We start from the raw sequence: 288,358 nt of genomic DNA, 5'->3' as shown, positions 1-288,358 counted from the left end.
GGAAGAGGGTCCGTCGCCGCCTGGGAGGTGCCCGGTGGGACCTGAACCTGGAGATGCAGATATACTAAGAAGAGAAATACAATTTTCTGTGAGGGAAGGTGGGGACACAGATGCTTCAGTGTCTCTGGTCATGACTACAGTCCTGGCCTCCCCATACATTAGTACAGTACTACCAAATATAGGAGTTTGCATAGTAAACGCAGCACTTTTTTTTTGGGAGAGTGTCCAGTCACTATCTATCCCTCACTCCAGAGAATAATGACGGCAGCACTCGTGGTCCAAGCTTTATACAGTCTGGTTCACGAGCTGTGCTGGCCTATCACAGCCATGCCAATACATGGCATGGCTGTGATGGCTCCAGAATTGCCCACAATCTAAATGTATACTGATTAGCTGCGCGGCATCGTTTCAGCAAGCTTTAGTAGACTGGCGAACCCGAACAGGAATCTGGACGTATAGTAAAAACTCCATGTTTGTGGTTTGGTACAGGACACTAGCTGTCCGGTACGGACCCCAAACTTTCCCGTATGGATTCGCTCATCCCTACCGATAAGAATAGTAAAAAGTTGAAAACAGGCCCAAAACAGGCTTGGGGGTGACGGGGTTAATAAACTTTATACCATGTTTACATTTTTTTTGGTAATGAGCGAGTATACTCGTTGATCGGGTTTTCCCGGGCATGCTAGGGTGATCTCCGAGTATTTGGATGTTCTCGGAGATTTAGTGTTTGTCGACGCAGCTGCATGATTTGCGGCTGCTAGACAGGCTGAATACATGTGTGGAATTCCTAACAAACAGGCAACCCCCACATGTATTCAGCCTGTCTAGCAGCCGCAAATCATGTAGCTGCGTCGACAAACACTAAATCTCCGAGCATGCCCAAATACTCAGAGATCACCCGAGCATGCTCTGGAAAACCCGTGCAATGAGTATACTCACTCATCACTAATGATTATTGGTTGCTCCTATGTATTTTTCTATTAGATATACTATTATTATTATTATTATAGCGCCATTTATTCCATGGCGCTTTACATGTGAGGAGGGGTATACATAATACATACAAGTACAGTAATCTTAAACAATACAAGTCACGACTGGTACAGGTGTAGGGTTCGAGCAGGCTCACAGGATGCAGTGACGAGACACGAGACTGAATGTGGGGTGAAATAAACTTTTATAAGTTTTAAAGCCGCAAGGGCTAAAACTGCTTAAATAAGACAAAAGGGGAAACACTTAGTTGTCCTCGCAGGGACTCGTAAAACAACATTAAAAAAAAAACAAAAAGGGTCCTTATTTTCTCTATAATACACTTAGCCTTCCGGGCGTCGCTCGAGTTCACGACCACTCAGGGGTTGCAGATGTGGCTGCCTTGTAATCCACGACTTCCCGGAAGGACTTGTGCTTGTACAGCCCCGAAGAGACCAGAACGATGGGGCGCAGCAGGCCCTTAAGAAACTGGACGGTGGGGCGCAACGGGCCCTGTAGTAACCGGAACGATGGGGCACAACAGGCCCTGAAGAAACCGGAACGATGGGGCACAACAGGCCCTGAAGAAACTGGGCGGTGGGGCGCAACGGGCCCTGAAGAAATGGGGTCGGTGGGGCACAACGGGCCCTGAAGAAGCTGGCACGGTGGGGCACAACAGGCCCTGAAGAAATGAGGTCGGTGGGGCACAACGGGCCCTGAAGAAGCTGGCACGGTGGGGCACAACAGGCCCTGAAGAAGTGGGGTCGGTGGGGCACAACGGGCCCTGAAGAAACTGTTCAGGGGGTCAATCTCCCAGGCGTCCGTTTAGAGGCGCTCGTTCCCCAGCCAGGTCATGACGCAGTTTCAAAAAAGACATAAACGTTAACAAATTCTGCTCAGTGTCCCCTCAGTAACCGGGACGGGCTCTGCGGCCGCCTATAGCGAGGTGACGTCCCCTGAGGTCGGTGATGACGGGGCCGCGGCTGTGGGAGAAGACAGGGGGGCAGTGTCCTGGCCACTGTACCGGATTGCTGTGTCGTCGCAGCGGTCGCCTGAGATCCCGGTCCTGTCACACCACGGAGGGAATCAGCGGCCGTCACTTTATCTGAATCTTTGCGGGGGGAAACTCCCGGGGAGAGTCTCTTACGCGTCAACCTTCGGTAAGTCTCAAATTTCCCTTTTTCAATCTCCTGCCTGTCTCTCTTTTCCACACCGTCAGTTGCCACAGTCCTCTCTCTGCCGCACGGCTTCCTCTCTCCTGTCAGGCTCTCTGCCAACTGCCACCTCAGCGCGTCCCCTGCTCCTTTTACCCTCGCCCCGCCCCCTGTTGCCCTGACAACTTCAGTCGCATGTCTCCCTTTGTAATCCCCCTGATGTGGTTTCTTCAACAACCCTGATGGCGGTCCCCCTGGTTCTAGCCCAATCACTGTATGGGGGTCCTCCTCCCCACATTCCCCCACCCTGTAAGCTCGCCAGTCCTCGGGCGAGGGTGTTAGTCTATTGAGATTGGTCTGTAAAGGTGTCAATATTTGTTGCCATACGAACTGGTCTTGTTCATACCGTTCGGGGGGTTTGCCGGCTGTTGACCGCTCGGAGCGTCTAAGTTCGACTGGGGTGGAATCTTCTGGGGTGGTGGACGTCGGTGAGCTGCAAGATGCCGGTGGGTTAATTGTGTCAACTGGCTCATTATTGGGTGGAGGGCCCTTGGGAACTGGAGGGAAATCCTCGTCGTCTGAGTCCCAGCATATGGACTCCGGTTCGGATGTCTTCGGGACGGGTTCCAGTTGCTTCGGGTCGGAAGAAATACACAGGCGTAACATATTACGATGCACAATGCGAGTGGGCAGTGTTTCATCCTGCTCGGGCTGTATTTCGTACACAGGTCCTTCTGAATGGATACGGCGTAGTACCCGATAAGGACTCTCTTCCCAACGTGACTCCAGTTTATTCTGGGGGCGTTGATCTAGTACAAGCACACGGTCCCCGCTTTGGAGATGGGGAGGGGAGGTTGTATTCTTCCCGGGGTGTTCCCAGTCTTGAAGTTTGGTATGTACAATTCGGTGAAGAGTTTGCAACCTGTGGCGATGATTTCGGACCCAAGACGACACTCCGGTCCAGGGTCGAGGCTCTTCGGGGTCCAACTCTACCTCCGTGATCCCTTTACCCTCTCGTCCGAACAGCAGGAAATAAGGAGTATAGCCCGTTACTCGATGTACCCGATTATTATAAACCCACACTAATTCAGAAACATATTCAGGCCAACGAGCTTTCTTGTCACTCTCCAGAGTGCGTAGCATTTGAATCAATGTCCGATTAAATCGCTCACAAGCCCCATTCCCTTGCGGGTGATATGGTGTGGTCCGGGATTTATCAATCCCATAAAGATGATGTAGTTCCTCCATAACTTTCCCCAAAAAACATGCTCCCTGGTCGGAATGTATGCGTTGAGGACAGCCGTACACTTGTATAAAATTTCTGCAAATTGCGGAGGCGGCTGACTCCGCGGTCTGGTCTTGAGTAGGGGTGACCACAGCGAATTTAGTGAAATGATCCACCATGACGAGGCAGTGTTCGTATCCCTGGAATGCGGGACCAATGTGCAGATAATCCACCGTCAAGAGCTCCAAGGGTTCTGAAGTCACAATCGTCTGTGTTGCGGCCCTCTGAGCAGGCGGTTTGGCCAATTCACATAAGCGGCAAGTACGACAAACTTCGTCCACAACAGCCGACAAGCGTGGGTGATAAACTTTCTGTTGTAACCATTGCAAAGTCTTTTTGACTCCAAAGTGGGCCCCTTTTTCGTGAGCCTCTCGAGCTAGTTCGTGTAGTTGAGCTCCGGGCGTAACCACCTGCCAAACAGTCGTTGAGGTTGTTTGCGAAGTGATCTTACGGTACAGTAATCCCCTTCGGATAATCAGTCTCTCCCATTGTCGCAGCATCAGCGACAGGTCTTGGGTCAAAGCTTGTCGTTGAGTGTCAGTGGGTAATTGACCAGCAGCGACCCATTTCCGGAGAAGTCCAACTTCTTCATCTTCTTGTTGCTGTTGTATCCACTTATTACGAGATTGTTCCAGGATGCCCCTGTGGGCCTCTGGGGAAGATACTTTTGCATCAACATTGGTGAGCACGGCAGCGGTAAGAGCGAACGGTATTTCCTCTCCTTCTAATTCTTCGTCTCGATTCTGTCCAGGAGTTGTATGTCGAATCCTAGAGAGAGCATCTGCATGAACATTCTCGGCCCCTCTTTTGTAAATAATCTTGTAATTGTACTTCGCCATTCGGGCCACCCATCGCTGCTCCAAAGCCCCCAACTTGGCGTTTTCCAAATGAGCCAGTGGGTTATTGTCAGTTCGCACTACCACCTCGGAGCCCGCTAGGTACTCTGCGAATCTCTCCGTCATAGCCCACACCACTGCGAGGAGCTCGAGCTTAAAAGAGCTGTAATTGTCAGGGTTACGCTCGGAGTCATGGAGTGAACGGCTTCCATATGCGATCACCCTTTCCCGGCCATCCTGAACTTGTGACAACACAGCTCCTAGCCCGTGAAGACTCCCGTCAGTGTGCAGGATGAACGGCTGAGAAAAATCCACATAAGCCAACACTGGGGCATCCGAGAGTGCAGCCTTGAGATCTCGGAAGGCCTCTTCCTGAGGGTGTTGCCACTGGATTTTTCGCCCATTTGCCCCAGCGGGAGCCCCCTTCAGCAGGTCATGTAGGGCTCGAGCTCGACATGCAAAATTCTTTACGAAACGACGGTAATATCCAGCTAACCCCAGAAAAGCCCGCACGTCTTTCACCGTCTCGGGGGTAGGCCATTCCTGGATAGCAGCAATCTTCTCCCGGGATGGCCTCACACCTTCTGCCGAAACGACATGACCCAGATACTCAATCTGAGAGCGAAATAGGTGACATTTCTGAGGCTTCACCTTCAACCCGTACTTTTGCAGCCGGCTGAGTACCTGTCCCAACCGCTTCAGGTGGTCCTCGAAGGAGGCGGCATAGACGATGATGTCGTCCAGGTAGATCAACGTGGCCTCAAAATTGAGATCCCCTAGACATCGCTCCATCAATCGCTGAAATGTCCCGGGGGCGTTGGCCAGCCCGAATGGCATTCGATTAAACTCAAACAGTCCCATGGGCACTATGAACGCCGTCTTAGCTCTGTCCTCTTCTGACATAGGCACCTGCCAGTACCCACTGGCCAAGTCCAGGGTCGAAAAATATGTTGCTTTACCCAATGCAGACAGAGATTCTTCTATGCGGGGCAGTGGGTATGAGTCTTTAATAGTGCAAGCATTCAATTTACGATAATCCACACAGAATCGTAGTGTACCATCTTTCTTCGGAACCAACACGATGGGGGCCGCCCAAGGGCTTTGACTTTCCCGTATCACCCCTTTTTGTAGCATCTGAGCCAGCAAAGTTTTCACCTCCTGATAGAGTTGTGGCGGGATCTGTCGATATCGTTCTCGGATAGGGGCCGCTCCTGCTGTGGGGATCTCATGAGTGATGGCGGTGGTACACCCAAAGTCGTCCTCATGACTAGCAAATACTTCATGGTACTGTCCCAGCAATGCTTTTACTTGTGAAAGTTGGGCCGCAGTTAGTCCAGAAAGCTCGGCCCGCATCTGCTCCAAAATATTTCGGCCCTTCTCTTGTGTCGAGACTTCGTGGGCCTGTAGGGTTCGTATTGTTACCTCCCCGGGATCCTCGGGGTGTACTCGTAATTGAACCGCAGCAGCGGGCAGCACCTCTTCTAGAGGCTTTACTAGTTTGGCCAGTACAGTCCGTGCTTTCAGAATGATATCTCGGTCTTCAAGGTTAACGCAGCGGACCAGGGCGGTTCCTTTTCGCACCGTAGCGAGGGAACGGGCCACCAGTATGCCAGGAGGTAAGTGCTCTGAGTGACACGGCTCCACCTGCACCTCTACGCCTTCCAAAGGTATCGGGGCCCGAATTGGCAGGGCCACCACTGTCTGTCCAGGAGGCAGCACAAGCAGGGGTGCCGCTGTCGCGATGACCTTGCCCAGAGCCTCACCCTCCTGGCAGTCCCGATGCACCCGCGCACCTCGCACCAGCTGCTGGAATACCTGTCCCTGAGCTGTGCGAGAACCCCACTGCTTCAGTGTCCTTTGTGTGGGATCATTAAGCAACAGGTTACCAAACTCTTTTAAAATATTCATGCCTAGGGTGACGGGGTGTCGTTGATCAGCTTCTCCTTGAGTCAGCACCACCCCTCTGCGGCCGAGGGGTTTACCGCACAACGTCACCTGCACCCACACTACCCCGGCAACCGGAACCGGCAGTTGGTTGGCGGCTACTAGTCTAATCATGGGCCCCCACTGAGGCCTTGCTGCCTCCAGAAAGTTTTGTTGAAAGTACGCTGTGGGCATAGTGGTTACTTGTGACCCCGTGTCCACCAGACACCGGACGGCCCGGCCCTCTACTTCTGCCCAAACTTCAGGACACTTTGCTACCAAATCTTTGGGACTTCCACCACCCCTAGTTGTGGTTTTCGGCTCCGAGCGGCGTCCCCCCAGCCCGGAGCCCTTTAGTTTAATGGCCGCCGGGGTGGGTATCTCCCACGCCGCGGACACTCTCGGGCGAAGTGGCCTGGTTCTCCACACTCATAACACCGGGCCGGTAGAGATTGACCACCTCGCGGAGAGCGTGACCCCCAGGGACCGGGATTAGCACTGGGTCGTCCAGTCTCCGGTTCGGTTCTTCTCTTTACTTCAGCCAACTCGCTCTTTATATTTTTCAATTCATGCTTCATCTCCTCCACCCATTGAGGTTCCTCAACTGTGTTCGAGGAGGCCTCCACACCTCGGACCTTCCCCACGGGGACCGCCATCCCCTGCTCTTGCTCCTGAACCCGTGCCTGACTTCCCACTTCTGAAAAGTCGATTTGGGGATTCATTCTGATCCGTTCCCTTAAAGCCTGCTTTATCAGTGGATCTCGCAGTCCAGTCACCAGTAGGTCACGTAGGGTTATGTCAACAGGTCCTACCCCTACCCCATCTTTTCTTTCAATAGCCGTATGCAACTCTTGGAGTACATTCATATACTGAGTAATCGTCTCCCCCTCTGCCTGCATCCGGCTAAACAGTCAGGTCCTTAACTCTCCCACATTAGTGGGATCCCCGTGGGTCTGTTCCACTATCTGCAACACCTTTTCAAAAGTGTTGCGGTGCCCCGGGGGTTTCAACATCACTGACCTCCGCACCTCCCCGTCTAGGGCCATGAGTGCCACTTCAGCTTCCAGGTCAGGGGTCATTGGGTGCATCCGAAAAAGCCCCCTCATCCGCTCTGTCCAGCTCCATAGCATAGTATTTGAGCCAGAGAATCTAGGCAGGTTGTTCAACATGGCCCCCAATGAGATGCTGGTACGGGGACCCTCATTATTTACAGAGCTTACAGCTCCCCCATGTTCGGGGCTACCACTGTCCGCGCTCGGAGACTGCATCCTGTCGACTACGCCAAGTGTAGGGTTCGAGCAGGCTCACAGGATGCAGTGACGAGACACGAGACTGAATGTGGGGTGAAATAAACTTTTATAAGTTTTAAAGCCGCAAGGGCTAAAACTGCTTAAATAAGACAAAAGGGGAAACACTTAGTTGTCCTCGCAGGGACTCGTAAAACAACATTAAAAAAAAAACAAAAAGGGTCCTTATTTTCTCTATAATACACTTAGCCTTCCGGGCGTCGCTCGAGTTCACGACCACTCAGGGGTTGCAGATGTGGCTGCCTTGTAATCCACGACTTCCCGGAAGGACTTGTGCTTGTACAGCCCCGAAGAGACCAGAACGATGGGGCGCAGCAGGCCCTTAAGAAACTGGACGGTGGGGCGCAACGGGCCCTGTAGTAACCGGAACGATGGGGCACAACAGGCCCTGAAGAAACCGGAACGATGGGGCACAACAGGCCCTGAAGAAACTGGGCGGTGGGGCGCAACGGGCCCTGAAGAAATGGGGTCGGTGGGGCACAACGGGCCCTGAAGAAGCTGGCACGGTGGGGCACAACAGGCCCTGAAGAAATGAGGTCGGTGGGGCACAACGGGCCCTGAAGAAGCTGGCACGGTGGGGCACAACAAGCCCTGAAGAAGTGGGGTCGGTGGGGCACAACGGGCCCTGAAGAAACTGTTCAGGGGGTCAATCTCCCAGGCGTCCGTTTAGAGGCGCTCGTTCCCCAGCCAGGTCATGACGCAGTTTCAAAAAAGACATAAACGTTAACAAATTCTGCTCAGTGTCCCCTCAGTAACCGGGACGGGCTCTGCGGCCGCCTATAGCGAGGTGACGTCCCCTGAGGTCGGTGATGACGGGGCCGCGGCTGTGGGAGAAGACAGGGGGGCAGTGTCCTGGCCACTGTACCGGATTGCTGTGTCGTCGCAGCGGTCGCCTGAGATCCCGGTCCTGTCACACCACGGAGGGAATCAGCGGCCGTCACTTTATCTGAATCGTTGCGGGGGGAAACTCCCGGGGAGAGTCTCTTACGCGTCAACCTTCGGTAAGTCTCAAATTTCCCTTTTTCAATCTCCTGCCTGTCTCTCTTTTCCACACCGTCAGTTGCCACAGTCCTCTCTCTGCCGCACGGCTTCCTCTCTCCTGTCAGGCTCTCTGCCAACTGCCACCTCAGCGCGTCCCCTGCTCCTTTTACCCACGCCCCGCCCCCTGTTGCCCTGACAACTTCAGTCGCATGTCTCCCTTTGTAATCCCCCTGATGTGGTTTCTTCAACAACCCTGATGGCGGTCCCCCTGGTTCTAGCCCAATCACTGTATGGGGGTCCTCCTCCCCACACAGGATGAGAGAGTACCCTGCCCGCGAGGGCTCACAATCTACAACGGGATGGGTGAGGATACAGTAGGCGAGGGTAGAGCTGGTCGTGCAGCGGTTTGGTGGATCGGTGGTTACTGCAAGTTGTAGGCTTGTCGGAAGAGGTAGGTCTTCAAGTTCTATTTGAAGGTTTCCATGGTAGGTGAGAGTCTGATATGTTGTGGTAGATAGTTCCAGAGTAGGGGGGATGCGTGGGAGAAATCATGTATGCGATTGTGGGAAGAGGAGATAAGAGGGGAGTACAGAAGGAGATCTTGTGAGGATCGGAGGTTTCGGGCAGGTAAGTACCGGGAGACTAGGTCACAGATGTACGGAGGACTCAGGTTGTGAATGGCTTTGTAAGTCATGGTTAGGGTTTTGAACTGGAATCTTTGGGTAGTGGGGAGCCAGTGCAGGGATTGACAGAGGGGAGAGGCCAGGGAATAGCGGGGGGACAGGTGAGTTAGTCGGGCAGCAGAGTTAAGAATAGATTGGAGGGTGCGAGAGTGTTAGAGGGGAGGCCACAGAGCAGGAGGTTGCAGTAGTCAAGGCGGGAGAAGATGAGGGCATGGACTAGGGTTTTTGCAGATTCTTGGTTGAGGAATGTACGGATCCGTGAAATATTTTTGAGTTGAAGTCGGCAGGAAGCGGAAATCGCTTGGATATGTGGATCGAAGGAGAGATTACTATGTAATTTTACTGCGTTAGATAATACTATTATGTTTTCTATCTGCGCCAAGATATATTAATGCTACTACATTTTCTATCTGCTCCTTTTGCAGGGAAGAGAATTTGTGCTGGAGAGAGCCTGGCTAAAGTTGAGGTTTTCCTTGTCTTTACAAAGCTTCTACAGAACTTTACATTCACGGCTCCTCCGGGAGCAAAGCTGGATCTCACTGGTACCGTTGGCTTCACCTCACACCCACAGAAACATGAGATCTGTGCAAAATCTCGAAATTAACGGGCAGCTTTCCTTGTAGTTGCCCCACTTGCAAGGGGGTGTTTCACCATTAAAGGAGATTGTACACTTTTTGGCTACAGTTAAGAATTGTGTGTTAAACAGTATGTGAATATGTGAAAGTTACTAATGAATCCTTTCTTGAAATTCTGTGCCATTTTAAATATTGATCAAACCACATCAGTCTTGATCGGTACTGTGCCATACACATAACGCTCCTGTCTTGCAGAAAGGGAAGCATTGACCATCAGTGGAGGATCCTGAATGACATGTATAGACATTTACCTCTCTAAATGATTGCAGCCAGGGCCCGCCCGAACGTATAGGCGAACTAGGTGGCTGCCTAGGGCGCCGACCCAAAGGGGGCGCCAGAGAAAAAATTGAAAAAATTATAAAAAATCTTTTCAAAAGGCAAAAAGTTTTAGGGATGGAAAGAAAAGTGTACATATTTAAGGGCAAATATGACGCAAGAGAGGTTGGTTGGGTTGGCAACAATTTCGATAGAATCTGAAGTTGCTAATCAAATTAATCTCGGTGACTTAGTGTCATCCTTTTAAAAAAAAAAGGCAAGGAAGCAAAAATTTTAATTACCTATGGTCATTTTTGTTTTGTGTTATTGATTACTTTGTATATATTTGTCCTATACAACTTCTCAGAGGTTTAAAGAGTTAGGAGAGAGTTAATTAATCGTTTTTGTGGTTTATTTTGCTCCTAAATTTATATCCCAAGTTTTCATCTACTGCCAAGAATAGTAGGGGCGCAACAAAATAGTTTCGCCTAGGGCGCTGTAATCTCTGTGGCCGGCCCTGATTGCAACTGTCTTACTGACCAGACTGCCATTTGGATGGCACAGAAGGCTTGCCGATCAAAAAGTCATGACTGAAAGGGCTCTTACCCAGATTGTAAAATGTATATATGAACAACAGACCTTGGACCTAAAAGAAAACACAGTTCAGGAGTCTAAGAATATAATTGGGGTGTTGGTACACCCTTGCTAATTATGCATAACATGTAATTGGGGTAATGAATTATAGATTTGGGATAAAATGGGGAAAACGATATTTAGCTACTTTGTATACTGGTGTATGATGAGGTGAAAGAGAGAGCGAAACAGGCAATTCTATGTTTCTGTATTGCTTATATTGTGTGCTGGTGGGATTTAGTGGTCCGTATATACACTAAACAAAAATATAAATGCAACACTTTTGTTTCTCAAAGATCTAAGACTTTTTCTATGTATGCAAAAGGCCCTTTTCCCTCAAATATTACTCACAAATTTGTCTAAATCTGTGTTAGTGAGCACTTCTCCTTTGCTGAGATAATCCATCTACCTCACAGGTGTGGCATATCCAGATGCTGATTAGACAGCATGATCATTGCACATGTGTGTCATAGGGTGGCCTCAATAAAAAAAACACTCAAAAATGTGCAACTTTACAGTATTGTGGGTGTTTGGGTGGGTCATAAAACCAATCAGTATCTGGTGTAACCACCATTTGCTTTATGAAGTGGAACACATCTCCATGCATAGAGTTGATCCGGTTTTTGATTGTGGCCTGAGGTATGTTGTTTCACTCCTCACTCCTCTTCAATGACTGTGCGAAGTTGCTGGATATTGGTAGAACTTGAGCACGCTGTCGTATACAATGATCCACAGCATCTCAAACATGCTCAATGGTTGACATGTCCAATGAGTATGCTGGCCGTGCAAGAACTTCGCACAGACATTGAAGAGGAGTGGATGAACATTCCACTTATCTCAGTCAAAACGACTTTGGCCAAAAGAGTTGACACTCTACTGGAGAAAGGTCACTGCTCACAAGAGCTGACACTGTATAGGGGAGAGGTTACTGCTCTTAAGAACATTGGGTCCGGTCTAAACTGAAAAGTCTGCAGTCACTCAGTCTGACTTGAGACTTTTGAATACCCTCAGCACATGCACTGTGCGCTGCGAGGAATCGACGGTTTCTGAGCTGGGAACGGCGGTGATGTATGAAATATGTATGGAAAGCTCTTTAATAAAACATATTGCAGATATTAAGGTGTCATTTTATTCCACTTGCTATGAACTACATGCCTATATAGATGGTTTTGAGGGTTGACCCTAGTGACAGACTCCCTTTAAACTCTAAAGGGGAGAAGACCCTGTCCATAAGAGCTTACACTCTACAAGGAAGACTCTGCCCATAACAATTAAACCTACAAGAGAACTGTTACTCTACACAAGAAGGGATCTGGCTGATAAGAAACTACACTCGACAGGAGGAAGATCCCTGCTCATAAGTGCCTACATTCTACGATAGAGATGACTATGGTTATTAAAGCTGACAGTCTACAGAAAAAAATCTACACTATACCGAAGAGAGGACCCTGTCCATAAGAAATGACATTCTATAGGAGATTCCTTCTAATAAATTCAAGCACTCTACTTGAGAGCCCTACCTACTGTAAGTAGGCTTACTGTATGGCCGCGTAATCAATGGGAGGTATGTATCAGAGGGATGGCGGCTCCCTTTGAGGTAGCCCGGAGTATTTTTATTTAGTGTATGTAAACACTAAGATGTAGTTTAATGCACATGTGTCTGGGTTGAAGATAGCTATGAGAGATGGGCCGGTCTGGCTACCCACATACCTCACCTGTGAGTGTGGTTACAGCCTACATAATTTAGGCTGTTGTTTGGCATATGGTCTGGGTGTTGGGAGGGAGAAAGCCTCCTGTGTGTGGCTTCAGATCAGGCTGCATGCTGGACATTATCCAGCCTGTGTGCCGAGAGGCCTGGTGGAGTAGAGCCCTGCTATGGACAGTTATGTTTTGTTTTTGCATGCTCTAAAGGCTGTTTACCTTTTGTTCATGCTTCTGGGTTTATGAAACAATGAACCCACATGGATCTTTAAGAGAACGTGCCTCCTGTTTTTCCTCCTGTCACACCTGCCTGAGTACAGATCCCTACACTACATATAAGAGCTGACACTCTACCAAAAAATTCTACACTATACAGGAGAGAGGACTCTGTACATAAGACATGACACTCTATAGGAGACAGATTCCAATTTCCTTCTCATAAATTCAAACACTCTACAGGAGAGATTACCTATATTTAAGAGCTGACATTCACCAGTAGAGTAGTCCTTGCCCAAAGAGCTGACACCTTACAAGAGAGATGTCCTTGCACGTAAGAGCTGACACTCTACAGAAGAGAGGACACTGCATATAAGAGCTGACACTCTATAGGAGAATGGACCCTGCACATAAGAGCTTATACTCTACAGAAGAGAGGATACTGTGGATAAGAGCTGACACCATACAGGAGAGAGGACACTGCACTTAAGAGCTTACGCTGTACAAAAGAGTGGTCCATTCCTTTAAAATCTGAGACTTTTGTAGGGAAGTGGAGGTGCTGCCATGTGAGCAGGTTGCGGGATGCAGTGACGGACAGGACACAGAACAAGGGTTAACGTATATTACTTTAACAAGTACAGTACAGTATGTTCTCCACGCAGGGAGATAAAGAGTTAAACAGGATAATGCAGGTAGTAGGTAATGCAGGGGAAAATTACGGTAACAGTTCTTAAGGTATGACTTGTACAATCCGATGACTTCCAGACTGTACAGTCGAGGAAACAAGCGATGACGCCAACAACGGTCAATGCGGGGTTAATCCGGTGTAGTCCTGAAGACAAGGACGAGCTTGAGTCCTCCCAGCAGCGGTGAATCTCTGATGTTTTCTGCAGGTTCCTAAGTCCATTGTGTGTTGTGAAGGATAAGGCACAAGCCACAGCAGTGTCAGAGCCCAACGTGGCCTGACAAATATCGTGGAGTCAGAGTTCAGTTCATGGTCACACACTCGGTCCTTCTTACGCGGCATGTGTGCGGTACTCATGATCCTGGAGCGCTTGGCACCTTGCTTTGCGGGCATCAACGGGCACGTCTCTCTTCACAGTCTCTGCCGGCGACAGCAGGGATGCTGGAGCACGGGCCTGCGCTGCTACGTTGCTCGAGAGACGGAGCACTCACCTCCCCCTGCTTTTGCTTTTTTGCCTCAGACACGCCCTCAGCTGTCAAGTACAAAGTTTAATCCAGTTCCTTAAGTTTTTCCGCAGGTAACAGAGAAGACAGTTCTGGACCCGGCGCAAGAAAGGTACCCCTAGCCTGGTCCTTCTGCTTACACTCCCCCTCTCCTTTTGCTCGCCATTCCACAGGCGAGAGTTCTTGCAGTAACCGCTGAGATTCTTCCATTTCTTGGATGATTACCTGCCAAATAAATTGATCTTGATTGTATAGGTAGGTGTGCCGACTGGGGTTGGTCCTCTTACCCCCGCGAACAGACTGAGATGGAGACTGAAGTGCATTCAACAGGTCCTCTTTATTGGCCGTCCTCTTGACGACTACAGCAACATAAGCAGCAGCTAGACACTCTTCGCACACAGGCCCGAGTACCTTCGCTTCCTCCTTACTTCTGTATGACGGCCCTCGCGGCTCTTTCACTGCAGCTGCCCTACGCCTACCACTACAGCGCTTCGCCTGCCTGAGTCCATCCATCTTGTGGTACCCCCAGGCTCTCTCTGTCTGTGGCTTCTCTTGTCTCTCCATCTGTGGCTTCTCCTGTAAGGGCCATCCCCCTGACTGTCTCAGCTGTCAGTCCCCTCTGGAGCTTCTTCACTGTGCTTCTCCTCCTTAGGTCTTCTCTACTCCTCAGCTCCTCTCCCTGGACTGACTGTTCTGGAACTCTCTAGCCTCCTTTTATCCCCTCTCTCTCAGAATTCCTCTCTAGAGTTCCTATAACCCCGCCCCCCATGACTGTGCGTTTTCGTAGCCATAAGCTGATCTTAAGTCCTTTTTTCACAGCTCTCTACTTCCATCTTGTGGCCAAACTTCAGTATTACACCCATTTTTCCTTTCTCCAACTGTCTCCCATCTATAAATGCAACCATCCACCTAAAGCACACTATACCTTTACCTTCCCACTGCAGACAGGTCCGTAAGTCAGTCCACTTCCCCTACACTTGTACCTGTTGAGGGGTGTTCCTGTTGTTGATCGTTGCGTAAGTCAGATTGAGTAGTAGAATTGGGCTGGGTAGTGGAGTCGGGTTGAGTGGGCTAGGATGGGGACGCTCCCAAGTCTAATGGAGCAACCATTTCAGGAGACTGTTCCTCTTGTGGGTCAGCAGGTGGTGAGTCGAGAAATTCTTTCTCATCATAATCAACAGCTGCAGGAGGAGATGCTTCAGGTACACTTTGCGTCTCTTCCCTTTGGTCAGGGTCCCATGACAGGCAATGACGTAGCATATTCCAATAAACTACTGGAGTGGGAGAGTCTTCTTTTCCCTCCAGTTGGACTTCATAGACGGGACCTTCAGAGCTGATTCTTCGTTTTACCCAATACGGGGGTCTTCTCCCACCAGTACTCAAACTTGGCCCATGGGTGTTTGTATTGGAGTAACACATGGTCTCTGACGTTAAGAGCTGTCCCCCCAGGGGAGTCACTTCATGATGTTCTAGTTCCCGAAACTTGGTCTGCACGAGCCGATGTACAGTAGAGTCTGCAAACAATGAAGATGTTCTCGAACCCAGGTGGACAACCCCCCATCCGTGGGTAGTCCTCTTCTGGATCCAACTCCAGCTCAGCGATTTCTCACCCCGGTCAGCCAAACAGCAGGGAATGGTGTGTGTATCCAGTGGTGCGATGTACTCGGTTATTGTACTCCAAGACTAGTTCAGCCACAAACTCAGACCAGCGGACTTTCCTGTCGTCCCCTAACGTCCTCAGCATCTGAATCAAGGTTCGATTGAACCGTTCACAGGCCCATTTCCCGGGGGATGATAAGGCGTCATCTGGGATTTCTCAATCTGATACATGTGATACAGTTCTTCCATCACTCGTCCCTGAAAACAGGCGCCTTGATCGGACTGAATCCTCTTCAGATAACCGTACACTTGGATGAAGTCCCTGCAAATGACCTAGCCACTGACTCAGCAGTCTGATCTCGGGTCGGAGGCACTACGGCGAACTTGGAGAATTGGTCAGTCATCACTAGACAGTGTTCGTATCCCAGATGAGCCGGGCCTATAGTCAGGTAATTTAGCATCAACACTTCTAAGGGGGCCAAAGTCACAATGGTTTGCAAGGAAGCTCTCTGTTCCAGAGGTTTAGCTAACTCGCAGCTTCTACACTGCCAACAGGCTTCCTCGACCGCAGTCTTTAGTTGAGGGTGAAGTCTTTAGTTGAGGGTGATAGACCAGCTTCTGTAGCCACTGTAACATATTCTCTGGGCCAAAGTGGGCCCCTCTTTCATGAGCCTGCATAGCCACATTGAGAAGCAGTGTCTCTGGGAGTACCACTTGCCAAGTGACCCCCAGTTCTCGGTTCAGCTGGATCTTCCGGTGCAAGAGACCATCTTAGAGCTGGAGCCTTTCCCACTGTCAAAGGATCTTAAGAGTCCCCAGGGACAGGGTGTCTAACTCCCTTTGATTGGGAAGTTGTTTTAGAGCCACTCACTGCCTCATCTGAGAGAGCTTCTCATCTTCTTGTTGGATTCGTATCCACTCATCACGGGATCGCCCCAGGGTGTATTCTTTGGGTGTTGCCCGGACCTGTTCCAGCATGGCCGCCACCATCCTGGCTGAGTTACAGAATTCAGGGATCTCTTCAGCCTCCAACTCTTTATTCTGGTTAGGCCCAGGTCACTCATGCATAACTCTGGATAGGGCATGGGCGTTTGTGTTCTCAGCTCCCCACCTATAAGCAATCTTATATCTTAACGGTATTTAGCCATCCAGGCCATCATCACTGCTCCAGGGCCCCTAGTTTCACATTTTCCAGGTGGGCTAATGGATTGTTATCAGTGCGCACCAGAACCTTGGATACAGACAGATACTCAGCAAACTTCTCAGTCATGGCCCACACCAACGCCAACAGCTCCAGCTTGAAAGAACTTTAGTTGTCTGGATTTCGCTCAGAGTCATGGAGAGACTGACTTGCATAAGCGATCACTCACTCTTTTCCACCCTGTATTTGCGACAACACAGCTCCTAGTTCATGTAGACTTCCGTCGGTGTGAAGGATGAATGGTTGGGAGAAGTCTTAATAAACCAGTAAGCGAGCTTCAGTTAGAGCCATTTTCAAGGTGTGGAATGCTTCTTCCTGGCTGTCCCCTCCACTGGATAGTCCCTTTCTTTGCACCCGATGGTACCCCTTTCAAAAGTTCTAGCAATGTGTTGACAATGTGGATAAAGTTCTTCACAAATCATCGATAGTATCCAGTGAGTCGCAGGAAGGCCCGAACATCTTTCACAGTCTTCGGGGTTGGTCAGTTTTGCACTGCTGCGATCTTCTCATGTGACGGTCTCACTCCTTCAGCGGAGACGACATGTCCCAGGTATTCAATCTGTGTACAAAAAAGGTGATACTTTTTCGGCTTCACATTCAAACCATTGCAGATGTTCCTAAAAAGTGACTGCATAGACGATGATGTCGTCCAGATAGATGAGGGTGGCCTCAAAGTTTAAGTCTCCCAAACACCTCTCCATCAGTCACTGGAAGGTCCCGGGGGCATTAGCTAGGCCGAAGGGCATCCAGTTGAATTCGAACAGCCTCATAGGCAGTATAAATGCTGTCTTTACCCGGTCATGTCCGGAAATGGGCAATTGCCAATACCCACTGGCCAAATCCAACGATGTTTTTTGCGTTTCACAGAGCAGACAATGATTCCTCAATCCTTGGCAATGGATATGAGTGTCGCACGGTGGCGGCATTCAGTTTCCGATAATCTACGCAGAAACACAGAGTCCCATCTGTTGTGAACTCATTTTCTGGTCTACCAGTTGTGAGTTCTCCTTCCGGGCTGCCTCTGGTGGTAACAGGAGCTAGTGAGGTTGATTTAATTAGTAGAGATCTGCCACCTGATGATGAGGATAACGATTGGATCTCTGGAATCTCAGACTGGATTTAAGACAGCCGACGCCCTATTCTGGTGCTGGTGATTCCTTCTTGCTTTTCAGGTCTTGGTTTTCAGCTCTGTTCCAGTCATCTCAAGCTAAGTGTTTCTGCTAATGTTCACACTTGATTTTGTTGGTCTATTCAGATTTTTGTGTGGTCGGCCAGCCTCGGCTGGGGCTTTGCTGAATTTCCACTCTTATTTATCTGTATTTGCCAATTTGCTTTTTGTCCCTTATTAGATTGGCCTCTTTTTTGCTCTGTCTCAGAATATTTCATAGTGCTGATATAGTGGGAGAAGTCTAGTGACTTCAGGGTTAATTTTGTTATCAGAAGTGTTGGACATTATTTTTGTAGGTTTTTTGGGGCAGATTGCAGACAGTGTCTTTTCTTTCTTGTCCTTTCTAGTTAGTTTGGGCCCCATCGTTTGCTCAGCCTATTTTCCTGCCTGTGTTTGTGTTTTCATCTTGTTTCACCATCAATACATGTGTGGGGGCTGTCTATTCCTTTAGGGTCTGCTCTGGGGCAGTTAGTTTTCCCCTTTTCTTGCTTTAGGCTTATTTAGTCCTCCGGCTGTGACGAGGCGTCTAGATTCATCGTAGGAACGCTCCACGGCTGCTGCTAGTTGTGTGGTTAGGATCAGGGGTATGCAATCTGCATAGTTACCAACCTCTCTGGTTTTCAGTGACTTAGCTTGTTTAGTTTTCCTCCTCGGTGACCCATTCATAACACCCATCCTTCTTTCGTACAAGTACAATCGGGGTGTCCCACGGGCTCTGACTCTCTCGGATAACTCCATTCTGCAGCATATGTGTCAACATTCCCTTCACCCCTGGTATAATTGTGGTGGGATCTGTCGATATCGTTCTCTAATGGGCGCGGCATTCACTGTGAGAATCTCATGGGAGATTGCTGTGGTACACCTGAAATCATCATCATGGCGGGCAAAAACATTTTGGTACCACCCGAGCAGAGCTTCCAACTGTTGCCCTTGCTGCAGTGAGAGCTCTGTTAGTTCAGCCTGCATTTGGTTCAGGATTTGGCGTCCCTCCTGCAGGCGTTGGAGCTTCAGTTCAGAGCACACATTCACAGCCACTGTCCAGGGATCTTCCTGTTTCCCTGTCAGCTGGACAGCCTTCGGTGGTATCAGCTCTTCCAGCATGTCCAGGATTTGCACTGTTTTACTCTTGGGTGGAAGCATGAGATCACCCTCCCCAAGATTGACACATCGCACTGGCACACTACCGTCATGAATAGCGGCTAACATCCGTGCTACAAGGAGCTCTGGAGATAGCTGTTCCAAAAAGGCGGTTTTATCTGAACTTCAACTCCTTACAGCAGGGTACAGGCTCGGATGGGCAGAGTAAGCACAATTTGCCCTGGTGGTAAAATAAGTTTGGCTGCAGCCGGGATGATCACCTTTCCCTTTGCTTTTGGTCTCTTGGGCCTGAGCTACCCAGATCAGCTGTTGGAACACTTTCCTTTGAGGGGTGCAAGGGCTCCACCATTTCAGAAACACATCTGCCTACTCATTGGTCAAGAGATTTCCTAGTTCCTTCAATACGTTCATCCCCAGAGTCACAGCAGGGACTTTGCCAGGGTCTCCAGCGGTCAGCACTAGAGTTGAGCGACTTTGGTCGGATCAGACTTTGTTTCAGATGAATCTGGTCCGACTAGGGCAAAAAAAAAGTCAGAGTTTCGTCCGAAACCCGACCCCAATGCAAGTCAATGAGAAATAAAAGTCGGCATTGAGCGGATGACACCAAAGTCGCTCAACTCTAGTCAGCACCACACCTTTCCGCCAAAACATTTTTGCCACACACGGTGATTTGCATCCAGACCTCCCTTGCGACTGGGATGGGCAACTGATTAGCAACCTGATCACTGGGCTCCATTCAGGCAGTATCATCACGGGGTAATGACACCTGAATTAGGTCTCATGCCCCGTGGTTACTTGAGAGCCGATGTCAACTAAACAGCGAACGGCCTGACCATCCATTTCGGCCCAAACAAGAGGACTCAGAGAAGTTACACTTGTACAAGAGGGGAAGGCTGCATACAACATGAATGGGAATATGAGAGATAGTGGTGGAAGGTGGAATAGGCTTGGTGTTCGAAGTGTACTTGAGTTAAGTGTTAATGTGAATGAAAACTCAACTGAACAAACATCGTCTCATCCTATAAAAAGACTACTGACAACATCTGTTATTGGGTGGCCTACTCGACTCCCTTTAGATGAGGCTCAGAAAGAACATGTGCTCCAGTGGATGCCAAGCACTGCATCAAGTGGCCTCTCCTCTTCCTCCACCTTAACATCACACACAGTAAAATCATCAGAGGTGACACCCCAATCACCCCGTCAAAAAATTCCAAATGCCCAAATGACTGTGAGGAACCTCAGATGAAACACATTCTATTCCATGGTCATCAGAATTCTGCTCCAAAGAATCACAGAATCCATAGGAGGAAAGCATCTGCACCGATGCCCCAAATTTTTTCATGTTGGATCCGGGGCCAGACGAAATATGGTTCAAGCAGAATCCAGATTCTCATCACCAGACCTTAACCACTAAGGGTGGAGGTGATCCTGATGAGACCCAGATACCAGAGGTGCACACGGACTGTACTGTGGTGTCAGGGCAGGAAAAGGAGGATGCAAAAATTGCAAAAATTTGACACCTACATGTATGAACTGGCACATGCGCGATAAATATGCCTTAGTGTGTGATTCTCACTGCACTAAAATATGGACTAGCGGGCCTCGCCAACCACCAACCGTCCAATCAACCCCATCTGCTGCATCTTCCTCCTCAGTCACCATTCCAAGTTTTCACACACAGGTCTCCAGCCATAGAAACTACAATTGTTTACCCACCACAGTCGGGGTGAGTGACAGCCGGTCAGCTGTTAAGGAAGTAGACATGACTGCTGCATTTGTGTCACATAGCAAAGCACATTTTTCTCAATTCACCATAACATCTTTGACTACACCTCACTCACAATCCAGCAGTTTGTCCTGTTCTCCATACTCCGCCCTCAATTAGCAAAGCCTTCAGCTCTCAGTCCCGCAATTGTGGTCATGTAAGAAAATGTTTCCTCCTACACATAGCAAAGCTTAGAGCTTGAACTCCACCATCTCCAATCTTTTGGCCATGGAAATGCTGCATTTCCGCCTGGTGAATAGAGATGTTTTCTGAAATTTGATTGCCATCGCAGTCCCCTAGTACCAGTTGCCCAATCGCCATTACTTCTCATAGAAAGCTGTGCCTGTGTTACACCAACATCACCCATTCCCTCCTGAAAAAATCTTTGTCTTCCAGGGTGCATTTCACCACTGACTCCTGGATTAGCAAACATGTACAGGGGTGTTACAGCTCGCTGACTGGGCACTGGATGACTGGTGGTTGTGGGGGCTGGCGGTCAAGGGGATGCTCCACAAGTTTTTGAATCCCCAAGGCTTGCAGGACAAACCGCTGTATCTAACAGTTCCTTCACTGCTTCTGTCTCCTTCACCTCCTCTAGTGCCTCCACCTGTGCCCTTAACCTCTCCCTTAATCAGACACGCATTCCAACAGTACAGATAGAATCTCACCCATCTCTGTACTGTGCAGGCATGGCTCACTGCAATCAGGCAGTGTTTAAATTCGATAGTTGTTGACAGGTAGGACGAGTTAGAGCAATGGCTGTCTCCACTAAACCTGGAGTCAGGGAAGGCTTTGTGGGATAATAGTGCAAACCTGGTGGCGGCCCTATGTCATGGTAACATCACAAACATGCCATGTATGGCTCACGTCCTCAACCTGGTGGTACAGCAATTTATCCGCCACTATCCCGGCCTGGATGCACTGCTGCAGAAAGCGTGGTCACTCTGTGCTCACTTCTGATGATCGTACCCCGCAGGTCATTAACTTGCATTGCTACAGAGGTCTTTCAGCCTACTGATTAACCGTTTGATTACCAATTGATGTGAGTTCATTTTCCCCTTTGTCACTGGGGTCTGGTGAACTCTCTATTCTGGTAAAGGAAGGTAATGAGCCTGATTATCAGGCACCTGAGTCTAATGAGGATGACTGGCTGAGTGGAGTCATGGACTGGATATAAGGCTGCCGATGCCCTTCTGCCCTGCGGGTGATTTCTCTGTGGACTTCTAGGACACCAGTCTGATTCCTGCTCCTCTAAAGCTAAGTTTTCTGTTTTGCCTGTTAGCTTTTTGTTTTGTTTTTTGCTTTCCTTGCTTTTCAGTATTCTGCCATTCCCTGCTGGGGTGAGCTGAATCTCCTTTTGCCTGTAGCTCTGTCTTCAGTATATTCCTGAGTACTGACATAGCTTTTTTGAAGCCTAGCGTCTTCAGGGCCTTTTTCACTGTCAGTCTGTTGGCTCTTATTTTCATAGGGTTTTTCACGGATTGAAGACAGCAGCCTTCCTGTCCTTTTCTATCTAGTTAGCTTGGGCCCCTCTTTGCTCAGTCTATCTTTCTGTCTGTGTTAGTATTTTCATCTTGCTTCACCATCATTATATGTTGGGGGCTGCCTATTGCTTTGGGGTCTGCTCTGGGGCATTTTAGATTTCCCCTTTCTTTCTTTAGGCCTATTTAATTCTCCGGCTGTGATTGAGGGGTCTAGGGCATCGTAGGAACCCCCCACGGCTACTGCTAGTTGTGTTGATAGGTTCAAGGGTCTGCAATCCGATAGCTGCCAACTTCTCTGGTTTTCTGGACTTAGCTAGCATTTCTGTTTTTGCCTCCTACGGTGACTCAATCATAACAACCAATGTTCTTACACAGTGGAATTCCACACTGTACATGTTGCAGCGGCTGTTGCAGCGGCTGTAGCAGCAGCAATGAGCCTTGGTGCAGTATGAATTTTTGAATAGCCTGGGCCAACGCAGTCCAGACATGATGCAAATCACTTCTTCTCTGAAGAGACTATTTGCATATTTCCCAGAGGAGCATTGCGGCTTTAAGTCTCCTCATCTCGGCATGCTTAACATGTCACTTTCTACAACGAGAAATGTTACTACTTGGATCATGGTCAGATGCCTCTCACACAGCCTCTCACACAGCCAAGCCAGAGATTTTGGTTTGGCTTTTATCCTAAGTCGTGTGACAAGGCACGGTATAGGGTCAACATTGACTTTTAGGTTTGCTACTTCCAATAGGTGGCACCAGAGTTCTAGTCCTCCTCCTCTCTGAAGAGAATATTTGAAGACAGAAGTGAAAACAAATATCGAAAGAGTTGTCCAAGAGCCAAAGACCACCTGTGGAGAGCTACAGAAAGACCTGGAATCACCAGGTACAATTGTTATCAAAAAACTATAGATAATGCATTCAACCTTTATGCCTGTACGCACGCTCACCACACAAGACTCCTTTGCTGAACAAATCATGCTCAACAACATTTTGAAATTTGTTTGGAATACTGAGAGAATATAGTCTGGTCAGATGAGACCATAATTGAACTCTTTGGATGCCATAATACACACCATGTTTGGATGCCAAAACGCACTGCATATCACTAGGGATGAGCAAGTATTATTATTATTTATTTATATAGCACCATTGATTCCATGGTGTTATATATGAGAAGGGGTTACATACAAATTACAGCAAATTAAAGTCACTTACTGTAAACAAACTAACAATGATAGACTGATACAGAGGGGAGAGGACCCTGCCCTTTCGGTCTTACATGCTACAGGATGGTGGGGAAGGAGACAGTAGGTTGGTGGGTTGCAGCAGTTCCGGTGTTGGTTGAGGTGATATCTCCGGTAGTGGTGAGAGAGAAGGAGGTAGCGGGGTCATTGCAGGCTGTAGGCTTTCTTGAAGAGGTGGGTTTTCAGGTTCCGTCTGAAGGATCCAAATGTGGTTGATAGTCGGACTTGTTGGGGCAAAGAATTCCAGAGGATAGGGGCAATTCGGGAGAAGTCTTGGAGGCGGTTGGGTGAGGAGCGAATAAGTGTGGAGGAGAGAAGGAGGTCTTGGGAGGATCGGAGATTACGTGGGGGAAGGTATCGGGAGATTAGTTCAGAGACATATGGGGGAGACAGGTTATACTGTAGATGGCCCTGTAGGTCAGTATTAGTAACTTGAACTGGATACGCTGAAGGAATGGGAGCCAGTGAAGAGATTTGCATAGGGGAGAAGTGGAGGAGTAGCGAGGAGAGAGATGAATTAGTCGGGCAGCATAATTAAGGATGGACTGGAGAGGTGCGAGGGTGTTAGCAGGGAGACCACAGAAAAGGATGTTGCAGTAATCGAGGCAGGAGATGATGAGGGCATGCACAAGCATTTTAGTAGATTGAGGGTTGAGGAAAGGACGGATTCTGGAAATATTTTTGAGCTGGAGGCGACAGGAGGTAGAAAGAGCTTGGATGTGCGGTTTGAAGGACAGGGCAGAGTCAAAGGTTACTCCGAGGCAGCGGACTTCCGGTACTGGGGAAAGTGTGATGTCATTAATTGTTATAGATAGGTCGGGACTGGTAGGGACAGGTAGGGACTGTGTAGGACTGTGCAGGTACTGTGCAGGACTGTGAAGTATTCGGACTCGCTGTACTCATTACGAGTACCTCCTAATACTCGGGTACTCGTAACTGTGTGCTGGGCTGGGCAGGGACTGTGCAAAAACTGTGCCGGGCTATGCGAGACTGTGCTGGCCTGTGGGAAGACTGTGCCAGGTTGTGCGAGATTGTGCTGGGCTGTGCGGGACTGTGCTGGCCTGTGTGAAGACTGTGTCGGGCTGTGCGGAACTGTGCTGGGATTTGCAGGTACTGTGCAGTGACTATGCCGGGCTGTGTGGGACTGTGCTAGGCTGTGCGGGACTGTGCCGGGCTGTGTGAGACTGTGCTGGCCTGTGGGAAAACTGTGCTGGGCTGTGCGGGACTTTGCTGCCCTGTGCGAAGACTGTGCTGGGCTGTGCGGGACTGTGCTGGTCTGTGCAAAGACTGTGTCGGGCTGTGCGGGACAGTGCTGGGATTTGCAGTTACTGTGCAGGGACTATGACGGGCTGTGTGGTACTGTGCTGGGCTGTGCGGGACTGTGCTGGGCTGTGCGGGACTGTGCTGGGCTGTGCGGGACTGTGCAGGTACTGTGCGGGACTGTGCTGGGCTGTGTGGGACTTGCAGGTACTGTACGGGACTGTGCTGGGCTGTGCAGGTACTGTGCGGGGACTGTGCGGGGACTGTGCAGGGCTGTGCGGGGACTGTGCAGGGCTGTGTGGGACTGTGCAGGTACTGTGCGGGACTGTGCTGGGCTGTGCAGGACTGTGCTGGGCTATTCGGCACTATGCTTGGCTGTGCGGGACTGTGCAGGTACTGTGCGGGACTGTGCTGGGCTGTGCGGGACTGTGCAGGACTGTGCAGGTACTGTGCAGGGACTGTGCCGGGCTCTGCGGGACTGTGCTGGCCTGTGCGGGACTGTGCTGTGCTGTATGGGGACTGTGCTGGGCTGTGCAAGGACTGTGCGGGGACTGTGCTGGGCTGTGTGGAGACTGTGCGGGCTGTGCCGAATATCACGAGGCGAGTAGTGAAATACTCACCAGGATTCGAGTACCGAGAGTACCGCATTACTCGCCAAGTACCGAATCCTAATGAGTATACTCGCTCATCCCTACATATCACCTCAAAAAGTGTTGCATTGCTATGTAGCAGTGACATATAGCGCACTATGGCCATGTGATGTTTTGCCATTTAACATTAGCCTAAGTCACAGGAGGTAAGTTGCTTTAGGCTGTGTGCCCACGATGCGATTTTTAAGCATTTTTGCCGCGATTTTCGGCACGAAAACGCTGCGAAAACGTTTAAAAATCGTGTACAGAACGCCCCCCATGCATTCTTATGGCAATGCGCACATGCTGTGCTAATGCTGCGTTTTTATCCGCGGCGGAATCGCATCGCGGAAAAAATCGCAACATGCTCATTCTTTTGTGCAGAATCGCAAAGAATTGCCGCGATTCCGCACCCATAGGAATGCATGAGAATCGCTGACTTCCCGCATGTGGCCATGCTCACCATGTGGGAAGTTAAGCGTCTCATGTGCGGTTGGTACCGACGGTGTGGAGGAGAGGAGACTGTCCTCCAGGCCCTGGGTACCATACCCCTGTAAAAAAAAGAATAAAAAATAAAAAATCGGGGTATATTTACCTTCCGGCGTCCCGCGCTGCATTCCCGGCCTCAGCGTTCCCAGTAATGCCTTGCGGCAAGGTCCTGTGATGACGTAGTCTCGCGTGACTCTAGGGGTCTCGCAAGATCGCTATAGTAACGCGAGACTACGTCATCACAGGTCTCGCAAGGCATCGCTGGGAACGCTGAGGCCCGGGATGGCAGCGCGGGACGTCGGAAGGTAAATATACCCCGATTTTTAATTTTTTTTATCATTTTTAACATTTTATCTTTTACTATTGATGCCGCATAGGTGGCCTCAATAGTAAAAAGCTGCTCACACTTGTCAAACACTATGTTTGACGAGTGTGACCAACCTGTCAATCACTTTCCAAGCGATGCTTCAAATCGCTTGGAAAGTGCTTGAGAAAATCGTGGCAAAATCGCGAACATAATAGCCGTAAAATCGCGGTGAAATCGCGCGGAAAAAAACGCGCGATTTCTGGAAAGGAGTCCGGTTTTCAGTGTGCGTTTTAAAACACTACGTGGGCACATAGCCTTATTGTTTTTTGTTATTGCCCTTTTGGGTAGACAAAATTTATTGACCAATTTTTTTTATTATTTTTTGGTGTATGAGTACAGAAAGGAAAAATACCTCAGCCATATTTTTTTAATTTTTAATCTTTGGCTTAAAGATTAGAGCTTGTGACAAATGTGGAAGTACCAAAAATAGATATTTAGCTATGATTGAACTTTTTTTATTTAGCATAAATTAATATTTAATTAATATTTAATATTGTATTAAAGGGAATCTGTCACCCCATTTTTGGGCTATGAGCTGTGGCCACCGCCATCAGGGGCTTATCTACAGCATTCTCTAATGCTATAGATAAGCCCCTGATGTAACCTGAAAGATAAGAAAAACAAGTTAGATTATACTCACCGTGAGGCGGGGGCAGTTGCGGTGGTTGTCACGGTCTGGTCCGGTGCCTCCCATCTTCTAGCGATGGTGTCCTCCTTCTTACTTCTGCCATGGCTCCTGCGCAGGCATACTTACTCTGCTCTGTTGAGGGCAGAGCAGAGTACTGCAGTGCGCAGGTGCCAGGAAGTTTCAGAGTGGTCCGCAGTACTTTGCTCTGCCCTCAACAGGGCAGAGTAAGTACGCCTTAACAGGAGCCACAGCAGAAGTAAGAAGGAGGACGTCATCGCTACAAGATGGGAGGCATCGGACTGGACCGCAACACCCATCGGACTGGACCAGACCCCCGGGTGAGTATAATCTAACTCGTTTTTCTTATCTTTCAGGTTAGGCTACTTTCACACATCAGGTTTTCGGCGTCAGGCGCGATTCGGCGTCGTGCCGGAACGCCGGATCCGGCAAATGTTTAGTAAAACCGGATCCGTCTCATCCGGTTCATCCGTTTTTCTATCCGTTTTTCGCCGGATTACGCCGGATCCGGTTTTTAAAATTGACCCTTGTGGCCTTCCGAACGGGATTGGCTACCGGAAAACTATATATAGCATGTTCCTACAGCCCTTCTTTGACAGGTTGTAGAGGAGAAAGTGCAGGTTGGAGAGAAGAGCAAGTACTGGCGAAGATGGATGTTGTCATTGGAAATATTTTGAAGAATTTGGCGGATTTTACAGCGGAGGCAAATCGTTTGAGGGTGATTGTTCTGGAGAAGGAGAGAGCGAGACAGCAGCGCATCAAGCATCGTAGACGACGTTTGTGGATCCACCCCATCACAGCCAAGAGAATGACGCGTGGGGTCTATTCTACACTATGCATGGACCTTCGACGAAACCCGGATAAATTTTTTGGATATGTTAGGATGAAAATGGAGAATTTTGATTAGTTGGTGGAGCGCATTGCACACCTCATAAGAAAAGCGGACACCTATTGCCGCTTCTCAGTTTCACCCGCAGAGCGTCTGATGGTGACTTTAAGGTAAGCCACATTTATTGGATATGATCGCATCAGAGCACACTTTCACTGCAATCTTGTTGGTGGTAATTTGTATCTCCAAGTGTTATAGGTCAGTTTTGGTATGTAATGCTGTGATTTAAAACTAATTTATTGTTTGTTAATTCCCCACAGATTTCTTGCAACTGGAGAATCCCTTTCGTCACTGCATTTCCAGTACAGACTCGGGATTTCCACCATATCTGGAATTGTGAAGTACACATGCCGTGCACTGTGGGACTCCTTAGCTGAAGAGTTTTTACCAGAGCCCACAACAGAGAGGTGGATTGAAATTGCTGACAAGTTTCAACAGATATGTCAGTTTCCAAACTGCTTGGGCGCTGTGGACGGGAAACATATCCGCATTGTAAAGCCAGCTGGATCGGGATCGGAATATTTCAATTACAAGAAATATTTTTCAATTGTCCTCATGGCCATCGCTGACGCGGAATACAAATTTATTGCGGTTGATATTGGGGCCTATGGCCGCTCCAATGACTCTCAAGTTTTCAAACTGTCTGCCATGGGGCGTAAACTGTATGGAAACACCTTCCAGTTCCCACCACCTAGACCGCTGCCGCAAACATCTGGTCCACCTATGCCATTTGTCTGTGTAGGGGATGAAGCCTTCCAGCTGTCAGAACACCTTTTGAAACCGTACTCTAGCAGAGGATTGACAAGACCAAAACGCATTTTTAATTACCGCCTCACAAGAGCAAGAAGAATGGTTGAATGTACCTTTGGTATTCTGACAGCCAAATGGCGGGTCCTATTGACTGCGATCAACCTCAAGACAGAAACTGTGGACGAGGTGATCAAAGCGTGCGTGGTACTCCAAAATTTTGTTATCTGCAAGGAACCCATTTCCATTGAGGACACCTCTGAAGAAACCACCTTGCAAGATTACCATGACATTACCACTAGAAGTTCTGTGACGGTTTCAGTAATGAGGGACAATTTTGCACTATACTTTATGTCACCTCAAGGCAGAGTACACTGGCAGGATGACAGAGTGTGAAAGATTTGTGCCCTTAACCAAACTTGTGTACCTTCTGTACCAACAGTATATACCTTTGCCAACCAAAGTTGGCTATCTTGTCATGGTCTCTATTTTTAGCTTTAGGCCACAGGTGTGTACCTGGTTGTGTTTTATGCAAAGTATTTCACCTTTTAACAAAAGTTGTGTACATTGTTAGGAAATCACCAACAATAAACACAACTTTTTAGGTGAAATACTTTGCTTCAAACACAACCAGGAACACAACTGTGGCAAAAAGCTAAAATTTACCCACAGTTATATACCTAGTTTTGAATACCATTTCACCTTTTAAATACCCTGTATTTAACCTTTTTCGCCGCAGAAAGAAATGACAGACAACCAGTGTAAAATAATTTAACTTTTATTGAAAAATGTTTTTTTTAGTAAACTTTTTTAAAATTTTAATAAACATGTTTAATAAAAATTTGAAACTATAAAACTGAAACCATAAAACTGGTCATTTTTATTTAAATACACACATTATAATTCTGTGTAGTGTGTGGTGGAAATACTGCTGTAGGGGCTGCGGGACACTTCGACACTGGGAGTGTGGAGAGAGGACTGGGATCGTGGTGGGGAAGGAACAGTTAGAGGTGAAGGTGTGGAAAAAACTACAGAATGGGTGGACATGTGGGAAGCAGAAGAGGTGGTGTGTGGTGGAGTGGAGGGTTGGGCAGGGACTGTAGGGGCAGATGATGTTGATGGCAAGTTGTATGGGGAAGGAGTTTGGTACGGGGCAGGTTGCTGGAAGTGGGGAGATGTCTGGTACGGGGCAGGTTGCTGGAAGTGGGGAGATGTCTGGTACGGGGCAGGTTGCTGGAAGTGGGGAGATGTCTGGTACGGGGCAGGTTGCTGGAAGTGGGGAGATGTCTGGTACTGGGGAGGTTGCTGGTACTGGGGAGTTTGCAGGTACTGTGGAGGTTGCTGGTACTGGTGAGGTTGCTGGTACTGGTGAGGTTGCTGGTGCTGGGGAGGTTGCTGGTGCTGGGGAGGTGGATGGTGCTGGGGAGGTGGATGGTGCTGGGGAGGTGGATGGTGCTGGGGAGGTGGATGGTATGTAATAGGAGGGGGAGGATGGAAAGTGGCTGGAGGTGGATGGTATGTAATAGGAGGGGGAGGATGGAAAGTGGCTGGAGGGGGTGTAGATGTAATAGGAGGGGGAGGATGGAAAGTGGCTGGAGGGGGTGTAGATGTAATAGGAGGGGGAGGATGGAAAGTGGCTGGAGGGGGTGTAGATGTAATAGGAGGGGGAGGATGGAAAGTGGCTGGAGGGGGTGTAGATGTAATAGGAGGGGGAGGATGGAAAGTGGCTGGAGGGGGTGCAGGTGGAGGAACTACTGTGGTGGGAGAAGGAGGAGGTTGGGAGGTAACTTGCTGGAGAGCAGCGTGGCATGAATGCATTACATGCATCTGCTGGGCAGGAGAGAGCGTTTCCATGCGCTCCACAACAGACCTGAAAAAGGTGTGGTTTGGCGAAGATCTTGCTTCTGAATGCATGGTTTGCAGAAGTGTCTTCACCTCCAGAATGCTGGAGTTGATCTGCTGATAGCCTGCGGAGATTTGCTCTGACAAGACTTTTAGACAGTTCTGGAAAGATGCATTCAGATGCAAGAACTCTGGCGCATAAGTCTTTTCCTGACCCCTCTGCCGCTGCCGCCCAGTACCCGCAGGTGTACTAGAGGTGGCAGGGGCAGAAGGGTGGGGTAAAGGGAAAGCGATCTCCTCACCAGCAGCTTCATGTAATGTAGGCGTCCACGATGCTCCTGTGCTGGTGGATGGGACAGATGGGTCGAATGTGTGGGAAGGCTGGGAAGGTGCAGATGTACCGGGGCGGTCGAAGTGTCCCTCGGTGCCGGTCTCCTCAGGGATCGCCTCAGAAGGGTCCAATCGTGCCGGCTCCCGAGTGCTGCTCACCGTGCTGTGGAATAAAGAGAAAATAAAACAATTAAAATACTGACATGGTATGGCCCTGGCTGAAAAAAAAATTTACATCTAACTTTTTTTTCACATGTGGTGTGTAATATTTACCTTCTGGTGACCATTGTTTCCCGGAGGAACGACAGGGCTTCTGCGTACTTGTACTTGCTCCTGCGTCCTCCAGATCCACTCGGGGCCTGCATCTCTTTATTGAACTCCTTCTTGAAACGATCCCTCACAGACCGCCACCGATTCACAATTCTGTTCCCTGAAACGAGAAAGGAGTGGTTAGTATACAACATCAGTGTTTCCCAAACTCCAGTCCTCATGGTCCCCAGGGGTCATGTTTTCAGGATTTCCATAGTAAATAGAAATCCTGAACACATGATCCGTGGGGACCACGAGGACTGGAGTTCGGGAAACACTGGCTTAAATCAAGCAACCGGTACTGTATATACTTACGCTCTGTAATCTGGGCCCGAACATCGAGGTCCTCCCAGCGGCCCACAAGGAGCGAACAGATTTCCTCCCAGAGTCGTCTGGTAACGATCAGGTCAGCGTGGCGGCGGTCAGCCATATTCCAGAGCGGCTCCCTTTCTCTGACGAGATCGATGAGGCGGTCCACATCAATCCCTCCATCCTCAACGTCAGAGTCGGGAGCACGCTGTGAAGGCTGTTAAAGAAAAAGACAAAAATAACATAATTAGCCTCCACAAAAGAAATGAAATAAAAAGTGCAAAAAAACAAAGCAAAAATATTTATACTTACACGCTGGTGACCGCCGCGTTGCTGTCGCCGACGACCCTGGGAGGCACTGCGAGGACCTCTTGGCCAAGCACCAGATTGGGAAGACTAGAGAAGAAAACAAAAAAAGTTATGTCTTTGGATGTAGGCATTTGTTTGCTGTGTGTGGTCTGCAGAACATTGTTTTCTATGTGTTGTGTGTAGTGTGATGTTGTGTTTCTGCGTTTGATGCAAAAAACTTACCAATTGTGAGCCCACTCCAGGTGTCTGTCCACCCCTTCCTTCTTCTTCTGGGAGCTCCTCTTCATCTTGTGATTCCTGTTTTGAAATAAAAGGCCATGAATAGACATATATTACAGAGAAGATGGATTTTGGAAATAAAAACTTACCGTCAAACGCTGACGATGCGAGGGAGGGCTCCCAGAAGATGATGTGCTGTCTTCCTGGTGGCCACACTCCATGCCTGTGGGTGGTGTTCCAGCTGCTGCCATTGCTGCTGCTGCTGCTGCTGCATCTATTGGGCGGCTGTTGAATAAAGAGAAACAAAGGGCCAATGAATATCTTGATATTCAATAGCCCTAGTTTGGAGGAATGGGTGATTTGATAATTACCGTCTCTCATCTGCTGCTGGACTCCCCTCCCGTTGTTCAGCATGCTGCTCCAATTGGGGTGGTGCTGATGGTGCTGCTGCAGATGTCTCCTGCCTTCTCCTGCGCCTGGTTGCTGTCTTGGGTGGCATGTTGGGTGTGGCTGTGGGTCCCACTGTCTTGCTTTTATATATGTCTTGTGGGCAGAGCTACTGAGCATGCTCAGACCAAAAAACCGGATCCGGCCACCGGATCAGGCTTTCGCCAGATCCGGCGCATTGCGGCGCTCATAGGCTTTCATTGTGTGAAAAAGCCGGACGCGCCGGATCCGGTGTGTCCGGCTTTTTCGCCGGAGACAAAAAACGTTACAGTAGACGTTTTTTCCAGACGCCGGATCGCGACACATTGCGACACATTGCCGGATCCAGCGAAAACCGGATGAAACGCATGGCCATCCGGCGCTATCCGGCGCAAATGCAAGTCAATGGGGGGGAAACCGGATCCGGCATTGCATTTCGCCGGATCCGGTTTCTGTCAAAACCGCCGGATCGCGCCTGACGGCGAAAACCTGATGTGTGAAAGAGGCCTTACATCGGGGGATTATCTACAGCAATACAGAAGACAGATTCCCTGTAAAAAAAAAAATTAGAAAATTAGCAAAATCCGTTCGGCTACATGTATATGAAGATGGGAGTTGGTCAATTGTTCTGGGTAAGCTGTAAACAAGTTTTTGTATTTTGTTACTTACTCATGTGATCCAATATTGCGGCACATGACAGATTTTACTCTTCTCAATATACAGCATGTGAAGGAAACTGCAGCGGAGTGAGAAAACCGGTTAGAAAAGTGGAAAGTTCAGTTGTGATGTTAGTTCTTGTGCCATAAGCCTGCAGCGTCTTCACACACTTTTTTGGCAGCTTTTTATAACTTGGATTTTTTCCTGGCATCCTTCAGTGATTTTTGGTCCCCTTTTTTCTCAATTCCCTTCCTGACTGAACAATCTTTTTGTTTTTGCACTTTTGTTTTCAACTACACTTTTTTCAAGAGCCACAACGTTTTTATTTTTTTTGCGAACATGGATTTGATTTTTTTGTGCCAACAGTTTTTGTTTTAAACCACATCATTTACTTTACCCAGAGGTATAAATAAAGATATTGAAGCCCCATAGCAAAAGTAGACAATCCTCCTTTCTCATAAAGAAAAAAAAGTTTGACTGGTTCACGGCACATAGGCGTAGTTACAGAGGGGAAAATACAGCCAGAGTTTTAAACACACGGAGGACATGTTTTTAGCTCCAAGGTGGTTTACACGTTATTGAACAGTCCAATTTTTACATTTCAGACCAGTGTCACTTGAGGCAATAACTCTGCATGGCTTCAACAGATATTACTGATTTTGAGAATTATTTTTCGTGACATATTGTACTTCATGATAGTGGTAACATTTATTCGAAACATCTTGCGTTCATTTGTGAAAAAAGACAGAAATTTGGAAAAGTTTGCAATTTTCAAACTTTGAATTCTTATGCCCTTAAATCAGAGAAATGTGTCACACAACATAGTTAATACATAACATTTCCCACATGTTTACTTTACATCAGCACAATTTTTTAAACCAACCTTTTTTTGTTAGGATGTTATAAGGGTTAAAAGTTGACCTGCGATTTCTCCTTTTTCCAGCAAAATTTACAAAAACATTTTTTTTTACTGACCACCTTACATTTGAAGTGACCTTGAGGGGTCTATATGATAGAAAATACCCAAAAGCAACACCATTCTAGAAAATGCACCCCTCACAGTGCTCAAAACCAGTGAAGAAATTTAATTTTAAATCCAAATTTTTTTTTTATTTTGACAAGGGTAACAGAAAAAATTGGCCCCAAAATTTGTTGTGCAATTTCTTATGAACATGCCGATACCCCACATGATGGAGTATCGGCATTCTACTGAATGTGGCAATACTCCATATGTGGCTGTACTGTACTGCTTAACCATAAGGAGAGACTCGGGAGGAACGGAGCGCTAATTGCCTCCTGGAGCACAGATTTTCCAAGAATAGTTTGTGGACTCCATATACAAATCCACTAATTGCTAGAAGAGTAGAATCCCCCTTCAGGTGACCCGTTTTGGTAATTATACACATTTGGCAATTTAACTACAGATATAGTGATGATTTTTACTCCATTGGTATTTTCCAGAAACAAGCAGCAATGAATGTTGCCCAGTGATAATTGCAAACTGCCGTTGTAGTGACCAGTAAGTTGTAGTGACCAGTACATTGCAGTCACCAGTACGCTATGCCCAGCCCGTGCTTCTGGAGACATGCACTCGTAAGTTAGGTGGGCTCTCATCAGAAATGCCAAATGTGGAAACTTGGGAGCACAGTATATGATGAATTTGTTTTTGGAGGGTGAGGAACCATTTTGCTTTTCCAGAGACTTTGTACTACAAGTAACGTGGATGCCCCCTATATTTCGATTAACAGATGACAGACCTGAGTGGGGACTTGCTTTTTTTGTGGATTGAGCTGAAGCTTTTATAGGAAACATTTTACATAACAATTGGGATCACATTTATCCTGCGTTCTGTGCTGAGCACTTACTTTGGGGTTTCCATCTAAATCTCTGAGTGACATGATTCAAATGAAACCCCTGAGGGATCCATTAACTTTAAAGAGGCATCAGAGTTACTCTGGACTCCGTCTAGCCTCTATTTATCGGAGTCTTTCTTTTCAGAAGTGCACCAAACTGTCAACTGCACTTTTATGCAATCCTAAAAAGAAAGACACCGCTGGATCACAAGTCCTATGGTGTCCACAGTGCCTCCATCTGCCCCATTATAGGGAATCTTCCGCCGGGGGTTCCGTCTATTTCAGAGATTTACTCGCAGTGTAAATGTGAGCCGAGCCCTACTTCGACCTCTGGGAGGCAGAATAAAAAAAAATCAATAGCAGGTGAAGAATTAATTTTTAAGAAGAATGCTAAATATATTTGCGCTCAAAAAGTGACACTACAGAGGGAGTAAGTGGCAAGCCTCTGATGTCACATGGGTCCTTGCCGGCAAGACGCTGCAACACAGCAAGTACCCACACACAGCAGGGTACCGCATCTGCTCAACAAAACGAAAGAGGCCGGGACAGCGCTCCACCATAACCGATACCACTTACACACCTCCCACCACTGTAGGTGGGCAAGGATCAAGCGCGGAATTTCTTCACTCAGCTGTACATCTCGCCTCACATCTCCTGAACCCCCACCACGCCCGGTTCTTCTGGAGACAAGGTAATTGAATTCCTATACATAGTGCTTACCATTGACTTGTAGGAAATGAGTGACAATTATGCCCACTGAATGTTACTGCCTCAGTCAATAAGGCGATCTCTTCCTAATTGATTTTTGTACAACCGAATTCTAGCCTCTGTACATTCACCATCCATCTGTGGTGAGAGCCAGAGGCTAGCTACTTACTCCCTCAGGAGTGTCACTTTTTGAGCACAAATATATTTAGCATTCATATTATCTTTGACAATCTGTGGTTATTGTTTTATTTGCAGCTGAAGAGTGCGTCAGTATATTAGCGCCACTGCTTTTAATTCTAGAAGAATTAATGTTGTTTACTTTTTATGCCATTCCTCATGCAGTATAAATGATTAGTCAACTTTATTCATCGGGTCGGTGTGATTACAGCGATACCATATTTATATTGAGTTTTTATGTGCCTGCTGCCACACACTAAAAACTTTTTATTGCAAAAAATAGTTTTTACATCACCACATTTTGAGAGCAATAATTTTTCCATATTTTGCTCCACAAAGTCATGTGAGAGCTTGTTTTTTGCAGGATGAGTTGACGTTTTTATTGGTACCATTTTCAGACACATGATATTTTTTGATCGCTCTCTATTCCAATTTTTGGGAGGCAGAATGAGCAAAACCAGCAATTCAGTTAATTTTTTTGGGTTAGGGGTTTATGTAGTTCCGCGTGAGGTAAAATTGATAAGGTAGGTTTATTCTTCGGGTCAGTACAATTACAATGATACCCCAGTTAAAATGGGTACAGTAAGTATTCAGACCCCTTTACATTTTTCACTCTTTGTTTCAATGCAACCATTTGGAAACTTCAAAAAAGTTAATTTTTTTCTCATTAATGTACACTCTGCATGTCATCTTGACTAAAAAAACAGAAATGTAGAAATTTTCGCAAATTTATTAAAAAAGAAAAACTGAAATATCAAATGGTCATAAGGATTCAGACCCTTTGTTCAGATACTCATATTTAAGTCACATGCTGTCCATTTCCTTGTGATCCTCCTTGAGATGGTTCTACTCTTTCAATGGAGTCCAGCTGTGTTTAATTAAACTGATAGGAATTGATTTGTAAAGGCGCACACCTGTCTTTATAAGAACTCACAGTTCACAGTGCATGTCAGACCAAATGAGACTCATGAGGTCAAAGGAACTGGCCAAGGAGCTCAGAGACAGAATTATAGCAAGGCACAGATCTGGCCAAGGTTACAAAAGAATTTCTGCAGTACTCAAGGTTCCTAAGAGCACAGTGGCCTCCATAATCCTTAAATGGAAGAAGTTTTGGACCACCAGAAGTCTTCCTAGACCTGGCCGTCCAGCCAAACTGAGCAATCGTAGGAGAAGAGTCTTGGTGAGAAAGATAAAAAAGAACCCCAAGATCACTGTGGCTGAGCTTCAGAGATGCAGTAGGGAGATGGGAGAAAGCTCCACAAAGTCAACTATCATTGCAGCCCTCCACAAGTCAGGCCTTTATGGCAGAGTGGCCTGAAGGAAACCTCTCCTCAGTGCAAGACATATGAAAGCCCGCTTAGAGTCTTCTAAAAAAAAAACACATGAAGGACTCCCAGACTATGAGAAATAAGATTGTCTGGTCTGATGAGATGAAGATAGACCTTTTTGGTGATAATTCTAAGTGGTATGTGTGGAGAAAACCAGGCACTGCTCATCACCTGCCCAATAGAATCCCAACAGTGAAACATGGTGGTGACAGCATCATTTTATTGGGGTGTTTTTCAGCTGCAGGGACAGGATGACTGGTTGCAATTGAAGGAAACATGAATGCAGCCAAGTACAGAGATTTCCTGGATGAAAATCTCTTCCAGAGTGCTCTGGACCTCAGACTCCGCCGAAGGTTCACCTTCCAACAAGACAATGACCATAAGCACACAGCTAAAATAACAAAGGAGTGGCTTCAGAACAACACTGTGACCAGCCCTGACCTAAACCCAATTGAGCATCTCTGGAGAGACCTGAAAATGGCTGTCCACCAACGTTAACCATCCAACCAGATGGAACTGGAGAAGATTTGCAAGGAAGAATGGCAGAGGATCCCCAAATCCAGGTGTAAAAAACTTTTTGCAACATTCCCAAGAAGACTCATGGCTGTACTAGCTAAAAAGAGTGCTTCTACTCAATACTGAGCAAAGGATCTGAATACTTATGACTAGAGTTGAGCGAAACGGGTCGAAAAATTTCAAAAGTCGCCGACTTTTGGTAAAGTCGGGTTTCATGAAATGAAACCCGACCCTAGGGTGAGGTCGGCCACGAGCTCGGCGACTTTAGCGCCAAAGTCGCGTTTCAAAAGTTGTTTTCCGCCCTTTTTCAGCCAATCAGGATCCACGGACACTGTGGGCAACGTGATGACATAGGCAGGGGTCACCACCATCTTTGAGAAGGGCATGCAAGTGATTGGCTTGCTTTGGGGGGTGTCACAGGGGGTATAAAAGGGCGTGAGGTACTGAGCGTGCATTTTTTCACACCATACAGCGGTGTACGCTCCTCTCTCAGTACCGTGTAACGGCTGTTATCACGGCCACAGTGAAGCTATCTGTGTGTCACTCTGTAAGGATAAGTCGAGGACATGTTCTGTTCTTACAGACCTACACTCTAGGGAGATTCCTATTCTGCCCAATACTATATACACCTTGGAGTTTGTCATACACTAGCCAATTTCTGCCTGTGACATAGCGGTGTGATATTCACTGGGCCTCACACAATCCAACAGTGTCCACAAGTGTGTTCAGAAATTCTACATCTCCCCTGTCCTATAGTGTCATTTTTCACACCTGCGACATTGAGCCTGTGACATAGCGGTGTGATATTAACTGGGCCTCACACAACAGTGTCCACAAGTGTGTTCAGAAATTCTACATCTCCCCTGTCCTATAGTGATATTTTTCACACCTGCGACATTGAGCCTGTGACATAGCGGTGTGATATTAACTGGGCCTCACACAATCCAACAGTGTCCACAAGTGTGTTCAGAAATTCTACATCTCCCCTGTCCTATAGTGACATTGTTCACACCTGCGAAATTGAGCCTGTGACATAGCGGCGTGATATTAACTGGGCCTCACACAACAGTGTCCACAAGTGTGTTCAGAAATTCGACGTCTCCCCTGTCCTTTATACACCTTGTACCTTGTTTTACATTACTATATAGTTTGTGGGATTTTGTGTACATTTTTACCAAAAATGAGGAAGGCTGGTGGAAGAGGCCGTGGAATTGGGCGGGGGTTGCCAGCTGGTAATGATGGTGTTGGTGGTGGATCTGATGGTAGTGGCAAAAGCAAAATAGGACTGAATGCAGGAGGTGTTGAGCCTGCGTCATCGTCTGGCTCCACAAGGCCTCGAAGGCTTAGTTTTCTAGGAGTTGGCAAACCGCTTTTAAAGCCAGAGCTTCAGGAAAAAGTTTTGGCTTACATTGCTGACTCCTCTTCTGAAGTTGTAAAAAATAAAAGCACTGAGTCGTCATTGGAGGGTCATGTTCATGAACCACACCTTTCCTTGTGTCCTTCACCCCAACCAAGATTGAAGGATGACGCAGGCCATACAACTGATTACTCCATGGAGCTGTTTTCACATACCATCCTGGGTTATCAAGTGAAATGGTGAATTACCCAGGCCAAGATGAATCTGACATGGAGTGCACTGATGCACAGCCACTGATAGATGATTCTGCTGATACATTCAGTCAGAGCACTACATTGTCCTTGCAGTGTAATGAGCCAGATTCTGACCCTGATGAAACTCAGGTGCCTCTTCCCGCATACTATACCACCAAAGACAGTGACACAGAGGAAGGTGCACATGACATTGAAGAGGAGGTGATGGATGACCCAGTTGTTGACCCAGATTGGCATCCATTGGGGGAAGAGGGTGCTGCTTCCAATAGCTCAGATGAGGAGGAGGAGCATCCACAGCAGACATCGACATCGCAACAGCTGTTATCTGGCAGGCCCGGAGCACTCCAAAGACAGGTTCCAAAAATCAAAGGAGTTGCTGGACAGCTTGTCCAGACGGTCAAAATAGCACAGCGTGCTAGGCCGCAAAATGTCTTCCAAAGTAGGAAGAGTGCAGTGTGGCACTTTTTTTAACAAAATCCTCATGATCAGGCCAAGGTTATCTGTAAGAAGTGCGCAAAGACCTTTAGTTGAGGGAAAAATCTGAAAAATTTGAATACCAGTTGCATGCTTAGACATTTAACCAGCATGCACTTGCAAGCGTGGACACAACACCAAACCTCAAGTACCACATGGCAACTGATCACAAAGAAGGTAGTCAGCAACGCTACATTGTTTCCCCCACTATAAGCCCACCAGTTAGCACAGCAGCAAATGTTGAGGTGTCGTTGCAAGGCCAAAGCAGTCAGGGAATCCCACTGTTATATCAACGAAAGACTGAATCTAGGCCATCAGAAAGAACACCAACTCCATCACCATCATCAACCCTCTCTCAGTCCGCCCTGTCCACCGCTAGTTCCACCATATGCATCTCTCAAGTCCAGCTCACCCTCCCAGAGACTATGAGTAGGTCAAGAAAGTACTCAGTCTCTCATCCGCGTACACTGGGTTTGAACGCCCACATTGCCAAACTAATCTCGTTAGAGATGATGCCCTATCGGTTGGAGGAAAGCGCAGCTTTCCGCGAACTCATGGCCTATGCAGTACCATGCTATGACCTACCCAGTCGCCACTTCTTCTCTCACAAAGCCATCCCAGCCCTCCAACATCATGTGAAAGACCGCATTGTCCATGCACTCAAGCAGTCAGTGAGTGGAAAGGTGCACCTCACAACAGATGCATGGTCCAGTCGGCATGGCCAGGGCCGCTACGTGTCCATCACTGCGCACTGGGTTAATGTGGTGGATGCAGGGTCCACAGGGGACAACGGTGGTGAGACAGTGCTGCCTAGCCCATGGTATAGGAAACAGTTGGCTGTAGGCGTTCTACCCTCCTCCTCCTCCTCCTCCAGAAGTGAAAGCTCGTCCACAGAGCGCAGTCGTACAAGCACTCCATCTGCAGCTGCCACTGTTGCACACGAAGTGTCCCCCTATCGAGCAGCTAGTGGAAAGCGTCAGCAGGCTGTGTTGCAGATGATGTGTTTGGGCGACAGACAAACCGCGGAGGTGCTGGCCCAGTACTTTCAGCGACAAACTGAGTCATGGCTGGGCAGTGTACATCTTGAGGCAGGCAAGGTAGTTAGTGATAACGGCCGTAATTTTGTGGCAGCCATAGCCCTTTCAAAACTCAGCCGCATACCTTGCTTGGCTCACACTTTGAACCTGGTGCAGTGCTTCCTCAACAATTATACGGAGTTAACAGCCCTGCTCCAGAAGGTGCGAAGACTGTGCGTGAACATCCGCCGGTTGCCTGTACACTCCATTCATATGCAGAAGCTGCAGCGATTGCTCCACCTTCCCAACCACCGCCTCATTATCGACATTGCAACAAGGTGGAACTCCACCCTGCACATGGTTGAGCAGTTGTGCGAACAGAGGCAGGTCATAATGCATTTGTGGGAGGATACACGGCCAGGCACTTTGAGAGCAGACATGGAGTTGACAGGTGTGCAGTGGTCGAAGCTGAAAGACCTCTGTAAAGTCCTTCAGTGTTTTGAGGAATGCACACGGCTGGTAAGCGCAGACGACGCCATCCTAAGCATGAGCATCCCACTTATGCGTCTGCTCATGCAAACTTTGACGCACCTTAAGGAGCAGGCGTCTGCAGCCAATGTTGACGAGGAGGAAGAGGAGGAGGGAATCCTTGATGACATTCAGCCATTGTCTGCTAAGGGACCTCTCCTGGACGAGGTGGAGGAAGAAAAGGAGGAGGATGATGATGGGGATGATTACTTAGGGGAGGAGGATGCATCTCGTGGGGCAAGTGAAAATGTTGGCGTGGCAAGGTCTGGTACAGGGTTTGTGCGTGACTGGAGGGATGTGGATTTGCCAGAAAGTGCTCCTCCAACCAGCACTCGCAGTGCATCATTGACACCGGGAACATTGGCCCACATGTCAGATTATGCCTTGCAGATCCTAAAAAGGGACCCACGCATTGCCAAAATGATGAACGATGACGACTACTGGTTGGCCAGCATCCTGGATCCACGCTATAAAGGCAAATTACAAAACATCATGCCACACGAGAACCTTGACCTAATATTGGCTAATAAACAAGCAACTCTGGTAAACCGGTTGGTTGAGGCATTCCCAGCACACAGCAGCGGTGATGGTTCTCACACGAGCCGTACGGGCCGGGGGCAGCTTGGCAGAGGTGTTCGTGGTGCACACAGCAGAAGTGGCGTTGGAGACAGGGGTTTCATGACAATGTTGTGGACTGATTTTTCAAGTGCCGCTCACACAACTGGTAATACTGCATCGATGGAAAGTGACAGGAGACAGCAGTTGTCAACTATGGTTACAAACTACTTTTCCTCCCATATCGATGTTCTCCCGCACAGGTCATTCCCCTTTGACTAGAGTTGAGCGACTTTTGGTTTTTTAGGGTCGCGTTTCGTTTCGTGAAACCCAACTGTTCCAAAAGTCGGGTCGAGCAAGATCGTCCGATTATAGGGAAAAGTCGGGGTCGTCCCGAAACACGAAACCCAATGTAAGTCAATGGGGAATAAAAGTCGGCAGTGAGAGGAGGACAGGAAACACACCTACAGTGCCCATTTGAATGCCAAAAGCATCAATTCTTCTTTCTTAAGCTTGTCAACCTTAATTAACTTCATAATACAAGTTACGCACTGAAAAATGGGGGTTATTTGGCTACAAACTGTGGGGGGGGAGGGCTGGCTGCAGGTTTTCATGTGCCCTGGGCGAAAGAGCGCCCCTTTAACACATACCACAACTCATCATGCTTCGATACGGCAGAGAAATAGCGGTATAGTACAATGAAAAATACCTCACTTTTTACATCTCATGACGAGGCCCATCTATTTCTCCATACAGAATCATTGGTCCCATATAATGTTTGAAACAGTATATGATGAGCTCCACATAATGCTACAGTATATGTTGGTCCCCATGGATGAAGCTCCACTGTCTTATGGGCCCAAATAATGCTCCAAACATAATGGGCCCCATTTCTAATGCTCTAGTGTATAATGGGCCCTGTAAATGCTGCTCCAGTGTCTGATGTCCACCTTTGGAATGTTCCAGTGTATGGTGGGCCCCATCTATCATTCTCCAGAGTATAGTGCTCCCCAAAAATTGCTGTCCCAACATTGAAAACAATCAAATAAGTCTCCTCGCTAGGGAATCCCTGTACTTGTCTGGACAGGTGCTGTAGCTTGCTTAACAGCTCACCAGCCGTTCTCATGCCCAGTATGGATTACACGTGATTGCACAAAGGTGAGAAAGGGTACCGTATCCCCAGATAACATGTATGGATAGCGTACACATTCAAAATATATGTCTCAGGAGGCAGGCTCAGACAGTGTTAGGCCCAGTATGGATTGCACGTGATTGCACAAAGGTTAGAAAGGGTACCGTATCCCCGGATAACATGTATGGATAGCGTACACATTCAAAATATATGTCTATACAGCATGAGGCAGGCTCAGACGGTGTTAGGCCCAGTATGGATTGCACGTGATTGCACAAAGGTTAGAAAGGGTACCGTATCCCTGGATAACATGTATGGATAGCGTACACATTCAAAATATATGTCTCAGGAGGCAGGCTCAGACGGTGTCAGGCACAGTATGGATTTGACGGCCCAGATTACACAGCGGAGGAGCAGGGAGAGGTAAAGATTGCAAATGCTGGGGCCCTGCCCAAGCAAGGGGGGCCCACTCGTGGGCGTCGGTACTGGCACTGGGCCCCTCATAGTACAGCGGTGTGTCTGACGGCGGGTGTGCACCACCACCGTCAGAGACACTTGATTGCACTATGAGGGACCCTGTGCCAGTGCCCGCGCCCAAGAGTCGGTCTACCCACCTGTCCAGGGCAACGGCACTCGCACGGTGTCGTGCGGTAGGTGGTGACCCCGGCCATGGGGGGGGAGGCAGCACAGTTAGGGAGTTTTAGAAAGTGGCATATGTTGATGTTGGACATTCAGCTGATGCAAAAGGCGAAATAGGTGAAGTACCAGGAAGAGGTGGACCAAAGCAAGCCATTTTTCTGTCACCCTATGTGTCATCAGGGGAAGGTGGGACAAAATCCTTGGAAACCCATGCGTGGTTCATTTTAATGAAGGTTAGATCATCCACATTTTGGGTTGACAGACGGGTCCTTTTTTCTGTCAGGATTGATCCAGCTGCACTGAAGACTCTTTCCGATAGCACAATTGCAGCTGGGCAAGCGAGCTCCTGTAAGGCATATTGGGCCAATTCAGGCCAGGTGTCCAGTTTAGCGGCCCAATAGTCAAAAGGGAATGACCTGTGTGGGAGAACATCGATATGGGAGGAAAAGTAGTTTGTTACCATAGTTGACAACTGCTGTCTCCTGTCACTTTCCATCGATGCAGTATTACCAGTTGTGTGAGCGGTATTTGAAAAATCAGTCCACAACATTGTCATGAAACCCCTGTCTCCAACGCCACTTCTGCTGTGTGCACCACGAACACCTCTGCCAAGCTGCCCCCGGCCCGTACGGCTCGTGTGAGAACCATCACCGCTGCTGTGTGCTGGGAATGCCTCAAGCAACCGATTTACCAGAGTTGCTTGTTTATTAGCCAATATTAGGTCAAGGTTCTCCTGTGGCATGATGTTTTGTAATTTGCCTTTATAGCGTGGATCCAGGATGCTGGCCAACCAGTAGTCGTCATCGTTCATCATTTTGGCAATGCGGGGGTCCCTTTTTAGGATCTGCAAGGCATAATCTGACATGTGGGCCAATGTTCCCGGTGTCAATGATGCACTGCGAGTGCTGGGTGGAGGAGCACTTTCTGGCAAATCCACATCCCTCCAGTCACGCACAAACCCTGTACCAGACCTTGCCACGCCAACATTTTCACTTGCCCCACAAGATGCATCCTCCTCCCCTAAGTAATCATCCCATCATCCTCCTCCTCTTCTTCCTCCACCTCGTCCAGGAGAGGTCCCTGAGCAGACAATGGCTGAATGTCATCAAGGATTCCCTCCTCCTTTTCCTCCTCATCAACATTGGCTGCAGACGCCTGCTCCTTAAGGTGCGTCAAAGTTTGCATGAGCAGACGCATAAGTGGGATGCTCATGCTTAGGATGGCGTCGTCTGCGCTTACCAGCCGTGTGCATTCCTCAAAACACTGAAGGACTTTACAAAGGTCTTTCAGCTTCGACCACTGCACACCTGTCAACTCCATGTCTGCTCTCAAAGTGCCTGGCCGTGTATCCTCCCACAAATGCATTATGGCCTGCCTCTGCTCGCACAGCCGCTCCACCATGTGCAGGGTGGAGTTCCACCTTGTTGCAATGTCGATAATGAGGCGGTGGTTGGGAAGGTGGAGCAATCGCTGCAGCTTCTGCATACGAACGGAGTGTACAGGCGACCGGCGGATGTGCGCACACAGTCTTCGCACCTTCTGGAGCAGGGCTATTAACTCCGGATAATTTTTGAGGAAGCACTGCACCACCAGGTTCAAGGTGTGAGCCAAGCAAGGTATGTGGCTGAGTTTTGAAAGGGCTATGGCTGCCACAAAATTACGGCCGTTATCACTAACTACCTTGCCTGCCTCAAGATGTACACTGCCCAGCCATGACTCAGTTTGTCGCTTCAAGTACTCGGCCAGCACCTCGGCGGTGTGTCTGTCGCCCAAACACATCATCTGCAACACAGCCTGCTGACGCTTTCCACTAGCTGCTCGATAGGGGGACACATCGTGTGAAACAGTGGCAGCTGCAGATGGAGTGCTCGTACGACTGCGCTCTGTGGACGAGCTTTCGCTTCTGGAGGAGGTGGAGGAGGAGGATGGTCGAACGCCTACAGCCAACTGTTTCCTATACCGTGGGCTAGGCAGCACTGTCCCACCACCGCTGTCCCCTGTGGACCCTGCATCCACCACATTAACCCAGTGCGCAGTGATGGACACGTAACGGCCCTGGCCATGCCGACTGGACCATGCATCAGTTGTGAGGTGCACCTTTCCGCTCACTGACTGCTTGAGTGCATGGACAATGCGGTCTTTCACATGATGGTGGAGGGCTGGGATGGCTTTGCGAGAGAAGAAGTGGCGACTGGGTAGGTCATAGCGTGGTACTGCATAGGCCATGAGTTCGCGGAAAGCTGTGCTTTCCACCAACCGAAAGGGCATCATCTCAAACGAGATTAGTTTGGCAATGTGGGCGTTCAAACCCAGTGTACGCGGATGAGAGACTGAGTACTTTCTTGACCTACTCATAGTGTCTGGGAGGGTGAGCTGGACTTGAGAGCTGCATATGGTGGAAGTAGCGGTGGACAGGCGGACTGAGAGAGGGTTGATGATGGTGATGGAGTTGGTGTTCTTTCTGATGGCCTAGAATCAGTATTTCGTTGATATAACAGTGGGATTCCCTGACTGCTGTGGTCTTGCAATGACACCTCAACATTTGCTGCTGTGCTAACCGGTGGGCTTACAGTGGGGGAAACAATGTAGCGTTGCTGACTACCTTTGTTGTGATCAGTTGCACATGTGGCACTTGAGGTTTGGTGTTGTGTCCATGCTTGCAAGTGCATGCTGGTTAAATGTCTAAGCATGCAACTGGTATTCAAATTTTTCAGATTTTTCCCTCGGCTAAAGGTCTTTGCGCACTTCTTACAGATAACCTTGGCCTGATCATGAGGATTTTGTTCAAAAAAGTGCCACACTGCACTCTTCCTACTTTGGCAGACATTTTGCGGCCTAGCACGCTGTGATCTTTTGACCCTCTGGACAAGCTGTCCAGCAACTCTTTTGATGTTTGGAACCTGTCTTTGGAGTGCTCCGGGCCTGCCAGTTAACAGCTGTTGCGATGTCGATGTCTGCTGTGGATGCTCCTCATCTGAGCTATTGGAAGCAGCACCCTCTTCCCCCAATGGATGCCAATCTGGGTCAACAACTGGGTCATCCATCACCTCCTCTTCTATGTCATGTGCACCTTCCTCTGTGTCACCGTGTATGGTGGTATAGTGTGCGGGAAGGGGCACCTGAGTCTCATCAGGGTCAGAATCTGGCTCTGTACGCTGCGAGGACAATGTAGTGCTCTGAGTGAATGTACCAGCAGAATCATCCATCAGCGGCTGTGCATCAGTGCACTCCATGTCAGATTCATCTTGGCCTGGGTAATTCACCATTTGACTTGATAATCCAGGCATGGTATGTGAAAACAGCTCCATGGAGTAATCAGTAGTATAGCCTGCGTCATCATTCAATCTTGGTTGGGGTGAAGGACACAAGGAAAGGTGTGGTTCATGAACATGAGCCTCCAATGACGACTCAGTGCTTTTACTTTTTACAACTGAAGAAGAGGAGGCGATAGAGCTGGAGGCTGAGTCAGCAATGTAAGACAAAACTTTTTCCTGATGCTCTGGCTTTAAAAGCGGTTTGCCAACTCCTAGAAAACTAAGCGTTCGAGGCCTTATGTAGCCAGACGATGACGCAGGGTCAGCACCTCCTGCATTCGGTCCTATTTTGCTCTTGTCACTACCATCAGATCCACCACCAACACCATCATTACCAGCTGCCAACCCCCGCCCAATTCCACGGCCTCTTCCACCAGCCTTCCTCATTTTTGGTAGAAATGTAGACAAAATCCAACAAACTATATAGTAATGTAAAACAAGGTACAAGGTGTCTATAGGACAGGGGAGATTTTGAATTTCTGCACACACTTGTGGACAGTGGACACTTTTGGATTGTGTGAGGCCCACTGATATCTGAGCGCTATGTGACAGGCTCGATGGCACAGCTGTGACAAAAGTGACTAGAGGATAAGGGAGATTTTGAATTTCTGCACACACTTGTGGACAGTGGACACTTTTGGATTGTGTGAGGCCCACTGATATCTGAGCGCTATGTGACAGGCTCGATGGCACTGCTGTGACAAAAGTGACTAGAGGATAAGGGAGATTTTGAATATCTGCACACACTTTTCGACACTGGACACTTTTGGATTGTGTGAGGCCCACTGATATCTGAGCGCTATGTGACAGGCTCGATGGCACTGCTGTGACAAAAGTGACTAGAGGATAAGGGAGATTTTGAATTTCTGCACACACTTGTGGACAGTGGACACTTTTGGATTGTGTGAGGCCCACTGATATCTGAGCGCTATGTGACAGGCTCGATGGCACAGCTGTGACAAAAGTGACTAGAGGATAAGGGAGATTTTGAATTTCTGCACACACTTGTGGACAGTGGACACTTTTGGATTGTGTGAGGCCCACTGATATCTGAGCGCTATGTGACACGCTCGATGGCACAGCTGTGACAAAAGTGACTAGAGGATAAGGGAGATTTTGAATTTCTGCACACACTTGTGGACAGTGGACACTTTTGGATTGTGTGAGGCCCACTGATATCTGAGCGCTATGTGACAGGCTCGATGGCACAGCTGTGACAAAAGTGACTAGAGGATAAGGGAGATTTTGAATTTCTGCACACACTTGTGGACAGTGGACACTTTTGGATTGTGTGAGGCCCACTGATATCTGAGCGCTATGTGACAGGCTCGATGGCACAGCTGTGACAAAAGTGACTAGAGGATAAGGGAGATTTTGAATTTCTGCACACACTTGTGGACAGTGGACACTTTTGGATTGTGTGAGGCCCACTGATATCTGAGCGCTATGTGACAGGCTCGATGGCACAGCTGTGACAAAAGTGACTAGAGGATAAGGGAGATTTTGAATTTCTGCACACACTTGTGGACAGTGGACACTTTTGGATTGTGTGAGGCCCACTGATATCTGAGCGCTATGTGACAGGCTCGATGGCACAGCTGTGACCAAAGTGACTAGAGGATAAGGGAGATTTTGAATCTCTGCACACACCTTTGGACACTGGACACTTTTGGATTGTGTGAGGCCCAATGAATATCTGAGCGCTATGTGACAGGCTCGATGGCACAGCTGTGACAAAAGTGACTAGAGGATAAGGGAGATTGGATTGCTTTTAAAAAAGCAGTTTGCGGAGCAGTGGGTAAACAGCAATGCCAGCCTGTCAGGAAGCCTTAGAAGGCAGCCCAACAACCAACACCACTGATACACCACTATATAGCCTCCCCTTGCACTGCAGACACAGTGACTGGTGAGTTGTGCAGGCCAAATTGCTAGCAGCAGAAGCAGTTTTTTTTTCTTCTCAGCAGGACAAAAAAAAAAAAAATTGGGATTGCTTTTAAAAAAGCAGTTTGCGGAGCAGTGGGTAAACAGCAATGCCAGCCTGTCAGGAAGCCTTAAAAGGCAGCCCAACAACCAACACCACTGATACACCACTATATAGCCTCCCCTTGCACTGCACACACAGTGACTGGTGTGTTGTGCAGGCCAAATCGCTAGCAGCAGAAGCAGTTTTTTTGTCTTCTTCCCTGCCTAACGCTCTTCCTACAGAATCAGCAGCAACCTCTCCCTATACTAAGATCGGCAGAAGTAAGATGGCGGTCGGCGTGCACGCCCTTTTATACCCCCTGTGACGCCCACCAAAGCAAGCCAATCACTTGCATGCCCTTCTGAAAGATGGTGGTGACCCGTGCCTATGTCATCACGTTGCCCACAGTGTCCGTGGATCCTGATTGGCTGAAAAAGAGCGCAAAACAAACTTTTGAAACGCGACTTTGGCGCGTAAGTCACCGACCTCGTGGCCGACCTCATCCTAGGGTCGGGTTTCGTTTCATGAAACCCGACTTTGCCAAAAGTCGGCGACTTTTGAATTTTTTAGACCCGTTTCACTCAACTCTACCTTTGACTATTGGGCTGCTAAACTGGAGACCTGGCCTGAATTGGCACAATATGCCTTACAGGAACTCGCTTGCCCAGCTGCAAGTGTGCTATTGGAAAGAGTCTTCAGTGCAGCTGGATCAATCCTGACAGAAAAAAGGACCCGTCTGTCAACCCAAAATGTGGATGATCTAACCTTCATTAAAATGAACCATGCATGGGTTTCCAAGGATTTTGTCCCACCTTCCCCTGATGACACATAGGATGACAGAAAAATGGCTTGCTTTGGTCCTCCTCTTCCTGGGACTTGAACAATTTTGCCTTTTGCATCAGCTGAATGTCCAACATCAACATATGCCACTTTCTAAAACTTCCTAACTGTGCTGCCTCCCCCCCCATGGCCGGGGTCACCACCTAGCGCACGAAACCGTGCGAGTGCCGTTGCCCTGGACAGGTGGGTAGGCCGACTCTTGGGCGCGGGCACTGGCACAGGGTCCCTCATAGTGCAATCAAGTGTCTCTGTCGGTGGTGGTGCACACCCGCCGTCAGACACACCGCCGTACTATGAGGGGCCCAGTGCCAGTACCGACGCCCATGAGTGGGCCCCCCTTGCTTGGGCAGGGCCCCAGCATTTGCAATCTTTACCTGTCCCTGCTCCTCCGCTTTGTTGCCTGGGCCGTCAAATCCATACTGGGCCTGACACCGTCTGAGCCTGCGCCTGATCTATAGACATATATTTTGAATGTGTACACTATGCTATCCATACATTTTATCCGGGGATACGGTACCCTTTCACACCTTTGTGCAATCACGTGTAATCCATACTGGGCCTGACACCGTCTGAGCCTGCCTCCTGATCTATAGACATATTTTGAATGTGTACACTATGCTATCCATACATGTTATCCGGGGATACGGTACCCTTTCTCACCTTTGTGCAATCACGTGTAATCCATACTGGGCCTGAGAACGGCTGGCGAGCTGTTAAGCAAGCTACAGCACCTGTGTTTTTCACACGTAAGTTTTTCATTTTTTCAGGAATGACGGTTAGGCCTAATTCCGGAACTGCGGTTGACCTGCACTTACTGGGAAATCATCGCGGGTAATAATTGTAATCCCAGATCCCCATCACCAACGTTGTTCAGCGGGTTATCTGCACCAGTAAGCGACAAACGCTGGCCTTTTCAGTGTAGCGCACATGCAGCCACGGACATGTAAGGGCATGACACAAAAGTTATTGGCCAATCTCACGTGCCAGAGCCTCGCGTGTCCCTCTAGTAAGCCGGACTCGGACCGCAGGGCATGACGGAGTCTCGTTCGTTAACGGAATTAAGCTTGCAATGTGTGCATCTTTTTGTTGCTGGATGGTTGAGGTTGCCCGTGTTGAGTCAAATTACGCCGTAGGCTCCACTCCTGGTGGTGCCCTTCTGGACATTCCTTTAAGGTTCAGCTTTGCAACCATACTGCCCACGTAAAACAAACACTTTGCCTTCATGAACGCTGTTTGGAGGGTCATGACTCGTGGGAATAACGCCGCCCAATCAGTTAACCTGCTAGAGAGATCCATCATTGCTCCCAAGCATGACATCACACTCCCTAGGAGGAAGGTACTGCTACTGTGGCGACCGTACTCCTGGGGGCGACAAAAGTGCACTGATGCCCAGCCACTGCTCGATGAATCTGCTGGTACATTGACCCAGACCACTACATTCCCCTCGCACGCTACACGGCCTGAATCTGACCCTGATGAAACTCAGGTTACCCTTCCCATATACAGTTCCATCTTACACGGTGACAAAGAGGAAGCTGCAGATGAAAGTGCAGGTTCGGCCCACCCGCCGTCAGACACACCACCGTACTATCAGGGGCCCTGTGCCAGTGCCATCGCCAACGAGTGGGCCCCCCCTGCTTGCTCAGGATCACAGCACTTGCAAGGTTGAAATACTGTGCAGTGAGATGGAAGATGGGGACGACGAGGAGTCCAGACTAGTACAGGGATTCCCTAGCGAGGAGACTTATTTCATTGCTTTCAATGTTGGGACAGCAATTTTTGGGGAGCACTATACTCTGGAGAATGATAGATGGGGCCCACCATACACTGGAACATTCCAAAGGTGGACATCAGACACTGGAGCAGCATTTACAGGGCCCATTATACACTAGAGCATTAGAAATGGGGCCCATTATGTTTGGAGCATTATTTGGGCCCATAAGACAGTGGAGCTTCATCCATGGGGACCAACATATACTGTAGCATTATGTGGAGCTCATCATATACTGTTTCAAACATTATATGGGACCAATGATTCTGTATGGAGAAATAGATGGGCCTCGTCATGAGATGTAAAAAGTGAAGTATTTTTCATTGTACTCTACCGCTATTTCTCTGCCGTATCGGAGCATCATGAGTTGTGGTATGTGTTAAAGGGGCGCTCTTTCGCCCAGGGCACATGAAAACCTGGAGCCAGCCCTACCCCCCACAACTTTAGCCAAATAACCCCCCTTTTTCAGTGAGTAACTAGTATTATGAAGTTAATTAAGGTTGACAAGCTTAAGTAAGAAGAATTGATGCTTTTGGCATTCAAATGGGCACTGTAGGTGTGTTTCCTGTCCTCCTCTCACTGCCGACTTTAATTCCCCATTGACTTACATTGGGTTTCGTGTTTCGGTCGGACCCCCGACTTTTCCCTATAGTCGGCCGATTTTGCTTGACCCGACTTTTCGAAAAGTCAGGTTTCATGAAACGAAACTTGACCCTAAAAAAGCAAAAGTCGCTCAACTCTACTTATGACTATGTAATATTTCAGTTTTCTTTATTAATAAATTTGCAAAAATTTGTACATTTTTGCTTTTTTCAGTCAAAATGGGGTGAAATTGAGAAAAAAATTAACTTTTTTGAATTTACCAAATGGCTGCTATGAAACAAAGAGTGAAAAATTTAAAGGGGTCTGAATACTTTCTGTACCCACTGTATATCTTTTTTTATGTTTTGGCGCTTTTACACAATAAAAACTATTTTATAGAAAAAATAATTAATTTTGCATCGCTTTATTCTGAGAGCTATAACTTTTTTTATTTTTCCACTGATGGAGCTGTATGGTGGCTCATTTTTTGCGAGACCAGATTACATTTTCAGCGATACCATGTTTATTTATATCTGTCTTTTTTATTGCGTTTTATTCTACTATTTGTTCAGCGGTATGATATAGCATTGTTTTTTGCCATTTTTTATGGTGTTCACTAAAGGGGTTAATTAGTGTGACAGTTTTAAAGGTCGGGTCATAGGGTTAAGCAGGAACATGGGATGCAGTGACAAGAAGGAGGCAGAGCAAGAGTTAACAGGGGTTTATTTCTATTACAGAGAATACTCCAACAGGTAGAAGATAAGGAAGGTATGGGGGTTGAGGCTCAGGAAGAAAATAAATGTTCAACAAAAGGTCAACTTATCAGTCTGATGTTCCCAGAGGATGGAGGCTTGGAGATCCTGTGAAGGCTCCATAAGTGATGCATGAAGTCTGGGGCCTGGTCCTGGAGGAACGTGAGGCACTGTCTCCTGACAGTCGCGATGTATCCTGGCTCTCCTAAGCGTAGTTTTGCAGTCCCGGCCTGAGGTCTCAGTAGCGGAGACGTCTGTGGCGCTGCTGTGGAAGGATAGAGTTCAGTGGAGAGGGCCGGGGATATACTGGTCGGCTCTGCGTGATTCTCCCAGTGAGGCCTGCAGCCCACACCGCCTACAGTCAGCGGAACGGTACGGAATGTCGCTTCTGTATCGGAGGTGAGCGGGCCCACAGTCACGAGCTGCTCATAGTCTGTGTGTACGTCAGGTGATCGCAGGTACAGTAATGTGGCCTGGTCTGCTGATGTCATGCTGCGGAGAGAGAGTCAACCTTCTTCTGCTGCACACTCTGTCTTCCCGCCAAAGAACCTGTTTTCACGTGCTCCATCATTTTTATCTACGACCCGCCCCCTCCAGTCAGGTGCAAAGGTCTGTCCAGGTCAGAAAGTGCTCCCCCCGGCAACAATGGTGACAGTCCCAATAGTTCCGGCCCCAATACGAGAGAGGTACCCACAGCCTGGTCGATCTTCCTACAGGGTCATTCCGGACATCGCAATACCAAATATGTGTACTTTTATTGTTTATTTTTTTTCCATACAAATATTTAAATATGGTAGAATATCTTTTGATTTTTTTGTTTTATTTTTTATATGTATTCACAATTATTTATTTATTTTTTTACTTTGGGACTATCAATTTTTTCAGGCTAACCGCTTGTATAGCATGCAAAAACACAACCCCTACAGTTGTGTGAAAAAAGTGTTTGCCACTTTCCTGATTTCCTATTCTTTTTCATGTTTGTCCCACTTAAATGATTCAGATCTCCAAACAAGATAATTTAAGTAAACACAAAATGCAGTTTTTAATTGAAGGTCTTTATTATTAAGGGAAAAAGAAATCCAAACCTACAATTCCCTGTGTGAAAAGTGATTGGCCACACCCAGGCCTGATTACTGCCACACCTGTTCCCAATCAAGAGATCACTTAAATAAGACCTGCCTGACATAGTGAAGCAGACCAAAAGATCCTCAAAAGCTAGACATCATGCTGTGATCGAAAGCAATTCTGAAACAAATAAGAAATAAAGTAATTGAGATCTATCAGTCGGGTAAATGTTATAAAGCAATTACTCAATCTTTGGGACTCCAGCCAATCACAGTGAGAGCCATTATCCTCAAATTACTAAAATATGGAACTGTGGTGAACCTTCCTCGGAGTGACCGGCCAACCAAAATTACCCCAAGAGTCATCCAAGACGTCACAAAAGACCCCACAACAACATCCAAAAAACTGCATGCCTCACTATCCTCAGTTAAGGTCAGTGTTCTTGACTCCATCATAAGAAAAAGAATGGGCAAAAATAGCTGCATGGCAGAGTTTCAAAGCAGAAACCACTGCTGAGCAATAAGAACATACAGGCTCGTCTCAGTTTTGCCAGAAAACATCTCGACAATTCCGAAGACTTTGGGGAAAATACTTTTTGGATGACGAGACAAAATTTGAACTTTTTGGATTGTGTATGTCAAATTATATCTGGAGCAGAAGTAACACATCAGTTCAGAAAAGGAAAATCATACCAACAGTAAAATATGTTTGTGATGCTTCAGGGATTGGCAGTGTCTGAGAGTGGACCCTCTGGGTCGCGGAACTGAAGCCCCCGTGGGCGAGTGCGCCAGGTGGAACCGACCCCTATACAGGGACCGTTTGGGGCAGGCCTGCTGTAGTCAGACACCGTGACAGCTGGAACCAAGAGGGGCGGCTCGAAGGACTGGGGTAAGCTATAGACAGGATCAGAATACCAGACAGGGCCCGGGGTACAGGAGGAAGGAGTACCGGACAGGTACCAGAGTACAGGAAACAGACAGCAGGTACAGAGAGGAGGTAACAGGACTAGGGCACAGGACTTCGTGCAATAAGCGCGGTGGGAGGCACGGGGAGGATTAGCACCAGGAACCAAATGTGACAGCCAGCAGGCAAGGGATCCAAGGCAGAGAACAGGACAGACACTGGGAGGCGAACACGGGACGAGGATCAGAGGAGACACAGAATAGGAAACCGGAGGCAGGGACAGAACGGATAACAGGTCAGGAAGACTGGCTATAGAAGCACAATGGCAGGGACACCAGAGGCAGGCACAGGGTGAGCAACAGGACAGGGAGACAGGCTATAGACACACTATAAGGCAGCCAGATTAACGAAGGAAATGGCACACGATAACCAGGCATCCTCCCCTTATGGGAGACGCCTGATATATCCCCTGCCATCAGGTGATTGGCTGGCCATGATCACAGAAGCCGCCCACCGCAGGGTTAAGAAATCTACAGGGCGCGCCCGCGGCCTGAGGCGCATGCGCAGGACCGCAGCTGACCGGGAGGAAGGAGGAGGTGGGAGCGCACGTGTACAGGGTACAGCGCGGCAGGATGCGACCGGGTAAGAGGATGCAGCGGCGGGACCCTCTGCTGGTGGGACGGCGGCGGGCACGGCCGCCGTCGTAACAGTGGTGGTGGTATTGTTATGGTGTGGGACTGTTTTGCTGCTTTGTGTTCTGGGAGACTTGCTGAGGTAAATGGAACCATGAATTCTGTTGTCTACCAAAAAATCCTGAAGAAGAATGTCTGGCCAGCTATTCATAACCTCAAGCTGAAGTGCACTTGCATTATTCAGCAGGACAATGATCCAAAACACACCAGCAAGTCCACCTCTGAATGGCTTAAGAAAAGCAAAATTGAATCTTTGGAATTGCCTAGTCAAATTCCTGACCTTAATCTGATTGAGATGTTGTGGCATGACCTTAAAAAGGCTGTTCATGCTCGGAAACTCTTCAGTGTGGCTGAATTACAACAATTCTGCAAAGTTGAGTGGGCCAAATTTCCGACCAGAGCAGTTTAAAAGACTCCTTGACAGTTATGTTATTGTAAACACTTGATTGCATTTGTTGCTGCTATGGGTGACCCAACCAGTTATTAGGTTTAGGGGGCAATCACTTTTTCACACAGGGCCCTGTAGGTTTGGATTTCTTTTTCCCTTAATAATAAATATCTTCATTTAAAAACTGCATTTTGTGTTTACTTGTGTTTTCTTAGTCTAACATTCAAATTTGGTTGGTGATGTGAAACATTTAACTGACAAACATGCAAAATGATAGGAAGTTAGGAAGAGGGCAAACACTTTTTCACACTATTATAAGTCCCTTCAGATGCTTTTCATCCTTGATCCCGAGGACTCATCAGGGGTGTGTGCTTGCATGGGATGCGCAACAGGAATCTGTAGTCAAAGAAAAACCTAGTTATGGTATGTAGAGTGCTTAGTCAGAATAAATGGAAGATATGAAGGCATGCTTGTCTATTGCTGGAGGAAATACATAGGGAAATTACCCTCCTCAAAGCCTTGGTGGCTGACGTCTATGAGGGGGAGTGTGAAAGAATTCCCTCACTGATGTCCCCGCTAGAGATGAGCGACTTTGCCTTTTTTCGGGTCGAGTCGGGTTTCATGAAACCCGACTTTCTCAAAAGTCGGGTCGAACTAAATTGGCCGATTATTGTGAAAAGTCGAAGGCAGACTGAAACACGAAACCCAATGCAAGTCAATGGGGAACCAAGGTCGGCAAGGAGTTGAGGACAAGAAACACATCTACAGTGCCCATTTTAATGCCAAAAACATCAATTCTTATTACTTAAGCTTGTCAACCTTAATTTACTTTATAATAATAGTTAGGCATTGAAAACTGGGGGTTATTTGGCTAAAGTTGTGGGGATGGGGTAGGACTGGCTCCAGATTTTCGTGGGCCCAGGGCCAAAGAGTTTCAATGGGCTCCTTTAACACATGCCACAATTCATGATCCTCTGATACAGCAGAGAAATAGCGGTATAGTACAATGAAAAATACTTCACTTCTTACATCTCATGACTGATATCCATTTTAAATTCTCCAATAGCTCCAAAAACGGACAATATATTACTCCATACAGTATTATGGCCACCGCATAGTGCACTATGCAGAGTAACGAGGCCCATATATTTCTCCATACAGAATCATTGGTCCCATATAATGTTTGAAACAGTATATGATGAGCTCCACATAATGCTACAGTATATGTTGGTCCCCATGGATGAAGCTCCACTGTGTTATGGGCCCAAATAATGCTCCATATGTAATGGGCCCCATTTCTAATGCTCCAGTGCATAATGCATGATGTCCACCTTTGGAATGCTCCCATGTATGGTGGGCATCATATATCATTCTCCAGAGTATAGTGCTCCCCAAAAATAGCTGTCCCAACATTGAAAACAATTAAATAAGTCTCCTCGCTAGGGAATCCCTGTCGTCATCCCCATCTTCCATCTCACTGCACTTGGACTGTTTAGGCAGAGTTTGTACAGGCGTGATGTCATCGCACTCTCTGACCAGAATGTCACTGTCAGGAAACGCGGAAGACGTCACGGCGGTGGAGCAGGGAGAGGTAAGTATTTCAACATTGCAAGTGCTGTGATCCTGAGCAAGCAGGGGGGGCCCACTCATTGGTGACGGCACTGGAACAGGGCCCCTCATAGTACGCTGGTGTGTCTGACGGCGGGTGTGCACCCCCACCGTCAGAGACACTTGATTCTACTATGAGGGACCTTGTGCCGGTGCCGTTGCCAAAGAGTGTGCCCACCCACCTGTCCAGGGCAACGGCACTCGCACGGGTGTGTGCACCAGGTGGTGACCCCGGCACTGTGGGGGAAGGCAGCCCAGTTAGGGAGGTGGAAAAATTGGCATATGTTGATGTTGGACTTTCAGCAGCTGCAAATGGAGTAATTGGAGAAGTCCGCGGAAGAGGAGGACAAAAGCAAGCCATTTTTCTGGCAACCTACGTGTCAGCAGGGGAGGGTGGGACAAAATCCTTTGAAACCAATGCATGATTCATTTTAATGAAGGTTAGATCATCAACATTTTGGGCTGACAGACGGGTCCTTTTTTCTGTCAGGATTGATCCAGCAGCACTGAAGACTCGTACAGATAACACACTAGCAGCAGGGCAAGCGAGCTCCTGTAAGGCATATTGTGCCAATTCAGGCCAGGTGTCAAGTTTACTGGCCCAATAGTCAAAGGGAAATGACCGGTGAGGGAGAACATCGATATGGGAGGAGAAGTAATTTGTTACCATAGTTGACAACCGCTGTTTCCTGTCACTTTCGATCGATGCAGTATTACCAGTCGTGTGAGCAGTACTTGAGAAATCAGTCCACAACATGGTCATGAAACCCCTATGTCCAACGCCACTTCGGTTGTGTGCACCATGAACACCTCTTCCATGTTGCCACCTACGGCTTGTTGGAAATACATCACCGCTGCTGTGTGCTGGGAATGCCTCAAACAAACGTTTTTCCAGAGTTGCTTGTTTGTTAGCCAATATTAGCTCTAGGTTCTCCTGTGGCATGATGTTTTGGAATTTGCCTTTATAGCGTGGATCCAGGATGCTGGCCAACCAGTAGTCATCATCGTTCATTTTGGCAATGCGGGGGTCCCTTTTTAGGATCTGCAAGGCATAGTCAGAATGTGGGCCAATGTTCCAGGTGTCAATGATGTACTGCGAGTGCTGGGTGGAGGAGCACTTTCTGGCAAATCCACATCCCTCCAGTCACGCAAAACCCTGTACCTGACCTTGCCATGCCAACATTTTTTCTTGCCCCCTGAGAAGCATCCTCTTCCCCAAAATAATCATCCCCATCATCCTCCTCCTCATCCTCTTCCTCTTCTTCCTCCACCTCGTCCATGAGACTTCCCTGACCAGAAAATGCCTGACTGTCATCAAGGCTTCCCTCCTCCTCTTCCTCCTCGGCTGCAGACGCCTGCTCCTTAATGTGCGTCAAAGTTTGCATGAGCAGACACATAAGTGGGATACTCATGTTTATGATGGCGTCGTCTGTGCATTCCTCAAAACACTGAAGGACTTTACAGAGGTCTTTCAGCTTCGACCACTGCACACCAGACAACTCCATGTCTGCCTGCAAACTGCCTGCCCTTGTATCCTCCCACAAATGAATTACAGCCTGCCTCTGTTCGCACAGCCTCTGAACCATGTGCAGGGTGGAGTTCCACCTTGTTGCAACGTTGATAATTAGGTGGTGCTTGGGAAGGTGGAGCAATCACTGCAGCTTCTGCATACAACTGGAGTGTACGGGCGACCGGCAGTTGTGCAAGCACAGTCTTCGCACCTTATGGAGCAGGGGTGTTAACTTCAGATAATTATTGAGGAAGCACTGCACCACCAGGTTCAAGGTGTGAGCCAGGCAAGGTTTGTATCTGAGTTTTGAAAGGGCTATGGCTGCCACAAAATTACGGCCGTTATCACTAACTACCTTGCCTGCCTCAAGATGTAGACTGCCCAGCCATGACTCAGTTTGTCGCTGCAAGTAGCCTGCCAGTACCTCCGTGGTGTGTCTGTTGTCGCCCAAACACATCATCTTCAACACAGCCTGCTGACGCTTACCACTAGCTGTTCGATAGTGGGACACCTCGTGTGCAACACTGGCAGCTGCGGATGGAGTGCTTGTGCGACTGCGCTCTGTGGATGAGCTTTCGCTTCTGGAGGAGGAGGGTCGAACGCCTACAGCCAACTGTTTCCTATACCGTGGGCTAGGCAGCACTGTCCCACCGCCGCTGTCCCCTGTGGACCCTGCATCCACCACATTAACCCAGTGCGCAGTGATGGGCACATAACGGCCCTGGCCATGCCTACTGGACCATGCATCTGTTGTGAGGTGCACCTTTCCACTCACTGATTGCTTGAGTGCATGGACAATGTGGTCTTTCACATGCACTTGGAGGGCTGGGAAAGAAGTGCCGACTGGGTAGGTCATAGCGTGGTACTGCGTAGGCCATGAGCTCGCGGAAAGCTTTGCTTTCCACCAACCGGAAGGGCATCATCTCTAACGAGATTAGTTTGGCAATGGCAATGTGGGCGCGTTCAAAGCCAGTGTACGCGGATGAGAGGATGGGTACTTTCTTGTCCTACTCAGAGTCTCTGGTAGGGTGAGCTGGACTTGAGAGCTGCATATGGTGGAACTAGCGGTGGACATGGCGGACTGAGAGAGGGTTGGTGATGGTGATGGTGTAGGTGGTGTTGCTGATGGCCTAGATTCAGTCTTTCATACCAATAACATTGTGATTCCATGACTGCTTTGCCCTTGCGAGGACACCTGGACATTTGCTGCTGGTGGTGTGCTAACCGGTGGGCTTACAGTGGGGGAAGCGATGTAGCGTTGCTGACTACCTTCATTCGGAGAAGGTGCACATGTGATGCGTGAGGTTTGGTAGTCCGTCCACGCTGGCAAGTGCATGGTGGTTAAATGTCTAAGCATGTAACTGGTATTCAAATTTCTCAGATTTTTCCCTCGGCTAAATGTCTTTGCGCGCTTCTTGCAGATAACTTTTGCCTGATCATTAGGATTTTGATCAAAAAAGTGCCACACTGCACTCTTCCTACTATGGAAGACATTTTGAGACCTTGCACACTGTGCTAATTTGACCGTCTGGCCAAGCTGCCTGCAACTGTTTTGGTTTTTGTAACACGTTTTTGGACTGCTACGGTCCTGCCAGATAACAGCTGTTGCAATCTCGTTGCCTGCTGCGGATCCTTCTCCTCCTCTTCTGAGCTATTGGCAGCGGCACCCTCTTCCCCCAATGGATGCCAATCTGGGTCAACAACTGGGTCATCCATCACCTCCTCTTCAATTTCAAGTGCACCTTCCTCTGTGTCACCGTGTAAGGTGGTATAGTATGCGGGAAGGGGCACCTGAGTTTCATCAGGGTCTGATTCTGCCTCAGTACACTGCAAGGACAATGTAGAGCTCTGAGTGAATGTACCAGCAGAAAAATCTAGCAGTGGCTGTGCATCAGTGCACTCCATGTCAGATTCATCTTGGACTGGGGAATTCACGATTTGACTTGCTAACCCAGGCATGGTATGTGAAAAGAGCTCCATGGAGTAATCGGTAGTGTGGCCTGCCACATCCTTCACTTTTGGTAGGGGTGAAGGACACAAGGAAAGGTGTTGTTCCTGACCAGGAGCCTCCAATGACGACTCAGTGCTTTTATTTTTTGAAACTTCAGAAGAGGAGGCGAGAGAGCTGGAGGCTGTGTCAACAATATAAGCCAAAACTTGTTCCTGAAGCTCCGGCTTTAAAGGTGGTTTACCTACTCCCAGAAAAGAGAGCCTTCGAGGCCTTGTGGAGCCAGACGATGACACAGGCTCAACACCTCCTGCTTTAGGTGCTATTGTGCTTTTGCCACTACCAACAGATGCAACACCACCACCACCACCAACGGGACCAGCTGGCAACCCCCGCCCACTTCCATGGTGTCTTCCACCATACTTGCTCATTTTTGTGAAAATGTATCCAAAATACCACCAGCTATATGGTACTGTAAAAGAAGGTAGAATGTGTATCTACTATTGGTGAGAATTTGAATCTCACTAGAGACTTCAGGACGCAGAACTATTGTCTCTGGCCCAGTAGAGATTACACCTCAATGTAACAGGCTGAAATTGGATGGTGTATGACAAGGTGTAGGGTGTCTATAGGATTAGTGAGAATTTGAATCTCACTATAGATTTCAGGACGCTGAACTATTTTTTCTGGCCCAGTAGAGATTACACCTCAATGTAACAGGCTGAAATTGGATGGTGAATGACAAGGTGGAGGGTGTCTATAGGATTGGTGAGAATTTGAATCTTACTATAGATTTGAGGACGCTGAACTATTGTCTCAGGCCGAGTAGAGATTACACCTCAATGTAACAGGCTGAAATTGGATTGTGAATGACAAGGTGTAGGGTGTCTATAGGATTGGTGAGATTTTGAATCTCACTATAGATTTGAGGATGCTGAACTATTGTCTCTGGCCCAGTAGAGATTACACCTCAATGTAACAGGCTGAAATTGGATGGTGTATGACAAGGTGTAGGGTGTCTAAAGGATTGGTGAGAATTTGAATCTCACTATAGATTTGAGGACGCAGAACTATTGTCTCTGGTCCAGTAGAGATTACACCTCAATGTAACAGGCTGAAATTGGATGGTGAACGACAAGGTGTAGGGTGACTATAGGATTGGTGAGATTTTGAATCTCACTATAGATTTGAGTACGCAGAACTATTGTCTCTGGCCCAATAGAGATTACACCTCAATGTAACAGGCTGAAATTAGATGGTGAATGACAAGTTGGAGGGTGTCTATAGGATGGGGAGATTTTGAATCTCACTATAGATTTGAGGACGCTGATGGGTCGCCCTCCCAGGGCTGTGGGATACTTGGTACCGGGCCGGCAACACAGAGGGGAAGGTGTCACAGCAGCAATGATGTTATAGCCCTCCACAGGCAGGGCTGTAGTCCCAGGGCAGAGTAAGTGAAGTGACACGTAGATGATGTAGTGTCCGGCGCAAGGGATGAAGCAGTGCTGGGCAGGTTGGCGCAGAAATGAGTGGAGGACACCAGGGCATGTAGTTCCAAAGCTTTACTCACAGTCTGTGGCAGAAACAGGTGCCTGTCTCCATGCCATGTCCTCCGGGTCAGGGACTCAGTCAACCTCCAGGCCAGATGGAGTACTCCTTTCCAACACTCCGCCAACATGTACCTTTCTGAACGTCTCCTCTTATAGCGCCTTTAAATGAAGTACTCCTAGTACTGAGTTACACTGGAGTTCCTCCTGTCCGATGTTCCTATGAACTCTACTTATAAGGCAGACAGCTGTAGCCTGTTTCGGGGACTCCTTGATACTAAGTCCCGGCTCACTATCCAGTTGCTGTTGTGCCCCCAAGTCATGTGTAGGAATAAAGTGGTCACTACTTCTATTCCTCCGGTGTCTGCTGCAGGACCATTAGTATCCATACAACCTTGAGGACCGGGCCCCGGCCTTGCGCTAAGAACTTCTAGGAAGGGTTCTCTTCTAACCCACGTCCTCTGTTCTCTTTTACTCCTCATGTTCCATACTGATCTTCCTCTCTATGGAGAGTCAGGCTTTCAGTCTATGTTACTCTCTCTCTTCTTTTCCCGTGCCAGCAGACCCAGGTCACTGGGACCTGCTGCAGCACTTCCATCCATCTATCCCTCTCTCCTGGGATCTTTTTCCCTCCAGCTCTCTAACCAACTGACTTCTCAATCCTCAACTCTTCCCGCTCTCTCTGTAATATCAACTAACTCCACCCACCTCCCAGCACATTTTGTGTTCCAAGCAGGGAGCCACCAATGGGTGCTTTGCTATACTCCAAGCAGGGAGCTGCCGAAGGTGCTTTGCTACACTAATTTGTGGTGTGGGGTGCAGGTGTTTGAGTGTGGTCAGGTGTCTCCACCTTACCTGGATGGTGGGGCACCACACCTCAGGAGGAGGTGCAGTACCTCTGTGGTGACTGAGCCTCAGGGGCGCCACATACCCCCGTTAAACACAGCACGTCCGCGGGCTGCAAGGTAAACACAGTTGACAATACAGGAACATACAAAATTTTTATATTGCATAAAAAACATGTCTTATACAAAACTTCCCAATGAGGGAGGCACTGGTTCTTGAACGTTACAAACAATTTAACTGCCTATCTATATTTAACACTAGAACTACCGGAGGGGTCATTTTGACCCTTTTGCTATTTCTTTTTCCTATAATTTCTAAAATGTTAACAAATGAGTTCTGAGTTTTATAACTTTTATTTATTCATGGTAGTGTATATTTTAGGACACAAAAATGAATTGTAACCTTTTCAGGGGCCCGGATTTTACAATTCATACCTATAAGTACTGAAGGGGTCAATTTGACCCCATACATAAAAGTAGTAGTAGGCAAGTCACCTAATATTACAGAGTACTGAAAATCACAGTGCTTCTCCCTAGTTGTAGAGTGTAATTGTATATTTGCATATCAGGGATGATTCAGCATTTTGTTTTGTCTAAACTTGTCTGAACATGTTTGATCCATGTCTCTTGTAGCGATTTCTGTCTGCATTTCAGTAGCAAACATTACAGTTGGAGCTACATCTCTGCATGTTTGTACAGTGTCGTTTTATTACTTCTGCGATCTTACAAGTCCCTTTTTGTGACGTATATTTGAAGCATGAGTAAGCAGAGGGGTCTGAGAAGTGATTAAATTTTGAAATGTCTTCAGAATTTATCTGAAAATGAGTCAAAAGAAGTGGCCCATCATCCGCAATGTCTGAACCACAAACAAAAGGACAAGAAATCCGCAAGCGTCGAAAATGTGCAGTTGGAAGATGCAACGAAAATAAAACAACTAAAACTTGCGCAAGCTGTAACAAACCAGTTTGTGGAAAATGCACTGGGAAAGTGGAAGAAAGTACTGTTTGTGTCAACTGTTGGACACCGCATGCTATGACCATGTAAAAGGAAAATGCGTGCTGTACTTGATCTTAACACTGTTCCTACTAAGTTAAAATAAATGTTCTTTAATTTGTTGGCAACAAAAAAGTTATTTTTACTCCAGAGTCGGTACCTTTGAATGGGGGTCAAAATGGCCCCTAATGGTAGTTATAGGTATTATGAAACATGTTCTAGTGTTAAAGTTAAACTACCTAATTCAAAGTGCTATGGAAGCAAATTTACTATCAGCTTGAGTAACACATTTTCTAACATCACATTTCTTTTCTTTGTTATCTTTCACATTTTCTACTTTCTTAATGAGTGACAACCGTCAACACCTGGTTTCTCACCTGCATACCTTTATTCAAATCTCACATCTTTATTCAAATATTGTAAGACATTCTCTGTATTTCTTTCTCAATCGAACCCTATAAAATCTGTCATTAATACTTTTACTACACATTATCACTTTCTAGTTTCTTGTTCAAAAATACTAAGCATTATTCATAAGTGCAAAGAGTAGACATTTGTCCGGCCATCATGTCTGAAAATGTCCCTATAACGAGGTAGTCCTTATTCCAAGGTGAGGTTCCTATGTAAAACCAAGAGAAAGCACCTAAAGAGGTGAAAACTATTTACTTTTACAGTTCTGGATCACTCAGCGTCCATGATCTCCACAGTTCAAGTGTAAAGGCTGCCAATGGAACTAGGCAACAACTGGATCAACAGATAACATAATCAAAAATAGAAAAATACTAGAACACTGAAAAAACAGGCACAATGGTGCAAATACCCTCCTGGGCAATAAAGTTAGTTTACTGTAAATTACTAGTGGTGATCCCCTCCTGGGGTTCTGGAAGCTGATTGCTTGGGCTGCTTCCAGGGGAGATGCTGTGGGTGTCCAGATGGGTTGAGGAATTGCTGATTCTCATCTGGCATGGCTGCTGCCTGAGGAACAGCAGGGGTGGTGATATCAACGGTTGCTAGTGGTACTGCTGTTCTGGTGCGTGGCCTGACATCTAGGGCCGCCGTGGCCTGTTGGCTTTGGTAGGCGGCTACACGGGGGCTTGGTGACCAAGGGATGTCGATACCCCCAAGCGGCCTGGACTCTTCCAAGTCCTGAAGGTGTCAAATTGTGCGCACCTGTTCCAATCGCACCCTCCTCAGCAGGGATTTCTTCCATTTCCCCATCTCCATCAGCCTAGGGCCCGTGGAGGATTCGTCCAACACCCCCATTTGAAGCTCTAGCAGGCCAGCCTCCGACACTGAGAATTCAGGGGATAGCCCGTTAGGAGGGCCAGCATCTATACCTGGTGCCTCCCGGTGGTGCAGTCCCATTCCCGGTGCAGGCATGGTGCGGACCCGGGTGGCAGCGGTGGTGGTAGTAACTGCCCGGGTGGATGGCGTTGGCGGCAGTAGAACGGGTAGCGGCTTCAGGCCCGTGCGGGCCTCCGGTGGGACCTGCGCGGCCGCATCAGGTCCAGGTGGGAGCTCCGCTTTCTCCGCTTCAGCTCCCAGTGCTTCACACAGCAGCGGTGGCAACGGAGAGATTGCAGGGGATGCTGCCGGTGGTATTGCAGTGGTCGCAGGCTCTACAGGGCCTGCCTGGGGAAGATACGGTGCAGTGGTGATAGGTACCTGTGTTGTGGGTACCGCAGGTGTAGGCCCCTCCTGGGCGTGCTGCAGGTTCAATGTCCATAACACCTCCTGCCTCAGTCACAGGTGGCACGTCAGCTGGGCTATCTCATCCTCCAGCTGTTGGCAGTTCATCCCGGAGACGGGGTTGGAGCCTTCAGCTATGGCGCCGGGGATATTCAGCTCAACCTCCGTGCGCTCCGCAGGCCTCCTCCCTTCTCCTTCCAAGATGGCTTTCTGGCGTTCTTCCTCCTTCCTGGGCTCTTTTCCCACCACTGGCTCTCACCCCTCCTTCTGAGGGCGGCGTCTTCTTCCTACTCCTCCATACCACGCCAGTATACGAACCCCTCGGGGGGTGAGACATGTTGCTGTCACATAGAAGTTCAGACAGGGGAGGCCCAGGACAGTTCGCGGTCTTTTCTTAGGACCACTCCTGCTGTCATGCCCTTCTTCACCGCACCAGCGGCCATTTTTAGCGTTCATTTCACAGTCTATTAAATCGGGTCTTCTGTACATTTTCAAAAGATTTGAGTCTTAGGCACACAGAACCCGATGGCATCTCGTCTCATCATCCTGTTCATGATGCCAAGTTGGGTCGCCCTCCCAGGGCTGTGGGATACTTGGTACCGGGCCGGCAACACAGAGGGGAAGGTGTCACAGCAGCAGTGACCGGTCCGTGGCCCTGGGTGCTCAATGTAAAAAGGGGAATTGAATGGTGGAATGTAGTTGATTAAATTAATAGTTCGTGACGCCACTTGTGGTGTTCGGCAATGGAGATGTAAGCCGACGCTGCAGACAGATCCTCTGGGACAGATGGTGTGGTGCAGCAATGATGTTATAGCCCTCCACAGGCAGGGCTGTAGTCCCAGGGCAGAGAAAGTGAAGTGACACGTAGATGATGTAGTGTCCGGCGCAAGGGATGTAGCAGTGCTGGGCAGGTTGGTGCAGAAATGAGTGGAGGACACCAGGGCATGTAGTTCCAAAGCTTTACTCACAGTCTGTGACAGAAACAGGTGCCTGCCTCCATGCCATGTCCTCCGGGTCAGGGACTCAGTCAACCTCCAGGCCAGATGGAGTACTCCTTTCCAACACTTTGCCAACATGTACCTTTCTGAACGTCTCCTCTTATAGCGCCTTTAAATGAAGTACTCCTAGTACTGAGTTACACTGGAGTTCCTCCTATCCGATGTTCCTATGAACTCTACTTGTACGGCAGACAGCTGTAGCCTGTTTCGGGGACTCCTTGCTACTAAGTCCCGGCTCACTATCCAGTTGCTGTTGTGCCCCCAAGTCATGTGTAGGAATAAAGTGGTCACTACTTCTATTCCTCCGGTGTCTGCTGCAGGACCATTAGTATCCATACAACCTCGGGGACCGGGCCCCGGCCTTGCGCTTAGAACTTCTAGGAAGGGTTCTCTTCTAACCCACATCCTCTGTTCTCTTTTACTTCTCACGTTCCATACTGATCTTCCTCTCTATGGAGAGTCAGGCTTTCAGTCTATGTTGCTCTCTCTCTCTTCCTTTCCCGTGCCAGCAGACCCAGGTCACTGGGACCTGATGCAGCACTTCCATCCATCTATCCCTCTCTCCTGGGATCTTTTTCCCTCCAGCTCTCTAACCAACTGACTTCTCAATCCTCAACCCTTCCCACTCTCTCTGTAATATCAACTAACTCCACCCACCTCCCAGCACGTTTTGTGTTCCAAGCAGGGAGCCACCAATGGGTGCTTTGCTATACTCCAAGCAGGGAGCCGCCGAAGGTGCTTTGCTACACTAATTTGTGGTGTGGGGTGCAGGTGTTGCAGTGTGGTCAGGTGTCTCCACCTTACCTGGATGGTGGGGCACCACACCTCAGGAGGAGGTGCAGTACCTCTGTGGCGACTGAGCATCAGGGGCACCACACAGAACTATTGTCTCTGGCCCAGTAGAGATTACACCTCAATGTAACAGGCTGAAATTGGATGATGAATGACAAGATGGAGGGTGTCTATAGGATTGGTGAGAATTTGAATCTCACTATAGATTTGAGGACGCTGAACTATTGTCTCAGGCCCAGTAGAGATTATACCTCAATGTAACAGGCTGAAATTGGATGGTGTATGACAAGGTGGAGGGTGTCTAGAGGATTGGTGAGAATTTGAATCTCACTATAGATTTGAGGATGCTGAACTATTGTCTCAGGCCCAGTAGAGATTACACCTCAATGTAACAGGCAGAAATTGGATGGTGTATGACAAGGTGGAGGGTGTCTATAGGATTGGTGAGATTTTGAATCTCACTATAGATTTGAGGACGCAGAACTATTGCCTCTGGCCCAGTAGAGAATATACCTCAATGTAACAGGCTGAAATTGGATGGTGAATGACAAGGTGGAGGGTGTCTATAGGATTGGTGAGATTTTGCATCTCACTATAGATTTGAGGACGCAGAACTATTGTCTCAGGCCCAGAAGAGATTACACCTCAATGTAACAGGATGAAATCGGATGGTGTATGACAAGGTGGAGGGTGTCTATAGGATTGGTGAGAATTTGGATCTCACTAGAGATTTGAGGACGCTGACAATGATGCTCTCAGTCCAAGTATGGATGAAGGCAGCCTAATAAGCAGGACTGCTGAAAAGTGCGCACACAAAAGGGTGGAAAAATGAACGCTTGGTAACTGTGCAGAAAAGAGGAAGAAAAGTATTTTTGCTTTTAAAAAAGGAGTTTGCACAGCAGTGTGCAAACAGCAATGCAGCTATCAGGGAGCCTTATAAGGCAGCCTAATAACCAACAGAGCTGATGCACAAAAATAGAGCCTCCCCTGTCACTGCACACAAAGTGTTGTGTTGTAAGTGGAAATCGCTAACAGCAGAAGCAGTTTTTTTGGTTCTTCTTCCCTGCCTAACGCTCTCCCTACAGAATCATCAGCAGCAGCAGCTCTCCCTATGCTAAGATCGGCATAAGTTAGATGGCGGTCGGCGTTCACACCCTTTTATAGCCCCTGTGATGCCACACAAAGCCAGCCAATCACTTGCATGCCCTTCTCAAAGATGGTGGTGACCGATGCCTATGTCATCTCATTGCCCACAGTGGGCGTCCTCCATCATTGGCTGAAAAAGGGCGCTGGAAGCATCTTTGAAACGCGACTTTGGCGCTCTGGTCGCCGACCTCGTGGCCAACCTCACGCTATGGTCGGGTTTCGTTTCATGAAACCCGACTTCAGCGAAAGTGGGCGACTTTTGAATATGACCGACCCGTTTCGCTCAACTCTAGTCCCCGCTACATCGCAAGATTCGTACTTTTCCTTGGCAAAGCGCCATGTACGGCATGACTTCATTGGTAGGCTAGGCCAGGGTCCTCCTCCATACCGAAGTGTCCAGCGTTACTATGGAATTTCTCCATTGAATTGAGCACAAGGTCAAAAGTGACGCCATTGGAACGGGACGTCACTAAATGTATGCATCATCAGTTTTGCAGGTACGAACCTCATGCCAATAATCAGCTTTTAGAATAATTGTGGGTTTCCTTGGCCGATGGTTAACAATATCCTATGGGACAGATATAGATACAGGGCAATAAGAACAAAGATGAAGAATACCACAGTATACATGAGTTACGGTATGTGCATCCCATTTATACTGTAGAGTAAATGAACACCCTCTACCCCCCATTCTGAAAGACAATTTTGCAAATTAGTCTAAATAAGAATGTCTAATAAAAATTATAACATTGATGATTTTACCGATCCTTTTACTCTAAAGTACAGCACATTGATACTCCTATAAGCCTGTTTCTATCAGTTGGTGTCTTAACACGGCACAGTGATATCCGGTCTGCCTCTCTTACATACTTGCCCCTAAGTGTTTTATTGTTGGCAATCCATCTGTGTATTATATTCCATTGTTATTATATTAATCAGGATCTATGTTTGGCATATTACTGGCACATTTACTCTCAGCTTCCTAAGGGTTAAGTACAGGGTGGAGCTACAAGTTTTATAGTCTCCTATGTTGGATTAAAAATCCTCTGTATGCGGAAGATAGAAGAGAAAAGACTGGATCATCGTGTTGTGTCGTCTGTGCAGTCCTCAACGCAGGACATTGGGTAAGATGACACATTCTCAATTTTTGGCTGACTTCTTTTCTCCAGGGTCATTTCTAAATAATACATTGCTTTTCTGACCATCAGGTATCTATCTTTCTAACTATCTTCAATTGAACCTGTCATCATGATTTACCCATAGATCATATTAGGAGATCTTTATTAGCCTCCCAATACATGTATTAATGATGCCGGTATTGGATTCAAAAGTTAAATGTACGTGTTTAAAATGTAAGTTTGTTTGTCCCTAGCTTTCCAGTCTGTGGTTACCGGACTAGTCCGGGTTAACTGTCTATCAATGACACTGCGTGGTGGCAGCACACCCACAGTAGTGTGACTGACATACTGGATTGATATATGTGTACATGATCATAAGCAATAGCAATACATGAATGTATCATCAGGACCACCAACAAAACAGAAATGCAGCATCACAACTACCATCCATTCAGGAATACATTACTAGAAGCAGTAAAAAAAATACATCACATTAATCCCCATCAGTACATAAATAAATCACCAGATCCACCTTCATTACAGGAATGCATCATCAGAACACACATCAGTATATGAAAACAGAATCACAACCGGCAATATTACAGAAATACAGCATCATAACCACAATCATTACATTAATACATCACCAGAAACACCATCAGCACAGGAAAACAGAACCAGAACCACCATCAGTACAGTAATACATCTCCAGTACTAACATCAGTACATGAATACATCTCAGAGCTTGGCACAGAAATCTATTGCAATGCAATAACCTACAACTCCCAGCATGTCCTTAACAGTTGTAAGTAGTTGCTGTGAGATTTGGTTACCCACTATCAACATACTTCAGATCATACAGAATCCCAGCATTGATGTGACATAGCTAGAGTTGAGCGATACCAGCCGATACTTGAAAATATCGGATCGGAATGGATCGGCCGATCTTTAAAAAAAGTATCGGTATCGCCGATTCCGATACCGGGAACCAATGCAAGTCAATGGGGCCAAAATATCGGAATTAAAAAAAACCCTTTCTTTCCTTGTAGGTTAATTCTACATGAAGAAAAAAAACTAAGAATAATGTAGAATGTATTGTGGGAGGTGGAGGAGACATTAAAGCCATAGAGGTTTAGCCCAATCAAATGGAATAGCAGGAATTAAACTTTTTTTTTAAAGATGTTAGGAGTTACAAAGATATTGACTATGTTAGCCTCATTTATATTTTGCCAGACATGTATGTCTTCTTCTTCTACTTCCTTTTTTTACATTCTTCTTCTTCTTCTTCTACTTCCTTTTTTTACATTCTTCTTCTTCTTCTTCTACTTCCTTTTTTTACATTCTTCTTCTTCTTCTTCTACTTCCTTTTTTTACATTCTTCTTCTTATTCCTTTTTTTACATTCTTCTTCTTCTTCTTCTACTTCCTTTTTTTACATTCTTCTTCTTCTTCTTCTTCTTCTTCTTCTTCTTCTTCCTTTTCTTACATTCTTCATATTCTTCTTATTCAACAATTATTATTCTACATATTCAGCTTCTTCATCTTCTTCCTATTCTTCTTCATCATATTCTTGTTTGTGTCAGGCATTCCTGTAGTTGTTATCTAGAAAAGTTAGAAGTTTACACCTTCCGTTCTGCCTGTCACAAAAGATTTACAACAGGATTTGTCCGCGTTCAGTTTGGCCTGCAGCAGCAGGCCTTTTCCAGGGGCACCACGAGGAGGAACGGACTCACCCCCATACACTGCTTAGTCTTCTTCTGCTTATAAATAAGATAATATCATTTGCTCAGAGTATTAGTCTTATGCTTAATGTTCTTCTGCTTTGTTTTTTTATGCTTCTTTGTCTTCTCTCTCTTGTTGTTCTGCATCTTGGTGGTTGTCTTCCTGTTCTTTGTCCTCTTGAACCAGCTGACGGTACTGGCACCCGGAGGGGCAGCAGAAGGAACAAGAGCCAATGGCACTACCGAGGACCAGCTGACGGTGCTGGAACCCGGTTACTAAGCAGGAGGTACCTGTGCTACAAAGCACTACCAAGGACCAGCAGACGTTGCCGGAACTCGGATACCGAGATGGAGGCACCTAGGCCAAAGGCTCTGACGAGAACCAGCTGACGGTGCTGGAACCCGGAGGGGTAGCATAAGCTGCAAGAGCAAATGGAAATAGCGAGGACCAGCTGACAGTGCTGGCACCCGGAGGGGCAGCAGAAGGAATAAGAGCCAATGGCACAACCGAGGACCAGCTGACGGTGCTGGAACCCGGTTACTAAGCAGGAGGTACCTGTGCTACAAAGCACTACCAAGGACCAGCAGACGTTGCCGGAACTCGGATACCGAGATGGAGGCACCTAGGCCAAAGGCTCTGACGAGAACCAGCTGACGGTGCTGGAACCCGGAGGGGTAGCATAAGCTGCAAGAGCAAATGGAAATAGCGAGGACCAGCTGACAGTGCTGGCACCCGGAGGGGCAGCAGAAGGAATAAGAGCCAATGGCACAACCGAGGACCAGCTGACGGTGCTGGAACCCGGTTACTAAGCAGGAGGTACCTGTGCTACAAAGCACTACCAAGGACCAGCAGACGTTGCCGGAACTCGGATACCGAGATGGAGGCACCTAGGCCAAAGGCTCTGACGAGAACCAGCTGACGGTGCTGGAACCCGGAGGGGTAGCATAAGCTGCAAGAGCAAATGGAAATAGCGAGGACCAGCTGACAGTGCTGGCACCCGGAGGGGCAGCAGAAGGAATAAGAGCCAATGGCACAACCGAGGACCAGCTGACGGTGCTGGAACCCGGTTACTAAGCAGGAGGTACCTGTGCTACAAAGCACTACCAAGGACCAGCAGACGTTGCCGGAACTCGGATACCGAGATGGAGGCACCTAGGCCAAAGGCTCTGACGAGAACCAGCTGACGGTGCTGGAACCCGGAGGGGTAGCATAAGCTGCAAGAGCAAATGGAAATAGCGAGGACCAGCTGACAGTGCTGGCACCCGGAGGGGCAGCAGAAGGAATAAGAGCCAATGGCACAACCGAGGACCAGCTGACGGTGCTGGAACCCGGTTACTAAGCAGGAGGTACCTGTGCTACAAAGCACTACCAAGGACCAGCAGACGTTGCCGGAACTCGGATACCGAGATGGAGGCACCTAGGCCAAAGGCTCTGACGAGAACCAGCTGACGGTGCTGGAACCCGGAGGGGTAGCATAAGCTGCAAGAGCAAATGGAAATAGCGAGGACCAGCTGACAGTGCTGGCACCCGGAGGGGCAGCAGAAGGAATAAGAGCCAATGGCACAACCGAGGACCAGCTGACGGTGCTGGAACCCGGTTACTAAGCAGGAGGTACCTGTGCTACAAAGCACTACCAAGGACCAGCAGACATTGCCGGAACTCGGATACCGAGATGGAGGCACCTAGGCCAAAGGCTCTGACGAGAACCAGCTGACGGTGCTGGAACCCGGAGGGGTAGCATAAGCTGCAAGAGCAAATGGAAATAGCGAGGACCAGCTGACAGTGCTGGCACCCGGAGGGGCAGCAGAAGGAATAAGAGCCAATGGCACAACCGAGGACCAGCTGACGGTGCTGGAACCCGGTTACTAAGCAGGAGGTACCTGTGCTACAAAGCACTACCAAGGACCAGCAGACGTTGCCGGAACTCGGATACCGAGATGGAGGCACCTAGGCCAAAGGCTCTGACGAGAACCAGCTGACGGTGCTGGAACCCGGAGGGGTAGCATAAGCTGCAAGAGCAAATGGAAATAGCGAGGACCAGCTGACAGTGCTGGCACCCGGAGGGGCAGCAGAAGGAATAAGAGCCAATGGCACAACCGAGGACCAGCTGACGGTGCTGGAACCCGGTTACTAAGCAGGAGGTACCTGTGCTACAAAGCACTACCAAGGACCAGCAGACGTTGCCGGAACTCGGATACCGAGATGGAGGCACCTAGGCCAAAGGCTCTGACGAGAACCAGCTGACGGTGCTGGAACCCGGAGGGGTAGCATAAGCTGCAAGAGCAAATGGAAATAGCGAGGACCAGCTGACAGTGCTGGCACCCGGAGGGGCAGCAGAAGGAATAAGAGCCAATGGCACAACCGAGGACCAGCTGACGATGCTGGAACCCGGTTACTAAGCAGGAGGTACCTGTGCTACAAAGCACTACCAAGGACCAGCAGACGTTGCCGGAACTCGGATACCGAGATGGAGGCACCTAGGCCAAAGGCTCTGACGAGAACCAGCTGACGGTGCTGGAACCCGGAGGGGTAGCATAAGCTGCAAGAGCAAATGGAAATAGCGAGGACCAGCTGACAGTGCTGGCACCCGGAGGGGCAGCAGAAGGCATAAGAGCCAATGGCACAACCGAGGACCAGCTGACGGTGCTGGAACCCGGTTACTAAGCAGGAGGTACCTGTGCTACAAAGCACTACCAAGGACCAGCAGACGTTGCCGGAACTCGGATACCGAGATGGAGGCACCTAGGCCAAAGGCTCTGACGAGAACCAGCTGACGGTGCTGGAACCCGGAGGGGTAGCATAAGCTGCAAGAGCAAATGGAAATAGCGAGGACCAGCTGACAGTGCTGGCACCCGGAGGGGCAGCAGAAGGAATAAGAGCCAATGGCACAACCGAGGACCAGCTGACGGTGCTGGAACCCGGTTACTAAGCAGGAGGTACCTGTGCTACAAAGCACTACCAAGGACCAGCAGACGTTGCCGGAACTCGGATACCGAGATGGAGGCACCTAGGCCAAAGGCTCTGACGAGAACCAGCTGACGGTGCTGGAACCCGGAGGGGTAGCATAAGCTGCAAGAGCAAATGGAAATAGCGAGGACCAGCTGACAGTGCTGGCACCCGGAGGGGCAGCAGAAGGAATAAGAGCCAATGGCACAACCGAGGACCAGCTGACGGTGCTGGAACCCGGTTACTAAGCAGGAGGTACCTGTGCTACAAAGCACTACCAAGGACCAGCAGACGTTGCCGGAACTCGGATACCGAGATGGAGGCACCTAGGCCAAAGGCTCTGACGAGAACCAGCTGACGGTGCTGGAACCCGGAGGGGTAGCATAAGCTGCAAGAGCAAATGGAAATAGCGAGGACCAGCTGACAGTGCTGGCACCCGGAGGGGCAGCAGAAGGAATAAGAGCCAATGGCACAACCGAGGACCAGCTGACGGTGCTGGAACCCGGTTACTAAGCAGGAGGTACCTGTGCTACAAAGCACTACCAAGGACCAGCAGACGTTGCCGGAACTCGGATACCGAGATGGAGGCACCTAGGCCAAAGGCTCTGACGAGAACCAGCTGACGGTGCTGGAACCCGGAGGGGTAGCATAAGCTGCAAGAGCAAATGGAAATAGCGAGGACCAGCTGACAGTGCTGGCACCCGGAGGGGCAGCAGAAGGAATAAGAGCCAATGGCACAACCGAGGACCAGCTGACGGTGCTGGAACCCGGTTACTAAGCAGGAGGTACCTGTGCTACAAAGCACTACCAAGGACCAGCAGACGTTGCCGGAACTCGGATACCGAGATGGAGGCACCTAGGCCAAAGGCTCTGACGAGAACCAGCTGACGGTGCTGGAACCCGGAGGGGTAGCATAAGCTGCAAGAGCAAATGGAAATAGCGAGGACCAGCTGACAGTGCTGGCACCCGGAGGGGCAGCAGAAGGAATAAGAGCCAATGGCACAACCGAGGACCAGCTGACGATGCTGGAACCCGGTTACTAAGCAGGAGGTACCTGTGCTACAAAGCACTACCAAGGACCAGCAGACGTTGCCGGAACTCGGATACCGAGATGGAGGCACCTAGGCCAAAGGCTCTGACGAGAACCAGCTGACGGTGCTGGAACCCGGAGGGGTAGCATAAGCTGCAAGAGCAAATGGAAATAGCGAGGACCAGCTGACAGTGCTGGCACCCGGAGGGGCAGCAGAAGGAATAAGAGCCAATGGCACAACCGAGGACCAGCTGACGGTGCTGGAACCCGGTTACTAAGCAGGAGGTACCTGTGCTACAAAGCACTACCAAGGACCAGCAGACGTTGCCGGAACTCGGATACCGAGATGGAGGCACCTAGGCCAAAGGCTCTGACGAGAACCAGCTGACGGTGCTGGAACCCGGAGGGGTAGCATAAGCTGCAAGAGCAAATGGAAATAGCGAGGACCAGCTGACAGTGCTGGCACCCGGAGGGGCAGCAGAAGGAATAAGAGCCAATGGCACAACCGAGGACCAGCTGACGGTGCTGGAACCCGGTTACTAAGCAGGAGGTACCTGTGCTACAAAGCACTACCAAGGACCAGCAGACGTTGCCGGAACTCGGATACCGAGATGGAGGCACCTAGGCCAAAGGCTCTGACGAGAACCAGCTGACGGTGCTGGAACCCGGAGGGGTAGCATAAGCTGCAAGAGCAAATGGAAATAGCGAGGACCAGCTGACAGTGCTGGCACCCGGAGGGGCAGCAGAAGGAATAAGAGCCAATGGCACAACCGAGGACCAGCTGATGGTGCTGGATCCCGGTTACTAAGCAGGAGGTACCTGTGCTACAAAGCACTACCAAGGACCAGCAGACGTTGCCGGAACTCGGATACCGAGATGGAGGCACCTAGGCCAAAGGCTCTGATGAGAACCAGCTGACGGTGCTGGAACCCGGAGGGGTATCAGAAGTTACCCCTGAAAAGCAAAGTTGGCATGCCGCAAGCTGGCCGCAGTTACCGAATCACACAGTCCTACAGGGGGTGCTTGTCCTACTGGCACTATGGAACAAACCTTTCTTACCAGAACCCGCAGTCCACATAGGAAGCACCTAAACTGCTGGCACCCTAGCCTCGGCTAACCCAACCGCAACACGACATGGCAACTTGGGGTGGCAAACTGACATTGACACTTCCCGGAAACAGCAGGCAGGGCTGGAACCAAGCTGGGCAGGAGGGAGTACCCGTGCCAAAGTCAGTTATGAGCAGCAACTGGCGATGTTGGAGCCCAGGACAAGCACTTAGCAGGCTGAGGCCTGATGTGCTGTCAATTGGGAGGCAGCAGGACAGATTGCCATCAAAACAGCAGGGGAACAGCTGACGTTACTGAACCCCACAAACACAGGAGCTAGTGTTTTACTCTGTGAAGACGGCACTTCCGAGCAACAACTGGCTGTGTTGAAGCCCAGGGACAAGCACGGAGCAGGCTTAGGCTGCATTGAAGAAATTTTAAGATCGGTTGTAGACTACTAATTTGAACCAAGCTCCACTTAGGCCTGTGGCTTCACTGATTTTCGTATTTCCCCTGTCCTCCAACCCCGCCAGTTACAGCTCCGAAGTGGCGTCTGCACAATCCACACTTGTTCCTGTGTTACAGGTGTTCAGTCCGGTCAGTTAATCCCCTGATGTGTGTCCGGCAATGTCGCCTGCTCTGTCCACATTCCCATAACTAGTTATGGGAATGTGGAAAGAGCAGGCGACATTGCAGGACACACATCAGGGGATTAACTGACCGGACTGAACACCTGTAACACAGGAACAAGTGTGGATTGTGCAGACGCCACTTCGGAGCTGTAACTGGCAGGGTTGGAGGACAGGGGAAATACGAGAGACAGTGGAGCCACAGGCCTAATTGGAGCACGGTTAAAAATCAGTAGTGGTACGACTGTGTAGGCAGCAGGAGACTTTGCCATCCACACAGCAGGGGATCAGCTGACATTACTGAACCCCACTGAGACACGGGAGCAAGTATCTCTTTCCGTGTGGACGGCACTTCCGAACTACAACTGGCTGTGTTGAAGCCCAGGAAATAGGAGGGTGTAGGCAGAGGCCTACTCTATTTTGAATGAGGTGACAGCAGGAGAGACTGCCATCCACACAGCAGGGGATCAGCTGACGTTACTGAACCCCACTGAGACACGGGAGCAAGTATCTCTTTCCGTGTGGACGGCACTTCCGAACTACAACTGGCTGTGTTGAAGCCCAGGAAATAAGAGGGTGTAGGCAGAGGCCTACTGTATTTTGAAGGAGGTGACAGCAGGAGAGACTGCCATCCACACAGCAGGGGATCAGCTGACATTACTGAACCCCACTGAGACACGGGAGCAAGTATCTCTTTCCGTGTGGACGGCACTTCCGAACTACAACTGGCTGTGTTGAAGCCCAGGAAATAGGAGGGTGTAGGCAGAGGCCTACTCTATTTTGAATGAGGTGACAGCAGGAGAGACTGCCATCCACACAGCAGGGGATCAGCTGACGTTACTGAACCCCACTGAGACACGGGAGCAAGTATCTCTTTCCGTGTGGACGGCACTTCCGAACTACAACTGGCTGTGTTGAAGCCCAGGAAATAGGAGGGTGTAGGCAGAGGCCTACTGTATTTTGAATGAGGTGACAGCAGGAGAGACTGCCATCCACACAGCAGGGGATCAGCTGACATTACTGAACCCCACTGAGACACGGGAGCAAGTATCTCTTTCCGTGTGGACGGCACTTCCGAACTACAACTGGCTGTGTTGAAGCCCAGGAAATAGGAGGGTGTAGGCAGAGGCCTACTGTATTTTGAATGAGTTTACAGCAGGAGAGACTGCCATCCACACAGCAGGGGATCAGCTGACGTTACTGAACCCCACTGAGACACGGGAGCAAGTATCTCTTTCCGTGTGGACGGCACTTCCGAACTACAACTGGCTGTGTTGAAGCCCAGGAAATAGGAGGGTGTAGGCAGAGGCCTACTGTATTTTGAATGAGGTGACAGCAGGAGAGACTGCCATCCACACAGCAGGGGATCAGCTGACGTTACTGAACCCCACTGAGACACGGGAGCAAGTATCTCTTTCCGTGTGGACGGCACTTCCGAACTACAACTGGCTGTGTTGAAGCCCAGGAAATAGGAGGGTGTAGGCAGAGGCCTACTGTATTTTGAATGAGTTTACAGCAGGAGAGACTGCCATCCACACAGCAGGGGATCAGCTGACGTTACTGAACCCCACTGAGACACGGGAGCAAGTATCTCTTTCCGTGTGGACGGCACTTCCGAACTACAACTGGCTGTGTTGAAGCCCAGGAAATAGGAGGGTGTAGGCAGAGGCCTACTGTATTTTGAATGAGGTGACAGCAGGAGAGACTGCCATCCACACAGCAGGGGATCAGCTGACGTTACTGAACCCCACTGAGACACGGGAGCAAGTATCTCTTTCCGTGTGGACGGCACTTCCGAACTACAACTGGCTGTGTTGAAGCCCAGGAAATAGGAGGGTGTAGGCAGAGGCCTACTGTATTTTGAATGAGGTGACAGCAGGAGAGACTGCCATCCACACAGCAGGGGATCAGCTGACGTTACTGAACCCCACTGAGACACGGGAGCAAGTATCTCTTTCCGTGTGGACGGCACTTCCGAACTACAACTGGCTGTGTTGAAGCCCAGGAAATAGGAGGGTGTAGGCAGAGGCCTACTGTATTTTGAATGAGTTTACAGCAGGAGAGACTGCCATCCACACAGCAGGGGATCAGCTGACGTTACTGAACCCCACTGAGACACGGGAGCAAGTATCTCTTTCCGTGTGGACGGCACTTCCGAACTACAACTGGCTGTGTTGAAGCCCAGGAAATAGGAGGGTGTAGGCAGAGGCCTACTGTATTTTGAATGAGGTGACAGCAGGAGAGACTGCCATCCACACAGCAGGGGATCAGCTGACGTTACTGAACCCCACTGAGACACGGGAGCAAGTATCTCTTTCCGTGTGGACGGCACTTCCGAACTACAACTGGCTGTGTTGAAGCCCAGGAAATAGGAGGGTGTAGGCAGAGGCCTACTGTATTTTGAATGAGGTGACAGCAGGAGAGACTGCCATCCACACAGCAGGGGATCAGCTGACGTTACTGAACCCCACTGAGACACGGGAGCAAGTATCTCTTTCCGTGTGGACGGCACTTCCGAACTACAACTGGCTGTGTTGAAGCCCAGGAAATAGGAGGGTGTAGGCAGAGGCCTACTGTCTTTGTAATGCGGAGACAGCAGGAGAGACTGCCATCTCCACAGCAGGGGATCAGCTGGCAATGATGAACCCCACTAACACTTGAACGAATGTGTTTGGCTCTGTGGAGACGACACTTCTGAACACCAACTGACGCTGTTGGAGCCCAGGATTAGGCGAGGAGCAGGCTGGGGCCTACTGGATTTTGGCACGTGAAGGCAGCAGGAGACTTGCCATCTCCACAGCAGGGGAACAGCTGGCAGTGCTGAACCCCACTAACACTCTAACGAAGGTGTTTGGCTCTGTGGAGACGACACTTCTGAACACCAACTGACGCTGTTGGAGCCCAGGATTAGGCGAGGAGCAGGCTGGGGCCTACTGGATTTTGGCAGGTGAAGGCAGCAGGAGACTTGCCATCTCCACAGCAGGGGAACAGCTGGCAGTGCTGAACCCCACTAACACTCTAACGAATGTGTTTGGCTCTGTGGAGACGACACTTCTGAACACCAACTGACGCTGTTGGAGCCCAGGATTAGGCGAGGAGCAGGCTGGGGCCTACTGGATTTTGGCAGGTGAAGGCAGCAGGAGACTTGCCATCTCCACAGCAGGGGAACAGCTGGCAGTGCTGAACCCCACTAACACTCTAACGAAGGTGTTTGGCTCTGTGGAGACGACACTTCTGAACACCAACTGACGCTGTTGGAGCCCAGGATTAGGCGAGGAGCAGGCTGGGGCCTACTGGATTTTGGCAGGTGAAGGCAGCAGGAGACTTGCCATCTCCACAGCAGGGGAACAGCTGGCAGTGCTGAACCCCACTAACACTCTAACGAAGGTGTTTGGCTCTGTGGAGACGACACTTCTGAACACCAACTGACGCTGTTGGAGCCCAGGATTAGGCGAGGAGCAGGCTGGGGCCTACTGGATTTTGGCAGGTGAAGGCAGCAGGAGACTTGCCATCTCCACAGCAGGGGAACAGCTGGCAGTGCTGAACCCCACTAACACTCTAACGAAGGTGTTTGGCTCTGTGGAGACGACACTTCTGAACACCAACTGACGCTGTTGGAGCCCAGGATTAGGCGAGGAGCAGGCTGGGGCCTACTGGATTTTGGCAGGTGAAGGCAGCAGGAGACTTGCCATCTCCACAGCAGGGGAACAGCTGGCAGTGCTGAACCCCACTAACACTCTAACGAAGGTGTTTGTCTCTGTGGAGACGACACTTCTGAACACCAACTGACGCTGTTGGAGCCCAGGATTAGGCGAGGAGCAGGCTGGGGCCTACTGGATTTTGGCAGGTGAAGGCAGCAGGAGACTTGCCATCTCCACAGCAGGGGAACAGCTGGCAGTGCTGAACCCCACTAACACTCTAACGAATGTGTTTGGCTCTGTGGAGACGACACTTCTGAACACCAACTGACGCTGTTGGAGCCCAGGATTAGGCGAGGAGCAGGCTGGGGCCTACTGGATTTTGGCAGGTGAAGGCAGCAGGAGACTTGCCATCTCCACAGCAGGGGAACAGCTGGCAGTGCTGAACCCCACTAACACTCTAACGAAGGTGTTTGTCTCTGTGGAGACGACACTTCTGAACACCAACTGACGCTGTTGGAGCCCAGGATTAGGCGAGGAGCAGGCTGGGGCCTACTGGATTTTGGCAGGTGAAGGCAGCAGGAGACTTGCCATCTCCACAGCAGGGGAACAGCTGGCAGTGCTGAACCCCACTAACACTCTAACGAATGTGTTTGGCTCTGTGGAGACGACACTTCTGAACACCAACTGAAGCTGTTGGAGCCCAGGATTACGCATGCCGCATGCAGAGGCCAATGGGCAGCGGTTTTTATGGAGGTTGTGGACTACTACTGATTCTAACCATGCTCCACTTAGGCCTCTGGCTCCACTGTCTCTACTATTTACCCTGGCCTCCAACCCCGCCAGCTACATCTCTGAAGTGGCGTCAGCACAATCTACACTTGTTCCTGTGTTACTGGTGCTCAGTCCCGTCAGTTGATCCCCTGATGTTTGTCCGGCAAGTTCGCCAGCTCTGTCCTCATTCCCACTACTGGTTATGGGAATGTGGACAGAGCAGGAGACCTTGCCGGACACACATCAGGGGATAAACTGATGGGACTGAGCCACAGGAACACAGGAACAAGTGTAGATTGTGCTGACGCCACTTCAGAGATGTAGATGGCGGGGTTGGAGGTCAGGGGAAATAGTAGAGACAGTGGAGCCAGAGACCTAAGTTGGGCACGGTTAAAAATCAGTAGTGGTTTGAATGTTGATGGAGCTGGTGACTTTGCCGTCCACACAGCAGGGGATCAGCTGGCATTACTGAACCCCACTAACACAGGAGCTAGTGTGTTTCTCTGTGCAGACGACACATCTGAGCGACAACTGGCTGTGTTGAAGCAAAGGGATTATAGTTCAGGTGGTAGAAAAATGAACACACCAGCAGACCTGGATACAGTTGCCAACCACTAATTTAGTCTGTAAGAGGAATGGCAAAGTCTTTGGAGATCCAGGCCTTGTTCATTTTCAGAAAAGTCAGCCGGTCAACATTATCGGAAGATAGTCGCGTGCGACGGTCTGTTAGTACACCACCTGCGGCACTAAAGACACGTTCCGATAATACACTGGCAGCAGGGCAAGCCAGCACCTCCAATGCATACTGGCTAAGCTCTGGCCATGTATCCAGCTTAGAGACCCAAAACTTGAAGGGGGAAGAGCCATCTGGGAGTACAGCGACAGGGCAAGACATGTAGTCTGACACCATCTGACGGAAGCGTTGCCTCCTACTGACTCGAGGCGTCGCTGATGGTGTAGACAATTGTGGTGGACACACAAAACTTTGCCACATTTGGGCCATAGTGGTCTTGCCTTGTGCTGCGGCGCTGCCTCTGCTCCCTCTTTGTGCAGAGTTTCCTCCACTGCCTCGACGCACAGAGCTGCTTTGTAAAGCACTAGCAACAATGCTGTCGGGTGGAATGGAAAACATTATGGACTGCACCAGTGACTCTTCGTACTCCCGCATTTTACGCTCCCGGTTCAACGTTGGTATGAGCCTTTGTACGCTGTCCCGGTAGCGAGGATCTAGGAGGGTGTACACCCAATAATCAGCCGAGACGAGAATGTGGGCGATGCGGCGGTCGTTTCTCAGGCACTGCAGCATGAAATCAACCATGTGCTGCAGACTCCCAACTGCCAAAGAACCGCTGTCCCCTGTTTGAGGCGTGACCTCGGCCTGCTCTGCATCACCCCACCCTCGCTGTACATACTGAGTAGAGGTTTGTGTACCTCCCTCCTCTGGAGAGATGTCTTCCTCCTCCATCGACTCCTCCTCATCCTCCTCACAAAGTGTCCCCTGCCTAGGCCTTTGTGAGGAAACACGTAGCGCAGACTGTCCAGAAGCAGATGGCATTTGGGACTCCTCATCCTCCACCTCCTCTGAAACCTCATCCCTTAGTGCTTGCAGTGTTTGTTGAAGCAGGCAGATAAGGGGGACAGTCATGCTGACTAGTGCATCATCTGCACTCGCCATCCGCGTGGATTCATCGAAGGCACGCAAAACGAGGCAGATGTCCTTCATAGAGGCCCACTCAATGGTGCTGAAGTGTGAACGGCGCACAGTGCGACTTGTTTGCGCCTGATGCAGCTGGTACTCCATGACTGCTGCCTGCTGCTCACACAACCGCTCCAACATATGTAACGTTGAATTCCACCGGGTGGGTAGGTCACATATGATGCGATGTTCCGGAAGGCCAAATCGTCGCTGCAGAGCAGCGAGGCGCGATCTTGCCGTGCTGGAACGTCGCAAGTGAGCGCACTCTATGCGGACCTTGTGCAACAGTGCAGCAAGATCCGGATAGTCCCTCAGAAAGCTCTGCACGACCAAGTTAAGAACATGTGCCAGACATGGGATGTGTGTGAGGTTGCCTAGGCCAAGAGCTGCCACCAGATTTCGGCCATTGTCACACACTACCAAGCCCGGCTGGAGATTCGCTGGCCCAAACCACACATCGCTCTCCAGCTTGATAGCATTCCAGAGCTCCTGCGCTGTGTGGCTTCGATTCCCCAAAGAAATTAATTTGAGTACAGCCTGTTGACGTTTGGCCACGGCTGTGCTCATATCGGTCGTAACAGGCTCCTGCTCTGCTGTTTCTGAGGAACTTGAGTAGGAGGAGGAGTCTATGTGTACAGACTGGAGTCCTGCAATCCGTGGCGTTGGAAGAACACGTACAGCTCCACTCTCCAGATCCGTACCCGGCTCCACAACATTGACCCAGTGGGCAGTGAGGGAAAGGTATCGTCCCTGTCCATGGTTACTGGTCCACGCATCGGTGGTCAGGTGGACCTTGCTACTAACGGCGTTTAGTAGCGCATGTTTTATTTTGCCCTCAACATGTTTCTGCAGGGCAGGGACGGCTCGCCTGCTGAAATAAAAGCGGCTGGGCACGTTGTATTGGGGGACTGCCAATGCCATTAAGTCCCGGAAGGTGTCAGTGTCCACCAGCCTGAATGACAGCATTTCAACTGCCAGAAGTTTGGCAATGCCAGCATTCAGAGACTGTGCTCGGGGATGGTTTGCCGAGTAAGGGCGCCTTTTATCCCATGCCTGTGCTACCGATGGCTGTGATGGATGGGAACGTGCTGCTATGGGTGTAATCTGACAGGGTCTCCGGACAACAGTGGCAGAGGTTCTTCCTTGGCGATCCTGTGAGGAAGCCGAACCAGCAGTGTGTGAGCTGGAGGAAGAGGGCCCAACACGAACTGAAGAGGTGGTAGGTGGTGCTGTACGTTGGCCTACGTCTTCAGGGTGTCTCTGCAACTCCAACTCGTGCTTGGTGCGCACATGTTTCCACATATTTGTGGTATTGAGGTTGCTGACATTTCTCCCTCTTTTGACTCTCTGATGACACAGCTTGCATTTGACAAAGCAAATGTCATCTGCAACTGTGTCAAAAAAGGACCACGCACTGCAACTCTTGTGAGCGCCCGGTTTGCCTTTGGAAGGAGGAATGCTCCTAACGGGTGCCGAAGTGGAGGGTACAGGCAACCAAGTCTTCCCCCTCCCTCTGCCTCCTGTTTTGGCCGGTAGGGGAATCTCTTCCTCCGAGCTGCTCCCACCACCTTCCTGTTGCTCACGCCATGATGGGTCAAGGACCTCATCATCTTCCCTCCCCTCTTCAAACAGCTGCTTCTCCGGGGTTGTCTCGCCAGCACCGTACGCACCAGAAAGTGGCAACTGAGTCTCGTCATCATCTGATGCGTACTGAGGTGTGCTGACCATAGGCACTGGCCCACTCGCCTCTTCAGATTCAGAGGGACAAAGAAGTTGTGCATCACTGCATACTCCCTCTTCTTCACATTCAGGAATGCTGCTTGGCTGGCCCCCTCTTTCCAAGCCAACAGATTCCGAGAACAGAAGTAGAGACTGTGATGGCTCCTGTCCATGTCTCTCTGACTGCCTGGGCACTTTGGCAGGTGGTGAAGAGACAGATGGTTGCTCTTCGGTGCTCTGACCCTGAGAGGATGCGGAAGTAATTGAAGTCGATGCGTTAGCTGCCATCCATCCGACAACGGCTTCAATTTGTTCCTCCCGCAGCAGTGGGGTACGTTGAGGTCCTACAAAGCTGCGCATAAAGGACTGTTGCCTGCTAAAACTGGGGGATGCTGATCCACTGGTGCCCGCAGCAGGCCCAGAATCCCCACGTCCTCTACCTGTAGAATCCCCACGTCCTCTCCCTGCAGAATCCCCACGTCCTCTCCCTGCTGAAACTCCACGCCCACGCCCACGCGCCTTACTCCCTGCCTTCTTCATCTTGCAAGACTGCTTAAGATAGGCAAAAAAGTACAAAGGGGGGCCTTAGTGTGCTTATTCCTGAACAGCTGGTTACAGGTACAAGAAACACTAATTTTATGAAGTGTGTGTGTGTGGACTAGACTTTAATAGGAGCTGATGTGGCCTACACAAGTTCAAAATGTAGTGTTTGGTGAACTTTTTTTGTGGTTTCTTTGTTGGAAACAAACTCAAAGTATGTGAACAAAGAATTGAAACTGATAGTATCACCAACTTTTTGGAGCTATTACAATGCAGGCAGGTAACCTACAATGCAAAAGATGAGGCTCCAAAAAAATTGGGTAATACTAATCTGGCTGCGCCGGCAGGGCACAAGCCAGAAAAAAAGGCTCCTCTATCTACTCCTATATAGTATTTGCAACCAACCAATGTTGATGGATACGGATGGATGCACACTAATAGGAGAAGAAAAAATGAGCTGCACTCAAAGACAAATATGTGTGAGGCAGTGACGCACGTTGAGCGTCCTACAACCAGACGTAGCTGCAGGACACTCTACTCAGCGTGAGCTGCACTCACACACAGTCAGAGGCCTCTCAGACAGCCGTCAACAGTGCAGCTAAGTGGGCACTGGCACTGACAGGCTGCAGAAAGGCTCCGCTGTGTACTCCTTTATAGTGTTTGCAACCACCGTAGATGGAGACGGATGGATGCACACTAATAGAAGAAAAAATGAGCTGCACTCAAATAAAAATATGTGTGAGGCACTGATGCACGCTGAGCGTCCTACAGCCAGACGTAGCTGCAGGACACACTACTCAGCGTGAGCTGCACTCACACACAGTCAGAGACCTCTCTGACAGCCGTGAACAGTGCAGCAAAGTGGACACTAGCACTGAAAGGCTGCAGAAAGGCTCCGCTGTCTACTACTAGTGTTTGCAACCAACGTATATGGATACGGATGGAAGCACACTAGATTGAAATTATGTAAAAAATGCAGCTCAAAAAATAAAAGATGTATGAGGCAGCAGTGATCACACTGGGTGGCCTACAGCCTGACGTGGCTGCAGGACCCACTCCACAGCGTGAGCTGCACTCACACAGCCCTTGCAGACAGCTGTGAACACTGCTGCTAGGGCAAAGAAGGCTACAGTGGTGGTTTATGTAGCCTGGGTAAAGCACTAGATGTTTGGTGGAATCGCTATTTCTAACTGTCCCTCACAGTCTTCTACAGCAGCCTTTCCCTAACTGAATTCACACCAGAGTGACCAGAAATGGCGGCTGCGGTGGCTTTTATAGTGCATCATGACATCATTTCGGCAGCCAATCACAGCCATGCCAATAGTTAACATGCCTACATGCCTAACAGGATGTGCCCACACTTCGGAGGATTCCCATTGGCTTAATCAAAGCAAGCAGGCTCATAGCATGATGGGAACTTCCTATTCCGATTCCGGAATCCGATATGACAAAAGTATCGGAATTAAGTATCGGAATTCCGATACCGCTAATATCGGCCGATACCCGATACTTGCGGTATCGGAATGCTCAACACTAGACATAGCCTGTATCACAGTTAAACACTTACATCCAGGTACCTTATGGAAGACATCTTTTCTGATTGGAGTTGTTCTCTTTTGATATCCACAGCTTATCTCTGCAGACTTCCATCTTCTCTGGTCTTTTGCGGCGCACCCCAATACTATGACCTTAAAAATAACATTGTCATTATAATGCTTATATGCTCCTGAATACAGATATTTCTCCATTTTGTGACTGAATATATAATTGTGTTTTATTGTGCTGCCTACATAAAATATGACCCCGTACAATGTCCCTCTTATGTCCCATGTCCTCATCACTTACATCGCCTATAAAATATTGCCTTTACACTGTAAACCATTAGGAACTATAATTCCTACTGTTTGCCCTTATTAGCTATAACATCACACTTTCCTACTTTTTGAGCTATAACTACTACACTGTTTGCCTTTATTGGCTATAACAAATTCCATGTTCGCCTTGATTAGCTACAACCGCCACACTCTCAATCTTTATCTGCTACTACTGTAATTCTGTCCTTATTTATTAGCTATAACCACGACACTGTGCCCATCTTTTGTGTCTCCCAGCATGCTGACCTCTTTTCATACTGGACCCCTTTTACACTGTCCCTATGTCACCAATCTCTACATCGTGTCTAAATCTGCATAATGTCCCCTCCTTGTTGTACCCTCAAACTGTCTCCCTCTCTTCCCAGTCTCTATGCTGCCCACCTCCCACACTTCTGAGGATCTATGCCAAACTGTCCCCTCACAAACTTCAAACTTTTCCCACATACTCTCATGTCACACTTTTCCCAAACACTGTCCCCTTATATTTTTCCCCAATACTATTGTCCATACTGTCTCTTCATATTATTTCCCCTTTACTGTTCCCTCTCACTATTACCATCACTTTTCCCTCACATTTCCCCCATACTGTCCAATCACACAATGCCCCCACACTGTCTCCTCACACACTTCCCCCATACTGTCCCCACACACCATTCCCCCACAGTCTGGCTGCTCACAATTCCCACCATACTGCCTCTCACACTATTCCCCCACATTCTGCCTGCTCACACAATTACCACCATACTGCCTCTCACACTTTTCCCCCATAATGTCCCCTCACACTTGTCTCTCCATAATGTCACCTCACACATTCTATCCCCATACTGTCGCCTCACACTCAACCTTCTCCTATCAAACTGTCCAAGAAAAACAGACAGCAGATAGATGACATCTGTGTGCTGTCTGATTTTTTTCACAGAGCCATAGCCTTGCATTGGTAAGTTTGATCCAACACTTTGATCAATATGTTATAAGTCTCTGTGCTTTTATGTGAGCGACTGTATCCAAGGAAAAAATTGGACATGTGAACTACAATTGGATGATCATAGATACCAGTGCTATCCACGGAAAACACAGATAGCACTCATACATTAAGAAAAGATGTCTGAATGAGCCTTTACTCTTTTAAGATCTCCTTTATTTTGAAAAAAAAATTGTAAAAATATGCAGTAAAAGCTCATTGAAAAAGCACATTTGTTTGTGGAGCAGGGTCAGGAGTTGAGTCCACTTTATACAGCACTTGTTCCAGCTGCCATGTTTGGCTATGTATATGTAAAAATAATAAAAAAGTTAGGGGTATTGAAAGACCAGAGGTAAAAAAAAAGCACAAAATGAAAAATGGCTGGATTTCCAAAAGGTAAAACAAAAAAATGCGACAAATAACAATAGTGTTAGAAGGTACCCTAAAAGAAATGTTACTATTACACTAAGGGGTTGCATGGTGAAAACAACTCAGGCGGGGAGTCAGCGCAGCCTAAGTGACATCAGCGGTAGTCACTGAGGCTATGCAGACTCCCCCTGACCCGTGGTGAACTGACAGCATGGGAAAATGTTCAGTAACTTTCCCACGCTAATGAGTTCATCCCTGGTCAGGTGGGGAGGCTTCCTTAATTCCTCTGTGGTTTACAGCCGGGGTGGTAGCATTAGCACTAATTAACCTCTTTTTAGATGGATTGTAGTGTGGGACTTGACTGCGGACAGGTATGGGATTTTGTTGCTGTTTTATTTTGGCTTTTTTACAGGAGAATGATGGCTTCTATTGGCTTGGGAGTTAAATAAAGATGGAAAAAATGTGTTTATTTATTTATTATTATTTATTTATATAGCACCATTAATTCCATGGTGCTGTACATGAGAAGGGGTTACATACAAAGTTATAGATATCGTTAACAGTAAACAAATTACAATGACAGACTGGTACAGAGGGGAGGGGACCCTGTCCTTGCGAACTTACATTCATTAAAAGTTTTTATTCTCAATGTCTGTGTTTTTTTTAACCCTTTCAGACTAGTGCATTAATAATGGATAGGTGTCTTATTGACACCTCTCCATTATTAACCCGGCTGAATGTCACCTTACAATAGCAAGGTGACATTAACCGCTTATTACCCCATATGCCATCCGCTACAGGGCAATGGGAAGAGAGAGGGTAAGTGCCAGAATTGGTGCATCTTACAGATGTGCCTTTTCTGAGGTGGCTGGGGGCAGATGTTTTTTAGCATGGGGGGGGTCCAAAAACAATGGTCCCTCTTTAGGCTATTAATTTCTGCCCTCAGTCACTGGCTTGCCCTCTCTGGTGGAGAAAATTGTGCGGGAGCCCACACAAGTTTTTTCCGTGAATTAATCCAGTTTTTTCCGTGAATTAATCCTTTAACGCCTACAGCTCCAAAATTTTACACACACACTACTAACATTATTAGTGAGAGACATATATACTGTAAATCTAATGGATATGCAATGGTTTACTGTGTGTAAACCATGCCTGATATCCTGTCTGGTTCTGTAATGATTTTAAAGATGCCGACAATTGAATTATCATCTATTCTGCTATCTATATCTCTAGAAATATATATATATATATATATATATATACATGTGTCAATGACATATATATATATGTTTATATATATACCTATACTATGTGTATACATGTGTATTCTATCTATTCTAGTTTAACATGTCAGTGTGATTTTACAGTATAGCGCACTGAATTGTCGGCTTTATTAAAGGACACCAGTGCGTATTTCTGGCAAGTCACATAGTTCATGTGTAATCCGTTTTTTCTCGCACCCATAGACTTGAATTGGCTAGTCTCGGCCGTAATACGGTGCAAATCGCTGTGATTTCCTCACAGTGTTTAAAGTTTTATTATACTCCTAATTCCATATTGACGTCATTGTTCTCCTGTAAAAATGATAAAATAATAAAAACAACAGTATCCATACCTGTCCAGCGATCAGTCACTTTCCACGGCATATATCCATCTCAGGGGGTTAATCAGTTTGCAGCCTGAGCGCTGCTAATGTGACTGCTACGACTGTAAACTACTGGGGAATGAATGAGAAGCAGCGCTCACAGGCTCAGTGACGTCACCGCTAATTACTGAGCATGCACCGGCTGCTTCTCATTCATTCCCCAGTAGTTTACAGTCGGAGCAGCTGCATTAGCAGCCCTCCGGCTGTAAACTGATTAACCCCTGAGATGGATTACGCCATGGCACATGACTGATCGCCGGACAGGTATGTATATTGTTGGTTTATTATTTTATAATTTTTTATAGGAGAACAATGGGGTCGATATGGAATTAGGAGTATAATAAAGCTTTAAACACTGTGTGTGGTGTATTCTTTCATTAAAATACTTTGTTCTTATTGTGTGTGTGTTTATTTAACCCTTGAATAACTCTAGGATTAGTAATGGATAGGTGTCTACAATAGCAAGGTGACATTAACCCCTTATTAACCCCACTTGCCACCGCTACAGGAGAAGTGGGAATAATCCAACAAAGCTCCTAATAGATGCACCTTTTCTGGGCAGCTGCAGGCTGCTTTTTTTAGGCAGGGGGCCAGGATCAATGGCCCCTTACCAGCCTGAGAATAGCAGCCCCCAGCTATGAGTTTTGCCGGGTTGGTTCACAAACAGAGGGGGACCCCACGTCGGGTTTTCATTCATTCATTCTCTCCTGCTCGCTTTTGCCGGCCGAGCAGGAGAGAAGAATGACAGCAGCATTCAGCACCAGTCGCCGGGGAACAGCGCTTACTGTAGCTCTTCTTCCCCGGCGGCCATCTGTGAACACGGAGGGCAGTGTGAACTGTTCTTCGCGTGCACGTGTTCAGCACGTGTTGCGGACCGTGCGCTCCCACAAACACTGACATGTCAGCGTGTTTTGCACACGGACCATGTGTCCGTCAAAACACGATGACATGTGCATAGACCAATTTATTTGAATGGGTCTACGTGTGTCAGTGCCTCAGGTACGTGAGAAAACTGTCACTACACGTAACAGAGCCACGGACGTGAGAAACCGGCCTAAGCTGACTTACGGTGTGCGTTTCAAACCTGCAACATGTCAATTTCTCTTGTCAGTACACTCAGTTTTTAGAGGAAAGAGGGCCAGAGAGCTTCCAGCTGAGGTTGAAGTTAATATGTACACAGGTGGGTGCCGATTCCGCTGGTGAGCATAGCCATAATAAAGGAATGGAGAGGATTCTTGTCGGCACACCATACGTGAAAAATGCAAAAAGTTTATTAAGCCATATGAAAAACAAAAAAGATTAAAAACACCTGACGTGCTTCTGGCGTGGTAATTTCACCCTTAGTCATAGGATATCAGAACCGAAATAGAGGCTGGTATATAAAGAGGAATGGCTCCAATCAAGCACAATATGATAATGACATTTAACATGCATCAGCTGTGCAAACAAACGGCAATACACATCACAAATTACATAGTAACACGTGTTAATATAAATAAAATAAATCATTTTCGTAGTTCATTCGCTTTGGATATTTGTTATCTAGGCGTAATATCCATAAAGCTGCTCTAGCGGTGAGATGTTTTTTGCCAGGTTCCACCAGTTTTGGACATGTAATCCTTTCTAGATCGAAAAACATTTAGTTTACATATCGCTAAATAAACTTTTTGAGTTTCGCCTGGTTGGAGTGATGACAAGAATCCTCTCCTTTCCTTCATTATGGCTACGCTCAGTTTTATGTGCAGATTTTCCTCATAGAATTGCAATAGGTACGGAAATGCACAAAAGACGAATTAAATATGATGCACATAACTTTATCTATTAAGTTTTATCAAAACCAAACACAAGGAAGTATCAGCTTAAAGCATGATATACAAAAAAGAGAAAAAAAACGCAAGTGAAAAAAGCACTCAAAAAATGCCATGAAAAATAACAAGTGGGGTAATCTAATTTACCTAATAGATGCAGAAAATAAAATACTGGTCAAATACTCATCTAAGGGCTCATACTCACTTACGAGAGAAATACATGTAGCCACACGCTCCGGTCCGAGTGCCGGCAGTAGTGCCAGGCTTTCATGCGAGAGACTCGCATGAGAATCGTGCGAGTCTCTCGTAAGTGAGTATGAGCCCTAATAGTTACATTCTATATCATTAACGTTTAGTACAATGAAGTCTCCGAACAAGACATATTTTGTTCTTTTGAGGATCCAAGAGTCAACTCCAACTCTTCTATGACATTCCTACAGTATGTAGTGTCAGTGGAAAACCTTTAGGTCTTAAGGATCAAAAAACAATAATTGGTTTTCCAATGAGTTTTGCTCACTGAAACAACTTTCTACAAAAATAGATAAACTTTGAATAAGTAGAAAATATTTATGTACATGTTTGTTCACCAGCTCCACCATTTAGCTAATGCGTGGGTGGCATAAAAGGCATGTCTGAATCTGAAATCTTTATGAATACATTATGTAAAAGTATGTTGATCTGCTGCGCCGTATCATATAAAATGCATGTCTGAATATGAAATCTTACGTAATCCTGTGATCATTAGTGGTTTGGAAGATACATGCCCTCAACTATAAATCTTTCATTGTAATGTAAGATTCATTTCTCCACCACAGGTTCTTCTGAGAACATGTTGCCTCTCGATCCAGTCACACTTCTTTTGTCGATCATAACATTTATTTTTTTGGCAACCGTTATATATAAACAGAAAGAACATGTTCACCCGAATTATCCCCCTGGACCAAAGCCATGGCCAATAATCGGAAACATTCCTATTCTAGATGTTCAGAAGCCTTACTTGTCATTTCAAGAGGTAAGATTTGTTGATCATCAACATCAACGTAATAGATATTTCATGACTTACTGTATATAAAAGTAATGCATAGTGATGAGCTAGCATGCTCGCCACTATTCGGTGCTCGACCAAGCATCACAGTGCTTGCAATGCTCGGAGCTCGCCCTGCGTCTTTGCCGCTATTTAGAGTGCCAATGAACATGCATGGATTGTCTGCAACAGGCATGCAAGGATTGTCTGCCACAGGCATGTTGGTTGTGGCATTGCAGTGACTGGCTGGCCGCACAGCGTCATCAGGTCTACATCAGACCTGGCGCCGCCATGCTCATTACATGCTGGGTCTGTGTGTGCGGCTGTGTACAGGTGTCTGCGTGTGTGTGTGGCTGTGTGCGGGTGTCTGTGTGTGTGGCTGTGTACAGGTGTCTGCGTGTGTGTGGCTGCGTACAGGTGTCTGCGTGTGTGTGTGTGGCTGTGTGCGGGTGTCTGTGTGTGTGTGGCTGTGTACAGGTGTCTGCGTGTGTGTGTGGCTGTGTGCGGGTGTCTGTGTGTGTGTGTGGCTGTGTACAGGTGTCTGCGGATGTGTGTGTGGCTGTGTGCGGGTGTCTCTGTGTGTGTGTGGCTGTGTACAGGTGTCTGCGTGTGTGTGTGGCTGTGTGCGGGTGTCTGTGTGTGTGTGGCTGTGTACAGGTGTCTGCGTGTGTGTGGCTGTGTGTGAGTGTGTGTGTGTGGCTGTGTACAGGTGTCTGCGTGTGTGTGTGGCTGTGTACAGGTGTCTGCGTGTGTGTGTGGCTGTGTACAGGTGTCAGCGTGTGTGTGTGGCTGTGTGCGGGTGTCTGTGTGTGTTTGTGCGTGTGTCTTCGAATGTGTGCGGGTGTCTATGTGTGCGGTAACGCTACCGCCATTACTGACAGTCACAGCGCTGTGAGATCATGCTGTCAGATGTCAGCATGATTCCACAGCTGACTGTGACCCGCAGCAATGAAGTAGGCTTGGCCCAAAGAGACTACTGCTCCCATCCAGCTATGTCTTGTGTCACAGTGACAACAGGTGCTGCTGATGGGAGAGTAATATTACCAGTGCTCACTGTTAAAAAGAAAAAGTAAAATTACATACATATTCATTATTCACGTAATACATACATATTGATACATAATATATACATATTCACATAGAAATAAAAACAAATTATACTCACCGCACACCAAATCCACGACACCCTCATCTCCTAGAAATAACGTAAAATAATAAACCAACACATACTCCTATGTCCGCTGTAGTCGAAGGTAAAACAGAGTGTCCCACGGCGATCTTGTGTAGAACAGCCACATCAGGAGATGTGACTGATCTACCTGACCGGCAATACACTGAAAGGAGTTAATCACCCCCACGGTGTATCACCTGATTGGCTCCATGCTGTCACTTACGGTACCGCTGAGTGGGAAAGTTCTCACACAGCGGTACTTCCGTAAAGTGAGAGCACCAGAGTGATTAACTCTGGTGATCTCTCACTGTAGCTCCATGATACCCTGCGGGAGATATTAGCTCCTGTCAGCGTATCACCGAAGCCGTGTAGAGTGGTCACATTTCCAGATGTGACTGTTCTACACATGAGATCATTGTGGGAGTTAGTTGGTAAATGGACTATGGCAGACAGGATAGTATTATATGTTGGTTTATTATTTTAATTTTGTTGCAGGAGATCGAGGGAGTCAGGTTATTATAATTGGTTGTTAAAGATTAATAAAGGACTTTATTTTGGCTGTGTCTTTATTGACCATATAACTATATGATTAGTAATGGATAGGTGTCTTATAGAAACTTCTCCATTACTAAGCTGTGGGCTTGATGTCACCTAACAATATGAACCCCACTTGCCACCGCTACAGGGCACGTGGGAAAAGTGAGGCTAAGTGCTAGAATTGGTGCATCTACAAGATGTGCCATTTCTGGGGAGGCTGAGAGGTGATGTTTTTGGCTTGGGTGGGCAAAATCCATGGCCCCTTCCCAGGCTATTAATATCAGCATGCAGTTGTTTGCTTAGCCTTTGCTGGCTTGATTTTATAGGGGGACCCCATGTCAATTTTTTTCTGGGGTTCCCCTGTAAAATAGCCAGTAAAGGCTAAGCAAACAACTGTGAGCTGATATTAATAGCCTGGGAACCTTTATGCCCATTGGCTCCTTCCCAGAATATTAACATCAGCCCTCAGCTGTTGACTTTCACTCTGCTGGTTATGAAAATTCCATGGGAGCCCACACAATTTTTAAAAAAAATATTTTGAAATGACAAGGAAATGACAACACATTTTTTTAAATAATATATCTTTATTTAGCTTACAAATCCGCATACAAATGCACATGAAAAACTGCAAGAAAATCCTCATCAAAAATGCATCAAATCTGCGCCGAATTTCAACTGTGTTTTCTGCCAAGAGAGGCGGAAATTACGCAGAAATTTCCACAAGCAAATCCACAACGTATGCACATAGCCTTAGCGAAGTTATTGACACCAGTTTGCTGTTAAGGGTATGTTCACACGGGGCGTTTTTCCTGCATTTTTTTCTTCAGCAAAACCTGATATTTTGGCTGGAAAGAAACTGCAGCAAACAAGCAGGTTTAGGTGCGCTTTTAGTGCATTTTTTTTGTGGTTTTGGTGCAGTTTTGCCGCGATTTTATGGTGTGTTTTTCGTTGCAGTTTTGGTGTGGTTTTTTGCTGTATTTTTTTGGGCTAACTTTTGTCTCTTTGTGCATGCTAATAAAGTTGAGTGGCTGTCCATGACTTTTCTTCAGCAAAATGCTGCAAATAATGATACCTGCTTATTTTTATGCTAATTTTCAGCTGCTTTTTAAGGTATGTTCACACTGGGCATTTTTGCTGTGTTTTTTATTGTAATTTTTGGGTATGTTCACACTGGGTGTTTTTGCTGCTTTTCTCTCTGCAGCAAAACCTAATTTGTTGGCAGGAAAGAAGCTGAATCAAAAACGCAGGTTTAGTTGCAACTTTTTGATGCTTTTTTGGCTTACTTGTGTCTCTTTGTGCATGAGTGCTCCCATGACTTTTCTACAGCAAAAATGCTGCAAATAATGATACCTGCATTTTTGCTGCATTTTTGCAGTGTTTTTCAACAACCATTCAAGCCAATGGGTGAAAAATGCTGAAAATGCTGCAAAAATGCTGAAGAAGTGACATGCTCTATGTTCAAAAAAAGCAGCAAAGCACAAAATCCTGATGACACAAAAAACCAAAGTGTTTCCATGAGATTTCTGAAATCTCATAGACTTTGTTGGTACTGTAATAAGCAGATGAAAATTTGCATAGAAAAACACAGCAAAGACGCCATGTTCACCCTTGTCAATGCAACCCTCTTCTCCCACTCTTGACACACTGATCGCAACACCGCAGAAGAAATGCTAGCACAGGCTTCCAGTATATGTTGTTTGAGATACTGCACGTCTCGCATCTTCACAGCATAGACAATTGCCTTCAGATGACCCCAAAGATAAAAGTCTAAGGGGGTCAGATCGGGAGACCTTGGTGGCCATTCAACTGGCCCATGACAGCCAATCCACCTTCCAGGAAACTGTTCATGTAGGAATGCTCAGACCTGACACCCATAATTGATGGTATGGTGTGGGTATATGGGGTACAAAGATAGTGGGGCCATTCTTCATCAATGGAAACCTCAATGCCACTGGATATCTGAAATTGCTACATGATGATGTGTTGCCCTCTTTATGCACTGAAGATGGCACCTTCCCTGAGTTTTACCAGTAAGATGGTGCACCACCACTTTATGGGTGTCAGGTCCGAGCATTCCTACAAGGAATCTGACCCCCTTAGACTAGCATTTCTTCTGCACTTTGCTTTCAGTGTGTCAAGAGTGGGAGAAGAGGGTTGCATTGACAATCCAACACAGTGGGCAGCACTTTGAACACATTTTATAGGTGGTCATAATCTTGTAAATAACTCATGAAAGAATAAAGTTACGTTAAAACCAAGTGCACCATTGTTTTTCTTGTGAAATTTTCAATAAGTTTGATGTGTCACATGACTCTCTTCTTAGTGGAAAAAATAAAGTTGGATACAAAATGGCCGACTTTAAAATAGCCACCATGGTCACCACCCATCTTGAAAAGTTTAAGTGTATCCATATAATGGCCCACCCTGTATTATATAGCGTCATTACAAACAGGGAGATCTATTTCTAATGTTTATTTCTGTTGATGATTATGACTTCCATTTGGTATAGTTGAACATGGCGAATTAGAATTTCAAAACATCTGTTAATTTCTAATTCTTATTACTTTTGCAGCTTACTAAGACGTACGGCCCAGTGTTCAGTATAGCGATAGGAGTCCAGAAGATGGTTGTGCTTTGCGGATATGATGTCGTGAAAGAAGCTCTTGTCAACCACGCAGAGTATTTCTCGGACAGACCTAATTGGCCGGCTTTCACTGATTATTCAAAAGGATACGGTAATGTTTATAATGGATGGAAGATTTTATATTTATAGCTACATATCTAAATAATAAGTAGAGATGGCTTTCTTATTTCTTTTTTTCTATCAGGAATCAGATATTTTTCATTTAAAGAGGTTTCACCACAATGAATTCCTTTCCGATTAGAGGGGTGGAATCTGTCTGACTCATGTGATCCCCTGCAAACAATTGTATTGTCCAGTATACCATGTGCCTAGACCAGCCTATGTGTTTCAAAGCAAGTTGTAGTTTTGATTGATACAATATTGGGGTAAATGCTCTTCATTACATTTTTTTGGGGGGAAGGTCCAGTGACCTAACAAAACATACGTCTTGGTGTTTCGATTTTCTTATCTTAGTATACTTTAATAGTGCGGACTTTTATGGTGCAATGATACTGAATAATATGTTAATTTTAATATGTTAATAATATGTGAAAGTTCATTAGTTTTGGATTGGGCAAAAATGGGCAAAGTTACAGTTGAGACAGTGACAGTAGAACAAGAGCAAGCAGAGCACGGGGTGCTATATATGTAAAATAAACCTAGGGTAGATGCCAGCAAAGTGATCAATAAAGAATACATATGATAACCATCCTATTGAAAGTCAGCGTGGTAATACATAAGGTAGTTATATTGCACATATATCATTATTTATTCAGTGCAGCGTTATATGGACCTACGTAACTGCATGTCACCGGTGATGTTATGCATATTATTACTTTTGACTTCTAGCGCAGGGGTTAAGATGGATGTGCAATTATATCTGATTTAGCATTAATATTTATACTAATACATATTTTCAGTCCATATAAAGCTACACTAAATGCTTATTGATATATGTGCAGTGTAACTACTGTATGTATTACCACCCTGACTTTCAATAGGATGGTTATCATATGTATTCTTTGATCACTTTGCTGGCTTCTACCCTAGGTTTATTTTATATACTGTATACAGCATCTAACCTCTAACTTTGCCCATTTTTGTCTATATGTTTGTATGTTTAAACCCATTTTATGAATGTATATTTTTATCGAATAGCATGGACTCGCATTCCTCTTTGTATAAATAATTAAATATATGTTATTAAGATTTTATGTGATACCAACAAACTAAATAACAATTGTTTTGAAATGTAAAAAAAAAATTATACATGGTATTCTACGTATTTTAAAAAATGTAAATCTGAAAATTGTGACAAGCGTTTGTATTCAGCACTCTGTAGACTGATACCGCTAAATAAAATCCCGAGTAACCGATTGACTCCAGAAGTCACATAATTAGTAAATTGAGTTCAATTGTGTGTAATGTATTCTCTGTTGTTCTGTGAAGGCCTCAGAGATTTGATTGAGAACTTTGAGGATCAACCAGCATCATGGAAATTAAGGAGCACACGAGACAGGTCAGGGATAATGTTATGAAGAAGATTAAAGCAGAGTTAGTTTATTAAAAAATAACTCAAACTCTGAACACTTCACTGAGCACTGTTCAACCCATCACCTAAAAATGGAAGGATTATGATGCAACTGCAAACCTACCAAGACATGGTGGTCCACCTCAACTGACATTCCAAGCAAGGGGAGCGCTACAATCTACAATATGAACTGCACAAGTGCAGTTTTTAAAATAGGTGAAAGATCAGTGACCCGTCATTTAAGGCCAAAAGGATAAATATATGAACATCGCACCAAATAAACACCTGACTACATGCCACCACAGAGCATGCAAAGCTCATTAACTGAAAGCTGCACATACAGATAAAACAGCAACCACAAGACGGATTTCATCAACCCCGGAATCATTTTACTCATTGTAATGGTGCCAACCTGACAATGGCTGTAGTTTATGTAGCAAAATCCTGATGACAGGTTCACTTCAATGTTAAACGCAAAATTCTATCTGTGGCAGAAAACTAACATTGCACATCATCCTGAAAATACCATCCCAACTGTCAAACATGGTGGTGTTTGCATCATGATGTAGGAATGCTTTTCTTCAGCAGGGACATGGAGATGGTCAGAGTTAATAGGAAAATTGATGGAGCTAAATACAGGGCAATCCTGGAGGAAAACCTGTTAAAGGATGCAAAAGACTTGAGACTGGGTTATAGCTTCACTTTCCAGCAGGACAACCAAACCTAAACATACATCCAAAGCTGCAATGGATGGTTTAGATTAAAGTATATTCATGTGTGTGAATGGCTCAGTCACATTACAGACCTAAATCGCATTAAGAATTTGTGGCAAGACTTGAAATTTGCTGTTCACATACACCTCGATCCAATCTCTCCTAGCTAGGGTTAAATTGCAAGGAAAAATGGGTACAAATTTCAGCCTGTAGATGTGCAAAGCTGGAAGAGAAAGACCTCAAAAGACAGCAGCAGTAATTGCAGAGATAGGTTTTCCTACAAAGTATTGACTAAGGGAAGCTGAATACAAATGCACTTCACAATTTTCAGATTTATATTTTTAAAATAATTAGAAAATCAAGTATCATTTCCTTTGCACTTCACAAACAGTTGCTACTTTGGGTTAATGTCACATAAATTCCAAATAAAATACATTTGAGTTTGTGGGTGTAATATGAAAAAACGTGGAAAACTTCATAAGAATGATTACTTTTTCAAGACACTGTACATAGTAAAACCAAAAAAAGCAATGGCAGAATTACATTGGCCTCGGCCATATGGGGATAACGTATTAAGGATACCTCTTCTGCAAGAGGTTCAAATCTGAGAACATCGAGTTTTTGTGTGAGTGGACTCCGTGCTTGATTGTCATTTACTAACATATGATGAATATGAATATAAAAGGGAAATCAAATTTGAATACAACACAGAAATAAAGAAAAGAAAGATGATCTACATCTAAGTAAACATTTCTTAGAGGCCGAGGAAACTAGGATCAAATGAAAAGCTATACATTTTAGAAAATTCAAAATATTAGCAGATCATAACATTTCTGTAGCAGGAAGGTGATGGTCCTGGTAATTCCAGCCAGAGAGTTACTACAAAAGAAGCTACATTTCAGAAGTGGGGAGATGAAACCAGATGAATATTTCACACCATCAAAAATTCTCAGAGAGTAGAATATAATGGGATTTTTAATACATTGTCTGGTGATGGGTGACAGAACCGGATTATAGAATCTACTGTTGGGGTGGCACTTGGGAGTTTTCAGAAATATCCAGAGAGGGTAGTACAAGTGTCATGGCATATGGCTAATTGATAAATTTGAGCTGTTTGGTAATTTTAGATTTATCATTTTAGATACCAACAGGTTCCTTTTTGATTTGCTTTGAAAGACCCAATTGTACTGGCTGATTTCCGCCAATTAACTAATGCCAATTGACTATATTGAAGCCGTTCAGCTGTTGTTTACCAGACAGTCAACATAAGCCGATGTGCAAAGATGGGTTCAGAGCAATCTTTTCAATCTTCGCATATAGTATTTATTATCACCAGTTTACACAGAGTCATGTTCTGCCGATAACAATGATTTGTATGCACACAAAAAAAAACAAGCACCCATCAAACAAGAGTTTTGCTCACTAGTTGGGAGGTTGCTTCCCTAGTTACATTGGTGGAAAATTGGAAAAAATTACTAATTCTCATTTGCTGTCTATCAGCTTGCTTAAAATGACCTCATAAAGAAGGAATAATTAGCCAGATAAACTAGAGACTGGATGAACTGAAGGAGATTCAATCATCAGTGACTGAAGATACACCTTTTGCTCCAGTATTTAGATTGATTTGTCCATCAAATCATAGAAAAAGAAATTGGAGGTCAAGTAAAAAAAGAAGAAATCAAACACAAAGAGGCAAACTTTATTCCAGATTAAGTAAATAAAACAACTTAAAAAGTTGCAAAAATTTACAACTTTTGGCGTTTTTATGCCAGTCCTGACTAGCTTCTTCAACGTATGCAAAGTATGGGTGGAACATAAGTGAAAACTTATGCATAACTTTTGCCAGAAATATATTCCCGTCCAAGATGGGAAGAACTCTAAGGAAAGCACAAGTTAGCTGTAATGTGCTCCGTATTCATTAAGTAGTATGCGCCTCTTAATTAATTTGGCACATCTTAGGGTACCGTTACACCTAGCGATGCACCAGCGATCCTGACCAGCGATATGACGCGGTCAGGATCGCTGGTGCATCGCTAGGTGGTCGCTAGTGAGCTGCCACACAGGCAGATCTCACCAGCGACATCGCTGGGGACGGGGATCGCTACTTACCTGTCAGATGCGGCGATCCTGCATCCTCCCGCCCGGCTCCACGCGTCGCTCGTCGTCACAGCAGGAAGCGCCGCAGGAAGTGACCGACAAGGAATGGTCCAGGAGCTTCTTGCGCGATCAGCCATAACCAGCGGGGGAGCCAGTCGGAGGTAAGTATCACATGCAGCGATATCGCCAGCAATATTGCTGCAACGTCACAAAATCGGTGACTTTACAGCGATATTGCTAGCGATATGGCAGTGTGTAATGGGGGCTTTACTCCTGCATGCATTTTCATTAAGTCTGGCATGTGTAAACAGGTGGACAGATGCCACAGTGAAGAAAATGAGAACACAGTGGTAACGTAACCAAAGATTATTTATGAATTTAACACAACAGTTTAGGTGATTAGGATTAGAGATTAGCAAACTTGTTCAGAAAACGTTCTCCAATCTCAAATTCGGCATGAAAGAAGCTTATTTGTATTTGTGTTTGGATTCCTGAGCATTTTTCCTAAAAATAGGCAAAAATTGCCAAAAGTTCGGTAAATGACTAAGGGCTTTTTCAGACGTCAGTGTTTCTCTGGCCCAGCAATAACAGCTTGGAATTGAAGATTTAATGAGGACCTGGTGGTTAAGGGAGCGGTGTAAGCCTTCTTAGCTGGGAGACCTCACACCTCATGCAACACATCCAATTTTTTTTTTTCATTCCTGCCACACTCATATGGCACAAAACATCAATTTTATAGATTACTATTGATAGAAAAATGTAAGGAAAGTAGCACAGGCAGTTGACTTAAAGTAAGCACAGGCCTGCATGTCTCGGAGACCTACCTAAATGGGCAACCCATCAGATGGTACTCAACTTGGAGTCTCCACATTTTCAAAAATAATTGTCACACATCACTAATGTGCCATCAATTTCCACAGAGTAGAAACAGTATAATAGGCCTCTGACACACCTTCCACCACAGGAAGCACACCAGATGGAGACCAAATGTAGTCTCCACATTTCAAAAAATTGTTTGTAACATCAGCAGTAGTAGCAACAGCACGCACAGAAGACACCATAAAAATGTCACAGACTGCAATAACATGAGATCAATACATGACACTAAAAACAACAAAACTATTGTTTAGTCTGCGACAATCTGCGGCTGTGGTGCAAAAGTCAGAGTTTCATGACTTGTTAACTTTAATGAACGTTAGGTAGTCTATATTTTGAGGGAATAGTCGGATGCAGTTATCTGTCAGGACACCACAAGCAGCGATGAAGACCCGTTATGAGAGAACGCTGGCTGCCGGGCAAGACAAAACCTCCATGGCGTGACAGGTGAGCTCAGGCCACTCTTGCATTTTTGAAGACCAAAATGTAAAAGGCTCTAACCCCCCTCCTGATGACACTGATATTGAGCTCCAAATACTCAAACACGATCCTCTCCAGTCATTCACAACGTGACAGACTTGTACTCTTTTCTGCTGGTGCATGGGCTTGTCTAAAAATGTGTTGAACAACTCACAGAAATTGCTTATGACACTTCCGCTGTTGTTGCTGCTGCTGCTAATGTTTTGGCTTTGAGATCTTGATGTTCATGGGGTTGGACGTCTACAACTGGGATGAACATTGTGTGCTTCACTGCTATCTAGGGGAAAACCACTCTTAAAATTGTTTACAAACGTATTTCGATACTCCAGCATGCAAGCATCCCTTTCCAAGGGGCAAGAAGCATCTAGCTAAATTTACTCTTGTACCGTTGATCTAACAGAATGTCAACCCAGTAGTCAGCACTATCTCTAACCCTAAGAATGCGGGCATCATGTTGAATATAGTTCAGCAAGAAGGCACTTGTGTCGGGCACTTCCATGAGGCCCAAGTCCATTCTTTGCTGGTGGCGGGGTAACACTCAAGGTTGCTTCCTCCACCCCTTCCACCAACCATGGAAAACAGAGAGAGTATCATAATCCATTTCTTCTCCTGACTGTTGTACATCCATCACTTTGTCCTCAATTTGTTCCTCAGATCTAGCATCTCCACTAACAGTTTGTCTGATACTATGAGCAACCTTGATCTCTGTAAGCAACCCTCCCATGGCACCCGCCTGTGCGACGACAGTCTGGATATTTGAGATATTGTTATCCCTTCTGCATCCTCCTCCGCTTCCAACTCTTCCTCTGGGACCATCATCTTCTCATGCAGACTATTCAGAGTGTGCTCCAGCATGTAGATGACCAGAATAGTGATGCTGATGATGGCATCGTCAGTGCTAACCATCTTGGTAGCCATTTCCAAACTGTGCAGAAGGGTGCAGAAGTCCTTCACCTGTGCCCACTCCACGAGCGGGATTTGCCCCACGTCCGGACTGCATTGGCCCAGGCTGTGTAAAAGGGCATACTGCACCAGGGCAAAAGACCTCTGTAGCGATGCAAGTAGATTACCTGTATGGTGCGATCATCGGAAGTGAGCATATAGTGACCGTGGTTTCTGCAGCAGTGCATCCAGGGCGGAATAGAGGCATAGAAATTGCTGTACCTCCAGGTTGAGAATATGAGCCATGCAAAGCATGTGTGTGAGGGTGCCACGGCATAGGGCTGCCACCAGATTTGCACAGTTATCACACACAGCCTTCCCTGGTTCCAGATTTAGTGAAGACATCCATTGCTCTAACTCAGCTTGGATACCTGTTCACAACTCTTGAGCTGTGTGACTGCGATCTCCAAGACATTTTAATTTAAACACTGCCTGATTGCGGTGAGCCTTGGCTGCAAAGTCAGGAGGTGGGGGAGATTCTATCAGCACTTCTGGAACGCATGTCTTCCTAAGGGCACAGGTGGAGTCCCTATAGGAGGTGGAGGAGGCAGGAGGAGTGGAAGAACTATTAGCTATAGAGGTTAGATATAGAGGTTTGTCCTACAAGCCTTGGGGATTCAAACATTTGTGGAGCAGCCCCTTGACCACTTGCCCCACAGTCACCAGAGTCACCAAATGCCCAGTCAGCAAGATATAACGCCCCTGTCCATGTTTACTCGTTCGGTGTTGTAACGATAATGTAAAGTGTCATGTATTTTTTCCTATTATCACACCTTCCGGACCAATCCAGAATCTGCTATTCACATACTGATCCCTGCTATGCCAGTAGTGAGGGTTTGACCCCCCTGTTCTTTTCCCTTTGCCTGTCATTCCTGCAAATTTCTGCTCACTCACAGCCTGACATTGTCCACCCCCCTTGCTTCCCCCCTCAGCCTGCACACACACTCAGTGTAACCTGAGATACCAGTGAGTAATTTCCCTCCTCACAGCAGGGAGCATCTTTCTCTTTCCACCATGTGAGGACTTCTCATAGGTAATAATGAGAATCTAATAATTTGGTCATAAAGCGATGTGAGGTTGTGATAGAAAAATATAAACTACATATCCGGGATGTCCTTCGAAGGGTCGATTTAGCCTGTGTTTTTCCCAGTTCTAGCTTCAGCGGAATCCGAGAAGTGGACTCCTGCACAGCTGAGGCAGCCAGATGCTTCGTGTTTGGTTTTGAATGAATGTCAGCGACAAGCTGAATAAGATGATACTATGTGCATTTCTATACGATGTACCCTCTGCGAGATATGATTATTATAGTTTTCATAGCCAGATTGTAACTCTGAAAGCAGGGGGAGGACCGCCACAAGCCAGCCCCTTTTGTGATGTCACAAGCCCAGGGGTATGAGTCACTTTCACTCAGGAAAGCCCTCATTCTAGCCTGGGAAAACTGCGGCATCCAGACCCCTCAATGCATGGTGATATCTGGCTCCTCCTACCAGCATGGTTTTGCCTGAAATGATCTAAGTAACATGTGAGTGCCTCTTTTCTTCTGTTAATTCTCTTGTTTTTGTTTGTAAGTGCTGTGTACATAATTTAATTGTCTCATTTTGTAAAATCTTTTATACCTTCTGTAAACACTGCCTACCTTTTTTGGAGTAAAATATAAAATTATTAGTCTCGTATCTCCTTGCTCTATAACAAATTCACGTGCCTAAAAGTTAATTACGCTACTAATCTGGGTTGGCTTCGTACCTCTTTATTTATTTAATTATTAATATAGAAATCGGAAGCTGGTGGCAGCGAAGTGTGCTCTTGGCTAGGTGGGCTAGCTGGCAGTGATGGAAGTGGTTTTATAAGCTGATTGTCTGGCTGCGGCCAGAGCCTTTATAATTCCCTCGCTGCAGCAGACCTAATAGCCAGTGCACAACAAGTAGCCCGTTCAGCGACTAATTATCCTAGGTGCAGTTCCCTGACTGACCTGAGGGTAAAGGGGGTGCTGGAGAGCTGCAAGTTCCAAAGCGGAACTAAAAAGTGGGATATACAGAAGCTGTTTGTAACTCATTGTTGGCAGCAGTGGGATAACTAAAATAAGCCCCCCTGCGGTAAATTGATAGGTCAAGACTAGCTTGCTGTTTTTCATCACATTGTGGCAATGGAGAGATAACTAAGATAAGCCCCCTGCCCATGTGATAGCCGTGTGCGGCCAAAGGTGACACCCCTGATCGTGACAGGTGTTAATGGTGAAATGCATCCTGGCAGACTTAGATTTTTTCAGGGAAAGGGTGATGTCAGCGATATGGTGGTGTAAAGCAGGCACAGCCTTCTTTGAGAAGTAAAGTCAACTGGGCAACTGGTACTGGTGGACTGCGAAGGCCATCAACTTTCAGAAACCATCTGTATCCACCAGGAAGAAAGGCTGCATTTCCGTGGCCAACAGGTTGGAGATGGTGGAGTTCAAGCTCTTAGCTTTGCCATGTGTAGGAGGAAACATTCTTTTAAGTGACAACAACTGCAGAGAGTTGGCTGTTATGGTGAGAGAGGGCGGAATAGGTAGAACAGGACAAACTGTTGAACTGTGAGTGAGGTGCAGGCGTAGATGTTATAGTCAGTTGAGAAAGATGTGTTGCGCTAGGTGACACAAAAGCAGCAGTCATATCTATTTCTGTAACAGCTGACTATCTCTCACTCACCCTGACTGTGATTAGTAAACAATTGTAGGTTCTGCGGCCGGAAAATCTGTGTATGAACAATTGGAATGGTGATGGAGGAGGAAGAAGCAGAAGATGGGGTTATTGGGATGGTTTGGTGGTTGGCGAGGCCCTCTAGCCTGCATGTTAGCATACTGATATTCCCACACTAAGGCATGTTGATCACGCATGTGCCGGTTCAAGCATGTAGTTGTTAAATTATTGCACTTTTTGTTGGGTCATCCTTTGTGGTCTCCAAAAATACCAATGCTAGGCAACCTTTGCCACCCATGTGAACTGCACACCCCTGACCGGTGCTGGCCACAGGCAGAATTGGGGCTCAGGATGCAGTTCTTGTCATGGTTGCGTCACTTCGTGTCTTTGCGGTACGCCGAAACATACCCTCCTCATCTTCCTGCTCATCCACCTCATCTGCTGATCTACTCAGCTACATACCTCTGGCTGCGCACCAGGTGGGATCTACAACCTCATACACCAGGTGGAATCTACAACCATCATACAGCACCACTATCATAGCCAAAGTAAAACAAAAGCATCAGTGAAAACGTGATGATTTACCCAACTGTTACCAACTTTTGCCGACTTTGAGTAAAAATGCTTGTGAAAGCGAACACAAATCCGAATGTGCTACGTTCATGACAAATTTGAGATTAGCAATTGTTTTCCAAACGCCTTCGCTCATCTCTAATCAGGAGGCCATATTTCCTCTTAAAAGTTGTTAGGCCTATTATTGGGGTTCAGCCAGGAGACCCTATTTGCTAATCCAAATCGTTTGGGAAAAAGCTGTATTGCAGTGATGAGTCAGTAGGTTACATTTCCTCTTAAAAATTGTTAGGTCTAATTTTGGGGTTCAGACAGGAGGTCCTGTTTGCTAATCCAAATCGTTTTGGATAAAACTGTGTTGCAGTGATGAGTCAGGAGGCAACATTTCCTCTTAAAAATCTTTAGGCCTAATATTGAGGTTCAGCCATGAGGCCCTATTTGCTAATCCAAATCATTTGGGACTGAAGACTGACAAGTGTGGGCCTAAGGTTGTGAAATAGCAGGTTACAAGACGAGAAGGGTACATACAACATGAGTGAGGAATAAGCGAGCTCGTGGTGGAAGTGGAAATAGGCTTGGTGTTCAGTTAGGTTTTAATGTTAATGAAAGCTCAAACGAACAAATACCGTCTCGTCCTATCCAAAGAACACTGACAACATTTGATATTGGACAGCCTACCCCACTCCCTTTCTTTGGCAAACACACAGTGGTACACCTTGTAGATGAGGGTCAAGAAGTGCATTTGCTCCAGTGGATGTCAAGCACTGCATCAAGTGGCCTCTTTTCCTCTTCCTACACCTTAACATCACATACAGTACAATCCTCAGAGGCGGAACTCCAATCACCCTTGTTTCCTCCCAAATCACAAGTTTCCAAACACCCAACTGACTGTAGAGAACCACAGAAGGGCCATTGTGCAGAGCTGTTCAAACATTCTATTCCATGGGCATCAGAGGTCTGCTCCAAAGATTCACAGATGCCCAACATTTTTCAAGTTGGATCTTGGGCTGGACGTAGTAGGGTCCGAGCACCATCCAGACCCTGATCACCAGATGTTAACCACCGGAGGTGGAGGTGAACCTGATGAGACTCATATACCAGAGGCACTTGTGGACTGTACTGTGCTGTCAGAGCAGTAAAAGGAGGAGGGTGACTCTCAGAGTGAAGAGTAGGAGAGCAGAAAGGATGATGATGAGGTTGTAGATCCCACTTGGTGTGAACCAAGTGGTACAAAGCTGAGTAGTAAGAGGAGGAAGATGAGGAGGTTATGATAACTTGGGCTGTGGCTAGCACTGGTCACGAGTCTGCAGTACTCAGGGTTGGCAAGGAATGCCTAGCCTGTGCCTTTTGCCTTTTTTGAGACCACAAAGGATCACCCAACTATCTTCCAAATTTACAAAACAAAAAACTCAGTAGAGGCAAAAATTGCAATAATTTGACAACTACATGCATGGACCAGCATATGTGTAATCAACATGCCTTAGGCTAGGTCCACATTAGTGTACCGGGGCTCTGCAGAGAGCTACGTAATTCCTCCCTGAAGCTCCGCACACTTTCGCACTTCTTCCATTTCGGTCTGCCTACTTCTGCATGCGTCCTGCATCCTGCATGCGGATGTATGTGGATGCGTTGTTTTGACACGCCCGCCGACCGCACGAGAATGCAACAAGTTGCATTTTGCGCAGACGGCAGGCGCATCCACATGCATCCGCATACATCCTCATGTCCTGCATACCCAATGTTAAAGATAGGTACGCAGGACGCATGCAGAAGTAGACGGACCAAAACGGAAGAAGTGCGGAAGTGGGCAGAGCTTCAGGGAGGAAGTATGCAGCCCTCTGCAGAGCCACAGTAAGCTAATGTGAAACCAGCCATAGTCTAGGAATTTCAATGTACTAAAATGTGGACTAGCGGGCCTCATCAAACACTGATCGTCACAACTGCTGCTTCTCCCTCCTCTATCACCTGCCAAGTGTTCTCACACAGGTTTCCGGCCGCAAGAACACCACTTGTTTACCCCCTACAGTCGGGGTAAGCCCGCCAGCTGTTACGGAATTGGACATGCCTGCAGTTTTTGAGTAACTTAGTGTGTGGCGCCCCTGAGGCTCAGTCGCCACAGAGGTACTGCACCTCCTCCTGAGGTGTGGTGCCCCACCATCCAGGTAAGTTGGAGGCTCCTGACCACGCTCCAACACTCGCACCCCACACAGCAGAGTAGATCAGCAAAGCCACATTGCGGCTCCTTGCTTAGACAGTAGCAGAGCACCTTTGGTGGTTCCCTGCTTGGAAACACGAAACGTGCTGGGAGGTGGGTGGAGTTTAGAATACATAAAAGAGGGGGAAGGTTTAGAATTTGAGGAGTCAGTCGGAGAGTCACTCAGAGAGGAGTGAGGAAAGAAGATCCCTGGGAGAGGGATGGAGGAAGGAGGTGCTGCAGCAGACCTGAGTGACCTGGGTCTGCTGGCACAGGAAAGGAAAGAAGGAGAAAGACATTGAACTGAAACCTGATCTTCCATAAGAAAGAAAGACAAGTACGGAACGTAGGAGTAAAAGGGAAAACAGAGGACATGGGTTAGAGGAAGAACCCTGCCTAGAAGTTCTAAGCACAAGGCCGGGGCCCAGTCCCCGAGGTTGTACGGACACTAATGGTTCTGCGGCAGACACCGGTGGAGTAGTGGGCTGTAAATGCACTACTCCCATCTAGGACTTGGGGGCACAACAGCAACTTGGATAGAGAGCCGGGACTCAGGAGTAAGGAGTCCACGAAGCAGGCTACAGCTGTCTGCCGTACAAGTAGAGTTCTTGGGAACATCTGTCAGGAGGCACTCCAGTGTAACTCAGTACTAGGAGTACTTCACACTTAAAGGTGCTATAGAGGAGACGTTCAGAAAGGCACATGTTGGTGGAGTGTAGGAAGGGAGCATTCCATCTTGCCTGGAGGTTGACACGACATGGAGGCAGGCACCTGTGTGTACTGCAGACTGTGAGTAAAGCTTTGGAACTACAATCCCTGATGTCCTCCATTCATTCTTGTGCCAACGCACCCAGCACCGCTACATCTGGGTACCAGCTTCTACACCGCTTGTGCCTCTCCTCTTCCCCTACATCTACACTGCCCTGGGGCTACAGCTCCACCTGTGGGGAGCTTTGCCATCTTGGCTGCAACACACCACCAGCCCCAGAGGATCTGCATTCAGCATCGGCCTAACATCTCACTTGCCGAATACCACAGGTGATGTCACGAACTATTCCATTCACTACATTCTACCATTCAACTTCCCCCATTAATTGGGTGCCCAGGGCCACGGACCGGGTCACCGCTGCTGTGACACATCCCACCGACACCGGCCCGGTACCGAGTACCCCACAGCCCTGGGAGGGCGACCCAACTGCAACACATTTTTATCAATCCACCATAACATCTCCGCTAGCACTTCACTTGCAGTCCAGTAGTTTGTACTGTTCACTCTACTCCTCCCTCTCTCAGCACAGCAACCAGCCCTCGGTCCTGTAGTTGTGATCACGTAAAAGAATGTTTCCTCCAACACATGCCAAAGCTAAGAGCTTGAACTCCACCATCTTCAATTTGTTGGCCACGGAAATGTTGCCTTTATGACTGGTGGATACAGAAGTTTTCTGAAAGTTGATGGCCGTCGCAGTCCATTGATTACCGACAGCATCATCCATTCCCTGAAGAAATCTATGTCTGTAAGGGTGCATTTCACCACTGACACCTGGATGAACAAACATGGGCTGGGGCATTACATCTCGCTGACTGGGCACTGGGTGACTCTGGAGGCTGTTGAGGCAGGAGGTTAGGTGGCTGCACCACATATTTTGGAATTTCCAAGGCTTGCGAGACAAACATCTGTATCTAACACTTTCTCTACTTCTTCTGGCTCCACCACCTCCTCTAGGGCCTCCACCTGTGCCCTCAACCTCTCCCTTAATAAGACACAAATTTCAACAGTGTAGAGAGAAACCCCCACCTCCTTACTGCATAGCCAGGGCCCACTACGTTCAGGCAGTTTATAAATTAATATGCCTTGGAGATCACAGTCTCATAGCTCAAGAGTTGTGGACAGCTATCCAGGCAGAGTTAGAGCAATGGCTGTCTCTACTGAACCTGGAGCCAAGGAATGCCATGGGCAATAATGGTGCAAACCTTGTTGCGGCCCTATTCTGGGGAAACCTCACACACGTGCCTTGCATGGCTCACATCCTCAACCTGGTGGTACAACAATTTCTACGCCACTGTCCCGGCCTGGATGCACTGCTGCAGAAAGCTATGTTACTGTATGCTCACTTCCAAGGATAAATTTATAGTGGGAACCATCCAATGATGTAGGGATCAACCAAATGAATATCAAATAATTATAATGCAAAGACGAAGATAAAGAAGTATGCATACATATGGCTCACCATAGTAATAACAAAGCTTTTTATTAATAGACAAAGCACATGCCAAAAACATATATTTAAAACAGTTAAAAAGCCTGACGGCCATAGAAGATCATAGCAAAACAGTCAGATATGATTTCAATGAACCCCAGCCCTGTATGCTCACTTCCAAAGATTTCACCCCGCAGCTTATCGACTTGCTTTGCTACAGAGGTCTTTTGACCTACCAGTTAACCATTTGATTTATTATTATCTGACACAACGGAATTCCGCTCTGCACGTTTTAGCGACTGTGGCAACAATGATGAGCCCTGGTGCAGAATGTCCTTACTGCGAGACAACGCAGTATGTGGTGCATATCATGCTTGCTGAGTGGGTACAGATGGAGGACCTGTGCACCCTTCTGAACAGTTTAGAAATGGCTACTAAGATGGTTAGTGCTGATGATGCGATCATCAGCATCACTATTACGGTCATCTTCATGCTGGGGCACACTTTGAATAGTCTGCGTGAATGGTGGTGGTCCCAGAGGAAGAGATGGAAGCAGAGGAGGATGCAGAAGTGATAATAGTAATTTTATTTCTATGGTGCCAACATATTTCGCAGCACTTTACATTTTAGAGGGGACTTGTACAGACAATAGACATTACAGCATAACAATAAACACATAAATCAAAACAGATACTAAGAGGAATGAGGTCCGAGTGAGCAACACAGGGATAGTTAGGTTAATGTGTTGAGGCGGTAGGCCAATCTGAGCAAATGTATTTTTAGGGCACAATAAAAACTGTGGGTGTTGGGGATTAATCGAATTAACCTGGTTAGTGCATTCCAAAAATTGGCGCAGCACATCAAAAGGCTTTGAGACGGGAGTGGGAGGTTCTGATTATTGAGGATGTTAAACTCAGGTCATTAGCAAAACGGAGGGCATGGGTAGGGTGGTAGGCTGAGATGAGGGAGGGTGAAAACAATATCTCTAAGTTCTGGACTGTCATCGCACAGGTGGGTACCATGGCAGGGTGGATTACAGCGATCAAGAGGGGCTCATGGTTCCAGACATACTGTTAGTAAAGGTGCAGGAGCCAAGGAACAAATTGAGGAGGAAGAGGTGATGGAAGCGCAACAGTCGGGAGATGAAGAGGATGATCCCCTCTCTGTTGTCCATGGTTGGTGGATGGGGTCAAAGGAAGTAACCTTGAGTGTTACCCCACCCCCAACACATCATGGACTTTGAACTCATGGAAGCGCCCGACACATGACTACCTTTTTGCTGCACTTTAACATGATGCCCATATTCTTAGAATTAGAAATGATGCTGACTACTAGGTTGGCACTGTTAGATTCACGGTGCAAGAGTACATTTTGCCAGATGCTTCCTCCCATGGAAAGGGACACACACATGCTGGAGTATCGAAACACACTTGTAGACAATCATAAGTGTGGTTTTTCCCAAGACAGCAATGAAGCACACAGTGTGCATCGCGGTTCTAGACATCCAACCCCGGGAACGTCAAGGCATTATCGCAAAGATATTAGCAGCAGCAGTAAGTGGCATAAGCAATTTCTGTTAGTCAATTCACAAATTTTTTAGAACCGCCCTTGCATCAGCAGAACAGAATGCAAGTCTGACATGTTGTGAATGATTGGAAAATATGGTGCAGGAGTATCTTAAGCTCAAAAATCATTGCCATTTGAGGGAATTTAGACCATTTTGCATTTTGGTCTTCAAAAATGGAAGAGAGGCCTGAGCTCCTCTGTCACGCCTTGGAAGTTTTGTCATGACCGGCAACCAGCGTTCTCTCAGAATGTGTCTTCAGCGCTGCTGGTTGAGTCCTGATGGGTAAGAGCATCCGGCTGTTTCTTGAAAGTGCAGACTGCCTAACTTTCATCAAAATGAACAAGTGTTGGATCTCCAAAGATATTTGCACCCCAATCACATTGATCTCATGTTATTGCAGTCTATGCCACTTTGGTCGTGGATTCTGTGCCTGTAGTGGAAGGTGTGTTAGAGGCTTATTATACTGTTTCTACTCTGTGGAAATTTATGCCACTTCAGTAGTGCATGACAATAATTTTTTCAAATGAGACTTCAAGTTAGGTCTGCATTTGGTGGATAGCCTGTAGTAGAAGGTCTGTCAGAGCCCTATTACCGTATATAGTCATGTATAAGCTGACACGTGTATAAGCCGACCCACCTAATTTTGCCACAAAAAACTGGGAAAACTTATTGACTTGCGTATAAGCCTAGGGTTAAATGGTGGTCCAAGAAGATGCTCCACAGATAAAAACCCACCCATATGCTGCTGCACAAGGGTTAATGCTGGCCCAAGAAGATGCTCCATAAATACCCCCCATATGCTGCTGCACAAGGGTTAATGCTGCCCCATAAGATGCTCCATAAATACCCCCCATAATATGCTGCTGCACAAGGGTTAATGCTGCCCCATATGATGCTCCATAAATACCCCATAATATGCTGCTGCACAAGGGTTAATGTTGCCCCATAAGATGCTCCATAAATACCCCCCTTAATATGCTGCTGCACAAGGGTTAATGATGCTCCATAAATACCACCCATATGCTGCTGCACAAGGGTTAATGCTGCCCCATAAGATGCTCCATAAATATCCCCCATATATCGCTGCTGCGCAAGGGTTAATGCTGCCCCATAAATACCCCCATATGCTGCTGCACAAGGGTTAATGCTGGCCCAAGAAGATGCTCCATAAATACCCCCATATGCTGCTGCACATGCTGGCCCAAGAAGATGCTCCATAAATACCCCTCATATGCTGCCGCTGCTGCTGCAATAAAAAAAATGACATACTCACCCCTCCATCGTTGGGGAGCCAGGTGTCGGTGTCCTGAGCCCCCGGCACCGGCGATATTCACCTGTCCGCATTCCAAGCAGTCCATCGCTCTGTCTCCTGGCTCTCTGCAGTGACAGCAGAGGGTGCACACTGACTACGTCATCGCTCCCTCTGCCGTCACAGCAGGAGGACCCGGAGACACAGCGGTGCATGGCTTGGAATGGGGACAGGTGAATATTACTCTGCCCCCATCATACTCACCCCTCCTGGCCGCACGGTCTTCTCTGCAGCGGCAGCTCCTGCTTCTCCCTCTGCCGTCTGCTTCCTGCTAGAGTTGAGCAACTTTGCCTTTTTAGGGACTACTCGGGTTTCATGAAACCCGACTTTCACAAAAGTCAGGTCGAACGAAATCGGCCGACAATAGGGAAAAGTCGGAGGCCGACTGAAACACGAAACCCAATGCAAGTCAATAGGGAAGCAAAGTTGGCAGGGAGTGGAGGACAGAAAACACACCTACAGTGCCTATTTCAATGCCAAAAACATCAATTCTTATTACTGAAGCTTGTCAACCTTAATTTACTTCATAATAATAGTTACGCATTGAAAACTGGGGGTTATTTGGCTAAAAATGTGGGGGGGTAGGGCTGGCTCCAGGTTTTCGTGTGCCGGGGCCAAAGAGTGTCAGTGCGCCCCTTTAACACATACCACAACTCATGATGCTCCGATACGGCACAGAAATATAGGCATAGTACAATGAAAAATACTTCACTGCTTACATGACATGACATGACTGATCTATTTTAAATTCTACAATAGCTCAAAAAAAGGACAGTATATTACTCCATACAGTATTATCGCCACCACATTGTGCGCCATACAGAATAATGAGCCCCATATACTTCTCCATACAGAATAATTGGTCACATATAATGTTCCATACAGTATATGATGAGCTCCACATAATGCTACAGTACATGTTGCTCCCCATGGATGATGCTCCACTGTCTTATGAGCCCAAATAATGCTCCATATATCATGGTCCCCATTTCTAATGCTCCAGTGTATAATGGGCCCTGTAAATGCTGCTCCAGTGTCTGATGTCCCCCATTTGGAATGCTCCAGTATATGATGAGCCTCATGGATGATGCTCCAGTGTATGATGGGCCTTAATAATGCTCCATATATAATGGGCTACATTTCAAATTCTCCAGTGTATAATGGGCCCTGTAAATGCTGCTCCAGTGTCTGATGTCCCCCATTTGGAAAGCTCCAGTATATGATGGGCCTCATGGATGATGCTCCAGTGTATGATGGGCCCTAATAATTCTCCATATAAAATGGACTCCATTTCTAATTCTCCAGTGTATAATGGGCCCTGTAAATGCTGCTCCAGTACCTGATGTCCCCCATTTGGAATGCTCCAGTATATGATGGGCCTCATGGATGATGCTCCAGTGCATGATGGGCCCTAATAATGCTCCATATATAATGGGCTCCATTTCTAATTCTCCAGTGTATAATGGGCCCTGTAAATGCTGCTCCAGTGTCTGATGTCCCCCATTTGGAATGCTCCTGTATATGATGGGCCCCATTTTTAATGAACTGAGGCATGGTATGTGAAAAGAGCTCCATGGAGTTATCTTAACTGTGTGCTGCTGCATCCTTCACTTTTGATGTGGGTGAAGGACACAAGGAAAGGGGTTGCTCCTGACCAGAAGCCTGCACTGACGACTCAGTGCTTGGATTTTTTTAAACTTCAGAAGAGTAGGCGATAGAGCTGGAGGCTGTTTCAGCAATGTAAGGCAACACCAGTTCCTGATGCTCTGGCTTTAAAAGCAATCTACCTACTCCCAGAAAAGGGAGCCTTACAGGCCTTCTGGAGCTACACCATGACGCAGGCTCAACACCTCCTGCCCTAGCTGCTATTGTGTTTTTGGCACTACCAGCAGATGCACAACCACCACCATCACTAACAGGTGGCCCCCCACGTCCATGTCCTCTTCCACCATACTTCCTCATGTTCTGAAAAATGGACCCAAAATACCAGCAGATATATGGTACTGTATCAGAAGCGTACACCTCTATACAGTCTAGGGATAACAGTAAATCTTTGTACTTATTTCATGAGTCATACACAGACGCTCACAGGCTCAGTATGGATTACACAATAAAATAAAATGTTGAAAAAGGGTTCAGTATCACCAGATACAAGGTATATATAGTATAGAGTAAACATTCTGACTCTCCGTATATATTTCAGGAGGCAGACACAAACGCTCTCAGGCCCAGTATGGATTACACAAGAATATGAAAAGCTGTAAATGGGTAATGTAACAAAAGCGTACAGCTGTATAAATTGTTGGGGTAATCTTAAATCTCCAAATATATTTCTGGAGTAACAGACAGATGTCCACAGGCTCATTATGGATTACACCTGAATCTAAATAGCAAAAAAGGTTACGGTATCAGAAGTGTACTGCTGTAATCAGTGTTGGCCAAATTTGAAATCTCTGTATATATTTCCGGAGTCACCCTCACACGCTCACTCAGTCTGGGTCTGACCATAAGAAAAAATCTTGTTAAAAAGGTACTGGATAACAAGATAGCAAGTATATATATTATAGGGTACAATTAAAATCTCTGTATACATAGTCCCATAGTCACTCTCAGACGCTTACTCAGTATGGATGTGACCGTTACACTAAATGTTGACCAAAGGTACTGTATAACAAGATACAAGCTGTATCGAGTAAAAATTGGTATCTCCGATTCACCGTCTATATAGAAGGCGGAAACCACACACGCTCACTCACTATGGATGATACTTTAATAAAAGATTTTGAACAAAGGTACTGTATCAGCACATACCAGATGTATCCAGTCTAAAGGGAATTGTAAACTTCCGTCTACACTTCCAGAGTCAGACACAGACACTCACAGGCTCAGTATGTATTACACCAGAATTTAAAAAGTAGAAAAAGGGAAAGGTATTCGAGGCGTACACCAGTATCATCTGAAGGTAGAGGCCAGCAGGACAGGCCATAGCTACATCTTAACCATCATCGATCAATACACCAAATTTCTATTGGCTGTCCCTGTGAAGGATTTAACTGCCCAGACTACACAGCGGTGGAACACAGAGAGGTGAGTGTTGCAACTTGCAAGTGCTGTGGCCATGCAGGGGGGGCACACTCATGGGCGACGGTACTGGCACAGTGCCCCTCATAGTATGCTGGTGTGTGTGATGGCAAGTGGGCCCCCCCACCGTCAGAGACACTGTGTTATACTATGAGGGGCCCTGTGCCAGTGCAGTCTGCCATCAGTGGGCCCATCCAACTGTTCAGAGCAACGGCAATTGCCCGGGTGCGCCAGGTGTTGACCTCAGCCCTTGGGGTGGGTTGGCAGCCCAGTTAGGGAGGCTTAAAAAATGGCATATGCTGATGTGTAGGCTGGACATTCAGCAGCTGTAAATGGTGGAATTGTGCAAGTCAGAGGAAGAGGAGAACAAAAGCGAGGCAGTTTTCTGGCAACCTAGGTGTCATCAGGGAAAGGTGGGACAAAATCCTTGGAAACCCTTGCATGGTTCATTTTGATTAAGGTTAGATCATCAACATTTTGGGTCGACAGACGGGTCCTTTTTTTCAGTCTAGATTAATCCAGCAGCACTGAAGACTCTTTCAGATAACACACTAGCAGCAGGGCAAGCGAGCTCCTGTAAGGCATATTGTGCCAATTCAGGCCAGGTGTCCAGTTTAGAGGCCCAATAGTCAAAGGGGAATGACCTGTGAGGGAGAACATCGATATGGGAGGATAAGTAGTTTGTAACCATAGTTGACAACTGCTGTCTCCTGTCACTTTTAATCAATGCAGTATTAGCAGTCGTGTGAGCGGTACTTGAGAAATCAGTCCACATTATGGTCATGAAACCCCTGTCTCCAACGCCACTTCGGCTGTGTGCACCACGAACACCTCTTCCATTGTGCCCACTACGGCTCGTGGGAGAAACAGCACCGCTGCTGTGTGCTGGGAAAGTCTCAAACAAACGGTTTACCAGAGTTGCTTGTTTGTTAGCCAATATTATCTCTAGGTTCTCCTGTGGCATGATGTTGTGTAATTTGCCTTTGTAGCATGGATCGAGGATGCTGGCCAGCCAGTAGTCGTCATCCTTCACCATTTTGGCAATGCGGGGGTCCCTTTTTAGGATCCGCAAGGCATAATCGCACATGTGGGCCAATGTTCCAGGTGTCAATAATGCACTGCCACTGCTGGGTAGAGGAGCACTTTCTGGAAAATCAACATCCCTACAGTCACGCACAAACCCTGTACCTGACCTTGGAACGCCAACATTTTCTCTTGCCCCCTGAAAAGCATCCTCCTGCCCAAAATAATCATCCCCCTCATCCTCCTCCTCTTCTTCCTCCACCTCATTCAGGACAGTTCCCTGACCAGACAATGGCTGACTGTCAGCAAGGCTTCCCTCCTCCTCCTCTTCCTCCTGTTCCTCCTCCGCTGCAGACGCCTGTTCCTTAATGTGCGTGAAACTTTGCATGATCAGACATATAAGTGGGATGCTCATGCTAATGATGGCGTCATCAGCGCTTACCAGCCATGTGCATTCCTCAAAACACTGAAGGACTTTACAGAGGTCTTTTAGCTTTGACCACTGCACACCCGACAATTCCATGTCTGCCCTCAAACTGCCTGCCTGTGTATCCTCCCACAAATGCATTACAGCCTGCCTCTGTTCGCACAGCCGTTCAACCATGTACAGGGTGGAGTTCCACCTTGTTGCAACGTCTAGAATTAGGCGGTGCTTGGGGAGGTGGAGCAATCGCTGCAGCGGAGGTACTGGCCGACTACTTGCAACGAAAAATTGAATCATGGCTGGGCAGTCTACATCTTGAGCCAGACAAGGTAGTCAGTTATAACGGCCGTAATTTTGTGGCAGCCATAGGCCTTGCAAAACTCACACACATACCTTGCCTGGCTCACACTTTGAACCTGGTGGTGTAGTGCTTCCTTAATAATTATCCGGAGTTAACAGCCCTGCTCCATAAGGTGCGAAGACTGTGCTCGCACATCCGTCGCTTGGCCGTACACTCCAGTCGTATGCAGAAGCTGCAGCGATTGCTCCACCTCCCCAAGCACCGCCTAATTCTAGACATTGCAACAAGGTGGAACTCCACCCTGCACATGGTTGAGCGGCTGTGTGAACAGAGGCAGGCTGTAATGCATTTGTGGGAGGATACACAGGCAGGCAGTTTGAGGGCAGACATGGACAGCTGCGGATGGAGTGCTCGTGCGACTGCACTCTGTGTTCGAGCTTTCGCTTATAGAGGAGGAGGCTCGAAAGCCTACAGGCAACTGTTTTCTATACCGTGGGCTAGGCAGCACTGTTTCACCGCCGCGGTTTTCCCCTTAGGAGCCTGCATCCACCACATTAACCCTGTGCGCAGTGATGGACACGTAACGGCCCTGGCCATGCCTACTGGACCATGCATCTGTTGTGAGGTGCACCTTTCCACTCACTGATTGCTTGAGTGCATGGACAATGCGGTCGTTCACATGCAAGTGGAGGGCTGGGATGACTTTTCGAGAAAAGAATTACCGACTGGGTAGGTCATAGCATGGAACAGCGTAGGCCATGAGCTTGCTGAAAGCTTCGCTTTCAACCAAACGGTAGGGCATCATCTCTACCGAGATTTCTTTGGCAATGTAGGAGTTCAAACACAGTGTACACGGATGAGAGGATGAGTACTTTCTTGTCCTACTCAGAGTGTCTGGTAGGGAGAGCTGTACTGGAGAGCTGCATATGGGAGAAGTAGTGGTGGACCGGACGGAGTGAGAGGGGGTTGGTGATGGTATTGGTGGTGATGGCCTAGATTCAGTGTTGTGTTGCCAAACCATTGTGATTCCCTGAGTGCTTTGGCCTTGCGACGACACCTCAACATTTAGTGCTGGTGGTGTGCTTAACGGTGGCAGTGGTGTTACAGTGGGGGAAGTGATGGAGCGTTGCTGGCTACCTTCAGTCAGAGCAGGTGCACATGTGCTACCTGACGTTTTGTTGTCCGTCCACGCTTGCAAGTGCATGTTGGATAAAATGTCAAGGCATGCAACTGGTATGCAAATTTCTGAGCTGTTTACCTTGGCTAAAGGTCCTTCCGCACTTCTTACAGGTAACCTTTGCCTCATCAGTAGGATTTTGGACAAAGAAGTGCCACACTGCACTCTTCCTACTATGGTAGACATTTTCTGGCCTTGCACGCTCTGGTAACTTGACCGTCTGGCCAAGCTGTCCTGCAACTCTTATTTTTTGGTCAAAGTTTTTGGACAGCTACGGGCCTGCCAGATAACCGCTGCTGTGATGTCAATGCCTGCTGCGGATCCTTCTCCTTATCTATAATAATAAATTTTATTTCTATAGCGCCGACATATTCCGCAGCACTTTACATTTCAGAGGGGATTTGTACAGACAAAAGACATTACAGCATAACAATAATCACATAGATTATAACAAATACCAAGAGGAATGAGGGCCCTGCTCACAAGCTTACAGTCTATGAGGAAAGAGGTAGACACGAAAGGTGGGTGGTAACAGTTGCCCTGATTGTATGGACCAGCCATAATGTTAAGTGTGTAACAGTACAGACACAGAGGGCTAATAGATGCATAAAGCATGTGGGAACATGATGCGGGGAACCTGGCTATGGTAAAACTTTTGGCTGTGCCACACAGGGATAGATTAGGTTAATGTGTTGAGGCGATAGGCCAGTCTGAATAAATGCATTTTCAGGGCACGCTTAAAATTGTGGGGATTGGGGACTAATCATATTGACCTGGGAAGTGCATTCCAAAGAATTGGCACAGTCTTGGAGATGGGAATGGGAGGTTCTGATTATTGAGGATGCTAACCTCAGGTCACCTGCAGAGCGGAGGGCGTGGGTAGGGTGGTATACTGAAACAAGGGAGGAGATGTAGGGTGGTGCTGAGCCATGGAGGGCTTTGTGGGTGAGGGTAATAAGTTTGTACTGGATTCTGGAGTGGATGGGTAGCCAGTGTAATGACTGGCACAAGGTAGAGGCATCGGTGTAACGATTGGTGAGGAATATGATCCTGGCTGCAGCATTCAAGACAGATTGTAGAGGGGAGAGTTTGGTAAGAGGGAGACCGATTAGAAGAGAGTTACAATAGTCGAGAAGAGAATGAATGTGACAAGAGCGAGCCAGTGATCGAATGTGGGGGGCGAAGGAAAGCTCGGAGTCAAGTATGACCCCAAGACAGCGGGCATGTTGCTGGGGAGTAATAGTGGAACCACACATAGAAATGGCAATGTCGGGTATAGGTACATTAGTAGAGGGAGGAAACACAAGTAGTTCAGTCTTTGACTGGTTCATTTTCAGATATAGTGAGGACATGATGTTAGACACAGCGCTTAGACAATCGCCGGTGTTTTCTAGTAAGGCTGGCATGATTTCAGTAGAAGAAGCATATAATTGGGTGTCATCAGCATAGAGATGGTACTGGAAACCAAATCTACTGATTGTTTGACCAATAGGGGCAGTGTACAAGGAGAAGAGGAGGGGGCCTAGAACCGATCCTTGAGGAACCCCAACAGCAAGGGGAAGGTGAGAGGAGGAGCCAGCAAAAGGTACAGTAAAGGAGCGGTCAGAGAGATAGGAGGAGAACCAGGAGAGAATGGTGTCCTTGAGGCCAATGGAATGGAGCATAGTGAGGAGGAGCTGATGATCCACAGTGTCGAATGCTGCAGAGAGATCCAAGAGAATTAGCATGGAGTAATGACCATTTGATTTAGCTGTTAGTAGATCATTAGAGACTTTAGTGAGGGCAGTTTCAGTAGAGTGTAAAGAGCGGAAACCGGATTGGAGAGGGTCGAGAAGAGAGTTATCAAAGAGACAGTGGATAAGACGGGAGTGGACCAGGCATTCCAGGAGTTCAGAGATGAAGGGAAGATTAGAGACAGGTCTGTAGTTAGCGGCACAGTTTTGGTCGAGGGATGTTTTTTTAAGTAGTGGATGTATGATGGCATGCTTAAATGAGGAAAGATACCAGGAGAGAGAGAGGTTAAATATTTTAGTTAGGTGAGGGGTGACAGCAGGGGAAAGGGACTGGAGGAGATGTGACGGAAATGGGTCACTGGTGCAAGTGGTTGGGCGAGAAGATGCAAGGAGCCTGCTTACTTCTTCTTCTGTGACTGGTTCAAAATCAGAGAGTGAGCTAGATGCAGTGGGGGAGGGAGGACAGTGCATGGTGTGAGGGGATTGGGAGATAATTTCCTGTTGAATCTGGTCAATTTTTTCTTTGAAGTAATTGGCCAGATCGTCAGCTCGGAGCTCCGTGGTTGGGGTCTGTACTCTTGGGTTGAGTAGAGAATGAAAAGTGTCAAAGAGACGTTTCGGGTTATTGGACAGTGAGGTGATGAGGGTGTTGAAATAGGCTTGTTTGGAGAGGTGAAGGGCAGTGTTGTATGTTCGAAGAATAAACTTATAATGGATGAAATCTTCGTGTAGATTGGATTTTCTCCACAGACGTTCGGCGCACCTGGAGAACCGCTGCAGGAAACGTGTTTGCAGGGTGTGCCAGGGTTGTCGCTGCCTGTGTTGTGGTGTTCTATTTATAGGGGGTGCAAATTAATCCAGGGCACTTTGAAGTGTTTAATTGTAAGGCTTCAATGCAGAATCAGGACATGAGAGGGAGGAGATAGGGGCCAATGAAGACTGCAAGTTCTTCATAAGTTTCTGGGTGTTAATGGCCTGTATGTTTCTATAAATATGGACAGTGGGGGTGACCTGAGCAGCCTGGCAGCTCTTGATAGAGAATGAAAGAAGATTGTGGTCAGAGAGCGGGAGAGGGGAGTTTGCAAAATCATCCACTGTACAAAGCCGAGAGAAGACCAAGTCGAGGGAGTTTCCGTCTTCATGCGTTGGAGAATTAGTAAGCTGCAAAAGGCCAAACGAGGAGGTTAGAGATAAAAGGTGAGTAGCAGATGGGGATAGTGGAAGAGCAATGGGGATGTTGAAATCTCCCATGATGAGGGTAGGGATATCACAGGAGAGAAGATGTGGAAGCCAAGTGGCAAAATGATCCAGGAACTGATGGGAGGGGCCGGGAGGACGATACACCACCGCCACTCGCATGGAGAAGGGGGTGTAGAGTCTGACGGCATGGACCTCAAAAGAAGGGAAGACTAGTGAGGGTAGTTGAGGGATAACCTGAAAGGTACATTTTGGTGATAGGAGCAGACCAACGCCTCCACCTGCTCTATTGTCTGATCTTGGGGTATGAGAGAAGTGTAGGCCCCCATATGAAAGAGCAGCAGCAGCGGTAGTGTCTGACTACTGGATCCAGGTTTCAGTAAGAGCCAGGAGGTTAAGAGAATTAGAATGGAAAAAGTCATGAGTGAAGGAGAGTTTGTTACACACTGAGCGAGAATTCCAAAGTGCACAATTAAGAGAGACAGATGGCATGCAGGGAATATTAATAAGATTAGAGGGGTTTCTGAGTGTAGCAGTTGGGGGGTTTGACTTTCTATAACATGGGGGACCAGGGTTGGAAGCAATGTCTCCTGCGACTAGGAGAAGGAGGATAGAAAGAGTGAGCAGATGGTTAAGTGATTTGTGAGAGCGTCTCTTATGTTGAATGGTGGGACTGACTGGATCTGTGCAATTTAACAATGTGAAAAGAGCATGAGTGGAAGAGCAATGGGGATGTTGAAATCTCCCATGATGAGGGTAGGGATGTCACAGGAGAGAAGATGTGGACGCCAAGTGGCAAAGTGATCCAGGAACTGATGGGAGGGGCCGGGAGGACGATACACCACGATAGGAGAGGAAAGGAGTGAGGAGCCGATATGGATGGAGTGTATAGAGTTAATGCCAGGGCGGTGGATGTGTGTGAATGTAGCGGCCAGGATATAAATTACACAAATGCATATGGTGTATATTTGTTGTACTCCAAATTTACAGGGAGTAGATGTATATAAATGTCTTACCTGTCTCCTGCCCTGTCTAACTGCCATGTTATAACTGCCAGTACTTTGATACATGTACTTAGATTACATGTGCATAAATGCCCTCTGCATATATGCCCCCCCTAGCTATGTCTGAATATATAGGAGGTTAAGGCTAAGATTTTATTTTTTTTTTGCTCTTTCTCTTCTCGTTTTTCAATCAAACTAAATTGAGACAGCAGGACCCAATAAAATGTTGTGGTCAGATAAACAGATGTCCAGCACTACATGGATCATAAAGCACTTTGAAAAGTTTCTTGACCTCACAACATAAGGGGACAAGCAGAGTAAGTTGAAATAACTATATACCAGATATAAGCTTGCATAGTTGAAAACACATAGAAGGCATTCAGGATTAACTGCTTGCTGACATTGAATGGAGAAACACAGGAGTTGATTCAGAGCAGAGATTTAAAGAGCTGGTTACCAGATATAAGATATTATCTGAACTATTGCCAGCGCCACCCTCCTCCCCCAATGGATGCCAATCTGGGTCAAGAACTGGGTCATCCATCACCTCCTCTTCAAAGTCATCTGCACCTTCCTCTTTACCTTCCTCTGTGTCACCGTGTAAGGTGGTATAGTATGCGGGAATGGGCACCTGAGTTTCATCTGTGTCAGATTCTGGCTCATTAGACTGCGAGGGCAATGTAGTGCTCTGGGTGAATGTACCAGCAGAATCATCTAGCAGTGGCTGTGCATCAGTGCACTCCATGTCAGATTCATCTTGGACTGGGGAATTCAGGATTTGACTGGATAAGAGCTCCATAGAGTAATCTGAAGTGTCGGCTGCCACATCCTTCACTTTTGGTGGTGGTGAAGGACACAAGGAAAGGTGTTTTTCCTGACCAGAACCCTGCACTGACGACTCCGTGCTTGCAGGTTTTGAACGTTCAGAAGAGGAGGCAATAGAGCTGGTGGCTGTTTTGGCAATGTACGCCAAAACCTGTTACTGATGCTCCGGCTTTAAAAGCGGTTTTCCTACTCCAAGAAAAGGGAACCTTACAGGCCTTCTTGGGCCAGACGATGATGCAGGCTCAACACCTCCTGCCTTAGCTGCTATTGTGCTTTTGCCAGAACCAGCCGATGCACCACCACCATCAGTACCAGCCGTGCCCCCCTGCTCACGTCCACGGCCTCTTCCACCATACTTCCTCATGTTTGGGAAAATGTACCCAAAATACCAGCAGAGAGATGGTACTGTATGAGGAGCGTCCAGCTGTGTAAGGTGTATTAAAAAAATTAAATGTACATATATTTTTTGTTAGTCACAGATGCTCTCACAGTGTAACGGTTACGTGTGGCAGGACGCACCGCCTCCAGCAGGGCGAATTTATGACACACGCTACCCTGGATACACCGCCTCCAGCAGGGCAAATTTAAATAATAAGACGTGCAGCCAGATACACCGCCTCCAGCAGGCGAATTTCAGAAATACACGTAAAACCGGATACACCGCCTCCAGCAGGGCGAATTTAAATAATAAGGGGAAACACCAGGGACACAATAACAATGGTTGGCCCTGTGATAGGGAACGGGGATATGGAGACCTGCTGCACTCCCCTGAGTCAGTGTCTCTACACTCCTACTGATCCCTAGGCCGGTTCCGCATCGGGCGCCGCTCAGGATACCTTTAAACCCTAGCTCGCCCTGCACCTACCCCTGTGCAGAGACTAATCCCACCACTGCACAAAGGAAAGGCACAAACAGGAAAAAAACACTTAGCTTTACACTGTTGCATTAGCTCCTGGAAACAGAGTCCACCACCAGAATGCAGCTCTCCTCCTGAAACGCTGCCACCAAGCTCTGTCAGAGCTGCAAGGAAATCCCCTCTGACTCCTTCAGGGTCGGACTGGGGTGCCTAGGGCCCACCAGGGGAATTGACTCTAGGGGCCCACCCCATGGCTACCATAAATGGTTTTATTATGTGTTCATTTTTTGGCCTCTCCCACTAAAACGTGTGCCTTTTAGTAAGCTGTACAGTGTGCAAAAGAGAACGCTCTCAGCCTCCTATATATCGTACACACTGTACTCTTGGCATCCTATATCACATACAGACCGCACTCTCGGTCTCCTATAACAGATTCATTCTATAAGAGGCTGAGAGTGTGGTATGTACAGTATATAGGATGCCGATATTGCGGTATGTACGGCATATTGGCCTCGTATATGACATGCAGACTGTCGGCCTCCTATTACGCCCCCTATAATACATACAGACTGTCAGCCTCCTATTAAGCCTCCTATGAGACATGCAGACTGTTAGTCTCCTATTAGGCCCCCTATAAGACATACAGACTATCGGCCTCCTATTAGGCCCCCTATAAAACATACTGAGTGTCGGCCTCCTGTTAGGCCCCCTATAAGACATACTGAGTGTCGGCCTCCTGTTAGGCCCCCTATAAAACATACTGAGTGTCGGCCTCCTGTTAGGCCCCCTATAAGACATACTGAGTGTCGGCCTCCTGTTAGGCCCCCTATAAGACATACTGAGTGTTGGCCTCCTATTAGGCCCCCTATAAGACATACAGACTATCGGCCTCCTATTAGGCCCCCTATAAAACATACTGAGTGTCGGCCTCCTGTTAGGCCCCCTATAAGACATACTGAGTGTTGGCCTCCTATTAGGCCCCCTATAAGACATACAGACTGTTGGCCTCCTATTAGGCCCCCTACTGTATAAGACATACTGAGTGTCGGCCTCCTATTAGGCCCCCTATAAGACTTACAGACTGTTGGCCTCCTATTAGGCCCCCTATAAGACATACTGAGTGTCGGCCTCCTATTAGGCCCCCTATAAGACATACAGAGTGTTGCCTCTGTACAGACCGCACTCTCTGCCTATGTACGGCATACAGGAGGGGATAGTGCGGTCTGTACGGTCGGTATACTGGCCTCATATGACATATTAGGCCATATAAGAGTGTGGTGCATGTGTATCTTATCTAGGAGGCACTGACAGAGATTGTGATCTGTGATGCTGCATCATGTCATGTGTATGACCAGGGCCAGATTTGGGATTTGGATGTTTCGCCCCCAGTTTTTTGCCCCCAGCAGTTCGCCCCCGGATGTTTGCCCCCAGCAGTTGGCCCCCGGATATTTCGCCCCCAGCAGTTGGCCCCCGGATGTTTCGCCCTCAGCAGGTCGCCCCCGGGTGTTTCGCCCCCAGCAGTTCGCCCCCGGATGTTTCGCCCCTGGATTTTTTGCCCCCAGCAGTTCACCCCCGGATATTTCGCCCCCAGATTTTAAAATTGGCCTAGGGCCCCACTTTGCCTAAAACTGGCGGTTTTAGGAAGTTTCGTCCCCAGCAGTTCGCCCCCAGCAATTTGCCCCCAGCAGTTCGCCCCAGGTACATTTCGCCCCCGCACATTTCGCCCCCAGCAGTTCACCCCCGGATTTTTCGCCCCAGCAGTTCACCCCCGGATGTGTGTACCCTGTTTTGCCATGTTTTGCCTATATTGCGAAATATCCGGGGGCGAACTGCTGGGGAGAAAAATCCAGGGGCGAAACATCCGGGGCGAACTGCTGGGGGGTGAAACACCCAGGGGCAAACTGCTGGGGGCGAAAAATCCGGGGGCGAACTGCTGGGGGCGAAATGTGCGGGGGCGAAATGTACCTGGGGCGAACTGCTGGGGGCAAATTGCTGGGGACGAACTGCTGGGGACGAAACTTCCTAAAACCGCCAGATTTAGGCAAAGTGGGGCCCTAGGCCAATTTTAAAATGGGGCCCCAAATGCTAACATATTGCACATCACACAGAAGCATTTCGGTTGTAGTTACATGTGCTGAGTTCAGGACGCTGAATCAGTGTGATCGACAATATTGAAGTCGTTCAACACTTGTTTCCCAGCCTCTTTCCACCGTCTGAGAAAGAATGATGGGGACAGAAAAATCACTAATGGATTAATCTGTCCCCATACAGTATCATGTTATCAGTTATCATGTTATTATTATTATTATTATAGTGCTCCATATAGTATAATAGACCGCCAGTCATCCATGTAGTACAATTCACTTCCTATAGTATAATGCACCCCATAGTTCTTCATATAGTATAATGTATTCCCCATAATCTTCGATACAGTATAATGCAGCCCACATATAACATAATGCAGCCACCCCATAGAGCATAATGCAGCCACCCCACAGAGTATAATGCAGCCCTGCCATACAATATAATGTAACCCCCGTAGAATATAATGCAGCCCCCCTCTTATAGTATAATGCAGCCACCCCTTAGAGCATAATGTAGCCACCCCACAGAATACAATGTAACCCCGCATAGAATATAATGCAGCCCCCCTCATATAGTATAATGCAGCCCCTCCATAGAATATATGGCAGCCCCTTATATAGTGTAATGTAGCCCCTCCATAGAATACAATGTAGCCCTCCTCATATAGTATAATGCAGCCCCAATAGAATATAATGTAGCCTCCTCATGAAGTATAATAAAGCGCCCCTACAATATAATCTAGCCCCCCATAAAATATAATGCAGCCTCCCGTAGAATACAATGTAGCCTCCTCATATAGTATAATGTAGCCCCTTCATAGAATGATGCGATCACCACCATAGAATATAGTAAAGATAATACAGCCCCCCCATAGAATATAATGTAGCCCCGAATAGAATATAATACAGCCCACCTCCCCATAGAATATAATGTAGCCCCCCATATTATATAACACAGCCTCCCCCATAGAATATAATGTATAATGTACCCCCCATGGTATATAACACAGCCTCATAGTATATAACACAGCTCTACATGGTATATAGCGCAGCCCCACATGGTATATAGCACAGCACCATGGCATACAGCACAGCCCCCCATTGGTATACAGCACAGCCCCTCATTGGTATACAGCACGGCCCACATGGTATTAAGCACAGCCCCACATGGTATAAAGCACAGGCCCACATGGTACACAGCACAGCCCCCCATTGGTATACAGCACAGCCCCCCATTGGTATACAGCACATCCCCCATTGGTATACAGCACAGCCCCCCCATTGGTATACAGCACAGCCCCATATGGTATAAAGCACAGCCCCACATGGTATAAAGCACAGCCCCACATGGTATATATCACATCATCACATGGTTTACAGCACAGCCCCCCATTGGTATACAGCACAGCCCCACATGGTATAAAGCACAGCCCCACATGGTATAAAGCACAGCATCACATGGTATGCAGCACATGGTATACAGCACAGCCCCACATGATATACAGCACAGGCCTCTTCCTCCTCTGGACCCCTCTTCCCTTCTCTTCCTCTTCCGGACCTCTCTGGCCTCCTCTTACGTCTCCAGACCCCTCTTCCCGCCTCTGGACCCCTCTGGCCTCCTCTTCCTCCTCCGGACCCCTCTTCCCTCCTCCTGACCCCTCTGGCCTCCTCTTCCTCCTCCTGACCCCTCTTCCCTCCTCTTCCTGCTCCAGACCCCTCTGGCCTCCTCTTCCTCCTCTGTACCCCTCTGGCCTCCTCTTCCTCTTCCCTCCTCATCCACCTCCAGACCCCTCTGGCCTCCTCTTCCTCCTCTGGACCCCTCTGGCCTCCTCTTCCTCTTCCGGACCCCTCTGGCCTCCTCCAGACCCCTCTTCCCTCCTCCTGACCCCTCTGGCCTCCTCCGGATCCCTCTTCCCTCCTCTTCCTCCTCTGGACCCCTCTGGCCTCCTCTTCCTTGTCCGGACCCCTCTGGCCTCCTCCGGACCCCTCTTCCCTCCTCTTCCTGCTCCAGACACCTCTGGCCTCCTCTTCCTCCTCTGGACCCCTCTGGCCTCCTCTGGACCCCTCTGGCCTCCTCTTCCTCTTCCCACCTCTTGACCCCTCTGGCCTCCTCTTCCTCCTCTGGACCCCTCTGGCCTCCTCTTCCTCCTCCAGACCCCTCTGGCTTCCTCTTCCTCCTCTGGCCTCCTCTTCCTCCTCTGGACCCCACTGGCCTCCTCTTCCTCCTCTGGACCCTTCTGGCCTCCTCTTCCTCCTCTGGACCCCTCTGGCTGCCTCTTCCTCCTCTGGCCTCCTCTTCCTCCTCCGGACCCCTCTGGCCTCCTCTTCCTCCTCTGGACCCCTCTGGCCTCCTCTTCCTCCTCCGGACCCCTCTGGCCTCCTCCAGACCCCTCTTCCCTCCTCCTGACCCCTCTGGCCTCCTCTTCCTCCTCCGGACCCCTCTTCCCTCCCTTCCTGCTCCAGACCCCTCTGGCCTCCTCTTCCTCCTCTGGCCTCCTCTTCCTGCTCCAGACCCCTCTGGCCTCCTCTTCCTCCTCTGGCCTCCTCTTCCTCTTCCCTCCTCTTCCAGACCCCTTTGGCCTCCTCTGGACCCCTCTGGCCTCCTCTTCCTCTTCTCTCCTCTTCCTCCTCCAGACCCCTCTGGCCTCCTCTTCCTCCTCTGGACCCCTCGGGCCTCCTCTTCCTCTTCTGGACCCCTCTGGCCTCCTCTTCCTCCTCCGGACCCCTCTGGCCTCCTCTTCCTCCTCCGGACCCCTCTGGCCTCCTCTTTCTCCTCCAGACCCCTGTTGTGAGTTCATTTTCCCCTTCACTACTGAGGCCCGAGGAACTCCCTCTTCTGGTAAAGAAAGGTAGTGAGCCTGATTATCAAACACCTGAGTCTGATGATGATGACTGGCTGAGTGGAGTTACTGACTGGATATAAGGCTGCCGACGCCCTTCTGCCCTGCGGGTGATTTCTCTGTGGGATCCTTGGAGACAAGTCTGAATTCCTGCTCCTCTAAAGCTAAGTTTTCTGCTCGGCCTTTTGCATTTGTGCTTAGACTTTGTTTTGCTTTGTTTTTCTGGATTTCTGCCATTCCCTGCTGGGGTGTGCTGAATTCCTTTAGCTCTGTCTTCTGAAAATACCTGAGTGCTGATTTAGTTTTTGAAGCCTAGCTGCTTCAGGGTCTTTTTCATATCAGCTTGTTGGCTTATGTCTTTGATAGGGTTTTGGCAGATTGCAGACAGCAACCTTCCTTTCCTGTTCTGTTTAGCTAGCTTGGGCCCCATCATTTGCTCAGCCTATCTTTCTATCTGTGTGAGTGATTTTTCATCTTGCTTCACCGTCATTATATGTTGGGGGCTGCCTTTTACTTTGGGGTCTGCTCTGGGGCAGTTTAGATTTCCTTTTCTGTCTTTAGGCTATTTAGCGCTCCGGCTGTGATCGAGGGGTCTAGGGCATCGTAGGAACCCCCCACGGCTACTGCTAGTTGTGCTGATAGGTTCAGGGGTCTGCAATCTGATAGTTGCCAACTTCTCTGGTTTTCTGGACGTAGCTTCTATTTTTGTGTCTGCCTCCTACGGTGACTCAATCATAACAGACCCCTTTTCCCTCCTCTTCCTCCTCCGGACCCCTCTGGCCTCTACCCTGGAGACTTTGTTTCCCCTCCTCTCCAGGGACACAGACCACCCGTCACCCACTCACTCTAGACTCTACTCACCGGACCAGAGCAGAGTAGGGGCGGGAGCAGCAGCAGGGAGAGCGGAGCTCAGCGGCGTCCTCTTCTCTCACACGCTGGCTGCTATGCTATTAGTCAGCCAGCTACAGAGCTGGAAAGCAGAGCGCGGGGCGTTTCACCTCCCATCAAGAACAGCGCTGACGTCACGTGGCAAGGTCCTGGGGCTGGGTGAGTCTTCAGAGAGACCCAGAGCCAGCAAGGGGGTCGCCCGATGCCGCGTCAGCGCCTCAGACGGGGGTATGCTGAGCCCGCGCCGCCTCACGCTATGGTATGTGCACGCGCGCGTCCCTTCAAATCATGGGACACGCTTTTAAAGGGCCCACGCACTTAAAGGGGCAGCATTTTTAAAGGGCCCCCAGCGACCCTCGGGGCCCACCGTGCATTTACTCGGTACCTCGCCAGGCCAGACCGAGCCTGGACGCCTTCCATACCGGGGCTCTGACCGTGTTGCAAAGAGCTCTCTCCAGCTCCTTCCTCCACCAGGGATGGTTGGAAGTGAACACTATCACCAACACTGATTGCAACATCTGTGACTCTTTTATAGCAGAGCCAGCAATCACACCTGCATTACAATCATGTGCACTAAACTAAAGAAACAGAGTGCAATGATGCTCACCACCACCGGGGGCAAACTTAGAACAAAGGACACCAGTGCAATAGGGCAAAAACCACGCTTAAGCACGCAGCTTAAAGAAAAAAAAGGTTACAAATGCTTTTACCTGTCATCATCCAACCTGGATGACACACAGTATGTATTTGACTGTAATACAGCAAGCAGATATACGGTACTGTATCAGAAGTGTACAGCTGGATACGTTTATTGTGTAACTAATAATCTCTGTATATGTATTTACAGAGTGTCACACACACACGCTGACTCTGTATAGATGTGACTGTAATGCGAACAGCAGATATACAATACTGTTTGAGAATCAGACAGCTCAATGCGGTGTAAGTCTGGAAAAAAGGAAAATCTGTTTTTTTTCCCCAGAAAAACACACAGATAGCTTGTATTTGTTCATGATACCAGCCGGTACATGGTAGTGTGTGAGGAGCGTACACCGCTATACGGTGTCTGTGTGGAAAATTGTAAATCTCAGGCTATGTTTATTTGGAGTGACACACGCTGTCTCTGTATAGTTTGGACCGTGATCAAACAGCAGATATACTAAACTGTTTGAAAAGCCGACAGCTCTATATGGTGTAGGTCTGGAAAAATGGAAAATCTCCTTGGCTTGTTTTTCCAGAGTCACACACAGATAGCTTCACTGTTTGAAAAGTTGGCGATTTTATAATTTGACCGACCCGTTTCACTCAACTCTACTTCCTGCCTTCAGCGGTCACATGATACCGCTCATTACATTCATGAATATGCGCATATTCATGAGTTTAATGAGCGGTACCACGTGACCGCTGAATGCAGGAAGCAGACGGCAGAGGAAGAAGCGGGGGGCTGCAGAGAAGTGCCAGGAGAGGTAAGTATGGTCTTTGACACCCCCGCTCCCACTCTCCCGCCCAGGGCCAGCGTCAGCACCCGGCGCACCCGGGCAAGTGCCGGGGCCCTGACGAGACAGGAGGGCCCACTCAGGTGGTCTGGGTTACCCGCCGGCCGCCGCCACACCCCCCATGTACTGACCCCATCCTGTGCCCTCCGTGAGGGACCCACGCAGCCCCTTACAGCTGAGCCAGCAATGATCATCGCTTCCTTCGGCTATAATCTTGTGTGCAGCGCTGACACAGGACCTGTGATGAGGTCACAGGAGGGGAGGAGTCAGGTGTCACATGATCTGGGTGGCTGCAGGACTCTGCTGTGCTGGTCGCTCGTCATTATGGTGCTGCCAGTCTGGATGAGGTAAAGTTTATGTGTGGGACAGTGGGGTCAGGAGGGGTTTACAAGGTGGATGTAGCAGAGCCGTGTGTCTATGAGGTGTATGGAGCGGAGCCGTGTGTGTACGAGGTGCATGGAGCAGAGCCGTGTGTGTACGAGGTGTACGGAGCGGAGCCGCATGTGTACGAGGTGTACGGAGCAAAGCCATGTGTGTACGAGGTGTATGGAGCGAAGCCATGTGTGTACGAGGTGTATGGAGCGGAGCCATGTGTGTACGAGGTGTGCGGAGCGGAGCGTGTGTGTACAAGGTGTACGGAGCAGAGCCATGTGTGTATGAGGTGTGCGGAGCCGCATGTGTACTTGGTGTACGGAGTGGAGCCGTGTGTGTACGAGGTGTACAAAACGGAGCCCTGTGTGTATGGAGCTGAGCCGTGTGTTTATGGAGCGGAGATGGGGGTGTACGGAGTGAAGCCACGTGTGTACAAGGAGTACGGAGTGGAGCCGTGTGTGCGAGGCATACAAAGCGGAGCCGTGCATGTACGAGGTGTATGGTGGGAAGCAATTATACCTCCCAAGTCCCAACTGTCCCGGATCCAGCGAGACATTCCCGATTTCGAGAGAGAGACTGCCCCTGCCGGGAGCTTACTTTTCCCTCGGACACAGGAGTACACGGTGGAGCCCCAAGAAGCAATTTAAAACTCGCACGTAACGTTCTACCGGAAGTGACGTGCCGGAAGTTGACCAGAAATGATGTAATTTTGGGAGGATATTGTGACTGAACCATGGAGGCACTTCAGGGAATGCTTCAGATCCATCACCGTGTCCTCCTCTGACAGAGCGGACAGCGGGATCGCCTTGGAATTGGGGATGTTGGCTATGTGAGTGGATCATGATGTGTCCTGCACCCGGAGGCTCAGGTGGGCACTACAATAGGAGCTGGGCTGCTATGGTATCTTTATAGAATTTTTCTTTCTCTGTTTCTTTCTCTCTCTCTGTTCTTTCTCTTTAATCTTTTTTTTTTCTCTCTCTCTGTTCTCTTTTTTTCTCCTTTCTTTCTTTCTTTCTTTCTTTCTTTCTTTCTCTCTGTTCTTTCTCTCTCTCTGTCCTCTCTTTCTTTCTCTCTATCTATTCTCTTCCTTTCTTTCTCTCTGTTCTTTCCCCTCTTTCTTTTTCTCTCTACCTCTCTGTTCTTTCTTTCCCCTCCTTCAATTTCTCTCTCTCTCCCTGTTCTTTTTTCTGTCCACTCTTTTTCTCTCTCTGTTCTTTTTTTCTCCATTCTTTCTTTCAGCTTTTTTCTCTCTCCCTCTCTGTTCTTTTTTCCCCTCTTTTTTCTTTCTTTCTTTCTTTCTTTCTTTCTTTCTTTCCTTCTTTCTTTCTCTCTGTTCTTTTTTTCTGTCTGCTCTTTCTTTCTCTCTGTGTTTTCTTTCTTTTTTCTTTCTCTCTGTTCCTTCTTTCCCCTCTTTCTTTCTCTCTGTTCTTTCTTTCCCCTCTTTCTTTCTCTCTCTGTTCTTTCTTTCTTTACCCTCTTTCTTTCTCTCTGTTATTTTCTTTCTCTTTCTCTCTCTGCTCCTTTCTTTCTCTCTGTTCTTTATGTCCCCTCTTTCTTTCTTTCTCTCTGTTCTTTCTCTCTGTTCTTTCTTTCTCTCTGTTTTTCTCTCGCTGTTCTTCCTTTCTTTCTCTCTTTTCTTTCTTTCTCTGTTCTTTATTTCCCCTTTCTTTCTCTCTGCTCTTTCTTTCTCTTTCTGTTCTCTCTCTCTGTTCTTTCTCTCTCTTCTTTCTTTCATGCGTACACTACTAATCAGTAGCCTCCTTCACATGAACGTGTTTTGCCACAGAGCGAGTGTCCGTGTGGATCACATGCATGTCTGTGTGATCCACACGGAGACAAGTCCGTTTTTGGCCGTCACCACGGATGTCACACGGCATGAATTGTGGTATGTGTTAAGGCGGGGGCACTGAGACTCTTTTGCCCAGGACCCTCAATAACCTGGAGCCGGCCCTGCTCCCGCCCACCCCCTATATATATGACTTGCATATAAGCCAATAGGGGGACTTTCATCCTAAAAAAATGGGCTGAAAATCTCGGCTTATACACAAGTATATACGGTATACTGTTTCTACTCTGTGGAAATTGATCCCACTTTAGTGGTTTGTGACAATTATATTTTGAAATGTGGAAACTCGAAGTTGGGTCTCCATCTTGTGGGTTGCCTGTAGTGGAAGGTGTGTACAGGCCTGTTATACTGTTTCCACTGTGTTGCATGAGGTATCAGTGCTCCCAGCAAAGAAGGCTTAGACCACTCCCTTATCCACCAGGTTTTCATTGAAACTTAAATTCAAAGCTGTTAATGCTGGCCGAGACCCTCATACATATCCCATGGCTGACTGCTTCTGTGACATTATAAAATGTTCTACTGTGGGTCAGTTGATCTGTCAACTACCTATTTTACTTTCTTTACATGTTTCTACCAACAGTACGCTATGAAACTGATGTTTTTGCCATCTGGGTGTGGGTGGGGAAAAAAAATAATGGAGCTGTTGCATGAGGTATCATGGCTCACATCAAAGAAGGCTTACACCACTCTCTTAAACACCTGGTTTTCATTGAAACTACAATTTAAAGCTGTAAATGCTGGCCCAGACCATGATACCTCATGAATGACACATTGCTGACTGCTGCTGTGCCATTAGCAAATTTCTACTGTGGGTTAATTTATGCTAGAGTTGAGCGAAACGGGTAAGTCAAATTAAAAAATCGCTGACTGTCGCTAAAGTCGGGTTTAATGAAACGAAACCCGACCATAACGTGAGGTTGGCCATGAGGTCGCCGACCCACGCGCCAAAGTCGCGTTTCAAATGTTTCCAGCGCCTTTTTTCAGCCAATGATGGAGGACACACACTGTGGGCAACGCGATGACATGGGCAGCGGCCACCACCATCATAGAGAAGGGCATTGAATTGATTGGCTGGCTTTGTGTGGTGTCACAGGGGCTATAAAAGTCGGTAACTGCCATCTTACTTCTGCTGATCTTAGAACAGGGAGAGGTGCTGCTGCTGATTCTGAATAGGGAGAGGGTTAGGCAGGGAAAAAGAAAAAAAATAGCTTCTGCTGCTAGCGCTTTTCACTGTACAGTTAGTGTGCAGTGAAAGTGGAGGATTTTAGTTGTGTGCAGCAGCGCTGGTGGTGATTAGGCTGCCTTTTAAGGCTACCTGTTAGCTGCATTGCTGTGTGCACACTGCTGTTCAAACTGCTTTTTTCAAAGCACTCCAACTTTTATTATTTTGTTCTGCTCAGTTACCGAGCGTTCATTTTTTCACACACCATATAATGGTGTACGCTCCTCACACTACCGTGTACCGGCTGGTATCACGGACAAATACAAGCTATCTGTGTGTTTTTCTGGAAAAAAAAAACGAGATTTTCCATTTTTCCAGACCTACACCGTATAGAGCTGTCGATTTTTCAAACAGTTTAGTATATATGCTGTTTGATCACGGTCCAAACTATACAGAGACAGCGTGCGTCACTCCGTATAAACATAGCCTGAGATTTAAAATTTTTCATACAGACACCGTATAGCTGTGTACGCTCCTCACACACTACCGTGTACCAGCTGGTATCACGGACAAATACAAGCTATCTGTGTGTTTTTCTGGAAAAAAAACCGAGGGGATTTTCGATTTTTCCAGACCTACACCGTATAGAGCTGTCGGCTTTTCAAACAGTTTAGTATATCTGCTGTTTGATCACGGTCCAAACTATATAGAGACAGCATGTGTCACTCCATATAAACATAGCCTGAGATTTACAATTTTCCATACAGACACCGTATAGCGGTGTACGCTCCTCACACACTACCGCATACCGGCTGGTATCACGGACAAATAGAAGCTATCTGTGTGTTTTCCTGGAAAAAGAAACCGAGGAGATTTTACATTTTTCCAGACCTACACCGTATAGAGCTGTTTGCTTTTCAAACAGTGAAGCTATCTGTGACTTTTTCTGGAAAAACATACTGAGGAGATTTTTCATTTTTCCAGACCTACACCGTATTGAGCTGTCCGATTCTCAAACAGTGTTGTATATCTGCTGTTTGCATTACAGTCACATCTATACAGAGTCAGCATGTGTGTGACACTCTGCAAATACATATACGGAGATTGTTAGTTACACAAAAAACGTATCGAGCTGTACAATTCTGATACAGTACCGTATATCTGCTTGTTGTATCACGGTCAAATACAAACTGGGAGAGCATCTGTGACTAACAAAAAATATGCATAGATTTAATTTTTCTGATACACCTTACACAGCTGGACACTCCTCATACAGTACCATGTCTCTGCTGGTATTTTGGGTACATTTTTCCAAACATGAGGAAGTATGGTGGAAGAGGCCGCGGACGTGGGCAGGGGGGCGCGGCTGGTACTGGTGGTGGTGGTGCATCGGCTAGTTCTAGCAAAACCACAATAGCAGCTAAGGCAGGAGATGTTGAGCCTGCATCATCATCTGGCCCAAGAAGGCCTGTAAGGTTGCCTTTTCTTGGAGTAGGAAAACCGCTTTTAAAGCCGGAGCATCAGGAACAGATTTTGGCGTTTATTGCCGAAACAGCCACCAGCTCTATTGCCTCCTCTTCTGAACGTTCCAAACCTGCAAGCATGGAGTCGTCGGTGCAGGGTTCTGGTCAGGAAAAACACCTCTTTCCTTGTGTCCTTCATCCCCACCAAAAGTGAAGGATGTGGCAGCCGACACTTCAGATTACTCTATGGAGCTCTTTTCACATACCATGCTTGGGTTATCCAGTCAAATCCTGAATTCCCCATTCCAAGATGAATCTGACATGGAGTGCACTGATGCACAGCCACTGCTAGATGATTCTGCTGGTACATTGACCCAGAGCACTACATTGCCCTCGCAGTCTAATGAGCCAGAATCTGACACAGATGAAACTCAGGTGCCCCTTCCCGCATACTATACCACCTTACACGGTGACACAGAGGAAGGTGCAGATGAAATTGAAGAGGAGGTGATGGATGACCCAGTTGTTGACCCGGATTAGCATCCATTGGGGGAGGAGGGTGGTGCTGGCAATAGCTCAGATAAGGAGAAGGATCCGCAGCAGGCATTGACATCGCAGCAGCCGTTATCTGGCAGGCCAGTAGCTGTCCAAAAACGTGGAACAAAAAATAAGAGTTGCAGGACAGCTTGGCCAGACGGTCAAGTTAGCACAGCGTGCAAGGCCAGAAAATGTCTACCATAGTAGGAAGAGTGCAGTGTGGCACTTCTTTGTCCAAAATCCTACTGATGAGGCAAAGGTTACCTGTAAGAAGTGCGGACCTTTAGCCAAGGTAAGCAACTCAGAAATTTGAATACCAGTTGCATGCTTAGACATTTAACCAACATGCACTTGCAAGCGTGGACGGACCACAAAACGTCAGGTAGCACATGTGCACCTGCTCCGACTGAAAGTAGCCAGCAACGCTCCATCACTTCCCCCACTGTAACACCACTGCCACCGTTAAGCACACCACCAGCACTAAATGATGAGGTGTCTTCGCAAGGCCAAAGCACTCAGGGAGTCACAATGGTTTTGCAACACAACACTGAATCTAGGCCATCACCACCAATACCATCACCAACCCCCTCTCACTCCGTCCGGTCCACCGCTAGTTCCCCCATATGCAGCTCTCCAGTACAGCTCACCCTACCAGACACTCTGAGCAGGAAAAGAAAGTACTCATCCTCTCATCCACGTACACTTGTGTTTAAACGCCTACATTGCCAAACTAATCTCGTTAGAGATGATGCCCTACCATTTGATTGAAAGCGAAGTTTCCCGTGAGCTCATGGCCTATGCTGTCCCATGCTATGACCTACCCAGTTGGCACTTCTTTTCTCGAAAAGCCATCCCAGCCCTCCACCTGCATGTGAAAGACCGCATTGTCCATGCACTCAAGCAATCAGTGAGTGGAAAGGTGCACCTCACAACAGATGCATGGTCCAGTAGGCATGGCCAGGGCCGTTACGTGTCCATCACTGCGCACCGGGTTAATGTGGTGGATGCAGGCTCCACAGGGCACAGAAAACAGTTGCCTGTAGGCTTTCGACCCTCCTCCTCTATAAGCGAAAGCTTGTCCAGAGTGCAGTTGCACGAGCACTCCATCTGCAGCTGTCAGTGTTGCACACGAGGTGTCCCACTATCGAACAGCTAGTGGTAAGCATCAGCAGGCTGTGTTAAGGATGATGTCTTTGGGCGACAACAGACACACCGCGGAGGTACTGGCCGACTACTTGCAGCCACAATCTGAATCAGGGCTGGGCCGTCTATATTTTGAGCCAGGCAAGGTAGTCAGTGATAACGGCCGTAATTTTATGGCAACCATAGGCCTTGCAAAACTCACACACATACTTTGCCTGGCTCACACTTTGAACCTGGTGGTGCAGTGCTTCCTTAATAATTATCTGGAGTTAACATCCCTGCTCCATAAGGTGCGAAGACTGTGCTCGCACATCCGTCGCTCGGCCTTACACTCCAGTCGCATGCAGAAGCTGCAGTGATTGCTCCACCTCCCCAAGCACCAACTAATTATAGACATTGCAACAAGGTGGAACTCCACCCTGCAATGTTTGATGCACATTAAGGAAAAGGCGTCTGCAGCGGTGGAACAACAGGAGGAGGAGGAGGGAAGCCTTGTTGACAGTCAGCCATTATCTGGTCAGGGAACTGTCCAGGACGAGGTGGAGGAAGAAGAGGAGGAGGATGAGGGGGATGATTATTTTGGGCAGGAGGATGCTTCTCAGGGGGCAAGAGAAAATGTTGGCATTCCAAGGTCAGGTACAGGGTTTGTGTGTGACTGTAGGGATGTGGATTTTCCAGAAAGTGCTCCTCCACCCAGCAGTGGCAGTGCATTATTGACACCTGGAACATTGGCCCACATGTGCGATTATGCCTTGCGGATCCTAAAAAGGGACCCCCGCATTGCCAAAATGATGAAGGATGACGACTACTGGCTGGCCAGCATCCTCGATCAACGCTACAAAGGTAAATTACACAACATCATGCCACAGGAGAACCTAGAGATAATATTGGCTAACAAACAAGCAACTCTGGTAAACCGTTTGTTTGAGACTTTCCCAGCACTCAGCAGCGGTGCTGTTTCTCCCACGAGCCGTAGTGGGCACAATGGTAGAGATGTTCGTGGTGCACACAGCCGAAGTGACGTTGGAGACAGGGGTTTCATGACCATATTGTGGACTGACTTCTCAAGTACCGCTCACACGACTGCTAATACTGCATCGATTAAAAGTGACAGGAGACAGCAGCTGTCAACTATAGTTACAAACTACTTATCCTCCCATATCGATGTTCTCCCTCACAGGTCATTCCCCTTTGACTATTGGACCTCTAAACTGGACACCTGGCCTGAATTGGCACAATATGCCTTACAGGAGCTCGCTTGCCCTGCTGCTAGTGTGTTATCTGAAAGAGTCTTCAGTGCTGCTGGATCAATCCTGACAGAAAAAAGGACCTGTCTGTTGACCCAAAATGTTGATGATCTAGCCTTCATTAAAATGAACCATGCATGGTTCATTTCTGCAAACAATCGACTTTCCGTCTGTACTTGTATCCATATAGTTTGCAGCAGTGGAGAGTCTGGACTGGCTTACTGAAATTGAAATATATACGAAGATTTAAAAGCACCACAACACTGTATACTGGTGTACGCCTTGAATACCTTTCCCTTTTTCTACTTTTTAAATTCTGGTGTAATACATACTGAGCCTGTGAGAGTCTGTGTCTGAATCCGGAAGTGTAGATGGAAATTTACAATTACCCATAGACTGGATACACCTGGTATGTGCTGATACAGTACCTTTGTTCAAAATGTTTTATTAAGGTATCATCTATAGTGAATGAGCGTGTGTGGTTTCCGCCTTCTATATAGAGGGTGAATCGGAGATGCCAATTTTTACTCTATACTCGATACAGCTTGTATTGTGTTATACAGTACCTTTGGTCGACATTTAGTGTTACGGTCACATCCATACTGAGTAAGCGTCTGAGAGTGACTACGGGACTATGTATACGGAGATTTTAATTGTACCCTATAATATATATACTTGCTATCTTGTTATCCAGTACCTCTTTAGCAACATTTTTTATTATGGTCAAACCCAGACTGAGTGAGCGTGTGAGGGTGAATCCGGAAATATATACGGAGATTTCAAATTTGGCCAACACTGATTACAGCAGTACGCTTCTGATACAGTAACCTTTTTTGCTATGTATATTCAGGTGTAATCCATAATGAGCCTGTGAACGTCTGTCTGTTACTCCGGAAATATATTTGGAGATTTAAGATTACCCCAACACTGTATACAGCTGTACGCTTGTGTTGAATTACCCATTTACAGCTTTTCATATTCTTGTGTAATCCATACTGGGCCTGAGAGCGTTTGTGTCTGCCTCCTGAAATATATACGGAGATTCAGAATGTTTGCACTATACTATATATACCTTGTATCTGGTGATACGGAACCCTTTTTCAGCTTTTTATTTTATTGTGTAATCCATACTGAGCCTGTGAGCATCTGTGTATGACTCATGAAATATAGACAGAGATTTACTGTTATCCCTAGACAGTGTAGAGCTGTACGCTTCTGATACAGTACCATATATATGCTGGTATTTTGGGTCCATTTTTCAAAACATGAGGAAGTATGGTGGAAGAGGACGTGGACGTGGGCATGGGGGGCCACCTGTTAGTGATGTTGGTTGTGGTGCATCTGCTAGTGCCAAAAACACGAAAGCAGCTAGGGCAGGAGGTGTTGAGCCTGCGTCATGGTGTAGCTTTGGAAGGCCTGTAAGGCTCCCTTTACTGGGAGAAGGTAGACTGCTTTAAAAGCCGGAGCATCAGGAACTGGTGTTGCCTTACATTGCTGAAACAGCCTCCAGCTTTATCGCCTACTCTTCTGAAGTTTAAAAAAATCCAAGCACTGAGTCGTCAGTGCAGGCTTCTCATCAGGAGCAACCCCTTTCCTTGTGTCCTTCACCCACATCAAAAGTGAGGGATGCGGCAGCACACACTTTAGATAACTCCATGGAGCTCTTTTCACATACCATTCCTCGGTTCATTACAAATGGGGCCCATCATATACTGGAGCATTCCAAATGGGGGACATCAGACACTGGAGCAGCATTTACAGGGCCCATTATAGACTGGAGAATTAGAAATGGAGCCCATTATATATGGAACATTATTAGGGCCCATCATACACTGGAACATCATCCATGAGGCCCATCATATACTGGAGCATTCCAAATGGGGGACATCAGACACTGGAGCAGCATTTACAGGGCCCATTATACACTGGAGAATTAGAAATGGAGCCCATTATATATGGAGCATTATTAGGGCCCATCAAACACTGGAGCCCTAACCCTAGCCCAAGCCCTAACCCTAATGGGAAAATGGAAATAAATACATTTTCTTTTAATTTTATTATTTTTCCCTAACTAAGGTGGTGATAACGGGGGGTTTGATTTACTATTTATGGCGGTTTTTATTTTTGGCAGCTGTCGCACGCTAAAAGACGCTTTTTATTGTAAAAATAGTTTTTACATCACCACATATTGAGAGCTATAATTGCTCCATATTTTGACCTAACGAGTCATGTGAGGTCTTATTTTTTGTGGGACGAGTTGACGTTTTTATTGGTATCATATTCGGGCACGAGACATCTTTTGATCGCTTTTTATTCCGATTTTTGGGACACAGAATGAACAAAAACCAGCGTTTCATGAATTTCTTTTGGTGGGTGCGTTTACACCGTTCCGCCTAGGGTAAAATTGATAAAGTGCTTTTATTTTTCGGGTCAGTACGGTTACAACGATACCTCATTTAGGTCGTTTTTTTATGTTTGGTCGGTTTTATGCAATGAAAACAATTTTATATAAAAAATAATTATTTTTGCATTGCTTTATTCTGCGAGCTATAACTTTTTTATTTTTTTGCTGATGATGCTGTATTGCGGCTCGTGTTTTGCAGGACAAGATGACGTTTTCAGCGGTACCATGTATATTTATATGCGTCTTTTTGATCACGCGTTATTGCACTTTTTGTTCGGCGGTATGATAATAAATCATTATTGTTTGCTTTGTTTTTTATTTTTATTTTTTAAGAGGTTCGCTAAAGGGGTTAACTAATGGGACAGTTTTATAGGGCGGGTCGTTACGGATGCGGCAATACCAAATATGTGTACTTTTATTGTTTGTTTGTTTTTTTATTTCCAAAAAATGAATTTATTAGGGAATATTTTTTTTTTTTTTAATTTATTTAGCGATTTTTAAAAAATTATTTTTACAATTTTTTTTAACTTTATTACATTGTCCCAGGGGGGACATAACTGTCCTGTGACAGATGGCTGATCTGTCACAGGCACTGCACAAGGCTTCCTCGTGCCTGAGCTTTGCAGGCACTGAGGAAGCCAGCTCCCTGCAGGCCCCCGAAGGTCCCCATCGCCATCTTGGATCCGGGGACCTGCAGGGATAGAGCCCCCCGCAGCAGCGCTGCACATTGCGCTGCTGTGGGGGGCTCAGGGAAGCACGGAGGGAGCCCCCTCCCTGCTGATGCTTCCCTTTAACCCCCGGTACACCGCGATTGTGTTTGATCGTGGTGTGCAAGGGGTTAACGTGTCGGGGGTGGTCCGTGACCATCCCTGACACATTGTGCCGGGTCTCAGCTGTGATAATCAGCTGACACCCTGCTGCGATCAGCGGCGCTCACCACGTGGGCGCCGCTGATCGCTATGACGTAATATTCCGCCCATGGGAATTAGGTCCAGGGTCACTTGGACGGAATATTACGTCCATTGTAGGTAAGGTGTTAACAGTTTCAAAACACAAGTCATAAGTAACAGCGTTATCAATACAACAATTAAAGCAAAATAAGACGAAGTAAGATGAAATAAGACGACCCTGCTCTTGAGAGCTTACAATCTACAATGAGGTGAGGGAGATACTGTGATGGTTCCCAAGGGTGAACCCACTGGACCGCGGCAAGCGAACCTCCCCTGGGCGAGCGGACCAGGTGGACCACCCCCTATACAGGGAACGTTAGGGACAGGCCCAGGGGAAACTACTCACCACGGCAGCTGGTACCCGAGGACGGAGGGGCACAACAGGAGATGCAGCGGGCAGGCAGAAGAATGAGCTGGACCGGAACCGGCAGGACTGGAAGCCAGGAACGGAGGCTGAAGGATACAGGCAGGCAAGGCAGGAACGGCAAGACACGGGTCAGACGCAGGCACAGGCTGGACACGGACACGAGATGGCGGGCACTGGGAGGAACACAAGGACCAGGTTAAACAGGGTGCACGAGGAAAGGGAAGGAGCAGCAGGAAATGGCAGGCAGGCTGGGGCCAGAGTCACAGTAAGAGACAAGTGACGATCAGGCGGTGATCTGGAGGAAGAGGCTGCCTCTTATAGAGACAGGAGTTCCGGGTCAGGTCAGCAGGGTCAGGAAGGCGGAGAGAAGGCCTGGCTTGGCCTGTACTGGGATCTGGAGTGCAAGGCGCGCATGTGCCCCGGGCAGAACGCCGGGACAGAGCGCGGGGCAGAGGACAGGAGTGCAGGCGAGCGCGCGCCCGCCGCGGGAGCGCGCCGGAGGCGGCGGGCGCTCCCGGAGGCCACGGGCGACGCGGGATCTGACAGAGAGACGCCAGCAAGAGCCGAGCACGAGGCGGGGGCGGTGAGCATGGAGCCGGCGGAGACGGTAAGCGTGACAGTACCCCCCCTTTTACGCCCCCTCTTCCCACGGCCGGAAAGAAACTTAGCTAAAATCTGGGGGGCTTGAATGTTCTCCCGGGGTTCCCAGGATCTCTCCTGAGGGCCAAAACCTTTCCAGTCAATTAAAAAGAAAGTTTTACCTCTAGATCGTTTCATAGCAAGAATTTCCTTAACCTCAAAGACATCCTGTGCGGACACGGGCACGGGAGTGCTGCCAGTAGAAGCATGAAACTGGTTGAGTATGACCGGTTTTAAGAGGGAAACGTGAAATGAGTTAGGAATCCGCAGTGAAGCGGGGAGTTTTAGCTTGTAGGCAACGTCATTGATACGGGCTAGAACCTCAAAGGGACCGATGTAGCGGGGACCTAGTTTGTAGGAGGGAATTTTGAGATGAACAAATTTTGAGGATAGCCAAACTTTATCCCCAGGGTGGTACAGCGGAGAATCCAGGCGTTTCTTATCGGCGTGCCTCATGAATAGAGTTGAGCGATACCGTCCGATACTTCAAAGTATCGTATCGGATGGTATCGGCCGATCTTTAAAAAAAGTATCGGTATCGCCGATTCCGATACCGGAAGTCCCATTCAAGTCTATGGGACTTCCGGTATCGGAATAAGAAAAACCCTTTCCTGCCAGTGTACAGCCTCTCTGGGGTCTGTACGGGCCTTTCGGGGGGCTGTGCCGGCCTGCCAGGGGGTCTGTGCAGGCTCCGGTGGTCTGTGCCGGCCTGCCGGTGGTCTGTGCAGGCTCCGGGGGGCTGTGCCGGCCTGCCGGGGGGCTGTGCCGGCCTGCCGGGGGGCTGTGCAGGCTCCGGGGGTCTGTGCAGGCATCGTCCGATGGGACTACAAGTCCCATCGGGCGATGCCTGCTACCATGACAGTGATTGACACATTAGCCAATGATGGGACAGTAGTAGTCCCATCATCCGGCTAATGTGTTAAATGTTAAAAAAAAAATAAAAAATAAAAAAATACTACATACATACTACATGCATGCTACATACATACTACATGCTACATACATACTACATATATACTACATACATACTACATACATGCTACATGCATACTACATGCATGCTACATACATACTACATGCTACATACATACTACATGCATGCTACATACATACTACATATATACTACATACATGCTACATACATACTGCATGCTACATACATACTACATACATACTACATGCATGCTACATACATACTGCATGCTACATACATACTACATACATACTACATACATACTACATGCATGCTACATACATACTACATATATACTACATGCATGCTACATACATACTACATGCTACATACATACTACATATATACTACATACATACTACATACATGCTACATACATACTGCATGCTACATACATACTACATACATACTACATACATACTACATGCATGCTACATACATACTACATATATACTACATACATGCTACATACATACTGCATGCTACATACATACTACATACATACTACATACATACTACATGCATGCTACATACATACTGCATGCTACATACATACTACATACATACTACATACATACTACATGCATGCTACATACATACTACATATATACTACATGCATGCTACATACATACTACATGCTACATACATACTACATATATACTACATACATACTACATACATGCTACATACATACTGCATGCTACATACATACTACATACATACTACATACATACTACATGCATGCTACATACATACTACATGCATGCTACATACATACTACATGCATGCTACATGCATGCTACATACATACTACATGCTACATACATACCACATACATACTACATACATACTACATACTACATATATACTACATGCATGCTACATACATACTACATGCTACATACATACCACATACATACTACATACATACTACATACATACTACATGCTACATACATACTACATATATACTACATGCATGCTACATACATACTACATGCATGCTACATACATACTACATGCATGCTACATACATACTACATGCATGCTACATACATACTACATGCATGCTACATGCTACATACATACCACATACATACTACATACATACTACATGCATGCTACATACATACTACATGCTACATACATACCACATACATACTACATGCTACATACATACTACATATATACTACATACATGCTACATACATACTACATGCTACATACATACCACATACATACTACATACATGCTACATATATACTACATGCATGCTACATACATACTACATATATACTACATGCATGCTACATACATACTACATGCTACATGCATGCTACATACATACTACATACATACTACATGCTACATACATACCACATATATACTACATACATACAATACATTCATACAATACATACATAGACATACAGTACATATAACATAGAGTAACATACTTACCAATACTTGTCACATTGTTCCCCGAAGCCATTGTCTTTTCCGGAATAAATATTAACATAACAAACCACAAAAATACTCACCCACGATCCGAAGCAGTCCACGAGTGTGTCCCACGACGATCTTGGGTAGAGAACTGCAGCATCAGCTGTTGCTGCCGTTCTCTACGGGCTGCAGGAATCCAATGACGGAAGGTAGGTATCCTTCCGCACTGTATTCCTCCGCCACTTAAAAAAAAAAAAAGTCCCTAGTCTCACTTTATGCCATTGCTGTGTGGGAAATTCCCACACAGCAATGGCATAAAGTGAGACTAGGGACTTTTTTTTTTTTTTTTAAGTGGCGGAGGAATACAGTGCGGAAGGATACCTACCTTCCGTCATTGGATTCCTGCAGCCCGTAGAGAACGGCAGCATCATCTGATGCTGCCGTTCTCTACCCAAGATCGTCGTGGGACACACTCGTGGACTGCTTCGGATCATGGGTGAGTATTTTTGTGGTTTGTTATGTTAATATTTATTCCGGAAAAGACAATGGCTTCGGGGAACAATGTGACAAGTATTGGTAAGTATGTTACTCTATGTTATATGTACTGTATGTCTATGTATGTATTGTATGAATGTATTGTATGTATGTAGTATATATGTGGTATGTATGTAGCATGTAGTATGTATGTAGTATGTATGTAGCATGCATGTAGCATGTAGTATGTATGTAGCATGCATGTAGTATATATGTAGTATGTATGTAGCATGCATGTAGTATATATGTAGTATGTATGTAGTATGTATGTGGTATGTATGTAGCATGTAGTATGTATGTAGCATGTATGTAGTATATATGTAGTATGTATGTAGCATGTAGTATGTATGTAGTATGTATGTAGTATGTATGTGGTATGTATGTAGCATGTAGTATGTATGTAGCATGCATGTAGTATATATGTAGTATGTATGTAGCATGTAGTATGTATGTAGTATGTATGTGGTATGTATGTAGCATGTAGTATGTATGTAGCATGCATGTAGTATATATGTAGTATGTAGTATGTATGTAGTATGTATGTGGTATGTATGTAGCATGTAGTATGTATGTAGCATGCATGTAGCATGCATGTAGTATGTATGTAGCATGCATGTAGTATGTATGTAGCATGCATGTAGTATGTATGTAGTATGTATGTAGTATGTATGTAGCATGCAGTATGTATGTAGCATGTATGTAGTATATATGTAGTATGTATGTAGCATGCATGTAGTATGTATGTAGCATGTAGTATGTATGTAGCATGCATGTAGTATGTATGTAGTATGTATGTAGTATGTATGTAGTATATATGTAGTATGTATGTAGCATGTAGTATGTATGTAGCATGCATGTAGTATGTATGTAGTATTTTTTTTTTTTTTTTTTTTAAGATTTAACACATTAGCCGGATGATGGGACTACTACTGTCCCATCATTGGCTAATGTGTCAATCACTGTCATGGTAGCAGGCATCGCCCGATGGGACTTGTAGTCCCATCGGACGATGCTTGCACAGACCCCCGGACATCAGCACAGCCCCCCGGCAGGCCGGCACAGCCCCCCGGCAGGCCGGTACAGACCCCCACAGGGTGCACAGACCACCGGCAGGCCGGCACAGCCCCCCGGCAGGCCGGTACAGACCCCGGGCAGTCCACATAGCCCCCCGGCAGGCCGGCACAGCCCCCCGGCAGGCCGGCAGAGACCCCCGGAAGGCCCGAAATGACGGCGCATCATGATGCGCACACACCGCGCATCATGATGACGTCAGGCCGTCAATCAACTGAACTTCCGATTCCGATGCCGAATTCCGATATTGAAAAAATATCGGAAGTCGGTATCGGAATTCCGATACAGCAAGTATCGGCCGATACCCGATACTTGCGGTATCGGAATGCTCAACACTACTCATGAACCCGTCTCGTGCTCGCTTAAGTGTGGTTTTGGTCTCCTGCCAGACCCTGGAGAACTCCTCGGTCAGAAGATCGGCCGCCGGCACACCCGAGGTCGGGAGTACCGGCAGAGGTATACCAGGATGTTGACCGTAGACCGTAAAGAAAGGCGACTTGGCGAAGGATTCGCTGGTATGGTTGTTGTAAGCGAATTCGGCCCAAGGGAGCAAGCTGGACCAATTGTTCTGATGGGCGTTGGAAAAATGTCGGAGGTATGCTACGAGGATCTGGTTCATGCGTTCCACTTGACCGTTGGACTGAGGGTGATAAGCGGAGGAAAAGTCCAACGTTACTTCCATCAGCTTGCATAGAGCTCTCCAGAAACGCGAGGTAAACTGAACCCCTCTGTCCGAGACAATGTGCTTGGGGAAGCCATGAATCCGGAAGACATGAGATATAAAAATTCTCGCCAGGTCAGGAGCGGAAGGTAGACCGGGCAGAGGGATGAAGTGGGCCATCTTGGAGAAGCGGTCCACGACCACCAGAATGACCGTGTGACCTGAGGAACGAGGTAGATCCGTAATAAAATCCATCGCGATATGCTGCCACGGAGCCGAGGGAACTGGAAGTGGATGCAGAAAACCGGAGGGTGGCTGCCGTGGGACCTTGTTCTTGGCACACAATGGGCAGGAGAGGATGAAACTTCGGACATCTTGAGACAAAGAAGGCCACCAATAAAAACGAGAGATGAGGGAGAGTGTTTTCTTGAGGCCGGCATGACCCGCTAACTTGGTAGCATGACGCCAATGTAGAACTCGCCTCCTGTCATCATCTTGGACAAAAGTCTTGCCGGGGGGCAAGGAAGTCAGGTTAACAGGCGTGACTACGATGAGCTTGCTTGGCTCCACAATGTGTGAAGGCTCCTCCTCGTTGTCGGTGACCAGAAAGGATCGAGACAGGGCATCCGCTTTGAGATTCTTATCACCCGGACGGAAATGGAGCTCAAAATCGAACCGGTTAAAGAATAATGACCATCGGGCCTGCCGGGGATTAAGCCTTTGTGCTGATTGAATGTAGGCTAGATTCTTGTGGTCGGTGTAGATCTGGAGTGGGTGTACCGCTCCCTCCAGAAGATACCGCCACTCTTCCAAGGCTAGCTTAATGGCAAGCAGCTCTCTGTCCCCGATGGTATAGTTTCTCTCCGCAGGGGAGAATGTCTTGGAGAAGAAGCCGCAGGACACCAAGCGACCGGAAGGAGATCTCTGGGAGAGAACCGCACCGGCTCCGGTGGCAGAAGCGTCTACCTCTAGGGTGAATGGTTTGTTTGCCTCTGGACGATGTAGCACCGGGGCTGTGGCAAAGGCTTGCCTCAAGGTTCGGAAGGCGTTCTCGGCCTCAGGAGGCCAGTGGTGAGGATCGGCTCCCTTTCGGATCAAAGCAGAGATGGGAGCGGTCAGAGAGGAAAAGTGCGGGAAAAACTGCCGGTAATAGTTGGCGAATCCCAGGAACCGTTGGATTGCCTTAATTCCCTGAGGACGCGGCCAGTTGAGTACCGCAGACACTTTTCCTGGATCCATGCGCAAGCCACAATCGGAAATGATGTAACCCAAGAACGGCAGAGACGACTGTTCGAAGGCGCATTTCTCCAGCTTGGCATAGAGACGATGTTTTCTCAAACGAAGTAAAACTTGACGCACGTCTTTTCGGTGTGTGGACAAATACGGAGAGAACACCAGAATGTCGTCCAAGTAAACCACCACGCAGGAGTAAAGAAGATCTCGGAAAATGTCGTTGACAAATTCTTGGAACACCGTGGGAGCATTGTATAGGCCGAAGGGCATAACGAGGTATTCATAATGGCCGTCACGAGTGTTGAAGGCGGTCTTCCATTCATCACCGGAGTGGATCCGGACCAGATTGTAGGCCCCTCGAAGATCTAATTTAGTGAAGATCCGTGCACCCCGTAGACGGTCAAATAGCTCCGGAATGAGGGGCAGAGGATATTTGTTCTTGATGGTGATATCGTTGAGCCCTCTATAATCAATACAGGGATGCAGGAACCCGTCCTTCTTCTTGACAAAAAAGAACCCAGTGCCTGCAGGTGAGGAAGACTTACGAATAAAGCCTTTGGCCAAGTTTTCCTGAACGTATTCGGACATGGCCTGGGTCTCGGAGGGAGACAGCGGGTAGATCCGACCACGAGGCGGCGTAGAACCGGGGAGCAGATCGATGGGGCAGTCATATGGACGATGCGGGGGCAGGGTCTCTGCTTCCTTCTTGTCGAAGACATCCAAAAAGGCCCAGTAGGCGGAGGGTAATTCGGTTGACATCGACGTTGGACGTGGAAATTTCGGCGGCTGTACAGGGAGTAAACACTTATCTTGACAAAGTTGACCCCATCGCAGAACGTCACCAGAGCGCCAATCCAGGATAGGCTTGTGGGTCCTTAGCCAGGGGAGTCCCAGAAGGATGGCATGGGACAAAGAAGGCAGCACGTAGAATACTATCTTCTCCCGGTGTAAGGCTCCGACCTGAAGCTCCACCTCTTCGGTAACCTGAGTAACGGACTCCCGCAGGGGTTGACCGTCGACCGAAGCAATCTGCCGAGGGGTCTCCAGGTATCTGACAGGAATTCCAAGTCTCTTAACCGCCTCAAGTTGAATGAAGTTACCGGCCGCCCCAGAATCTATATAGGCCCATTCAGAAAAACATTTAAAATCCAGGTGCAAAAGGACAGATAGGGTCAAGGGTAGAGAGGAGTCAAAATTACCTAGGAAGACCTCTCTTACCTGTCCTAGGTGGAGGCGTTTCCCGGACGAGTGGGGGCAGGCACGAAGAAAGTGGGATGCACTCCCACAGTAGAAACAGAGCCCCTGTTCGACCCTCTCTCTCCGACGCTCCTCCACCGGTTTGAGGCGATCCACTTGCATGGGTTCCGGTAGCGGGAGTGTGGAAGCTGGAGTTGAGCGGACTCGAGGTGGACTCCGAGCGACCGGAGGAGCGCGAAGGGGTCTCCTGTCCCTAGCGAGCTCTCGGGAACGTTCTTGAAAGCGGAGGTCGATGCGGGTGGCCAAAGAGATTAAATCCTCCAAGGAGGTGGGGGTATCCCGACCCGCCAACTCGTCCTTGATCCGCCCTGAAAGAGCCCGCCAAAAGGCTCCCACTAAGGCCTCATTGTTCCAACCCAACTCTGAGAACAGGGTGCGAAACCGAATGGCGTACTGACCTACTGAGAGCGTGCCCTGATGAAGATTGAACAGTGCCTCGGTAGCGGAGGCAAGGCGACCGGGTTCATCAAACACCTTACGAAAGGTGTCTAGAAAAAAGGAGAGTTGGGTGACCACGGGATCGTCTCTTTCCCAGAGGGGGTTAATCCAAGCTAGAGCCTCTCCTTCTAAGTGGGACACGATGAAGGCCACCTTGGCACGGTCAGTGGGGTACTGTTGTGGCAGCAACTCAAAATGTAGCTGGCATTGATTTAAAAACCCTCTACACGTCTTGGGGTCGCCACTATATCGCGGGGGTTTAGCCAGTCTAGGGGAAGGGAGCGGAACCGCAGGCTGTGCCGGGGCTGCGGCCGCGGTCTGGAGGGCCAGCAAGCGGTTGTCCCCCGAGGCCATGTAGTTCAGGATATGAGCCTGAGTGTCGCGCTGCTGGGCAAGCTCCTGCTGGAGGCCGGCGATCTGGGTGGCACTCCCTGGATCCGAGGCCTGTAGTGACGAGAGACGAGACTCCATGGACTTGAGGAACGACATGATCCTCGCTTGATTTTCCCGCAGGAACAGAAGTTTCTTTTGGGTCGGGGTAGAAGTACCAGCGGGGTCCATGGCCTGATCGTTCTGTGATGGTTCCCAAGGGTGAACCCACTGGACCGCGGCAAGCGAACCTCCCCTGGGCGAGCGGACCAGGTGGACCACCCCCTATACAGGGAGCGTTAGGGACAGGCCCAGGGGAAACTACTCACCATGGCAGCTGGTACCCGAGGACGGAGGGGCACAACAGGAGATGCAGCGGGCAGGCAGAAGAATGAGCTGGACCGGAACCGGCAGGACTGGAAGCCAGGAACGGAGGCTGAAGGATACAGGCAGGCAAGGCAGGAACGGCAAGACACGGGTCAGACGCAGGCACAGGCTGGACACGGACACGAGATGGCGGGCACTGGGAGGAACACAAGGACCAGGTTAAACAGGGTGCACGAGGAAAGGGAAGGAGCAGCAGGAAATGGCAGGCAGGCTGGGGCCAGAGTCACAGTAAGAGACAAGTGACGATCAGGCGGTGATCTGGAGGAAGAGGCTGCCTCTTATAGAGACAGGAGTTCCGGGTCAGGTCAGCAGGGTCAGGAAGGCGGAGAGAAGGCCTGGCTTGGCCTGTACTGGGATCTGGAGCGCAAGGCGCGCATGCGCCCCGGGCAGAACGCCGGGACAGAGCGCGGGGCAGAGGACAGGAGTGCAGGCGAGCGCGCTCGCCGCGGGAGCGCGCCGGAGGCGGCGGGCGCTCCCGGAGGCCACGGGCGATGCGGGATCCAACAGAGAGGCGGCAGCAGGAGCCGAGCACGAGGCGGGGGCGGTGAGCGTGGAGCCGGCGGAGACGGTAAGCGTGACAGATACAAAGTAGAGGTGTGAATTTACAGTGATGCAGAGCCGGCCCGAACGTATAGGCGAACTAGGCGGCCGCCTAGGGCGCCGATCCTAAGGGGGCGCCAGAGAAAAAATAGAAAAAATTATAAAAAATCTTTTCAAAAGGCAAAAAGTTTTAGGGATGGAAAGAAAAGTGTACATATTTAAGGGCAAATATGACGCAAGAGAGGTTGGTTGGGTTGGCAACAATTTCGATAGAATCTGAAGTTGCTAAACAAATTAATCTCGGTGACTTAGTGTCATCCTTTTAAAAAAAAAAGGCAAGGAAGCAAAAATTTTAATTACCTATGGTTGTTTTTGTTTTGTGTTATTGATTACTTTGTATATATTTGTCCTATACAACTTCTCAGAAGATTAAAGAGTTAGGAGAAAGTTAATTAATCATTGTTGTTGTGCTTTATTTTGCTCCTAAATTTATATCCCAAGTTTTCATCTACTGCCAAGAATAGTAGGGGCGCAACAAAATAGTTTCGCCTAGGGCGCCGTAATCTCTCGGGCCGGCCCTGCAGTGATGTATTTACAATGATGGTCCAGCCATCTTGCAGGAGTGAAGGATGGATGGAGATAGTGAATGGGCTACACACGCACACTTACACATAGAATGACTTTGATTAGTGAACGTGATAGGCCGCTCTGAACAAATGTGTTTTGAGGGAGTGCCTAAAACTATGCAAATTGTGGATAGTCCTGATGTCTTGAGGTAGATAATTCCAGAGGGTTGGCGCAGCACTGGAGAAATCTTGGAGTCGGGAGTGGGAGGTACGGATTAGTGCAGAGGTTAGTCGAAAGTCGTTTGCAGAGCGCAGCGGTCGGTTAGGCCGATAGACAGAAATGAGGGAGGAGATGTAGGGGGTTGCTGCACTGTGGAGAGCTTTGTGGGTGAGAAAAAGTACTTTGAATTGGATCCTATAACGAATGGGCAGCCAATGTAAGGACAGGCGAAGAGCGGACGTGTCCGAGTACCGATTAGCCAGATAGATGACCCTGGCTGCTACATTAAGTATGGACTGGAGAGGGGATAGTCGAGTGACAGGGAGACCAATTAATAGAGCGTTGCAGTAGTCCAGGCAGGAGTGGATCAATGGTACAGTGAGGGTTTTTGTTGTTTCCATGGTGAAAAAAGGGCGGATTTTAGAGATGTTCTTTAGGTGTAAGTGGCAAGAGCGGGCAAGAGATTGTATATGGGATGTGAAGGAGAGATTGGTGTCAAACATAATATCCAGACTGTGCGCCTGGGTAAAAAAGATGAGGGACTGGTTGATGATTATAAGCAGAAAATATATTCTACATGTCTATTCTTCAGGGATTGCCTTGTCTAATGGACATCATTGGAAAGCCATGAAAAAGTTCACTCTTTCTACACTTCGAGATTTTGGTGTTGGGAAAAGAATAATGGAAGACAAGATTAACGAGGAAGCAAATTGTTTAGTACAGACATTTAAATCCTACAAAGGTCAGTGACTATTCTTATTATCTTATAGCTTACAAGTATATAGTGCGGAGTCATTGAATCATCGATAGGTCATGTTTTTGTTAGACCATTGTAAACTATACAAAGGTTTCCTCTGTGTACAAGAATATAACTTCTATAATACTGCCCCTATGTACAAGAATATAACTACTATAATACTGCTCCTATGTACAAGAATTTAACTACTATAATACTGCCCCTATGTACAAGAATATAACTACTATAATACTGCCCCATGTACAAGAATATAACTACTATAATACTGCCCTTATATACAAGAATATAACTACTATAATACTGCTCCTATGTACAAGAATATAACTACTATAATACTGCTCCTATGTACAAGAATATAACTACTATAATACTGCTCCTATGTACAAGAATATAACTTCTATAATACTGCTCCTATGTACAAGAATATAACTACTATATTACTGCCCCTATGTACAGGAATATAACTACTATAATACTGCTCCTATATACAAGAATATAACTACTATAATACTGCTCCTATGTACAAGAATATAATTACTATAATACTGCCCCTATGTACAAGAATATAACTACTATAATACTGCTCCTATGTGAAAGAATATAACTACTATAATACTGCTCCTATGTACAAGAATATAACTACTATAATACTGCCCCTATGTACAAGAATATAACTACTATAATACTGCTCCTATATACAAGAATATAACTACTATAATACTGCCCCTATGTACAAGAATATAACTATTATAATACTGCTCCTGTATGCAAGTATATAACTACTATAATACTGCTCCTATGTACAAGAATATAACTACTATAATACTGATCCTTATGTACATGAATATAACTACTATAAAACTGCCCCTATGTACAAGAATATAACTACTATAATACTGCCCCTATATAAAATATTATAACTACTATAATACTGCCCCTATGTACAAGAATATAACTACTATAATACTGCTCCTATGTACAAGAATATAACTACTATAATACTGCTCCCTATGTACAAGAATATAACTACTATAAAACTGCCCCTATGTACAAGAATATAACTACTATGCTACTGCCCCTATGTACAAGAATATAACTACTATAATACTGCCCCTATGTACAAGAATATAACTACTATAATACTGCTCCTATATACAAGAATATAACAACTATAACACTGCCCCTATGTACAAGAATATAACTACTATAATACTGCCCCTATGTACAAGAATATAACTACTATAATACTGCCCCTATGTACAAGAATATAACTACTATACTACTGCCCCTATGTGCAAGTATATTACTACTATAATACTGCTCCTATGTACAAGAATATATAGCTACTATAATACTGCCCCTATGTACAAGAATATAACTACTATAATACTGCCTCCAATGTACAAGAATATAACTACTATAATACTGCGCCTATGTACAAGAATATAACTACTATAATACATCCCCTATGTACCTGAATATAACTACTATAAAACTTTCCCTATGTACAAGAATATAACTACAATAATACTGCCCCTATATAAAATATTATAACTACTATAATACTGCCCCTATGTACAAGAATATAACTACTATAATACTGCTCCTATGTACAAGAATATAACTACTATAATACTGCTCCCTATGTACAAGAATATAACTACTATAAAACTGCCCCTATGTACAAGAATATAACTACTATACTACTGCCCCTATGTACAAGAATATAACTACTATAATACTGCCCCTATGTACAAGAATATTACTATAATACTGCCCCTATGTACCAGAATATAACTACTATAATACTGCCTCTATGTACAAGAATATAACTACTATAATACTGCTCTTATGTACAAGAATATAACTACTATAATAATGTCCCTATGTACAAGAATATAACTGCTATAACACTGCCCCTATGTACAAGAATATAACTACTATAATACTGCCCCTATGTACAAGAATATAACTACTATACTACTGCCCCTATGTGCAAGAATATAACTACTATAATACTGCTCCTATGTACAAGAATATAACTACTATAATACTGCCCCTATGTACAAGAATATAACTACTATAATACTGCCTCCAATGTACAAGAATATAACTACTATAATACTGTCCCTATGTACAAGAATATAACTACTATAATACAGCCCCTATGTACCTGAATATAACTACTATAAAACTTTCCCCATGTACAAGAATATAACTACTATAATACTGCTCCTATGTACAAGAATATAACTACTATAATACTGCTCCCTATGTACAAGAATATAACTACTATAAAACTGCCCCTATGTACAAGAATATAACTACTATACTACTGCCCCTATGTACAAGAATATAACTACTATAATACTGCCCCTAAGTACAAGAATATAACTACTATAATACTGCCCCTATGTACCAGAATATAACTACTATAATACTGCCTCTATGTACAAGAATATAACTACTATAATACTGCTCTTATGTACAAGAATATAACTACTATAATACTGCTCCTATGTACAAGAATATAACTACTATAATACTGCCCCTATGTACAAGAATATAACTACTATAATACTGCCCCTATGTACAAGAATATAACTACTATAATACTGCCCCTATATGCAAGAAAATAACTTCTATAATACTGCTCCTATGTACAAGAATATAACTACTATATTACTGCCCCTATGTACAAGAATATAACTACTATAATACTGCTCCTATATACAAGAATATAACAACTATAATACTGCTCCTATGTACAAGAATATAATTACTATAATACTGCCCCTATGTACAAGAATATAACTACTATAATACTGCCCTTATATACAAGAATATAACTACTATAATACTGCTCCTATGTGCAAGAATATAACTACTATTATACTGCTCCTATGTACAAGAATATAACTACTATAATACTGCCCCTATGTACAAGAATATAACTACTATAATACTGCTCCTATATACAAGAATATAACTACTATAATACTGCTCCCTATGTACAAGAATATAACTACTATAAAACTGCCCCTATGTACAAGAATATAACTACTATACTACTGCCCCTATGTACAAGAATATAACTACTATAATACTGCCCCTATGTACAAGAATATAACTACTATAATACTGCCCCTATGTACAAGAATATAGCTACTATAATACTGCCCCTATGTACAAGAATATAACTACTATAATACTGCCCCTATGTACAAGAATATAACTACTTTAATACTGCCCCTATGTACAAGAATATAACTATTATAATACTGCCCCTATGTACAAGAATATAACTACTATAATATTGCCTCCAATGTACAAGAATATAACTACTTTAATACTGCCCCTATGTACAAGAATATAACTATTATAATACTGCTCCTATGTACAAGAATATAACTACTATAATACTGCCCCTATGTACAAGAATATAACTACTATAACACTGCCCCTATGTACAAGAATATAACTACTATAATACTGCCCCTATGTACAAGAATATAACTACTATAATACTGCCCCTATGTACAAGAATATAACTACTATAAAACTGCCCCTATGTACCTGAATATAACTACTATAAAACTTCCCCTATGTACAAGAATATAACTACTATAATACTGCTCCTATGTACAAGAATATAACTACTATAAAACTGCCCCTATGTACAAGAATATAACCACTATAATAATGCTCCTATGTACAAGAATATAACTACTATACTACTGCCCCTATGTACAAGAATATAACTACTATAATACTGCCTCTATGTACCAGAATATAACTACTATAATACTGCCTCTATGTACAAGAATATACTGTAACTACTATAATACTGCCCCTATGTACAAGAATATAACTACTATAAAACTGCCCCTATGTACAAGAATATAACTACTATAATACTGCCCCTATGTACCAGAATATAACTACTATAATACTGCCTCTATGTACAAGAATATACTGTAACTACTATAATACTGCTCTTATGTACAAGAATATACTGTAACTACTATAATACTGCCCCCTATGTACAATAATTTATCCACTATAATACTGCTCCTATGTACAAGAATATAACTACTATAATACTGCTCCTATATACAAGAATATAACTACTATAATACTGCCCCCATGTACAAGAATATAACTACTATAATACTGTCTTCATCCAGATCCCATGCAGTGATAATGTGCCACGTTGCAACAACCAATCCTGTAAAAATAAATGAATAATGTTTGCACTAAAAAACCTTCCTAAATGGTAAATTTAAAACAAGCCCTTAAATAAGCTTAATAACAATAGATACTGTATAGAGGATCAATAATATAATAAAAGGGGATAATCTTTACAAATAAGCCAGGATAGCATGATAAGGCTCCTGAAGATTTTCATTGCCAGAGTTGCTGCAAGTTCATAATTAGGACAAACATCTATTGGAGCTTCCACATTTAATACAGAATATTCTTACCGCACCTGTATCAAGTGGATGAGAGGTAACCAATTCCCACCATCCGCTGATCAGGTTTTCGGTGAACTTATTACCGATTTTGCATTCATTCGTTTATGTTTTTTATCTACAGCTGTATGATGTTGTCCGGTTTGCAGCTGCCACCCTCCAGACTAGCGCCTTACAATATTTATTACTTACAATCCTGTAATAATGTCTTTTGGCCTGGCCCCATCCTGTGATGTCACATGCAGCTGAAACAGCGCTGATATTGGTGGGCCCCTGAAATTTTTGGATCTGGTCATGGTCACATCCTACGAAAGTTACAACCCTGACATCCTTGGTAGAATGAATATAACTTCTTAAGTCTTAACATCTTCATCCACCGTTCTAAAATCTATTTAGAATTTGTATCTATCTATAGTCTTGGTAATAAACAGACATTTTGCTTCCCAGTCCTTACTTTCCCTTTCGTTTTGCTGTTCCTTTAGGTGAACCCTTTGACAACGCCATGATATTGAACACTGCCTTCTGTAACATCATTGTATCTATATTATTTGGATATCGGTTTGATTCTGATGACCCGGAACTGGAGAGGCTTTTGATCCTAGTAATGGACGTTGCTAGATCACTTGGTACTCCCATTTGCTTGGTAAATTCACTGTTATTTTGACTTTTTTGCAGTGTTCTTGTGTATGCACTGTGTTTATTACCCAGCTATAAGCTACTGAGAGGGCAGAGGGTTCTCCACTCATAGGGCTCCACCCAGACCTACACCACCCTTAACTGTATCGATGTACACTACTGCTCCCCATTCTGTAGATCACAGGTCGCTTTAAGCCGACAGTCTACAGAACAGCAAGATGATGCACTGGCCGAGGTGCTGGCGCACACACAGGATGTCAGAGTGCCAGCGTGGTGCAATAATGTTACCGCTTTGCACCGGGACTCTGATATCCTGTGAGTGTGACAGCGCTATGACATATCAGGATGCTGAATTAGGTGAGTAAATGATGTTTTTTTTTAAAACTTTTGGTGTGATGTGGGGGCATTATAAACAATAGGGGACCCTCATACAGTGTGAGGGTTACTGTGGGAACCCTAAAATAGTGTGGAGGCCCTCATACCAAGTGAGGCCATTATACAGTTTTGAAGCTATTGTGGCGGTAATTATACAGTTTGGGGGCTAATGAAAAGGCCATTATACAGTGCGAGTTCAACTGTGAGGGCTATTATACAGCGTAAGGGCTACTGTGTGGGTCATTATACACTGTTTTTGGGGAGCAATGGGAACATCATACTATTTGTAAGGAAGCTGTGGGGGTATCATACTGTATATAGCGGAGATGTAGGTCCCTTATTCTGTGTATAGGGGGACTGTTGGGGCATCATACTATGTATAGGTGAATCCATATGAAGAAAAAGGTCGCACTCGACAGGATGAAGTATAGCTGGACCCGTGGAAGCGCTAGAACAGCGCGAAACGGCCGTTGTCAGCTTGTGAACACTCTTGCCACTCTACTCTGACCTGACATGTAACTACGTGTCAATAAAGGAGCTATACTTCATCCTGTCGAGTGCGACCTTTTTCTTCATATGGATTCAATTATTTGATCACTGCGAGGTCAAGCACCCAGGAGTATTGGATGACAGCTTGCTGCCAGACGCATACCATCAGCTGATATATGGTAATAGTGGTGCCGTCCGCGACTTCTATTTTTTAACTCACTATGTATAGGTGAGCTGTGGGCCCATCACACTGTGTATAATGAAACTGTGGGGGCTTTACACTGTGTGTAGCGAAGTTCTGGGCCCATTATACTGCATATAGGAGATATGCAGGGACATTATATTCTGTCTAAGAGAGCTGGGGTCCAACTGTGTATTTGGGAGCTGTACATTGAGGGACACAGGGGACATTATTAGATGTGAAGTGGATACTTGAGAATCATTACTGTTATTGGGGCACTCATAGTATTATGACCTTCAAAAGTGCACAGGTGGTATTACTACTTTCTAGGGTCAAAATGTGAACACTTTTTTTAGGGCGCTTACACATGGCATTCATATTTTCTATGTGGAAATTTTACCAACTAGAAGGCACAAAAATGGTATTATTACTATGTAAGGTGCAGTGTGGCAGGCATTATTATGTGGAGCACTAAGAGGAGTGCTGTTTTTGAACCACTCAGCAGATGCAGTAATAGAGGCACTGTAGCTGTGGCTCAGCATTGGTGTGACAGCCGGATGAAGAGTTTGCAGGTTTGGTATAGATGGGGATGGTGCTGGAAATGTGAGAAGTCAGATATGTCTCCATTGTAATCCCTGCAGACGAGTCGTGACTGCAAGAAGTAGTCATGTTGGTCTGGACCAGATTAAAAAAAAGTGAATGATTCCATCGGAAATAATGTCAGCTGTAAGTCACTATCTGTAACTGTACTATAGTCTCTTATATGGTCACCGGGACTTGTATCTACCACTATATGTCAGAGTATGGCAGTAATATCAGTGTTGGGCTATGTGTAAACATATTTGGAATTGAGAGTCCTCAGTGGTTGATACCTTTTAATGGCTAACTAAAAAGATGGTAACACATTGCAAGATTTCGAGATTACTCAGGTCTCTTCGTCAGGCATTGACTAATACAAAATCTTGAGAATCACATATTTATACACAACACAACACTGAACTGTCATTGTGGAAGAGTGACAAACAGTTGTGTCCATAAATATTGGAACAGTTCATAGATAAGGAGTGAAAGTTTTATTGTTCTCTGATTGCAGTCTGGTTCTGTGTTGTGATGCCCTCACAAGGTCTGAAGAGCAATTTCCATAATTGATTTAAAAAGACATAAATCCATGCGACACATTCATTCCAGCACTGAGAGTGTCAAAGGTTGTCATAAGTTTATCCTCCCAGACTCTCCTGTCTCTCTGAGATGTGAAGTTACCTTTCAATACAAGTAATTTCAGGTCCATGGTGCTGTGATCAGGCATGGCTTGGCTGTAGACAATAGAGATTTTTTTGTATGTTCCGATATTTATGGACACAACTGTTAGTCACTCTCCCATAATGACAGTTCTTTGTTGTGTTGTGCATGAATATGTGACTCTTCAGATTTTGTATTAGTCTATATGCCCTATGAAGAGACCTGAGTAGTCTTGAAAGCTTGCAATTTGTAACCATCTTTTCAGTTAACCATTAAAAGGTATCAACCACTGAGGACTCTCAATCCTGAATATTTTTCTATCTACTGGCTAACACGGTACAAAGATATATACAGTACCTGGGCTATGTGTAGAAATTTATCTTTAGTAACAGCAGGGTCATCTCCTGAGGTTCCCCTATACCCACACCATAGCTGTAATCAGGGTTACCGGTTTGGAGCTCACTCAGATTTTTGCCCCCCCCATCCTGAGCTGAACCTGTAGCTACACCTCTGATTAGAATACAGTATATATGGCCATGCACAAGGCTTCACTCAGGCCTCGAGACTCCTCCTAATGCCGTAGGAAGTCCAACCAGAGTGCACCAAACATGGACACATGTTTATCTTCTTCAGATTAATTGCCCCTTATTACATAGCGATCATTCAACATCAGTCGTTGCACACTGTATTTCCAGAACTAAAACTTCATTTTTTACATTTTCTCCAGTAAAACCTGTTAAACAGGATTTAAATGCTATTTTCCTGCCAATTTCCCGTATGTCTACAGGTGATTAGGATTTCTGGATGTGACAGGTTCCCTTTAAACCATAAATATGTTTCTGATGACGTATCAGTGCAGAATGTTTTGATTTTGATGTGATTTTTGCTATAATTTGCAGTAAATGACACAATACTGTAAACTGCAGCATGACCACTATATCTAAGCATATCCTTAGCTGTAGGCTAGGAAGACGAGGGGGCAAAGGATTGGAGAAACACAACCTGCAGGCTCAGTCCTCATAGATTTTGTCTACAGTCTAGTTGTTAACTACCTGCCTATTGTACCCGACTCAGAGCGATCACGGAACGTTCCTGCCGACAATTTTGCCCCTTCATGTCAACAGAGCAATTCTTCCTATTCCGAGCTGCTCTGTCTGCTCTGTCAGTTGGCTCCCCACAATTAGACAGCAGGAGCTGGCTATTAGTCTTCATGACATTGGTAGTCACGCCCTATCAACAGAGCAAAGCAGAAGAGAAGTAGCAGCTCTGTTGATGTGATGTCAGGGGAAATGCAGAAACACCGGAAGGAGCAGTCTGTGACCGCTCTCTGCTGGCATAAATTGGTGCTGGTATACTACCTGCCTGTTAGTTGTTAGGCCCATAGTAAAAAAAATAATATAGTCCTGGATAACCCGTTAACCGTTAATAAAATTAGACTTACCTGTGGCTCAATTCTTGTTAATTAGAATTTTGTAGTTGTACATTGGGGTGTACTCATTTTTTGCAACATGGTCTTGAATTCATTTGTTAGGAAAATCACTATTTTTGAGTGTGCAAAATAACAAATCTTGTTTGACATCAATGTCCCAAATTTTGAAGGATTTTGCCCTCTGTAGAAAATGTTGATTCTGAAACGAAGCGAAAGGTGTCCTGACAAATCTGTTTAGGTGTACTCATTTTTGCTTAGCGCTGTATATGTAATGGCTTCATTTATATTTTCCTCCACAGTTGTACAATGCATATCCATCCCTGTTGCGCTGGCTTCCAGGAGGTCACAAAACCACCCTAAAAACCACTGATGAGTTACGCTCCATAATTGGAGACATGTTGACGAAACTAAGGAATCAACTCGATGTCAATAACCCAAGAACTTTTATAGATTACTTTCTGGTCAAACAAAAAGAGGTAAAGTAATAAGATAGATATGTGGTAATAGTAGTTGCCTGGTAGGAATGGAGAGGGGGAATTTTTCTGAGCAAGCAGCCGGGGAGGGTTCCGAATTTACTGAGTAACAAACTTCCATAATATAGCAAACTTAAAGCACCATTTTTTCAGCGTTGGAGTGGCGCTTTAAATGTAAGCCCCACGCCCCTATTCTTATATTCACCTGACAGCTTCATCTTTTACCAGCGCCACTCTGGCCCCGCAGTGCCATCTTGTGACAGTAGCTTCTGACTGCTCAGAGGTATAAAGAGTTCAATGCAAGTCTATGAGAGCCAGAATTCGATGCATTGAAAAGTGACTTGCGGCTCGTTTCATGAAACACTGGAGCTGCAGGCAAATCACTTTTTGCCGAAGAACAACCAGATCGACGCCGGAAAAGGATCAAGGCGGCGGCAGGTGAATATGAGACAGGAGCCAGGGGAATTACATTTAAAGCACCATTCCAGTGGTGCAATAAATACATAGTAACATAGTAACATAGTTTTGAAGGCTGAAGGAAGACCTTATGTCCATCTAGTTCAGCCTATTTTTAGTGCAGCTGTTCTGCATTGTTGATCCTGAGGAAGGCAAAAAACCCACTGAGTAGAAGCCAATTTTCTCCATAGGGAAAAAAATTCCTTCCCCTAAGCTGGGTCAACCATCTACCTATAATATTCTGTTATTCATAACCTTCTATACTGTTACTCACAAGAAAAGCATCCATTCCTTTCTTAAATTCATTCAGTGAGTTGGCCACCACCCCTTCCTCAGGAAGAGAATTACAGAGCCTCACTGCTCTTACCGTGAAGAACCCTCTTCTATGCTGGTGCAGAAATTGTCTTTCCTCCAAACGAAGAGAATGCCCCCTTGTTCTTGTCACAGTCCTTGGTACAAACAGTTCATTGGAGAGATCTCTGTATTGCCCTCTGATATACTTGTACATATATATTAAGTCTCCCCTAAGTCTTCTCTTTTCTAGAGTAAATAGACCTAATTTTGATAACCTTTCTGGGTATTGTAGTGAACCAACTCCATTTATCATTTTAGTAGCCCGCCTTTGAACCCTTTCAAGTTCAGTAATGTCTTTCTTGAGCACCGGCGTCCAAAATTGCACACAATACTCCAAGTGTGGTCTGACGAGTGATTTGTACAGAGGGAGAATTATGTTTTCATCTCGTGTCCCCAGACCTTTTCTAATGCATCCCATGACCCTATTTGCTTTGGTGGCAGCTGCCTGACACTGGGCACTCCAATTTAGCTTCTTATTGACTAAGATGCCCAAGTCTTTTTCCATGTCTGATTTCCCCAGCAGTTTCCCATTTAGTAAGTAATTGTAGCATCTGTTTCTCCTTCCCATGTGCATAACCTTACACTTATCTGTGTTAAACCTCATTTGCCATTTTTCAGCCCAATTCTCCAATTTACTCAAATCTGTCTGTAGTTGCAAACTGTCCTCCTTTGTGTTAACTACCTTACATAGTTTTGTATCATCTGCAAATACTGATATTTTACTGTGTAAGCCATCAACTAGATCATTAATAAATATATTAAATAGTAGAGGGCCCAATACAGAACCCTGTGGTACCCCACTAGAAACCCTGGCCCAATCTGAGTATGCACCATTAATAACCACTCTTTGTTTTCTATCACTAAGCCAGCTACCTACCCAGCTACACACATTTTCCCCTAGCCCAAGCTTTCTCATCTTACTTACCAATCTTTTATGTGGGACAGTGTCAAATGCTTTTAGAGAAGTCGAGATAAATGACATCCAATGATTCTCCTTGGTCCATTTGAGAGCTTACATCCTCATAGAAGCTGATCAGGTTATTTTGACAGGAGCGATCCTTCATAAATCCATGTTGATATGGCGTTAAACATATATTAACATTGAGATATTCCATAATGGTATCCCTAAGAAACCATTCAAAAATTTTACCCACAACAGATGTTAAGCTTACCGGCCTATAGTTTCCAGGTTCCCTTTTACAACCCTTTTTGAATATTGGTACCACATTTGCTAGTCACCAATCAAAAGGAACAGACCCTGTTTCTATAGAGTCTTTAAATATAAGGAATAGAGGCCTGTCTATCACATTACTTAACTCCCTTAATACCCGAGGGTGAATGCCATCAGGGCCAGGTGATTTGTCAATTTTAATCTTACTATTACTATTTAATCTTACTGCACTTCTTCCTGGGTTAGGCAGGTAATACTTAATGGGGAGTTTACATTATCACTCTGCATTTCCCCTGGCAAATCCTTTTCCTGTGTGAACACTGTTGAGAAAAAAGTATTTAAAACATTTGCTTTTCCCACATCGCTCTCTATGATTTCACCCTCATTGTTCTTTAAAGGGCCAACACCATCAATTTGAATCATTTTACTGTTTATATAATTAAAGAATAGTTTGGCGTTTGTTTTACTTTCCTTAGCAATGAGTCTCTCAGTTTCCACTTTTGCTAAATGTATTTGTTTTTTAACACATTTAATTTTTTTCTCTATAACTTTTTAATGCTTCTTTATTGCCTTCTTGTTTTAGCTTCTTAAATGCCTTGTTCTTGTTATTTATTGCCCTTTCTACATCCTTATTTAGCCACATTGGTGTTCTCCTGTTCCTAGCCCTTTTATTTCTGTACGGTATGGCTAGCTCACAGTGGGTGTGTAAAACTGATTTAAATATTTCCCATTTATTTTCTGTGCTCCTATTTTTGAGGACATTGTCCCAATCAATTCGGCGAAGGTCCTCTCTAAGCTGATCAAACTTTGCTTTCCTGAAACTCATTGTTTTCGTAACCCCCTTCCAGGGCACCTTACTGAAGGACAAGCGGAATTGTATTATATTGTGGTCACTGTTCCCTAGGTGCCCATCGACTTGGACTTCTGTTATTCTATTTGGCCTGTTGCTTAAAATTAAGTCCAGAAGGGCTGTCCCTCTAGTTGGGCCCTGCACAAGTTGTGACCGATAATTATCCTTGGTCACTGACAGAAATTGGTTTCTTTTCTGAGATACGCAGGTTTCAGTTTCCCAGTCTATGTCGGGGTAGTTGAAGTCCCCCATAATAATCACCTCATTGTGATTTGCTGCTTTGTCTATTTGACAATGCTGGAGTGGTGCTTTAAGCCAGATTGAGATACTGGATTCAAACACCATGGACTGTTAGACACTCAGAATCAGCTAAACAAATCTACGACAGACATAAAGGTTTATTGGGATTTTTTCTCAGCACAATTTTGCATAGTAAGGCTAGTTTCACACTAGTGTTCGGAGGCGCAGCGCAGGACCACCACTAAGCTCCGGCCCCTGCCGTGCCCACTCCGGTCATCTCCTCCTCTGATCGCATGACGTTGCATGGCTAGCGTTAGGTACGCTGGTCATGCACTGGCATGGTTTTGCCGGCGCTTGCCACCTTTTGGCGCTGCGCCGAGCGCACAAAAACGCACTGTGTTGCATTTTTGCGTGCTCGACGCAGCACCAAAATGGTGCAAGCGCCGGCAAAATCATGCCAGCGCACGACCAGCGTACCCAACGCTAAATATAGGGTACGCTGATCGCATGCAGCGTCATACGATCAGAGGAGGAGATGACCGGAGGGGGCGTGGCCGGGGGCGGACCTTAGCAGCGGCGCTGCGCCTCCTAATGCTATTGTGAAACTAGCCTAAAAGAGACTTTTCATTGGATTTTTTTTACTTAAACTAAATGCTTCTTACAATTGGTGCCACTCTACTAATTCTTGAACCGTTTTTCTTTTTCTTCTATGCTCTTCCATTCCAAAGTTATGCCCAAGTAATAAGAAATGGTAAAGATATTGCCTTCCACTAACTAGGTGTATGACAACCGGCAAGGTAACGTCCGAGAGTGGACCCTCTGGATCGCGGCACTGGAGCTCCTGGGGGCGAGCGCGCCAGGTGGTGCCGACCCCTATACAGGGACCGTTAGGGGCAAACCCTCGGAAGACAGATACCGCGGCTGCTAGAACCAAGAGGGGCGGCTCAAGGGACAAGAGAGGAGCTGGCGGAGTGTTGGACTGAATGCAGGGTACCGGACAGAGAATGGAGTCCCGGACCGAGGCACGGAGTACAGGACGGAGGTACAGAATACAGGACGGAGGTATGGAGTACAAGACTAAGGTACAGAATACAGAACTGAGGTACGGAGTACAGGACCTGAGGTACGGAATACAGGACTGAGGTACGGAATACAGGACTGAGGTACAGAGTACAGGACTGAGGTACGGAGAACCGAGGCACGGAGTACAGGACAGAGGTTCAGAGTACAGGACTGAGGTACGGAGTACAGGGCCTGTGGCACGGAGTACAGGGCTGAGGTACGGAGTACAGGACAGAGGTAGAGTTGCAGGGAGAGTCCCTACAACTTGGCCAGAATACCGCAGGAAAGGCACACGATAATCAGGCGTCTCCTCCATCTTGGAGACGCCTGATATAGCACGTACAGCGGTCTGATTGGTGGCCAGAGCTCTGGGCAGGCGCTGCAGGGTTAAGGAACCCGCAGAGCGCGCACCCGCGCCCTAGAGCGAGCGCACATGGCCCGCAGGTGCCGGGGGGACGGGAATGAGGAGGAGGCAGCCATAGTGCGGCGAGGCAAGGATGGGTGAGTATCGGCAGCGGCGGATCCTGCCGCTGCTGGAACGGCGGTGGCTACTGCCGCAGCCGTGACAGTACCCCCCTTTACGTCTCCCCCACCTGAGGTTGGAAAAAAACTTTTTTAAAAGAAGAGGAGCATTAACATTCTCCCTGGGTTCCCAAGACCTCTCCTCAGGACCAAAACCCTTTCAATCGATAAGGAAGAGGGTTCGCCCCCGAACTCTTTTCATGGCTAAGATATCCCTTACCTCGAAGATGTTATCGGCCCCTACTGGTTGAGGGGAAAGAGGTGGTACAGGACGATACCGATTAAGAACAACAGGTTTAAGGAGGGAGACATGGAAGGCGTTAGGGACCCGGAGTGAAGCTGGCAACCTCAATTTATAAGCCACGTCGTTAATGCATCCCAGAATCTCGAATGGACCGATGTACAGTGGACCCAGTTTGTAAGAGGGCATCTTTAGGCGAATATGCTTGGTTGACAGCCAGACTTTGTCGCCAGGTTGGTATGGCGGAAGGTCCCTGCGTCTCTTGTCAGCATGTCTCTTAATCTGGATACTTGATTTTTCAAGTGCTTCTCTAGTCTCTCTCCAGCCTTGCGAAAAAAGCGCATCTGCTGTGGGAACACCAGAAGGCGAGGAGAGAGGTAGCGGAACACCCGGGTTCTGGCCAAAAACCACAAAGAAGGGTGTTTTAGTAGTGGACTCATTAGGATGGTTGTTATGGGCGAACTCTGCCCATGGCAGGAGAGACGCCCAGTTGTCTTGATGGGCGTTGGAAAAGTGACGCAGGTAGGCTGCCAGTACCTGGTTAATCCGTTCCACTTGTCCATTGGACTGAGGGTGATAGGCAGAGGAGTAGTCCAGAGATATACCCATGAGTTTGCTGAGCACCCTCCAGAATCAGGAGGTGAATTGAACTCCTCGATCGGAGACAGTTCATTGAGGAAGCCCATGAAGCCTGAAGATCTGGTCGATAAAGACCTTGGCCAATTCAGGTGCGGTGGGTAATCCGGGCAGCGGGATAAAATGGGCTATTTTGGAGAAGCAGTCGACCTCTACTAGGATGGTAGTATACCCGGAAGAGCGAGGTAGATCGGTAATGAAGTCCATACCAATCTGTCGCCCAGGGGCCTCAGGAGGAGGCAGAGGGTGAAGCAGGCCAGCCGGCAAACTTCTAGGTACTTTGTTCAGAGCACAAGGAAGCTACAAAATCTGTCACATCTTGGAGAAGAGAAGGCCACCAATAGTAGCGAGAGACAAGGCTGATGGTTTTCTTGACCCCGACGTGGCCCGCATCCTTGGAGGAATGCCCCCAGTCTAGAACTTCCGACCTCTTATTCTGTGGGACGAAGGTCTTGCCCGGCGGAATGGGGGAGCAATGGCGGATCTTAATAGGGGCGGATGGGGCGGTCGCCCCGGGCCCAAGGTTTTTTGGGGGCCCAGGGGCAGGGGCGGGCTGGGCCGGGTGGCAGAGAGGCAAATGCCCCCCGGACCGCTCCCCCAGCACCTGTACAGGGCCGGCCGTGCCCTGTGCTGTGACGCCGCCGGCAGCAGACAGCCGCCCGCGTCACATTCTATGAGGGGCCGGGAGCTGTGCACGCCGTCACCTTGACGGCTGCTCAGCTCCGGCTCCCTCCGGCTGTACTTCCGGGTCAGATGTCGGGCGTGCGCGATGATGTCATCGTGCACGCGCCGACATGTCCCGGAGGATGCTGAAAGCAGAGGCGCTGCTGGGGAGCGAGCCGGCTGTGAGGTAAGTATGGGGAACTTTTTTTATTTTTTTTTATTTATAAAATGAATTAAATGGGGGAGGGGGTGAGTGGGGGCTGTACACAATGAAGGGGGGGTGACTGGGGCCTGTATATGATGAAGGGGGGGTGACTGGGGCCTGTATATGATGAAGGGGGGGTGACTGGGGCCTGTATATGATGAAGGGGGGGTGACTGGGGCCTGTATATGATGAAGGGGGTGACTGGGGCCTGTATATGATGAAGGGGGGGTGACTGGGGGCTGTATATGATGAAGGGGGGTGACTGGGGGCTGTATATGATGAAGGGGGGTGACTGGTGGCTGTATATGATGAAGGGGGTGACTGGGGCCTGTATATGATGAAGGGGGGGTGACTGGGGCCTGTATATGATGAAGGGGGGTGACTGGGGGCTGTATATGATGAAGGGGGGAGACTGGGGGCTGTATATGATGAAGGGAGGGTGACTGGGGGCTGTATATGATGAAGGGGGGTGACTGGGGGCTGTATATGATGAAGGGGGGGTGACTGGGGCCTGTATATGATGAAGGGGGGGTGACTGGGGGCTGTATATGATGAAGGGGGGTGACTGGGGGCTGTATATGATGAAGGGGGGGTGACTGGGGGCTGTATATGATGAAGGGGGGGTGACTGGGGGCTGTATATGATGAAGGGGGGGTGACTGGGGGCTGTATATGATGAAGGGGGGGTGACTGGGGGCTGTATATGATGAAGGGGGGTGACTGGGGGCTGTATATGATGAAGGGGGGGTGACTGGGGGCTGTATATGATGAAGGGGGGTGACTGGGGGCTGTATATGATGAAGGGGGGGTGACTGGGGGCTGTATATGATGACGGGGGGTGAGTGGGGGCTGTATATGATGACGGGGGGTGAGTGGGGCTGCATATCATGAAGGGGGGTGAGTGGGGCTGCACATGATGAAGTGGGGGATAAGTGGGGCTGCACATGATGAAGTGGGGGATAAGGGGGACTGCACATGATGAATTAAGGGGTAAGTGGGACTGCACATGATGAATTAAGGGGTAAATGGGACTGCACATGATGAATTAAGGGGTAAGTGGGACTGCACATGATGAATTAAGGGGTAAGTGGGACTGCACATGATGAATTGGGGGTAAGGGGAACTGCACATGATGAATTAAGGGGTAAGTGGGACTGAACATGATGAATTGGGGGTAAGAGGGACTGCACATGATGAATTGGGGGTAAGGGGAACTGCACATGATAAATTAAGGGGTAAGTGGGACTGAACATGATGAATTGGGGGTAAGAGGGACTGCACATGATGAATTGGGGGTAAGGTGGACTGCACATGATGAATTGGGGGTAAGGGGGACTGCACATGATGAATTGGGGGTAAGGGGCACTGCACATGAAGTGGGGGTAAGGGGGACTGCACATGATGTGGGGGTAAAATTAACTGCACATGATGATGGGGGAGTGGGGCTGCACATGAAGTTGGGGGGGAAGGGGACTGCACATGATAAAATGGAAGGGGGGATAAGGGGCTGCAAATGATGAAGCGGCACTGCAGATGAAGTGAGTGGGTGATAGGGGACTGCAATGGATGAAGTAAGGGGACTTCAAATTAAAGTGGGGACATTAAAATTAAAGTGGGGACATTAAAGTGGATCCCCTATGGCCAGGATCACATTGGGCGATTTTGTGCGTATTGGCCGTAGGCCTACAGCTTATGTGCAACGTCTTTTTAGGCCATGTCCACACGTGGTGGAATGGTGGCGAGTTTTCCGTATGGACCCGCAGCAAACCAAGTGCTGCGGTCCGTACGGCTGTCAATTCCCGCACAGGGACCATAGCACTCAGGTGGGAAGGGGGGTACAGGGGCCCAGGTTTTATGAACAGCCCCGGGCCCATAGTCCACTTAATCCGCCACTGTGGGGGAGAGTGTCACGGGTGCCACGGAGATAACTTAGGCAGGCTCAATGATGTGAGAAGAAACCTCCTCCATCTCAGGTGACTGCAAGGACCTGGATAGGGCATCTGCCTTGATGTTTCTGTTCCCAGGTCGAAAATGGAGTTTGAAATCAAACCAGGAGAAATATAGTGACTACCTGGCTTGCCTGGAGTTGAGCCTTTGTGCCGACTGAAGATATGCCAAATTCTTGTGGTCCGTGAAGATTATGAATGGATGGACTGCCCCTTCCAGAAGATACCGCCACTCCTCCAAAGCCATCTTAATGGCCAGTAACTCCCGATCTCCAATTGAATAGTTGTATTCTGCGGGGGAGAATGATTTTGAGAAGAACCCACAAGGCACCAATTGACCAGAAGATGTCCGCTGGGAAAGGACCGCTCCTGCCCCAGTAGAGGACGCATCCACCTCTAGGATGAAGGGCCTATTAACTAACGTCCGGTGTAAAATCGGGGCGGTAGCAAAGGACCGTTTCAAGGCAAGGAAGGCCTCTTCAGCCTCCGGAGTCCAGACATTTGGTTTGGACCCTTTCCGGGTCAAAGCGGAGATGGGCTTGGTCACTGAAGAGAAGTAGGGAACGAACTGCCTGTAATAGTTTGCAAAACCTAGGAACTGTTGGATGGCCTTTATTCCGACCGGACGTGGCCAGTTGAGCACAGCAGACAATTTTTCGGGGTCCATCTTCATTCTGGAGTCAGTGATGATATACCCTAGGAAGGGCAATGAGGTTTGCTCGAACAGATATTTCTCTAGTTTAGCGTAGAGTCGGTTTTCCCGTAAACGTTGCAGAACCAGCCGAACACTCCTCCTGTGGGTGGATAGGTCAGACGAAAAGATGAGAATGTCATCTAGATACACGACGACACATGAGTAGAGTAGGTCTCGGAAGATCTCATTCACGAACTCTTGGAAAACCGCCGGAGCATTGCAGAGACCAAAAGGCATAACCAAATGCTCGTAATGGCCGTCCCGAGTATTGAAGGCCGTCTTCCACTCATCCCCAGTACGGATTCGGATCAAGTTATAGGCTCCCCGCAGATCCAATTTGGTAAAGATCCGGGCCCCTCTCAGGCGGTCAAAGAGTTCAGGGATCAGTGGAAGGGGATACCTATTTTTGATGGTGATACTGTTCAGGCCTTGGTAGTCAATACATGGCCGAAGGGATCCGTCTTTCTTCCGTACAAAAAAGAACCCTGCTCCAGCAGGGGAGGATGACTTCTGAATAAAACCCCGAGCCAAGTTTTCCTGGATGTATTCGGACATGGCCGCGGTTTCTGCCGGAGACAGAGGGTAAGTTCTTCCCCTGGGAGGAACTGCTCCAGGAATCAGCTCAATTGGGCAGTCGCATGAGCGATGTGGCTGCAGGGTCTCAGCCTCTTTTTTACTGAAGACATCGGCATACAAGTGGTAGGCCGTAGGAAGCCCAGAAAAATCGTTAGGAGCTGGCTGCGGACCAGGGCGAGATACCGGCAACAGACAATGTTCGTGGCAGAAGTGTCCCCAGTGGAGGATCTCCCCAGAACGCCAGTCCAAAACAGGCTCGTGTAGGCGAAGCCAAGGTAAGCCGAGAAGCACAGCGTGGGATAAACTGGGCAAAACATAAAAGGCGATCCTTTCTCGGTGAAGAGCTCCCACTTGTATCTCCACCTCGACAGTGACCATGGTGATAGGTTCTGGTAGCGGTTTACCATCTACGGAGGCGATGGTGCGTGGATTCTCTAGCGTAACCACCGGAATCCAAAACTGGTCTACTTCTTTCAGCCGGATGAAGTTACCAGCCGCACCCGAGTCCACATACGCCTCCACAGACCTGAGCTCCCGACCTGAAACAATTAAAGCCGAAATGGTAAGGGGCAGAGAGGAATCGGTGTTACCTAGGAAGGCCTCTCTTACCTGGCCTAGGCAGAGGCGTTTCCTGGCCGCACTGGGCAAGTATGCACAAAATGATTGGCCCCGCCGCAATAAAGGCATAGCCCCTGCGTCCTTCTCTCCCTGCGTTCTTGCTCTGATAACTTTACTCGGTCCACTTGCATGGGCTCGGGAGTGGAATTACTATAAGACGCCGGAGAGAATGGGCGCTTGGTATAGCCTAAAAGATCTTTTCTCCCTAACTGACTCCCAGGAGCGTTCCTGAAACTGTAAATCTATACGGGTGGCTAGGGATATAAGATCTTCCAGGGTGGTAGGAGTGTCTCGGCCGGCAAGCTCATTTTTTATTTTACCGGAGAGTCCCCTCCAAAAGGCCCTGACCAAGGCCTCATTATTCCATCCCAATTCAGAGGACAGTGTCCGGAAGCGGATAGCATACTGTCCTACAGTGAGGGAACCCTGTCGAAGATTGAAAAGAGCCTCAGTGGTGGAAGTCACACGTCCAGGCTCATCAAATACCCTGCGGAAAGTATCTAGGAAGTTTTGTATACTTAATACCACCGGGTCATCTCTCTCCCACAGGGGATTTACCCAAGCCAAGGCCTCCCCCTCAAGATGGGACACAACAAAAGCTACTTTGGCTCAATCAGAGGGATATTGCTGAGGCAGGAGCTCAAAGTATAACCGGCACTGGTTTAGAAACCCCCGACACAACTTGGGGTCGCCACTAAACGTGGGAGGTTTCCCCAAGCGCAGTGGCGGGTGGGATACGGGGTCCCGAGATAGGGCTGAAGCGGCAGCAGAGGACTGCAGGGACAGGAGTCGGTCGTCCACGGATGCCATGTAGCTCAGAATGTGGAACAGGGCGTCACGCTGCTGCGCGAGCTCCTGCTGGAGTCCCGCTAGCAACGGGGCGTTCCCTGGATCAGCAGTTTGTAATTTATGGGAAAATTTGTATCTTTATTACCAAGGGGCAAAACATTGGAACCTACATTATCCTACTTTGATCCAGTATTCTTTATCTTTCCTATCTGTATGTAATGTTCCTTGATAAACAGTATTTCATATTTTGTTCCTTTCAGGAGAAACCAGATTCTGAGTTATATTTTCATGATGAGAGCCTAAAAACTCTTGTTTCGGACTTACTCTCTGCTGGAATAGAGACATCTGCTGCCACTCTGCGATGGGCCCTTCTATTGATGATGAAATATCCTGAAATTCAAAGTAAGGAGATGTCACAATACATTGCTGTAAAAAAATATACAAGTATGTTAAATCTATTTTATTATTTCTAAACACTGTTTTTCGGTGATTACTTTGTATCTCCGTTCATACTGCATCCACACACACACAAAAGATACACCATTTGAAAGGTAAACTTGCCCCCTTCAGCAAGAAAATAGCCAAACAAACTTCACATCCACGATTTGATCACAAAATACAGTTTGAACATTAATTTTCATAAACCTGCAGTTGGGAAAAATGACCTGCAGGTGGCACCACAGTATCCCAAAGCACACTACCACAAAGCTGCTTACAGACATCACAAACAAATCCAAACATTTGCCTTGGGGGCTTTCCAGCTTGCCGAACTGCTTGCGCCCAGCCTATTTTAGCCAAATTGGAGGATTGCACACTTCACTGCAGGTGAGACACATATGCAAACACATTTGTAAACATGCACTGCCTATTGATTTGCACACTTGCTCCGTTCATGTTCAACCCACACAAACAAATGATACACCATTTGAAAGGTCAAACTACCTGCAGGTGGCAGCACACTACCCCAAAGCACACTACTCCAAAGCACACTACCACAAGGTTGCTTACAGACATCACAAACAAATCCAAACATTTGCCTTGGGGTCTTTCCAGCTTGCTCAAGTGCTTGCCCAGCCTATTTCAGGCACATTGGAGGATTGCACACTTCACTGCAGGTGAGTCACATATGCAAACACATTTGTTTAGCTGCACTGCTTTTTTGGTGATTACTTCGTTCCACATACACAAATGATACACCATTTGAAAGGTAAACTTGCTCCCTTCAGCAAGAAAAGAGCCAAACTAACCACACATTCACAATTTGATCACTAAATACAGTTTAAACATTCATTTTCAAAAACCTGCAGAAAGACACAATGACCTGCAGGTGCCACCTCAACCAGAAGACATTTTTTGGTCTCTACTTATCAAACCAAGTTATTGTATTACCAATCTCCATAGATAAATACCTGTCTGTGTTCATTATCTCATGAAATACATTTACATTTGACCAACCTGCTTTTTCTGAAACTGCCTGCGCCCCCGACGACCAATGTGCGAAAATTTTGCATGAGCCAAGCTTGTTTAATATTATTGAAAGGTTTCTAAAATAAAAAGTTTTGTCCTGTTCACAGGATAGAGCATACCTTCTTGATTGCTGAGGGTCCAACCACTGGTTTCCTCAGTAGTGCAGAGAATGGAATTTTGCAGCTGCATTTGGATTGTAATGGAGGTGCACATGATCATGCTCTATTCCATTCATTGTCTATTGGACTGCTGGAAATAGCAGAGCACTGTACTCAGCTTTTCGGGCAGTCCTATAAATAATGAAAGGAACAATATGTGAGCATGCACACCTTTGCTACATTCAGGGCTGTAGAGCACAATTCTCTAGATCTAGAGTCCCATTCTCATGATAACTGGGGTCCCAAAGGTCAGATCCTTAGAAATAAGCTTTGTATACTCTATGCTGTGGATAGGCGATAACTTGTTATTATGGGAATGAACCTTTAATTGGATTTCAACCTTTGAGCACCATGTCATGTTTGAAAGCTCCTCTGTATCCTTACTCTCTGCTGGTAAATCTCCACCAAGGCTGATGACAGCTCTTCAGTCTTCTTACCTGCTGCTGAATCCTTCCTCCATACTACAGAATATCTATCCAGTTAAACTGGTTGACATCTCCTCTGTGTCCCTATGTTAGGACTGGAACCCAGTAGCTTTTGCGCACCAGGCGGCAGCTCTTCCCTCTGAGCTATTCAGCTTGCAGGACAGTTCCATGCTAACCCAAACACTTGTACCAGTGTTTCTTATTGTCTCCACCCTGAGTTCCTGATTGTCTCCACCCTGAGATCCTTACTGGCTCCACACTGATTGAGCACCCTATTTAAACCTGGCGTTGCACTCCCTTCCTTGTGAGAATATTGAACAACCAGCCTCTAGTCAAGCTTCTATTTACCTGCTGCTTATCTTCAAGATTCTACTACTGCTCCATGCACCATCCAATGACTATTCTTGAGTATGCTACGTGCTGCTCCTTAAAACTACATTGCTGCTCCTGTATACCGATTCCTTGGCTATCCCTGACTATGCTACCTGCTGGTACAGTCTTTAGTGGATGCAATACTACTACTTCAACCCAGTTCAGTCCATAACCTCCTACTTCCTGTTGCTGCTGAGATCTCACTACTCAGTACAAGATGTAACTATCATTCAAGATCGGTGGGTGGAGACTGAATAAACTTGGCCTCATGAGCTCTCCCAATCTCTAGCTGGACTCATTGTGTACCCATCTTCATTACTTCCTGCTGTCGCCAAGTAGTTTGTTGGGGCATATCAGGAGGGCATGTGAGACATTTTCTTCAGGTGCAGTCAGAATGGGGTCATCATCTGGCACTCAAATGCAGCAGTCCAAGGTGTCTTCCCTGCAGCAGCTTTTGCCAACCCTGGAGTATGATTCAGCAGTTTTCTGATCCGGTTCAGAACAGATATAAGATACTTGCTTCCACCAATCAATGCCACTTGCGTATTTGAGACAAGTGTACAATTGAAACTCTGATCGCCAGCATTACTGGGTCAGGGCGATGTCAGCAGCATGATCTGGTCATCAGATAATCCTTCTGACACCACTCTCCAGTGCAGTATAGGTGCAAAGAAGATTGGTGAAGTAAGCATTCCTATGTAGATGAAAATAATCGAAAATTTACTGTAATGGGGGGGAGGGATTTAAGGACACAGAATGGGAAATAAGGGGAGGGAGATATGTGGGGACTTTGTGTGAGGAGTGGGGGGGTGTAATTTGGGGACACAGTATGGGTAGTGATTGTGGGAGAAAGTTAAAGACATAGTAAGGGGAGTGAGGGGGGTATGGTTGTGGGCATAGCTTAGGAAGCGGGAGGGGAAATATGATTACACAGTAAGGAGAGCAAGGGGGAATGGGTTTGAATAGAGCATGGGGTGCAAGGCAGGACTCAAGACTACAATATGGGTAGCAAGGCGGGATAGATGTAGACACAGTCAGGTGAGTAAGGGGGAGAATGTAAGAAAAAACTGTGTAAGGAGGAGCAATAGGGAAAATATCAGACCCGGAGAAAAGGTAAGTATGCAGAGATGAGGTGTGGATGTGAAAAGGCATCATGGTGTCTGGACTAGATGAAGACAAGAGAGAGCACGGCTCCAATCACAAACAGAGTCATCTATAAAGTACCTGGCTATAAATGTTTATTTGTGATACAGACAACAGTAATTAAAAATGAAGAGAAATCCAGCTCCACAAACAGTGAATATCTTATTCACAAAAATGCTTGAGGGACATACAGAGTCAGCCATCCACCTTGCAAAGCACACATCAACCCTCATGATTAAGGGTGCGCAGAAGTTTCCATGCTCCGAACACCTCCAGGTTGCAAATCATGGTGAGCTAAACTATATTTCTCCTATACTGACTAATTGTCATCAGTAGGGGTGAGATAATATGAACGGAAAAGTTTGGGGTCCGTACCGGACACCTAGTGGTTGGCACTCAGGGTGGCACTCAGATGAGCTCACGGGCATCACTGTTGCATGGCTGAGGGCATGCAGAGTACCCAGATGATATACCTCCCACAAAGGACAGCTTGTAATTGTCTCTAGGCAGCCTGGCACACATGAGCCAATACATGCTCCAGTTCCTGCGGAACCCCCCCGAGTTGCCCGATTTGTTACCAGTTCAGATTACTTGGTGGCCACTCTTCTTGATTTCCGTTACAAGAACAATGTACCATCATTAATTCCATTACTGGAGAGGGATCACAAAATGCGTGAATACAAGCACATGCCAATAGAAAAACTACTAATGCATTTCCCACCTGACAGCGGCGGGTCAGTGGAACATCAAGGCAGAGGTGGAGAAGGAAGTCGCCAACACAGCTGGGGCACCGCCAGCACCTCAGAAGGTGAAATGTGGTAGCACTTTATGAGCACACCACAATATCTGGCACAACCGTCTGATACAGTCAGTATTTCCAGGAGGCAGTATTGCAACAACATGGTGGAAGAGAACATGACCACACTTCTCCATGTACTAACAGATGAGTCTGCCCCATTTAACTTCTGGGTCTCCAAATTGGACACATGACCTGAGCTTGCCCTTTATGACTTCTCGCGTCTCCACAAGATAAATAGACATGCTGTAGTCTGGAGAAATTCCATCTTGAAATCTGGAATTCCCATCCACTATGCTGTAACATCTGGACGCTGTGGGGTGGACGCTGCACAAGTGTGCAGCATTCAACCCGCAGTGTTTACTGATAATGTGCACATACCCTAAAATATAGCTGGGTAGCAATTCCAAACAGAACAGGAAGCATTCAGGTGGCGTATCCCTACCATGGGTCAAGCTAACATCTTACACAGGTTACTATCAAGGTTCTATATGGGTGGTGTTTGAAGCATAACTAAAAAAGTGCTACAGTAGCATGTAAAAGTTTGGGCACACCTGATCACAATTAGAGTTGAGCAAATTTGCTCGGGTCCCAGGAACTCAGCTTCCTGGATCGCTCCAGCTGATCAGCAGTTTGGCTCCGCAGCTGCATGTGTCGCGACTGTGTGACAGTCACGACACATGCATGGAGAGCCTGTGAGAATAGTAAGTGTTAAAAAGTGCACAAGAATCGCTTACCACATAGCAATCACAATGGTTGAAAATAAGTGTGAAAGTCTTCTTCCAAGGGTCATTCCACATGTCATGAAGAAAGAGAAGAGGTAGGTGGAAGGGGCTTACAAACCATCACTCCATATTTAGCAGTACTGAAGCTTAAAAATACTGTATTATGTGTTTGCTTTTAACTAAAACTAAAAGACTTTATATAAGTAATATTGTGTTTTGATTACAGAAAATGTTAAAAAAGAAATCGAAAAGGTTATCGGATCAACCGAGCCTCAGATGGCGCACCGCAAACACATGCCATACACAGACGCTGTAATTCACGAGATTCAGAGATTTGCCAATGTTTTGCCAACTAATCTGCCACATATGACCACTCAAGATGTCACACTGAACGGTTTCTTCCTACCAAAAGTAAGAATTAAATCATTATATTGCTTGACTTTTTCAAATTTAAGGAAGCTTCTGTTTTTTTGTAAGAACTATTGAGGTACTTAGTAATAATAGAAGAGATCGTCTGTAATCATCCTTCACAATTAATAGAATTGTTCTGACTATGAGCACTGAATTCACCGGGTGCTGCAAAAAAAAATGTTCTGCACATAGTTTGAGGCGAGGCTGGAAAAAATGCAACTTAAAAATGGAGGGAAAAACATAATTAACAAAATATAAAGCTTATGATGTAATGTGAAATGTGGACACAATATGGATTTAATTACAGGCAAAGTTATGTTCTCATTCCATAAATATTGTGTCACGTTCCTCTTAGGCCATCAGTATGTGGCTATCCTCTAGACCAGGGATTGGGACCCTCAGGCCCTGAGGCCATTTATGACACTTGATAACCTTTTCTCCCACCCACGGGAAGATTTTTGATGACTGCAGTACTTGGGCCAGCAGCTGTGTTTGACAGCCCCCAGCCCTTTAATTTCTTCTTGCTCTGTGAGCACACGCACACAGTATTCACTACTAATTACACAGGCACATGCAGTGACAGATTATGTCATTACACTAGTGCCAGCATCAGGACGCAACCTTGTGGGAGGAGTTAGATCGCAATTTGTACAGCCCCCGAAGAATGGTATAAATATGCAAAAGACCCTTGGCAGAAAAGAATTCCCCACCCCTGCTCTAGACTTTAGACTGCTGTTTGACCCTTTATGAACCTTGAAACATGACTTGGACAATAAACCAAATTTACAGTGGTGCATGAACGTTTGTGAACCCTTTCGGATTTTCTATATTTCTGCATAAATTTGCTTTAAAACTACAACAGATTTTCACACATCTCCTAAATGCAGATAAACAGAACCAAATCAAACAACTGAGTTCAAAATATTAAACTTTGTTGTTTTTTGAATAAGGAAAATGATCCACTATAATGACTAAGAATGGCAAAAATGAGCCTTTGTTTTCTATATCGTATGTGGTGCGACTCTCCTGCATCTAAAGGTGTACGTTAATTGCTAATTAGTTCTGCACATCATCTTAGAGGAATTTTAGCCCATTCTTCCCCACAATACAGCTTTAACTCTGTTATGTTGGAGGGTTTTCTTTCTCGAATTGCTTGCTTCAGGTCCCTCCACAACATTTCTATAGAAATAAAGACATGGCTTTAACTTGACCATTACAAACATTTAACTTTGTTGTTCTTTAACTATTTTTTTGCAGAACAACTTGTGTGCTTTGATCCATTGTCTTGTTTCATGACCCATGTTCTTTTTACATTCAATTCATGGACAAATGTCCTGACATTTTCAGTTAGAATTTTCTAATAAAATTCATAGTTAATTGTCCAGATGCAGAAAAACTGATAAACTATGATATTACCACCTCTATTTTTTTTAAAATTCTACCATGTCCTTCAGGTTAATTCATGCATATTAACATTAGTTAACATGAGTGAGGCCTTTAGTTGCTTATAGGTGACCTTGGGTTTCTTTCTGATATCGCAGACTATTATACGCCTTACTAATACACTTTCACAAGCATGTTGCAAAGAGCAGACTTTCATATATCCTTCTTAATTAAATTAAAAATTTAACTTAATGGGATTACACCTGCTTGTCATCCCATTGATTGGCAAGACCAAACTCTCATTTCACCTTCAAATTTTCTGCATATCCTAAAGATGCATATACTTTTGGCACTCCACAGACTTGTGATATTGGATACATTTTCTCAATAAATAAAAAATGATACAGTTTAATATTCTGACAATTTTGTGAGATTATGTACTTTAGATCTACCTTTATGATGTATAAATATCTGATACAGTTTTCAAATCATTAGGTTAAATGTAGAAATAAATGTAGAAATATGAACAATTCTGAACGGTTCATAGACTTTCAAGCACCACTGTATTTTTGTCAAAGTGGACACATCTGCCATCAGAGCTGTATTAGTGGCATTAATATTGAGGACCAATAGAGGGCCCAAATTCACTTATAATCTCTAAGCCACTGACTATCCGTCATTCAAGGAAAAATAAAAAAAAGAAAAAACAGAATTACAAAATGAAAAATTACTGAATATTTGGTTGTAATGGGCAAATTTGGTTCCCAATATGGTGCCTTTCTTTTCACCTAAGTGTAACTGCACAGGCCAAAACCCAGTGTTGTGAATTCTATGGATCTGACTTTTGAGTCGGGGCTCCATCTGGTGGTTACTGTGGGCAGTGGAGCTGGCCGGGTTGACAGAAGTCTACCACCTGATGACGATGATTGGAAATCAGGGGGTACTGATTGGGAGCATATAAGTGAGCAAGCTTCCCTCAGTTGTTGCCGGTGATTAGTTTCTTTCAATGCATTTTGAGGTCTGCTGTCTCCTGCCTGATCCTGCATCTGCCAGTTAAGTTGTTCTTTTCTAATCCTTTGCTTCTGATCTGGTTTTGCCTCTTTCTGCTTTGCTGTGAGGGTTCAGCATGCTCCCTGCTGGGGCCATGCTGGACCCTGCTCCATATATTACAGCTTGTGTCAGTTTGTTCAGTCCCCTGTTATATTAGTCTCTTTTGCTTTGCTGCCAGTTCACACCAGAATGCTGATATAGTGGGGTGTGGTTGTGTGTCCTCAGTGTTTTTGTACATCAAACGTGTTGGATTTTTTTAGGGTTTTTGCGTAATTGCTGACAGTGTCTTTCCTTTCCTGTCCTATCTAGACAGTTTGGACCCCACCATTTGCTCAGTCTATTTTCTGCCTGTGTTTGTGCCTCATCTTGTCTCACCATCAATATATGTTCGGTAGTGTTGAGTGATACCGTTCGATACCCAAAAATATCGTATCGGATGGTATCGCCCGATACGAAAAAAATATCGGGTATCGCCGATTCCGATACCGGAAGTCCCATTCAAGTCAATGGGACTTCCGGTATCGGAATTAAAAAAAGGCCTTTATTTCCTTGTTGGCTAATTCTACATAATTGAAAACAAATAAGAATCATGTAAAATGTATTGTGGGAGGTGGAGGAGACATTAAAAGCATAGTGGTTTATTCAAATGACATGGCATAGCATTAATTCCAATTTTTTTTTTCAAGACGTTCGGAGTTAAAAAGATATTGACTATGTTAACTTTTTTATATTTAGTCAGATATGTATGTTTCGCAACTTCCATGCTCTTCACCTTCTTTTGTACTTCTCCCATACTTTCTCCTTCATGATCCGCAGCAGTAGCATTTTTTTCATCAACTTTTTCTTCACCTTATTCATCTTCTTCTTCTTCACCTTCTTCCCATTAATTTTTTTTTTCCATTCTTCATATTCTTCTTATTCAGCTATTATTAATTTTCATATGCTATTTCTTCATTTTCTTCCTATTCTTCTTTTTCTTCATTTTCTTATGGTGACAGGCATTCCTGTAGTACTTATCTATAAAAGTTATAAGATTACACCTTACGTTCTGCCTGTCACAAAAGATTTACAACAGGATTTGTCCGCGTTCAGTTTGACCTGCAGCAGCAAGCATTTTCCAGGGGCACCACGAGGAGGAACGGACTCACCCCCATTTACTGCTTAGTCTTCTTCTGCTTATAATTTTGATTTCTTCTATGCTGATTTTTTGTCTTATGCTTAATGTTCTTCTGCTTTCTGTTCTTCTGCTTTTGCTTCTTCTGCTTCTTGTTCTTCTGTCTTTTGTTCTGTATCTTGGTGGTTGTCTTCATGTTCTTTGTCCTCTTGGTCTTATTATTTAGGGTCATATTTCTGGTCTTCTTTGGTGTGGTCTTCAGGGTCGTCATCATCAGGGTCATCGTCATGAAGATCAATAAGGATTACCAAAGACAATTTCAAAAAGCTTGATCTTGGAAATGTAGCAGAAGGTACAAGAAGGCTGAGAAACTGGTGAGAACCAGCAGACAGTGCTGGCACCCGGATGGGTAGCAGAAGGAACAAGAGCCAATGGCACTACCGAGGACCAACTGACGGTGCTGGACCACGGTTACTAAGCAGAAGGTACCTGTGCTAAAAAGCACTACCAAGGACCAGCTGATGGTGCTGGACCTCGGATACCGAGATGGAGGCACCTAGGCCAAAGGCTGTGGCGAGAACCAGCAGACAGTGCTGGCACCCGGATGGGTAGCAGAAGGAACAAGAGCCAATGGCACTACCGAGGACCAACTGACGGTGCTGGACCACGGTTGCTAAGCAGAAGGTACCTGTGCTAGAAAGCACTACCAAGGACCAGCTGACGGTGCTGGACCTCGGATACCGAGATGGAGGCACCTAGGCCAAAGGCTGTGGCGAGAACCAGCAGACAGTGCTGGCACCCGGATGGGTAGCAGAAGGAACAAGAGCCAATGGCACTACCGAGGACCAACTGACGGTGCTGGACCACGGTTACTAAGCAGAAGGTACCTGTGCTAAAAAGCACTACCAAGGACCAGCTGACGGTGCTGGACCTCGGATACCGAGATGGAGGCACCTAGGCCAAAGGCTGTGGCGAGAACCAGCAAACAGTGCTGGCACCCGGATGGGTAGCAGAAGGAACAAGAGCCAATGGCACTACCGAGGACCAACTGACGGTGCTGGACCACGGTTACTAAGCAGAAGGTACCTGTGCTAAAAAGCACTACCAAGGACCAGCTGACGGTGCTGGACCTCGGATACCGAGATGGAGGCACCTAGGCCAAAGGCTGTGGCGAGAACCAGCAGACAGTGCTGGCACCCGGATGGGTAGCAGAAGGAACAAGAGCGAATGGCACTACCGAGGACCAACTGACGGTGCTGGACCACGGTTACTAAGCAGAAGGTACCTGTGCTAAAAAGCACTACCAAGGACCAGCTGACGGTGCTGGACCTCGGATACCGAGATGGAGGCACCTAGGCCAAAGGCTCTGGCGAAAACCAGCAGACAGTGCTGGAACCCGGGTGGGTAGCAGAAGGTACCCATTCAAAGCAAAGTAGCCAGGCCGCAAGCCGGCCGCAGTTACCGAAACCCACAGTCCTACAGGGGGTCCATGTCCCATTGGCACTATGGTTCCAGCCTTCAGTGCCAGTTCCCGCAGCCCACATAGGAGTCACCTAAACTGCAGGCACCGTAGAGTCGGCTAACCCTGCCGCAAGACGACAGGACAACGGATTGGTGGCATAGTGACCTTGACACTACCCGGAAACAGCAGGCGTGCTGGAACCAGGCTGGGCAACAGGGAGTCCCTGTGCCAAAGACACTGCCGAGAACCAGCTGACGGTGCTGGAACCCAGATGGGTAGCAAAAGCTACAAGAGCCAATGGCACTACCGAGGAACAGCTGACGGTGCTGGACCTCGGATACCGAGATGGAGGCACCTAGGCCAAAGGCTCTGGCGAGAACCAGCAGACAGTGCTGGAACCCGGGTGGGTAGCAGAAGGTACCCATTCAAAGCAAAGTAGCCAGGCCGCAAGCCGGCCGCAGTTACCGAAACCCACAGTCCTACAGGGGGTCCATGTCCAATTGGCACTACGGATCCAGCCTTCAGTGCCAGTTCCCGCAGCCCACATAGGAGTCACCTAAACTGCAGGCACCGTAGAGTCGGCTAACCTGGCGGCAAGACGACAGGACAACGGATTGGTGGCATAGTGACCTTGACACTACCCGGAAACAGCAGGCGTGCTGGAACCAGGCTGGGCAACAGGGAGTCCCCGTGCCAAAGACACTGCCGAGAACCAGCTGACGGTGCTGGAACCCAGATGGGTAGCAAAAGCTACAAGAGCCAATGGCACTACCGAGGAACAGCTGACGGTGCTGGACCACGGTTACTAGGCAGGAGGTACCTGTGCTAGAAAGCACTACCAAGGACCAGCTGACGGTGCTGGACCTCGGATACCGAGATGGAGGCACCTAGGCCAAAGTCTCTGGCGAGAACCAGCAGACAGTGCTGGAACCCGGGTGGGTAGCAGAAGGTACCCATTCAAAGCAAAGTAGCCAGGCCGCAAGCCGGCCGCAGTTACCGAAACCCACAGTCCTACAGGGGGTCCTTGTCCCATTGGCACTACGGATCCAGCCTTCAGTGCCAGTTCCCGCAGCCCACATAGGAGTCACCTAAACTGCAGGCACCGTAGAGTCGGCTAACCCGGCCGCAAGACGACAGGACAACGGATTGGTGGCATAGTGACCTTGACACTACCCGGAAACAGCAGGCGTGCTGGAACCAGGCTGGGCAACAGGGAGTCCCCGTGCCAAAGACACTGCCGAGCACCAACTGGCGTTGTTGGAGCCCAGGGACAATCTTGGTGTAGGCCGAGGCCTACTTGGTGGTAGTTTTAGATTGTTTGTAGGCTACAACAGACTGTCAACGTGCTCCAATTAGGCATCTGTCTCCACTCTGTTTCCAGGATTTCACGTGACCAACAACACCGCCAGTTTATGCATACAGCAGCCGTCTGCCCAATCCACACGTGTTGCTGTGTTATTGGGATTTTGTAATGTCAGCAGATCCCCTGATGTGTGTCTGCCACTGTCTCCTGCTCTGTCCACCTTCCCACCGCTTGCAGTGGGAAGGTGGACAGCGCAGGAGACAGTGGCGGACACATATTGGGGGATCTGCTGACGTTACAGAACCCCAGTAACACAGGAACACGTGTGGAATGCGTGGACGGCATCTGTGAGCAGGAACTGGCGGTGTTGGAGGTCAGGGGAAATACTAGAGACAGAGTGGAGACAGAGGCCAAATCAGAGAATGTTTAAATCTGAAGTAGTTACAATTTGGAGGCAGCAGCAGTTTGCCCTCCACACAGCAGGGGATCAGCTGACGTTACTGAACCCCACTTTCACATGAACGAGTGTGTTTTTCTGTGTGGACAGCACTTCCGAGCACCAACTGGCGGTGTTGGAGCCCAGGGACAATCATGGAGCAGGCCGAGGCCTACTAGGAGCCAGGTGTAAAGCTGAGGTATTTTGACTTTGGAGGGAGCAGGACACTTTGCCCTCCACACAGCAGGGGATCAGCTGACGTTACTGACCCCCACTTTCACATGAACGAGTGTGTTTTTCTGTGTGGACAGCACTTCTGAGCACCAACTAGCGTTGTTGGAGCCCAGGGAGAACCAGGGTGCAGGCCGAGGCCTACTTGGTGGCAGTTTTACATTGTTTGTAGGCTACAACAGGCTGTCAACGTGCTCCAATTAGGCATCTGTCTCCACTCTGTTTCCAGGATTTCACGTGACCAACAACACCACCAGTTTATGCGTACAGCAGCCGTCTGCCCAATCCACACGTGTTGCTGTGTTACTGGGATTTTGTAATGTCAGCAGATCCCCTGATGTGTGTCTGCCACTGTCTCCTGCTCTGTCCACATTCCCACCGCTTGCAGTGGGAAGGTGGACAGCGCAGGAGACAGTGGCGGACACATATTGGGGGATCTGCTGACGTTACAGAACCCCAGTAACACAGGAACACGTGTGGAATGCGTGGACGGCATCTGTGAGCAGGAACTGGCGGTGTTGGAGGTCAGGGGAAATACTAGAGACAGAGTGGAGACAGAGGCCAAATCAGAGAATGTTTAAATCTGAAGTAGTTACAATTTGGAGGCAGCAGCAGTTTGCCTCCACACAGCAGGGGATCAGCTGACGTTACTGAACCCCACTTTCACATGAACGAGTGTGTTTTTCTGTGTGGACAGCACTTCCGAGCACCAACTGGCATTGTCGGAGCCCAGGGAAAATCAGGTAGTAGGCCGAGGCCTACTTGGTGGCAGTTTTACATTGTTTGTAGGCTACAACAGGCTGTCAACGTGCTCCAATTAGGCATCTGTCTCCACTCTGTTTCCAGGATTTCACGTGACCAACAACACCACCAGTTTATGCGTACAGCAGCCGTCTGCCCAATCCACACGTGTTGCTGTGTTACTGGGATTTTGTAATGTCAGCAGATCTCCTGATGTGTGTCTGCCACTGTCTCCTGCTCTGTCCACATTCCCACCGCTTGCAGTGGGAAGGTGGACAGCGCAGGAGACAGTGGCGGACACATATTGGGGGATCTGCTGACGTTACAGAACCCCAGTAACACAGGAACACGTGTGGAATGCGTGGACGGCATCTGTGAGCAGGAACTGGCGGTGTTGGAGGTCAGGGGAAATACTAGAGACAGAGTGGAGACAGAGGCCAAATCAGAGAATGTTTAAATCTGAAGTAGTTACAATTTGGAGGCAGCAGCAGTTTGCCCTCCACACAGCAGGGGATCAGCTGACGTTACTGAACCCCACTTTCACATGAATGAGTGTGTTTTTCTGTGTGGACAGCACTTCCGAGCACCAACTGACGGTGTTGGAGCCCAGGGACAATCATGGAGCAGGCCGAGGCCTACTAGGAGCCAGGTGTAAAGCTGAGGTATTTTGACTTTGGAGGGAGCAGGACACTTTGCCCTCCACACAGCAGGGGATCAGCTGACGTTACTGACCCCCACTTTCACATGAACGAGTGTGTTTTTCTGTGTGGACAGCACTTCCGAGCACCAACTAGCGTTGTTGGAACCCAGGGACACTCATGGTGCAGGCCGAGGCCTACTTGGTGGCAGTTTTACATTGTTTGTAGGCTACAACAGACTGTCAACGTGCTCCAATTAGGCATCTGTCTCCACTCTGTTTCCAGGATTTCACGTGACTACCAACACCGCCAGTTTATGCGTACAGTAGCCGTCTGCCCAATCCACACGTGTTCCTGTGTTACTGGTGTTCTGTAATGTCAGCAGATCCCCTGATGTTTGTCTGCCAATGTCTCCTGCTCTGTCCACATTCCCACCACTTGCAGTGGGAAGGTGGACAGCGCAGGAGACAGTGCCGGACACACATTGGGGGATCAGCTCACGTTACAGAACACCAGGAACACAGGAACAAGTGTGGAATGCGTGGATGGCAACTGTGAGCAGGAACTGGCGGTGTTGGAGGTCAGGGGAAATACTAGAGACAGAGTGGAGACAGAGGCCAAATCAGAGAATGTTTAAATCTGAAGTAGTTACAATTTGGAGGCAGCAGCAGTTTGCCCTCCACACAGCAGGGGATCAGCTGACGTTACTGAACCCCACTTTCACATGAACGAGTGTGTTTTTCTGTGTGGACAGCACTTCTGAGCACCAACTAGGGTTGTTGGAACCCAGGGACAATCATGGTGCAGGCCGAGGCCTACTAGGAGCCAGGTGTAAAGCTGAGGTATTTTGACTTTGGAGGGAGCAGGACACTTTGCCCTCCACACAGCAGGGGATCAGCTGACGTTACTGACCCCCACTTTCCCATGAACGAGTGTGTTTTTCTGTGTGGACAGCACTTCTGAGCACCAACTAGCGTTGTTGGAGCACAGGGAGAACCAGGGTGCAGGCCGAGGCCTACTTGGTGGCAGTTTTACAATGTTTGTAGGCTACAACAGACTGTCAACGTGCTCCAATTAGGCATCTGTCTCCACTCTGTTTCCAGGATTTCACGTGACTACCAACACCGCCAGTTTATGCGTACAGTAGCCGTCTGCCCAATCCACACGTGTTCCTGTGTTACTGGTGTTCTGTAATGTCAGCAGATCCCCTGATGTTTGTCTGCCAATGTCTCTTGCTCTGTCCACATTCCCACCACTTGCAGTGGGAAGGTGGACAGCGCAGGAGACAGTGGCGGACACACATTGGGGGATCTGCTGACGTAACAGAACCCCAGTAACACAGGAACACGTGTGGAATGCATGGAAGGCAACTGTGAGCAGGAACTGGCGGTGTTGGAGGTCAGGGGAAATACTAGAGACAGAGTGGAGACAGAGGCCAAATCAGAGAATGTTTAAATCTGAAGTAGCTAAAATTTGGAGGCAGCAGCAGTTTGCCCGCCACACAGCAGGGGATCAGCTGACGTTACCGAACCCCACTTTCACATGAACGAGTGTGTTTTTCTGTGTGGACAGCACTTCCGAGCACCAACTGGCGTTGTCGGAGCCCAGGGAAAATCAGGTAGTAGGCCGAGGCCTACTTGGTGGCAGTTTGCGATTGTTTCTAGACTACTACTAACTGTCAACGTACTCCAATTAGGCCTCTGTCTTCACTCTGTTTCGAGTATTTCCGCTGGCTTCCAACCACGCCAGTTGCTGCTCTGAAATGCCGTCTGCACAACCCACACTTGTTCCTGTGTTACTGTGGTTCTGTAACAGCAGCTTCTCCCTAGAGGTGAGTCAGGCAATGTCTCCTGCTCTGTCCACATTTCCACTACAAGTAGTGGGAATGTAGACAAAGCAGGAGACATTGCCGTGCTCAACTCTGGAGATGAGCAGATGTTACAGGACCCAGGTACCACAGGATCAAGTGTGGATTGTGCAGACGGCACTTGAAAGCAGAAACAGGCGGTGTTGTAGGCCGGAGGAAATACTCAAAACAGAGTGGAGACAGAGGGCAAATCAGAGAACATATTAAATCAGAGGTAGTCAGAAGTTGTAAGCAGCAGGAGAGTTTGCCGTACACACAGCAGGGGATCAGCTGACGTTACCGAACCCCACTTACACATGAGCGAGTGTTTTGTCTGTGCGGGCAGCACTTCCGAGCACCAACTGGCGTTGTCAGAGCCCAGGGAAAATGAGGTAGTAGGCCGAGGCCTACTTGGAGCCAGGTGTAAATCTGAGGTTGTTTGACAGTGGAGGGAGCAGGACACTTTGCCATACACACAGCAGGGGATCAGCTGACGTTACCGAACCCCACTTACACATGAGCGAGTGTTTTGTCTGTGCGGACAGCACTTCTGAATACCAACTGGCGGTGTCGGAGCCCAGGGAAAATCAGGTAGTAGGCCGAGGCCTACTTGGTGGCAGTTTGCGATTGTTTCTAGACTACTACTAACTGTCAACGTACTCCAATTAGGCCTCTGTCTTCACTCTGTTTCGAGTATTTCCGCTGGCTTCCAACCACGCCAGTTGCTGCTCTGAAATGCCGTCTGCACAACCCACACTTGTTCCTGTGTTACTGGGGTTCTGTAACAGCAGCTTCTCCCTAGAGGTGAGTCAGGCAATGTCTCCTGCTCTGTCCTCATTTCCACTACAAGTAGTGGGAATGTAGACAAAGCAGGACACATTGCCGTGCTCATCTCTGGAGATGAGCAGATGTTACAGGACCCAGGTACCACAGGAACAAGTGTGGATTGTGCAGACGGCACTTGAGAGCAGAAACAGGCGGTGTTGTAGGCCGGAGGAAATACTCAAAACAGAGTGGAGACAGAGGGCAAATCAGAGAACATATTAAATCAGAGGTAGTCAGAAGTTGTAGGCAGCAGGAGAGTTTGCCGTACACACAGCAGGGGATCAGGTGACGTTAGAGTTGAGCGAAACGGGTCGAAAAAATTCAAAAGTCGCCGACTTTTGGCAAAGTCGGGTTTCATGAAACGAAACCCGACCCTAGGATGAGGTCGGCCACGAGGTCGGCGACTTACGCGCCAAAGTCGCGTTTCAAAAGTTTGTTTTGCGCTCTTTTTCAGCCAATCAGGATCCACGGGCACTGTGGGCAATGTGATGACCTAGGCACGGGTCACCACCATCTTTCAGAAGGGCATGCAAGTGATTGGCTTGCTTTGGTGGGCGTCACAGGGGGTATAAAAGGGCGTGCACGCTGACCGCCATCTTACTTCTGCCGATCTTAGTATAGGGAGAGGTTGCTGCTGATTCTGTAGGGAGAGCGTTAGGCAGGGAAGAAGACAAAAGAACTGCTTCTGCTGCTAGCGATTTGGCCTGCACAACACACAAGTCACTGTGTGTGCAGTGCAAGGGGAGGCTATATTGTGGTGTATCAGTGGTGTTGGTTGTTGGGCTGCCTTCTAAGGCTTCCTGACACGCTGGCATTGCTGTTTACCCACTGCTCCGCAAACTGCTTTTTTAAAAGCAATCCAATCTCCCTTATCCTCTAGTCACTTTGGTCTCAGCTGTGCCATCGAGCGTGTCACATAGCGCTCAGATATCAGTGGGCCTCACACAATCCACAAGTGTCCAGTGTCCAAAAGTGTACGCAGAGATTCAAAATCTCCATTATCCTCTCGTCACTTTGGTCACAGGCAGCTGTGCCATCGAGCGTGTCACATAGCGCTCAGATATCAGTGGGCCTCACACAATCCACAAGTGTCCAGTGTCCAAAAGTGTATGCAGAGATTCAAAATCTCCATTATCCTCTCGTCACTTTGGTCACAGGCAGCTGTGCCATCGAGCGTGTCACATAGCGCTCAGATATCAGTGGGCCTCACACAATCCACAAGTGTCCAGTGTCCAAAAGTGTACGCAGAGATTCAAAATCTCCATTATCCTCTCGTCACTTTGGTCACAGGCAGCTGTGCCATCGAGCGTGTCACATAGCGCTCAGATATCAGTGGGCCTCACACAATCTACAAGTGTCCAGTGTCCAAAAGTGTACGCAGAGATTCAAAATCTCCATTATCCTCTCGTCACTTTGGTCACAGGCAGCTGTGCCATCGAGCGTGTCACATAGCGCTCAGATATCAGTGGGCCTCACACAATCCACAAGTGTCCAGTGTCCAAAAGTGTACGCAGAGATTCAAAATCTCCATTATCCTCTCGTCACTTTGGTCACAGGCAGCTGTGCCATCGAGCGTGTCACATAGCGCTCAGATATCAGTGGGCCTCACACAATCTACAAGTGTCCAGTGTCCAAAAGTGTACGCAGAGATTCAAAATCTCCATTATCCTCTCGTCACTTTGGTCACAGGCAGCTGTGCCATCGAGCGTGTCACATAGCGCTCAGATATCAGTGGGCCTCACACAATCCACAAGTGTCCAGTGTCCAAAAGTGTACGCAGAGATTCAAAATCTCCATTATCCTCTCGTCACTTTGGTCACAGGCAGCTGTGCCATCGAGCGTGTCACATAGCGCTCAGATATCAGTGGGCCTCACACAATCCACAAGTGTCCAGTGTCCAAAAGTGTACGCAGAGATTCAAAATCTACATTATCCTCTCGTCACTTTGGTCACAGGCAGCTGTGCCATCGAGCGTGTCACATAGCGCTCAGATATCAGTGGGCCTCACACAATCTACAAGTGTCCAGTGTCCAAAAGTGTACGCAGATAATCAAAATCTCCATTATCCTCTCGTCACTTTGGTCACAGGCAGCTGTGCCATCGAGCGTGTCACATAGCGCTCAGATATCAGTGGGCCTCACACAATCTACAAGTGTCCAGTGTCCAAAAGTGTACGCAGAGATTCAAAATCTCCATTGTCCTTTCGTCACTTTGGTCACAGGCAGCTGTGCCATCGAGCGTGTCACATAGCGCTCAGATATCAGTGGGCCTCACACAATCCACAAGTGTCCAGTGTCCAAAAGTGTACGCAGAGATTCAAAATCTCCATTATCCTCTCGTCACTTTGGTCACAGGCAGCTGTGCCATCGAGCGTGTCACATAGCGCTCAGATATCAGTGGGCCTCACACAATCTACAAGTGTCCAGTGTCCAAAAGTGTATGCAGAGATTCAAAATCTCCATTATCCTCTCGTCACTTTGGTCACAGGCAGCTGTGCCATCGAGCGTGTCACATAGCCCTCAGATATCAGTGGGCCTCACACAATCTACAAGTGTCCAGTGTCCAAAAGTGTACGCAGAGAATCAAAATCTCCATTATCCTCTCGTCACTTTGGTCACAGGCAGCTGTGCCATCGAGCAGTGACACATAGCGCTCAGATATCAGTGGGCCTCACACAATCCACAAGTGTCCAGTGTCCAAAAGTGTACGCAGAGATTCAAAATCTCCATTATCCTCTCGTCACTTTGGTCACAGGCAGCTGTGCCATCGAGCGTGTCACATAGCGCTCAGATATCAGTGGGCCTCACACAATCCACAAGTGTCCAGTGTCCAAAAGTGTACGCAGAGATTCAAAATCTCCATTATCCTCTCGTCACTTTGGTCACAGGCAGCTGTGCCATCGAGCGTGTCACATAGCGCTCAGATATCAGTGGGCCTCACACAATCTACAAGTGTCCAGTGTCCAAAAGTGTATGCAGAGATTCAAAATCTCCATTATCCTCTCGTCACTTTGGTCACAGGCAGCTGTGCCATCGAGCGTGTCACATAGCGCTCAGATATCAGTGGGCCTCACACAATCTACAAGTGTCCAGTGTCCAAAAGTGTATGCAGAGATTCAAAATCTCCATTATCCTCTCGTCACTTTGGTCACAGGCAGCTGTGCCATCGAGCGTGTCACATAGCGCTCAGATATCAGTGGGCCTCACACAATCCACAAGTGTCCAGTGTCCAAAAGTGTACGCAGAGATTCAAAATCTCCATTATCCTCTCGTCACTTTGGTCACAGGCAGCTGTGCCATCGAGCGTGTCACATAGCGCTCAGATATCAGTGGGCCTCACACAATCCACAAGTGTCCAGTGTCCAAAAGTGTACGCAGAGATTCAAAATCTCCATTATCCTCTCGTCACTTTGGTCACAGGCAGCTGTGCCATCGAGCGTGTCACATAGCGCTCAGATATCAGTGGGCCTCACACAATCTACAAGTGTCCAGTGTCCAAAAGTGTACGCAGAGATTCAAAATCTCCATTATCCTCTCGTCACTTTGGTCACAGGCAGCTGTGCCATCGAGCGTGTCACATAGCGCTCAGATATCAGTGGGCCTCACACAATCTACAAGTGTCCAGTGTCCAAAAGTGTACGCAGAGATTCAAAATCTCCATTATCCTCTCGTCACTTTGGTCACAGGCAGCTGTGCCATCGAGCGTGTCACATAGCGCTCAGATATCAGTGGGCCTCACACAATCCACAAGTGTCCAGTGTCCAAAAGTGTACGCAGAGATTCAAAATCTCCATTATCCTCTCGTCACTTTGGTCACAGGCAGCTGTGCCATCGAGCGTGTCACATAGCGCTCAGATATCAGTGGGCCTCACACAATCCACAAGTGTCCAGTGTCCAAAAGTGTACGCAGAGATTCAAAATCTACATTATCCTCTCGTCACTTTGGTCACAGGCAGCTGTGCCATCGAGCGTGTCACATAGCGCTCAGATATCAGTGGGCCTCACACAATCCACAAGTGTCCAGTGTCCAAAAGTGTACGCAGAGATTCAAAATCTCCATTATCCTCTCGTCACTTTGGTCACAGGCAGCTGTGCCATCGAGCATGTCACATAGCGCTCAGATATCAGTGGGCCTCACACAATCTACAAGTGTCCAGTGTCCAAAAGTGTACGTAGAGAATCAAAATCTCCATTATCCTCTCGTCACTTTGGTCACAGGCAGCTGTGCCATCGAGCGTGTCACATAGCGCTCAGATATCAGTGGGCCTCACACAATCTACAAGTGTCCAGTGTCCAAAAGTGTACGCAGAGATTCAAAATCTCCATTATCCTCTCGTCACTTTGGTCACAGGCAGCTGTGCCATCGAGCGTGTCACATAGCGCTCAGATATCAGTGGGCCTCACACAATCTACAAGTGTCCAGTGTCCAAAAGTGTACACAGAGATTCAAAATCTCCATTATCCTCTCGTCACTTTGGTCACAGGCAGCTGTGCCATCGAGCGTGTCACATAGCGCTCAGATATCAGTGGGCCTCACACAATCTACAAGTGTCCAGTGTCCAAAAGTGTACGCAGAAATTCAAAATCTCCATTATCCTCTCGTCACTTTGGTCACAGGCAGCTGTGCCATCGAGCGTGTCATATAGCGCTCAGATATCAGTGGGCCTCACACAATCTACAAGTGTCCAGTGTCCAAAAGTGTACGCAGAGATTCAAAATCTCCATTATCCTCTCGTCACTTTGGTCACAGGCAGCTGTGCCATCGAGCGTGTCACATAGCGCTCAGGTATCAGTGGGCCTCACACAATCCACAAGTGTCCAGTGTCCAAAAGTGTACACAGAGATTCAAAATCTCCATTATCCTCTCGTCACTTTGGTCACAGGCAGCTGTGCCATCGAGCGTGTCACATAGCGCTCAGATATCAGTGGGCCTCACACAATCCAAAAGTGTCCACTGTCCACAAGTGTGTGCAGAAATTCTAAATCTCCCCTGTCCTATAGACACCTTTTACCTTGTTTTACATTACTATATAGTTTGTTGGATTTTGTCTACATTTCTACCAAAAATGAGGAAGGCTGGTGGAAGAGGCCGTGGAATTGGGCGGGGGTTGGCAGCTGGTAATGATGGTGTTGGTGGTGGATCTGATGGTAGTGGCAAGAGCAAAATAGGACCGAATGCAGGAGGTGCTGACCCTGCGTCATCGTCTGGCTACATAAGGCCTCGAACGCTTAGTTTTCTAGGTGTTGGCAAACCGCTTTTAAAGGCAGAGCATCAGGAAAAAGTTTTGTCTTACATTGCTGACTCAGCCTCCAGCTCTATCGCCTCCTCTTCTTCAGTTGTAAAAAGTAAAAGCACTGAGTCGTCATTGGAGGCTCATGTTCATGAACCACACCTTTCCTTGTGTCCTTCACCCCAACCAAGATTGAAGGATGACGCAGGCCATACTACTGATTACGCCATGGAGCTGTTTTCACATACCATGCCTGGATTATCAAGTCAAATGGTGAATTACCCAGGCCAAGATGAATCTGACATGGAGTGCACTGATGCACAGCCGCTGATGCATGATTCTGCTGGTACATTCACTCAGAGCACTACATTGTCCTCGCAGTGTACAGAGCCAGATTTTGACCCTGATGAAACTCAGGTGCCCCTTCCCGCACACTATACCACCATACATGGTGACACAGAGAAAGGTGCACATGACATAGAAGAGGAGGTGATGGATGACCCAGTTGTTGACCCAGATTGGCATCCATTGGGGGAAGAGGGTGCTGCTTCCAATAGCTCAGATGAGGAGCATCCACAGCAGACATCGACATCGCAACAGCTGTTATCTGGCAGGCCTGGAGCACTCCAAAGACAGGTTCCAAACATCAAAAGAGATGCTGGACAGCTTGTCCAGAGGGTCAAAAGATCACAGCGTGCTAGGCCGCAAAATGTCTGCCAAAGTAGGAAGAGTGCAGTGTGGCACTTTTTTGAACAAAATCCTCATGATCAGGCCAAGGTTATCTGTAAGAAGTGCGCAAAGACCTTTAGCCGAGGGAAAAATCTGAAAAATTTGAATACCAGTTGCATGCTTAGACATTTAACCAGCATGCACTTGCAAGCGTGGACACAACACCAAACCTCAAGTGCCACATGTGCAACTGATCACAACGAAGGTAGTCAGCAACGCTACATTGTTTCCCCCACTGTAAGCCCACCGGTTAGCACAGCAGCAAATGTTGAGGTGTCGTTGCAAGGCCACAGCAGTCAGGGAATCCCACTGTTATATCAACGAAAGACTGATTCTAGGCCATCAGAAAGAACACCAACTCCATCACCATCATCAACCCTCTCTCAGTCCGCCCTGTCCACCGCTACTTCCACCATATGCAGCTCTCAAGTCCAGCTCACCCTCCCAGACACTATGAGTAGGTCAAGAAAGTACTCCGTCTCTCATCCGCGTACACTGGGTTTGAACGCCCACACTGCCAAACTAATCTCGTTTGAGATGATGCCCTTTCGGTTGGTGGAAAGCACAGCTTTCCGCGAACTCATGGCCTATGCAGTACCACGCTATGACCTACCCAGTCGCCACTTCTTCTCTCGCAAAGCCATCCCAGCCCTCCACCATCATGTGAAAGACCGCATTGTCCATGCACTCAAGCAGTCAGTGAGCGGAAAGGTGCACCTCACAACTGATGCATGGTCCAGTCGGCATGGCCAGGGCCGTTACGTGTCCATCACTGCGCACTGGGTTAATGTGGTGGATGCAGGGTCCACAGGGGACAGCGGTGGTGGGACAGTGCTGCCTAGCCCACGGTATAGGAAACAGTTGGCTGTAGGCGTTCGACCCTCCTCCTCCTCCTCCAGAAGCGAAAGCTCGTCCACAGAGCGCAGTCGTACGAGCACTCCATCTGCAGCTGCCACTGTTGCACACGATGTGTCCCCCTATCGAGCAGCTAGTGGAAAGCGTCAGCAGGCTGTGTTGCAGATGATGTGTTTGGGCGACAGACACACCGCCGAGGTGCTGGCCGAGTACATGAAGCGACAAACTGAGTCATGGCTGGGCAGTGTACATCTTGAGGCAGGCAAGGTAGTTAGTGATAACGGCCGTAATTTTGTGGCAGCCATAGCCCTTTCAAAACTCAGCCACATACCTTGCTTGGCTCACACATTGAACCTTGTGGTGCAGTGCTTCCTCAAAAATTATCCGGAGTTAACAGCCCTGCTCCAGAAGGTGCGAAGACTGTGCGCGCACATCCGCCGGTCGCCTGTACACTCCGTTCGTATGCAGAAGCTGCAGCGATTGCTCCACCTTCCCAACCACCGCCTCATTATCGACATTGCAACAAGGTGGAACTCCACCCTGCACATGGTGGAGCGGCTGTGCGAGCAGAGGCAGGCCATAATGCATTTGTGGGAGGATACACGGCCAGGCACTTTGAGAGCAGACATGGAGTTGACAGGCGTGCAGTGGTCGAAGCTGAAAGACCTTTGTAAAGTCCTTCAGTGTTTTGAGGAATGCACACGGCTGGTAAGCGCAGACGACGCCATCCTAAGCATGAGCATCCCACTTATGCGTCTGCTCATGCAAACTTTGACGCACCTTAAGGAGCAGGCGTCTGCAGCCAATGTTGATGAGGAGGAAGAGGAGGAGGGAATCCTTGATGACATTCAGCCATTGTCTGCTCAGGGACCTCTCCTGGACGAAGTGGAGGAAGAAGAGGAGGAGGAGGAGGAGGATGATGGGGATGATTACTTAGGGGAGGAGGATGCATCTCGTGGGGCAAGTGAAAATGTTGGCGTGGCAAGGTCTGGTACAGGGTTTGTGCGTGACTGGAGGGATGTGGATTTGCCAGAAAGTGCTCCTCCACCCAGCACTCGCAGTGCATCATTGACACCGGGAACATTGGCCCACATGTCAGATTATGCCTTGCGGATCCTAAAAAGGGACCCCCACATTGCCAAAATGATGAACGATGACGACTACTGGTTGGCCAGCATCCTGGATCCACGCTATAAAGGCAAATTACAAAACATCATGCCACAGGAGAACCTTGACCTAATATTGGCTAATAAACAAGCAACTCTGGTAAATCGGTTGCTTGAGGCATTCCCAGCACACAGCAGCGGTGATGGTTCTCACACGAGCCGTACGGGCCGGGGGCAGCTTGGCAGAGGTGTTCGTGGTGCACACAGCAGAAGTGGCGTTGGAGACAGGGGTTTCATGACAATGTTGTGGACTGATTTTTCAAATACCGCTCACACAACTGGTAATACTGCATCGATGGAAAGTGACAGGAGACAGCAGTTGTCAACTATGGTTACAAACTACTTTTCCTCCCATATCGATGTTCTCCCACACAGGTCATTCCCCTTTGACTATTGGGCCGCTAAACTGGACACCTGGCCTGAATTGGCCCAATATGCCTTACAGGAGCTCGCTTGCCCAGCTGCAAGTGTGCTATCGGAAAGAGTCTTCAGTGCAGCTGGATCAATCCTTACAGAAAAAAGGACCCGTCTGTCAACCCAAAATGTGGATGATCTAACCTTCATTAAAATGAACCACGCATGGGTTTCCAAGGATTTTGTCCCACCTTCCCCTGATGACACATAGGGTGACAGAAAAATGGCTTGCTTTGGTCCACCTCTTCCTGGTACTTCACCTATTTCGCCTTTTGCATCAGCTGAATGTCCAACATCAACATATGCCACTTTCTAAAACTCCCTAACTGTGCTGCCTCCCCCCCCATGGCCGGGGTCACCACCTACCGCACGACACCGTGCGAGTGCCGTTGCCCTGGACAGGTGGGTAGGCCGACTCTTGGGCGTGGGCACTGGCACAGGGTCCCTCATAGTGCAATCAAGTGTCTCTGACGGCGGTGGTGCACACCCGCCGTCAGACACACCGCTGTACTATGAGGGGCCCAGTGCCAGTACCGACGCCCACGAGTGGGCCCCCCTTGCTTGGGCAGGGCCCCAGCATTTGCAATCTTTACCTCTCCCTGCTCCTCCTCTGTGTAATCTGGGCCGTCAAATCCATACTGTGCCTGACACCGTCTGAGCCTGCCTCCTGAGACATATATTTTGAATGTGTACGCTATCCATACATGTTATCCGGGGATACGGTACCCTTTCTAACCTTTGTGCAATGACGTGCAATCCATACTGGGCCTAACACCGTCTGAGCCTGCCTCATGCGGTATAGACATATATTTTGAATGTGTACGCTATCCATACATGTTATCCGGGGATACGGTACCCTTTCTAACCTTTGTGCAATGACGTGCAATCCATACTGGGCCTAACACCGTCTGAGCCTGCCTCATGCTGTATAGACATATATTTTGAATGTGTACGCTATCCATACATGTTATCCGGGGATACGGTACCCTTTCTAACCTTTGTGCAATGACGTGCAATCCATACTGGGCCTAACACCGTCTGAGCCTGCCTCATGCTGTATAGACATATATTTTGAATGTGTACGCTATCCATACATGTTATCCGGGGATACGGTACCCTTTCTAACCTTTGTGCAATGACGTGCAATCCATACTGGGCCTAACACCGTCTGAGCCTGCCTCATGCTGTATAGACATATATTTTGAATGTGTACGCTATCCATACATGTTATCCGGGGATACGGTACCCTTTCTAACCTTTGTGCAATGACGTGCAATCCATACTGGGCCTAACACCGTCTGAGCCTGCCTCATGCTGTATAGACATATATTTTGAATGTGTACGCTATCCATACATGTTATCCGGGGATACGGTACCCTTTCTAACCTTTGTGCAATGACGTGCAATCCATACTGGGCCTAACACCGTCTGAGCCTGCCTCATGCTGTATAGACATATATTTTGAATGTGTACGCTATCCATACATGTTATCCGGGGATACGGTACCCTTTCTAACCTTTGTGCAATGACGTGCAATCCATACTGGGCCTAACACCGTCTGAGCCTGCCTCATGCTGTATAGACATATATTTTGAATGTGTACGCTATCCATACATGTTATCCGGGGATACGGTACCCTTTCTAACCTTTGTGCAATGACGTGCAATCCATACTGGGCCTAACACCGTCTGAGCCTGCCTCATGCTGTATAGACATATATTTTGAATGTGTACGCTATCCATACATGTTATCCAGGGATACGGTACCCTTTCTAACCTTTGTGCAATGACGTGCAATCCATACTGGGCCTAACACCGTCTGAGCCTGCCTCATGCTGTATAGACATATATTTTGAATGTGTACGCTATCCATACATGTTATCCGGGGATACGGTACCCTTTCTAACCTTTGTGCAATGACGTGCAATCCATACTGGGCCTAACACCGTCTGAGCCTGCCTCATGCTGTATAGACATATATTTTGAATGTGTACGCTATCCATACATGTTATCCGGGGATACGGTACCCTTTCTAACCTTTGTGCAATGACGTGCAATCCATACTGGGCCTAACACCGTCTGAGCCTGCCTCATGCTGTATAGACATATATTTTGAATGTGTACGCTATCCATACATGTTATCCAGGGATACGGTACCCTTTCTAACCTTTGTGCAATCACGTGCAATCCATACTGGGCATGAGAACGGCTGGCGAGCTGTTAAGCAAGCTACAGCACCTGTCCAGACAAGTACAGGGATTCCCTAGCGAGGAGACTTATTTGATTGTTTTCAATGTTGGGACAGCAATTTTTGGGGAGCACTATACTCTGGAGAATGATAGATGGGGCCCACCATACACTGGAACATTCCAAAGGTGGACATCAGACACTGGAGCAGCATTTACAGGGCCCATTATACACTAGAGCATTAGAAATGGGGCCCATTATGTTTGGAGCATTATTTGGGCCCATAAGACAGTGGAGCTTCATCCATGGGGACCAACATATACTGTAGCATTATGTGGAGCTCATCATATACTGTTTCAAACATTATATGGGACCAATGATTCTGTATGGAGAAATAGATGGGCCTCGTCATGAGATGTAAAAAGTGAGGTATTTTTCATTGTACTATACCGCTATTTCTCTGCCGTATCGGAGCATGATGAGTTGTGGTATGTGTTAAAGGGGCGCTCTTTCGCCCAGGGCACATGAAAACCTGGAGCCAGCCCTCCCCCCCCACAGTTTGTAGCCAAATAACCCCCATTTTTCAGTGCGTAACTTGTAATATGAAGTTAATTAAGGTTGACAAGCTTAAGAAAGAAGAATTGATGCTTTTAGCATTCAAATGGGCACTGTAGGTGTGTTTCCTGTCCTCCTCTCACTGCCGACTTTTATTCCCCATTGACTTACATTGGGTTTCGTGTTTCGGGACGACCCCGACTTTTCCCTATAATCGGACGATCTTGCTCGACCCAACTTTTGGAAAAGTCGGGTTTCACGAAACGAAACACGACCCTAAAAAAACAAAAGTCGCTCAACTCTAGCTGACGTTACCGAACCCCACTTACACATGAGCGAGTGTTTTGTCTGTGCGGACAGCACTTCCGAGCACCAACTGGTGTTGTCGGAGCCCAGGGAAAATGAGGTAGTAGGCCGAGGCCTACTTGGAGCCAGGTGTAAATCTGAGGTTGTTTGACTGTGGAGGGAGCAGGACACTTTGCCATACACACAGCAGGGGATCAGCTGACGTTACCGAACCCCACTTACACATGAGCGAGTGTTTTGTCTGTGCGGACAGCACTTCTGAGCACCAACTGGCGGTGTTGGAGCCCAGGGAAAATCAGGTAGTAGGCCGAGGCCTACTTGGTGGCAGTTTGCGATTGTTTCTAGACTACTACTAACTGTCAACGTACTCCAATTAGGCCTCTGTCTTCACTCTGTTTCGAGTATTTCCTCTGGCTTCCAACCACGCCAGTTGCTGCTCTGAAATGCCGTCTGCACAACCCACACTTGTTCCTGTGTTACTGGTGTTCTGTAACAGCAGCTTCTCCCTAGAGGTGAGTCAGGCAATGTCTCCTGCTCTGTCCACATTTCCACTACAAGTAGTGGGAATGTAGACAAAGCAGGAGACATTGCCGTGCTCAACTCTGGAGATGAGCAGATGTTACAGGACCCAGGTACCACAGGAACAAGTGTGGATTGTGCAGACGGCACTTGAAAGCAGAAACAGGCGGTGTTGTAGGCCGGAGGAAATACTCAAAACAGAGTGGAGACAGAGGGCAAATCAGAGAACATATTAAATCAGAGGTAGTCAGAAGTTGTAGGCAGCAGGAGAGTTTGCCGTACACACAGCAGGGGATCAGCTGACGTTACCGAACCCCACTTACACATGAGCGAGTGTTTTGTCTGTGCGGACAGCACTTCTGAGCAACAACGGGCGTTGCTGTAGCCCAGGAAATAAAGTTCAGGTCATAGAAACATGAACACAACAGGACACCTGGATCCTGTTGCCAGCCAATTATTTATTCTGGAAGAGGACTGGCAAATTCAGGTGAGATCCAGGCCTTGTTCATTTTCACAAAAGTAAGCCGGTCAACATTATCGGCGGATAGTCGCGTGCGACGGTCTGTTACCACACCACCGGCAGCACTAAAGACACATTCCGATAATACACTGGCAGCAGGGCAAGCCAGCACTATGCATACTGGCTAAGCTCTGGCCATGTATCCAGCTTATAGACCCAATACTTGAACGGGGAAGAGCCGTCTGGGAGAACACTAACAGGGCACGACAAGTAGTCTGTCACCATCTGACGGAAACGTTGCCTCCTGCTGACTGGAGCCATCTGTGATGGTGTAGCCGTTTGTGGCGGTCCCACAAAACTTTTCCACATTTGGGCCATACTGGCCTTGCCTTGACCTGCGGCACTGCCTCTGCTACCTCTTTGTGCAGAGCTTCCTCCACTGCCTCTACCCACATGGCTGCTTTGAAAAGCACTACCAGCAACTCTTGTGGGGGGAATGGAGAACATGATGGCCTGCACAAGTGTTTCTTGGTACTCCCGCATTTTTCGCTCCCGGTTCAACTGTGGTATGAGGCTTTGTAAGTTGTCCCGGTAGCGAGGATCTAGGAGGGTGTACACCCAATAATCAGCCGTGTGGAGAATGTTGGCAATGCGGCGGTCATTTAACAAGCACTGCAGCATGAAATCAACCATGTGCTGCAGACTGCCAACTGGACCGGAAACGCTGTCCCCAGCTTGAGGCAGCATCTCTGCCTGCTCAGCATCACCCCACCCTCGCTGTACACACTGACTACTAGAGCCTTGTGTACCTCCCTCCTCTGGAGAGATGTGTTCCTCCTCCTCCACTGACTCCTCGTCATCCTCCTCACTAAGTGTCCCCTGCCTGGGCCTTTGTGTGGAAGCACGTTGCGCAGACTTGCCAGAAGCAGATGGCATTTCTGACTGCTCATCCTCGACCTCTTCAAAAACCTCCTCACTTAGTGCTTGTAAGGTTTTTTGAAGCAGACAGAAGAGGGGGACAGTCATGCTGATTAGTGCATCATCTGCACTGGCCATCCGCGTGGAGTCATCGAAGGCACGCAAAACTTGGCAGATGTCCCTCATAGTGGCCCACTCAGTGGTGGTGAAGTGTGTCCGGCGCACAGTGCGACTTGTTTGCGCCTGATGCAGCTGGTACTCCATTACTGCTGCCTGCTGCTCACACAACCGCTCCAACATATGTAACGTTGAATTCCACCTGGTGGGGAGGTCACATATGATGCGATGTTCTGGCAGGCGGAATCGGCGTTGCAGAGATGCAATGCGTGATCTTGCCATGCTGGAACGCCGCAAGTGAGCACACTCTAGGCGAACCTTGTGCAGCAGTGCATCAAGATCCGGATAGTCCCTCAGAAAGCTCTGCACGACCAAATTGAGCACGTGTGCCAGACATGGTATGTGAGGTTGCCTAGGCCCAGAGCTGCCACTAGATTTCGGCCATTGTCACTCACTACCAAACCTGGCTGGAGATTCGCTGGCACAAACCACACATCGCTCTCCTGCTTGATGGCATTCCAGAGCTCCTGTGCTGTGTGGCTCCGATTCCCCAAAGAAATTAATTTAAGGACGGCCTGTTGACGTTTGGCCACACCTGTGCTCATATCTGGCCTAACAGGCTCACGCAGTGCTGATTCCGAGGAACTAGAGTAGGAGGAGGACTCAATATGTACAGACTGCATTCCTGCAATCCTTGGAGTTGGCAGAATACGTACAGAGCCACTCTCCAGATCTGTACACGGCTCCACAACATTGACACAATGGGCAGTGAGGGAAAGGTATCGTCCCTGTCCATGGCTACTGGTCCACGCATTGGTGGTCAGGTGGACCTTGCTACTGACGGCATTTAGTAGCGCATTTTTAATTTTTCCCTCCACATGCTTTTGCAGGGCAGGGACAGCTTGCCTGCTGAAATAAAAGCGGCTGGGCACATTGTATTGTGGAACTGCCAATGACATAAAGTTCCGGAATGTGTCAGTCTCCACCAGCCTGAATGACAGCATCTCAAGGGCCAGTAGTTTGGCAATGCCAGCATTCAGAGCCAGTGCTCGGGGATGGTTTGCCGAGTATGGCCGCTTTTTCTCCCATGCCTGTGCTACCGATTGCTGGTGAGTGGCCTGGGAGGGTGCTGATGACTGCGAACGTGGTTCAGTGGGTGGAATTTCACTGGGTCTCTGGACAACAGTGGCAGTGGTTCTTCCATGGCGTTCCAGTGAGGAAGCCGAACCAGCTGTGTGTGAGCTGGAGGAAGAGGCCCCAACACGAGCTGAAGAGGTGGTAGGTGCTGCTGAAGGTTGGCCTACATCTTCAGTGTGTCTGTGTAACTCCACCTCATGCTTGGTACGCACATGTTTCCACATATTTGTGGTATTGAGGTTGGTCACATTTTTGCCTCGTTTCACTTTCTGATGACACAGCTTGCATTTGACAAAGCAAATGTCATCTGCAACTGTGTCAAAAAAAGACCACGCACTGCAAGTCCTGGGAGCGCCCGTTTTGTGTTTTGGAAGAGGATTGCTCCTCACGGGTGCCAAAGTGGAGGCTACAGGCAACCAAGTCTGCCCCCGCCCTCTCCCTCCTCTTTTGGCCGTTCGGGGAATCTCTTCCTCAGAGCTGCTCCCACCACCTTCCTGTGGCTGACGCCATGATGGGTCAAGGACCTCATCATCTCCACTCCCCTCTTCAAGCACCGGCTGGTCCTGGGTTGTCTCGCCAGCACCGTATGCACCAGAAATTGGCAACTGAGTCTCATCATCATCTGATGCATACTGAGGTGTGCTGACCATAGGCACTGGCCCACCCGCCTCTTCAGATTCAGAGGGACAAAGCAGTTGCGCATCACTGCATACTCCCTCTTCTTCACGCTCTAGAATGCTGCTTGGCTGGCCACCTCTTTCCAAGCCAACAGATTCTGAGAACAGAAGTAAAGATTGAGATGGCTCCTGTCCAGGGCTCTCAGACTGCCTGGGCAATTTGGCAGGTGGTGAAGAGACAGATGGTTGCTCTTCAGTGCTCTGGCCTTGGGAGGATGCGGAAGTCATTGAAGTGGATGCGTTAGCTGCCATCCATCCGACAACGGCTTCAATTTGTTCGTCACGCAGCAGTGGGGTACGGCGAGGTCCTACAAAGCTGCGCATGAAGGACTGTTGCCTGGTAAAAGTGGGGGATGCCGGGTCACTGGTGGCCAAAGCAGATACCGAATCCCCACGTTCTCTCCCTGCTGAATCCCCCCGTCCTCTCCCTGCTGAAACTCCACGGCCACGACAACGTGCCTTACTCCCTGCCTTCTTCATCTTGGTAGACTGATAAAGATAGGCAGAAAAGTAAAAAAGGGGTGGCTTAGTGTTCTTATTCCTGAACACCTGCTAACCAGTATAAGAAACACTAATTTGGCTAAGAGTGTGTGTACTACACTTTAATATGATCTAATGTGGCCTAGACAACTGTAAAGTGGAGTGTTTGGTGAACTTTATTTCCTTTTTTTTTTTTGGGTGGGGGGAAAGGAAAGGATGTGACCAAAGTTTGAAAGCTATAGTATCACAAACTTTTTGGAGCGATTACAATGCAGGAAGCTAACCTACAATGCAATTGATGAGGCTCCAAAAAATAGGGTGATACTAGCCTGGCTGGCCCTGAAGGGCACAAGCCAGCAAAAAGGCTCCTCTATCTAATCCTATATAGTGTTTGCAACCAACCAATGACAATGGATGCGGTTGGAAGCACACTAATATAGGAGCAAAAATCTGGCTAAATTTGCTGCAAAAAAAGGACTATGTATGAGGCAGTGACGCACGCTGAGCGGACTACAGCTAGCGGTGGCTGTAGAACACACTGCAACGTGAGCTGCACTCACACACAGAGAGACCTATCAGACAGCCAAAAACAGTGCAGAGAAATGGGCTATAGCACTGAAAGGCTGCTGAAAGGCTCCGCTGTCCACTCCTTTAGTGTTTGCAACCAACGTATATGGATACGTATGGAAGCACACTATACAGGAGAAAAAAAAACAGCAATAAAAGAAAAATGTGTATGAGGCAGAGACACACGCTGGCCGGCCTACAAGCAGACGTGCCTGCAGGACACACTACACAGCGTGGGTCTGCACTCACACAGCCCTTGCAGACAGCTGTGAAAACAGCGCTGCTAGGGAAAAGCAAGCTACAGTGGTGGTTTATGTAGCCTGGGTTAAGCACTATATGTTTTGTGGAATCGCTATTTCTAACTGTTCCTCACAGTCTTCAACAGCAGCCTGTCCCTAACTGAATTCACAGCAGAGTGACCAGAAATTGCGGCTGCAGCGCTTTTTATAGTGCATCATGACATCATTTCAGCAGCCAATCACAGCCATGCCAGTAGTTAACATGCCTACATGCCTAACAGGATATGCCCACACTTCTGGGGATCCCCATTGGCTGAATCAAATCGAGCGGGCTCCTAGCATTATGGGAACTTCCGATTCCGGTATTCGATATGAAAAAAGTATCGGAACTAAGTATCGGAATTCCAATACAGCTAATATCGGCCGATACCCGATACTTGCGGTATCGGAATGCTCAACACTAATGTTCGGGGGCTATCTATTTCTTTGGGGTTCTACTCCGGGGTAGTTTAGATTTCACCTTACTTGCTTTAGGTTTAGTTAATTCTCTGGCTATGCCGAGGCATCTAGGGCAACGTAGGTACTCTCCATGGCTACTGTTAGTTGTGTTGCTAGGATTAGGGGTCTGCAATCCGCTAAGAGACCAACCTTTCTGGTTTTCTGGCTGCTTGGTCTATTTTGCCATCCTCCTCAATGACCCATTCATAATAGAATCACCGGCCCAAAACTATAGACTCTAGGGTACTCAAAAGAAGGGAAAAATTGTAAAAAAAAAAAAAAAAAGTGTCAGAATTTCTTTTTATATATTTTTTTCCTCTTTTTCTCTGGGGCTGTAGGAGAATTTTTTGTCTAATGGAGACTAAACAATTGTCCGATCGTGTTGAGCAACTTGCTGCGGAAGTGCGGAGAATTTCTGTCTATCTCGCTCAATCATGTGCTAGAGAACCAAAGATCCCTACCCCTGTTTTCTGGGGATCGGTCTGAATTCTAGAATTTTAAGAATAATTGTAAATTATTTTTCGCTTTGAAACCTAACTCATCGGGGAGTTCGATGCAGCAGGTTAAAATTGTCATCTCCTTGCTGCTCGGCGATCCCCAGGACTGGGCTTTTTCTCTGACACCTGGAGATCCTGTTCTGGCTAATGTGGATGCGTTTTTTCAAGCCCTGAGGTTGTTGTATGATGAACCTAATGCTATTGATCAAGCTGAGAAAACCTTATTGGCATTAAATCAGGGTCAGGATTCTGCAGAGTTATATTGTCAAAAAATTCCGAAAGTGGACGGTCCTTACTAAATGGAATGACGATGCCCTAGCAGCTCTCTTTCGGAAAGGTTTGGCAGAAATCGTAAAGGATGTTATGGTGGGATTTCCTGTCCCCTCTGGTCTTGACAACTCTATGTCATTGGTGTCATGCTCGCGCCTTGGCTGAATGGCGCAAGCCGGGGGGTTGTGGCCCCACTGTGCCACAAACCAGACTACCCTGGAAGGGGCGTGACTACGACAGCTACCTTGGTCTTCACTAGAGCCTCTGATGGTGAGGTCAGGCTTGTGTGGCAGATAGCTGTCGGGTGCCACTCCAGGGTGGTGTCTGGCTGTGGCTGCTGATCCCACTTGGGGACTAGTCACTTGGACAGGTATGACTGACAGGCAGGCTGAGACACAGGGCAATCAGGCACAGCTTGGAGACACAGAGCAAGCAGGCACGGCTTGAAGACACAGGGCGGGCTGGTACAGATGAGACACAGAGCAGGCTGGCACGGCTTGAGACACAGGGCAGGCGGGCACAGTTTGAGACACAGGGCAGGCGGGAACGGCTTGAGACACACAGCATGCAGGCATGGCTTGAGACACATGGCAGGCGGGCACCACTTGAGACACAGGGCAAGCAGGAATGGTATATGAGGGAACCGGTTTGGACCTGTTCACACAGGAGGTGCAGGTATGGATATAGGCTGGAAGGAGTGGAATATGAAGGAACCGGTTTGGACCTGTTCACACAGGAGGTGCAGGTATGGATACAGGCAGGAAAGAGTGGAATATGACAAAAGCTGGAGTGTGGAGTAGGTGGAGCCACAGGAGTGCGGAGTAGGCGGAGCTGTAGGAGTTTGGAGTTTGCAAAAGTGCAAGGCGGAGCTTGCAAGAGTGCAAGGTAGGCGGAGCTTGCAAGAGTGCAAGGTAGGCGGTGTCACGTTTCCGCCAGACTTAGGGCCTGCTGTTCCGGTCGCGGCCACTAGGAGGCGCCGGACCGCCTCTTTATCGACAGACTCAGGGACGGCTGTTCCTGCCTCGGCCACTGGAAGGGGCCGTGGTTCTGTCACGTCAGGCTCAGAGCCTACTGTCCCGGCTTTAGCCTCTAGGAGGCGCCGGTCTGTCACGTCGCCGTTAAATTCTGGGTCTGCTGCTCCTGTCGCGGTCACTAGGAGGCGCCATGGCTCGCCCGGGAGTTATGGTGCTGACAGAGTAAGGGCACCTGCGCAGGCATCTGGTGGACGCAGGCTCCACCCCTCTGTCAGTCATCAAGAGGTTACTGCATCTCCATCTGGCCTGGTCCTGGGGGCGGTACTGATGACATCATCAGTCCAGGAACCTATGAGGGGTGACCTGATCCCTGAAATACCTTGGGACTGGTCTTGCAAGCCGCCGGATATATTCTTGGTTCCCCTGTGTGTTGCTGTGTGAATTACTTTCTGACTGACTGACTTTGGCCTGGACTTCTGACTCTCCTTCTGCCTAACGATTCTGTGCCTCTGCGACTCTCCTGGTGTATGACTCTCGGCCTGAATCTGACTCTGCTTCTGCCTAACGATTCTGTACCTCTGCTACTCTCCTGGTTTATGACTCTCGGCCTGAATCTGACTCTGCTTCTGCCTAACGATTTTGTACCTCTGCTACTCTCCTGGTTTATGACTCTCGGCCTGAATCTGACTCTGCTTCTGCCCAACGATTCTGTACCTCTGCTACTCTCCTGGTTTATGACTCTCGGCCTGAATCTGACTCTGCTTCTGTCTACCGTTTTTGTACCATTGCTGCCCGACTGGTTTAGACTCGCATATCTCCACGTTTGTGTCCTGTATTGGAACACCTTTCTGGCGACCGTCCTGCTCTGGTCACTGCTCCTATTCAGACAGCGCCTCCTGGGCTCTGCTATAAATCCAAATCCCTGTATAGGGGTAAAGGGTATCAGTGTTTCCCGGGGTGTTGCCTGGCTGCAGCCCAGACCCGCAGGCGGACGTCACATTATATCCGGCCATATAAAAAAAAACTGCTTCTTGTGTATATATCCAGCATATACAAAAGCAGTCTCCCTGAACTTTTTTTTCTCTCCCTTCTTCTGACTGAGCTGATTTCTGGCCTAAACACCTGGTTCAGTGCACAGCCTGAAGGAGCACTTTCATCTTCCTGCACCAGTATGCTGCAGTCTGGAGCCTTCAGAGAGAGAGCTGAGCGTCAGAGATCCATACTACTAAGACATCGGCCTCTGGGCAACTCTGGCTATGGTTGCCCAGGGGCACAGGTATTGCCCGCAGATGCGGCTAAAGTTTTATTGCCTATTGCCCTTTCTTTTGGTCAGAAATCTCAGTGTGTGAACGCATATGTGGATTGTGGATCTGAAGGGAATTTTATGGATTCTTTGGTTGCTAAAAGTCTCGGTGTACCCCTAATAAGACTTAATGCCCCTATAAAAACTACGGCTATTAATGGCACATCTATTGTCCAGGAGGGGGTTACATTTGTTACTGACAAAATCACTATGTCGGTGGGAGCATTGCATACCGAGGTTATGTCATTTTTTGTGATGGATAATTTGTCTGCTGCAGTCATTTTGGGGATGCCATGGCTACGCCAGCATAATCCAGTCATCGACTGGCACCTAGGCGATGTTATACGCTGGAGTTCACACTGTCAGGAAAACTGCATGTCGCTAACAGTAAACCAAGTTAAAGTTAAATCCCTCCACATACCGTTTGCCTTCAGAGATTTTGAGGATGTCTTCTCTATTGAAAAACCTGAAAAGCTACCCCCTCACAGAAAGTATGATTGCCCTATAGATCTGATTCCAGATGCCCGTCTCCCAAAAGGGAGAATATTTAATCTCTCAGGTCCAGAGCGTCAGGCTATGAACGAGTACATAGCAGATAGCTTAAAAAAGGGGTTTATTAGACCGTCCATTTCACCAGTTGGAGCTGGCTTCTTCTTTGTAGAAAAGAAAGATGGTGGTCTCCGACCCTGCATTGATTACCGGGAATTGAATGCAATCACTATAAAGAACCAGTACCCGCTTCCACTCATCCCTGATCTTTTTAATCAGCTAATGGGAGCCCGTTGGTTTACTAAACTGGACCTCCGGGGGGCATACAATCTAGTCCGCATAAGAGACGGGGATGAGTGGAAAACAGCCTTTAATACCCCTCTTGGCCACTTTGAGTACCTGGTAATGCCCTTCGGACTCAGTAACGCACCTGCCGTGTTCCAGCACTTTGTAAATGACATTTTCAGGGACATTTGTGGGGTGTATGTCGTCGTGTATTTAGATGACATTTTGATTTATTCTGCTGACCCTGTGACACATGCTCAGCACATTCGCTCTGTACTGCAGAGACTGCGAGAACACTCCCTGTTTGCTAAACTGGAGAAATGTGTTTTTTTTGCGGAGGAGGTACAATTTTTAGGATATGTGGTTTCAAGCACAGGCTTCCGTATGGATCCTGCCAAGATCCAACCTATTAAAACTTGGGTGCAACCCAAGTCGCTAAAAGCGCTGCAGCGATTTTTAGGGTTTGCAAATTATTACCGAAAATTCATCAGGGGTTTCTCCGAAATTGCTAAACCACTCACGGATTTGACCCGAAAAGGGGCAGACGTGACCAATTGGAACCCTGAGGCAATTCAGGCTTTTGCTACGTTAAAAGAGTGCTTTGTAGCCAACCCAGTTTTGGTTCAGCCTGATCTGGACCGCCCGTTTATTGTAGAGGTGGACGCCTCTGAGGTCGGAGTTGGAGCAGTGCTGTCGCAAGGCACTGCATCACTCACTCAGCTTCGCCCATGTGCCTTTTTCTCCCGCAAATTCTCTGCCACTGAGAAGAATTACGATATAGGTAATCGGGAGTTATTGGCGATCAAATGGGCCTTCGAGGAATGGCGCCACTTCCTCGAAGGCGCCAAACATAAGATCACTGTGATTACAGATCACAAGAATCTGACTTACCTGGAGTCAGCTAAAAGATTAAATCCTAGACAAGCGAGGTGGGCCTTGTTCTTCTCTAGGTTTGATTTCTTAATAACCTTTCGTCCTGGTACCAAAAATGTGAGGGCTGATGCTCTCTCTCGAAGTTTCTGCCCCTCACAGGCTGAGGACTCGGAGCCAGTTCCAATACTGGACAATGGTATTGTTGTGTCGGCTGTGTCTCTGGACCTTCTGGAGGAGATCCGCAGGTCCCCAGAACCAGCCCCTGACTCGACGCCCCCCCAGAAATTGTTTGTTCCAGCGCCGTTTCGCCTACAAGTTCTGAAGGAGTCGCACGACTCCGTCCTGGCAGGCCATCCTGGGGTCAATAATACCGCCAGACTTGTGACTAGGAGTTTTTGGTGGCCAACGGTAGTTAAGGACTGCAAGGATTATGTACTAGCTTGTGAAATCTGTGCTCGCGCCAAGTCCCCTCACAATCGGCCTGCCGGCTGGCTCCAGTCCTTGCCCGCTCCAGGGAGTCCATGGACCCACATCTCCATGGACTTCATTACTGACCTACCACCCTCAGAGGGGAAGACATGCATCTGGGTGGTGGTGGACAGGTTCAGTAAGCAATGTCATTTCGTTCCCCTCTCTGGATTACCTAATTCAGAAACTCTGAGTAAGTTGTTTATTGTTCATGTAATAAGGCTGCATGGCGCTCCAGAGAATATCGTGTCCGACCGAGGTACCCAGTTTGTTTCCAAATTCTGGAGAGCATTCTGCAAACGTATTGGTATTGAATTATCCTTCTCCTCCGCTTACCACCCTGAGACCAATGGTCAAACGGAGCGTACCAACCAGGCTCTAGAGCAATATCTTCGCTGCTATGTCTCGGAACATCAGTCTGATTGGGCGGAACATCTCCCATTAGCTGAGTTCGCTCTAAATAACCAGTACCAGGAATCTATCAAAACCACCCCGTTCTTCTGCAATCATGGTTTGCACCCACGTTTTGGTTCATTTTCGGCCAAGATGTCGGAGCTTCCGGGAGTAGAGAATTCCATACGTCACTTAAGGACAATCTGGTCGGAGGTGAACACAAACTTGAAAGGGTCCCAGGTCAGGCAGGCTTCGGCCGCAAATAAACGGAGGTCCACGGGGCCGCACCTAGGAGTTGGGGACAAAGTTTGGCTGTCTACCAGAAACATTAAGCTTAAGGTGCCATCTGCCAAACTGGGGCCCAGGTTTATTGGTCCCTACGAGATATTAGAAGTAATTAACCTGGTAGCCTTTCGTTTAAGGCTCCCTCAGTCTTTTAAAATTCCTAATGTTTTCCACAAATCCCTTCTCAAGGTGTACCGCTCCCCAATTCATCCCGTCCAGTCCCCGCCTCCTCCAGTTTTGGTCAAGGGTGCCTTGGAGTACGAAGTCCAGGGCATCCTTGATTCCCGTTTAGTGAGAAAGTCTGTGCAATATTTAGTTCATTGGAAAGGCTATGGCCCAGATTAGAGGTCCTGGGTCCCCGCTAGTGACATTCATGCCAAGGGGTTGATTAGAAGGTTTCACCTCCTTCACCCTGATAAACCGGGTTTTGAGGGTCCAGAGGCCCCTCTTGGAGGGGGGGGTACTGTCACGTTTCCGCCAGACTTAGGGCCTGCTGTTCCGGTCGCGGCCACTAGGAGGCGCCGGACCGCCACTTTTTCGTCAGACTCAGGGACGGCTGTTCCTGCCTCGGCCACTGGAAGGGGCCGTGGTTCTGTCACGTCAGGCTCAGAGCCTACTGTCCCGGCTTTAGCCTCTAGGAGGCACCGGTCTGTCACGTCGCCGTTAAATTCTGGGTCTGCTGCTCCTGTCGTGGTCACTAGGAGGCGCCATGGCTCGCCCGGGAGTTATGGTGCTGACAGAGTAAGGGCACCTGCGCAGGCATCTGGTGGACGCAGGCTCCACCCCTCTGTCAGTCATCAAGAGGTTACTGCATCTCCATCTGGCCTGGTCCTGGGGGCGGTACTGATGACATCATCAGTCCAGGAACCTATGAGGGGTGATCTGATCCCTGAAATACCTTGGGACTGGTCTTGCAAGCCGCCGGATATATTCTTGGTTCCCCTGTGTGTTGCTGTGTGAATTACTTTCTGACTGACTGACTTTGGCCTGGACTTCTGACTCTCCTTCTGCCTAACGATTCTGTACCTCTGCTACTCTCCTGGTTTATGACTTTCGGCCTGAATCTGACTCTGCTTCTGCCTAACGATTCTGTACCTCTGCTACTCTCCTGGTTTATGACTTTCTGCCTGAATCTGACTCTGCTTCTGCCCAACAATTCTGTGCCTCTGCTACTCTCCTGGTTTATGACTCTCGGCCTGAATCTGACTCTTCTTCTGTCTACCGTTTTTGTACCATTGCTGCCCGACTGGTTTAGACCCACATATCTCCACGTTTGTGTCCTGTATTGGAACACCTTTCTGACGACCGTCCTGCTCTGGTCACTGCTCCTATTCAGACAGTGCCTCCTGGGCTCTGCTATAAATCCAGATCCCTGTATAGGGGTAAAGGGTATCAGTGTTTCTCGGGGTGTTGCCTGGCTGCAGCCCAGACCCGCAGGCGGACGTCACAGGCGGAGCTTGCAAGAGTGCAAGGTACAGGCAGGGAGGACACAGGGAAAGACACAGCAGGGAAAGGAACCACAGACAAGGAGACAGACAGACAGAGGTAAGACAGAGTTCAGACAGAGACACAGTACAAGACAAGGTGCAGGGACCGAAGGATACAGGGACTAGGATATTTTGCCTCCTGGAGGGCGAGCAAAGATGTACCAGGCAAGTACTCAGACAAGGCTAGGAAAAGACAGGGACCAGGATATAAGCCTCCTGACGGGCACTCAGAGTGAACTAGAAGCGCTAGGAGTAAAGCCTCTCAAGGAGGGCAAGACAAAGGACAGGGCCTGGCTTCCTCAGTAGCAAGGAGCTAACTGAGTAGAGACATTGCACAGGCAAAGGTTAGTGGGAGTGGCAGAACTAAATAGTCAAAGGCTCTAGGTGATTGGTCAGGGACATATTACACAGGTGCACCCTGACTGCATAAGAACCAGAGAGTTCTGGCACCGCCTCCCTATACACACATAGCTTAGAAACATACAGGAGAGCTGAAGCACGGAGCACAGGACTGGCAACAGACAGAATTAACAGCATGGCTTGAAGCAGAAAGTAAGTTGGTGTGCGGGGGATGGGACGCCATGCAGTGATGCCAGCAGGGTTGTTACAATTGGCCATTCAAATTGATCGGCATTTACGTGAAAGTAAAACTACACGAGAGGCAGTGCTGCCTTTTAAACAAACTTCTGAACCTATGCAATGTGATAGGGTTTTGTTTAGGGCGCAGCGTCAAGAGTTTAGAAGGCGTAATAAGTTGTGCTTCTTTTGTGGGGACGCCTCTCATACTATTTCTGTATGTCCTAAATGAGGAAAACATGTTGCTCACTCATTTGCTGTGGGCAGTGTACAACCTAAGTTCCCTTTGGTGGCTACCTTGATCTGCTCCTTGTCTATATTTTCTGCTAAGACTTTTGTTGATTCAGGAGTAGCTTTGAATCTGATGGATTTTGACTTTGCCAAACGTTGTGGTTTTACTATGGTGCCCCTGCGGACCCCTATTCCTTTGAGGGGTATTGATGCTACCCCTTTGGCAGAGAATAAACCCTAGTTTTGGGGTTGTCAATGTGTTGATAGTGACATTCCTGTTTTCTCCACCTCTCTCCAGTCTCATGATGTTCCTGACTATTTGGCTGATTTTTCTGATGTATTTAGTGAGAGTAAGTCCCCGTCTTTGCCCCCTCATAGGAGTTATGAATGCGCAATTGAGTTAATGCCCGGTTGTAAATTTCCAAAGGGTTGACTTTTCAACTTATCTATACCTGAACATGATGCTATGCTATCTTGTATCAAGGAGTCATTGGAGAAGGGTCATATCAGTCCATCCTCTTCACCGTTAGGTGCTGTTTTTCTGTGGCAAGAAAGATGGCTCATTAAGGCCATGTATTGACTATCGTTCCCTTAACAAAATCACTGTTAAATATCAGTACCCGCTACCCCTGATTTCTGATTTATTTTCCACAGTTAAAAGTGCTTGTTGGTTTACCAAACTTGACCTCAGGGGGCGTATAATCTTATTCGCATCAAGCATGGGGATGAATGGAAGACGGCGTTTAATACTCTGGAAGGACATTTTGAGTACCTGGTGATGCCTTTTGGGCTCACTAATGCCCCTTCCATCTTCCAATCTTTTATGAGCGATATTTTCCGGGATTTTGTGGATAAGTTTTTGATCATTTATCTGGATGATATTTTGATCTTTTCCAGTGATTGGTATTCTCATGTGGAACATGTCCGGCCTGCCCAAACGTGGATTCTGTGGTAGAGAGAATGCAGCAGATTTGAGACCAAATAGTGGATAAGTTGTCCCACTCTCAGGAAAAGTCCTGATGGTTTTCCAACCGGCATAGGACCATTGGTCACCGGTTTAAAGTGGGTGATATGGTTTGGTTGCCCTTAAAGAATATTTCTATGAAGGTTGCGTCTCCAAAATTTAAGCCAAGGTTCATTGGAACTTATAAGATTTTGGAAATCCTTAACTCCATTTCTTCCCATTTCTTCCAGTTACGTTTAAGATTCATAACGTCTTTCATAAATCTTTGTTGAAAAGGTTTGTAGGGCCAGAAGTTCCCATGGTGGCGCTTCCTGACCCTGTATTGGTTAAGGGTAATTTGGAGTACGAGGTAGAAAAGATTTTGGATTCTCATCTGGCTAGACGGAGACTCCAGTACTTCGTCAAGTGGAAGGGTTATGGCCAGGAGGATAACTCTTGGGTCTCTGCTTCTGACATTCATGCTGAGAGATTGGTTTGTGCTTTTCACTGGGCCCATCCTGATTGGCCTGGTGGCGTGGATGAGGGTTCGGTGACCCCTCCTAAAGGGGGGGTACTGTTGTGAATTCTATGGATCTGACTTCCGAGTCGGGGCTCCCTCTGGTGGTTACTGTGGGTAGTGGAGCTGGCCGGGTTGAAAGAAGTCTGCCACCTGACGACGACGATTGGAAATCAGGGGGTACTGATTGGGAGCATATAAGTGAGCAAGCTTCCCCCAGTTGTTGCCGGTGATTAGTTTCTTTCAGTGCTTTTTGAGGTCTGCTGTCTCCTGCCTGATTTTGCATCTGCCAGTTAACTTTTTCTTTTCTAATCCTTTGCTTCTGATCTGGTTTTGCCTCTTTCTGCTTTGCTGTGAGGGTTCAGCATGTTCCCTGCTGGGGCAATGCTGGACCCCACTCCAGATATTACAGCTTGTTTCAGTTTGTTCAGTCCCTTGTTATATTAGTCTCTTTTGCTTTGCTGCTAGTTCACACCAGAATGCTGATATAGTGGGGGAGAGGTCGTGTGACCTCAGTGTTTTTGTACATCAGACGTGTTGGATTTTTTTTAGGGTTTTTGCGTGATTGCAGACAGTGTCTTTCCTTTCCTGTCCTATCTAGACAGTTTGGACCCCACCATTTGCTCAGTCTACTTTCTGCCTGTGTTTGTGCCTCATCTTGTCTCACCATCAATATATGTTTGGGGGCTATCTATTTCTTTGGGGTTCTACTCCGGGGCAGTTTAGAGTTCACCCTTCTTGCTTTAGGTTTAGTTAATTCTCTGGCTGTGCCGAGGCGTCTAGGGCAACGTAGGTACGCTCCACGGCTACTGTTAGCTGTGTTGTTAGGATTAGGGGTCTGCCATCCGCTAAGTGACCAACCTTTCTGGTTTTCTGGCTGTTTGGTCTATTTTGCCATCCTCATCGGTGACCCATTCATAACAGCCCAGATTAAAGTTATTTTTCCAACCCCCTTGAGCCCATTAAATATATGGTATGATCTGAGAGGCTGCATAAAGTTTATATTGTTTCTCCACATTTAGAAATGAGTGTAAGATTCAAGATGGAGACTGATGAACATAATAGGATTATCCAGTACCCTAACTGTAGGCCTATATGGATCCAGATATTTCTGATGGTTACCTTGTCCAAAAGATTACTTATGTTTTGGTTTGAATTTCAGCAAGAGAATCATTCTTAAAATTTTGCAGGGAACCCACATAATGCCGTCAATGACATCTGTCCTACGAGATGACAAGTACTTCAAGAAACCTGACGAGTTTTACCCGAAACATTTTCTGGATTCCGATGGAAACTTTGTCAAAAATGAGGCCTTTATACCATTTTGTGCAGGTGAGTAACATCAAAGTAAAGATGGATAATTCAACCACCTCAGAGGCTTTCAGCCACCAGACTCCCTGATAGATTATTTAAGGACTGAGATCCTAAGAATACCATTAGAAAACCAAAAAAGATTTGTCTATCTAATGGAGTAAAATGAAATAGAAAAAGACATAGGAACAACATATAATAATGAAAAAAATGGTACAAAGTTTTCTAAAAAAATTACAAAAATATATATTTTTTACATATGAGTATGGAGGGGTTTGGTAACAGACAGCCATATATCAAGAAAGATGGAAGGTGATCAATAGCAGGATCAAAATAAATTTCTAGTAAGAAAAACAAAAATTATATATGTATATTATGTAATATTATATCCATAATTAGGATATACCAGTTCACGCATATAATAGTCAAAGTATTGCATTTTTTAACTGTACTCTGTCATTTTTAACAAATGATTTGTGTTTTTTGGCAGTCTGAAAAAATACCCAGGCTGGCCAACTGTAGAACCACGAATGCTGCTGTCCACTGACAGTGTTGAGGCTGAGGATGCAGTGCTTGTCGTGGTTGCATAACTCTGTGTCTGTGCAGGAAGCCACAATTTAACCTCCTTGTATTCCTCCTCCTCCACCTCCTCAGTTGAGATACTCATTTAGAACTGTCCTCCAACCTCTCCTCTTGCTCCCTTCTTGACTGCTTACAATCTGGCTTCCGGCCGCACTATTCCACAAAAACTGCCCTGACTAAAGTCAGCAATGACCTCCTAACCGCCAAATAAAAACGACGCTAGTTTGTCCTCCTCCTCCTGAATCTGCCATCTGCCTTTGACACAGTGGACCTTTCCCTTTTACTACAGATTTTCTGATCTCTTGGTATTATGGAATTGGCCCTTTTGCTTGATCTCCTCATATCTAACAGACAGGACATTCAGTGTTTCCAACTCACACACCATCTCCTCATCTCGTTCCCTATGCGTCGGTGTCCCCCAAGGTTCAGTTGTAGGCCCGGACACTATGCTTAGGGCGCATGCACTCCCTCCATCTTAAAGCTACCTCACGCTTCGCTCTAAGGTGTCTCCAACCAATAACTGGGCGACACCTTTTATTTAACGCTGCTCTTCTAATATGGAAGTACCTGAGCAGTGTTGTTAGTTTGCCTTTTCTATTTGTCAGGTTCCCTTGGTCCGCCCATCTGCATTTTTACCCTTTACCCGTCTGCTTGTTTCTGTCTGTGCACTTCTGTCCAGACTGCACCGGCAGTGCTCCTCTGTCTAACACCCGGTTCAGCTCGCACCTTCCAGTGCCAATGTGTTCAACATCAGCTCCAGCCTGCACATACTACTGCTCCTCTGTCTAATGCCTGCTCCATCCTGCACCTGCCAATGCCCATCTGTTCAACATCCAGTCCAGTCTGCACCTGCCAGAGCCCATCTGTCTAACAGCCGGTTCAGTCTGCACCTGCCAGTACCCATCTGTATAACAGCCAGTTCAACCTGCAACTGCCATTGCCCATCTGTTTAACACCCGGTCCAGTGTTCACTTGCCAGTGCTCTCTCTCTAAATCTCAGTATAATCTACACCTGCCAAAGCCCATCTGCCTAACACGCAGTCCAGTCTGCACCTGACAATGCTCTCGTGTTCCTTAGCCAGTCCAGCCCACACCTGCTCATCTGCTCACAGTGCTCATCTGTCTGACTGCCAAGTCCAGCTTACACCTGCTAGTGTTCATCTGTCTATCGGCCAGTTCAGTTCGCACCTGCCAGTGCTTTTATGTTCATCAGCCGTTCCATCTGCACCTGTGATGCCAGTGTTCCTACAGTTCCTGCCTGCATTCTTCTTCCCTCCTTCGAGTTGTACCAGACTACACACTCTAGGTGGTCCGCTGCCACCTTCTGTAGGTCAGTCTTGAAATAGCACCTGGTGCCACATCCTTGTCTCTCCTTGGGTCACAGTGTCACCTACTGCCTCTTATCCAAGGTTGGATTTGGTAGGCCACATAGTTATGCCACTTCAGGCTTTCCGAGGGCTACGGCACTGTGGTTCCACCACCTCTCCCATTACAGTGTCCATCTGTTTGGTTGGCTGTTGTGGCTGTAGTGGAAGAGGTGTCGGTCCTCATTATGCTTGCCATACTGATGCCACTTTGGTGGTGTCTCCCGCTAATTTTTGGAAATGTGTATACTCCTGTTTGGATCTCCTTCATGTGTGTCACCTGCACCAGTAGGCCTCTGAGACCGGCAAGCCTCCACTTACTTTCAGTCAACTACCTATCTTACTATCCTTACATTTTTCTGACAATAATAGTATAAGAAACTGATAATTGTGCCACCTGAGTGTGGTTAAGCATAAAAGCAGGTTGATCTATTGCATGTGGTATCAAGACTCCCTGCACAACAGGCCTACACTGATGCCTCACTGATTTCATCTTTAGAAGTTAAATTCAGAGCTGTAAATGCTGGCCCAGACCCTGATACCTCATGAATGGCTGTTTGCTGCCATGTCATTCTAAAATTTGTACTGTGGGTCTATTGAGGCCACTTTCCTGGTGTCTGCCCCTAGGTTGATGTGTTTTGGCAGCTTTTGGTCCCATTTAAAGGTGTTGTGTATGCGTTTATTTTTTGTCTCCCATTGACTAAAATGGCGTTTTGGCTATGTTCAGTGAATATTCGGTGAATAATTTGGCGAATATTGCAAAATCAGTAATTGTAATTCGAATTGAATATTGAAATATTTGCTCATCCCTATTCAAGGCGCTGTCACGCTGGGTGAGGGAGAAGTAAGGTGCTAAATAACAGGTAGCGGATAGGGGAATCCCAAACACTAGGGAAGACACCTAAACAGATCTACCAACGCCCTGTCTACCCTAAACATCACTGAATAGGTTCTGCACCTGTCACAGAGCAGTAACCTAATCCCTGCCTGAAAGTAGCAATAGGATAGGGAGGGGGCAGAGTTATCATTAGTCAGCCCCCACTACAACTAAAGACAGAGAGGGTGGGTAAATGAGGGGATGCAATTAGCTTGAGAAGACCACTGAGGTATCAGACCAGCAGTCCTCCAAGTGTACTTCAAGAAGACACTAGCCAACTGCTAGTAGTTCCAACAAGACAGAGGGAAATTGAGCTAACACCAGCCCCATGCTGAAGAAGCTAAATTTAAACCTTCAGCAATAGTGTGTTAACTAGCTGCAGATGGTGGAGGCAACTGCTGAGTGCTAGAGGGAGAAGGACATCACTTCAAAATATAGACTGTCTGTCATACCTGACACACCCATGATAGGTGCTCATTACACCACTAGATAAGTTCCTCGAGGGGAGTAATTTCCAAAATGGGGTCACTTGTGGGGATTTCCACCATTTAGGCACATCAGGGGTTTTGCGAACATGACATAGCATTTGCTGTTGATGCCAGCTAATTTTGCTTTCCAAAAGTCAAGTGGCACTCCTTTCCTTCCTAGGCCTGCCATTTCCCCAAGCAATAGTTTTCCACTACATATAAGGTATTGGCATACTCATGAGGAATTGCACAACAAATTCTATTTTCCAATTTCTCCTGCTACCCTTGTGAAAATGCAAAATTTTGGGCTAAATCAACATCTTTGCTGGAAAAAGTAAAATTTTCATGTTTTCCTTCCACATTGCTTTAATTTTTTGTGGCGTACCTGAAAGATACGTCAACTTTTTCAATGTGGTTTTGAGAACTTTGAGGGGTGCAGTTTTAAAAATGGAGTCATTTGGGGTATTTTCTGTCATATAGGCCTCTTAAAGCCACTTCAAATGTAATGTGGTCCCGAAAAAAATTAGTTTTGTAAATTTTGTTGGATAATTGAGAAAATGCTGATCAACTTTTAACCCTTCTAACTTTGTAAGAAAAAATAACTTTCAAACATGATGCTGATATAAAGTAGACACACATGGTAAATGTTATTTAAAAATAAAAGTTTGAAAATTGCAACATTTTCAAAATTTTTGCCAAAATCCCAATATTTTCACAAATGAATGCTAAAAATATTGGCTTAAATTTACCACTAACATGTACAATGTGTCATGAAAAACAGTCTCAGAATCACTGGGATACATTGAAGCGTTCCGGAGTTGTTGCCACATAAAATTACATTGGTCAGAATTATAGAATTTGGTCTGGTAAAAAAAGTGACTTGGAAGTGAAGGGGTTAACCCCTTTCCGACATCGGGCGTAATAGTACGTCGATGTCGGACTCCCTCCCTTTGATGTGGGCTCCGGCAGTGAGCCCACATCTTTCCCAGCACATATCAGCTATTTTGAACATCTGACATGTGCCCGGAATATCCGCAGGTGGAATCGCAAACCACCCGCGGCTACTAACCTGTTAAATGCTGCTGTCAAACGCTGACAGCGACATTTAAAAAGCGCCGGAAATACGCACACCAGTGACTCTCGTCACGTGATCGCGATCACGTGGTCAGGTCACGTCTCCTGGAGACCTCTATGGTTGTCAGTGCCGGCTTGCTGTGAGCGCCAACCAGTGGTCCACGCTCATAGCAAGTGAGTAAATCTGCTACATAGAGGTGAACTAATCATCACTGAAGCATGCCAAAAGTTAACAAAAATTGTTTTTACAAATATTAAAAGCAATAAAAAAATTTAAAAGATCAAATCACCCACCTTTCGCCCCATTCAAAATAAAACAATAAAAATAAAATCAAACTTACAAATATTTGGTATCGCCACATTCAGAATCGTCTGATCTATCAATAAATAAAAGGATTAACCTGATCGCTAAATGGCATAGTGAGAAAAAAACATGGATTTTTGTGAGTACTCACCGTAAAATCCTTTTCTCCGAGACGCTCATTGGGGGACACAGAGACTGTGGGTGTGTGCTTCTGCCGTCTGGAGGCTGACACTAAGTATACAAAAAAAGAGTTAGCTCCTCCTCCGCCGCATACACCCTCGCCCCCAGACCGGGCGTAACTCAGTTTAGTGCATAAGCAGTAGGAGAACGCGCCTTAAACTCAGGCAAGAAATTATACGTCTGAAAAAGGGACCACCCTGATCCTTACATAAGGATTTGTATAATTTAAAATAAATAGATGCCAACTGGCTAATAGGGTGGGTGCTGTGTCCCCCAATGAGCGTCTCGGAGAAAAGGATTTTACGGTGAGTACTCACAAAAATCCATGTTTCTCCTTCGTCTCATTGGGGGACACAGAGACTGTGGGACGTTCTAAAGCAGTCCCTGGGCGGGATCTTAGCTCACCCAATCCATGCTATTTTGCGCCCCTGATTAGAGGTGCGCAACTGCTGCCTGGAGAATCTTTCTTCCCAGGCTTGCATCCGAGGATGCCTGGGTATGTACGTTATAATGTTTGACAAACGTATGCAAACTGGACCAGGTAGCTGCTTTGCACACCTGTTCCGCTGAAGCTTGGTGTCGCAGTGCCCATGAGGCACCCACTGCTCGAGCCGAGTGTGCCTTGATCCCTGCCGGAACCGGCGTGCCACTGATTTCATAAGATTCCTGAATCGTCAGGCGAACCCATCTGGCCAAAGTCGCTTTGGACGCAGCAAGCCCCTTCCGTCTCCCTTCTGGGATCACGAATAGAGAGTCTGTCCGGCGGAAAGATGCTGTCCTTGTCACATACCTCCTAAGAGCTCTTACCAGATCCAGTGTGTGCAAAGCCTTTTCTACCTTGTGCACCGGTGCCGGGCAAAACGAAGGTAAGACAATGTCTTCGTTGATATGGAATGCAGAGACAACCTTCGGCAAGAAGGGGGGAGCTGGCCTTAAAACTACCTTATCCTTATAAAAAGTCAAGAACGGCGGTTTACAAGATAAAGCCGCCAATTCCGAAACCCGCCTAATAGACGTAATAGCTACCAGAAAAACGACTTTTCTGGACAGGTAAGGTAAGGAAACTTCTTGCAAGGGTTCGAAGGGGGGCTCCTGAAGGGCTCTGAGCACCAAGTTCAGGTCCCATGATTCCGTCGGCGCCTTATAGGGGGGTACTAAATGTGCGACCCCCTGCATAAACGTCTTAACCTGCCAGACCGAAGCGACCTTTCGTTGAAAAAGGACCGACAGGGCCGAGATTTGCGTCCTGAGCGAACTCGGAGCCAGCCCTGCGTCCAGCCCTGCCTGCAAAAAAGCCAGTACGTTGGGGGTTGAAAAAACCAGAGGAGCCACTCCGCGATCCCTACACCAACGGAAAAAAACTTCCCAAGTCCGATGATATACCTTCGCCGAGGAAGGTTTTCGGGCACTCACCATCGTGGCCACCACATCGCGCCTGAATCCTGCCTGTGTTAACAGCCAAGATTCAATGGCCACGCCGTCAAACACAGGGCCCCTAAGTTCGGATGGCAGATCAGCCCCTGGGACAGTAAGTCCGGCCGATCTGGGAGACGCCAGGGTACGTCCACCACTAGCTGAACCAGATCTGCATACCAGGCCCTCCGAGGCCAGTCTGGCGCTAGCAGAATTGCTGGAACCTTCTCTCTCCTTAACTTTCTGATGACCCTTGGAAGCAGAGGTAGCGGGGGGAACAAGTATGGGAGACGAAACTGGCTCCATGGAAGCACCAGAGCGTCTGCTGCGATCGCCTGCGGGTCGAGGGATCGAGCGACGAACCTTTGCACTTTGGCGTTCTCTCTGGATGCCATAAGGTCCACGTCTGGTGTCCCCCACCGTTGGCAGATCTGTTGAAAAACCTCGGGGTGCAGGGACCATTCCCCTGCCGCGACCCCCTGTCGGCTGAGAAAATCTGCGGCCCAGTTTTCGACTCCCGGAATGTGCACCGCTGAAATTACCACGTGGTTCTTTTCGGCCCAACGCAGTACCAGTCCAACCTCGCGCATGGCTGTTTGGCTGCGCGTGCCCCCCTGATGGTTGACATATGCTACTGCTGTAGCATTGTCCGACTGAATGCGCACCGGCCGGTGTCTCAGGAAACACTGAAAATGTTGCAGGGCCAATCGTATTGCCCGTATCTCCAGAATGTTGATCGGGAGAATTATCTCCTGAATGGACCACCGCCCCTGGGCTGTGTGACTCTGGAAAACTGCTCCCCAACCTTGCAGGCTTGCATCGGTCGTCACCACCAACCACTGTTCCGGGGGAAAGGGTTTCCCCTGGACAAGAGACGAGTCGCGAGTCCACCACCGGAGGGATTGTCGGACCAGCGGAGACAAATTGCACCGATGACTGAGGGATAGCAACCTTCTGTCCCATGCTGACAAGAGCGCATGCTGAAGCGGACGGAGATGGAACTGGGCAAACGGGATTGCCTCCATCGCCGCCACCATTCTGCCCAACACACTCATGCCGTACCGGATGGATCTGGAGCCTGGCTGAAGAAGGTTCCGTACCCCCTGTTTGATCTTTCGCGCTTTGTCCTGAGGGAGAATCACCAGCCCCCGGGAGGTGTTGAAAACCATGCCTAGGAATACAATTCTCTGGGCTGGAACCAAGGACGATTTGTTCCGATTGATCAACCAGCCTAGACGCGCCAGGGTATCCAGCGTGATACTGACATTCTCCTGGCACGCCTGAAAGGACGGCCCCTTTACCAAAAGGTCGTCCAGGTAAGGTAGTACCGTTATGCCCCGAGCATGCAGGATGGCCATAACCACCGCCATTATCTTCGTAAAGACTCTGGGAGCAGTGGCCAGACCGAAGGGCAGAGCAACAAATTGAAAATGTCGCCCTCCGATCGCAAAACGCAGGAACCTCTGGTGTGGAGGAAAAATCGGAATGTGCAGATATGCATCCTGCACATCGATCGAGGCCAGGAACTCCCCTGGATCCATGGCTGCAATGACCGAACGGAGGGATTCCATCCGGAACCGCCTGACCCTGATGAATTTGTTTAGGATTTTTAGATCCAATACTGGCCTTACTGTCCCGTCCTTTTTGGGGACCGAAAACAGGTTGGAGTAAAAACCTTGTGTCTCTTCGCTTTTCGGTACTGGGACAATGACCCCGTTGCGCTGTAGCGTCATTATGGCCTGTAACAAACTCTTCGCCTGCGACTCTGTTCCGGAGAGCCGGGAACGGAAGAATCGCCGTGGCGGGAGCCCGAGAAACTCTATCTTGTACCCGGACGATATCAATTCTGCCACCCAAGCGTCGCGTGCCACTGCGACCCAAACGTGGCTGAACTTTAGTAGGCGTCTGCCCACTCTGTCGTCCGAAGGTACTAAGCGCCTCGAGTCATTTTGCTGGAGGCTTTTGGGATCTGGCCCCCCTTGTTCTGGGCAAACGGCCTCGGCCTCTACCCAGCGGATTGGCTCTGTAAGAGATTTGCCTTTCCCTAATCTGACCATCATTTGCGGAGGTGGATGCTCTGGCCGAAGACCCTCTCCAGGGGTTACGAAAAGGCCGAAAACGCCTCTGTGTCTGCCTGAATGTTGGCCAAGTCCTCTGCTGCGGGAGGAAACTACTCCTCCCCCCTGTGGCTTCTGAGATAAGCTTATCAAGCTTCTCACCGAACAACCGATTGCCCTGAAACGGCAATGAGGTCAAGGACTTTTTGGAGATAGAATCCGCCTTCCACAATCTCAGCCATAATGCTCGCCTAATGGCGATCGCATTTGCTGCTGCCACCGCAGAACACTCGGCCGCGTCCAGAGAGGCGCTGACGAGAAAATCACTTGCCCCTAAGATCTGATTTGTCACCTCCAAGACCTCCGCAGGCAGGTCTCTGTCTTGGAGGGCATTCTGCAGAGCGTCCGCCCACGAAACCATGGCCTTAGCCACCCAAGTAGCCGCAAAGGAGGGGGCAAGGGCCGACCCCGCTGCCTCATACACCGAGCGGGCAAGCCCCTCAATAAGGCGATCAGTTGGGTCCTTGATAGAAGAACCGCTGGGTATCGACAATAGCGATCTTGACGCTAAACGAGATACCGGTGGGTCCACTACTGGCGACTCCACCCATCCCTTATAGAGTTCAGGAGGAAACGGATACTTAGCTTGTAGCGCTTTTTGCATTGCAAAACGCTTATCCGGGTGTTCCCTATGTTTCTGAACTAGCTCCTCGAACTCCGGATGCGTGGCAAACCTTCTATGCGGTCGCCTGGTCTTTTTGAAGGAGACCTTGTGACCTGAGGCCGTGGACACATCATCCTCGATCTCTAAAGTCTGGTTGACTGCCTCAATGAGGCTGTCCACCGAGTCTTGGTATCCCAGGCTTTCTGGATTCCAGGCCTCCTCCTCTTCCTCGCCCTCATCCTGCTCGCTTCCTGAGCTCGGCGACGGGGAACGAGATACCCTAATACCCGCCACCGAAGCCCCAGAGGGTCCGGCCGACGGGGAACGAGCTCTTTTGCTATGAGCTTGTCTGGTGCTGGAGCGGCCTCTAACGGTCGGAGGGTCCTGAGACGTGGACGAGCTGTCTTCCGCTGGCAGACCACCATCCTTGTCCCTACCTGGGCCTTGGAGAGACTCAATTGCCTTTGTAAGGGATATCATAGAGTTTGATAAAGACACCGCCCATTCTGGAGGGTCCTGACCTCTGGGCTCTGCAACAATGGGGGGCTCCTGGGCTCGCTCCGACTCGCAGGCTTCACAAAATTTACCCGGCTGTGCTTTAGGCAGCCTGACCCCACAGGAAACGCAAACAGCGTATAGGAAAGAGTGAGCTTTCCCTTTGCCAGACATATTGCAATGTAGGGTAGGAGGAGGAGGATAACCCCTTCCTTGACTACTAGTGCGGCACTCGCAACGGGGATGCACTTACCCACCGGTAATGGCCCAACTTTGCGTCTCTTCCGTGCAGCGTTACCCGCCGGGGCACTCGCACTCCAGGAGATAGGGGGCGGCTTCCGGCCCCACTTCGGAGGAAATGCAAGGAGGGGGGCGGGAGGTCCCCGGTAACTGTGCGCGCCCGCCGCTCTCCGCCCCCGGAAGTTAGTGGGCGGGGCTTCCGGCTATCCCCGGAAGCCGGCGGGCGGGCGCGCGGACTCCAGACCTCCCCATACAGCGGGGACCGTGGCCGCCCGCGGGACTCTGGCCGCACTCCACGTGCGGCGTTGGAGGGAGGGGGCGGGAGCTCCACCGGTCACTGTGCGCGCCCGCCGCTCTCCGCAAGTTGGCGGGCGGGCGCGCGCTCACGGATCTCCTGCTTACCCACCGGGGGCAGCGCCGGGTGAGAGACGGACTACCTGGTCCCGGCCTGATCAACCAAAGGTGAGCCGGGCCGCCGAGGGGGCTCCACGGAGGTGCTTCTCAACCCCATCCCTGGGCAGGGAGGGGGAGGCTACTGTACCGCTCTCCGCTCTCCGCTTCAATCCCCGGCTTACCTGCGCCTCCAACTCCACCCCTGGACTCACTACCTAGGGGTGGTAGGGGCATTTTCACGTTGCAGGAGAGAACAACGTGGAGGATCGCTCACACGTGCTCGCCCGTTGGGGACGATGGGGAAACCGCAATCCTCTTATCAGGATGCGTTGCCGCCTCTTTCAAAATAAAAAAGAAAAATAGTTGTCTGGGGAAAAGTCCCAGATGTGTCCCTCGGTGCGGGAGAGAAACACGTGGAGGGTTACTCACACGTGGTCGCCCGTTGATGATTTGGGGAGATCGGATCCTCTCTATAGGATCCGTCGCCCCTGTCTTATCTTCATAGAGGGAAAAAAGAAAAAAAAAAAAAACCTAGTCTGGAGCTCCAGACTGCGTGTGCCTCCATCAGACACGAAGCAAAAAACTGAGTTACGCCCGGTCTGGGGGCGAGGGTGTATGCGGCGGAGGAGGAGCTAACTCTTTTTTTGTATACTTAGTGTCAGCCTCCAGACGGCAGAAGCACACACCCACAGTCTCTGTGTCCCCCAATGAGACGAAGGAGAAAGTAAAATCGCCAGAATTACGTTTTTTTGCTCGCTGCGACATTGCATTAAAATTCAACAAAGGGCGATCAAAAGATCGTATCTGCACCAAAATGGTATCATAAAAAACGTCAGCTCGGCAAGCAAAAAATAAGCCCTTATCCAGCCCGAGATCACAAAAATTGGAGACACTATGGGTATTGGAAACTGGCGCAATTTTTTTTTTAACAAAGTTTGTAATTTTTTTCACCACTTAAATAAAAAAGAACCTAGACATGTCTCGTGTCTATGAACTCGCAATGACCTTTAGAATCATAATGGCTGCTCAGTTTTAATACTTAGTGAACCTAGTAAAAATCCAAGCCAAAAACACGTGTGGAATTGCACTTTTTTTTGCAATTTCACAGCACTTGGAATTTTTTCCCGTTGTCTAGTGCACAACATGCTAAAGCCAATGATTTCAATCAAAAGTACAACTCATCCCGCAAAAAACAAGCCCTTACATGGCCATATTGATGGAAAAATAAAAAGGTTATGGCTCTGGGAAGGTGAGTGAAAAACGGAAACGCAAAACCAAAAAAAGCTCCAGGGTTAAGGGGTTAATAAATTTCATACCATATTTTTGTTGTTGTTTACCCCTGGATAAACTATTGGATTGGATATATGATTTGATATACTATTTTGTTTTACTCCACTGGATAATACTATTACGTTTTCTATCTGCTTCTTTTTGCAGGGAAGAGAAGTTGTGCTGGAGAGAGCTTGGCTAAAGTTCAGGTTTTCCTTGTCTTTACAAAGCTGTTACAGAACTTCACATTCATGGCTCCTCCAGGAGCAAATCTGGATCTCACTGGTACCGTTGGCTTCTCCTCACACCCACAGAAACATGAGATCTGTGCAATATCTCAAAATTAATGGACTGCTTTCCTTGTAGTTGCCCCACTTGCAAGGGGTAATTCCACCATTAATGGAGATTGTGCGCTTTTTGGCAAAAGTTAAAGGGAATCTGTCACCTCATTTTTGGCCTATAAGATGGGGCCGCAGCCATCAGGGGCTTATCTACAGCATTCTGTAATGCTGTAGATAAGCCCCCAATGTAATCTGAAAGATAAGAAATACAAGTTAGATTATACTCACCGGGGGGCGGGTGCGGTGGGTGCCGCGGTCCGGTCTGGCGCCGCCCATCTTCTAGCGATGACATCCTCCTTCTTACTTCTTCCGTGGCTCCTGCGCAAGCGTACTTTATCTGCTCTGTTGAGGGCAGAGTACAGTACTGCAGTGCGCAGGCACCGGGAAAGGTCAGAGAGGTCTGGCGACTGCGCACTGCAGTACTTTACTCTGCCCTCAACAGAGCAGATAAAGTACGCTTACGCAGGAGCCGCAGAAGAATTAAGAAGGAGGACGTCATCGCTAGAAGATGGGAAGCGATGGACCGGACCGCGACACCCATCGGACCGGACCGGACCCCCAGGTGAGTATAATCTAACTCATTTTTCTTATTTCTCAGGTTACATCGCGGGCTTATCTACAGCATTACAGAATGCTGTAGATAAGCCCCTGATGGCTGTGGCCGCAGCTCAAAAGGCCAAAAATGAAGTGACAGATTCCCTTTAAAGGATGAATCTGCATAGACATACAATAAAAACTGAGCTGGACACGCCTGTAGGAATACACTTCTCTAGACCTGGACACAGTATAGCAGATCTAAAAGTCCTAATATTAAAGTCAATTTAGTAGTGACAGAAAGAAAAATCTGGGAGTTCAAATTTATAAATATGTTTCAATCTCTAACAATAGGACTCAATTCGACACCTGGATTCATGACTCATTACATGGACACAGTTCACACCTCCTCAAAAAAGTCTCCGGATGTCTAACAGAACACTTCCAGTTCACATCTCTAAAAATCTCTACAAGAAGGTCTTCAGATCTCTAATAGAACACTTCCACCTCATTTGCATGTGCAACAAAAACCTTAATTTGATTTCCTTGGCTTAACTCTAGCAAGCATCATCTCATGTCCTTGTGTAATTCCTATATAAATTTTGCCATCTCTTCTGAGTAATTTACTTGTAATAAGCCTGATGAAGGGGCCTTCTGAGCCCTGAAAGCTTGCAAATATAATTTCTCTGGTTAGCCAATAAAGGAATCACTCCTTCAATACTTTTGTCAGTTTTTTTGGGACATAAGAATTTACATGGCTAAAGTTAAGAAATGTGTGTTACACAGTATGTTATTAGGTGCAAGTTACTGATGTATCCTTTCTTGTAATTCTGTGCCATTTTCAATATTGATGGAGTCACGTCAGTCTTGATCGGTACTGTGCCATTCACATAGCAGTCCTGTCTATGAAATGTCTGCAGAAGGAGGAACCTTTGACCATACACATAATTCAGGCTCCTCCCCTGCTCATGTACTGTGCTTCTGTAAGGGGTATGCAGGGACTAGCTGTGCTCACTCTTCCTTGTCCCTGGACAACTGGTGAATTTAATGTGAAATGTAATGCTGCTTTATGTGTTGCTGTGTACTGTAATACAGTTGTGGCCAAAAGTATTGACACCCCTGCAATTCTGTCAGATAATACTCAGTTTCTTCCTGAAAATGATTGCAAACACAAATTCTTTGGTATTATTATCTTCATTTAATTTGTCTTAAATGAAAAAACACAAAAGAGAATGAAGCAAAAAGCAAAACATTGATCATTTCACACAAAACTACAAAAATGGGCCAGACAAAAGTATTGGCACCCTCAGCCTAATACTTGGTTGCACAACCTTTAGCCAAAATAACTGCGACCAGCTGCTTCCGGTAACCATCAATGAGTTTCTTACAATGCTCTGCTGGAATTTTAGACCATTCTTCTTTGGCAAACTGCTGCAGGTCCCTGATATTTGAAGGGTGCCTTCTCCAAACTGCCATTTTTAGATCTCTCCACAGGTGTTCTATGGGATTCAGGTCTGGACTCATTGCTGACCACCTTAGAAGTCTCCAGTGCTTTCTCTCAAACCATTTTCTAGTGCTTTGTGAAGTGTGTTTTGGTTCATTGTCCTGCTGGAAGACCCATGACCTCTGAGGGAGACCCAGCTTTCTCACACTGGGCTGTTGTGAGTTCTTTTTTCCCTTCACTATTGAGGTCTGATGAACTCCCTCCACTGGTGAAGGAAGGTAGTGAGGCTGATTATCAGACACCTGGGCAGCTACTGCTAGTTGTTGTGGATAGGTCCAGGGGCCTGCAATCCGATAGCTGCCAACCTCTCTGGTTTTTCTGGACTTAGCTGGTATTTTTTTTCCTCCTTCGGTGACTCATCATAACATAATCACCAGCCCTACCGCAGATCCTAGGGTACTCAATAGCAGGAGAGAATTGTAAAAAAAAAAAAAAAAGTGTCAGAATTTTTTTTTTTTGTGTGCATATTTTTTCCTCTATATCTCTGAGGCCGTAGGGGGAATTTTTCTCTCAATGGAGATGAAGCAATTGTCTGATCGTGTGGAGCAGCTCGCTGCTGAAGTGCGGGGAATTTCCGCCTATCTTGCTCATTCACATGTGGCTGAACCAAAGATTCCCACTCCGGATGTATTTTTTGGGGATCGGTCTAAATTCTTGAATTTCAAGAATAATTGTAAATTATTTTTTGCCTTGAAGCCTAACTCATCGGGGAACTCCGCGCAGCAGGTTAAAATTGTCATCTCTTTGCTGCGCGGCGATCCCCAGGATTGGGCGTTTTCTTTGAAACCTGATGATCCTACTCTGAATAATGTGAACAAATTTTTTCAGGCCTTGGGGTTGTTGTATGATGAACCTAATGCTATTGATCAGGCTGAAAAGACGCTGTTGGTATTAAGCCAGGGTCGGGATTTGGCAGAGTTGTACTGTCAAAAATTCCAAAAGTGGGCGGTCCTTTCTACCTGGAAAGATGGTGCCTTGGCAGCCCTCTTTCGGAAGGGTTTGTCAGAAACTGTAAAAGATACTATGGTGGGATTTCCTGTTCCCTCTGGTCTTGACGATTCTATGTCATTAGCCATTCAGGTGGATCGGCGTTTACGTGAACGCAAAACTACACAAGAAATGTTGCCACCTGTTGAACAAATGTCTGAACCTATGCAATGTGATAGAGTTTTGTCTAGGGCGCAACGTCAGGAGTTCAGAAGGCATAATAAGCTGTGTTTTTTTTGTGGAGATGCCTCACATATTATTTCTGTCTGCCCTAAACGAGAGAAACGTTGTGCACACACGTTTTCTGTGGGTGGTGTTCAACCTAAGTTTCTTCTGGCAATTACTCTGATCTGCTCCCTGTCCACATTTTCCGCCAAGGCTTTTGTGGATTCAGGAGCAGCTCTTAACCTGATGGACTTGGATTTTGCTAAACGTTGTGGATTTCCTATGACACCTCTGCGGACGCCTATCCCTTTGAGGGGTATTGATGCTACTCCTTTGGCGAAGAATAAACCTCAGTTTTGGACCCAGGTGGTAATGCGGGTCGCCCCAGACCATCAAGAAAATTGCAGATTTTTGGTGTTGCATAATTTGCATGATACCATTGTTCTGGGGTTTCCCTGGTTACAAATCCATAATCCAGTTCTGGATTGGAAATCTTTGTCTGTGGTGAGTTGGGGTTGTCGGTGTGCCCTTAGTGATGCTCCTGTTTTCTCCACCTCTCCCCAGTCGCATGATGTTCCTGACTATTTGGCTGACTTTTATGATGTATTTTGTGAGAATGAATCTGTGTCTTTGCCTCCTCATAGGAGTTATGACTGTGCAATTGAGCTGAACCCGGGGTGTAAATTCCCCAAGGGTCGGCTTTTCAATTTATCTGTACCCGAGCACGAGGCTATGCGATCCTATGTTAAGGAGGCATTGGAGAAGGGTCATATTAGAACATCCTCTTCACCCTTAGGTGCTGGGTTTTTTTTCGTGGCTAAAAAGGATGGTTCATTAAGGCCTTGTATTGACGATCGTGCCCTCAACAAAATTACTGTTAAATATCAGTATCCGTTACCCCTGATTTCTGATCTATTCTCCAGAGTTAAAGGTGCTTGCTGGTTTACCAAGCTTGACCTCAGGGGGGCGTATAATATTATTCGCATTAAGCATGGGGATGAATGGAAGACGGCGTTTAATACTCCGGAGGGACATTTTGAGTACCTGGTGATGCCTTTTGGGCTCACTAATGCCCCTTCTGTCTTCCAGTGCCTCATGAACGATATATTCCGAGACTTTGTGGATAAATTTTTGATTATCTATCTGGATCATATTTTGCTCTTCTCCAAGAATTGGGACACTCATGTGGAACATGTTCGGACTGTGTTCCGGATTTTGAGGGAGAATTCCCTGTATGTCAAGGGATCGAAATGCCTTTTTGGGGTACAGAGGATTTCATTTTTGGGATTTATTTTGTCTCCGTCAACTATTGAAATGGACCCGGCTAAGGTACAGGCCATTTATGATTGGGTTCAGCCCACTTCTTTGAAGGCCCTCCAGAAGTTTTTGGGTTTTGCTAATTTTTATCGGAAATTTATAGCAAAATTTTCTAGTATTGCCAAGCCATTGACGGATTTGAATAGGAAGGGTGCTGATGTGCTGAATTGGTCTCCGGAGGCTGTTTCTTCCTTTCAGGAGCTGAAGCGAAGATTCACTTCTGCTCCGGTTTTGCGGCAACCTGATGTCTCACTCCCGTTTCAGGTGGAGGTGGACGCTTCTGAGATTGGTGCAGGAGCGGTGTTGTCCCAAAAAGATCCTGTGACATCTAACATGAATCCTTGTGCTTTCTTTTCCCGAAAGTTCTCCCCATCCGAAAGTAACTACGATGTGGGGAATCGGGAACTGTTGGCCATGAAATGGGCATTTGAGGAGTGGAGACATTGGTTGGAGGGAGCCAAACACCAAGTCGTGGTCCTTACTGACCACAAGAATTTGATTTACCTGGAGTCGGCCAAGCGCTTGAATCCTAGACAGGCTAGGTGGGCCTTGTTTTTCACACGTTTTGATTTTGTGGTCTCTTTTCTTCCGGGCACTAAGAATGTCAAGGCAGACGCCCTCTCTAGGAGTTTCCTTGCTGATTCTCCTGTTGTGACTAAGCCTGCTACCATCTTAGGCGAGGGGGTAGTTCTTTCTGCCATCTCGCCCAATTTGAGACGTGCTCTGGAAGAGTTTCAGGAGGACAAACCTGAGCGTTGTCCCAGTGGAAAGTTGTATGTTCCTGACCAGTGGAGGAAGAGAGTGATGTCTGAAGTTCATTGCTCTGCATTGGCTGGTCATCCAGGTATTTTTGGTACTAGAGATCTGGTGAGTCGGTCTTTTTGGTGGCCCGCCTTGTCTCGTGATGTCAGGAATTTTGTGCAGTCCTGTGGGACTTGCTCCCGGTCTAAACCTTGTTCTCGCTCTAGTGGCTTGTTGATGCCTTTGCCGGTGCCCAGGAGGCCATGGACCCATATTTCAATAGATTTTATCTCTGATATGCCTGTCTCTAAGAGAATGACTGTTATTTGGGTGATTTGTGATAGATTCTCTAAGATGGTCCATCTTGTACCACTCCCTAAGTTGCCATCTTCCTCTGAGTTGGTGCCCTTGTTTTTGCAACAGGTGGTTCGCTTGCACGGGATTCCTGAGAACATTGTATCTGACAGAGGAGTTCAGTTTGTGTCTAGATTTTGGAGGACTTTCTGTTCCAAGCTGGGAATTCAGTTGTCCTTCTCCTCTGCGTTTCACCCTCAGACCAATGGGCAGACGGAGAGAACAAACCAGACTTTGGAGTCGTATTTGAGATGTTTTATTTCTGCCGATCAGGATGATTGGGTTTCATTTTTGCCCTTGGCCGAATTTGCTTTAAATAATAGAGCTAGTTCTGCCACTTTGATGTCACCTTTTTTTTTGTAACTTTGGTTTTCACCCTCGATTTTCTTTAGGGCAGGTGGAGCCTTCTGCCTGCCCAGGTTTTGACACTGTGGTGGGGAGAATGCACCAGATCTGGGACCAAGTAGTGGATAAATTGTCTCTCTCCCAGGAAAAGGCCCAGCGGTTTTCCAACCGGCGTAGGACCGTTGGTCCCCAGTTTAAGGTGGGTGATCTGGTTTGGTTGTCATCAAAAAATATCGCTATGAAGGTGGCTTGTCCTAAGTTTAAGCCTAGATTTATTGGACCTTACAAGATTTTGGAGATTATTAATCCGGTCTCTTTTCGGTTGGCTCTTCCTGTCACATTTAAAATTCATAATGTGTTTCATAAGTCCTTGTTGAAGAGGTTTGTTGAACCAGTAGTTCCTGTGGTGGCACCTCCTGACCCTATATTGGTTGAAGGTAACATGGAATATGAGGTAGAGAAGATACTGGATTCCCGTCTGGCTAGATGGAGACTCCAGTATTTGGTTAAGTGGAAGGGTTATGGTCAGGAGGATAATTCCTGGGTCTCTGCCTCTGATATTCATGCCGAAAGATTGGTGCGTGCCTTTCATTGGGCTCACCCGGATCGCCCTGGTGGCATGGATGAGGGTTCGGTGACCCCTCCTCAAGGGGGAGGTACTGTTGTGAGTTCATTTTTCCCTTCACTATTGAGGTCTGATGAACTCCCTCCTCTAGTGAAGGAAGGTAGTGAGACTGATTACCAAACACCTGGGCAGCTAGATGATGACTGGGTGGCTGGAATTGAGGACTGGATATAAGGCTGCCGACGCCCTTCTTCCTGGCTGGTGATTTTCCTGCTGGATTCTTGGAGACCAGTCTGATTCCTGCATCTCAAAGCTAAGTTTTTCTGCTCTGCTATGTACTCTTCTGTTTTGTTTTTTGTTTTGCCTTGTTTTTTGGGAGTTCTGCCATCCCCGGCCGGGGGTGAGCTGAATTCCATTTTTGTCTCTGATCTGTTGATCTTTTGCTCTGTCTTCAGAATATACCTGAGTGCTGATATAGTCTTTTGAAGCCTAGCGACTTCAGGGCCTGTTTTTCCTATCAGTCGGTTGGCTCATTTTCATAGGGTTTTTGCGGATGGCAGACAGCAGCTTTCCTATCCTGTCCTGTGTAATTAGCTTGGGCCCCATCATTTGCTCAACCTATCTTTCTATCTGTGTTAGTGTTTTCATCTTGCTTCACCGTCATTATATGTTGGGGGCTGCCTATTGCTTTGGGGTCTGCTCTGGGGCAGTTTAGTTTTTTCCCTTTCTGTCTTTAGGCTATCTAGTTCTCCGGCTGTGATCGGGGGGTCTAGGGCACCGTAGGAACCCCCCATGGCTACTGCTAGTTGTTGTGGATAGGTCCAGGGGTCTGCAATCCGATAGCTGCCAACCTCTCTGGTTTTTCTGGACTTAGCTGGTATTTTGTTTTTTCCTCCTTCGGTGACTCATCATAACACTGGGCCTTACATTATGCTGCAAAATTTGTTGGTAATCTTCTGACTTCATAATGCCATGCACACGGTCAAGCAGTCCAGTGCCAGAGGCAGCAAAGCAACCCCAAAACATCAGGGAACCTCCGCCATGTTTGACTGTAGGCACCGTGTTGTTTTCTTTGAATGCCTCTTTTTTCTCCTGTAAACTCTATGTTGATGCCTTTGCCCAAAAAGCTCTACTTTTGTCTCATCTGACCAGAGAACATTCTTCCAAAACGTTTTAGGCTTTTTCAGGTAAGTTTTGGCAAACTCCAGCCTGGCTTTTTTATATCTCGGGGTAAGAAGTGGGGTCTTCCTGGGTCTCCTACCATGCAGTCCCTTTTCATTCAGACGCCGACGGATAGTACGGGTTGACACTGTTGTACCCTCGGACTGCAGAGCAGCTTGAACTTGTTTGGATGTTAGTCAAGGTTCTTTATCCAACATCCGCACAATCTTGCTTTGAAATCTCTTGTCAATTTTTCTTTTCCGTCCACATCTAGGGAGGTTAGCCACAGTGCCATGGGCTTTAAACATCTTGATGACACGGCGCATGGTAGACACAGGAACATTCAGGTCTTTGGAGGTGGACTTGTAGCCTTGAGATTGCTCATGCTTCCTCACAATTTGGTTTCTCAAGTCCTCAGACAGTTCTTTGGTCTTCTTTCTTTTCTCCATGCTCAATGTGGTACCCACAAAGACACAGGACAGAGGTTGAGTCAACTTTAATCCATGTCAACTGGCTGCAAGTGTGATTTAGTTATTGCCTAAACCTGTTAGGTGCCACAGGTAAGTTACAGGTGCTGTTAATTACACAAATTAGAGAAGCATCACATGATTTTTCGAACAGTGCTAATACTTTTGTCCACCTTCTTTTTTATGTTTGGTGTGGAATTATATCCAATTTGGCTTTAGGACAATTCTTTTTGTGTTTTTTCATTTAAGACAAATTAAATGAAGATAATAATACCAAAGAATTTGTGTTTGCAAACATTTTCAGGAAGAAACTGAGTATTATCTGACAGAATTGCAGGGGTGTCAATACTTTTGGCCACAACTGTATATGTATATTGTATTATAGGGTAGGGAAAGTGTAGTGACTGACTTGGCTCACTAGAGGGAGGTATTGTAGGAATTAGTTAAGTAGGAGGGGCCAACTGGGGTAAGCTGTAAAGTTTTCTTGATTCTAGTTAGTAAGGCCTGTGAACCCAGACAGGGCAGTTGAGCAAAGAAACATTATTTTAAGAAAAGAGGTCCAGCTCGTCCCAGACCTAGGAGGAACAATTGCCAGTGAAGCAAAGTAATACAGGGCAGCTCTGTCATGGTGGCGGTCACCTATATAGGAAAATACCTGCGTGTCCGGGGCGAAACAGATCGGGAACTCCTAAAGATAGTCAGACTAGTCAGAAAGAATGCTGCGGTACCGGGGACAATGGTGTGGCCCTGCAATGTTCCAGAAGAAGTGAGGGACAGCACAGAGACAGAAAATGTTGTGTCTTGTGAAGTATCTTATGCTGTACCTAAATCTGAAATGCACAAACTGAGTATGGAATTGAGTAAAATCGTTTGTTTTAAAGTGGAATATGACTCTGTCTCTCCTTATGTGGAACCTCAAGAACGGGATCCTCAGCAGAACAGAGAGGACCCTGATGGAAAAGAGAGCAGGCAAAAAGGTACGCTACAGAAGGGACATTTTGTGCATGCGGCAGGAGATCAGGGTGTGATGAATCAGCCATTGATAGCCATGACTACGGCCCGGGTCCCCGTTACTCTTCAGTGGAGGATCCTGAATGACATGTATAGACATTTACCTCGCTAAATGATTGCAGCCGTCTTACTGACCTGACTGTCATTTGGATGGCACAGAAGGCTTGCCGACCAAAAAGGCATGACTGAAAGGGCTCGTACCCAGATTGTAAAACATATGCACAAGAGTGCATGCACCTAAGAGAAAACACAGTTCAGGAGTCTTAGAATTTAATTTGAGTGTTGGTACACCGGGTGCTTACTGAGTATACATAATATATCATTGAGGTAGGGAATTATAGCTATGGAATAAAATAGAGAAACAGATATTTAGGTACTTTGCATACTGGTGTATGTGGTTAGAGAGAGAGAAACAGTCAATTCTATGGTTCTGTATTGCTTATTTTGTGCGCTGGTGGGATTTAGGGGTCCATATATATGCACTAACTGTTCTAGCATATATATGCATTGTATACATGTTTATGGCGATATGTATAGTTTGCAATTTATTTTTTTATAAGAATGTTATTAAGTTTATCTTGTTTTTCAAGAGATTCTCTCTTATAACAGGAACAAAAATGTGCCCCCCAAAAGGGATAGAAATTCCCTGTTGTTCTGATTAGTGCTGGTTCCAGTGGTTGGACCCAGTCCAGGTCAGCAAATTATTGCCTATTCTGTGCTGTGTACAGGTGACTGTTTTCTTTGGACAACACCTACAACATGGTGTATTATAACTGTGCTATCTCGGTCAAAAGGATTCAGGCCAAAAGAGCTGATGCTCTACTGGAGAAAGGTCCCTGCTCACAAGAACTAACGCTCTACAGGAGAAAGATCCCTGCTCATGCGAACTAACGCTCTACAGGAGAAAGATCCCTGCTCACAAAACCTGATGCTCTACTAAAGAAAGATCCCTACTCACAAGAGCTGACACTCTACAGGAGAAAGATCCCTGCTCACAATGGACTTATGGATATGGGACGGACCCCCACTCCATCTTAAAACCACCATAACTACAGTAAACCTAGGCACTAGAATAAATACACAACACATTATGTTGGTTGTCAAAATGGCCACAGCTTTATTTAAATCACAGGATTAAAACAATCACAGTAGGAGTCAGGTGAAGTGCTAGTACATTGGGATTCACAAGTACTGTGATATCCCCAGCTGTCTGACATACGGAACCAGGCCAGACAGCCATAAAGGGGCGGCACGCACTGGCTTGCCATTCAAGCAGAGCCAGTAAACTTTCAGGGCACCGATGACCCGATTATCCTCACTCCTGTGCTGAACCACTGTGCCCGCCCCTGATTGACGTTTCCATTACAACGTCCTTGAGGCTGGCCACCAAAGCCGAGCCTGTTCACCACCATGAGGTTTTACATCCTCTATTAGTTAAAATGAGTCCACCTTAACTTGCCTGCAACTTCCACCTGACTCCTAAACCGCCACCAGAGAGGCCATTTGACACCTTAAATGGACTCGACCCCCATCAACCATTTCTACATGCTATGGAAAGTCTGTGCACACAAGTAATAAAAAATAAAATTAATCTGTCGGAGCTCTGGAATTTCATCAATGCCATGCTACCAAGTTATGATCGATAATACGGTAACTACAACAAAATAACAGTTGCTAAACATCCTGCAGTGAGGATCCCATAATGGGGAATGTGGAAAGTAAACCATAATTAAGGTCGTAGCTACAATCTGAATACCTGTATAATGACTTCTGTCATGCCTCTAAAAACTATTATGCTGCATGCATTGTAGCCAGCTCTAATAATTCACCAATTCACAGATTTTAGTTCTTGAAACCACCATTATTTACAGTAGCTGTGCAGTAACATTTCTTAAACCCACTTACTATCACTACCTGAAAAGTGATGAACATATCAATAGAAAGATATTATAAATAGGGAGTAATTAAAAACTATACACAATATAACAACATTATAACCGACCATAATATAATGTTCAGAATATCTGGAAGTAGTAATTTAAATAAACCTAAAGCAGAAAAAGTCTACAAAGGCATTATTAATAACCCTGCCACGCTATTGTTAATTGTTTTTTATGCACTTGATAACATTTAGTGTTGACCTCTCCAACTGGGTCAAAGGCATTGGGAATAGGCATATTGCCCTTTGTGTTAATGCACTTGATTATGCCCTTAGCCGCTCCCACCAGCTCAAGGGCATCGGGAATAGGCATATTGCCCTTCATGTTAATGCACTTGATTACTTTACCCTTTGTCGCTCCCACTGACTCAAGGGCACACAGATTAGGTACATTGCTCTTCAGTTTCATGCACTAGATAACTGCATTGTCCAGATGACAACCTTGAAAGAAACATGGAAAGAAACATGGTTTGGTCAATATACACAGTCAAAAACCGTGCCTCGGCATTCTCAAGTCACATGAAAAAAGAGAGAGGGTCCTTGAAAAGCATAAATAACATTAACACGCTGGGGGGAGTCCTTGAAGCTCCCAAATCTGGTGATTACCAAACATAAAATGTACCAACAATTACTCTCAGCCGTTACCCCACTAGATCAGGAGCACCATAGCCACCAAGGTTCCAATGTTCACTTGAATTTCCTGGGGATCTGACAAACTCTTGCCGAAACTCCCAGGTCCAGAACCATATTAACTTCCAAAAAAAGGAATCCATATCCCAATTGATCCCCCAGACCAATTTCTAACCAACTTCAAGGACCCCCCCAACCACCAGGCTCCAGGTAATCCACTCAGGCTTGTGCTATGCGCCATCTTAAGTAATATAAAATAAGCACTTGGTGGGTATACACTGATCCCTTTTTTTTTTTTTATTATTATTCACGCCTTTATTAAAACAAACATACAATAAAACATCAAAGCATAAATAATATTAACACGCTGGTAGGAGTCCTTGAAGCTCCCAAAATCCAGTGATTACCAAACATAAAGTGAACATAAAATGTACCAACAATTACTCCCAGCCGTTACCCCACCAGCTCGGGAGCACCATAACCACAAGGGTTCCAATGTTCACTTGAATTTCCTGGGGATCCGACAAACCCTTGCCGAAACTCCCCTCCACCTTTCACCAGATCCAGAACCATATTAAATTCCAAAAGGAGGAAACCATTTTCCATTGGATCCCCCAGACCATATTTAACCAACTTCAAGGACCCCTCCCACTGCTCAAGATGTGGGATAAGTGAGGGTGAAAACCATGCAGGTTTACAACCAAGGAATACAACAGGTTAATAATGGAAAATATCCCATCGTAAGGTCCGGAAATAGACAGAGATGGGCAATGCTGTGTTATATGCTGTAATAATAAATGAGAAGCCGCCTGCTCCTCTACAGCAGTTACAGCCTCTAATCACCAGCTGCACATAAATGGTAAGAAACATGTAGGTCTAATATAACCCGCCTGCAGCCATAGGTGTGTGAGCAGAAAACTGCAAGTTCTGTATCCCAGTCACTCTACTACATACAATTACAATAGACGAGAGACAGGGCTGGAAACTGGACCCATGATGTGTTTTCAGAGCAATGTGCAGCATCACACTAGGAGTGCCCACTCACTGCCCGCCATGTGCTGAGTGCACACTCAAATGTGCTGAGTTACTCCCTGATTATTTATTTTACACATGATAAAACATAATCCATTCAGGCCTGTGCTATCCACCATCTTAGGTAATATAAAATAAGCTCTTGGTAGGTATACTCTGATCATGCATCATACCAGGGAGACAATATACAGAGACAGGATGGAATATCCGGCAGGATTGCATAAGAGGACTAAGGCAGCAATAGCTACAGAAATCAAGCACTAAGCTGGAAGTCATGTCCAGATTATATGTACAGCCAGGAAAATGACCTTGAGACACAGGATGTCTATACCCAGCATGATCCGTATATAGCAGAGTGAGGAGTGATATCATGTATACAGACCTGTGGTACAGGTTAAGTATACAGCACAGGAATACAGCCTTTACACATATACCACATATATAGTGAGTAACCTGGTTACACGGGATCTGCACACCCAGCCTCACAGTGTGTAACAGAGATGAGGTCACATACAGATCATCAGACTCCATAACTGGGAAGGGGGGTAATCCGCAGACAGCAGGGTCAGTATACAGTGCACTGACATGAAGTGCAGCCTCTCATCATCATACATATACCATCCCCCGACTGCTCCTCTCACCAGTGTCTCTATGTGACTGCCCAGCTCCACCATAGTAATGGCAGACACTGTATGTGTCCCTGCTCTGTCCTATCATACATAAACCCAGAACTCATGAAGACTCTGTATAATACAGCAGTAATGTGGGATATCAGAAACGTCTGCAGGGAGGTCACACAAAAGCTGCCTCTACAATAAGTGAGGGAACATGGCGGCTACATGAATTTCTGAGGTAATCTTGATCCCATATATGATGTAGGAGCTGATACTGTACACACTACACAATGTCTGAGGTGAATGCAGAGTAGTATATGAAACATGTCTGCAGGGAGGTCACACAGAAGTTGTCTCACAGTCTGTGAGGAAAATGTAGCATGCACATGAGGGACATGGCAGCTCCATGAATTGCTGAGGTAATATTGGTCCCATACATAATGTAGGAGCTGATACTACACTAGTACATGATGTCTGAGGGGAATGTGCTCCTGTCATCTGTCGTGTGAGGTGATAACCCCAGTATTATACTCCCTGAAACTGCAGACATGCTTCCTCCTGTTCATCCTGTGTAAGAAAGAGGGAAGAGACACAGATTTCCTGCTCTATATAATCCCCACCCTCCTCACAGTAACCCACCAGGCACAGACATACTGGGCTTCAAAGGCTACTTTCACATATCAGTTTTTTGCCGTCAGGCAGGCTCTGGCTATTTTTAGAAAAAACGGATCCGGCATAAATTTTGGAGAACTGTAGAAACGGATCCGTTTTTCTGCCGGATCCGTCTAGCAGGTTATATCTGTTTCCTGGGGGCTGGCCAATTGGATCTGAGCATGCGCAGACTTAAAAAAACGAATCCGGTGGCTGGATCCGTCTTTTTCTGGATCCGGCGCATTCCGGCGCCCATAGACTTTCATTGTGGCAAAAAGCCAGAAGCGTCGGATCCGGCGCTTCCGGCTTTTTCGCCGGAGACAAAAAACGTTACAGTAGCCGTTTTTTCCAGACGCCGGAATGAGACAAGTAGCCGGATCCGGCAAAAAATGGATGAAACGCAATGCCATCCGGCGCGATCCGGCGCTAATGCAAGTCAATGGGGAAAAACTGGATCCGGCATTGCATTTTGCCGGATCCGGTTTTACAAAAAAAAGCCGGATCGCGCCTGACGGCGAAAAACTGATGTGTGAAAGAGGCCTTAATCTGAAAGCAACATCACTTGTGCTTAAAATCTATACCACTATACCAAAAAAGCTGCAGGAGTAAAGGTCCACCCATCCCCAAGTCATGTCCTCCTCCGCCTATGGCTCCAGTGGTTTCTGGAGAGAGATTACCGCCCATAAGGGCTACAGCTCTGCTGTAAAATGAAATGTCTGCAGTCACTTGGTGTTGGAATAATGCATATTGATCTGTATGTATTGCAACAACTACTACTGTACTGTTTTATATGTTGTGCATATTGTGAGGTTGTTCACAAAGTTCAGTGACAAAAAAAAAGAGCAGACAGGATGCCCCCTCCTTCTCTTCCCTTCTTGCTGTTGTAATGCTCCCATGCTGCAAGCCACAGCAGATAGCAGACTGATCACATTTCATGCTGTAAGCTGTTCAACCTGGATATGAATAAATCTACATTCTGTGTTGCTGACTCTGGATGTTACGCTGATTAATCCGCTGCTAACAGGTTATGGGCCCAGAGTCCCAGATCCCCAGAGCACAGAGAAAAGAAAAGAAAGGAAGACAGCAAAGATGGCCACCAGCAGCAGCAACTCCATGAAGTTTACAGTACCAAGTCTCACTAACCAGAATTATCAATCCTGGAAATTCAAAGTGAAAATGCTGCTGATAAGCAAAGGTACGTGGAAATACACACAGGAGCCTAAACCTGACCCAGTATCACAGGAGTGGATAGAGATGGATCAGAAAGCACAAAGTACCATATCACTCAGTATAGATGATGATCAGATTGTGCATGTGTGTAAGGCTACTTTCACACATCAGGTTTTCGGCGTCAGGCGTGATCCGGCGTCGTGCCGGAATGCCGGATCCGGCAAATGTTTTGTAAAACCTGATGTGCCGGATCCGGTTTTCTGCCGGATCCGTCTTGTTCTTGACAGACAAAACCGGATCCGTCTCATCCGGTTCATCCGTTTTTCTATCCGTTTTTCGACGGATTACGCCGGATCCGGTTTTTAAAATTGACCCTTGTGGCCTTCCGAACGGGATTGGCTACTGGAAAACTATATATAGCATGTTCCTACAGCCCTTCTTTGACAGGTTGTAGAGGAGAAAGTGCAGGTTGGAGAGAAGAGCAAGTTACTGGCGAAGATGGATGTTGTCATTGGAAATATTACCACTAGAAGTTCTGTGACGGTTTCAGTAATGAGGGACAATTTTCCACTATACTTTATGTCACCTCAAGGCAGAGTACACTGGCAGGATGACAGAGTGTGAAAGATTTGTGCCCTAACCAAACTTGTGTACCTTCTGTACCAACAGTATATACCTTTGCCAACCAAAGTTGGCTATCTTGTCATGGTCTTACTATTTTTAGCTTTAGGCCACAGGTGTGTACCTGGTTGTGTTTTATGCAAAGTATTTCACCTTTTAACAAAAGTTGTGTACATTGTTAGGAAATCACCAACAATAAACACAACTTTTCAGGTGAAATACTTTGCTTCAAACACAACCAGGAACACAACTGTGGCAAAAAGCTAAAATTTACCCACAGTTATATACCTGGTTTTGAATACCTTTTTACCTTTGAAATACCCTGTATTTAACCTTTTTTTTAAACATATTTCGCCGCAGAAAGAAATGACAGACAACCAGTGTAAACACTAATTTAACTTTTATTTAAAATATTTTTTTTTGTGTAAACTGTTTTTAAAGTTAAAAAAACTTTTTTAATAAAGGTTTGAAACCAACCAAATGGGCATTTTTATTACAAAAAAAACATTATAACTCGGTGTAGTGTGGGGTGGAAATACTGCTGGAGGGGCTGCGGGACACTTCGACAATGGGAGTGTGGAGATAGGACTGGGATCGTGGTGGGGAAGGAACAGTTAGAGGTGATGGTGTGGAAAAAGCTACAGAATGGGTGGACATGTGGGAGGCAGAAGAGGTGGTGGGCGGTGGAGTGGAGGGTTGGGCAGGGACTGTAGGAGCAGATGATGTTGATGGAAAGTTGTATGGGGAAGGAGTTTGGTACGGGGAAGGAGTTTGGTACGGGGAAGGAGTTTGGTACGGGGCAGGTTGCTGGAAGTGGGGAGATGTCTGGTACTGGGGAGGTTGCTGGTACTGGTGAGGTTGCTGGTATGTAATAGGAGGGGGAGGATGGAAAGTGGCTGGAGGGGGTGCAGATGTAATAGGAGGGGGAGGATGGAAAGTGGCTGGAGGGGGTGCAGATGTAATAGGAGGGGGAGGATGGAAAGTGGCTGGAGGGGGTGCAGATGTAATAGGAGGGGGAGGATGGAAAGTGGCTGGAGGGGGTGCAGGTGGAGGAACTACAGTGGTGGGAGGTGGAGGTTGGGAGGTAACCTGCTGTAGAGCACCGTGGCACGAATGCATTACATGCATCTGCTGGGTAGGAGATAGTGTTGCCATGCGCTCCACAACAGACCTGAAAAAGGTGTGGTTTGGCGAAGATCTTGCTTCTGAATGCATGGTTTGCAGAAGTGTCTTCACCTCCAGAATGCTGGAGTTGATCTGCTGAAAGCCTGCGGAGATTTGCTCTGACAAGACTTTTAGACAGTTCTGGAAAGATGCATTCAGATGCAAGAACTCTGGCGCATAACTCTTTTCCTGACCCCTCTGCCGCTGTCGCCCAGTACCCGCAGGTGTACTAGAGGTGGCAGGGGCAGAAGGGTGGGGTAAAGGGAAAGCGATCTCCTCACCAGCAGCTTCATGTAATGTAGGCGGCCACGATGCTCCTGTGCTGGTGGATGGGACAGATGGGTCGAATGTGTGGGAAGGCTGGGAAGGTGCAGATGTACCGGGGCGGTCGAAGTGTCCCTCGGTGCCGGTCTCCTCAGGGATCGCCTCAGAAGGGTCCAATCGTGCAGGCTCCCGAGTGCTGCTCACCGTGCTGTGGAATAAAGAGAAAAAAAAACAATTAAAATACTGACATGGTATGGCCCTGGCTGAAAAAAAAAAGTTACATCTAACATTTTTTTTCACATGTGGTGTGTAATATTTACCTTCTAGTGACCATTGTTTCCCGGAGGAACGACAGGGCTTGTGCGTACTTGTACTTGCTCCTGCGTCCTCCAGATCCACTCGGGGCCCGCATCTCTTTATTGAACTCCTTCTTGAAACGATCCCTCACAGACCGCCACCGATTCACAATTCTGTTCCCTGAAACGAGAAAGGAGTGGTTAGTATACAACATCAGTGTTTCACAAACTCCAGTCCTCATGGTCCCCAGGGGTCATGTTTTCAGGATTTCCATAGTAAATAGAAATCCTGAACACATGATCCGTGGGGACCACGAGGACTGGAGTTCGGGAAACACTGGTTTACATCAAGCAACCGGTACTGTATATACTTACGCTCTTTAATCTGGGCCCGAACATCGAGGTCCTCCCAGCGGCCCACAAGGAGCGAACAGATTTCCTCCCAGAGTCGTTGGGTAACGATAAGGTCAGCGTGGCGGCGGTCAGCCATATTCCAGAGCGGCTCCCTTTCTCTGACGAGATCGATGAGGTGGTCCACATCGAGTCCTCCATCCTCACCGTCAGAGTCGGGAGCACGCTGTGAAGGCTGTTAAAGAAAAAGACAAAAATAACATAATTAGCCTCCACAAAAGAAATGAAATAAAAAGTGCAAAAAAACAAAGCAAAAATATTTATACTTACACGCTGGTGACCGCCGCGTTGCTGTCGCCGACGACCCTGGGAGGAACTGCGAGGACCTCTTGGCCGAGCACCAGATTGGGAAGACTAGAGAAGAAAACAAAAAATGTTATGTCTTTGGATGTAGGCATTTGTTTGCTGTGTGTGGTCTGCAGAACATTGTTTTCTATGTGTTGTGTGTAGTGTGATGTTGTGTTTCTGCGTTTGATGCAAAAAACTTACCAATTGTGAGCCCACTCCAAGTGTCTGTCCACCCCTTCCTTCTTCTTCTGGGAGCTCCTCTTCATCTTGTGAATCCTGTTTTGAAATAAAAGGCAATGAATAGACATATATTACAGAGATGATGGATTTTGGAAATAAAAACTTACCGTCAAACGCTGACGATGCGAGGGAGGGCTCCCAGAAGATGATGTGCTGTCTTCCTGGTGGCCACACTCCATGCCTGTGGGTGGTGTTCCAGCTGCTGCTGCTGCTGCTGCATCTATTGGGCGGCTGTTGAATAAAGAGAAACAAAGGGCCAATGAATATCTTGATATTCAATAGCCCTAGTTTGGAGGAATGGGGGATTTGATAATTACCGTCTCTCATCTGCTGCTGGCCTCCCCTCCTCAGCATGTTCCATTTGCTGCTCCATTTGGGGTGGTGGTGGTGCTGATGGTGCTGCAGTGGTCTCCTGCCTTCTCCTTCTGCGCTTGGTTGCTTTCTTGGGTGGCATGTTGGGTGTGGCTGTGGGTCCCACTGTCTTGCTTTTATATATGTCTTGTGGGCAGAGCTACTGAGCATGCTCAGACCAAAAAAACCGGATCCGGCCACCGGATCCGGCTTTCGCCGGATCAGTCGCATTGCGGCGCTTATAGGCTTTCATTGTGTGAAAAAGCCGGATGCGCCGGATCCGGCGTGTCCGGCTTATTCGCCGGAGACAAAAAACGTTACAGTAGCCGTTTTTTCCAGACGCCGGATCGCGACACATTGCCGGATCCGGCGAAAACCGGATGAAATGCATGGCCATCCGGCGCGATCCGGCGCAAATGCAAGTCAATGGGGGGGGAAACCGGATCCGGCATTGCATTTCGCCGGATCCGGTTTCTGTCAAAAGCGCCGGATCGCGCCTGACGGCGAAAACCTGATGTGTGAAAGAGGCCTAAAAGTGAAACTGCAAGAGAAATGGGAGCAGCTGCAAAAGGTGCATGAGAGGATAAATTTAAACTTTATCTCATGAGAAAATTGTACCAGTCTAAACTACAGAATGGCCAGGATATGCAGGACTACATAACAAGCATTCTAGAGATTGTAGAATGCCTGAGAGGCATTGGGGAAGATTTGAAGGACTTTCATGTAGCCGCATTACTGCTTAGTGGTGTTCCAGAAAACTATGACACGCTTGTAACTGCACTAGATGCGCGCCCAGATGATGAACTTACATTGGAGTATGTCAGAGGGAAGCTCATAGATGAATATAAGCGGAAAGAGGAAGGTGTAAACAGCAGGACATGCGATGCAGAATCTGCTTTACAAACACAAAATCTAAATAACAGAAAGCACCTAAAAGAAACACGTGAATGTTTTGTTTGCAAGAAATCAGGACATTTGAAAGCCGACTGCAGAGTCTGGAAAGCTAGAATGAATCAGCTGAAAAAGCAAAGCAGTCTTCAAAGGGTTAAAAGTGCTGTGTCTGCAGAAAATGATTCTGTGAATACTGAAACTGCATTTACTGTCAGTGTAAATACATCAAAGCATGCATGGTGTATAGACTCTGGAGCAACTAGTCACATGACTAATAACAGGGACTTCTTTTCTAAGCTTAACCAAAGTAAGTCAGAGAAAGTGATTATGGCTAATGGTCAGTACATGACTTCACAAGGTATAGGAGATGTTATATTGATTGTCAAATCTCACCAACACAAAGCAAGAAGATCCCAGTAAAAGATGTGCTCTATGTGCCTAGTCTTGAGAGTAATTTACTATCTGTGAAGAAACTCACAAAACAAGGAAATGAAGTTACATTTAAGCATGATAGCTGCATCATCTCAACAGAGGGCCACACACTAGCAGAAGGAAAAATCACAAATGAACTTTACCAGCTTAAATGCAAAGAGTGTGTGTATACTGGTCAGGAAGAAAGGCACAATAACTGCATTCATGTATGGCATAGGCGCCTAGCACACAGAGACCCAGAAGCAATAAGGAAGTTAGTTCAAAAGCAACTTGCTGAGGATATTACAATTGATCTATGTAACCAGATAATGAAATGTACTAGCTGCATCAAAGGGAAAATGTCTAGAAAAGCTTTTCCTAAGAGAAGTACTACAAGAACAGAACAGACACTAGATTTAATACAGATGTCTGTGGTCCAATGAGCACTCAGACTCCAGGGAGCAAGAGATATTTTCTCACATTTTTTGATGATCATTCAAGATATACAGTTGTCCATCTGCTTCACAGCAAGAAAGAAGTTCCAGAGAAACTTGAAGTATATCTAGCTGAGGTATATAATAAATTTGAGAGAATGCCAAAGATTCTACGTGCAGATAATGGGACTGAATACACAAGTAATGAGACACAGAGCATTTTAAAGAAAAATGGAATCCTATTTCAGACCACTGTACCGTACAATCCTGAGCAAAACGGTGTCGCGGAAAGAAGGAACCGAACACTCTGTGAAAGTGGAAGAAGTATGTTGTTGGATGCAAATCTGCCCACAGCATATTGGGGTGAAGCAATCATGACAGCTTGCTATCTTCAGAACAGACTACCAGGTAAAGCTACAGAGAAAACTCCGTTTGAGCAATGGAACAGCAGAAAGCCAAAACTACATCATATAAGAATATTCGAAAGTAAAGCGCTTGTACTTGTTTCCAAAGAAAGGTGAACTAAGTGGGAATCTCACGCTAAGGAAGGGATCCTGGTAGGCTACAGTGAAACCCAGAAAGGTTATAGGATTCTACACCCAGAAACAAACAAGGTCACAATAAGTAGAGATGTAGTAATTGATGAGAACTTTGCGTCCCCCAAGTTTTGTGACATCACGCCAGTAGTCCAGCTGAAGTCACAATTACAAGACAATAACAAGGAGGATGTAGAGGTCAGGCTGGATTTTTCAACCACTGAAAGAACAACAGAAAAATCAGGTGAATCTGAAATCAGGAGATCTTCAAGATCAAACAGAGGCGTACCAGCTAAACGTCTATCCTACATAGTCAAGACACTACCTGAATCAGAGCCGCAGTCATGGGATGAAATGCAAGAACTACCTGTCCATGAAAGAACAAAGTGGATCAATGCTGCTAATGAGGAAATCAAATCGCATGATCGTAAATCCACAAGCGGATACTTGTTTAAAGTTGGAGAAAGTTTAATCTCCTGGTCTAGTAGGAAACAAGTGTCTGTTGCCTTGTCATCTACAGAAGCGGAGTATGTGTCCGCAGCCTATGCAAGCCAGGAGGTCACTTGGCTAAGACAATTGATGGATGATCTTGGCACACCGTCAACTCAGCCGACGGTGATTTATGAGGACAACCAAGGATGCATTAAACTTGCATGCAGTGAAAAGATCAGTGCTAGAACCAAGCACACTGACGTCAGACATCATCATTTACGTGACTTGATAGATCGTGGCATAATTCAGTTCGTCTATTGTGAAACTGATAAGATGGCAGCTGACATTATGACAAAGCCATTGCCACGAGCCAGGTTCCAAGAATTGAGGACCACACTGAGACTAAGAGGATAAGTAGTTGTTGAGTGGGGGTGTTGGAATAATGCATATTGATCTGTATGTATTGCAACAACTGCTACTGTACTGTTTTATATATTGTGAGATTGTTAACAAAGTTCAGTGACTGAAAAAAAAACACAGACAGGATGCCCCCTCCTTCTCTTCCTTTCTTGTTGTTGTAATGCTCCCATGCTGCAAGCCACAGCAGATACCAGACTGATCACATTTCATGCTGTAAGCTGTTCAACCTGGATATGAATAAATCTACATTCTGTGTTGCTGACGCTGGATGTTACGCTGATTAATCCGCTGCTAACACTTGGTGTGACTGCAGACTTTTGAATCCCCCGAGTGCACGCACTGTGCACTGCAGGGATTCGCCAGTTTCTGAGTTGGGAATGGCAGTGATGTATGAAATATATATGGATATCTCTGGAACAAAACATTGCATCGCAGATATAAAGATATCATTTTATTCAGCTTTCAGCGACCTACATAGATGCCTTAGTATGATTAATCCTCATGATAAATTCCCTTTAAGCTCTAAAGGGGAGAGGACCAGGGGCAGCACCAGGACCCAGAGGTGGAGGGGGGCATCTGCAGGGCGGTTAACATTGAAGGCAATCTGGCCTGTTTATCCGGCCCCAAGGTTGCGGGAGCCCCTGACCAGATTGCCCCCATATGCGGTGGGCAGGGAGCGATCCCTGCAGCTCCGCTACCTGCAGGATAAAATGGCAGCAGAGCGGCTGTAGGGATCCATCCTGCTTCCTGTCCACTCTGCCAGTCTGACACAACAGTGCGGCTGAATGACATCAGCATTCAGCATGCATCTGTGTCAGATAGAAAGCCGGCGACAAAGATGCTGCCAGCTGAGGAGAACGTGTGGAGAGGTGAGTGGTGTGTGTGTCTGCGGGGAAATGTGCAGAGAGGTGAGACATGCTATGTGTGTAGGTGGTGGAGAGGGCAATAATGGGGGTAGTGGCGGGCAAGGCAATGATGGCGGTGGAGGAAAGGACAATGACGGTGGTGGTAGAAAGGGCAAAGATGGGGTGGTGGGAGAGGAGACAATGATGAAGGTGGTGGAATGGGCAATTATGTGGTTTGAGGGGGAGAACAATGATGGAGGTGGTGGAGGGGGAGAACAATGATGGAGGTGGTGGAGAGGGCAATGATTGGGGTGGTGGAGAGGCAATGATGGAAGTGGTGGAGAGGGTAATGATGGGGGTGGTAGAAAAGACAATGATGGAGGTGATGGAGAGGGCAATAATGGAGGTGGGTGAGGACATTGAGGGATGTGGGTTATTGGGATGGGAGGATTGGGAACTTATAATGGATTTATGAACAGGGGGAGGTGGAGGAGGACATTAGACATGGATGTAAAATGATTTGGGTGGTGGAGGAGGGTGCTAAACCCCTGATAGAGTCCTCTCCCATCTCACAATTCATTGTGATGCTATTAGGGACTTAAAATTTATTGGGGATTGGGAGAGGAGGCAATAAGGTGTATAAGACCCTTTAGAATGAACTGAAAGGTGGGAGAAGATGCTGTCAGGGACTTATAATTAATTGCGAAGTGGTGGAGGATGCTCAGTACCTGAAGGCGTCTTCTCCCACTTCCAAAATCATTTTTATGCTGTCAAGGATTTATAATGAATGATGGGGACACAGGATGGGGACTAAGGCTATGTGCACACGTTCTGGATTTGCAGGAGAAAATTCTACTGCATATCCTAATGTGTTGGCAGGAAGAAAGTTGCATAAAATAAATGTATGTTTTTCCACATTTTTGCCATGCTTTTGTTATGTATTTTCTCCCACTAGTACGGGTGAAATACGTTGCACAAATTGACATTATTAGGATTTTACTCTGCTGCAAATCTACAAGGAAAAATAAGCAACATGTGCATGAGACTTGAGGGATCTCATTCACTTCGCTTGTACTGTAAAACCTTGCACATTTCCCATGCACACATAGTCTTAGGCCACTTTCATATATCAGTTTTTTTCGCAATCCATCGGTTTTAGAAAAAAATGGATCCAGCGACTGATGCCGCTGGATCCGATTTTGTCTCATAGACTTATATTAGCGATGGATGGCCTCACATTTCGTCCGTCGTTCGCTGGATCCGTCGGAAATTTTGTCTCCATCGGGCGGACAAAGTAACGTTTTTTGTCTACATCGAAAAGTCGGACAGCAACGGATCCAGCGCTGTCCGTCATTGGCTATAATGGAAGCTTATAGGCGCAGGATCCATCGCTGTCCGTCAAATAACAGAATATGGCGATGGATTCCATTTATTTAACTGAGCATGCTCCAAATCTTACTTTGTAGCCAATTGGCTAGACAGCCCCTAATCTATATAAACCTGCCAGGTACGGCTTCGATCCTCAATGTGCCAGCAAGCAAGCCATCAGGAGTCCATCCAGAATCCAGAATCCAGCCAGCCAAAGTGAAGCCCCACAGAGGCCAGCAGGAGTCCAGCCAGTAGCCAGCGTGAGTCCAGCCTGTGTGACTGCAGCGAGTGTGTGAATGCGACGACTGTGTGTGAGTGCAGCGAGTGTATGTGAGTGCGGTGAGTGTGTGAGTCCAGACAAGGTTTTTTTCTATTTTTCATTTACTGTCCTTGTATTTAAAACAAAGAGCTGTGGCGAGTGTGTGTGAGTGCAGTGAGTGTGTGTGAGTGCGGAAAGTGTATGCGAGTGCGGCGAGTGTGTGTGAGTATGGCGTGTGTGTGTGAGTGTGGCGAGTGTATGAGTCCAGCCAAGGTTTTTTTTTTTTTTTTTTCATTTGCTGTCCTTGTATTTCAAATAAAGAGCAGAGTAGCTCCTACTTGCTTTAACAAAAATTAAAAAAGTAAAAAAAATAATTAAAAATTGGTCCAAAAACCTGTCTGTAGTATCATTTCACCAAGTTCACTTTAACCCCTTCCCGATCTTTGACGCTATGTAGGCATCATGAAAGTCGGTGCCAATCCGACATGTGATGCCTACGTGGCGTCATGGTGAAATCGCGCAGGTACAGGAAGACTTGTACTTCACCCGAGAGGGGGTGGCTTTGCCCCTCATGACTACGATCGCTCTGATTGGCTGTTGAAAGTGAAACAGCCAATCAGAGCAATTGTAATATTTCACCATCAAGCTTGATGAAATATTACAATCCAGCCATGGCCGGTGCTGCAATATCATCGGCCATGGCTGGAGACCACGATCTGACCCCCCATGACTGACGGGGGTGATCCGCCCCCGCCACCGACTGACGACGGTGATCTGCCATCAGTACTTGCTCTCCCTCTCATGCCATGTGCTCCCCCCGCCTTCCGAACCCCCTCCCCCCGGTACCTCCTGAGTCCCGATTATAATTAGGGTTAGGGTTAGAATTAGATTTAGGATTAGGGTTGGAAATAGGGCTAGGGTTGGAATTAGGGTTAGGGTTGGAATTAGGATTGGGGTTGGAATTAGGGTTAGGGTTGGAATTAGGGTTAGAGTTGGAATTAGGGTTAGGGTTGGAATTAGGATTGGGGTTGGATATTAGGGTTAGGGTTGGAATTAGGGCTAATATTAGGGTTAGGGGTGTGCTGGGGTTAGGGTTGGGACTAGGGTTAGGCTTGTGTTTAGGGTTATGGAAAGAGTTGGGATTAGGGTTAGGGGTGTGTTGGGGTTACAGTTGTGGTTAGGGTTGTGGTTAGGGTTAGGGGTGTGTTGGGGTTGGGGTTGTGGTTAGGGGTGTGTCAGGGTTAGGGTTGGAGTTAGAATTGGGGGGTTTCCACTATTTAGGAACATCAGGGGGTCTCCAAACGTAACATGGCGCCACCATTGATTCCAGCCAATTTTGCTTTCAAAATCTCAAACAGTGCGCCCTCCCTTCCAAGCCCCGAAGTGTGCCCAAACAGTGTTTAACCCCAACATATGGGGTATCAGAGTACTCAGGAAAAATTGCACAAGAACTTTGGGGGTCTAATTTCTCCTGTTACCCTTGGGAAAATAAAAATTGGGGGCTAAAAAATTATTTTTATTGAAAAAAAATAATTTTTTTCTTTTCACGGCTCTACGTTATAAAATTCTGTGAAGCATTTGGAGGTTCAAAGTGTTCACCACACATATAGATAAGTTCCTTGGGGGTCTAGCTTCCAAAATGAGGTCACTTGTGCGGAGTTTCTACTGTTTAGGCACATCAGGGGCTCTGCAAACGTAACACGACACCTGCAGACCATTCCATCAAAGTTGGCATTTCAAAACGTCACTACTACCCTTCCAAGCCCCAACGTGTGCCCAAACAGTGGTTCGCCCCCACATATGGGGTACCAGCATATTCAGGACAAACTGAATAACAACATTTGGGGTCCAATTTCTCCTGTTACCCTTGTGGAAATAAAAAATTGCAAGCTAAAAAAATCATTTTTTAAGTTAAAAAAAAGATTTTTTATTTTCACGGCTCTGCGTTATAAACTTCTGTGAAGAACTTGGGGGTTCAGAGTGCTCACCACACATCTAGATAAGTTCCTTGGAGGGTCTAGTTTCCAAAATGATGTCACTTGTGGTGGAGCTCGAATGTTTCAGCACACAGGTACTCTCCATAGGCGACATGGTGTCCGCTAATGATTGGAGCTAATTTTCCATTCGAAAAGTCAAATGGCGCTCCTTCCCTTTTGAGCACTGCCATGCACCCAAACAGTGGTTTATGACCACATATGAGGAATGGGTATACTCAGGAGAAATTGCCCAACAAATTTTAGGGTCCTTTTTATCCTGTTGCCCATGTGAAAATGAAAAATTGAGGCTAAAAATGTTTTTGTGAAAAAAGTACTTTTTCACATTTACTGATCAATTTGTGAAGCAGCTGGGTGTTCAAAGTGCTCACTATGCATCTAAATAAGTTCCTTAAGGGGTCTAGTTTCCAAAATGGGGTCATTTGTGGGGGAGCTACAAAGTTTACGCACACAGGGGCTCTCCAAACACGACATGGTGTCCGCTAACGATTGGAGCTAATTTTCCATTCAAAAAGTCAAATGGCGCTCCATCCCTTCCGAGCCCTGGTCTGCGCCCAAACAGTGGTTCCCCCTCACATATGGGGTTTCAGCATGCTTAGGACAAATTGGACAACAACTTTTTGGGTCCGCTTTCTCCTTTTACCCTTGGGAAAATAAAAAAAAGTTGCTAAAAAATCATTTTTGTGACTAAAAAGTTAAATGTTCATTTTTTCATTCCATGTTGCTTCTGCTGCTGTGAAACACCCGAAGGGTTAATAAACTTCTTGAATGTGGTTTTGATCACCTTGAGGGGTGCAGTTTTTAGAATGGTGTCACTTTTGGGTATTTTCTGCCATATAGACCCCTCAAACTGACTTCAAATGTGAGGTGGTCCCTAAAAAAATGGTTTTGTAAATTTCGTTGTAAAAATGAGAAATCGCTGGTCAACTTTTAACCCTTATAACTTCTTAACAAAAAATTTTTGTTTCCAAAATTGTGCTGATGTAAAGTAGACATGTGGGAAATCTTATTTATTAACTATTTTGTGTCACATAACTCTCTGGTTTAACAAAATAAAAATTGAAAATTTGAAAATTGCAAAATTTTCAAAATTTTCACCAAATTTCAGATTTTTTCACAAATAAACACAAAAATTATTGACCTAAATTTACCACTAACGTGAAGCCCAATATGTCACAAAAAACAATCTCAGTGATCCGTTGATGCATTCCTGGGTTATTACCTCGTAAAGGGACACTGCCCAGAATTGCAAAAAATGGCCAGGTCATTAAGGTCAAAATAGGCTGGGTCATGAAGGGGTTAAAATTGTGGGTTAGGTCACACAGGAAAAGCACATGTGTTGGTTAGTTTACATGCAATACAGAGGTGTTTGAGGTTCTATTTTTTTAAAAAAAAAGTGTACACAAATGGGGAATGCAGAAATTGGGTCTTTAAAATTTTACCAGGGTTTTTAAAACATTACATCTGTGGTCAATAGATATCAAGTGGGGGTTTAGGGATTTACAGTTGGATGGACGGTATTAGGTGCTTGCAGGGTACTACTTGGGTGGCTGTGTTATGTTTTTTGGGGGGAATACAGGAGGTGAAGGGTTATATCTGCCTGCGCATCGCGCATATCTAACCTTTAAATTACAGAGGGGGGTGGTTTAGAAACCTACTAAAGTAATTAGCATTTTTTGTTTTGGGGGCATAGGGGGATTTTTTTTTTAGGGGGGAGGGGTTGAAATCCTAATAGCTCTGGCGCTGCCATTTTTTTTCTACGTCAGCGGACAACACAGAAATAGCTAACTATAATAGCTAACCAGTGTCTTTATACTTGCAGAGACTTGCAGAAAACAGTCTGTGACCAAGCCAGGCCAACTAAATTGCACAAGTGAAAGTCATGATGTAAGTATTAAAGGCCAGAAAGCTTAATATATGATGACTTGCAGAGACTTCGAGAAACCAGGCCATTATTTCTTCTTCTGAGAGCCCTCCCTCACAGCGTCAAATTTTTATTTTTACTTTTGGTGATGTTAACATTTTTTGTAACCCTATATGCTTTAATTCTGATTTCACAGGAAGCTGCAGCATCAGAGGGGCTTCCAGAAGGAGACGGACGGGGCGGAGAAATACCAGGAGCGGGTGCGCAGAATGTAAGTTTTTTACATGCATCACAGAAACAGATCATCACAGACATCACATTACACCCAACACATAAAAACAGATTATCACAAACATCACAGTACACACAATACATTTGCCTATATCAAAGCACATATTTTTTTTTATAGTCTTCACATTCTGGGGCTCGGCGTAGAGGTCCTCAAAGCACCTCCCAGAGTTGTTGGTGTGAGCATCGTGGTGGTCAGCAAAGGGTAAGTACCCTTTTTTTGGTGCTTTACTATTTTTATACTTCATGTGGATGATTTGAGTTTAATGTTTTGTTTTTTTGTCTTTTTTAACAGGCTTCTCAACGTGCTCCCGGCTCAGATGGTGAGGAGGCAGGTATGGATGTTGACCTCCTCATCAATGTGGTACGAGAGCGGGAGCTGCTGTGGAACATGGGGGACCGCCTCCATGCTGATCTTGTCGTGACCTGTCGGCTCTGGGAGGAAGTTTGTCTTCTAGTTGTGGAAGACTGGGAGGACATCAAAGCTCCGGCCCAGAATCAAGCACATAAGTATTCACAGTTCAGTAAGTTATGTTGCAGGATTAGGGATGGGCGAATCCTAAGTTACTCGGAATCGCTAGACTCTAACGAGTCCGAGTGCAGGACTCGCTACTCGTTGCGAGTCTAGCGAGTCCAATGTTAATTAATGGGGAAGCGAGTTTGCAGCGATTCCTCTGCTGCTGGACCCGGATTGACTGTCAAAAATGATCCTACAGTGATAGCGAGTTAGCAAAACTCTGAATGCTCTCGGATTTAAACTCTGAAAGCAAAACTCGGATTTAAACTCTGAAAGCAAAACTCGGATTTAAACTCTGAAAGCAAAACTCGGATTTAAACTCTGAAAGCAGAAAGCATTGATCTCAGAATCTGAGTAGAATACAAAACGGACCAAAACTAGGATTGCCATTGATTTACTTTGGACTCGTTACTGTGTGAGTAATCGCTTGGAAACTTGCAGAGTACCGAGTCCTGCGAGTCCCCTACTACTCGCAGAGTAACGAGTCCTAACGAGTAGATTCGCCCATCCCTATGCAGGATGTAATGTGTTGTATACTAACCAATTTGTGCTTTCACTTTACAGGTGACAGGGTTATCAAGCGGTGGCTGTCACTCAATGATCACTTCAAGAGGGAGTTCAATAAGGAGATGCAGGCCCCAAGTTGATCGGGAGGACACAGGAGCAAGTACAAGTATGCTAGAGTCCTGTCGTTCCTCCAGTCGACCATGGTGAGCAGAAGGTAAATATTCCCCATCCCATTTATTAAGTCAAAATGTTTACGTCTAATCATATTTTTTGGTTTCAGCCAAGGCAACGCAATATCAATATATTCATTTTTTTTCTTTGTAGCACAGCACCATTTGCAGCACTCGGAAGCCTGCTGCTGAGTTGGACCCTTCTGGAGTGATCCCACAGGAGTCCACCACCGGGACCACTTCGATAGACCCGACCCGTCTGCACCTTCCCTCACATCTGGTCCCTCTGCCCCATCCACCAGCGCTGGAGCATCGTGGCAGACTTTGTCATATGAAGCTGCTGGTGACGAGGTAGCTTTCCCTTTACCCCACCCCTCTGACACTGCCGTCATCTCTAGAACACCTTTGGGCTCTGGCCGACAGCGACAGAGGTCAGGAAAGGAGCTATGCCCTCGAGTTCTTGCATCTAAATGCAAACTTGCAGAACTCAATCAAACTTTTGGCAGAGCAAATGACTGCTGGATTCAACCTCATGCACAACAGCATGGTTGAATTGAGCAGTCGTCTGGATAGGATGCATTTAGATTCAAGTAAGTCGCCGAAGCAATGTTTTTTTCAGGCAGTACTTGAGCGCATGGACAAGCTATCTCCTGACCATCAGATGCATGTCATGCAAGCCTGCCAGGTTGCTCCAGTGCAGGTCACCTCCAAAGCCCCTCCACCTGCCCCAGTAGTTCCTCCCACAACTACCCAGGGCTGGCTTTAAGCAAAGTGGGGCCCTAGGCAAAGTTTAAAATGGGGCCCCAATGCTAACATATTGCGCATCACACAGAAGCACTTCAGTTGTATTTACGTGCACTGAGTTCAGGACGCTAAATGAGTGTGATCAACAATATTGAAGTCGTTCAACACTTGTTTCCTGGCCTCTTTCCACCATCTGAGAATGAATGAAGGGGACAAAACAATCACTAATGTATCACTAACAGGTCACCATACAATATCATGATATCAGCAGCACATCTACAGTTTACACCCCATAGTCCTCCATATAATATAATGTGCCCCATAGTTCTCCATATAGTATAATACACTCCTCAGTCCTCCATATAGTATAATACACTCTCTTTAGTCCTCCATATAGTAAAATACATTCCTCATAGTCCTCCAAATAGTATAATACACTCCTCATAGCCCTCCATATATAAAAATACACTGCTCAGTCCTCCTTATAGTATAATACACTCCTCATAGTGCTCCATATAGTATAATGCACCACCATAGTCATCCATGTAGTACAATTCACTTCCCATAGTATAATGCACCCCATAGTTCTCCATATAATGTATTCCCCATAGTCCTCGATACAGTATAGTGCAACCCACATATAGTATAATGCAGCCACCCCATAGAGCATAATGCAGCCACCCCACAGAGTATAATGCAGCCATGCCATACAATATAATGTAACCCCCCATAAAATATAATGCAGCTCCCCACTTATAGTATAATGCAGCCACCCCTTAGAGCATAATGCAGCTACCCCAGAGTACAATGCAGCCACTAAACAGAATATAATGTAACCGCCATAGAATGTAATGCAGCCCCCCTCATATAATATAATGCAGCCCCTCCATAGAATATATGGCAGCCCCTCATAGAGTATATTGCAGCCCCCTTATAAAGTATAATGAAGCCCCCATACAATATAATCTAGCCCTCCATAGAATATAATGCAGTCCCCCATAGAATACAATATAGCCTTCTCATATAGTATAATGTAGCACCCTCATAGAGTATGATGAAATCACCCCCCCATAGAATATAATAAATATAATGTAGCCCCAAATAGAATATAATACAGCCCACCTTCCCATAAAATATAATGTAAATGTACTCCCCATGGTATATAACACAGCTGCATAGTATATAGCCCAGCACCACATGGTATATAGCCCAGCCACGCATGGTATATAGCCCAGCACTACATGGTATATAGCACAGCCACATATGGTATATAGCCCAGCACCACATGGTATACAGCACCATGGTATATAGCACAGCCCAGCATGGTATATAGCACAGACCATCATGGTATATAGCACAGCCCCACATGGTATAGAGCCCAGCACCACATGGTATACAGCACCATGGTATATAGCACAGCCCAGCATGGTATATAGCACAGCCCATCATGGTATATAGCACAGCCCCACATGGTATATAGCACAGCGCCACATGGTATATAGCACAGCCCCACATGGTATATAGCACAGCCCCACATGGTATATAGCACAGCACCACATGGTATACAGCACAAACCCACATGGTATATAGCACAGCCCCACATGGTATACAGCACAACATCACATGGTATATAGCCCAGCACAAAATGGTATACAGCACAGCCCCACATGGTATATAGCCCAGCATCACATGGTATATAGCCCAGCACCACGTGGAATACAACACAGCCCCACATGGCATATAGCACAGGTAGCGCACCATGGTATATAGTCCAGCAACACATGGTATACAGCACAGACCCACATGGTATATAGCCCAGCACCACATGGTATACAGCACAACCCCACTTGGTATATAGCACAGGTAGCCCACCATGGTATATAGCCCAGCACAACGTGGTATACAGCACAGCACCACATAGGATATAACCCCCCAGAATGGCCCCACAGTCCTGTACTCACACTGATATATATTAAAAAATAAAACACACACTATCCTCACCTGTTCTTGTGCCTGCGCTGCTCCTGGCTCCTTTCTCCTGCACTGCCTGGCACACAGTTAGTGCGCAATGATGTCATTGTGCACCTGCTGTGTCAGAGGCAAAGCAGGGAATGATGGGAGAGAGAGCATCAGCTGATGCTCCCTCCTTTATCATTGCCTTGAACTGTATCAGCATTATGACAGTGGTATAGTTCAATGCAGCGGCGGGGAGAGTCGGCGCTGGGGGCAGACGGGCCCCCCTTCCTCACAGGGACCCCATAGTGGATGCATGATGTGCTGCTAGCTGGGGTCCCCTGAGGAAGTGGAGGCCCTAGGCAGCTGCCTGGTCTGCCTGCCCCTAATGCCGGCCCTACACCTACCCCCCCTTCAGCCACTGTCCCTCCTCCCACTCCTTCGCCATACCAGCTTCCTTCCCTGTACCAGCTTCATTCGCCATACCAGCTTCCTTCCCCATACCAGCTTCCTTCCCCATACCAGCTCCCAACCACACCATCTGTACCTCCACTCCCTGCCCAACCTGCACTCCCTGCCCAACCTCTTGTTTTCTCCACCTCTTCCACTTCTGATCCATCCCAACCTTGTCTCCATTCCCCACTATCGACATGGTCCATTCTGTCAGTCTTTCCGGTACTATCTCCACCCCAAACTATATGAATTTATGAGTCTGTTATAAATAAAAAAATATATATATATTTTTTAAATGTATTGTCTTTCATTTATTTAATGATAAGTTACAAAACTTTGGATGAAAGGTACAAAACATACAATACTTTGGGGAAAAGGTACAAAACGTACAAAACTTGGGGTAAAGGTACAAAACTTGGGGTTAAGTTACAAAACATACAAAACTTTGGGTAACAAGGTACAAAACTTTGGTTAATAAACAAAAAACAGTATAATCATAACTATGACAACTGCAATAAGTTTCGTACTCCAACTTACATTATATCAAAAGCCAAAGATATCAAACCATCTCATCCTGCCATTCTACTCTTCCATGAGGTGACATAAAGTACTCAGCAAATTTTTCCCTCATTCTTGAAACTGCCACAGGACTACGAAAATAAATATTTTGATAATCACGCAAGGTGGTTTCAACCAAATTGTCATCCATGGCAACCTGTTCCTTGCATATTAGGAAATTGTAAGAACAAAGTCCACCGATACATACCAGTATATATCAATTAGCAATACAATGCCTATCTTAAAGGACAAAAACAGCATTCCATTGGACACTCCAAACAAACATAGATCCTACAAAAGAACAACGGAGTACTGAAGTCCACAATTTACTGAAAACTGATTTATTAATCCAAATAAATAGCAAGTAATAGACAGAATCAATAAGGACAAAGCGTAATCCAAAAGCTCATGTGTGCTAGGACCAAAAAACACTGTTGTAACAGCAAGGAAAACCTAGCAAGCCTCAATAAAGAATTTTATTTTTTTTACTCAAAAATAATGTACACAAAGTGCTTAGTGCATATTAAAGTGCAAAGGGAAAAGGATTAAGTAGTGGTCTCCATAATTCCTCAATCAATTAAAGTGACAAACTGAAAAACAAGACTAGAGGTATGCATGTCTTACCCATAATAAAGCTGCCAGTGTGTGTGTCCTTTCACAGCCCCCCGAGGAAGCCCACGCTTATTGAGGCTTGCTAGGTTTTCCTTGCTGTTACAACAGTGTTTTTTGGTCCTAGCACACATGAGCTTTCGTATTACGCTTTGTCCTTATTGAGTCTGCCTCTTACATGTTATTTATTTGGATTAATAAATTAGTTTTCAGTAAATTGTGGACTTCAGTACTCCGCTGTTCTTTTGTAGGATCTATATTAGGAAATTGAGCAGGACCACACAAGCTTTCACCACCTCATCGACAGTGTCAGTCTTCAGCACACTCAACAATTCTTCGCGCTCGTGTTAAGCGATAATTGAAAACTTTTAGTTGGTGTCAAGCCACTACTTGCATACGGCTTCAGCAGGTGTTGCGACAGTTGGAATGCTTCATCTCCAACACATACAAAAGGCATTGGTGGCCCAGAGGTTTAAGGAAGCGGTCTTGGTGGTGGAAATTGGAAGCTGGGTCCATATAAATGACGCCCCATTGCATTTTAAAAAGTTGGGAGTTATTGGAGCGGCCATAGGCCCCAATATCGACCGCTATAAACTTGTATTGTGCGTCTGCAATGGCCATAAGCATGATGGAAAAATACTTCTTGTAATTAAAATATTCAGAGCCAGATCCAGCGGGTTTGACGATCCTTGTATGCTTACCATCCACTGCACTCAAGCAATTGGGAAACTGACAAATGTTTAGAAATTTTTCTTCTATGTCCAGCCAACTCTCTATTGTGGGATGTGGGATATATTCTGCATGTAAAGAGTCCCACAGTGCGCGGCAGGTGTGTTTAACAATCCCTGATATGGTGGAAATTCCAAGTCGAAATTGACAATGGAGAGAGGAAAGGGATTTGCCAGTTGCAAGGAATCTGTTGAGAAAGGCAAGGCGATAATTGCTAAAAACTGTCAACAACAACATTACAGAAGTCTGCTTTAGAGGAGGAAATACAATAAAAATGGCTTACCTTAGAGTCACCATCAAATGCTCCGCCGGTGAAATGGAGAAGCGGCAATATGTGTCTTTTCTCTGGATGACGTCTCCAACCCGTTCAACCAAGATGTCAAGTTTCCACTTTCATCCGAAGTTAATCAAAAAACTTCTCGGGGTTTTGTCTCAGCTCCATATATAATGTCGAATACACCCAACTTGTTGTTCTCTGTGCAGTAATTGGGTGGACTGAAAAATGTCGCTGGCGCAAACGCATGATGCGCTGTCTTTCTCACTCCTTTTCACGAATGATCACTGCCAAATGATTTGCCTCAAAAGTGAAATCCACATAGATCTTCACAATGTTCGCAATAACTCCTTCCATTTTTTTGTAAAAAACGGATCCGTCGGAAAACATAAGAAATGGATGCGACAGATCCCTTTTTTGACAGATCCACTAGTCGGATCCGTCAAAAAAACGGATCCGTCGTATCAGTTTTTCACAATCTGTGATGGATCCGTCGATCCGTCACGCCGATGGATTGTGACTGACACCAAGAAACTGATATTTGAAACCAGCCTTACTATATGGCCATGTATTCTTACAAGTTATGGATTGTTACATGTGTACAGGATTAGAACCCATAATAGTCCAAGGATACATCCTCAGATCCACCATCAGTAGACAGATACATTACCAGAACAACAAGCAGTACAAAAATACATAACTAAGAACAACCACTAGTATAGAAATGTATAAGCAGAACCACCATCAATACAGAAAAATATCTCCAGAACCAATATCAGTACAAGATACAAGACCATAACCACAGTTGAAGTTCAGACTTTCAGCTTTCATTTGAGGGTACCACATTAAAATTGGATGAAGGGTTTAAGAGTTTCAGCTCCTTAACATGTGCCACCCTGTTTTTAAAGGGACCAAAAGTTATTGGACAATTGACTCCAAGGCTATTTCATGGACAGGTGTGGGCAATCCCTTCATTATGTCATTCTCAATTAAGTAGATAAAAGGCCTGGAGTTGATCGGAGGTGTGGTGCTTTCATTTGGAAGGTTTTGCTGTGAAGGAAACAAGCGGTCAAAGGAGCTCTCCATGCAGGTGAAACAAGCCATCCTTAAGCTGCAAAAACAGAAAAAAAACATCCGAGAAATTGCTACAACATTAGGAGTGGCAAAATCTACAGTTTGGTACATCCTGAGAAAGAAAGAAAGCACTGGTGAACTCATCAACGCAAAAAGACCTGGGCGCCCACGGAAGACAACAGTGGTGGATGATCGCAGAATAATCTCCATGGTGAAGAGAAACCCCTTCACAACAGCCAACCAAGTGACCAACACTCTCCAGGAGGTAGGCGTATCAATATCCTAATCTACCATAAAGAGGAGACTGCATGAAAGTAACTACAGAGGGTTCACTGCACGGTGCAAGCCACTCATAAGCATCAATAATAAAAAGGCTAGACTGGACTTTGCTAAAAAACATCTACAAAAGCCAGCACAGTTATGGAAGAACATTCTTTGAACAGATGAAACCAAGATCAACCTCTACCAGAATGATGGAAAGAGAAAAGTATGGCGAAGGCGCGGTACAGCTCATGATCCAAAGCATACCACATCATCTGTAAAACACGGTGGAGGCAGTGTGATGGCTTGGGCATGCATGGCTGCCAGTGGCACTGGGTCACTAGTGTTTATTGATGATGTGACACAGGACAGAAGCAGCTGAATGAATTCTGAGGTATTGAGAGCCATACTGTGTGCACAGATCCAGCCAAATGCAGCCAAACTGATTGGTCGTCATTTCATACTACAGATGGACAATGACCCAAAACATAAAGCCAAAGCAACCCAGGAGTTTATTAAAGCAAAGAAGTGGAATATTCTTGAATGGCCAAGTCAGTCACCTGATCTCAACCCAATTGAGCATGCATTTCACGTGTTAAAGACTAAACTTCAGACAGAAAGGCCCACAAACAAACAGCAACTGAAAACCACCGCAGTGAAGGCCTGGCAGAGCTTCAAAAAGGAGGAAACACAGCGTCTGGTGATGTCCATGAGTTCAAGACTTCAGGCAGTCATTGCCAAGAACGTCATTGGTTTTTAACCAAGTACTAGAAATGAACATTTTATTTACAATTATTTAATCTGTCCAATTACTTTTGGTCCCTTTAAAAACAGGGTGGCACATGTTAAGGAGCAACCCTATTGCATCCAGTCACATTCTCAAATGTTCCCTTCAATGTAAGGTCCCGAAGTTGAGCAGACCCAAAGTTCTCTTCGGGCACCACTAAGTCAGGGAAGCTGGGCTCCTCTATCACCGTCTCGTCCTCCTCTTCAGTGAGGACACATAGGGAGCACTCCTTCACGTCCGATTTTGATGTAGTCACCTTCAGAGTTGCCGGGCTTTTGACGAGACACTCTGTACATCCCCTTTTGCCACAAGTTCCAAATCAGAGCAAAATCCCAACCCAGGATGACAGGATGAATTAAGTCCTTTACTACCCTAACCTCATGGGCTCTATCACCAGTCTGTTCCCATGGTTACGCGGGCTACAGGGTAGTCCTTGGAATCTCTGTGTATGCTGCGGATGCTTACAAAAGCAATGCAGTGCTGATTCAGGTCACCAGACTTCCAGAGTCCAACAGCCCTAGAACCATTTCCCCATTGATGGACACGTTAAACGACTGGGGACCCTCGCTGGGTTCACAGTCCACACTGTAGGCTGCTTAGGCACAGTAGGAGCAGCACCGGGCTAAGCTACAGTCCATAGGCTCAGGAGGCATATGACACCGGGTGGCGACGTGTCCAGGATTGTGACACCGCCAACAGGCCACATCCTTCATAACAGGCTTAGGTGACCCCTCAGCAGGGTTAGGACGCTCCCAGCTGTGGGTCTAGCCACTCTTCATGGTGAGCCTGCCCACTTTTGGGTATCCCAGTATGGGGAAGTAGCAAAATCTGATTTCTTAAGGATTATCTTCTGTAAGGCTGGTTTTACCATTTTCCGGAGGTGCGTGTCATCGCCTGGAGAAGGAAAGGAGACCACCGGCTTTACACGAACTGCCCCTGCAATGAGCTCCATTTGCCATGTTAGCGCCTCCTACTGTTGTTACTGCTGCTGAATTTGGTGTTGAAGCTGCTGTGCTAAAAGTTTATTTGTCTCCTGCTGTGCCGCTTGCTGCTGCTGACTGGGGAGCTGATGTTGCAGCTGTACTTGGACAATATGCTTCACAAGCTCCTCCATGCTTGTTCCTGGAACACTGCCTGCACTAAAAGCACCACGTGTGAGGTGTTGACACTCCTGGCTGCGTCCTCAGGTAGACAGAGGAACCGTTCTGGCAGAGAATCACCTGCTGGTTTATTGTGGATAGCATAAACCTTGGCAGGGTTCTGCAAAATAAACAGAGCCTCACTGGCATAATGGTAAAACAAACAAAGCACAGTCCATATGAGTCCATTCCCTGCAGGGTTCACCTGAAGTTATCGCGCACAGTCCTTTAGCGCCTCCAGGACCTATGTGGGAGTTCATGCTCTCCCAATACACAAACACACACTGACTCTCATGGCCAGGTATTTAACACTTGTGATGGTCACATGACCTTGACCTCACACAGGTCCTGTCACGACTCTACATGTGGAGATATGGTGGACCTCTGCCCACCCGCTCTATGATGGTCCACTAAAACCAGCCCATAACATACCTTATTATTAACCCACTTAGTGTGCTGGAGGAAAAAACACTCTGGTTTTACGTCACTGACCGCAGTAGGCGCAGTGACACGTATCACCCGTCACATACTATGCCAGTGACTCTGTCACAATGAACATAGCACCAAGCATACTACAGCAATCAGTTGTAATGTCAAAGTCAACCCCATATTCAATTGATTATTGTGTTTCATAAACCAACAGTTTCCCTAGTGTGTCCTTAACAATGTTAAGGAGATACTAGGAATTGTTGTTACCATCCATAATCAGACTGCAGACCATGAGATGTAGTCCGAATCACAAATATACATTTACATCCAGGTACCTCATTCAGTAGATGACATCTTCACTAATTGGAGTTGTTCTTTTTTTTCTGCTCCATCTGGTTCAGATACTAACACGGTGCCCTTAAAAAAGCAACATGATTTTAATGCTCCTGAATTAAAATATCTGCACTACATTGTGCACCCTGAATAAATAATTGCACCCTGCACAAAATATGACTCCCACACTGTTTATCTTATGCAGGGGTCCTCAAACTTTTTAAACAGGGGGCCAGATCACGGTCCCTCGGACCATTGGAGGGCCGGAATATAGTTTTAAAAAAATTTTGAATAAATTCCTGTGCACACTGCACATATCTTATTTAGAAGTAATTAAACAAAAATAGGAACAAATACAATATTAAAAATGAAGTTAAATCATCAAACTTACCGATTTTTTGGATTCTTCGAATATCCTACACTTCGAGTCAATTTTTTCTCTTTCTTGATATCATTGTTTCCTAGGGATTCAAAATTGCTATTAGTAAAATACCAACATATATACAGCGCTACAAAAACAATATACCAGCAATAAAACTGCCCACACAGAGACATACAGACTGCACTGCCCATCAATGCAGCCTGATCAGTGCCCATCAATGCAGCCTGATCAGTGCCCATCAGTGCACCCTGATCAGTGCCCATCAGCGCAGCCTGATCAGTGCCCATCAATGCAGCCTGATCAGTGCCCATCAATGCAGCCTGATCAGTGCCCATCAATGCAGTCTGATCAGTGCCCATCAATGCAGCCTGATCAGTGCCCATCAGCGCAGCCTGATCAGTGCCCATCAATGCAGCCTGATCAGTGCCCATCAGCGCAGCCTGATCAGTGCCCATCAATGCAGCCTGATCAGTGCCCATCAATGCAGCCTCATCAGTGCCCATCAGTGCACCCTGATCAGTGCCCATCAGCGCAGCCTGATCAGTGCCCATCAATGCAGCCTGATCAGTGCCCATCAATGCAGCCTGATCAGTGCCCATCAATGCAGCCTGATCAGTGCCCATCAGCGCAGCCTGATCAGTGCCCATCAATGCAGCCTGATCAGTGCCCATCAGCGCAGCCTGATCAGTGCCCATCAGCGCAGCCTGATCAGTGCCCATCAATGCAGCCTGATCAGTGCCCATCAATGCAGCCTGATCAGTGCCCATCAGCGCAGCCTGATCAGTGCCCATCAATGCAGCCTGATCAGTGCCCATCAGCGCAGCCTGATCAGTGCCCATCAATGCAGCCTGATCAGTGCACACCAAAGCAGCCTCACCAGTGCCCATATTGGTGGAACTCCACTTTTACCTCAGGCTCAGACTGGTGTGGTGCAAGAATCCCCAATAGGCAGCATTGGTCCCTAAGAGGCAGGTAAATGTCCCCAATAGGCAGCATACGTCTCCAATAGGCAGGTAAATGTCCCCAATAGGCAGCACAGGTCCCCAATAGGCAGGTAAAGGTCCCCATTAGGCAGCACAGGTCCCCAATAGGCAGGTAAATGTCCCCAATAGGCAGCACAGGTCCCCAATAGGCAGCACAGGTCCCCAATAGGCAGGTAAATGTCCCCAATAGGCAGCACATGTCCCCAATAGGCAGGTAAATGTCCCCATTAGGCAGGTAAAAGTCCCCAATAGGCAGTACCGGTCCCCATTAGGCAGCATAGGTCCCCAATAGGCAGCACAGGTGCCCATTAGGCAGCCCAAGTCCCCAATAGGCAGGTAGATGTCCCCATTAGGCAGGTAGATGTCCCCAATAGGCAACACAGGTCCCCAATATGCAGGTAAATGTCTCCAATAGGCAGCAAAGGTCCCCATTAGGCAGCACATGTCCCCATTAGGCAGCATAGGTCCCCAATAGGCAGGTAAATGTCCCCAATAGGCAGCACAGGTCCCCATTAGGCAGGTAAATGTCCCCATTAAGCAGGTAAATAATAATAATAATACTTTATTTTTATATAGCGCTAACATATTCCGCAGCGCTTTACAGTTTGCACATATTTTCATCACTGTCCCTGATGGGGCTCACAATCTAAATTCCCTATCAGTATGTTTTTTGGAGTGTGGGAGGAAACCGGAGTGCCCGGAGGAAACCCACGCAAACACGGGGAGAACATACAAACTCCTTGCAGATGTTGTCCTTGGTGGGACTCGAACCCAGGACTCCAGCGCTGCAAGGTTGCAGCGCTAACCACTGAGCCACCGTGCTGCCATGTCCCCATTAGGCAGCACAGGTTCCCATTAGGCAGCACAGGTCCCCAATAGGCAGGTAAATGTCCCCATTAGGCAGGTAAATGTCCCCATTAGGCAGCACATGTCCCCATTAGGCAGGTAAATGACCCGAATAGGACCCGGCGTTAAAAAAAAAAAAAGTACTCACCTATGTCCCCCGCTGCTCTGAAGAGACGCCCGCTCATCTCAGTCTTATTCCTGCACAGGCACACAGGTGGCGTGACGTCATCAGGCCACGCAGGCAGCGTGATGACAATCATGCCATCTTTGTGCACTGTGCTCTGCTGCATACGGAGGGCTGCGTAACGCCTTTCCTCAGCGCCTCGTCCCGCCCGCGATTACAGGGCCCGCCGGCATTGAACTGCAGTGCAGTTCATGAGTTCAATGTCGGCCTCGTGGGGGGCCGGATAAAAGTCCTTGGCGGGCCTCATGTGACCCGCGGGCCGTAGTTTGAGGACCCCTGATCTTATGGAACATGGCATGCACCCTGTACTTTCCTTTCCATACCTTACCCCGTCTTCACCTGAGATGCCAACTGTCCAGAAAATACAGGACAGACCATAAAAATAGGGCACTTTTTTGCCCTGTCTGTAAAAAAATGTAAAGCGTCTATGATTTTTACTTTTTTTTAAGCTGAAGATACTTATACAAATTATTTTGTCTGTAATTATCATCCTTTTACAGTTTACAGTGATCGTAGCTAATGTCTCCTTATCAGAATTATGGGCTGTGGACATGTAAGGGAGTGAGACATGATGTTTGTCATACTTCCCTTCCTCAGACTGTCCCGTCTACGTTATTGTGTATATATTGTTAAATTATAATATTTTGTGATTAATGTCTGCAGTACTGCTCCATAGAAATATGTATTATCACTAGTCTTTAATGGTATTGCCACATGTATGTGTTACCATTGTGTAGAAAATTGTAACATTTGGTCTTGTGTATTATATTACTGCATACTATAATGTACCTGTTGTTCATGTACAGTTAGGGTAAGTTAGTGCATCCCTTTGGGGACATTGGAGGAGGGCACTTTAATATATAGTTTACATAGCCATGGGTAAGTGTAGTTCTGATGCGGGCCACTAGATGGGGGCATACTAGTGGACTCTATAGGTATAACTGATAGGATGTTCATAGAGGGTTAAGTGTAAGCGGGGACCTCATAGGAAGTTAGGTCAGACATGGCCAGGGTGCCCTAAAGTCTACATGGGCTATAGGCCCAGACAGCTTTGCAGCCACGCAATGTTCAACTGCTGCAGCCCACGTTACCCATGGCCACTGTGTGCCATAGCAGTGGGCCAGAACAAAAATGGAAGGATGTGTCGACTTGTTGACTGGGCCAATGCTTTTGGAGCAGGAGTCAGCTGGACAGATGAAGTGAAGGAAGCTGGGACTTCGACGAGTTTGGTACAGAAGGGCCAGATGCTTTACCAGAGACAACCGAACATGGTGAATGATGATTTCGAGTCTGTGGCAAAACAGGCAGAAGAAATTGTCGTCATGGGAAGGTTAGACCATCAAGGAACTGGGGAGCAATCTAGGACAGTTCGGTTTGGGTGTGTACTGCACAGAAGTAACAGCCAGGAAGGGAAAGATGAGCAAACAAGCATATTTCACAATGTACTGACTGTGGATGTAACGTGTGAAATACTCAGTAAAGAAGGTGTTAAAATTGACTCAGACGTAGTGTTGAGCATTTCGATACTGCAAATATCGGGTATCGGCCAATATTCGCTGTATCGGAATTCCGATACCGAGTACCGATATTCTTCAATATCGGATATCGGAAAAGGAAGTTCCCATAATGCAAAGAGCCACTGCTGTTGTGAGGAACTGAAATACTTTCCCAGCACAGATGACTAGTTACCTCAATTTATGTTGTATTTACATGCAATGACCTTATCTGGTGGGGGAATATGTGCCTTTCTTTCTCTCGGCAGGGGGGCCACTTGGGTTCACACCAATCCAGACTGGCCGGAGACTTCACTGGCTGTGAATTCATTGTACATTGGTTAAGGGGTTGGGCGAAGAGTTGAGAGACTTGATGGGGGAGAGCAGTTGTGTCTGGGGATCTGAAGCGAAAAGAGCAGAGTTAAGGCCGCTCCTGGAACCCATGAATGGACTATTGAACTTGGAACTAAGTTCTCGGGCTTCGGTCGTGAGATCTATATTCCCCTAGGAATTATCCCATGGATCATCAGGGCGAGGTGGATTAAGCTGCCATAACTGCGGACGCAGGGGACACTTCGCCAGGGAATGCCGGGCACATTCGAGTCCACGTAGCTGGAGGAGAATCTCTGAACATTCGGACAGCCCGACTACATTTAGACTGGGGACACAGCAAGGGAATGGTGGATGTGGGGGTAGTGCGACACCTACCTGTGGATGTGTTGCTGGGCAACAACTTAAGAGCAGGGTTGGTGTGCCACTGGACCAGTGTCGCAACTCGAAGCCAAGGACTCATTCCCGCTGCATCAGAAGACCTCGACATGCCGAATAACCTCCCACCAGTGTGGGAGAGACCACGGCAATGCTGATAGACTATCGAGACAGACTGAGGAAGCCACGAACTCTGGTAATTGTCGTCAGAAGAAGGATAGTCAATTTCATGAATTGGAGCCCAATACTTGCCGTGCTGGAAAAGTGGGGGATGAATGTGAGGAACTGAAATACTTTCCCAGCACAGATGACTAGTTACCTCAATTTATGTTGCATTTACATGCAATGACCTTATCTGGTGGGGGAATATGTGCCTTTCTTTCTCTCGGCAGGGGGGCCACTTGGGTTCACACCAATCCAGACTAGCCGGAGACTTCACTGGCTGTGAATTCATTGTACATTGGTTAAGGGGTTGGGCGTAGAGTTGAGAGACTTGATGGGGGAGAGCAGTTGTGTCTGGGGATCTGAAGCGAAAAGAGCAGAGTTAAGGCCGCTCCTGGAACCCATGAATGGACTATCGAACTTGGAACTAAGTTCTCGGGCTTCGGTCGTGAGATCTATATTCCCCTAGGAATTATCCCATGGACTATTTTTACTGACTTGTTGCTGATCCCGTGGACTGGGGGCATTACATTGGGGTCATCTACCTGGACTTACTGAAATGCTTGTATGGATACAAATAAAACTTGTTGCATCGTTAACCTGCCTAGGTGATTACTAACACCCACAATTCTAGATCTTCACAGCTGTGGCTCTGATTGGCTGCCGAAATGACGTCATCATGATGAGCGGTCTGTGCGCATCATGATGCGCCGTCAGATCGGGCCTTCCTGGGGGTCTATGCCGACTGCCCGGGGTTCTGTACCGGCCTGCCGGGGGTCTGTGCCGACTGCCCGGGGTTCTGTACCGGCCTGCCGGGGGTCTGTGCCAACTGCCCGGGGGTCTGTGCGGACTGCCGGGGGTCTGTACTGGCCTCCCGGGGGGCTGTGCCGGCCTGCCGGTGGACTGTGCCGACTGCCCGGGGGTCTGTGCGGACTGCCGGGGGTCTGTACCGGCCTGCCGGGGGGCTGTAGAGGCCTGCCGGTGGTCTGTACCGACTGTCCGGGGGTCTGAGCGGGCTGCCGGGGGTCTGTACCGGCCTGCCGGGGGGCTGTGCCGACTGTCTGGAGGTCTGTGCAGGCTGCGGGGGTCTGTACCGGCCTGCGGGGGGCTGTGCCGACCTGCCGGTGGTCTGTACCGACTGTCCGGGGGTCTGAGCAGACTGCCGGGGGTCTGTACTGGCGTGCCGGGGGGCTGTGCCGGCCTGCCGGGGGGCTGTGCCGACTGTCCGGGGGTCTGTGCAGGCTGCGGGGGTCTGTGCAGGCATCGTCCGATGGGACTACAAGTCCCATTGGGCGATGCCTGCTACCATGACGGTGATTGACACATTAGCCAATGATGGGACAGTAGTATTCCCATCATCCGGCCTATGTGTTGAACGTAAAAAAAAAATACATACTACATACATACTACATGCTACATACATACTACATACATGCTACATACATACTACATGCATGCAAAATACATACATACTACATATATACCACATGCATCCAACATGCATACTACATATATACCACATACAGTATATACTACATGCATGCAACATACATACAACATATATACTACATGCATGCAACATGCATGCTACATACATACAACATACATACTACATGCAACATGCATACTACATGCATGCAACATACATACATACATACTACATATATACCACATGCATGCAACATGCAAACTACATATATACCACATATATACTACATGCATACTACATATATACCACATGCATGCAACATACATATATACAACATATATACTACATGCAACATACATACTACATATATACATATATACTACATGCATGCAACATACATACTACATATATACAACATATATACTACTTGCATGCAACATGCATACTACATATATACCACATATATACTACATGCATGCAACATACATATATACTACATGCAACATGCATACTACATATATACTACATGCATGCAACATACATACTACATATATACCACATGCATGCAACATGCATACTACATATATACCACATATATACTACATGCATGCAACATACATACATACTACATATATACCACATGCATGCAACATGCATACTACATATATACTACATGCAACATGCATACTACATATATGCCACATATATACTACATGCATGCAACATACATACAACATATATACTACATGCATACAACATATATACTACATGCATGCAACATACATATATACTACATATATACTACATGCATGCAACATACATACTACATATATACAACATATATACTACTTGCATGCAACATGCATACTACCTATATACCACATATATACTACATGCATGCAACATACATATATACTACATGCAACATGCATACCACATATATACTACATGCATGCAACATACATACTACATATATACCACATGCATGCAACATGCATACTACATATATACCACATATATACTACATGCATGCAACATACATACATACTACATATATACCACATGCATGCAACATGCATACTACATATATACTACATGCAACATGCATACTACATATATGCCACATATATACTACATGCATGCAACATACATACAACATATATACTACATGCATACAACATATATACTACATGCATGCAACATACATATATACTACATATATACTACATGCATGCAACATACATACTACATATATACCACATATATACTACATGCATGCAAAATACATATATACACCTGATCCGCAGAAGTTCACGAGTGCTGGTTTCCTGGAGCCCGTAGAGAATGGTAGCATCAGCTGATGCTGCTGTTCTCCACGCAAGATTGTCGTGGGACACTCGTGGACTTCTGCGGATCAGGGGTAAGTATATTGGTGCTTTGTTATTTTAATATTTATTCCACATATGACAATGGCTTCGGGGATCAAAGTGACAAGTGATGGTGAGTATGTACTCTATGTTATATGTACTGTATGTCTATATGTATGTATTGTATGAATGCATTGTATGTAGTATATATGTAAGTTGCATGCATGTAGTATATATGTGGTATATATGTAGTATGCATGTTGCATGCATGTAGTATATATGTAGTATGTATGTTGCATGCATGTAGTATATATGTAGTATGCATGTTGCATGTAGTATATATGTATGTTGCATGCATGTAGTATATATGTAGTATGTATGTTGCATGTAGAATATATGTTGTACATATGCATGTTGCATGCATCTGGTATATATGTAGTATATATGTGGTATATATGTAGTTTGCATGTGGCATGAATGTAGTATGTATGTTGCATGCATGTAGTATATATGTAGTATGTATGTATGTTGCATGCATGTAGTGTGCATGTTGCATGTAGTATATATGTACGTTGCAATCATGTAGTATATATGTATGTTGCATGCATGTAGTATATACTGTATGTGGTATATATGTAGTATGCATGTTGCATGCATGTGGTATATATGTAGTATGTATGTTGCATGTAGTATATATGTTGTATATATGTATGTTGCATGCATGTGGTATATATGTAGTATGCATGCAGTATATATGTGGTATATATGTAGTTTGCATGTTGCATGCATGTGGTATATATGTAGTATGTATGTAGTATGCATGTTGCATGTAGTATATACAGTGGGGCAAAAAAGTATTTAGTCAGTCAGCAATAGTGCAAGTTCCACCACTTAAAAAGATGAGAGGCTTCTGTAATTTACATCATAGGTAGACCTCAACTATGGGAGACAAACTGAGAAAAGAAAATCCAAAAAATCACATTGTCTGTTTTTTTTCATTTTATTTGCATATTATGGTGGAAAATAAGTATTTGGTCAGAAACAAGCAATCAAGATTTCTGGCTCTCACAGACCTGTAACTTCTTCTTTAAGAGTCTCCTCTTTCCTCCACTCATTACCTGTAGTAATGGCACCTGTTTAAACTTGTTGTCAGTATAAAAAGACACCTGTGCACACCCTCAAACAGTCTGACTCCAAACTCCACTATGGTGAAGACCAAAGAGCTGTCAAAGGACACCAGAAACAAAATTGTAGCCCTGCACCAGGCTGGGAAGACTGAATCTGCAATAGCCAACCAGCTTGGAGTGAAGAAATCAACTGTGGGAGCAATAATTAGAAAATGGAAGACATACAAGACCACTGATAATCTCCCTCGATCTGGTGCTCCACGCAAAATCCCACCCCGTGGGGTCAGAATGATCACAAGAACGGTGAGCAAAAATCCCAGAACCACGCGGGGGGACCTAGTGAATGAACTGCAGAGAGCTGGGACCAATGTAACAAGGCCTACCATAAGTAACACACTACGCCACCATGGACTCAGATCCTGCAGTGCCAGACGTGTCCCACTGCTTAAGCCTGTACATGTCCGGGCCCATCTGAAGTTTGCTAGAGAGCATTTGGATGATCCAGAGGAGTTTTGGGAGAATGTCCTATGGTCTGATGAAACCAAACTGGAACTGTTTGGTAGAAACACAACTTGTCGTGTTTGGAGGAAAAAGAATACTGAGTTGCATCCATCAAACACCATACCTACTGTAAAGCATGGTGGTGGAAACATCATGCTTTGGGGCTGTTTCTCTGCAAAGAGGCCAGGATGACTGATCCGGGTACATGAAAGAATGAATGGGGTCATGTATCGTGAGATTTTGAGTGCAAACCTCCTTCCATCAGCAAGGGCATTGAAGATGAAACGTGGCTGGGTCTTTCAACATGACAATGATCCAAAGCACACCGCCAGGGCAACGAAGGAGTGGCTTCGTAAGAAGCATTTCAAGGTCCTGGAGTGGCCTAGCCAGTCTCCAGATCTCAACCCTATAGAAAACCTTTGGAGGGAGTTGAAAGTCCGTGTTGCCAAGCGAAAAGCCAAAAACATCACTGCTCTAGAGGAGATCTGCATGGAGGAATGGGCCAACATACCAACAACAGTGTGTGGCAACCTTGTGAAGACTTACAGAAAACGTTTGACCTCTGTCATTGCCAACAAAGGATATATCACAAAGTATTGAGATGAAATTTTGTTTCTGACCAAATACTTATTTTCCACCATAATATGCAAATAAAATGAAAAAAAAACAGACAATGTGATTTTCTGGATTTTTTTTTCTCAGTTTGTCTCCCATAGTTGAGGTCTACCTATGATGTAAATTACAGACGCCTCTCATCTTTTTAAGTGGTGGAACTTGCACTATTGCTGACTGACTAAATACTTTTTTGCCCCACTGTATGTATGTTGCATGCATGTAGTATATATGTAGTATGTATGTTGCATGCAGTATATATGTAGTATATATGTATGTTGCATGCATGTAGTATATATGCAGTATGTATGTTGCATGTAGTATATATGTTGTACATATGCATGTTGCATGCATGTGGTATATATGTAGTATATATGTGGTATATATGTAGTTTGCATGTTGCATGAATGTAGTATGTATGTTGCATGCATGTGGTATATATGTAGTATGTATGTTGCATGTAGTATATATGTTGTATATATGTATGTTGCATGCATGTGGTACATATGTAGTGTGCATGCAGTATATATGTGGTATATATGTAGTTTGCATGTTGCATGAATGTAGTATGTATGTTGCATGCATGTGGTATATATGTAGTATGTATGTTGCATGTAGTATATATGTTGTATATATGTATGTTGCATGCATGTGGTACATATGTAGTGTGCATGCAGTATATATGTGGTATATATGTAGTTTGCATGTTGCATGCATGTGGTATATATGTAGTATGTATGTTGCATGTATGTAGTATATACAGTGGGGAAAAAAAGTATTTAGTCAGTCAGCAATAGTGCAAGTTCCACCACTTAAAAAGATGAGAGGCGTCTGTAATTTACATCATAGGTAGACCTCAACTATGGGAGACAAACTGAGAAAAAAAAATCCAGAAAATCACATTGTCTGCTTTTTTTTTCATTTTATTTGCATATTATGGTGGAAAATAAGTATTTGGTCAGAAACAAGCAATCAAGATTTCTGGCTCTCACAGACCTGTAACTTCTTCTTTAAGAGTCTCCTCTTTCCTCCACTCATTACCTGTAGTAATGGCACCTGTTTAAACTTGTTATCAGTCTAAAAAGACACCTGTGCACACCCTCAAACAGTCTGACTCCAAACTCCACTATGGTGAAGACCAAAGAGCTGTCGAAGGACACCAGAAACAAAATTGTAGCCCTGCACCAGGCTGGGAAGACTGAATCTGCAATAGCCAACCAGCTTGGAGTGAAGAAATCAACTGTGGGAGCAATAATTAGAAAATGGAAGACATACAAGACCACTGATAATCTCCCTCGATCTGGTGCTCTACGCAAAATCCCACCCCGTGGGGTCAGAATGATCACAACAACGGTGAACAAAAATCCCAGAACCACCCGGGGGGACCTAGTGAATGAACTGCAGAGAGCTGGGACCAATGTAACAAGGCCTACCATAAGTAACACACTACGCCACCATGGACTCAGATCCTGCAGTGCCAGACGTGTCCCACTGCTTAAGCCTGTACATGTCCGGGCCCGTCTGAAGTTTGCTAGAGAGCATTTGGATGATCCAGAGGAGTTTTGGGAGAATGTCCTATGGTCTGATGAAACCAAACTGGAACTGTTTGGTAGAAACACAACTTGTCGTGTTTGGAGGAAAAAAAATACTGAGTTGCATCAATCAAACACCATACCTACTGTAAAGCATGGTGGTGGAAACATCATGCTTTGGGGCTGTTTCACTGCAAAGGGGCCAGGACGACTGATCCGGGTACATGAAAGAATGAATGGGGCCATGTATCGTGAGATTTTGAGTGCAAACCTCCTTCCATCAGCAAGGGCATTGAAGATGAAACGTGGCTGGGTCTTTCAACATGACAATGATCCAAAGCACACCGCCAGGGCAACAAAGGAGTGGCTTCGTAAGAAGCATTTCAAGGTCCTGGAGTGGCCTAGTCAGTCTCCAGATCTCAACCCTATAGAAAACCTTTGGAGGGAGTTGAAAGTCCGTGTTGCCAAGCGAAAAGCCAAAAACATCACTGCTCTAGAGGAGATCTGCATGGAGGAATGGGCCAACATACCAACAACAGTGTGTGGCAACCTTGTGAAGACTTACAGAAAACGTTTGACCTCTGTCATTGCCAACAAAGGATATATCACAAAGTATTGAGATGAAATTTTGTTTCTGACCAAATACTTATTTTCCACCATAATATGCAAATAAAATGAAAAAAAAACAGACAATGTGATTTTCTGGATTTTTTTTTCTCAGTTTGTCTCCCATAGTTGAGGTCTACCTATGATGTAAATTACAGACGCCTCTCATCTTTTTAAGTGGTGGAACTTGCACTATTGCTGACTGACTAAATACTTTTTTGCCCCACTGTATGTAGTATGCATGTTGCATGTAGTATATATGTATGTTGCATGCATGTAGTATATATGTAGTATGCATGTTGCATGCATGTAGTATATATGTTGTATGTATGTTGCATGCATGTAGTATATATGTTGTATGTATGTTGCATGCATGTAGTATATATGTGGTATATATGTAGTATGCATGTTGCATGCATGTGGTATATATGTAGTATGTATGTATGTTGCATGCATGTAATATGTATGTAGCATGTAGCATGTATGTAGCATGTATGTACAATGTAGTATGTATGTAGTATGTATTTTTTTTTATTTTTTTTTTACATTCAACACATAGGCCGGGTGATAGGACTACTACTGTTCCATAATTGGCTAATGTGTCAATCACCGTCATGGTAGCAGGCTTCGCCCGATGGGACTTGTAGTCCCATCGGACGATGCCTGCGCAGACCCCCGCAGCCTGCACAGACCCCCGCAGCCTGCACAGACCCCCGGACAGTCGGCACAGCCCCACGGCAGGTCGGCACAGCCCCCCGGCAGGCCGGTACAGACCCCCGGACAGTCCGCTCAGACCCCAGAACAGTCAGTACAGACCACCGGCAGGCCGACACAGCCCCTCGGCAGGCCGGTACAGACCCCCGCAGCCTGCACAGACCCCCGGACTATCAGCACAACCCCCCGGCAGGCCGGTACATCCCCCTGGTAGGCCGGTACAGACCCCCGGCAGACCGCTCAGACCCCCGGACAGTCGGTACAGACCACCGGCAGGTCGACACAACCCCCCGGCAGGCTGGTACAGACCCCCGCAGCCTGCACAGACCCCCGGACAGTTGGTACAGACCACCAGCAGGCCGGCACTGCCCCCCGGCAGGCCGGTACAGACACCCGGCAGTCCGCACAGATCCCCGGGCAGTCGGCACAGACCCCCGGGCAGTCGGCACAGACCCCCGGCAGGCCGGTACAGAGTCCCGGGCAGTCGGCACAGACCCCCGGGCAGTCGGCATAGACCCCCCAGAAGGCCCGAACAGACGGCGCATCATGATGCGCACAGACCGCGCATCATGATGACGTCATTTCGGCAGGCTATCAGAGCCACAGTAGTGGCTCTTTGCATTATGGGAACTTCCGATTCCGATATTGAAAAAATATCGGTACTCGGTATCGGAATTCCGATACACCGAATATCGGCCGATACCCGATAATTGCAGTATCGGAATGCTCAACACTAGTAGTATGTATGTATGTTGCATGCATGTGGTATATATGTAGTATGTATGTACAGTGGGGCAAAAAAGTATTTAGTCAGTCAGCAATAGTGCAAGTTCCACCACTTAAAAAGATGAGAGGCGTCTGTAATTTACATCATAGGTAGACCTCAACTATGGGAGACAAACTGAGAAAAAAAAATCCAGAAAATCACATTGTCTGTTTTTTTTCATTTTATTTGCATATTATGGTGGAAAATAAGTATTTGGTCAGAAACAAAATTTCATCTCAATACTTTGTGATATATCCTTTGTTGGCAATGACAGAGGTCAAACGTTTTCTGTAAGTCTTCACAAGGTTGCCACACACTGTTGTTGGTATGTTGGCCCATTCCTCCATGCAGATCTCCTCTAGAGCAGTGATTTTTTGGGGTTTTCGCTTGGCAACACGGACTTTCAACTCCCTCCAAAGGTTTTCTATAGGGTTGAGATCTGGAGACTGGCTAGGCCACTCCAGGACCTTGAAATGCTTCTTACGAAGCCACTCCTTCGTTGCCCTGGCGGTGTGCTTTGGATCATTGTCATGTTGAAAGACCCAGCCACGTTTCATCATCAATGCCCTTGCTGATGGAAGGAGGTTTGCACTCAAAATCTCACGATACATGGCCCCATTTATTCTTTCATGTACCCGGATCAGTTGTCCTGGCCCCTTTGCAGAGAAACAGCCCCAAAGCATGATGTTTCCACCACCATGCTTTACAGTAGGTATGGTGTTTGATGGATGCAACTCAGTATTCTTTTTCCTCCAAACACGACAAGTTGTGTTTCTACCAAACAGTTCCAGTTTGGTTTCATCAGACCATAGGACATTCTCCCAAAACTCCTCTGGATCATCCAAATGCTCTCTAGCAAACTTCAGACGGGCCCGGACATGTACAGGCTTAAGCAGTGGGACACGTCTGGCACTGCAGGATCTGAGTCCATGGTGGCGTAGTGTGTTACTTATGGTAGGCCTTGTTACATTGGTCCCAGCTCTCTGCAGTTCATTCACTAGGTCCCCCCGCGTGGTTCTGGGATTTTTGCTCACCGTTCTTGTGATCATTCTGACCCCACGGGGTGGGATTTTGCGTGGAGCACCAGATCGAGGGAGATTATCAGTGGTCTTGTATGTCTTCCATTTTCTAATTATTGCTCCCACAGTTGATTTCTTCACTCCAAGCTGGTTGGCTATTGCAGATTCAGTCTTCCCAGCCTGGTGCAGGGCTACAATTTTGTTTCTGGTGTCCTTTGACAGCTCTTTGGTCTTCACCATAGTGGAGTTTGGAGTCAGACTGTTTGAGGGTGTGCACAGGTGTCTTTTCATACTGATAACAAGTTTAAACTTGTGCCATTACTACAGGTAATGAGTGGAGGAAAGAGGAGACTCGTAAAGAAGAAGTTACAGGTCTGTGAGAGCCAGAAATCTTGATTGCTTGTTTCTGACCAAATACTTATTTTCCACCATAATATGCAAATAAAATGAAAAAAAAACAGACAATGTGATTTTCTGGATTTTTTTTTCTCAGTTTGTCTCCCATAGTTGAGGTCTACCTATGATGTAAATTACAGACGCCTCTCATCTTTTTAAGTGGTGGAACTTGCACTATTGCTGACTGACTAAATACTTTTTTGCCCCACTGTATGTTGCATGCATGTAGTATATATGTAGTATGCATGTTGCATGTAGTATATATGTATGTTGCATGCATGTAGTATATATGTATGTTGCATGCATGTAGTATATATGTGGTATATATGTAGTATGCATGTTGCATGCATGTAGTATATATGTAGTATATATGTATGTTACATGCATGTAGTATATATGTAGTATGTATGTTGCATGTAGTATATATGTTGTATGTATGTTGCATGCATGTAGTATATATGTAGTATGCATGTTGCATGTAATATATATGTAGTATGCATGTTGCATGCATGTGGTATATATGTAGTATGTATGTAGCATGTATGTAGTATGTATGTAGTATGTATGTAGCATGTATTTTTTTTTTGTACATTCAACACATTAGCCGGATGATGGGACTACTACTGTCCCATCATTGGCTAATGTGTCAATCACCCTCATGGTAGCAGGCATCGCCCGATGTTACTTGTAGTCCCATCGGACGATCCTGCACAGACCCCCGCAGCCTGCACAGACCCCCGGACAGTCGGCACAGCCCCCCCGGCAGGCCGGTACAGACCCTCGCAGCCTGCACAGACCCCCGGACAGTCGGTACAGACCACCGGCAGGCCGGCACAGGCCCCCGCCAGGCCGATACAGACCCCGGCAGTCCGCACAGACCCCCGGGCAGTCGGCACAGACCCCCGGAAGGTCCGTACACCCCCCCGAGAGGCTTACAAGGACAGAAAAGGGTTTTTCTTATTCCGATACCGGAAGTCCAATAGACTTGAATGAGACTTCCTGTATCGGATTCGGCGATACCCGATACTTTTTTCGTATCTGGCCGATACCATCCGATCCGATATTTTAGGGTATCAGATGGTATCGCTCAACACTACTCAGACGATGTCTCCATTGCTGGGGGTCACCTGAAAGAGGGACCGTTATTGCCTGAGAAGCGCCCAGAGGAAGCTCATTCTGGGGCTGCAGGTATGCAGAAGAAAAGAGTACACTTTCCTGTAGGGGAAGGATTGGACACGAACATAGCAGTAATACAGGTCACGACTAGTGTTGAGCGATACCATCCGATACCCTAAAATATCGGATCGGATGGTATCGGCCCGATACGAAAAAAGTATCGGGTATCGCCGATTCCAATACCGGAAGTCCCATTCAAGTCTATGGGACTTCCGGTATCGGAATAAGAAAAACCCTTTTCTGTCCTTGTACAGCCTCTCGGGGGGGTGTACGGACCTTCCAGGGGTCTGTGCCGGCTTGCCGGGAGTCTGTGCGGACTGCCCGGGGGTCTGTGCGGACTGCCGGGGGTCTGTACCGGCCTGTCGGGGGGCTGTGCCGGCCTGCCGGTGGTCTGTACCGACTGTCTGGGGGTCTGTGCAGGCTGCGGGGGTCTGTGCAGGCATCGTCCGATGGGACTACACGTCCCATCGGGCGATACCTGCTACCATGATGGTGATTGACACATTAGCCAATGATGGGACAGTAGTAGTCCCGTCATCCGGCTAATGTGTTGAATGTAAAAAAAACAAACAAA

At 47.0% G+C, this 288,358-nt stretch overlaps 2 protein-coding genes across 3 annotated transcripts in view; both read left to right on the top strand.

The window, feature by feature from the left end:
- LOC141098594 (cytochrome P450 2C5-like) overlaps positions 1–11,776 on the top strand; it is a 227,412-nt gene extending 215,636 nt beyond the window's left edge. For both annotated transcript variants that reach the window (XM_073586512.1, XM_073586513.1), the window contains exon 11: positions 9,564–11,776. In XM_073586512.1, the coding sequence (XP_073442613.1) occupies positions 9,564–9,742 (179 nt within the window). In that variant the 3' untranslated portion in view covers positions 9,743–11,776. The remainder of the gene's footprint in view (positions 1–9,563) is intronic.
- A 57,829-nt stretch (positions 11,777–69,605) lies between these two features.
- LOC141098593 (cytochrome P450 2C5-like) lies at positions 69,606–233,932 on the top strand. Its single transcript, XM_073586511.1, has 10 exons — positions 69,606–69,760; positions 92,967–93,163; positions 97,456–97,618; positions 155,999–156,148; positions 161,118–161,278; positions 165,284–165,460; positions 176,740–176,881; positions 181,792–181,976; positions 220,840–220,981; positions 232,508–233,932. The coding sequence occupies exons 2-10, from the start codon at positions 92,981–92,983 to the stop codon at positions 232,684–232,686; spliced, it is 1,482 nt and encodes a 493-aa protein (XP_073442612.1). The 5' UTR covers positions 69,606–69,760; positions 92,967–92,980; the 3' UTR covers positions 232,687–233,932.
- The last annotated feature ends 54,426 nt before the right edge of the window (positions 233,933–288,358 follow it).

This window comes from Dendrobates tinctorius, unplaced genomic scaffold (assembly GCF_039654945.1).
Source record: "Dendrobates tinctorius isolate UK_male_01 unplaced genomic scaffold, ASM3965494v1 ptg000093l, whole genome shotgun sequence".
Classification (NCBI taxonomy): Eukaryota; Metazoa; Chordata; class Amphibia; order Anura; family Dendrobatidae; genus Dendrobates; species Dendrobates tinctorius.
This window is presented reverse-complemented; position numbering and strand designations above follow the sequence as displayed.

Coding starts and splice junctions, on each gene's coding strand:
- LOC141098593 (XM_073586511.1), top strand. CDS start 92,981: ATGTTGCCTCTCGATCCAGTCACACTTCTTTTGTCGATCATAACATTT. Junction 93,164..97,455: donor CTTACTTGTCATTTCAAGAG/GTAAGATTTGTT, acceptor TTACTTTTGCAG/CTTACTAAGACGTACGGCCC. Junction 181,977..220,839: donor ACGGTTTCTTCCTACCAAAA/GTAAGAATTAAA, acceptor AAAATTTTGCAG/GGAACCCACATAATGCCGTC.